General features: G+C 55.3%; 6 protein-coding genes and 1 long non-coding RNA gene across 14 annotated transcripts; 4 read left to right on the top strand and 3 right to left on the bottom strand.

Moving 5' to 3' along the window:
* Positions 1 to 11941: 11941 nt before the first annotated feature.
* On the bottom strand, positions 11942 to 15624 carry LOC123814209 (centrin-4-like). The gene is made up of 5 exons (XM_045831886.1): positions 15495 to 15624; positions 14144 to 14290; positions 13408 to 13536; positions 12667 to 12804; positions 11942 to 12463 (listed from the first exon to the last, which is right to left on the bottom strand). Exons 1-5 carry the CDS (start codon positions 15495 to 15497, stop codon positions 12374 to 12376), a joined length of 507 nt encoding a protein of 168 aa, XP_045687842.1. The 5' UTR covers positions 15498 to 15624; the 3' UTR covers positions 11942 to 12373.
* A 186-nt stretch (positions 15625 to 15810) lies between these two features.
* Positions 15811 to 40307, top strand: BBS12 (Bardet-Biedl syndrome 12). 5 transcript variants are annotated; one of them, XR_006784845.1, is made up of 4 exons: positions 15811 to 15946; positions 19034 to 19092; positions 39778 to 39994; positions 40094 to 40307. XR_006784845.1 is itself a non-coding variant. In XM_045831882.1 (4 exons), exon 4 carries the CDS (start codon positions 20778 to 20780, stop codon positions 22923 to 22925), a length of 2148 nt encoding a protein of 715 aa, XP_045687838.1. In that variant the 5' UTR covers positions 15811 to 15946; positions 19034 to 19092; positions 19405 to 19499; positions 20512 to 20777; the 3' UTR covers positions 22926 to 24034. The 5 variants fall into 5 exon arrangements, 3 of the variants coding, with proteins under 3 accessions (XP_045687838.1, XP_045687837.1, XP_045687839.1); XM_045831882.1 differs by lacking the exons at positions 39778 to 39994; positions 40094 to 40307 and adding exons at positions 19405 to 19499; positions 20512 to 24034; XR_006784846.1 differs by lacking the exon at positions 39778 to 39994.
* Positions 40308 to 49500: 9193 nt separating this feature from the next.
* FGF2 (fibroblast growth factor 2) lies at positions 49501 to 85073 on the top strand (the record flags this gene model as incomplete). The annotated part of the gene is made up of 3 exons (XM_045830804.1): positions 49501 to 50011; positions 76079 to 76182; positions 84834 to 85073. Coding segments are annotated over 3 exons (801 nt in total), but the record flags the coding sequence as incomplete, so codon positions are not given.
* Positions 85074 to 85206: 133 nt separating this feature from the next.
* On the bottom strand, positions 85207 to 101930 carry NUDT6 (nudix hydrolase 6). Its single transcript, XM_045831884.1, has 5 exons — positions 101671 to 101930; positions 99321 to 99524; positions 94968 to 95023; positions 88156 to 88210; positions 85207 to 85867 (listed from the first exon to the last, which is right to left on the bottom strand). Exons 1-5 carry the CDS (start codon positions 101897 to 101899, stop codon positions 85464 to 85466), a joined length of 948 nt encoding a protein of 315 aa, XP_045687840.1. The 5' UTR covers positions 101900 to 101930; the 3' UTR covers positions 85207 to 85463.
* Positions 101931 to 102428: 498 nt separating this feature from the next.
* SPATA5 (spermatogenesis associated 5) lies at positions 102429 to 216182 on the top strand. 2 transcript variants are annotated; one of them, XM_045831762.1, is made up of 16 exons: positions 102429 to 102635; positions 107347 to 107468; positions 108403 to 108560; positions 112715 to 112773; positions 113377 to 114009; positions 114923 to 115052; positions 117546 to 117602; positions 119122 to 119245; positions 121706 to 121961; positions 128179 to 128333; positions 139392 to 139601; positions 143608 to 143661; positions 144128 to 144207; positions 150182 to 150308; positions 192367 to 192531; positions 215359 to 216182. In XM_045831762.1, exons 1-16 carry the CDS (start codon positions 102473 to 102475, stop codon positions 215533 to 215535), a joined length of 2670 nt encoding a protein of 889 aa, XP_045687718.1. In that variant the 5' UTR covers positions 102429 to 102472; the 3' UTR covers positions 215536 to 216182. The 2 variants fall into 2 exon arrangements, with proteins under 2 accessions (XP_045687718.1, XP_045687720.1); XM_045831764.1 differs by lacking the exon at positions 192367 to 192531.
* Positions 216183 to 221572: 5390 nt separating this feature from the next.
* LOC123813959 lies at positions 221573 to 225827 on the bottom strand. Its single transcript, XR_006784819.1, has 3 exons — positions 225630 to 225827; positions 223245 to 223375; positions 221573 to 222968 (listed from the first exon to the last, which is right to left on the bottom strand). It is a non-coding gene; the product is annotated as an uncharacterized LOC123813959 (long non-coding RNA).
* Positions 225828 to 243890: 18063 nt separating this feature from the next.
* On the top strand, positions 243891 to 248792 carry SPRY1 (sprouty RTK signaling antagonist 1). 3 transcript variants are annotated; one of them, XM_045831820.1, is made up of 2 exons: positions 243891 to 244022; positions 246612 to 248792. In XM_045831820.1, the coding sequence occupies exon 2, from the start codon at positions 246667 to 246669 to the stop codon at positions 247621 to 247623; it is 957 nt and encodes a 318-aa protein (XP_045687776.1). In that variant the 5' UTR covers positions 243891 to 244022; positions 246612 to 246666; the 3' UTR covers positions 247624 to 248792. The 3 variants fall into 3 exon arrangements, with proteins under 3 accessions (XP_045687776.1, XP_045687778.1, XP_045687777.1); XM_045831822.1 differs by lacking the exon at positions 243891 to 244022 and adding an exon at positions 244695 to 244714; XM_045831821.1 differs by lacking the exon at positions 243891 to 244022 and adding an exon at positions 244754 to 244853.
* The last annotated feature ends 17973 nt before the right edge of the window (positions 248793 to 266765 follow it).

Here is a 266765-nt window from a genome sequence, read left to right as displayed (position 1 = left end):
TCGGCCCGAGGGCCTTGTGTTTGCCACCTGTGACACTGAGTGAGGCTTCTCCTGGTGTTCCTGAACTGCAGTCAGGGCCCCAGACTAAAGCCAAAAATCCATCCACATTTTAAGGTCAGAGAGCAGCTGGCATCTGGAGCCAGCCCCGATCTGCCAGAGCTTTGCCAGGGGGCCAGCCCCTCCCGCCCATCCCAGACAGCTGCCAACCCTGTGTCTCCTTCCCTGGAGCACGGAGAGGGAAAGGGGCGCAGCGAGTGGAAAGGGAGAGGGGAAAAGAACTTTTCTAAAGACCGGGGTGCCTGCAAGAGCAGGAGGCCGACATTCCCACCCCACAGTGGGGCATGCCACCGTTGGACCCTAATAGGTGCAAGAGGTTCGGAGAGAGGCGGGCATGGAGAGGGGGGAGCATGGGGAGCTCCTGCGACCACCCTGCCTACCGTCTGCCAGTTCCTGTCTGCCCGTTCCCGTCGGAAGAAGGGACCCAGTACTTGCCTGCTGACTTCACAGTTTGCGGGAAGGCGAGGACCGGGGCCACAACTGTAGTTTAGGACAGTGCAAGCAGGGAGTGCACGTGGGCATGTTTGAAGGCAGGGTGCTGGCCAAGAGGCCCACATATTGCAGGTAAATGCCTCCAACTGAGGGTCCCTAGAATAGGTGGTCAGACCAGCCAGGGACAGCCAGTGCCTCTGGGAGCTGCCTGGAGTAAGCCTCCCCTTGCCCGCCCATGCCCCCACCCCGCATCGCAAAGGCTGTGGGAGGCCCCTGCTCAGCATGTAGCCCTGGAGCAGAAGTGTGTTTGTGGGCAGCCCAGGGGGGCCTGCACCTCTGCCCCGCCACGCGACACACAGGTCGGGGGCAGGGGCAGAGGGTAGGCTCAGATGCAGCTCCGGCCTGAGCTGGAAGAAGAACGAGCTTTAACTCAAGTTTGGGAACAGGACTGAATCTTAGATGCTGTAATTAACTGTTTTGACAACCAAAATAGGCTGACAATTTGCAAGAACTGGCCAAGTTACTGTTAGACGAGCTAGGGCAAAAGGCCAGGGGCGCCATTCAGCACAACTAACTAGCAGGAGAGTTTTCGGGAAGATACAACTTTTGTATCTATACCGCTTCTGAACAAAAGTTGGGCGCCGCCACCAAACCAGCTGCCCCCTCACTCTGTCCTCTGTGTAGGCCGATGACGGGGGAGCCACGGCCATGTCTCTGGCCCCTCGAGGCCCTTCTCAAGACTCCCCCCGAGAACTGGGCCGCCTTGGTCCCCGTGTGCTCCGGTCACCTACCCCTCACGTGGCTCTGCCTCGGCTGGGCATCCCCCCGCCCCATCAACGTGACTTCGTGGGAAAGCTCCCGGCCAGCTGGGTCTCAGCCTGGAGACGGAGCAAGAGGCCCGGGCTCGCCCTGCAGGACCAGCGCGCCCAGTGCTTTAGAACCCCCCCGGCCCAGGGGCAGCACCCTCACAGACACGTCACCCAGAAGCTCGGGCTCCCCTCTCCCTGACCCTACCCCCCCCGCCCCCCCGCACACTCCCAGAGTCCTCTGAATCTTCGAGTAGCAGCATCTCTCGGGATTTCACTGGACGTGGGTCGTGGTGGTCAATGGTGCAAGGGGCTCCAGCTCTCTGCCCCTCCCCGTGTCCCTGCCTTTCGCTGTAGACCTAGCTGTTGTTCCCGCTGAGGGTGCAGAATGGACTCCCTGCCCCTCGACTGTGGGTTTGGCCCTGGGACCCGCCTTGGGCGCTAGAAGGAAATGGAAGTGACAAGGTGCCACTGTGAGCCTGGGCCTCCGGGGACCTTGAAGTCACGTGAGCCGTGTCATGTTTGTTTTGAGCCGCTGGGTTTGGGGATGGGGTTTATAATGGACAAAAGCCACCCGATACACTCATTTTAGTACAATGAAGAAATGTGGAATTTAAACGGAAAAAAATGCTATTACTTCTAGAAGAATTTCCTCTTTGTTTGCATTGGCTAGCTCACCAAGTGATTGAGTTAATTCTGATTTGCGTGACTTGCTGGAATACAGGCCTTTGCCGGCGTGGTCCAAGGAGACAGTGCGTGTGCCCCTCACTCCGCAGAACTGGGGGTAGGGCCTCCCAGCCAGTGCCCAGGGCGCCAGGACCACCACGGAGACCGGCACCGTGGCGGGAGCACATGCATGGTCCCTCCTCGAAGCCCCTGAGCGTGCTCCGTGCGTGGCAGTGCGGTGCAGTCCGCAGCATCAGCGGGCCACTCGTGTGAAACCGAGGGCACCTCACCCCGGCAAAGGCGCCTCAGCCCAGCCACCGGCAAGGCCACAGAGCACCGGGGGACACTTCGCCTCCCGCTGTCCAGGGCGCCTCCTCCGCGCACGGGCCCCTTTGTCCTCTCCGGTCGGCGGAAGCCTGCTGTGTCTGTGTGCCTAGGAGCCTCCCTTCCTGACCGGCAGTGAGGACACGCCCCTGTGTCTCAGCCTTGCCTTCTCCCCACATGGTTGTGCGGGTTCGTGGACTTGGGGTCCTCTCTCTCCCTCTCTCTCTGTCCCCTCTTCCCAGACACCCAGGACCTGTGTCTCATATCTGCAAAGGCATCAGGCAACCCCACCGGGTGGAGAAGGGTTCTCCACCCCAGAGGGGCCCAAACCATCTCGCTGGGGCACTGAAACTGCCTGTGCAGGTCACTAAGCCAGGGCGCAACCCCGCTGGTCTGGCTGCTGATCCCTGCTGGTCAGGAAGCCGAGGCCTGGCAGCGCAGGCCTCCTGAGAGCCTGGTCCTCAGCCCCAGTGCCTGTGGGGATCCTGGGCTCCCAACAGGAGGCCCTGCCCTGCCTCCAAGGGGAGACCCACCCTCGGCACCGGACTCCCCTTCTGCAAGAATGCCTGGTTTCCCCAGGAGGAGCCGCAGGCACGCATTGCTAGGAAACGGACGTGAGCGCTGCTTTGGGAGAAACAGAGAGGTGGTGGCAAGCGCACACGTGGGCCTCGTCTTTAGAAGTGGAGCGAACCTGCACTGACTCACTGCCCTCGGCCCAGAGCCTGGGGACCTGACTCCCCTGTCTCAGCTGCAGCTGCTGCCCCCTCGCTCGCACTCGGGCGCCTGCTCCGTTCTCAGAGCGGCCCGTCACCCTTCTGCAGCCTCACGGCCGGCTGGCGCCGCTCTCCCGGGGCTAGAACCTCCCTAGCTGTGTCTCATTAAAGCCAATCAAACTGCTGGGTACAGACGGGAGGCCTCTCTGCCTAAAGCCTGACTCTTCTCTTTAAATCCATCTGACGGTCATTTCCCTCCATGGTCCCGGTCTCGTACAAGCTCCCTGTGCTAAAAGGAAAGATCCTGCAAAGTGTCATTTATTTTCCCTACAGAGTTTATAGCCGATAAGGCCTATGACTGGGAGAAACCTACTTTAACTCCAACAATTTAATAAAACCTTTAAACTCGGAGACTTTTCCAGCCCTGCTTTCAGGCAGTCGGTGCCGGAAGACCAGTGTCCGTCTGTGTGTCCTGTCTCTCTGTAGGCCGGGCCCTTGTTCAGGCCCAAGTGCGCCCTCGCCCCTCGGTCACAGGCGGCTGAGCCCAGGGCTGCAGGACCCAGTGAGGCCCCCTGTGAACCGGCTCTGTGAGGGCCTTCCAGAACCACACTCTGCAAACGCTCAGGAAGGCCAGGTTCTCACCCGCACGTGAGAGGCTCGGGACTAACACCTGCCCACGCGAGGCCGAGGGAAGCCACGCCCCGCCTCGCGTGCAGCTGCTAGGCCCTGGCTCTGGCCTGCGGCCCGTGGGCGGGAGGCTCCCAGCTGGGGGGTTGGGGGTGGAGCATGCTGAGCAGCAGGGCTGGCCTAGGGTGGGAGGGAGAGATCTGGCAGAATGTGACCCTGGCTTCTTGTCCCCTGGGGCCTGTGCTGCCACAGTGACACACGGGACTCAGCTCTCTTTAGAACAGATCAAAACGCCCCTCTCCTAAATGACAGAAGCGGGCACAGGCTTTTGGCCACTGCACAAGTGCCCCAGTGGGAGCCACTCCCTGTCCTGAGTACCAGGAGGAGGTGGGGATGGCGGGGGCGGAGCCCACGGCCGGCAGGGCAGCTCCTGGGGGCAGGTGCCCTCCTCCTAAGCTTTGGGCAGTGGGGCACCCTCCGCCCGGCCCTGCTCCCCTCAGCGCGCACCTGAGATGCAGGGAGTGTCCCTCCTTTCAGAATTCGTGGGGACGCCACCCGCAGTCGTGGTTCCCAGTCCCAGGGAAACCTCCCACTGCCCAGGGAGTCCGGCCTGTAGCGTTGTCACTGAAGAAACCGTCCACACCTAATGGTTCCAACCGCCCAGTCCCACTGCTGCTGCTGCCGGCAACAGCTCCTCACCAGAGGAGCCAGGCCAGAGCTCCGGCCAGAGCTGGGGTGGCGGCCGTGGGAACCCAAACAGCCCGACGGGCAGGAACGTCCGGGCTTCCTGGGACGGTGGCAGCAGCCTCGACGCCTGTCTTGCCACGCGTGTTGCACATCATGCCTGTGTCTGGGTGCCCCCCCCCACCCCAGCCCAGAAAGGGGGCCGCAAGGCGGCCTCCCGACTTTCCACGCCAAAGAGAATGGTGGGCGAGGCCAACCCACCTCATGCGAGTGTGCGGGGACCGCCTTGGCGATGCAGCGGTAAAGGCCTGCACCGGGACCCGGGTGGCGGGCCCTTCCCTCCCTCGGAGGGCGCAGGGGCTGGGCGCGGAGAGCCCCACCGTGTGGGCCCGTCCAGAACTGGTCGCGGGCCTCACCTTCAGAGAGGTTTTTCCCGTTCCTGCCGCGTGCGAGGGGCATCATGTGACGGCGGAAAGAACGAGGGACAGACCGACCAACGGCTGCGGAAAGAGGGAGCCAGAGGCAGCGAAGGGAAAACAGAGTCTCGGGTGACACACAGACGTAAAATTCCCTAGCTAAGGGCAGTGCCGCGGCAAAATGCATATGCATGTGAAGAAGAGTGGCGTTTGTACTTTTCCATTAATTTTCAAAGGTCTTGACCTCCTAAAGAAAAATTTCTGACTAAAAGGGGTTTTCCTCGCCACTCAGTGCCTCCTGCCACCGGGTCCCACAGCGAACCGGAGGCCCTGTGCCTGGCCCCCAGACAGCTGCCACGGAAATGACAGCGGCACGCACGCCCCTTTCCTGGCCCACCGTGGGGTCCGGCGCGGAACATGATTAAGCTGCCAGAGAGCCTCCTGGGCACCATCGCGCCTGATAAGTAAGAGTTTCCAAAAAAAACGGTGACACATACGGGAAGGAAAGTAGATGTTTACCTCACCCTGAGAAATCCCTTTTGATTCATAGACTGTCTGCGTGCCTGAAACAGCAGAAACCATCCCTCTCTCCGCCCAGACTCTTGCCCATTCCCAGACAAGTGCGCGGGCGGGGGGCGAGGAAAACTCCCCGGTGCTTGCCGGGGGGGCTCCCAGCATGAGACAGAGATCCGAAGGTCCGGTTTCTCCGGGCAGGAGCTCTGGCTCCCTCTGTGACCCGCTGGGTGGCTCTGGTCCACACCGAGGGCCCGTGAGGACAGGAGTAGGTCAGGGCTTTTCCCACGTGGCTGCAGACGGAAGAGCCGACGGGCAGCGGCCAGAGTTCAGACGGCCGTGGGGGAGGAGATGCTCCCGGCCTTTCGCCACGGTATTTGCTCCTGGTATTCAAATTGTCATGCTCCCAAGTGGCAATTCAAAAGAACCTTCCATTCTTCTAGTTAAAAACACTCTCTCTAGTGTCTATATGCTTGCTGGTGGGCGTGTAAGTTATTACAACCGATGTGGAGATCAGTTGGGAAGGAACCTGAAAGAGCTGAAGATGCAGACTGCGTGCAACTCAGAAATTGTACTAGCAGGTGACTGCTACGGACCCGCTGAATGCTGTCCCCCCGCCCCAATGCATGTGTAAAAGCCCTGGTCCCCCCATGACTGCATGGGCAGATGCGTCTGTAGCAGGTGATCAGGGTTAAGTGAGGTCACATGGGTGGGGCCCTGAGTGACAGGGCGAGAAGAGGAGCTCTCCCGGCCACGTGGACCCAGCTGGTAGATGACAGTCTGCAAACTGGGGAGAGGGAGCCCCAGAGCCTGCCGAGGCCGGCCCTCTGCCCTCAGGCCTCTGGCGTCCAGAACTGGGAGACGACAGACTGGACACCAGCCCGCCCTGGCCCTTGGTCTCGGCGGCCGGCTGAGACGGTGGCCGTCCTGGAAGGCTCTTACCCAGGCGTCTGTAGGGGGTGTCGGGTGTCTGTTACCACGCTGCTGCGCCTGACAGCGAACACGCGAGGATAGGCTGACTTTTCCTGCAGAGAAACAAACTGTTTGTTCGCACACCAGGATTCTCCAGCACCGTTGAAATGAAGCAGCATTAGCACGCTCATGTAAAAAGCAACCTAGAGGCCCATCAGTCAATGAGGGGATCAAAAAACTGTGGTACATTTACACAGTGGAATTCTGTGCAGCAGAGAGAGAGAAGGAGCTCCTGCCCTTTGCAACAGCGTGGATGGAGCTGGAGAGCATTACGCTAAGTGAAATAATCAAGGCAGTGAAAGACAAATACCATATGATCTCACCTTTGACAGGAACCTAAACAACAAAACAAAGAAACAAGCAAAATATAACCAAAGACACTGAAACAGAGGACAGACTGACAATGTTCAGAGGGGAGAGGGGAGGGAATTTCAGGGGAGAATGGGAAGGGTTCACGGGAACAAATTTGAAGGACACATGGACGAAAGCTAAGGGGAGGGTGGTAATGGGAGGGAAGTGGGGAGGGCTGGGTGGGTGGGCTGGATTGGGAGTAAAAGGGAGAAAACTGTACTTGAACAATGATTAAAATAAAATTTAAAAAACATTTTCAGAATCGAAGTGTGAAGTGAAAACGCCAGGCTGAGGAAGGACGGGTGTGGGTGCGATCACTTAGACTGCGAAGGCCCCGGAACAGCGGGCCGTGATCCGAGGGGTGCGCCCGGGCGTGTGAGAGCACAGACAAGTGCCTGGGAACGGTGCGCCCCAACGGCTCCTGGGAAGAGAGGAGAAAACGGTAGTGGGGGCCAGGGGGGACCTTTTGCTGTGTCTGTAAGTGGTTTATTTCTTAACAAGAAACGAGATCTGTGCCGACTCCAGCAAGCTGTTTGCACCCTCTGAGTCCGGCTGGCAAATATGCACGGTGCCTGCTGCCTTGTTTTCTGTGGGCTTCGCGTCGTGCCCAGACAGAGGTTTTTTGTGTCGCCTGGGAGTCCAGTGTGGGGCACGACAGGGCTGCGCAGACAGAGGCGGTGCTGTGGGTGCCGCGACAGAGAGCCCGCCCGCGGGTCCCGTCCAGTTAAACAGCGACTGGAGGGTTCGAAACTAGTTTTCTGTCTCTTCCCACAGCGTGCTCTGATGTCTGCTCATTGCGTGCTGCGGAGACAGAGTCTCCAACTCGTCGTCCAAGCCGGAAATGACCCAGGTCTCGTGCACCGGCCGCAGAGCATGTCCACACCCATCGGGCCCTTCCTGTCCCCCGGGTCGTCTCCACGGGTGCCGAGTTGCCCGTTTTACTTACTCACCGGTGTCGGCCCTACTTAGGAGAATCCAGATTTTCCACTTTCGGGAAAGAGGATATAAGAAAACAAGACTACTGATCGGCACGTTTTTTGAAATACTTGAAAAGGTGGCAGAAGCTTTAAAATGGAAGTTTTAATGACTGTAAATTAGTGCTGTGTGACAGATGTTGATTAGGGCATTCCTGTTCCTCGTAAGATAGATTTTGTAATACCATTCGATGTAGATGTGCAGCAGGAGAAGTCGTCCAGTTTTACACTCAATTTCCAAGTTAATCCAAACACTTGGGTTTTTTAAAAGGGAGGGTCAGAGAGGGCTCCAGTACGTAGTACGGGGACAGTGGGTGCGGGGAGCGTCCAAGGACATCGAGTGTCATTGCCGAGACGCCTGACGCGCCCAGACATGCGTGGGTGTGCCTCACGCGCGGGCATGCTTCACGCATGCGCTCCATCAGTTTTGCGTGGTCGGGGTAAGGAATTTTGCTGCGTTAATTAGGTAGTGGCAACCCGCTCCAGACGCTCAGTGGAAATTTTCAACATACGTCTCATGAAACAGAGATCAGTAAAACTTGGAGGAGGAGGACTGAACTTCTCTTGAGCAGTGACAACAACAGACAGCTTATGCCGCATTCCACGGCACACAGGTGCCAGAGACGCACAGGTGCGGCGAGGTGACGCGCGCCCACACACTGCAGGTGAGAAGACGGGCTGCTCCCCTGCAGGTGCGGTCTCCTCCCGCCGCCTGGGTCTGCAGGGCCTCTGCAGCACACCCCCGAGTACGCTCTCTGGTTGCTGGCACCATCAGAACACTTATTTCTATTTGCCCCCACCCGAAAAAAAAGCTTCAGCTTCCTGCTCATATGATTGGTCAAAATTCATTTCAAATCCTGTCTTGATAAGACTGGTCCTAAAATACTCCCTTCTTTTGACGCACCGGCCGTGGGCTCTGAGCCCTGTGGCCAGATGCCTCCGTGATGGCCCCTCTGGATTGGTGGGCGGGCCGTCTCCACTCTGGCCCCTCCAGCTGTCGGGTGCTGCTCGGGACGCGCAGTCGGGGGCTCAGTGAAGGAGAGCGCGGGGTCCCCTCTCACATGTGCAGGTTGTTTTAGCTCTGGTCTTTTCTGTGATCTGATGTTTGATTAATCTACAGTACGTTCCCAAGAGAAGTAAAAAAGACTTCTATATTTCTAATTAAAAAAACAGAAATAATGTAGTACAGTGTAGCTATGTATTTTTTCATGAGTTTAAAATTTATTTAAAGCGCCTTCTTCCATAACGTAATTTTTTTTACTGTGATGCTTCTTTGTTTATATATCGTTAATCCCTTTGAATGTGTCACTTTCCACCAAACAGTCTATAGATGTCATTTGAGAAGTGTGAACCAAAAGTGTTCCATTCTCAACGAAACTGGTACATTTGGGGCTAAAACCAATTAAGTTTCATTTCTGAAGACTCGGGAGCCTATGTCGCCATGCATCATACAACACGAGAGGTGGCACAGTGCACAGGATGAACACCACCCTTCCTTCTGCTTGATGTTGTCCTGTGGGAGGCTTATTGATACCACGTGGGCACCTCATTTATAAAGACTTAGGCGTATCACATGAACTTGGACATAATTTCTAATTTTGTACAAATTCTCATTCAAGGACATGGTCACTGGTGTTGAGAGAGAGGGGAAGGGGGAGAGAGAGGGAGAGAAACATCGATGGGAGGGGAAGAATCAGTTGCCTCCTGCATGTGCCCGACCAAGGGCTGAACCTGCAACCCGGGCATGTGCCCTGACTGGGGACCAACCCACAAGCTTTCGGCGGGCGGGACGACGCTCCACCCAACCGAGCTACCGGCCAGGGCCGTTTCTGGCCTGTTTTTACAGTAGCTTCTGCACCACATTTTTAAAAGCAGTTGAATTGAATGTTTTACCTCTTTTTATGTAAGTTATGAAACGTGTGTTCGTAACAACTCAAACCACGTGTAGCTACGGTGCAGGAGAGCAAACCTCCTGGTGCACTCCGGGCTCACACCCGCCTCCTCCGGAGGCAGCCCGTGTCGGCAGCCAGGGAGTCCTGTCCGTCATTTTTACATGAAACCTTATACCATAAGAGGACAATGCCAAACACCGTCAAAATTAGATTGGAAGGAAAACGGGTTTTTCTAATCTTCAAGTAATACATCTTCCCGCTGATAAGTCTAGGGCTCCCCTACATCTTGAATAGTGTCACATTGGTTGTATTGATAAATGAAATTTTTGACTTTTCATTCACACAGGTTGTTAGTTGCCAAGGAAGTGGGTTCCAGACTGGTTGAATTTCTGTAACTTTTCTCAAGTTATGTGCCTGATAAATTACATCTGTAACTTGGACCTTTTACAAAATCCTCCCACTAATTTACGTTGCTCAAAACGAGCTTAAATCAAAGCACACCCTCCCTCACCACACTGGTGAGACCTCAGCGCCCTCTAGTGGTGAGGTCTCCACCCTCCGTCACGCGAGACCAACTCCCTGATTTGAGCGGGTAGCATCCCTCAGGTTACTGAGAGTTGTACTTCTCTAGGTCATTCCTTTAACAAATATTTAAATTACACTTGACACTTTTGTGTTAAAAGGAGCCATCAGCAAGAACGCAAGGGGCAGCGACGTGGGGGGACGACGCCCATGTATAAAACACGACTGCAGCCTCTGATCTGACGAGCTACGGGCCTGTGCTGACGCCGCTCTCCCGCCGCGCGTACAGGGGCAGCGCCCGCCCGCGCACTGAGCCGGGGGCGCCCGTCTCCGGGGGGCACGGGCGCTGAGCGAGAGAGCCTGCGGGCCGGAGGGAAAGCCGCGCCGAGCACGTGCGAGCCCTCGCCGTTACTGGACGTGGCGAGTAAAATGAGATAATGCGAGTGAAAGACTGGAATCCAGCCTCGTGGTTTCCAAACCAAACGCAGCCTCTTGCTAGAAACGGGTTGGGACGGGAGGGCGGCCCGAGGGTCTGGGACTGGGGAGGAAACTTGATCGAGAGCAGGGGTTCGAATGAAGTGACACATATCCCGTGAGTCTCCTGCCCCCCCCCCCCCCCCCACCGGCTGACTCCTGAGTGACAGGCGTCCAGGGCGAGACTCCGAGCGACCCGGCAGAAACGGGCCCCCCCGCCCCGGAGAACAAGGGGCTGACCAAAGCTGCGTCACGTGGCTGCGTCACGTGGCTGCGGCCGCGCTGCCGCGGGTGCACGTGAGTTCAAGGTGTAGGGGGTGGGGGAGGGCAGGACGCCCCGCGGCTCCCAGTGGAGACACAGTGTCGCGCCCTGGGAGTGAGCCCCCCCCCCGCCCCTCCCCGGTCCAGAGTGGCTCCAACGCTTGTTGGTTCCGTCTCAGCGGCGGCAGCCCTTCTGACCGGTGGGGGGCGCTGTCCCCTCGGGGTTCCGACGTGCATCTCCGAGATAACAGTGCTGCTGCGCATCTTCTCATTCATCTGTCGGCCACTGCAGGCCTCCTTGGGAACAGCGCTTTTGTCCTCTGCCCGTCTTCTAGTCAGGTTTGGTTTTTCAGATGGGGCGATTGAAGTTAACGTTTCCTACAAGGCTCTCTCGCCGCAGACTGTTACTCGGGTTTAGGAAGTGTGTGTGCCCCACAAGTGGCATCTGCCACCTCCTTCCGGGACCAGCAGGCACAGCACTTCTGCCCCTGCCGCCTGGTGTCAGAACGGCCAAGCAGACACAGCACAGTCAGGGACCGGAGGGAACGGAGCTTTGCTCTCCCAGGGAAGGGACAGTGGGAGACCGGCCTCTGCAGCGAGTGTGGGTAATGGGGGCCAGCAGGTCCCTCCCGGAGCCGCCTCCTGTCCCACAGCAGACCCCATCCGTCCTCTCTCCGAGGGGCACGGGCCCTGGCCGGGTGCCACAGGACACTCTCACTGCAGCAGAACAAGAAGGTGCGCGCTGAGTCTGCAGCGGGGACCCTGGCTCTCAGCAGAGCTCCGGCACGAGCTGGGAAGGCTCTCTCCTCGGGAGGCGGCCCGGGCTGGGTCAACGCCTGCGCACAGGGGCCTGCCTTTCCCGACAGACCAGCTGCGTCACAGAGGCCAGAGACAGCGAGGTTACAGGGGTCAGGGGACTCGACGTGTTAGAAAATACACTCATCCCGAGAGTTTCTATCCATAGGGAGGCAGCTTACTGAGACACGCAAAATCTAGAATCCATGTTTGATTTAGTATCGATGGGTAATTGAGCAACTTTTAAACTGAAGTTCTCTGAACTTTTGTTCCCTCTTTTGTAGTGGGAGCTCAGGCTCCCAGCTTCCCAGCTGTAAAATGCTCGCTGAGATAACAGGTGAAACCCCTCCCTGGGACACCGATATTTAAATACATGAGCACCAACTTGCAGGGAACCCGGGGACACGAGTGCTCTTGGAACTGCTGCAGAGGGAGGAGAGAGCAAGTAACGAAGTTGCCGGAAAGTTTTATTTAGTGCCTTACATATCTGAATAAGTGCTGAACAAGCGAACGTCCCTCAGGTTTTAAAGAGCTGATCGTAGGGAAGGAGAAAGTAACAGGGAGAGTGACGCTGGTTTGCCGCACTCACCTGCACGTGGGGCCCGTCCCACCAAACTCAGGAAGGCCCACCAGCCTCTGCACCCGGGCCCTAAAAGCAGCAGCTGGAGCTAATTCTGCGCGTGGGCTCATGGTTCGAGGGGGTGGTTCCGGTGAGTCCCGAGGTCGTAGACGTGACGACACAGTGGCAGAGACACGTGACTTCTCACACGGCTTAGACATCCAGAGACCCACTCGTGCCCAGAAACCGAACACTGGCCGTGAATATTCAGATATTATGAAACCGTACAACAAATACACATCCGCTAACTTCCAGAAGGAACAAAAACAACAGTATTAACAAAGACTGGTCTTCTGCATCATTCTCAAAAACTCTTCCTCATTTATTTCTCCATCCCCATCACGATCAGTTTCATCAAGCATTTCCTGTAAAACAAAATGTAAATATGATGTAAAATCGATTAAAAATGAATAAGGATATAAATGAATATTCAAGTATATACTTCATAAAACATTTTATTTTAAATGTACTTATTTTTAAGTACAATTAAGTGAGGCTATAACTATAAAATATATAAATGATTGTATATAACTATACATGTATAGTTATACAAATAAGTGAATTTCACCTGAAGTTCGTCATCTGTTAAGTTTTCCCCGAGCTCCTGAGTGACCCTCTTGATGTTGTTTAATGTTATGCCCCCAGTGTCATCGTCATCGAATAATTTGAAAGACTTCAGCAGTTCTTCCTTCTCATCTTTTTCACTCTTTGAAAACAGAAACGAGGGAAAGTTACTGACCTTCATTTATGCTGTGAAACTTACGGGCCTGTGAGGGGTGGGGCAGCGCTACCCTGGGCGGCCGAGCTCTGACTCGCTCACTGCTCCGAGTTTCAAGCCGCGCCAGTGCGCTCACACGCGGCTCGGCACACTCACACCGGCGCACTCGCACCCGGGGCCTGCTGAGGCGGGAGAGGCGCAGGTGGTGAGGAGGGTGTGTTTCTTATTGACCCCAGCGGGTGAGCACCACTGCAAAAACGTGAGCTCCGCGAGAACACGGACGTTGTCTCACTCAGTTTCCCAGAAGAGTGCCTGGCAAAAACAGGCACTCAGTGAGTGGGTGTGGGATTCCAGGCTTCAAATCGCCGGCCCCACCCTCCCACTCCACCCACACAGTCCGTTTCCTAACACAAAACCTCTTCTGCACACCAGACGCCCTTCAGTGCTACCCCGAAGACATCTTTAATGTTGCAGCTCCTGTCTGAGCCCAGCCGTGTTCAAATTCTTCTGTGAAACCTTTGACTGCTCTGACCAAAAAAATGTCCAAGGCTATTACTCGTATTTCTTTGAAACACGCAATCCCTACTGTACCATTTTCACACTCATTATGGCAAAAAAATCTTCAAAATTAATGGTGCCAGTTCTTTCTTTGTCCATTTCAGCTATTAGTTTTCTAATTTCTTCTTTCTTTGGTTGAAATCCCAAGGCCTGCATTGCAATCTGAAATAGGAAGCAAATAAAGTATGAGATGCCACAATCTCATTCCTAGCTTTTTTAAAATTTTATTTATTTATTTTATTTTTAGGGAGGGAAGGGGGGGAGAGAGAGAGAGAGAGGGAGGGAGAGAAACATCAATGTGCAGTTGCTGAGGGTTATGGCCTGCAACCCAGGCATGTGCCCTGGCTGGGAATTGAACCTGGGACACTTTGGTTCCCAGCCTGCACTCAATCCACTGAGCTATACCAGCCAGGGCTATCATTCCTAGCTTTTAAATTACCCATGAGTTACTAATCTCTCTCTCTACCCCCCGGGTCTGCCTTTTTACCGTGGACAAGTTATAAACCCAGAAAGTCGGGTCAGCAGACCTTCTGACCCTGCTGTGCCGTGGGATGCATCACTGTCACCCCTGAGCTTTAGACAGTTAGTTCATTTCTACAACGAGAATAAAACACTCAACAAGGTGTCGTTTGGTGAGTGTGAGGCCGCTGTCTGCACAGAGGGGCCTGATACCCAGCTCCCAGAGGGCTACCAGTAAAGACTCCAGAGACTGCCACAGATAAATGCTATGGTTTTGAAGACGTCTCAGAATTAGAAGTAATTTCTGCACCTTCAGCTCTTTTACATCTATGGTTCCAGACCCGTCGACATCGAATAGATCAAAGGCCTCTTTAATGTCTTGTTTCTGAGTTTCAGTCAGTTCAATCTTTGCCGCTCTTTTCTTCCGTGGGTCTGACCTTGCGCAGTTGTTGAATGCCTGTAGTAAATACACGTGTGGGTGAAAGGCAAGCTATGTAACCAGGAGAGTTACCAGAACCAGAATAATTGAAGAAACGGATGTGAACTGACTGTATGTAGGAATCATTGTCCAACACCCTCTTCTACTATCTGGGGAACCTCAACAGTATGCCCCCTTTCCCTGCTAACACTTTGGCTTTGGTTAATATCTTGACGGGAAGCCTGTTTTTGTAGTGGTGGTTGTGTGTGTGTGTATGTGTGTGTGCGCTTTTTGCCAGTTAGGTGTCTCCTTCTAATCAGCGTCGTCAGAGGGGAAGAGGCAAAGGCAGGCAGGCACGCTAGAAGGGGTGTGGGAGTGCAGTCCGCCGTACTGGACGAATCCGAAAAGCAGTATCAAGGACACCTTCACTTCCATTTTGCCTAAATGTCTCATCATAAAACTTCTTTTGTGGGATATGCTTGATGGGAACATGATACCCTTTCCCACCTTCTTGCCCTACGTTCCTATGTCATAGGTGAAAAACTCTTCCCAGGGGCCTAAGTGAGAATACTGGTGGGGCCAATTCTCGTGTCCAGGGAAGGTGGGGTCATCCTCCTGCTCTTCGCCATTTTCCACTGGCAGGCGAGGCCCGAGTGGCTCCGGGGCCTCTTCTGCAGCCTCATTTGGGCACGGCGTCGTCCCCAGCCTCGGGGTGAGAAGCAGCGGTGGCAGACGCTGCAGCCGGACTCCGCCTCCCGCCCCCCAGGTAGCCAGCGTCACGCGCGCTAACGAGCGTGGCCGCGGCCGGGGGCAGCGTCTCGGTCCCCGGGCGGCCGGTACACCGTGGAGCAACCTTCAGGATCTCTAGCTTCCCGGCAGTGCAGGGCTCGTCGGCTCCTCCTAGGCGCTCAGGCCCTCCAGCGGTGTCAGCGTCTTGTTCTTTGTGTTGAACCCCTTTCCAGCCAAAGCGTGGTTTCCGTTTCCAACAGGGAACCTATCTCAGGCTGGAGGTGCCAGCGGTGGACCGGGCTGAGGACGGAAATGAGCTGGAGAACCGCTCTTCTGTCCCTAGCGTGGCGCACCGTGCGCTTATTCGGCAACAAGAGCAGGGGTGACTAATGACCCTCGAGGACTGTAAAAAGGAGGCGAGTAATACGTGGCACGATCTAAACAAAATTCCTTCCTTGCTCCAGGGAGGAACCTAAGCCTCAGCCCCAGCCGGAGGTTACAGCCGCGCACTCACCATGTCGCCCAGCGGCGCTCACAGGCGCCCACCGGCCTCCTCGCCCGCCACGCAGCCCAGCACTAAGTAACCTGCTCGGCTCCCAAGCCGTTGCTAAGGCCGCCGTTGCCGACCTCAGGCAGCCCCTCCCACTCAGGCGTGCCACTACTGATTGACAGTCACTTTACCCGGTGGTCAGAAAAGAAGGCCCTAAGGCCGGCCCACTCTTCACTATTGACCAATAGCGTGACTCCTTGCCTTGCCAACGACCATTCAGCGGAACTTTCGGTCTGGTTTCCTAGCAACCAGGTCCAGCCACCGGCCTGCGCGTCCCCTTTCGCACTTGCGCAAATTGTGTGCGGGGACGAGGGGCGATTCCGGTCGCGCGCCTGGGTGTCCCTGTGACCCCAGACCCTGTGTGACGGTGGGAAGCGGGCTGTGGAGCCCGCCGAGGGGCTGGAGAACAGAGCGAGGTTAGTAGCGAGGTGCTTCCAGCGGCCGCTCGGTCTTTGGTGGGGTCGGGGGGAGCCCTTGTTTTTCTGACCATCCGACCCGGGAAAGGGCGAGAATGGAGGGCCCACCGGGCCCGGGGCACATGGTCCACCTTTGGCTCACCGCCGGCGCGTTGGGCAGAGGCGGAGGAGACGCGCCGCCGGACCGTCCTCGGCCTCCGTGGTGCCTGTGGCCGGGTTGTTGACCGCTTGCCTCCTCCCTGGTTCGCGGGGGTTCGCGCGGTGCGGGGCGCGGTGCGGGGCGCGGTGCGGGGCGCGGTGCGGGGCGCGGTGCGGGGCGCGGTGCGGGGCGCGGTGCGGGGCGCGGTGGGCCTCAGGAGCCCTGGAAGCCTCCCTGCCTGGGACGGAGGGTGTGCCCGTGTTGCTGCGTGTGTCTGCGGAGGAGGACTTCGGCCCCACCCACGAGCGCGTCTGCGCACACACACGCGCGCACACACACACGCGCGCGCGCGCTCACCCCCAGCCATCCCATTGGCTGAACCCCAGGATTTGGCCGGCGGTCCAACCACATCCTGCCTAGATCCACAGTCTAGATCCGCAGTCTGGAAGGGGACACGGGTGGCCTGATAATCCGACTGACTGAGCCACGGCCGAGATTCCGATGACCGTATACCTTTTAGTGTATATATACCTTTTGCCAGCATAAAGGCTGGCAGTAAAGCTGCTGCCCGCGGAAAACTCTGCTGGCGCGTGGCAGAACTCCATCAGACTGCGTCGGGTCAATGCCGGGAAAAGTCGCTGGCCTGGCCGTGCTCTTCATCTCCGAGAGGATGCATTTCACCACCCCTTCACCGACTTTGCCTTTGCTCACTCAGCTTCTCAGAAGAGGGGGGATTCTCGTTTGAGTTTTTGTTTTATGTTGATTATAGCAAGTTGCAGTCTCTTCAAAGTAATAATTTAGGAGCTCTTCTAAATTTAGGAATGCTGAGACTTTTTTAAGAAAGTTACTGAAACTTGGGATGAATTCTTCAAATGCTGAAATAGATCTTGTGAATATTTGATACCAGTTTTTGCTTGTAGATTAGTTAAAATAGTTTAATGTCTCCTTTAGGAAACCTTTTTTCACATAAATAAATACCGACTAAGTTTTAGTAGCCTATGATGCTTTCCTTTTGCTCTAAATTCTGTACGACTTTCCCACTCACATCTTGGAGTTTAAACATAGTACAGAGAGGAAACCATAAACAGACTCTGACAGCTGAAGAAACCAGTCACATCCATAGGATATTCCTCCAAAGAAATACACAAGTGGCCAAAAATCACCAGAAAGGATGTTTAAAAGCGTTAGTCATTAGGGAAATGTGAGCCGAAACCACAGTGAAATATCACTTTAAACCCATTAGGATGTCTAATCATAAAATGAAACAAACAAAAGGAGATAAGTTCTGGTAAACACAGGGTTGAGTGGTGTTCCCCCGCCCAAATTTCTGTCCATCCAGAATCTCAGAAAGTGGTTTTCTTTGGAAGCAGGGTCTTTGTAGATATAATTCCTTAAACTGAGGTTGCATCGGATTCGGGTGCCCCAAACCCAGTGACGGTCGTCCTTTCAAGGAGGCCGCAAGGACCAGAGGCAGCGGTCGGAGCTGTGCCGCCCGGAGCCCGATCCCCCGGGAGCGGCCAGGAGCTGGAAGGGGCAGACAGGACCCTTCCCTGGCGCCCTGGGAAGGAGCGAAGGCCTCCATGCAGCTGCCACGGGACACAGCGGGGCAGTGCCTCGGAAAGTTCCCCCTGCACCTACCCTGAGAGCGCTCCTGGGGCGTAGCCAAGGGATTGGGTGGAATCATCTACCCAAACACTGGCGCTCAGACGCTCACGTTGCACCACGGACAGTAACCGGAAGGCCCGCGGAGGGAGGGATGGGTGGGTCGACCGAACGATGCACACACACTGTGGAGTGTCACTGGGCCTCGAAAGGGAGCGGTGTACGGACCCTGATGCGGACCCCAGCCCGCGGGGTCTGTGTGTTGTGGCTGCGGCTGCGGCTGCAACGAACAAGTCCACACGGACTGCAGAAGTCCCGTGGGGAAAAGGACAGCACGGCTGCTCTCTGGGTGAGAGTGCGCCCCAAGCCCTGCGTGGACAGGCTTTTATTACTTTTCTGGGCACATTACATCAAGGATGGTCCTCATTTACTATGCACAGGTTCGTTTTAGGTGGTTACCTTTTACAGATAACAAAAGAAAGGATGTTGCTAATTACTTCAAAGAAGAGGACGTTTGCAAATCAAGGGGAAAAGTGGTTGAACTGGTTACACTCCTTATTTGGGAGGTTTAGCACAGACTTAAGGAAGTTACTTTAAAGATATGCAGTAAACATTTGCTGCCTCAATTCAGGGTGAGGGGGTTTTAGCAAAAAGCAAGACTCGTAGCAGCAGCAGCCTAGGTACAATGCAGGCCTGATTCCCCACGGGAAAACTGATCCGGGGGCTCGGTTCCTGTGTGCTGACTGGCTCCCTGCTGGTTTTCTGAATCAGGGGCTGGGCTGCATTCGCTACTGCCACTCGGACAGGTTCCCTATAGCACCTGTAATGCAGTGAGGATGAACCTCAAAAACAATGCGCTTAGTGGAACTGGCCAGACACCGAGGCTCAATGCTCTGTGGCTCCTTTTGTAGGAAGTGTCCAGAACAGGTGAACCACAGAAACGGAGAGCAGCTTGGGGGGGGGGCTGGGGGTGAGGGACCGGGGGAAGCTGCTCGCTGGCCCCAGAGCCGCCTCCTGGGGCGACGGGGACGCTGGGGAGCCAGGCAAAGGCGGCGGTCGTGCCGCACCGCGGGCGCACCGAGTGCCGCCGAATCTCACACTTACAGTGGTTGAGTTTGTTATGATGTGACTTTCATCTCCACTCTTAGAAAGAATGAACTGTAAAGCTTTCAGAAGCAATAGAAAGGAATGTCTTTTGCACTCAGCGGTAGGCAGTGCGTTTAAAATGAGAACCCAGAAAACGACGACCGTGAAAGAAAAGATAAAAGGACTAGGGGACTAGGCTGCCGGGCGGCACGGAGACCACTTGACCCCACTCAGCGTGGTGTTTTTGTGTTTTTTTCCAGCCGCCCCCAGGTCTGCTTGGAGTAGAGTTGGATTTCTTCAAGGTCACTGGCTCTGCGAGGTGAGTAAGATGACCTACAAGAGGGACGGGGCTTTGAGGGTGGCGGCAGTAACTGATGACTGGGAGCGAAACCGGGTTAGCCAAGAATCAGCAGCGCGGGGTGAGAGGGGGAGGACCGCAGAGGCGGTGGGGGGTGGAGGATGGGCAGGGCGGGCAGCTGCAAGGCCCGGTGGGTTGTTTTCATACTTCTGTGCTGCCTAGGTTTATGCCTGCGTGCATCAGGAGTGGTTTTTGTTCCACAAAAGATGTGGGTTCAAGGACTGTTACATGTTTTCCTGGAGTGGACTGGTTTTTCTCCTCGGTCCCCGACAGTCGTAGGACGCTGCCTGCGAGGAGGGGCTGGGTTCGCACCTCCTGCTGGTTGCGGGTGTGTCTGGAGCCTCAGCGCTTGCTCCTCAGCTTCTGGGGTGAGTCGGGGTGCCGCTGGAAGACAGGGAACCCCGGGGAGTCCTGTGCTCCTCTGTAGTGTGGATTCAGGAGATGGTGATAAAAGTATTACTCGGAGAATTACAATGTGTTCGAGGGAGAAGTTCGGGTTATCTGCCGTTTTAGCTCTAGTGTGTTAGCTGAGAACTCAGACCCACGAGACAGCTTCCCAACTGATACTTTGTTTAAAAAGTTCTTTTTATTGGGCTAAAGTCTTTCTCTTGTAACTTCTTCCTGTTAGTTTTAGATGTGAATTCTGAAAATTATGTGGGAAAAGTCGAATTGCTCTTGAACTTCCTTTGAATATTGCTGTTTTTCCTTCCGATACTCTAATCGGTGACCAAATCCATCCTCTCCCCTCCATCCCCCTGCACCCTTCTCATCCAGTAACTAGGGGTGTTCTTCACGGCCGCAGCCACCTTTTCAGTCCCAACACCGCTGGCCCCCACACTGCTGGCCCTGCCACCGCTGGCCCTGGCCAAGTGCCGATGGGCCACAACGCAGGCGGCGGCAGCAGCACAGCGAGTGCTCGGGACGAGTGCTCGGGACGAGTGCTCGGGACGTGCGTGCCCTGCACCAGGCACTGTCCTAAGCCTGGCACCCGTTCCTCCTCCTGACGATGCCAGGCAGTGCAGGCCGTGAGGCCCGGGCCTCGGTCTCCGGCAGAGTAGTCAGGAGGCTCGTTGGAGGCTGTGCCATAGAGCTGAGCTCAGCCCCGGGCTTCTGGATTCGGGGTGCGGGCTCTCCCGCTGAGTCAGCTGTTTTTTTAACCTCTTCCTTAAAGCCCTCCCGTGAGCCCAGTGCAGCAGGCGGGTCGCCAGGGACCTACTGCCCTGCGGCACAAGCCCTCTCCTCCTCCAGTGCTCTAGCTCCTGCAGTTCCCACGCTCTGTACACCCCCCAAAGTCCGATTGCTTGTTTGATGCCAGCACCCGTGAGTCTTCACACGCATGTGCATCTCCTGCCGCCTCCTTCAGCATGCCGGCTCTTTCAGATGGCTCTCCAAGACTCGTTTCCACCGTCGCTGCCTCCTGGAGACCATGCCTGTGGCTTGCCTGATCACGCGGCCCCCCCGCCCCGTGGAATGAAGGGTTCATCCGCCAGCACGCACCCCTCCACCACTGCACGGCCGCGAGTAAGGGAAGCTGCAGGATCCAGAAACTTCGCAGAGGCAGGGGTGTGCCTCCCTGCTCCTGGTCAGCGTTCCCAACCGTGAACCGCCCTGGGTAACGTCCCAGGTGTCCATTGCATTTGCAGGCGATGGCTCGCCGGGGTGTAAGCAGGAGGCGGCATGTGGGACTCCAGCAGCTGGCCTCCTTTGCACATGCCGGGAGCACCCTCCTGGGCCCCGTGAAGTCACCCAAGTTTGTGGTGGACGGAGAGGGCTCTGAGAGTGTGTTAGTCAGCTCCACGGTCAGGCTTCTGGAAAGGCTGGATCTGACCAGCGCCGTGGGGCAGCTCCTCGGCGAGGCTGTGCGGGCGCAGAATGACGCCTACGGGACCGGGGCCAGCACCCTCCTGTCTCTCGCCGGGGCGTGGAGCACTGCCGCCGCGGAGTGCCTTCACCTGGGGGTGCCCATGCCGGCCATCGTGTCGGGGATGTCAGAGGGCTTGGCCGCCTGCATGGAGGAGGTGGTCGCCCTTCAGGTCCCTCTCCACACTGTCTGTGACCAGACGGACAGCACACAGACGCCTGCCGGACCTGGGCCGGTCGGTGTCGGCGTGGGCCCCTTCCCACAGACCCCCTCAGAGGCCGGTTTAATGCCGAAGGAGCGTGGTCTCCACGATGCTGCCTCTCAGGAGTCCACCACTTCCAGTTTTTCTGGGACACCCGTTAAATCGGCTGCACTTTTCAGACCTCAGGCTGCGGCTGGCACAGATAACGACGCGTCACAAACTGCTCCGACTCCGAGAACCAGCCTGCGCACAGCCCCCGGCTGCAGAAAGCCCGGGCTGACCCACAGCAGGCACTGCTGTCGGGCAGGGGGCGCTCCCGGGACGACGACGAGCAGACCAGGTGGTGGTCTAGAGCAAGGCGCGGTGACTCCCCGCGTCCACACCTGCAAGGACCTGGCCGAGCTGGCGGCGGGTCTGAGCCACGGAGACGCCGGCAGCATGGCGTTGGCGGAAGCGGCCCTGCGGCTGCAGCGCCGGCAGGGGAGCGTGCGCCGGGGCGGCGGGGCGGTGCCGCTCACGTTCGACGTTTCAAGAGTCTTCACCTGCTGTTTACCAGGTTTACCGGAAGCTGCTTCCTGCGTCTGTGCAGGCTTTGTCACGGCTGTGTCGGCAGCTGGGACCCCGGTGCCCGAGGACGTGCAGAACCGGCCCCTGCGGGTGGTTCTCATCGAGGGGGACCTCACGGAGAACTATCGCCACCCGGGGTTTAACAAGCCTGCACGTGCCCAAACGGTGTCAGAGAGCGCGGAGCCGCTCCAGCAGGACAGCGCGGAGGAGCTGTGGGCGGATCGCGTGCTGCAGGTGTTAGCGCGGTTCCGCGTGCGCCTGGTCCTGGCGCGGGGAAGCGTGTCGGAGCGGCTCGTCGGGAGGTGCGCCCGCAGCAAGCGGCTGCTGATTGGGTGGGTGGACGGCAGGGTGCTGCAGGCCTTCGCGGAGGCTTCCGGGGCCGTGCAGGTGGCCTACGTCACGCAGGTGAACGAGGACGCCGTGGGCAGCGGGGTCTGCGTGGCCTTCTGGAGCGGCCCCCCCGGGGGTGCTGGCGACGGGGTGGGCAGAAGGGCGATCGTGCTGAAAGCGGAAGGGGTGAATTTGGTCACCGCGGTGCTCACCAGCCCGGTGGCTGCACGGCTGCAAACCAAGGAAGACGGGTTCTGGGCCTGCGCCCGCCGCCTGCACCACGCTCTGCAGGAGCAAACGGTCTTCCTCGGAGGGGGCGCCCTGGAGTTTCTGTGTCTCGGCCACCTTCAGGTTCTCGCGGAGCAGCCTGTGCCCAAAGGAGACCACGTGCGTCCCGGAGGGCTGCCGACCGCTGCCGCCCCGAGGCCGGCCGCGTGCCCCGCGCCGCTCCGACCGACCGTGCTTCGCGGCCTGGCCAGCGGGTGGCGCCAGTACCTGTCGACTCTCGCGCGGAACGCTGCCGGTCGCTCGGCGGCATTTGAAGCCGAGACCTTCATTCAGCGCCACGTGCAGCGCGCCGCGGACTCCGGCTCCCCGTCGTCTTACGTCCTGGACGAGTACAGCAGACTGAGTGGGGGGATTTTGAACCCCGGCCATTCCAGTCGCCTGGACGGGGGCCCGAGGGTGTACGACACCGTCACGCCGAAGGTGGAGGCGTGGCGCCGCGCCCTGGACCTCGTGCTGCTGGTGCTGCAGACGGACAGCGAGATCGTCACGGGGCGTGGCCGCACGCAGGTCCGGCCGCAGGAGTCCGAGGGCTTTCTGCTTCTGTAGCGCCCCTGGCTGAGCCTTTGGGAAGTGGTCTTCGTGATGTATCCTGCTGGTCACGGGTTTCCTAGGGGCCCAGTCATCGTGCCTGACGTGCCAGCTGTCCCCGAGAAGAAAATAATTGGTGTCTGCCGGTGACTGTACGAGGTCGCGTCACAGGGGAGGACCTGGGCGTGGGCACGTCCCCGCATTTACAGTGCTCCGTCCGAGCGGAGTGTTACTTCGCCGCCAGGTTGTGCGGCGTAGCAGGAGCCTGGGACGCAGACCTGTGGAGATCGGGCAGGTCCTCCTGCTCACCCAGGAGGTGAGCCGTGTGCCCGGGGCCAGCCCGGCAGCCTCGCCCGACGGTGCACTCTCGGGCCTGCCCTGATGCCGTCGCGGCCAAACCTGGTGTCTGGGAGTGCGCCGCTCGAGGGCGCTCGGACTCGGCCCACTGCCCGGGAGTTCCGTCTGTACCAGGTGCACGCCCTCGGTCTCGCACCGCATTAACGAAGGCTGCCGCCCTCCCCGGACAGCACGACGAAGCCAGTGCGCAGCGCCGGCCTCAGCCACGTCCCCCACGGTCGTGAACTTAGCCGGCTGAAAGTTCCAAGGACCCGTAGGCCTCTCTATTATCCAGAATGTAGTCTGAGACCAGGTGTGCACTAGGACCCATGACGGGTGTTGTGACTGACCTGCTGATCTTGGGTGTCATTGCCAAAAAGTTCCAGGACAGCAGCGCCACCAGGGGGTGGAGAGACCTCCCTCCCACGCCCTCTTCCCCACGCTCAGCCCGTGGCCCCGGCAGGCCCCGGCCCGGCCCCTGCTTCGGGACTTGTTGTGAAACCCGATTTGGAGCACCTGTAGGCGGACGTGATCGCATCATACAGGTAGTGCCACCGAGCAGCCGCAGCCTCTGGTGTCGTGCGCGGCGAACCCTGAGGGGACTCCAACGAGTGAGGGGACGTGACTCAGTCATCCTCGTGCTCAGGTGAAGGACCAGGATTTCGGTTTGATGTTTGTCTTTAATGCGATCACGTGACCACCTCCCCCAGATCCTCATCCCGGTTATGAATACCGTCTTTGTTCAGAGTTACAGTGATAATGTTGAGTGTTGAACAGCGTTTAAAAATAAAATACAGTCCTTTACTTGAGTAGATGTGGACACTTTTACTCTCCTGCATGCTGTTAACACTTAGTTTTTGTGAAAATACTGCCCAGGTTATGGGTGCCACTGACATTGCTGTGGATAGCTGGCCACCTCACTTTGTATGGCAGGTTTTATTTTTTGTGAAGTTGGTATTTGCATATGTTATCCAGTAAAATCTCACACTTTGGAACTAGGAGTGCCGATATGATGCAGATTTACCGTGAACCCTGGCTCAGTTCACGCAAGCACCCGATTCCTCTAGTGGTTGTGTCACGAGTGCAGACGCAAAGTCAGCGTCTCGGTCTAGGCAGTAATTCTGTGAGTTCGGTCCGTGCGCGTTAACTCCCCTGACGCAGGTGACCCTCCGCTGTCCTCACGGGTGTCTGTGGGGACACAGCCTCCATTCGGTGGCCACCAGGCTTGTGGCCCTGAGAGACCCTGGGCCACTCTGACCCCAGCCCCCCCCCACCCAACCAACCAGAGCCGGGAACTGCCCCCCAAACCCACACGAGTAATCATTGGCTTTGAAATGGGGCGGGGGGTGTGTGACGCTGAGACTTTAAACAAAGTAACATTATACTTGAGTGACATCCCCGCAAACATTGTGAAATACCTTTCAGTGAGCCATTCTAAAATACCCACTGCCTCTGTCACCTTAAAATGATCTCTCACCCGTGCCCTCAGCAGTATGTCTCCGTGGCCCCTGCAGACAGTGAAGGCGTCCGTCTGGATGAGAGGCTCCGCCCCTCCTGGGCCGACTCCCGGGGCGAGGAAGTCCCCATCCGGGGAGCAGCGGGCCTGGCCCGGAGCGTCTGCGGGGGTCTCCCTCCCCAGCCCCCAGACAGGGCTGGACAAGCCCTCACTTTGCATCTGATTCTGTCACCGACCGACTTTATTTCATGTTCTGGCACCTTCTCCTTCCTGAACGCTTTTAATTCTGTGTCTCCACCCGGCCAGACCCCAGTCTTTTCGCCTTTCTCTCTCTCTCTTTTTTTTTTTAAAGATTTTATTTATGTATTTTTAGAGAGGGAAGGGAGGGAGATAGAGAGAGAGAGAAACATCAATGTGCGGTTGCTGGGGGTCATGGCCTGCAAACCCAGGCATGTGCCCTGACTGGGAATCGAACCTGCGACACTTTGGTTCGCAGCCTGCGCTTAATCCACTGAGCTACGCCAGCCAGGGCCCCGCCTTTTTCTCTTTAACTGTGGATGCCTCTTCCTCTCGCCCTGTTCACACCTCCATCCTGGGGCTTTTGCACACACGCACACAAACGCACACGCATCTCCTATTGCACCCGGCACACTTCTGTGCGTGTGGATGCAGAGGTGTTCTCTGAAGTCCGTGATGGGGACCACACTGACCACGCTGCCCCGTAGCCTGCTTCCGTCAGGCAGTGCGTGACGACGTTGCCCCAGCGTCGTAAATAGGGCTCGGTAGCACGTCTTCAGCGGCGTCAGGTTCGTCCAGCACCAGGACCCGCTGCGGGTCGCTGCACTCGTCTCCCGGCAGACGCCGAGTTCCGTGCCAGGGCGGGCGCTGTCCCCGGCCGGCTGCAGCCAGTGCGCCTGTGGCTGCTGCGTCTTCCTCTTGCTCGTCACTGTGTCCCTTGGGTGAATTTTCCACGGATATTGAGTCCACAGGTGGGTGGACTTTTTAGCTTTCCTTAGATATTTCTGCCAAATCCTTCTTCCAAAGTTTCTGCAAATGCAAGTGTCATTTCCACGGCCATTGTCCACACCGGACATTAGGAAGCTTGTTTGAAATTTGGGCAAAAATGCAATCTCCTCTTCGTAAACCTTCCTTTATTAGTGAGGAAGGAAGGGCAGTAATATTGCTTTATGTTTTTTAACATTTGAATGTCTGTGTCTCCGTCCTTTGGTGTTACATTTAGAAAGGGTTTCCTGACCCAGGATTACACTGCAGTCACTGGCACAGACGTCTCGTCATTTTATGGTCTTATCATCCTTCCCATTTAAAACTTGGTCCGTCTGGAATGTGTTTGGGCGGACAGCACAAACTTGAAAAGAGCTTCTTCCGAAAGGTCGCCCGCTCATCCCAGCGTCAGCTCCAACGAGGGCTGTCGTTGCCCTCTGGGCTGTTTCTCGGCGGCGGAGAGGAAATGCCTGCAGGAAGGATGTTCCCGGTCGCTGAGACACTTGCGTGCCTCTCTAACGAGGGCCTCATACCGTTCGGCGTTGTCATTCCTGCCTGCTGCTGCGTACCGGGCTCTGCTGGAGAAGGAATGCAGCAGAAACTTGTGGCTCTGACAGTGAGGGTGGTGAAGGCTGTGTCCCTTCGTAAAGTTGCCCCAGACAAGACTGAGAGCCCCTCTCCCACAGAAGCGCTTCAGAACCCACGGTGGGGGGGTGGAGGGGGTCGGAACTTGACTCTGGGAAACCTGAAAGATTTCTTCCTTTTGACCTGTAGGTGGCAGACTTCCACTCTTGCGCTCTTAAAAATTCGACCTGCTGGCTGCAAGTCCGGGGGGAGAATTGAGAGGGGAGGTGAGTGTAGTTTGGGGGGCGTGGCGAAAGGGCCAGGAGAGTGAAAGTCCACGCCTCTCACGCTCCTGGGGGTCTGGGAGGGGTCGCCGGAGCCCTGGGCCCGAGCCCCTTCTCTGCCGGGAGCTCGCCGTGACTCGGGGAGGTGACCCCAGGTCTTGGCCCTTCACCCTGAACTCCAAGTGGAAGGAAGCCCCTTCCCACTGTGCCTCCCGGCTCTGAACCTTGTGATTCTTGTACCCAGTTTAAATCCCTGCAGATTATGAGTGATACTAAAACTCGCATGAAAGGGGGCAAAAATATTTAAAAATTGCTTCTTAAAAGAGTATAGAGATAAGCCCAGACTAAAACCCATGACAAAAACTTTAATATGCGATGTCCATAAAGTTGGGGCTTCAAAACTGGCCACTCGTGGATTCAGACCGCCGCGGTGACTTATCTTGCTGCCAACAGCCCGAAGGGCCCAGCAGAGGACGGCGTGCCTTCTCCAGCGGCGAGGAGAATCCCCTCAGACCTGTGGTCGCCGCGGCCATGCAGTAAGTTACCGTGCGTTCAAAAGTAGAATCTAAGTCGGCAGGAAACGAGGATACGAAATATAAAACCCGAAGGAGCCGGAGCGACAGAGGTGGGAGGCGACCTGGTGGACACACGCCCGTTTGTGCACACCCCGAGACTGCAGACAGGTCACGTGACCGGGAGGGCGTGCTCCACGGGGCCTGCCCTGAGAAGCGTGCCGTCTGCAGCGTGTGAACGTGCACCCCCCACCCCCGGCGGCAGTGGGGCTCTCCCTGAACTCGGGTGAGCCTGCCCCACGCCTCAGACCCAGTGCCCCGGGCGGCACCAGGCCTCCGCAGAATGTCACCCGGCCTCCAAACACGTCCCCGCGCTTCTCTCGGCTGCCCGTCGGAGTGGCCTCTGCCTGCGCCTTCGGCTCCCCGCCCTTTTCTCCCTACCCTGGGTGCCCACAGCCCCCCCACCCCACCCGCTCGCACCCAGCTCTCCGTGGGTTTAGAAAAGAGCTTCGCTCAAGGCCCGGGATGCCGCAGAGAGGGCAGGTGTGCACACGCAGGGCCGACCTCTCACTGTGTCCCTGCTGCCCCGCCCGCCCGTCTCTCGGCTCCCTCTTCCTGCGTCCTCCGTGCGGTCGGTCGCCCCCAGCCCCCAGGAGACTCCCCGCACGGTCCCCCTCGGCGGTGGCGGCGGCAAACCCCCAGCTTCCAAAAGGGGCAGCTCCTCCTGAGAGCCACGTTAGCAAATACAACCTCCTCCGTCTAATCTCGTCCGCAAGGCTGGCGTTTGCACTCCGCCGAGAAAGGAGGCAGGGTCTGCACCCCGCCCCCCCGACGCAGGACACGGCGAAGCGGCCGGAAGGCGGCGCGGCGTGTGAGTCCCGGCACAGACTGCCTGCGAGGTGGAGCTCAGGGTCCTGGGAACATTCCGGAGAGGATGCCGGTCGGTCCAGCTGGGACACGTCCCTGCGCGGAGGTGGTGACAGCGTCATAAGGACGGAAGCAGACCGAGCATCCCACACTGGCAGTGTTTGGGCCAACAGGACAGACCGGGGCCGTGGAATGAGGTCTGCGCTACAGTAAAAAAATGTCAAGTATGCCTGGAACACATCATGGCCAAGGCACATCATCATTCCATTACCCAGGATTAAAATGGAGAGAATCCCAGAAGCAGCAAGAGATAAGGAGACAGTTATCGATAAAGGAGTTCCCATAAGACCATCAGCTGATTTCTCAAAAGAGACCTTGCAGGCAAGAAGGGGCTGGAAAGAAGTATTCCAGGTCATGAAAGGCAAGGACCTACATCCAAGATGACTCTATCCAGCAAAGCTTTCATTTAGAATAGAAAGGCAGATAAAGTGCTTCCCAGACAAGGTCAAGTTAAAGGAGTTCATCTTCACCAGGCCCTTGTTATATGAAATGTTAAAGGACTTATCTAAGAAAAAGAAGATAAAAAATATGAACAGTAAAAGACAGCAAACTCACAGTTATTAACAACCACATCTAAAACAGAAGCAAATTAAGCAAACAACTGGAACAGGAACAGAGCCACAGAAATGGAGATCACATGGAGGGTTAGCAACAGGGGAGTGGGAGGAGGAGAGAAGGGGAAAAGGTACAGATAAAAAGTATTATAGATGGTAGGGAGAAAATAGGGGGAGGGCAAGAGTAGTATGGGAAATGTAGAAGCTAAAGAACTTATGACACAGGGACATGAACTAGAGGGGGGGGTGTGGGTGGGAGAGGGTGTGCAGGGTGGAAGGGAATGAAGGGGGGAAATGGGACAACTAATAGCATAATCAATAAAATATATTTTTAAAAATGTCAAGTATGCATTTTACTTCCACACATGAACAAGTTTGTAAATAGTGACGAATTAAAAAACAGAGCCTGAAACAATATTATGGCTGTGTACAAACAGCAAAGAGTGGAACCCAGAAGAAGGCAAATCACTGTACTTCTTACTATTTTGTAAATTCCTAACTTTTAGAAATCACTAATTCTAATTGGTCATAATTATTCTATCTTCTATTATTATATCTCTCTTGTGGTAAGACCAATTATTCAAGTCCATTTGAGCTGATTCTAATGTCAGTTGGAACCACCTGCAAAAGATTTTCTTCCCGCAAGAACTGCTGTATGTCAGATTTTTCCAATGCAGCGGTTGAACCTAGGACCTAGGCACAAACTAGGTTGCCTTGAAGAGTTTAGTGGCGTGTGACATTCCGGGAAGCGTGCTGAGCACCGCTCCAAACCGCCGAGGTTACCGAAACATCGAGTCCAGTCTGCGAGAGCAGCACAGTCCATAGGAGCGAGGAGGACATGACGACCCAGAGTTCTGCGATGCTGGACGCTGGGCGAAAACTAGGGAAATCTGAGTCAAGTACGGACTCCAGTTAATAAATATGTGTCGGTATTGGCTTGTTCATTATAACTTACCATCCTACCAGAAGACGTTCATGATCAGGGAAACGAGCTGCGGAGTATTCTCTGAGCCACTTTCACAACTTTCCTGCACAGAAAGTGAAACCGCTGTCTTAAAAGCATGTCAGTGTACTCGGACAACCGAAACATCATCTCACGGACTGAACTAGCGCGCTAAATAGCCGAACCTCGTTCACTGTGAGCGCCCCGCTGAGAGGTGAAAGCCCCCAGGCCACGTCTGCAACCGCGCAGCAGGTCACTAACGGAAGGTGGCGCTGTGCACCCCGAGGGGCCCGTGGTTAGGGACCCAGGACACACCCGGCACCTGCAAAGCTCAGCCCCGCCCAGGCGCGATCCGCAGGACCACGCCCTCGGGCCGGCGCGTTCTTCCCAGCTGCTCGCGGAGCTGTCACTGCAGCACACAGCAGGTACGGGAGTCCATCCGGACGGCGTGGGGGTTTCCTTCTCTCCTCTGCTTGCCCAGTGCTCCCGTGCGTTCATCCGGTGCTGTGGAGAAGACCCCTTGTCCGATGCCCGCGACGAATGACACGCAGGTCGGGGACCTGCGAGTCCGTGGACAACACCGAGTCTGGCTGTGCCCGAGGAGGAGACCCGTTTCCCGGGTGCAGCCTCCGAGCAGGGTGGGAAAGGCCGCTTCCCGCTCGGTCTCCACTCTGGCCTCATGTCGACCTTCAAGCAACGAGGCGGATGTAATACATTTTCCCCCTCATCACACCCATTCAATATCCGCTTGTTTAGTTCCTTGTTAATGTGTTACAATGTTTTAAGGCAGCATTTGTGTTTTCTGTTTAACAGCAATGCAGACCTCTGTCGATGAAGCCATTCATTGTCTTAGAGGCAGTGACTGGTTTCCTGCCGTGTTTCTAAAACCGCCGCACGAGAAGCACTTGGGCGCGCGTCAAAATGCAGATTCCCAGACCCCCCCCCCCCCCCCCGCAGGCTCCCAGTTCGGGACACCCGAGGGCCCGGCGGCGCTGTCGTCTCGCTGGCGCCCCCTTCTGGCCAGGCGCAGTCTTCCGCGGTGCAGGCCGTTCCCGACCCCGGCTGCTCAGCCTCGTCAGCCCTGCTGACCCGGGTCGTCACCCATTCACGGGGGCGGGGCCGACGCACCAGCGTTTTTAACCCCCCTGGTTGGAGCTGGTGCGTGATTATCGTCGAAACCACCGGCACTGGGCGTGGAACCAAAATTAGTTAGAAAAGCCCGCGCTTTACCTCTTGGGCTCTGGTCGGAAAACGCTGCCCCCCCCCGACCCCCAACACAGCATGGTCACCGCGCACGCGCAGCGCGGAGCAAGCGAAGCCGGGGAGCGCAGCGGGCGCCCCCAGGGCGCTGACCGCTGGGAACCGGCCCCGGGCGCTGACCCAGGGCGCTCGGGGCGCGGTGCGGGGACGGAACTGTCCGGAATGAGACACAGCTGACGGCTGCCGAACGCGGAGAACGTGGTAAAAGCCACCGAAGCAGACACTTGCACGCGGGGAGTTCCGTGTTGTGTGAAGCACATCCCCGTTCAGAGGGGCTCCGGAAGCAGAAAGAACTCGCGGTGTGACCATCTTGTGTGCACTTGAGAAACGGGCCCGCGCGAACCTGTGTCGGAAGGCAGGCCGTGGGGGAGGGGCGCCGGAAGCACCCACCAGGAGGGCGGTGGGGGAGGGGCGTGCAGCGGGGCTCCGGTTTCCGGCCCTGGGTGGCGGCCGCCGGGGCCCGCTCCCCTGGCGGTCACTCATTTTTGAGCTGTACGCGTCCGACTGGTGCTGCGGGAAAGCAGTTATCAAGAGAAGGTTAAAGGGTGCTCGGGCCCCTGCCCTGGAGAACACAGGAAAGAATCTGTCCCAACCTATAACGAGAGCCACCCTGACGGGTCATCAAGACGGCGGTCGGGGTCGGGGTCGGGGTCGGGGTCCGGGTCGGGGTCACACCACGTCGGGGTTGTTGACCAAACATGCCCACAGAGACGCGGCCTCAGGGCTCTGGACCCCCGCCTCGCCGTCGAATCAGTCCTGTCCTGAGATGCTGACTCGCACGTATCGGCCAGATAATATTTTGAGACTTAATTCAGTTCTTTGAGACCACCTGTAACTTATTATTACTTTTTATTCTGGGAAGTGAAAAGTTAGGCAAAACAAAGGAAAAACTGAACCTGAAATTCCCCTGTCAGGACACTGGCCAAAGAGAATTAGCTAATTCGTACAGTTTTAGTTGTAGCGAGCCACACTGTGACGTGTTTCCCCGGCCATCAGGCCGAGTGTGCCAAGTTCAGTCCAACTTTCCTCTACATTGTGGCCGGTCCCTCTTCTTAGTCGCTGCCGCTCTGCGGACCGTCCTAGACTGGAAACCTTCCTGCGTGTATGGCCTCTCCAAGCTCCGTGCATTTGACCATTTTCCACTCTCTTTCTTCAGAGGCTCCAGGATTTCATCACTTTATTGCTCTTTGATTTCTGGAGAACTGTTCATATTTTTAAGACATTTGGTTTCCAGAAATGACTCCAATACTGTAAGGTTCTGGAAAATGTCTACTTCCTTTTGCAATCGTGTTTGCGTGTTAAAGCAGCTCTGTCTCAGAGCTCGGCGGCGACCAGGGCGCCGTTCGCGCAGCTGCGCTCCTTGCGTCTTCCGACCTCCAGGGCCGAGGACACCGCCGCTTCCACGGCAGCGGGATGTCATGTACTAAGACCCTGAGTCTTAGGCGCAGCTCCGAAGAGTATTAAGAGTAACCGATCATAAAATCCTAAGGGCATCGTTCCTCTCAAGCTCTCTCAAGAGCCTGGATCCCCTCTACCTCTAAGACGACCGCAGAACTGATGAAGGCAGCCGTGTGGTCCCAGTCGGGGCTGCTTCGACCGCCCAGCGCATCCCCTACGCGTGCGCGCGCAGCGAGCGCGCAGAAGAGACGGGACGTGGCCGTGAGCTACCGGAGGGGCCGCACCGTCCCTGTGCGCCTGCGCGGTGGGGGCCGCCCGCAGGTTCACGGGCAGTGTCCACTCTCGGTTTTCCTCCCTTACTCTGTGTCAGGTCAACTTAATGCTCGGGGCCCCCCCCCCCCCGGGGACCCGGAGGAGGTTGCGGAGAGTCCTGCTCCCCTGCCACGGGACTCCGGCTGCTTTCGGCTGCTGCTTTTGCTCCCTGGCTCGCTGTTCCTCCGATCCGCAAGGAGCGCCCCCGAGACTGGCCTCCCGGTAGTGCAGACTCAGCCTGCTCCGGTCCCGCCTGCCCTTGGGCGGGGGGAAGGGGGGTCACACTGTCGGGAATGAGGCGGACGTTCAGAGGAAAGCGAAGCATGCAGTTTCCCACGAGCATCTTGTGCGTGCGTGTGGAGGGTCAGAAGGTCTTAGCAACCCATGGTGACCTGCTTGCTATTTTTGTTATGTAAGAGTTTTTCTCCTCTGGAGTTGACACTGCTAAAATTTGAATAAAAAGGAAAGATGCATACTATTTATATGTTTTAAACAAAAGATTTAATTTTGTGGACAATCACTTTTAATAATATTCAAGTTTTTCAAGAATATTAGTGCTTGCTTCTTATAATTTTCATTTCAAGGACCGGCATGTCCTGAACTGTGTTACAGCAGGGAAATGGGAAGAGTGTTTGAAAAAGTGAGTAATGCGTATGTGACATTAAACCCTGCACCTCCATCAGCGCTTGCAGCCTTAAACTCTCCGTAATCGGCTAAATAGGAAACACTTGGCTTGAAAGTTTTTATTGACTTTGACTAAGAGCACAATTTGCCTTTTTTATGCTTGCATTGTTAAGAACCTTATGTAACAAGCCAAAAAGGCATGCTTTCGATTATTTTTTAAAGCTGAAATTGAGCTATAAAATTGTAACACCTAATGAAAATAAATCACGTGGAAACTTGAGAAAATGAAATAGGACAGGAACTAAAGTTAAAAAGTGTCCATCAGCTTCATCACAGCGCCGAGCAGAGCCACACACGACGGAGCTGGCGTCTCAGAGGCATCTGTGGGGCGGAAGTCAGTTCAGGTCCCCAACTCGGTCTCTCTCCCTCTTCATCTCTTTGTCTCTCTCCACACACACGTGCACACGCACATGCGCACACACACACACACAACTTCTCTGTGCCCGACCAACCAGAGAACACTGCTCCTCCATTCCGTTGTCTTCCGCCGGTGTGTTCTGGACGCTCTCCGCGGTCAGCTTGTAGCCGCAGGGCTCAGCAGGCCACGTAAGAGCTGCCCCCCCCCACCCCCCACCAGGAGCACACTGGGCTAGTGGAAGGGACGACTCACTCACACGGGCGGTGAGAGCACAGAACGGAGGTGAATCAACACCATAAAGGAGGCGTGTGACGGCAGAGGCGTTCCACAGACGTCGTTTTGCTTGGGGACGCCAGAGGAGTCTTGTGGAAAAAGCACCGCTTACCGTGGGCTTTGCAGGATGGAGAGGTGTTTACAGAATGACGTGGGAAGGCTGGGGGGACTGACGTGGAACCCGCAGCCCCGGTGAGCGGTGCCGCGGGCCCCGCCCCCGTGCTCAGGGACAGCACAGCGGGGCTGTCCCTCAGCTGTGCAGCTGTCCTGTAAAAAGTGCCCAGCAGCCGGCCGGGCCAGGAGGGTGGGCAGAGGCCCAGAAGGCACATGAAACCGCTCCTAGAAGGGTCTCCTGTATGCCCAAGACAGCGCAGCTAACCTGGGGCTTTCTGCTGAAATCCACCCTGGGCCGTGGGAGCCCTGCGTGGGAAGGGCATCACAGAGGCAGCAGGCCAGGCGCTGTCCCCAAATCGGGCATGGGTCCCCTGGCCGGGTGAGGCGGGTCTGAGCCGTCCCTGATGGGGACAGTTCTCTGGAGAAGGTGGCTCTGGGAGCCGTGGTCAGCCAGCACGCACCCTCCCTCCGCCCTTCCCCCGCCCCAGGACGGTGTGCTGGGTAGCTGGTCCCCTTCCACTGGGTCACCCAGGGTCTCCTTTACCTGCTCTTAACCACACGGGTGTCCCATCGACGGAGACATAGCTGAGACCTCATCCGATCCCCACGTGCACCAGGGCGCCTCCACATCCCCGCCTCCTGCCCATCCATCCCCACCCCCCTCTGCCACATGGGGCCTGGGGGCACTCCCTCCGGGTGGACGAGGCATAGGGCTGCGCCAGGTTGCGGGTGCTTCTGCGAGGCTGACCCCCAGCCCGGAGCTGCCTCCTAGGACCCGAGACTCCCCGGCCTTGGTGCTTTGAAAACTTTCCGGTGGACTCCCTTCGGCCGCCCCCCTGGGGTTCCAACCCCAAAGGGCCGGCGGGCCAGCCCCTTCCCCTGAGGGGCTCCCGCCCTGGGTGGGCGGCTTCCCCGTCCCTGCCTGCCCCCACCCCCACCCCGGCCCAGTCTGCCCGCTTTACAAGGTGCCCTTCCCGTTAGACTTCACTGGGGGACTTCTTCTGTTGCTAATGAGAACTAATGTCTGGGAGCTAAAAAGAAAATCTTTTCTCTCTCAGAAGGCCCTGATGTGTTTTTTTTTTTCTCTTCCCTTACTATTGCTTCAGCTGTGGGTTTGAAAGATTCTATTTTTGAAACACAAACGCTGCACAATAATTCTGTCTTTGTTTTTGCATTTCTGCTTTGCTAATCCTCCCGGAGGCCATGAGTGTCTCCAACTAAATATCAGAGCCTCCAAAGCAGGGAAGTTTCCAGAAGACAGGGCACAACCCTGGCGCAGCCGCGGGACCAGAGCGGGCCGGCCTGGGAGACACTTGAATGCCGGCGGCCCGTGGAAGGGAGGGCGGGCGCCTGCCAGGGTGGCAAATGGGAAACAAATGTGGAAAGAAATCAAGAGGCCAGCGTTGCGAGTCCCATTCCCGGCTCCGAGGGGGAGTCCCTAGATCACTCTGCCCGGCCGGCCGGCCGGCCCCGCGGGGGCTTGCCCGGGCTTGCAGGGTCTGGACCCGGGAGAAGAGAAGAGCAGGGTGGAAAGGAACGGAAAGAGAAACCACGTTCCGCTCGTCCACGGTGTTGGAAACAGGCAGCAGGGCGCACTGGCCTGGGCCCCCAGCACCGGCCTCGAGCGCAGACGTGAAAGATGTGAGGACTCGGTCCCAAGCGGGTCTGGCAGCCACGTGAGCCCAGTAATATGGATCCCGTGGGCGGGGGGGGCCAGGGGGAGGAAAGCATTACTTTTCTTCGTTCTAGGAAACACGGCTGGAGAAGAAATACTATTCTGGCTTGAAAACCAGAATTAGTGGCACCGCTGAAAACGAGCTCGGGGATTTAAGTAGAAGCACAGCCGTCTGGTGTGCTCCGGGGCTCCCCCAGCAGACCCAGGCCGGGCCCCCGCGCCCCTCCTGGCTCCGGGTATTTGGGTCAAAGAAATATCTGCAAAAAAACAAAAACAAAAACAAAAAACCTTCACAGAGAAGAAAGTCTAGAGAGTAAAGTTTTATTCACTCGTTCAGAAGGGAGAGGGGCGTGGTGTGGGGAGACCCACCAGCACTGAGGGGAGGGGCTTCAGGCTTTCACTGGATTATAATTGGATTAAAAAAGGGTGGGAGGGGGTGCCCTGGCTGGCGTGGCTCAGTGGACTGAGCACTGGCCTGCAAACCAAAGGATCACGGGTTCAGTTCCCAGTCAGGGCACATGCCGGGTTGCAGGCCAGGTCCCCAGTAGGGGGCACAAGAGAGGCAACCACACACTGCTGTTTCTCTCCCTTTCTTTCTCCCTCCCATCCCCTCTGTCTAAAACAAAATAAAATAAAATCTTAAAAAATAAAAGGGTGGGGGTGCTGTGGTGAGGCCCCTAGGTAGGTGTTGTAACACGAGGCTGCTGCGTGTTCCCATTTTATCTGCCGCCTGTGGCTGTAGGGAGCAGGCAGTTCTGTTCTTGCTGCCAGTAACTCCCAGTCCTGGGGACGAGCTCAGAGGAGTAAAACGGCAGTCACGTTTCACAAGGTCACGGGCCTGCCGGCAAACGGGGCCACGACGGCAGATGGGGCTGGCCCGGCCCTCTCGGAGATCACACGCACTTCCCATGCAGTGACTCATTCCATACCGCGCCGCCAAATGCCATGTGACGCGGACACGGCAGTATTCCCACTTCGCAGCGGCGGGAGCGGGGAAGCATTAACTGAGCAAATATTATGCACCAGGGACTAAGTGGTTTGTCAGTGGCACTTCCTTTGAGGCTTTAAAAAACTCAGAGAGTCTAGTGTCTCTCCCATTTTAGAGCTGGGCAAACTGAGAGGCAGATAAGTGAGTTTTTGTTTTAAGGCGACACAGCTCGTGAGGGGTGGAGGGAGGAATTTAACCCAAGTCCATCTGTCAACCCCAATCCCTGGCTCATGTAATATTGAAAAGCCAGAAAGAATGCATGCGCCCCATAATTAGTTAAGTTCATGGTGCATCTATACAGTGGAACATTACACAGCCGTTAAAAAGGATGCTGGAAATACGCCGTATTGATATACAAAACAAACTTTTCAGCGGAAAAATAGGCAGGTAAAAATACACAATATGACTTCACTTTAAAATATATGAAACATGAGATGCACTTTTCAGAAAAGGACCGTGCATGCCCCATGAGCGCGCAGGGGCTCTCGTGAGGGCCTCAGGATAGGTCACCGGGCGCGCGCCCCCCGGCCCGAGGGCGGTTTGCAGCTGATTCTTCCGAGCAACCACAGACACTCGGCAGAAGCCCCCAAACCGGGTAGACGTTGCCCAGAAGGGAGCCTCCACTCCCGAGGGTCTGCCGCCCAGGTCCGGGGCGAGGCAGACGGCGAACCACGAGAGACTCCGTCGCCGGAGAAGGCACAGGCTGCGCGGCAGGCCTTGCCGTCCTGGTCGCGTCCACGGCCGGCCTTGCCCCCAGCGTCCCCCTCTCGTTTCCGGCTGAAGACGGTACTGAAGGCGGTGCCCTGGACCCTCCGAGGGGCTGCTCCTGGTTCCTTGGTATCTCCCATGCACACGGGAGATACATACATTTTAATGAACAATGGTGTTTTTAAAAATTTTTAAAAAGATTTCATTTATTTATTTTTAGAGAGAGAAGGGAGGGAGAGAGAGAGAGAAACATCAATGTGCGGTTGCTGGAGGTCATGGCCTGCAACCCAGGCATGTGCCCTGACTGGGAATCGAACCTGTGATGCTTTGGTTTGCAGCTCGCGCTCAATCCACTGAGCTACACCAGGTGGGGGGGCGGGGGGGGCGGTTCTTTTTAAAATGCCTTGTACCACAGGGGGCCTCAGACATGAGCTCAGAAGGGGAGAGGGGACATTTTTGCCCTCCCCTACACTTGCTCAAAAACCGAGCACCTCAGGGTGGTGATGGCAGAGCACTGAGCCGGGCCCGGGGCCCTCGTGAGCACAGGGCTCTGTGCAGCCGCCCGGCCCACACACCTGGCCGGCCGCCCCAGCTGTGGGAGCTGTAGGCCCCGCCTTGCGCCGCCCAGGTGTGCCACGGAACACGCTCAGTGCGAGCTGAAGGCCCCTGGCACGCAGCAGAAATGCAAGGCGCACACCTCCCTCGTAAAGCTGGTGTAGACCTCCGCCTGCAAACGCGTCCTCTCTGCAGGGGGGGCCTGGGGCTGCGCTCGGCAGGACTGCCTGCACCGAGGAAGCCCCCTCCCCGGACGCCCTCAGCCACCTTCTCACAGTCCCCGCCGGCAGGAGCCTACGCCCCCTCTGCCTGGTCCAGTCACCTCTCCGCGCTGTATCGTCCCTGTGAGAAGGGGCCACGGTCCCTCAGGTCTCGCTGCCGCTTCGGGGCATCACCTCTTTCCTGTGAAGCCCCTGTACGCGCAAAACTACTAACATCAGTTAAGACACATAATTTTTTTTGCCTGTCGATCTTTCTTTGGTTGGTTTAACTCAAAGGCCCCGATGCAGAGCCCAGGAGGGGAGAGAAAACTTCTTTCTCCCGTACGTTTCTCAGTATTGCATGGCTCGCGTGTCTTGCTTTGGTATGAGAAACACGAAGCAGTGCAATAAGGCTCTGAAAACACCCTGTTCGTACGCCTTTCAGCAAAATCCTCTAACCACATGGAAATCAAACCTCATAACGGGGAAGACGAAGAGTTCAAGCAGCAGGAACAGGCCACGAATCTTACAGTCTTTACCACTGAATCTGAATGGGCGATGGTGGCTAACGGGGGGTTGTGCTCCGTGAAGGATTTTGAAACGGGAGAGGGATTCCGGGAGGGAAAACGAGGTCACGGTCCGGGATGGGAGTCCTGTAACTGTCTCGCCCTCACTCACGGTCTGGGCCGCGGGGAGGACGTGGGCAGTCCCACGTTCGAAGACTTCGTTTCTGGGGGGGGGGTAGAGGAGTCTTGCACAGGCGATCCGGGTGACGCGAGACTCCATCACGCTGCTCAGAATGGCAGGCGTACCATTTAGAACTTAAAACAATTTCTGGAATTTTCCACTTCATCTTGTGGACCGCACTTGAGAGCGGGTGACGGGAACCGCCGACGTGACCCCGCAGACAAGGGGGCAGCCCCGAGGGGGGAGAGCACCGACCGCCACCTCGTCGCGCGTCGCTGCGTCCCCGGCGAGGCCTCTGCGGCACACACACGGTCCCCAGAGCGGCCGCCCGTGGGTGTCGGCACGGCGGCGCTCGCGGCCGTGGGGGAGGCGGTCCGCGTGGCCCGAGGTAGTGGACAGTGGCATGACTTGCACGCATATCCCCTGGACGGAACTGAACGTTGAAATGTGAACTCTGTGAATGATGCAGGGAGATGGGAACGGAGCGGGTGAAGGGCGGAACACGAAGAGGTGCCTGGGCCGTGAGCGCGGTGGGTCAGGAGAGGACACGGCCAGCGAGCCGGCCGGAGAGGCGGCGCAGGGCAGGCGGCGACCGTCGGCCGTGTCTTAGGCTCATGGAATGTGGGTGAAGTCCTTTTTGTTGTAATTACTTTTGTTGTCATCCAGTTGCTCAAGCGCTGGATGAAAACAAAGGCTTACAACAGAGGAGCAAATGGGTGGCAGCGGCCGAGACCAAGCCATTAGACAACGCCTGAGGAATTCTCGCCGCACCGGGAGGCAGAACACGGCCAGGACCGGGAGAGGGGCGTGGGCCCGGCCGAGGGAGTGGCCCTTCTGAAGATAGGAAGGAGCTGCATATTTTCCTGCTGATGGCGGTGAACTGTTCAGAGACGGGAGGATGTGGCTCTGGAGAAAGTCCTCCGGCCGAGGGGAGGAAATGTGCCCGGCACTCGCCTCCGTGGAGCCGGGCGGGGGGCGCGGCGGGGGCCAGGGAGCCCCGGGGAGCCCGTGCAGGTGGGCTGGCCATGCGACGGTGGGGGGCTGGGGGGATTCCGTTCTGATTGACTCCGTTATATTCAGTGAGAAAAGCAGCAAAGAAGGAGTCAACCAGGAGCGGGGCTTTGTTGGAAGTCCGGGTGGAAACGGAGAGGTGCCAAATGGCCTCAGAAGCTCAAAGAGCTACCAGATCAAGACGACCTGGCCGCATTCCCGGAGAGAACCCGGGGGCCACTTGAGGGCCTGCGGCCACCGGCCCCCCGACGAGCCCGGGGCAGGGCGCCTGTCCCAGCGGCGCCAGGTCAGTGCCTTGCACACACGGCCTTTCTTCCTCCCGTGACTCTTCAGTGAGTTCAGTTTCCATGCCGCAAGCTGCTGTTACCCTTCCCTGTCATCGCAGGTGCGGACAGTGGTGTTGGAAGCACCCCTGAACTTGAGATGTCGGCGTGCTCTTCCTCTTGGAAGGCGTCTACCTCGCCCGAGAACACCTTGTGCAGACCTCCCCGGGAGCTGGCCCTGCGCGGGGCTGCCGCCCAGCAGAAGCCGTGGCCTGGGACTTGTGGGTAGGAAGTAGATTGTGGATTCTCATCAACTGCAAAAAATAAAGAAATATGTATCCTTTTGCTCTGTATGAGCAATGTGGTTTGGGTCTCTTTTTAATGTGTTGGGTAAGTGAAGACAGGGCCACACAACTGCATGACTAACTCTCCTCCAAAGTTTGATGCTTTTTGTAGCCTAACACTGATGTCATTAAGGGTATGTAAGCCCCGACCGGTGTGTCTCGGTTGGGCGTCATCCCGCGAAGCAAAAGGTCCCCGGTTCGATTCCCGGTCAGGGCATATGCCTAGGTTGCAGGTTCCGTCCCCAGCCGAGGTGCATGCCAGAGGCAACCGATCAGTGTTTCTCTCCTTCTCTTTCTCTCTCCCTACCCCTCTCTCTAAAAGTAAATAAATAAAATCTTTTTTAAAAAAGATTTTACCAGTATTAATACCAGGGAGGCGGACAGGATTGCATGCCGGGGTTCAGTCTAAGTAGACGAGGAAACGGGGGAGAGAAACGACTAGGAAACCCCGAGGAAGAACAAACACGTTAGCAGGAAAAAGAAGGTTAAGCACTGAAAATCCCTGACCAGGAGAAACAGTGAGTCCGTACTCTGTCTTTTGTTCCTTTAAAAATACACATTACACACGGAGAATGGCAAGCGGGAAAGAACAATGAGAGAGTGTGTGTGCCCGACCGGGATTTCCTCTCCACTCCCCCAAACACCCCGCTCACAGGGACGGACGGACGCCTGTGGCTCGCCCGTGCGCAGAGGCGAGACGCCTTCCCTTCCAGATTCTCAGTCGAAACCCTGGCAGTTTGTCCCCTGAGGTCACCGCCTGTGCACCTCACAGCAGAGAGCATCGCTTTGGACGTGGGTGCTTCCGGCACTTTCCGGACAACGCCGAAACGACAGTTCCTTCGCAGTTTCCACACCTGCGCCCAGCGAATCACAAAACAAGAAAGAAGCCTGATAAACTCAGGAAAGATTGCTCACTCTCGATAACAACCTTAAAAATCCAAACGAAACCCATAGCAAACTGCCTTTTTGCACGTCCAGTTGTGCAAAGACTACATGTAGGACGATACACGAAGGCAGAGGGAAGGTGGGAGAGGCCTTCACTACGCCTTTGGGGAAAAAAACTGTGAACTGACACAGCTTTTTCAGGCCAACTGGACAGAATGTTCCCCAAAGCCTTAACTCACTCTTTATTTAATTAGACGTATTGATTGGGTGTCTTCCACCCAAAGGGCTGGAAACCACGTTCCATCAGTCCGTGTTGCATAAGCGATTACCAGGGCGATGCGTCCTGGGAAGGGAGATCAAAAGGAGATTAAAAACGGGGAGTTAATCCTCAGACGTAATCAGAAGAATTACGCAGTGAGACCACTCAAACGGGGAGAACCGCCCACAGGCGGCGGGTTGAACACCTCGTGGCGCATGCGCGCCGTGGGAAGAACACGACGCACCGAGCAGAGCTTCGCCGGAAAAGGCTCAGCACGGAAATGGCCGTGACACACCTGCACGCGGGACGCAACGCTGAGAATGCGCTTTCGGTGGGACCCGGTGCCGCCCAGCGGCGGAAATCGAGCCCGCCCCGCCCCTCTGCCCGTGGCCCCGCCCCTCTGCCCTTGGCCCCGCCCCTCTGCCCTTGGCCGCTCGCCTCTGCGGGACGGAGACACGCGGGCCCCGCTTCCCCACGGTTCCGCTTTCTGCGCTTCCCTTCTCCCCGGGGTCCGCTGCCGCCCGAAAATATAAAGTGGGAAATCGCAGGAATGAGCAATTTATAAACTTAAAATCGCGCCCCTTTCCGAAGAGCGTGCTGAAATCTCGTGCCGGCCCAGCCGGGGCGTGCACCACGCCTGCGCCCAGCGCTGCCCACCCCCGCACCACGCGGCCCTCCCGCTGCGTCCTCCCGGGGCTGGCGGGCGGGGGGGCCGCCTGGGTTCCCGGGGTGTCTGCAGAGAGAGGGAGGGGCCGCGCTCCCGTCGCGCTTGCTGCAGCGCGTTGTTACACTTGTTCTGTTGTATCGTTAGCTATTGCTGTCAGTCTCCCACTGCGCCTAATTTGTAGATAAAACGTTACGATAAGTGTGTACACATGTACAAGTGTAGGAAAAAGCGCAGTACATGGAGGGGCCGGCACTACCCGAGGGTGTGGGCATCCCTGCGGGGCCTTGGAAGGCCCCCCCCCACCGCAGATAAGGGGACCTAAAGTCCTAGCAAAATGTCACCAATGATGACTGCTAGCTGGGGGTGTTACAATAATATTTCCTTCTTCACGCTTGTCTTCACAGACCTGGAAAAACTAATAATAATTATGCTAATAATTATGCTAATAATGCCAGCTTTTCAGACAGCATATTGTTTGTTTTGGGGGGTTTAAATTAATGAAAAGCATTTTCCTATCATAGAAGACATTGGAAAAAACCATTTGAAATTTTCAAGTCCAGTCAAGTCCTGTTCCAGCTCTAAAAAAATAAAAAAGAAATCATTACTCATTCTTTCTATTACTTCTGTGGGAAGACCTTCGCTTTAAAGAACACGAAGTTGAGATGAAATTCCGTACCCTCCTAGTGACGAGTACCTGAGGCGTTCCAGTGACCTTTCCCACCCAGGGGACGGCTGCCGGGGGTCAGGCTTGAGGTCATGGGCTGGGGAGTTGCGCAGTCATCCTTTTGGCTGAGAGCACAATGAACTTGGACTGCAGACGGAGCTGATGCTCGCTCGGTGATGAGAGAAAAAAACTATTCAGTCCTTTCCTGTGAACACAAATGCCACGTTCCATCATCAGGCCGCGTGGACGGGTCAGAGTTTACAATAGCTGTAAATCTGGCCCACGTTGCTTTTTTGACCATATAAGGTCGGGGCAAAGTTACTGGTGTCTGGGAACACTTCTGGGAGACAGAAGTGTCTTGGAGGAGCGGCGAAGAGTGTCGGGGCTGTGCAGACGGAGGAGCCCGGCGGGGTCCTCCTCCTGTCCCTAGAGAGGCCGCCAGCGGAAGAGCCGGCGGTAACGGGTGCTCTGGGGGGACACTGGAGGGAAAGCACAGCCTCACTTCGGCCATGACACCCTCTTGGTCTCTGACCCAAAGGACTGGTGGTGCGCGGGGGTTTGCGTGATGGTCACAGCACGCGATGACGGTCATCAGGTGGCCCTGTCCTGAAACGTCCCCTTGCGATGTGAGCATTCCAGGTGTGACCTGTTCGGAGGAATCCTGGCCTCCCAGCCTCTGGGCACAACCTTGACGCCGGGCACATGCCAGGCACGTGGGCTTGTCCCGACTCTGGTTTCCACTGAGCCTGTGTCTGCTGTTCCTTGGTGCGCCCTCCGACCCGACCTCCGGAGGGGCCGCGGGCCCGGCAGGAGGCCGCGGGATATTCAACCTCCGCGTGGTCCTCCTTCACGCCACCTCCTCCCGAGCCAGATCCCGCCGTGCTGCCCTCGTCCCATTTGTCCTTGTTCTTCAGCTCCGACGTAGAACTTCACTCGCACCCACATTGTTGCTAATCCCGAGGTATTCCTTCCTAACCCGTAGAATGGCTTTCCAACTCTGATTGTGTTCTCCCTGCCACTGACCAGCATCCTGGGCCTGGCGAGGCCACAGTTGCGTGGAGCGCGACGCCCCGTGGAAGTGCTGGGCGCTGGCGGGGGGCGGGGGGCTGGGGTTCAGCGAGTCACTTTGGGGGTGGATCTGCCCGTGTCCCCAGGAGCTGAAAAGCAGGGACCCAACAAACCTGTGACTAGTTACAACTGAGGAGAAAGACTTGAACACGGGCACACGGGGGGTGGGGGGCGGTGTGCCGGGGGCTGTGGGGCGCACAGCAAGGACCCGTGTCCCTCCTGGCACCGCGGCCAGGCCGTGCATAAAGGCAGGGGGGCGGGGCACTACTCCGGAACCCCCTGCAGCAGTTACAGTGTGAACTAGGCGGCCCGCACCTGACCGACACAGGACATCTGCGACGCACAGGGGGTGAACCAGCGAGTTGCTGGAGGGGAAGGAGGTCGCTCCACAGCGACACGTGCAGATCGGCCCCACTCTTGCGGCCGCAGTTGTTCGCCGCAGAACCGCATCCCGTGCTGATGGTGGGCTGTCAACGAAAACACTCACTACACGCGTGACGGCTGCAACTTCCTTCATAAGCCTCCACTGATGGTCGTTTTTATTGCTTCTTTTGGGACTTTTGCAACCGCAGGTGAAAGTGCCTGCGTTGTTCCCCCAGTCACTGTCCCCGAGTGTGAATGGGCTGTGGGACAGACTCGGGGGGCGGGGGGGTGCTGCTGGACTGGACTGGAGGGCGCGCGGATTTGGAATGTGACCCCGACAGCAGCGTGAGCCCCGCCGGCGGCGCGGGAGGGCCTGCGGCCTCCGTCCGGCTCTCACGCTGAACTTCCTGACTGCGGCCACTAAGGGGGGGGGCGCTGTGTCTCCTTCTGGGCTCCATCTGCATTTTGTCCACATTTTACAGTTCTTCCCTGTGTGCTAAAAGGTTGCCGTATGCAAACAGCATGTATTTGTCTGCGTGTATTATGCGTATTTCCTTTTCTGCGAACCCCTTGTTCTTCCTCCTTGGCCCGTGGATCTCCCTCCGCTCACTGATATTTAAGGCCTCTTCTATATTTGGAAGGGCCACGTGGGCGTCGCGGACACGGCATGTTTTCCCAGTGTGTCACTCGTCTCATGACTTGGTCGAGGGCAAGGGCAGCACTGGCGGCGGGGCCCCGCGGTCGGGGTGTGTGGTCGCAGGGTTCGCTGGCGCAGCTGCCCGGGACCAAGGGGCAGCCTGTTCCGGAGGTGCACCCGGGTTCCCCCTTCCGGAGGGGTTGCTTTAAGAAGGCAGGGGGTTTTGGGTTTTTTTCCCCAATCTTTACACGTTAAAAGAACAAGTGCTCTGAACGGAGGGTCAAGATGCCCCTTTACACTAACGTGAAGGAAGAACAGCTGGACACCGAGATTAGACAGACTCTCTGTAACGCGAGCAGGTCAGGCAGAGGCTAAGGAATAACTGGGCCCCCCGTTAGGGACCGCCTGTGTAACGGATTTCTCATCGGTGATCATGTGTTTGGACGGCACTGACGTGAGGAACGCTGGGCCCCTTGGACTCGCGCTCCGCCCACCCAGCTCGCACACGGGATGGGGACGACCGCGTCTGGCGCCCCCCGCTGGCGGAGGTGTAAGGACAAACCTCTGCCCAGCCTTCCAGTGGTGCTCGGGGGGGCCCCGGAGGGCGCTGAGGAGTGGGACACACCCCGAAGTTTCGATTTTTCTGAGCGTCGTGGTGGATCTCGGGAGGCAACACCGAGGTCCCCAGGAGGAGCCCGGTCCCCTGGCCGGTGCAGTCACGCGGACAGACACCTGAGGGCGGTGAGTGACTGGAGCTCGGGCATCCGGTCAGGGTAACCGGACAATATTTAAAAATAAAATTGCCGCCCTGGCTGGCGTAGCTCAGTGGATTGAGCGCGGGCTGCAAACCAGGCATCGCAGGTTCGATTCCCAGTCAGGGTACATGCCTGGGTTGCAGGCCATGGCCCCCAGCAACCGCACATTGATGTTTCTCTCTCTCTCTTTCTCCCTCCCTTCCCTCTCTAAAAATAAATAAATAAATAAATAAATAAATAAATAAAATCTTTTAAAAAATAAAATAAAATTGCCGAAGGTAACACAATCAAGCCTTGGCTATTTCAGGAATTTTTTGTGTGTGTGTTTGTTGTGTGTTTGTTGTTTAAAACCCAGGACACCAAGTCGATGTCACTCACAGAACATTTTTCTGTAGAGACTGGAACCTGCTGCCCCCGGGGCGGGAGGCGGACATGCGGCCCCTCCTCCCACCGCAGGCGGACACAGCATCCGGTGCCGGCTGTCTCCGCCCCGCCACGCCCACGCGGGACGGTCGTCACGGGAACGGCGCGGGGGCTGATGGGGTTAGTGCGTCGTGCTGGGTTTGGGAAGACAGTCACCTGTGCACTTCAGCGGGGTGTCACGAGGAAAAAGGCTCCATTAGAAGAACGATTCACATCTCGAGTCCCACAATCACTGACCGTCACGTAGACGAGGAGCCTGGTTTTCAAAGACAACTTTTTAAAACAAAATTAATGCATGCACGCATTAAAAAAAAATTATCAACACCCTGCTCAGTGCCTCTGGGCCCGACGATGCTGCAGTGTTTAGGACAAACAGGTCGATCCTGTATTCTACTGGGGAGAGGGGACTGATAATAAGAAAGAAAACAAATAGATAGGCAAGGTACAGTTTTAGACATGTGTTGTGATAGTGAGCAGCCAGAGGCTATTTTCATAAAACAAAAACAATCTCACCGCCCAAAGGAATCAGGATTAGCACTTTAACAGATGTCCTTCTAGTAGGTGTTTGGGAGTGCGGAGACACCACAGACACTGACACAGCTTTGCCAGCTGCTTCTCTCGGCTGACAGTGTGTTGCGAGTGGCCCTCCACGCTGCGCCTGCTCCCACAGAGCTGTGCGTGCGGCCATGTGCAGCACACCAGTCAGTGGGAGCAGAACGTGATTTGTTCAGATTAGTTCCTTCACCTTTTATTGCTATTTGGTTTCTCTCTCCTTTTTTCTCCATTAGAATCGATGTCGTGTTGGAAGGCGAGCTTGCTAAATGTATTTGTTTATTTTTTTCTTTAGGGTAAATTTCTGGCATCAGAAACATTGGGTCAAATGATATTTAATTTCGCACCTTAAAGGACGTGGTGTGCACACTCTTAAACTGCCCGTCCGAATGCCCCGACAGTGTATTTGCCGTCTGTGGCTCATGAGTCTCCAGGTCACCTTGTCCTTGGTCATCTCTCTCTCTTTTCCTCTCAACTTTATGAGAGGAATATTTTATTTTTATTTCAGCACGCATTTCTTTAGTTTTCTAAGTTATAATTTGCGCACCATAAAATTTACCATTTTAAAGCATGCGATTCAGTGTGTTTTCAATATACTCGTCACTATCTAGTTCCGGAGGCTTTTCGTCCCTGAAACGAACAAACAAACGCGCAAACAACCCACACTCATCAGCGGTCACCCCCCCCTTCCCTCCGCTTGCAGCCCCCGGAAACCCCTGACCTGCTTCTGTCTGCCTGGACTTGCGTGTCTCGGAGAGTCGTGTGAATGCAATCACACACTACATGGGCTTTCCTGTCTGGCCTCTTCGACTTAGCATTCCGCTCTGAGGTTCACACGTGTTGTTGCCTGTATGCGCATGTCATGCCTTTTTATTGCCCAAACACCCGTTCTCTGACTGTGCTGCACACTGTTTCTCGTCATCTGGTGTCATCAGCTGGTCGGCACTCGGGCTGTTTCCACGCAGGGCTCCTGGGAATGATGCCGCTCCGACCGCCCAAGCACACGTGTTGTGCGCCCACATGTTCGCATGTCTTCTGTACGCACACTAGAATGGACTTGCTACCCCACACAGCGACTGCGCGTTTAATTCTGTGAGCAATCGCTAGGCTCTCTATTGAATGAACTGGAAGAGAATCTAGACTCTCTGGCTAGAAAGAAATGATAAAGATTTATTCCAGGGTCCTAGGGTTTGCAAACAGAAACACGACTGGGCGATACCCACAGCATTCCAAACAAGAAAGAAAAGCCAAGAGTTCCCCTCATAAATTAAGCAGTGCGATCTCGAGAAGAATCCGCTCCGGGTGCTTAGCCTCAGGACTGGTCCCAGATGGCGATCCTCCCCACGGCCGGTGGCCTGGGTGATGGAGGTCAGGCGCTCTGGATGCAGGAACTTTCCTTCCTCGTAGCCCTTCAGGGGGGCGTCGGGGGGTGTCTGGAGGTTGGACGACCCGGGACTGGAAAGTTCAGAAGGTGGAAGCGGGAACAGAGTCGGCCCTTCACGCCCAGACCTACGTGACTTCAGTGACTTAGCAGCCTGGCTATAGTGGCCCCATTGTGCTCCTCTCTCTCCCCCTCCAGCGCTGCAGGCCAGTGCTCCCCGGGATGCCTGCGGAGACCTCGTGGGAGGGAGCGGTCTCCACAGACCTCCAGTGCAGGAAAAACCTGTCCGTTTGGAGAGAGGCCTCGCAGAGCACAGACTAGCTGGGGCAGAGCACGCCTGCCTTCAAAGCTGGGAGCCACTCTCCCTCCTAACGAACACCCCAGACACGCGTCTGGGGCTGAGCCCTCTTGGAGACTAGCGAACAAATGCACTCGTGGGTGATCTTTTGAAACGACCTATGTTCCTCAATAGACGAATTTCTGTGTGCTCACCTCTTCCTAGAAGCTTTCCTTAGCCCCACCTGCCCCCAAGCTGACTTAGCCCTCGTGGGGGGAACCTCACTTCATTTCACTCCCCCTGGCCTCGGCGCTCCCTGGCGGCACTGGCCTCGTCCATGCCCCTCCGCGTCTCCCGCCTGGCTGGGCATGTCCCCCCACACCTACCGAAATGCTTTGCGCCGGTGGGCTCTCAGCGTATCGAGCTTTATGGACGGATAGCTTGCTAATCCGCAGAGCTTCTTACGTTCCCCCGAAAACTACCGGAGTGCAACCAACTTCAGTGCCGCGCAGTTCGGGGTTTCCGCCCAAGCGCCGTGTCCGGGAAATGCCCAGCCACTCAGCTCCGGTTGGTGCCAGTTTAGGACGCAGACGTGAGCACGCGCGTCCCTCACGGCAGGGATCTGGGGCCCATCTTCGCCCTCGAGTTGCCCCACTCAAGTTGGTTTGGCTAAAAGGAAACCTCTCCTCTTGGCAACCCAGCCCGCTCCCCGCCCCGCGGCCTCCTCCTCGCCTTTCCTCGGTAAATGACTGCAACGTGGGCCTTGGATCGCAGCGGCTCGTGTCCCGCGGGGGCGCCCTCTCTTTTCGGGGCAGACGCGTTCAAAACCTGCTGGGACACAGGACCCCGCCCCCCACTTCCGAGTCCTCCGCTCCGCGGAGGCGGACAGAGCTCCTCGGCCCGAAACGCTGGCCCGGAGAGACAGCGGGGTAGCAAGTTGCCCCTAAACTTTTAAAGGTTGCGTCACTGCTGGCTGCGCGCTAGAACTCGGCGGTGCGGGGAAGGGCTAGACGTGGTTCTCGGCGCAGGCCTGGGCTGGGGCGCCTTCGGGGGGAGGTGCCGGGTGGAACCCCCGCACGCCCCGCACCTCCCCACCCCGGCCCCGCTCAGGCCCCCACCGGGCCGCCCTCGCGCGCCTGCGTCCTGCGGCCCGAGCGCCCGGCCCCGAAACCCCGGAGCGGGCAGGGGGCGGCGCGCGCAGGGGGCGGGGAGCTGCGTGTGGGGTGGGGGTGTCGGGGGCGGAGATGTAGAAGTGGTGACGCCGAGGCCCGGCGGTGCCAGAGCGGCGGACGCGCTGCCTGCGGCCGCAACAGGACCCCGGGCCCTCCGGAGCGTGGTGGCCGCGGAGACTCCGAGCCCCACACCCGGGCTCCCGGGCCGGCGGGGAGGGCAGGGACGAGCAGCTCGAGGCTGGGGGCCCCCGGGCGCGGCCGAGCGCCGCCGGGCGGGAGGCTGGGGGGCCGAGGCCGGGGCCGCGGCCGGGGCCCGGGCCGCGCCTCGGAGCGAGTCGGGGGCCGGGGCCGAGGGGCGGCGGCTCCTCGCGCGGCGCCAGGGGCTCGGGGACCCCGGCAGGGCCCCGGTGGGGCCATGGCCGCCGGGAGCATCACCACGCTGCCCGCCCTGCCGGACGACGGCGGCAGCGGCGCCTTCCCGCCCGGCCACTTCAAGGACCCCAAGCGGCTCTACTGCAAAAACGGGGGCTTCTTCCTGCGCATCCACCCCGACGGCCGAGTGGACGGGGTCCGGGAGAAGAGCGACCCACACAGTGAGTTCTGGCCACCCCCACCTCCGTCTCCTGGGGCTCCACCTCCTCTCCACTCCAGCCCCCCGTTTCCGCCTTCTGGGGTGCGCCCTCCTCTCCACTCCAGCCCCCCATTTCCATCTCTTCCTCCACTCCATTCCAGCCTCCGCGCTCCGACTGCCCTTTACTCAGACCCAGTGGGACTGCGGTTTCTTTCCGCGCGGCCCTTGGTGGTTTCCGGCTCACCGCCCGCCGCCTCATCGCCCGGCTGCGGTGTCGGGTTAGGCGCCCCCCCGGGCTTTGCGGGTGCCAGTTTCCCCGTAAACCGTCCCCTGGGCTCGGAGCCGCAGGGCGCGCGGCCCGCTCCCGTCTGGGCGACAACCTGTCGCGTCCGGAGGCCTGCGGTGAGGAGAGGCGTGTCCCCCGCCCCAGGTCCCGACCTCTTCTCGGAGCACTCGGCAGCCCCGCGGGCGCGGGGGAGGACCGGGGGGACGCGGCCGAGTTAGGCGCTCTTTGCTGGAAGCACGGCTTCCCGAGTCGCGCCCTCAAATGCCCATCCGGCAGGACCCGAGCGGCTGGCACCCAGCGCTCCCCATCCGTTTCTCCCCCACCCTCCCGAATTGCCCAAAAGCTGAAACAGGAAAAAAAAAGGGGGGGAGGGGATTCTGAACAAAATGCGACAGACCTTTGTTTCAACAGTGAGGAAAACTGCAGAAACTTCTCCCTTCCACCTGCGGTGATTCGCTCTGGGACCCTGAGCGGGGCCTCCCCAAAGGGGTAGCGTGTCGCTCGCTTGGGGCCGAGGGGCGCTGGAGACTTTGGACACGGTGCGTGGGGACCTCTGTCCGCCGCCTGCGTTCTGTGGAAACCATCCGTTGGTGGTCACGGAAACACCAAACACCGCCACGGAGTCGCTGGTCCGCCGCGGAGTGCAGGCTGCTCTGGGAGCACCCGAGGGTGCGCCGCAACACACCGCGGAGCCCCGCGCCCCAGTAGCTGACTCCTTAGGGCTCGAGGGGGGCCGAGCGTTCGCACTTGCCGCGAGTCCCCGGGGGGTGCTGGCCGGGGCACACTGTGAGAGCCCCCCCCCCTTCCGCCCCGAGGCAGAGAGGAAGGAGCGTGTGGGGGCTGGGCGGATGGACGTGGCTGCTGGGGTTTGGAGTGAGAGGACCAGGGCCCCAGGATAGTGTAACCGCAGGCGCGGGCCAGACACCTGCGTTGACAGCTGTGCGTTCCAGGCCCTGGCCAGGCATCCGCGTTGGTTAGACCATCGTCCGCACACACCAAGGCTGTGGGCTTGATCTACCGTCAGGACACATACGAAAAACAACCAACGGACGCACAAATGCATACAGTGGAACAACAAATCGATGTTTAGGAAGGTCATGTGTCCGCACCCCTTCCCTCCGGGGTTTCAGGTGGAGGATTTGGGGGCCCATTTACCTGAGAGGAGGGGGGAGCTAAGGCGCTAACTCGGTCCGTCGGGAAGCTGGTGAATGCCACCCGCTCGGGAAGGCGGAAGCCCAGGAAGCCCTGCCACCAAACCTGAGCTGACAAAGGTCAGGGAGCGCGCTTTGGCGGCGGCTGGGTCTTTACAGATGCCAAAGTACCGACAGGCAAAAAAGATGCAGGTCTTCGATGCTACTGTTTTTTTCAGGCCTGCCGTAATTTAAACGCTCTGTCAGCCACTCGCATTACCCAGCCCAACTGAACTGAGCAGGAGGTCCGGGCCGATGCTGCTCGGGTTAGCGCTGGTCCCCGGCTGTCCCCGCTGCTGCACCTCGGCCGCCCGCCCGCTGTGCTGTGCGTTCTGCCTGCTGGGCGGTGCTGGGCGGTGCTGGCCGGGCGGGCGGGCGCGGACCAGCTGCAGGGGCGTCGCAGCCGCTGCACGGTCCTCCAGCGGACCCCGCTCCCCGGCTGGAAGACTGCGGGCTCCCCCAGATGAAGTTTCTGGCGGGCTTCCCCCTCCCCACCTCTTTCCCCCTCAGACACGTTCTGAGTTGCCGACTCAAGTTTTTTCCCTGCGGCCTTGGCTGCCGGGCGTCCGTCAGCAGAGCGCTGTGGGGGCTCCTGACTGAGGGTCGTTCTGAACTTCAGGCCACGTGTCAACCCTCGTAAAAGGATGGTTACCTTTCCTTCCCAGCCGTGGCCACTCCTGTAACCCTGTTATAACTCAGTGGTTCTCAGACGGGGGTGATCTCGCCGCCCAGGGAGTGTTTGGCAGTGCTTGGAGACGTCTGTGGTCATCGCTCCATGAAGGGTGCTGCTGCCATCTCACAGGCGAGGCCGGGGTGCTGGCGCACACCCCACGGTGCACGGGGGACCGCGTTCTGACCCACGTGCCAGCAGCGCCGGGGCTGTGCGGCCCTGCCTGCTCGGTAACCGGCCACAGGCGGGTGGTCAGGGGCCGTGCGGAGTGCCGGGGTCCTCGCCCCGGCTCGGGGGGTGAGCCGGTTGTTCTAGGTCACCTTTCATCGGGCGGGAGCCCGGAAGAATGAATACGCACCTGAAAATGATGAGTTCAGGCCACTCGCGTGCAGCCCAGCTCGGGCTTTAGTGTGAGTCCGTGTAGTTTGCCGGCAGCGGACCGGACCCAGGAGAGACCGGTGGAAAGACAAGTGAGGACGTGCCCCCGCCTTCTCTCGGCCGCGTCCGCACCCCCAGAAGAGACACACTGGCCGGTGCGCACACACGTGACTGCTGGTGGCCGGCAGCCTCCCACTGACCACAGCTCAGGCGTCTAGACCTGCTTGAAACTCCGGAACACCCAGGGCTGGCCGCCCCCCCGGCCGTTCTATCCGGCCGGCCCGAGAGTCGGCGTCGGAGGCCGAATCCGCGGCTGCGAACGCTGTCTTCCCTGGTGGCGCCCGAGCACGGAGCCCTCTCAGAGGAAGAGTGCAGCTTCTGTCGGACGCGAACACGTCATGTGACTTAAACTGTGATGCAGCTCCTTCCCCCAGAGCTGACCCCGAGCACCGGCATTTTGGAGGGGTGCTTTGAAAAACTGCCGAGGTGCGGGGTGCCGGGGAGGTGGCACCGGCACCGAGAGGAAGACTGGGCAGGGGGACAGAGGCGGGCAGGGGACAGAGGCGGCAGGAAGGGCGGCTGGAAGGGGCCCGAACGCAGCGTTTCCTGCTTCTGGGTGCCTGCGGCTCCACGTTCCCATGCACCTGGGTGTTTGCTGGCGTCCTTTCACTCTCGGGGGGGGGGGCCCGTGTGGCTGCCCTTCCTCCTGGTCCTGGGGGAGCCCCCCTTTGCTGCGAGGGTCTAGGTGCCAGCAAGCTGCGGCGCCAGTCTGCTCCCCTGGCACGTGCCACACGCCGGCCGTCCTCTGGCACCCTGGGTGCTCTGGCGGGCCTCTTCCGGACGTGCACGGGGCGTGTGAGGGGAACGCGTCTGCGACGGCAGTGACCCCGGCGAAGGCGTTCGGGGGAGGGGACAGCTGGCCCTCAGCGGCACACGCGGCACAGCGGGGTGAGGCGCAGGAGGAGGGCGGTGTAGCGGTGCATGTGTCCCCCGTGAAGGCAGTGAGGCGCAGGCCTGCCCTCGGCTTCTCCCGGGAGGGGCCTGCCGTTGCGCCCTCCCTGCCTCCAGGCCCAAGGGGAGCTGGGACCAGCGGGGCTGAGGCCCTGCCGCCGCCGCCCCCACCCCTGTGGGCCAGGTCGGATCCGGGGGTCACCCTGGAGGCACCCTGCCCGCAGCCCCGACCGTAACAAACCCCTGGGCTTGCGGCACTCGGGGGGAGTCCAGACCTCCTGGCTCACCGACCTCCTTCTGTCGAAGAGGAGGGTGTCGAGGTTCACCTGCCTGTCTCCTCTGTGACCCTCGGAGCGGGTGCCTCGCCCACCTGGCCCGTCGCCTCTGCCCCTGCCCGCCCCCGGCCTCATCGCTCTGTCCGTTCAGAGCGAGCACCCTCGGGGTCCCCCTGGGTAGGGCCCTCTGCCCCAGGGTGCTGGCAGGGCGAGTCCCCCTCCCTCGCCCACAGGCGGCCTCTGCCGTGTCCCTGGGCTGGTGGACAGAGCGTCTCCCCTTCGCTTCCTTCCCCTAAACGCACCCGCTGGGCGGGTGGCACCGGACTCTGCCCGCTCACCCGCTCGGCTCCTGCCTGCCCGCGGACCCCCTGGTCTGCCTCCGTGAGCTTGGCCTTCACTGTGCCGCCGTTTGTCCGCAGTAAACCAGTGAAGTAAGCCCTCCGTAGCTCACGTGGCGAACATCCCGCAATCAGCGCGGCCGCGGAAGGACAGCGCACGAGTCACAGGCGTCACCACACCTCAGGGGCCGTGGACGAGGAGGCCGCCACGCCCAGTGGCTCCAGCCCGGGAGCAGCGGCGCCCCTGGCGGGCCCCCGCGTGGGTCCGTCGTGTGGCCGCTGTGCGGTGGGACGCCCACAGCGGCGTGTGGCCACGGGCTTATGCATCTTCGCGTTTTGATTTATGGCGGCCAGGGTCTGCGACCTTACTTTGAAAGTAAAGCGTTGCAGACGTGATCATGAAAACAAGAGCCATCTTTCGCACGTTGTGATTGTAAAACCGGCCTTACCCGTGTGCATGTGGATTCTCGGACGTCTCCGTGGGCAGCGTCAGAAAAGGCGGTTTGGGGCCCCACTTGCACTGTGAGGACCGTCCCTCTGCCCGCCCTGCCGGGGGGCGCCCCCCTGCCCCGAGCTCGGCCTCCGGAGACGCCGGCCTGGCAAGGGGCAGACGCAGGCGGTCAGGCCCTCGGGGGACCCTCCCGTCCGTGTTCTGTGCACCCGGCTCTGTTCTGCTCTGTTCCGCGGCCGAGCTCGTCACCCCTGCGCTGCGGGGTCCGGGTGCTGGTCTCGCTCTTGGCTCAGGTGTCGGCAGGGCTCCTCACTCGTAACTCGGGGGGTCTGGGAGACAATCGGGGGCTACAGCTCTCCGTGCGGGGTTTTGCTGGGAACGCGGGGCTGCGTGGCGTCGCCGGGAAGTGCGGCCGTGGCCTCGTGACTTGCCCCCCGCCCCCCGTTGTGTCCTCGAGGTCGGCTGCTGCGCTCTGTCCTGCCCCCCGACTCCCCCCCCCCCCGCCACGCCCCGTGATTCACGGCCGCGGGGACACAGGGACGTGGGAGAGGACCGCACGGTGGCGGGTCCCGGGGACCCTCGCCCCCCGAGCCGTGGACCGGGGTTCTGAGAAGCCGGACCAATCTCTTCTGAGTGCCTCCAGGGTGTTTTCTGGTGCGAGGGAGTTCGGAGGGGCTGACGGACGCAGACGGCCAGTACTCGGTGTTTAATGTCCGTCTCACCGTCCGTCAGTCTTCCCGCTCAGGGCGGCCACCGATCGGGCTGACCGTTGTGTCCCCGGTGCTTGCTCCTCACTCACAGAAACCCGGGGGTGGGGTGTGCTCAAAGGGCCGCCGACTTCCCCGTGTTGACCTCCCCGCCAAACTGCACTATCCCGCAGGGTCCTGGAAGGAAGGGTTCTCAGGTGTCCGAGGTTTCTGGACGTCAGCGCCTGAGGAGGAGGTGTGTGAACGCTGTTAGGTTCCGGGCACAATCACCCAGTCAGAAGGAGTCTTCCTGGTTTAATGTATAAGTAAGCTCTGCATGGATTTAGCATTAAAATTTAGAACTAAACAGCAGCTGACATCAGCCAGGAAGGAAGCGGGTTTTTAAAGAGGGACTTTGTGCGGCGTAGGCCTGAGCTGGCTGGGTCCTGGGAGCGGGCTCCTCTCCGCTCACGACGCTGGCGGCCTCCCGCCGTGTTCGGTGCGGCGGCACAGACGGCGAGACGCGTGGCCCGTCTCAGGGAAGGGGTTTCGTGCAGCACGGTGTGTCTGCGGAATGCCTGGGCATCTGCCAGGCCGCCTGTTAGCCTTAACGCTTGGGGGTCTTGACGCTTGGGGGCACTTTAGGGAACGGGGAGTCACTTTCCGGGACAGTTTGAAACTCCCCCGAGGAACTGTGTCCTGTCCGGAACCGGGAGAGTTCGGTCGCGCCCCAGGTGACGGGGAGTTCCCCCAGGGAGCCCGCGCCGTCCGTCCGTCCGTCCGTTGGTTCTCGGTGGGCCGTCTCCCGGGGTCCTGCGCTCTCCCCTTCGGGCGCGTCCGCTTGTCTCTCGTTCGCTCCGGACGTTGCGTCCACCGTTCCCGGCCCCGCGTCACGTGGCCGCATCCAGTTCGTCCCCCGCGTTCTGACATTGGGCGCAAGGATGATTTCACTGCGCATCGCCTGCCGCTGTCGTCTTCCGGAGACTTCCCTGGCCCTCTTGCACCCCGTCCAGCTGTCTTCTCCTGGTCTCTCCGTCTTTTGGCGTCCGGCTTTCCCACCCCCATGGCTCCGGCCCCGGCCTCTCCCCTCCCTCCGTCTGCAGACCCTGCCCCTCCGGCAGGTCCGCCCTGGCCTCCGCCCCCGCCTCCCTTCTGGGTCCGTCCCGAGTCTCCCACCGCTGGGGGGACCGACACACCGTCGCCCCCTCAGCCCCACACGCACAAAGCAGCACCGAGCGTCACGCCCGCCGACGTGCACGCTTCCTGCAGATTTCTGTGGGCAGTGGAACTCCTCTCCCAGCCCCCAGACCTCCCAGCGCGGCCGGCGCCCGCCCTGCCTCCGTGACCTCCCTTTGCCCTGCCTGCGGAGTCCCTGCCCTTTCCGCGCCGAGCGCGAGACCCTGCGTGGCCCACCTGCCCCATCCCGTCCCCACCTGTGCACCGCCTCCCCCCCCCCCCGCCCCCGGCCACGCTTCCTGCGCCTGCGCTTCGGCCCCAGCGTCCGACCTTCAGAACCAGCTTCAGAACCATCGCTGTGACGATGCCTGGCCTGTCCTCGTGTGGCCCCGCGTTCTGGCAAAGCCCTGGTTCTGGTCAGGACTCCTCCCCCGGCTGTGTTTTCCTGAAGAAGTGTTTCGGAGCTGGCTCCAGAGTCTTCTCCCGGGGACGCCCTGCTTAGGCTCCCCGGGGAGAGCCCACTGTCCGCCCCTGCCTTTCCCAGAGTCCTCGGCGCCTGTCCGCCCTCAGCACCTAACGCGTCTGTGGTCCCGCCCCTGGGGACAGTGGACAAGGGCCGGGTCCGAATTTTTGTGCCTGTCCTCGGACTCAGTGGCCACCCGAAGACGGTCTCAGTCCCACGTGCACCCTAGAAAGGAGCCGGTACCCCAGCCTCCTTGCCCCCTCAGCCTTTAGCCAGAGCGGTTCCTCCGCCTCCCGAGTCCGCTCCCCCTCGGCCCCCGCCGGCCCCGGAGCTGCCCGGGCCCACTCCCACCCCACCGCCAGCCAGTCCTTCCGCGCGCCGTCTGCAGGGGGTCTCGGAGAGCGTGGCGGGGTGTCATTGCTCGTCCCGGTATTGGACTGAGATGATTGGTTGGTAAGGACCTTTTTAAATGGAAATTCAAACACCATCACCTCGCCACCCGCTCCCTTTCTGCTCCGAGATGAAGCGACTTTTCGCGGGGGCCCCGGGGCTGTGTCGCAGGGTGAAGGGCCCGGTGGCAGCCCGAGAGGGGCTTCCGATGGACCTCCGGGTGTCCCGGGCGCCGCAGCCGGGGGCGACGCGCGTGAGCACCTCAGTGGGGGGCCTGCAGGGTGGACATGTGGACCGTGGCCTCACGGTAGCTCTTTCTGCCGACCCCTTGAGGCGGCAAAGCTGAAACTTCATCATCTGTTAGGATTGCTTTTTTATTGTGGAAAGTTTTCCTGTCGGCTACTGAATGACACCCACGCTTCTAGCCGGCCCCGGGACGGGCGGCGATGCTCTCACTCAGCGATGACGACGCAAGAATTAGCACTCGGATCGGTAAATCTCTCTCCCCAGTCTGAACCCGTGAATCATTTGGCAAATGGGGATGAAGGGCTGTCTGGGACCATTGTTCGTGTCCTCTTGGCGACCAGAAACGGCACAGATCACTTCATCCCAAAGTTCACTCGGACTTACGAGCCAGCCGGCATTCATGACAACAATCTGAAAACTCGTAAAAGGACAGGAGCCGTGCGGCGACAGAGTGAGTCAGGGCCTTTGTGATGTGATGTCTGCGAGGGTGGGTGGGAGAGATCGCCCGGCGACGGCCCCCTGGGCTGAATCATTCTGCAAACGGAAAACAGTTCGTAGGTGTGTAGGTGGCCGCTGCCGCCCGAGGAGCGGAAGAAAGGGGCAGAGGCCGACCGTGCCTCCGTTCAGAGATGTGTCCCTGGCCGAACAGTCTGTGCCTCCGTGAGAAGCGACGCTGATCTCTCTGCTGCCCGATAGTATGTGTCGTTCACCCGAACCCTGCTGTGTGTCTTCGTTATATGGGAGTGATTTGATTGATTGTCGTACTTTCTTGCCTGAGATTTTTTTTTTCTCCCATGTCATTTGACCTTTCTCCTCGCAGCTAATTCTAGCCTTGGCTGGCTGGCAGACGGTGTGTGTGTGCGTGTGTGTGTGTGTGTGTGTGTGATGGGGCGTGGCATTTGCTCGCTGGCTGACGGCTGCTTGAATTGGATGGGCCACCGGAGAGGAAGGTCCCTTTCCTCCTGGAAATTCTGACTCTGGCTTCCTGTAACCTTGCACTTGGCGAAGCCAGCGCCCCCGTGTTACTCTTCACCGCGTCAGAAACACACCCTCGGAGAGCCTTTCTCTGAATTTAACCTTTAAAGATAGGGCTTAATCTTTAAATACAGAATAAACCCTTAAATACAGGATTAACCTTACTTCCTCACGTTCTGCGGGGTAAGACATTGGTCAAAAAAAAATCGCACGTGGAAAGAGGAATATTCTACTTTGCGAGTGTTTGCAAGTCTGGCCGCGCTTCGGTGCTCACAGTTCTGCATCTCTCTAGCCGGAGCGACTCCGGGGCGGGGATGGGGTGCAGGGGCACCGGGCAGGCGGTCCTGTTGGCCGGGGTCCTGGAGGACACGGACCCCTGCAGTCAGTGCACCCAGTGTCCGCCCGCCCCCAACGGGCGTGTCCCCGCGCGGCCGTGAGCCCGCGGGTGTGCGTGTCCTCCCGAGACGGCCGCTCCGTGTCCTCTGGACAGATGGCCGGAAGCGTGGCCGCCGCATCGCGTGGCAGCTTTATCCTCGGTTTTCCGAGGAGCCTCCTGAGCAGCCACGCGGTCCTTCATTAGCTTCTGCCTCCTGGTTCTGTTCCTGGGTGGGTTTTGCTTTGTCGGGATTTCTGGAAACGAGGACGGTGGTCCTGTCCCGGAAGAAGGGACATCCCTAGACCAGACGCACACACACAGACGACCCCCCACCCCCGACGGCAGTGCTGCCCACGTCTGTGCGTGCGGAGACGTGTCAGCCGCGACTGCCCGTGGCCCCGGGAAGGGCCCCCGCTGCCTGTCCCCCCCGGCCCTGCCCGCTGCCCTGTGCTGCGCGGCGGCCTGTTCTCCTCACCGCAGAGCGGTGCCGGGGCTCAGCGCCAGGCGCCGGACCCGCCCGAAGAGGGGCGTGAGGCTGTGCCTGACAACGTGGACGGGCCGACTGTGTTTTCTGAGCCGCCCTCTGCCCTGCGATCGGAAGTCCCCGACGCTCCTGTCAAAGCTCCGCCCTCGGTCCCTGCACAGGAGGAGCGTTGCTCGGGGCAGCGGCGCCAGCAGGGCCAGGGGCACGTCTGCGGTGGGCGGGCTGCCCAGCCTCCTGCCTGACGGGGCCTGGTGACGCAAGGAAGGGTGGTGGCCAGCAGATGCCAGCCCACCTCCCGGATCCGTGGTGGGCACTGCCGGGAGGGGGCTGGGCTCTGGGGTGTGGGTTTGGGGGCCACACACTGCGGGTGACCCGGACCTGCATCCCGGACGCCCGGGTCTCCTGGCGGGGCCTCTGTGTTGGCCTCTCTGTCCTCAGGGACGAGGTGCCCCCACTGGGAAGCCCCAGCCCGTGCCAGAGTGCCACCCAATGCACCGGTGTCAACGTGCCAGTTGGTAGCAAAACAGCACCAAACGCCAGATCGCTGGTGACAGTTGCTGTAGAAAACAGACGACTGTGCTGCACGGCGTGGTGAGCTCAGCGTGGCTAGCACGGCGTGAGGGGACTGTGGTTAAGTTCGGGGACATCGAGGGACCTTACATCTGTGTGATCAGTCTTTCCCTGGAGGCGGGAGGGGGGGAGGGAGGGCGGCCTTGGCCAGGCAGCCTGTGGAGCGTGGGGTCGGCTCTGTGGCTGCTGTGCGGAGAGGAGAGGGACCCGGGGACGGCCTGCCCGAGCAGTGGGGGGGACCCCACCCCCCTGGGAGCCCCTGTTTGGCTGGCCGTGTCCTCCCCGGGGTCTGGCCAGCAGAGTGTGTGCGTGCGCGTAGAGGCAGGTGGCCCCAGGGGCTCGGCTTGTGCAGCCCCGGAGGGAAAGCAGGAGACGGGAGGGGAGGGAGGGCGGCCCTGAGTGCAGGCCGAGAAGGACGCGAGGCCCCCAAGGCTCAGGACTGGTGGGGGACGGCGGGGTCTGCGTCCAGCGGCACCTGAGGCTGTGGAGCCCGCAGAGGGGCGGGCGGGTGCGTCTGGGTGGCGCTCGCGGTGACCAGCCCTGGAGGGTGACTCGGCCACGGGGGCACGCAGGCCGTGGGCTGGGTCACACAAGGACCTCTGAGGCCCGGCTGCTGGTGGGCCTGCCGCCCGAACAGGGCGTCTTCGAAGATGCTGACAGGGGCATCGGGTGCCGGACCCCGAGGTTTTCAGCGAGTGGCGGTGACCCGTCCATGGGTGGCGCCAGCGAGGAGGAAGGGCGGGGTCGGACCCTGAAGGAGGAAAGACCTCAGTCTGGTGGCGGGAGAGCGGTCGTCTGGGGGCCGTTTGGAGGCCAGACGGAGGCTTCACGCGTCCAGCGAGGCGAGGCCTGACCCCAGCGCGGTGGCAGTGACCCATGGTGACCAGCAGCCCGTAGCACCCGGCTGGCTGTCCGGTGGGAGGATGAGACCGCACATTGGCTGGTGTTTTCACGCGCCCCCTGCCCTCCCCCGCCCGCGGCATCCACGCGGCACCCGCTGCTCGGAGCCCGGCGCGGTGTTAGCGTTCGTTCCCTGGGAGGGTGCCGCGGGAGGGAGTGACAGTGTGACACGCTTCGCACGTGTCTGTGCGGTTCGGCGCCCGGGCAGAGGGCAGGGTGAGGACGGCTGGTGGGCAGCCCCGGGTCCCGAGGTGACCGGGGCAGAGCAGGTTGCCAGCCTGGGGCTGTGCCCCCCAGCCTTCACCCGAACGGTCTGGGCCGGGTGGTTCCTAAGAGCCAAACCCTCAGGACACTTGCGTCTGGTTCTGCTGGAGGGCCCAGGAGGGAGTTTGGGGACCGGCCGATACTGTCCCCACAAGTAGGCGGGGCCCTGGGAGGAGAGCCTGTGCCCAGAAGGGCAGGTGCCTGCACCGGGCCTCGCGGCCCCGGAGGTGGCCGGGTGATCCTGAGGCCTGGGCGCGGCGGCCGGACCCCCTCAGCCGGAGGGGCCCCGGGCGTGGCTCTCGGAGACGCGGCCGGACCCTGGGGTGAGGGGACCCACCAGCTTCCCGGAGAGGGCTGCGGGCATGTCCATCCCTGGACCTCGTGGAATCCCCGTGCTCTGCCCTGGCGCTCCTCCGGCGGGGCTGTGCTCACGGCTCCGTCGTCCACACGCGTGCGGGCGAGGCCGGCCTGGGCTGACGGCTCGCCTGTGCCTCTCCAGCGGTAGGATCTTGGGTGAGCTCCTTCGTTTCTGGAAGTGCCGGTTCCCCGGTCACGGCTGCTGTGTCCGAGGCGGCAAGAGTGTCCGCGGCGGCGTGAGTGTGCACACAGATTGCTGCAGGCGGGGCACCGGGCACAGGGCTGCCAGGCAGGCCTTCAGTGGCTGTGAGCTGCGCCCGCCGTGTGTCTCGCCCGTCCTCCAGGGCTCCGGTGCTGTCACGTAACGAGCATGTCGCATGTGATGGCCCGTCCTGGCCACGTGGTGGTTCCTGGTGATTGCACGGGTGGACGGGTCCCGCTGCCTGGTCCTTCAGCCGGCAGTCTGGGGCTTCTCATGCAGCTGTAGACAAATAGCACCGGAGACAGGAAGGTCCAGAGTGTCCGCCCCCCAGCCGGGGGCGCTGGGGCCGGAGAAGCTCCTTCCCCGCGTGGTCTCTGCGTGAGACCAGCGTGGGCCCCTTTCCCGAGGGACTGGGCTCAGGAGCAGAGGCCGCTGGAGCGCAGGCTCCGGCATCGAAGCGCGTTCACTCCGTGTTTGCTGAACGCCCCGCGGATGGGCCTCAGGCCGCGCACCGGGACCAGAGTCAGTGTGGGAGGGGCTCCACCAGGACGTGTCCGGAGGTGCGGCTCCCTGGGGCCGCCAGAGTCAGCCTCGGCCACAGCCAGGTTCCCGGCCCCTGCGGCCTGGAAAGCGCCTTCGCGTGGGCACTGCTCCGGGGGCTCGAGGGTGCATCCACCAGCTGCACTTGCGGCCAGATAAGCAGTTCAGCGCTCTCCTCGGGGAGCTGGTGCCGGCCGTCAAATCGGATGTTGTCCTTTGACCAGCTCTCTCCCCAGATGACCCCCAGCAGTTTTCATGCTTCTACCTGGGAAATGTAAACACAGCTCGTCTCCCCTTTCTCCTTCTCCTTCTTCTATTTAGCTGTGGGGTGTCACCCACCCTCCAGAGCTGGAGCAGGGGGAGGGGAGGCACCTGACGACCGAGTCTCAGTCCATCTGCACTGCAGATGTCTTAGACCACACATGGAGGGGGTGGGCCGGGAAGATGTAAAGTGCACGGGGCTCCGAGGGGGGTCAGAGATCCGGCCCCTTTAGCAGAATCCCTTCCTTCAAAAAATCTCGGCCTGCCTCTCGCTCACCGCGCCGCCCCTGGCTGGGCTTTGGCGCACGGCCACCCAGTCAGTCTGGCCTCACCGTTATCGGGGCGGCCAGGCCGGGCACGCGGGAGGCGCCTCCCAAGTGTTCGCTGGCTGAAGAACAGAAGCAGAGCTTGAGTTAAAGTTGAACTTCTTTCTATAAACTAAAATAGACAACATGGACGGAGTCGGATAAAAGGATGAGCGTGCTGACGTATTAAAGGGGGAGAGATGCAGGGCGCAGCCCGTGCCATAGCCTCAGGGTTAAAGACACATATTTATGGAGCACTCGGACGTGAGTGGGCAGAGCGGAGGCTTAGCTAAGTAGTCCCGCCGCGGGCCGGGGGACCGCCGCAGGGCGCGTGGGGGACGTGGGGAGGAGAGCTGTCGTACTTCTTTCTAGGTGTGTGCGTCTTTTGGACCAGGTCCAGTGTTACAACAGGACAGTGACAGACGCCCTTCCCGTCCCTCTGGGGACACGGCAGTTACACCGACGGCCGCGGAGGCCTTGTCTCGGGAAGGCCTTGTCTCCGATGGCACATCCCCCCTTCCCGGGCGTGCTGTCAATGCCGCTCCTTTCCATCCCAGAGGACAGCCTCTCCGCAAGGCCAGCGAGGGCGGTCACCCTCAGCCGCCGATCGGGGCACCCTGTAAGGAGAGGGCGGGCAGGCGGGCAGGTCTGAGGCATCGCCCAGCCCACCAGCCCCCAGCCCCAGGGCCGAGTGCCCTCTTGCAAAGAGCTCAGCGCGCCGTGGCCCTCGCAGCCTCATTAACTTGGACTTCACGGCCGGCAGCTGCGTTCTGGGGCTGGCGCTGCGCCCTCGCCTCCCTGAGGCCCCGTGTTGTCCCCCTGGGCTCTCAGCAGAGCCGGGCAGGGTGCCTGCTTCTCCCTGGCAACTGGGAGGCGGGGGGAGCCGGTTCCAGCCTTCCAAGCCCAGCCGGCCCTGGCGTGCAGGGTGCCGGGAGAACTTTCCCTGGGAGGGCCTCCTCCGACGCCTTGGAGAGGGGCCTGGAGCTCCTGGCTGCAGCCGGGGTTTTCCGGAGGAGCAGAGGCTGCAGCAGCACCCGTCACTGACGGAGGGACGTGCAGCCCGGCTGTTTTCATCAGACCCCAGTAAAAACCACCCTGGCCTCAGGCCGGCTTGGAAAGGTGTTTTCCTGACGGTTTTCCCTCTTCCCAGTCAGCTCCAGTGAGCGTGGGAGAGCACTGCTCCCCGGCCGCCGCACTCGGGGCTGCCCCCGCCCCCGCCCCTCCCCAGGCCGTGCCCTGCCGCCCAGCCCCCACTTCCCCCTGCACACACTTGCTGCTCTGTTTTCGGTGCTGGAGCCGCCTGAACTGTGAGATTTTTGTCGACGAATGTGGACTTCTCAGCCCAGAGGGAGGTGCCGGGAACACAGACAGCCCGGCGTGGTGTTGGCATCCACCCCCCCGGGGCGCGGCGCACGGCCAGCTACCCTGGTTGCGTTATCTCCGCGGGGCAGCGCACTTGAGCGAGAACGCAGGCTCTCGCAATCGTCCAAGAAGCGTTTGGAAAGCACAGAGGGAATCGCCGCCAAGAAGAGGCCGGAGGGAGGACGTGCCCCGTGGCCCGGGCATGTCGGGTGCCTGCTGGGGGCGGCTGCGGTGGTGCCGGTTCGTCTTGAGCAGCATCTGACTTCGGGGTGCTCTGGCCAGGTCCACAGTCAGAATCTGCCAGATTTCCCTCGCTGTGTGTGCATGTGCGCACGTGTGAGTGAGTGTGTCTTGGGGTGTAAGCTCCGACCGGGCTGCCTCTGAGCGGCGGTGGCCCTGTGAGCTGGGACTTGCGGGGGGGCCGTTGAGCATGGGGCCCCCCACCCCCCGCCCCTCTGAGGCCTGTCCCCAAGTGGCTCCGCACTGCGTGTTCTGGGCACGGAACCCGCGGTCCTCAGAGCTGGTTACCCCCCTTTTACTACAGGGGTTTCCACGGTCGCTTCAGTGCTGAGGTCCGCTTACTTGGGGGTAGACCAAAGGGGTGGGTAAGGAAGCTTCGAGAACGGGTTTGTATACAGAACAAAGATGCAGAAAGCTCCGCTGTTCTGTGGTAGAAGCGTTTCTCAGCTGCTAGCCGGTGCCAACCCCGACGAAGGTCAGGCTCCGGCCGTGTGATCGCCGTTGGGACACGACCGCCTCCCGGGCCTGCCTGCCGCGGGGCTCCCCTGGCGCTCCCGCCGCCAGGCCCCGGATGCGCGAGCTGTCCCGTGCGCGGCACAGGCTCCTGCCCCTGGGCCGGGGAGCCTGCTCCTTCGGCAAACACTGTAGGAAGCACAGGGAAGTGTGCGGTGGTCACGCGGTACCAGAACGGGTCTTGGGGTTGTTTGCTATGAAAACCACGGCCCTCTGTGGACATGCAGCCACCGAGACACGAGAAATCTGTTGCTTGTGCATAACTTCTTCCTGCCACCGGATTCTGTGACGTGGCAGCAGACAGGCAGCCACAGTGATGCTTGCAACTTCTGGCCCAGATGGAGGCGCAGGTAGGCACGCCTCACTGCCTCACACAACCGGAAGAAGGATGACAACCAATTGAAAAACGAGAAACAACCGGAACTGCCAGAAAATCAAAGTGTGTGGAAGTCCGACAACCAGGGAGTTAAAGAAGAAGCGTCATACAGGCCGTTAGGAGGGGCAGAGGTGGGCCGCTGGGGCGGAGAGGTCATGCGGCAAGGTGGCGGCTGGGGAACCTGGGTGGGCGAGGCAGGGGCTGGCGGACCAGGCGGTCCCACATTCACCTGTGGGTGAAGAGCGAGGAGCAACTGGGGAGTGGGACGGACCGCACAGCACAGGGCTCCGGCGGTGGACAACCAAAGCCTCAAAACCTCCGGCTGCACAGACCTATGGGGGTTGCGAGGGCGGGAGACACTCCCGGTCTCAGAGGAGAGTCCGCTGGAGGGCACACGGGGTTCCAGAACGCACGCAAGCCCACCCACCTGGGAATGGGCAGCACCTGGAAGGGCACCGTTCACCTGTGGGAAGCGGGGGAAGTGACTGGAAGCGGGACGAGAGCCGAGCCAGCAGCACCGGCCCCTCTCCGGCCCCTCCCCCACACACAGCGCCACAGTGCGGTGAAGTGGGTTGCCCTGCCCTGGAGAGTGCCTAAGGCTGTGTCCCTTACAATGTAACAGGTGCACTGAGACAAAAGAATGTGGCCCAAATGAATGAGCCGATCGAAACTCTAGGAAAAGAAGTAAGCAATGAGGAGACAGCCAATCTATCAGATGCAGAGTTCAAACCACTGGGTATCAAGATGCTCGAAGAAATGGTTGAGTATGGCCACAAAATAAAGGAAGAAGTGAAGGCTATACAGAATGAAATAAAGAAAAATATACAGGAAACCAACAGTGAAGGAAAGAAAACTGGGACTCAAATCAACCATTTGGAACAAAGGGAAGAAATAAACATTCAACTGGAATAGAATGAAGAAACAAGAATTCAAAAAAAAAAATGAGAAGAGGCTTAGGAACCTCTGGGATAACTTTAAAGATTCCAACATCCAAATCATAGGGGTGTCAGAAGGAGAAGAGGAAGAGCAAGAAATTGGAAACTTATTTGAAAAAATGATGGAAGAAAACTTCCCCAGTTTGGCGAAGGAAATAGACATACCAGTCCAGGAAGCTCAGAGAGTCCCAGAGAAGTTGGACCTAAAGAGGAACACACCAAGACACATAATTAAATTACCCAAGATTAAAGATAAGGAGAGAATCTTAAAAGCAGCCAGAGCAAAGGAGACAGTTACCTTCAAAGGAGTTCCCATCAGAGTATCAGCTGATTTCTCAAAAGAGACCTTTCAGACAAGAAGGGGATGGAAGGAAGTATTCCAAGTCATGAAAGGCAAGGACCTACATCCCAGATTGCTCTATCCGGCAAAGCTTTCATTCAGAATGCAAGGGCAGATCAAGTGTTTCCCAGATAAGGTCAAGTTAAAGGAGCTCATCATCACTAAGCCCTAACATTATGAAATGTTAAAGGGATTTATCTAAGAAAAAGAAGATCAAAACTATGAACAGTAAAATGACAACAAACTCACAACTATTAAAAACTGAAACATAAAAAAAAACAAAAGCAAACTAAGCAAACAACTAGAAGAGGAACAGAATCACAGAAATGGAGATCCCATGGAGGGTTATCAGCATCGAGGGGGGTATAATAGGGGAAAAGGTATAGGGAAAAGGTAGCATAAATGGTCGGTAGAAAATAGACAGGGGGAGGTTGAGAATAGTACAGGAAATGTAGAGGCCAAAAAGTTTATATGCATGACCCAAGGACATGAACTAAGGGAGGGAATGATGGTGGGAGGGGTGTTGCAGGGCAGAGGGGAATAAAAGGGAGAAAAACAACTGTGATAGCATAATCAATAAAATATGTTAAAAACAAACAAACAAGGTCCCAAACAGTCTTCCCTTGTTTCTTGCAATCAGTCTGATTTAATTAGCCAATGCCAAAATAGAAGTCAAAGCCACGGCCATTCATAAACAAGAGCCGTGTTATCAGGAGGATCAGGAGTCATCTGCTGCCCCCAGGACTCGGGCCTGATGCACTTGACCGGCAGCCCAGCCCGCCCAAACATGCATTTTGAACTTGAAGCATGAAGTCCAGAAGAGGAGATAGTGGAGGGAGTTGATCTTTCTAGGTTCCTATGGATGGGGATTGCTTGCAAAATCTCTGTCTTTGGCATAGGTCAGCTGTAACTCTTCTGGTTTTTTTAATTGCAGAAATTAAATGGTGTGGCTTAGAAGTGTAATGATGATGGCATGTAATTTGGCATTTAGGACGTATTATATTACATCTATTTATATTTAAATCATTTTAAACATTTTGTCATCATTGGCAGTCTTGGGTCCCGTAACAAAAACAATTTCTATTTTGAGTGTACGGGGACTGACGCACAGAAGAATGAATGGACTCGGAAGGCCGTGTCCTGAGTGAGTAGTAGTGAAGGAATTTGAGGATTGTTACGGTCCCTCCCCACCTCCTTCTTCCTTCTTCCTATTATTCCTTCTTTCCTGTTTTAACCTTCTTTGCAAACTGAGGAATTGCAAGGATTTTAGTGAAATATCTGTGTGTCTAATGTTCTTATCCATAAACTTCAGCCAGTTTGGCTGTGACGAGAATGGAATCCGGATTTTGGGTTCTTGGATGAGAAGCAAAGGCAGTAATAAAAAGTGAAAGTTTGATGAGAAGGACTGGAAGATTGTTAGTCATATTTGTGTTTTGTTCACAAAAGGGAAAAAAAAGGGATAGATAAGCTTAGGGTTCCTGATGTGTGGTAATTATTTGACCATTTCCTGCAGTGGTTCATAGACATAGATGGAAATTAAAGTTTTTCATTTCAGCAAATGTGTTTCTTGTGTGACCTGGGCCCCTTAGTCAGCCTCTGCATTCGGGAGTTTTCCGTGCCTGGTCCACCGTTAAAGTGAACGATCCCCAAGAGAAGGAAAGAATCCCACGGGTTATGCCTTGGAAGTTTGTTATCGGTTACTTGGGAATTTCATTTCCAAGGAGACTCTTAAACCCAACTCAGTTATTTATTTTTACTTAAAAACGTAGTTCCACTGGAAAGCGAACACACTCAGTTTTAAATGGAAAAGCCGTTTTGAATGAGGAAGTGAAAAATTAAAGTATGTACAGTGTTCTGAGAGGAGATAGGAGTGTTTTCCATCAGTAGACCGACCGACTGATGGGGTGAACTGTGAAATGGAACATTGGACAACCGCCTTCCCATTACCTTCGGGCACTAACTTGAGGGGTTCTCTTTACTGTGGCTTGAGAAATAACATTAATGCTGGCCCAGGTAATGCACACCACACCGTTGTCATGGAGACGCTGAGGCTGTTGGTCACGCTTGTATTTCTAGCTCCTGAAGTAGTCCTTGACACATGAGGGGCAACTGATACCATCTTGTTGAATGAATAAATGATAAACGCAGGATAATAGGCTAAGAAATTGCATGCGGCCTGCATTTTCTTTGTGTTAAGTATACCATTTAGTTTATTTCTCTTGAGAATGGAGAAACTCCATGTATTTGCTGTAGGTAAGGAATCATCAGCCTTGCTACAGGAAGAGTTCTTGCAGCACAAACGACACGTTTTTAAAGGAAGCCCCGGCCGTGTCATGCAGGTCATACCTGCCGTTTCCTAGATACCCTCATGGCCTTGATCCAGTGCAAGGTCCCCTAACAAATAACATGATTTCTCGGCTCTCCAAGCAGAGCGATAGAAAAGAAGCATGTGGAGTGGAGGGCCTGCATGTCTGATGATCACTGTCTGCTAAGACTTTCGTAGATGGCGTGCGATCTGATCTCAAACTCTCTCCGTCGCCGTGTGCGATGGCGATTACTTCCCATAGTGCAGGCGACGACGTGCGCTCAGCGAGGAGAGGGCAGAGCCCGGCTTTGAGTCCAGGTCTGCCCGATGCCGAAATCCTCGCCGCTGGCCCCATGCGGTTTCCTTCAGTCCAGCTTCCTGAAGGGGCTGTTTGCACTGGCCGTTCCCAGATTCTCACTGCGGGTGAGCCCGGTGGACGCCTCCCAGCCCGGCGCCGCCTGGCCTCCTGCGCGCCGCCTGGCACCCTAGGGCTCTCTGAGGGTCCACCTGAGGGTCTCTCATCACTTGGTTTCCCCTCTGCCCTGCTTTTCTGCCTCTGACTGCTTTTGGGGGGTTCATTACATTTGTAGATGTGACCTTGTGCCTATATTGAGTCTTCCTGTTTGGAAGCATGCAAAGCTCCCCTTTTACATCTTATTAAACTACATTTTCATGACTTTCTCCGTAGAAGTACCTTTAGTTATTATCCCCAGTGGTTTCTTTTTAAAATGTAATCACACGTCGTAACCATTGCTTGTGGGTTTCGGAAATTCCATGGACGTTAATACACAGGATGGGGCAAAAGTATGTTTGCAGTTGTGAGTGCATGAAACAGAGTTTATTCTCACATTACTTATTGGTTAATTATATTATTTTCCATGTGAACAATTAAACCTAATTTTACCGCACCCTGTATTCTTAAATCAAGCAACCTTGCTGAAGTAGTTAGTAGTTCAGTTGTATTTTATTTTGACTTTTAAAAACATTTAAGAAAACTTCTAGATATACAGAAGAATTGCAAAGGCTTTACAGAGAGTTCCCCCGTCCCTCCACTCCACTTTCCCTAAGGTTCGCTTCTTACATAAGTGGCAGTTTGTTTTGGCACTTTGGTCAAAACTAAAAAAAAAAAACGGATACTTGTATATTCCTGTTAACTACAGACCTTGTTTGGATTCCACCACTTTTTCCACTAGTGCCCCTTTTCTGTCCCGGGACCCGGGCCAGGATGTCCTGTGTGGCATTTAGTCTCCTGATTTTCCTTGTAGAAAATTGTACCATCTGCAGAGAGGAACGGTTTTGTCTGTGAGTTTGCAAATCCACGTGTGCGAGTGTGCCCGCGTGGGAGTGGGCACAGCTCTCAGGTGTGCACACACTCAGCTTCCCCTGCGGGTGTGGGCCGACCACCTCTCCCAGGCCCTGAGTTCCCGTAACCGTTGGTGCTCCCAGGAGTGTGCCCCGCGCCCGGGAATGTGCATCTGCAGCCAGCTCTCCGACCGCTGTGTGCCTCCCCGCTGGGGCGGGGTGCCCCCGGGCGCCCGAGGCAGCCTGTGTGCTGTGACCTCCGAGTCTTCCTTTCCAGCGTAGACCCCTTTTCTGAACTCCAGATTCATGTTTTCTGGAAACTTCTGTCTGGACTTTTCATAGACTTTCAGTGCGCCTTCCTGGATCCCATCTCGTCTTCTCTTGCCAACTCGTCCCTCCCCCTGGATCTCCGGTCTCAATAATGTCCCGGTTATGAGACAGAGAGAAACCTGGACTCATTCTGCACCCCTCCCTCCCTCCCTCCCTCCCTCCTCCCTTCCCTTTGTCGTCTCGAGGCCACTCCCGTGCACGGTCTCCTTCATTGCACGCGGGTTCTCGCCTTCTCTCCATCCCAGCTGCTCCCCTGCGTTCGCTCGCCCTCCCACCCCTCCTCACACATCGGATTCCTGAGCACACTCTCTCGGAGCCCCACGGCGCCCCTGCCACCCTCTTGCACGCTCGCCACGCCTGAGGGCCTGCCGCCCCCAGAAGGGCCCGCCGGCTCGCCCTTCCTCCTTCTGCAGTTCCCCGTGTGAGGGTCCTCTGTTGTTGCGTTTACTCTCTTTTCCCAGCAAACTGCTGCAGACTGTTTGGGTCCCCCGCGGTTGTCAGTGCTTCCGGGGGACTCTGGATTCCCAGGCCCGGCCAGGTGTGCCCCCCGAGGGCCGCGAGGCAGCTCGTACCCACCCCTCCCGTGGCGCGCGCCCTGTCGAGTCTGCGTGTCTGTTAACCTGCGTGCCGTCCCTTGTCTCCTCGACAACACCGGGTGTTCCCCGAGATCAAAGGGGCGCTGTGTTTTCCTCTGTGCTTCCTGCCGCTCAGCGCAGTGCCTGGCGCGCAGCTGTTACAGTTCATGTTCATTGAGTGAATAAATGTGTTCACTGTCCTTGGAAGCTGAGACCTGACTGTTTCCAAAAAACTGTTTTATGTACAGTATTATATATTTACATGTGTGTGTATTTTATATGTTACATATTTATATATATATAGTGTGTGTGTATATATGTGTGTATATATATTATTATTTTTTTTAACCAGGACAAACCTCAGTAAACAGCAGCTTCCTTGTTTATAAATGGGGTGGATGCCCTGGGCTCCGTCTGAAGTCCTCCTCAGCGCCTGCAGACTGGTGTTTGTGAGTTTAACATTTATCATCCTTGAGCATATTCCCAAGGAAACCATGCAGATTCTGGAGGAAATTCCAGAACAGGAGCTCTGAAATATTCTGGGCCACGGTGGCCACCGTGCAAGAAGAACTCGGCCTCTGCTCACGCTGGGCAAGGCCCGGGCGCTTCAACCCCCCGGGCGGCCTCCCCGCGGTGGACGGCCTGGTCCCGCTGCTGCGTGCCCGGGGCCCGTGCGAGAGGCCGGGTAAATGAATGCGCTTTCACCGGGGAGTTTCGGTCAGAGTCAGACAGCCGCTCCTCACGGGTGCTGTAGGGGGGACTTCGGTGTAACCGTGTGATGAGCGGCCGAGATCTTGCCTGATGATGAGGTTATTAAAATTTGTAGTTTTATAACTTTTGTTTTTTGTGCTACAACAGAAAGAAAAATGTTGAACTGTAAGCTTGGATAGTACACTATTTATTTTTTGTAGTTTCACGTCTCACTGGACTTCATGTCAACCTCGGAGAGCTGGGAGGAGTCTGCGTTGATCAGAATTGCTGACTTCCGTGCGTCCGTAAACTGGACGCGGTGGCTGGTCACCAGCTCGCCGAAAGGACCTGCGTCGGGGGTCCCGTGTCGGGAGGCCTCTCAGTGTGGTCCTTTTTGTCTTTTCTGATGTTAAAAACTTTAAACGTGTGAAACGTACCGTAGCTACAGAACTCCACGCAAAGCAACCGTGTCCTTGAGCGGGTGCTCGCTGGGCGAGCACGCTCCGGACCCTCTCTCAGGCCGGAGAGCAGAGCCTTGGCCAGCCGCCCTGCAGCCTCCGTGGGTCCCTGTCCCGCTCGGTGGCCCCGCCTCCCCAACTCAGTGCACGGATTTTTATGTGAATCACTTCTTAGCCTTTCTTAATAGTTTCATCGTGCCAATAGGCACCCTTAAATATTCCACTTTTGTTTTGCCTTTGAAATATGCTTGAGTGTTCAGCCTTTGGAGTCCCGGCCCCCTTCCCACCCTCTGGCGGAGGAGACCGGGTTCCTCGGGGTGGCCCGACCCGGGGCGTGGTCGGGCTGGGCTTTGCCCGTGGCTCCGGCTGCCCGGGACCTAGCCGTTTAGAACGAGCGCAGCTGTTTCCCGCCTCGGCCCTGGGATTCTCCCCGGAATACCCTTCCCCCGTGTCGCCTTGCCCTGGACCTCGTGCACGGTGTCCCCTGCTCCCTGACCCTCAGAGCTCGGCCCAGCCCTCAGCCCTCGCAGAGAGACTTCCCACAGCACCGGGGTCAAACCCCGGCAGGACGCCGGGGACGTGGCTGTGCTTGTTCCTCTACCCGCTGTCCCCACGCCAGCCTGCTCTCGGCCACCCCGGCCCCCCGGGGCCCCCCTGGGGGACACGTGGGCTTGTGTTGCTGGACGGGACTGGCCGGCCTCCTGGTGCACCGCTGAGGCCGCGCGCTGTGTGGACCCGCTTATCAACATTGAAAGCTACAACTTCTCATGTGGGCACATTGAGTTTTCATGATCAGATCATTAGAAATACTTTCTCCTGTTCTCTGTGATTCCTTTTATCTGTGTTTTGCTTAGAAATGTATTGCTTAATCTGCAAATATTTGGGGGATTTTCTAGATATCTTATTGTTCCTGATTTCTCACACACTCTGTATGATTTCAGTCCTTGTAAATGTTTGAGACGGGGTTTGTGGCTGGCAGTCGTCTTCTCCGGGGAGAACCCCCCTGTGTCGCTCCTGCAGACACTGGGTGTGATGGTCTTGTCGGCTGGGCATACCCACCGCTGGGAGTGGAGCTGGGCCCCCACGTCACACGTAAAAACCAACTCAGTGGATTGAAACTACACGGATGGGGTAGAACGGAAGGTGGGTGGGGAAAAGCACGGGTGTGCCTCAATCCTCGTGACCTTGGTCGGGCAGCGCTCCCTTAGTACGACCCCACAGGCGCAACCCGCGAAAGCACAAATTGGTAAAGTTGCATTTCCTGAGAAGCAAAATGTTTATGCTTCAAAGGACAGCGACAAGAGAGTAAAACGGCAGTCCACAGGACGGGAAAAAGTGTGTGCAGATCAGATATCTGATTAGACATCTGTGTCTGCAGCACCTCAAGAACTCATAAAACTCAACGATAAAAAGGCACATAACCTAATAAAAATGAGCCGATGGTCTGAATAGATACTTTTCTCAAGACGATACACAAATAGCCAATGAGCACATGAAAAGATACTCGGTGTCATTACCATCAGAAAAATGCAAATAAGAGCCATAGGATATCACTTCACACCGAATTAGGATGGCTGTAATTCTCTCTCTCTCTCACACACGCGCACGCGTGCGTGCGCGCACACACACACACACACACACACACACGCTGGAGCAAGGCTGGCCTGGACGTGGAGAAATCGGAACCCGGAAACGTAAAATTGGGAAAGCAGGCTGATGAAACACGGAGTTACCCAATGGCCCAGCAATTCCACTTTTCGGTATGCTCATCGTAGACCCAGGAGAAATGAAAACACGTCTCTACAGAATCTTTGCAAGACTGTTCTTGGCAGCGTTTTTTGAAATAGCCCCAAGCTGGAAACAGCCCGAAGGTCCACGAACTGGCGGGTCAGTCGGATGTGGCCTGTCTAGTCGAAGGAATATTATTTGGCAGTGAAGAGGGAAGGAAGCACTGGTACAGGAGACAACGTGGGTGCACCGTATGCTAAGCGGAAGCAGCCAGTCACGAGAGGCCACAGACTGCACGACCCCATGATGTGAAGTGTCCAGAGTCGGCAGGTCCATAGAGACAGGAAGTAGAGGAGTGGGGCCTGGGGCTGGGGGTGGCAGCATGGCGGACGTGGGCGGTGACTGCTGTGGCCTACGGGATGATGACAGTGTTCTAAAACTGATTGTGGTGACGGTCACACAACTTGTGGGTATACTAAAAATCATCAAAATGAGTGTACACCTCAAAGGCATTGTATCAGGTGTGAATTCTATCTCAAATTGTTAAAGAAAAATAAAAGAACCAGGAGCACCAAGAGTTCAGGACCAGGGCCCTTGATATTTCCTAACCCCACGGTGACTTCGGAAGGAGAAGGTCTCAGCTGAAGGTGGTTGGTCTGAGCGGTTGGAGCCCACTAGGGAAATGCGCACTGGATGGGCGTCAAGAGGAGAGTAAAAGTCTCAGGTGCAAGAAACCTCCCTTATCTAAGATTTAAAACATCAGGTCAAGTTGGTTGATGATGATGTTCATATATTCCACGTTCTTATTGACTTGTTTATTTCTTCTGTCAACTTTCGGCTCCAGATACTGTAGAAGTCTATTACTAGGTGCTACACACTTAGGGTTATTGTGTGTTCTCGGTGTGTCTAACCCTCTCGTCACTGCAGGACCCTGTTATCCTCGGTGACACCACTGGCCTTGAGGTCCACGCCCTTGATGCTGATAAAGCCATCCCAGCTTTCTCACACTTAGGGCGTGCAATTTATTTCTTTTCCCACATTTTACAGTCAGTTTGCCTGGATGTTTGTATCTAAAGTGCTTTTTAAAAAACATTGTTTTTGTTTTTGTTTTTGGAGAGAGGGAAATGTTAATTTGTTGTTCCACTTATTGATGCATTCATTGGTTGATTCTTGTGTGTGCCCTGACCAGGGATCCAACCTACAACCTTGGCGTATGGGGACGATGCTCTGACCACCCGAGCTGCCTGGCCAGGGCCAAAATGTGTTCCTTGCAACCAGCATGGCTGTGCCGTACATGTGTTGGCCCCAGAGCCGACTTTTTATGTGACCTCTGTTAGCCCAGTCCCGGGGTTGGGGTGGGAGAGGGGAGCTGTTCTAGGCAGGAGAGAGCAAATTTGGAATGTGCAGGAAGAGCAAGATAGAAAATTTTTAACTTAATTAGATGCTTTGTCTATGGGCATCATTGTTATACTCATGTAATATATATTTTTTGTTTTCCTACAATCTGCTTAAAATTCATAATACAGTGAAACAGCCCAGCCTATTCAGAAAATCATTTTTATAGTGTATGAGCAAATTAAGCATAAACATTTTGTTTTTCACTAGATAGATATTTGCAAAACAAAAAGGTATACATCACATTCCCTCCATAAAGGAAGATAAATGCATTGGTATTGGATTGATAGAGAAGCTACAAGTAAGATATATGGGAAATCAAGAAAATACAAACAAAAAGGTAATAGTGAGCAATTTGATTAGATTCTATTTATGAAGAATTGGTTAAAAGTAACCTTTAGAGAGTTTAAACTTAGACTTAGGCCGTGGCATGGAAACTCTCACAAGTGGTTTACATTTTATGTACTCTTAAGTTTATGCACACTTAACAAGGTAATTAGGCAGTAATCCGGCCAGGAGGAGGCAAGTTGCACATCAGAGGGAAAACATTCTCCACGCTGTCCCTCCCCTCCCCTCCCTGCCCCTGGAATGACCCTGGAATGAGAGCGGGGTCGGGGCACCCCCCTCCGTGAACCCGCCTCTCACCCTCATCGCATCGCCAGGCGTCCCATCCCTCGCCACGCCCCCCCATCTCCCGGGGCAGACCCCCAGGTTGCCCAGGCGTCCCCGGTCTTTGCGTTGCACGAACGTGACGACAACCCCTCTTTCCACGATGCTACAAAGCTCACTCTTCCCGTTGCTTCCAGTCAAACTGCAGCTGCAGGCCGAGGAGAGAGGGGTCGTGTCCATCAAAGGCGTGTGCGCCAACCGCTACCTCGCCATGAAGGAGGACGGCCGCCTGCTGGCTTCCGTGAGTAACGCTGTCCGTCTGCGGGGCGGGGGCGGGGTGGGGGGGGGGTGGGGGGGGCGGTTCTCTCCCTCGTGAGCTTCCCCGCTGCTCGTGCTCCGGCGCTGGCTTTCATTAAGTCTTAGCCGAGGGGTCGCCAGGAGTACACGTAGTCAGTACCCGTGTTTGCCCCATGACGTGCGGAGTGCCATGGTCTTCGCGTCCCAGACAGGACAGCTGAGTTCGGATGCAGCGACAGAGCCGGCGGGGCAGCTCCGCCTCCGGGAGGCCGCGCCCGCCCGGGCGGGGCGCCAGGAGGCCTTGACCCTGAGCCTGACCACCGGCTCACTGCGGTTTGCTGCGTCCTCTGCGGAGCTGCTGAGCCACAGTTTTGTTTCGTCGCTTTAAATCCTTGTGTCGTGCAGTGGTTCGCGGAGGAGCGGTTTCTTCCTGCAGATGCGCCGTGCGAACCCCTGGGCTGTGGACCCCGCTGGGGCACGTGGGCTCCGATCCCAGGTGTGAATGCCGGGTCTGCTGCCCCTGAGCTGGGCGGTCTTGGGCACGTTATTCCGAGAGAGTTCCCTTACTTGTAAAATACAAAACACTCATGATCTTCTCTCGTAGTCTTCGTGAAGACTAAATTAGATCACTTATACCGAGTGCCAGAATCAGGGTCTCATACACGGCAGGCCCTGAACTGGTACTTCCTAGGGGATGGAGTTGAGGCGGCTGGACTGGGAGCCCGCCGACCGCGGGGCAGAGAGGCGAGGGAAGGGCGAGCGCCCGGGATGGGCCATGTATTTAGGAGTGGAGTGGGGGGTGGGGGGAGCCAGAGGTGGCTGCTGGGCTCCTGGTGTGCAGGAGAAGCAGATGAGAGAGGGGACCGAGGACCAGAGCGAGTCCCGGGAAAAGCTGATCCAGGTGCCGTGGAGACCTGTCGGGGTTGGCTCGCCAGCGAGGAGCTCGGGAGAGGAGGCCCTGCCCGGCCGGCAGCCTGGGTCCGGAGCCCAGAGGGGAGGTCCGCACCGGCTCAGGGCTGCGGTGCCACCGGCATCCAGGTGACGGTTACACCAGGGGCGCGGGTGACGTTCTAGGTGAGAAACAGCTCTCCGAGGTCGACTGCGGGAGACGTTCACTCCTTCCACTGTTCTCGCCTCTTCTTCCTCCCAGTCTGTTGTCAGCCCGAGGGGTGATGTAATGCGCTGGGGCTCCACCAAAGCAGGGCTTTAAATATTTCCAGGACTGTGAATCAATGGGTGATTCTGGATGACCTTACCCCTGCAGGGAGAGGAAGAGGAGTTCGCCCCTGCCCTCCTCACCGCGGGATGTGACAAATCGCACGTGGTGTGAGTCACCCTGGCTCCCGCAGTGGCGTTGGCTCGGCTCCTGTCCGACAGTGAAGGTGGGGGAGGGCGGGGGCGGCGCACACACTGGCCGGCCGTAACTGATGCGGATCCCCCGGCCAGACCAGACGGAGTTAAAGCTCCAGTGTGTCCTACGCCTCTGAACCCGGCTCAGTGCGCAACTTGAGAGTGCCGCCCTGTGGTTTTCCACTCGCTGGGACTGAGAACCAGTGACCCGGTGACGGTGATGACGGCCCCATAAGGCAGCCACTGGAGGGGTTACTTCTGTCGAGGACGCAGCCTGGGGCGTAGGTGCCTCTGTAATGATCAGAAGCTCCGTAGTCGTCAAAAGTGATGGAAACGGAAGATACGCACCTTCCTTCCAGGTGCGTCTCCGGCGCTACCGGGGTCCTAGAAAGAGGAGGTGCACGTAAGACCGTGGGTCTGGGAACTCACAGAATTCTCTGCAGGTTCGCATTCAGAGAGCTGGGACCTCTGCTCTTGGTCAACAGGCACCAGGCTTCCCCAACACGGATGCTGTGCCGTCAGAAGCATCCAGGGCTCCAAAATAAATCTTCTCTGTCCTTCCTTCACGACACAGCACCTTCGGCCAAGGTTAAGGTCATGGCATCCAGTTTCAACCAAAATGCATCTGTCTCCTTGCATGTGCGCTAACTCTCCCCCACACAGCAGTTCTCCCTCGGGTCGGTGCGGTAAGAGTGGATTTGGCAATGCTCAGGAATGCAGCCCACGCCCCTCTGCAGGGGCAGAGCTACAGCGGTCCCACAGGAACGGGAGATGCAGGCGGCGGTTCCAGCTCCCGTCGCTGCATCACCACCGTCGCCCTCTAACCCCACCGCCCCGCTGGGCGGCTCGCTGCTGCCGTGCCTTCCCGGCAGCGATCCCGTCCCCGTCACGCCAGTCCGGGGGCTGCGGCAGTCTTCAGTGGGAAAGTAGTCTCGCACCCCCAACCCAGCGGGGTGCCGTCGGTGGCTCGGGAAGGGGCACCTTTCTCTCGGAGTCAGACCCGGTGGCACCGAGCTGGCACTGACAGACACTGTGGGTATCGGTCCAGTAGCCACCAGCTGGGGTGCGGAGGCGCCTTACAACCTGGAGGCGCGGCGGTTGTGAACTTGCACTTGCCAGAGGCGGGCTTCTCCCCGCTCTCGGGCCTCTGCCTGGCCCCTGGCCAGACTGCTGCGTGGGGCTCTGCAGTCCCCCCCCGCCATGCAGGATCCCCGCCTCGACCCGTGGTCGGACGTTCCGGGTCCGCCCAGAAAGAGACCCTCTGCGGGCATAAGACACCGGGTTCCTCAGTCACAGCAGAGACACCGCTGCCGGGCAAGAGCGCGACCCGGAGACCGAGGCGTACCCTTTTCCCCTCCTGTAGCGCCTTCCCGTGCTAATGGGCGGCCTGTGCCTTCAGGCCGAGCATTCTCGCTGTTTGAAAACACTTCTCCAGGGTCTCCCCCCCCCCCACGCCCCCTGCCCCTTCGGAGCTGGAAAACACAAAAGCCGTATTTGGAGGCGGACATGGAGTAGTTCTCTGACCCACAGCAGACTCCTGACTCCATTCCACGGCAGTTGCTACGGGCAACAGAAGTCCAGAACAAATATTAGGATTTATGATTTAAGTGTTTACCGAATTTGTAGATTTTTAAAAAAAAATTGCCTATAAGGAAGTCATTCTAGTTTTAGGTTTAAATCACCAAACAACCACAATGTTAGCATTGAAATAAAGAATCTGCCTGGACTTTATCTGCCGGAAGGTTCCACATTGTTTTCTGTAAGATGCGACAGACAGTGACAGACGAGCAAAACATCTTAGGAAGGATCTGAGTGTGTGTAACCTGCTTTGGTCCATGATAGTGAAATATGAAAAACTGTTTATATTCTTTGAGGATACACATTCCATGACTGTGAAAGTAAAGTACTTTCTTTAACCTATAGGTTAACTTTCTTACTCAGGAGCCTTCACTATGAAACCTGCACGCAGAGCAAAGTAGGGAAACTGGAGTTTTCAGGGCCCACTTTTCCAGACTGACAATACATACTAAACAAATCTGTCAGAAAAATGTAACAGTTAAAGAGGAATATATATCATTTTTAAGAGAGAGAGTAGGATTAAACGCAGATTATTGCCTAATAAGAATTATTGCTTCGTTTGGAAGCCAATCTTATAAAATGTTACGTGTATATACACATTTTTTACAAGTTGAAGATCAAACTTCCTTTTAACTTTTCACAATCTGTGTGCTTGAGTTTGTCCTGAAGTACCCAGCATCGACTCTAACATCGCATCTGTTTTTAATTCTCAGAAGTGGTGTAAGCAAGAGCGTTTCTGGATTCATGTTGAGCAAACTCCCCCGTAAGCCAGAACTGCAAAATCAAAGTACTGTAAAAGAATAAACAATCCAAAAACCAGAGCACAGGGAATGGCCGTGAGGTTCAGACCTAATGTTCCTCAGCTGGGGTGGGGGGGGGCGGGGCGCCAACGGCCCAGGGGGAGGGGACAGAGGCAGGAGCATTGTGGGCCCCCCCCCGGCCCCCCGCTGTGCGCGGGCTGCCTCCTGTGGAGGGAGGTCACGGTGCACAGTGCTGCGCATGTGGGGGATGCGGGGTCCTGCTCCCTCTCTGGGGGGGGGAGGGGTGTGATACTCGTACATTATCTGGGATTCTCTTATAGGAGACATCTGTCTGTGCTCCATTTAATTGTTCAGTGGTTTGTATCAGTACACCCTCATGGATATGCATCCCGCACTTTGGTTCCTCCTACTGGGAAGTGGCGTTCGGAACCAGGGCCTGGACGCCGGGTGTGCTTGTTGCTGCTGAGCTGTGCCTCCTTCCGGGCCCTCCCCCGGCAGAGCCTGGGACACAGGCCTCTGCTCACCCGAGGATGTGCACACGCCTGTACATGTATGAAGCTAAACGCGAGGCCCTGCGGGTGTGTGCGGCTCCAGGCCGCCGGCCCACTGGCACCGCTTCAGCCGCCCCCTCTGCCCCCTCTTGCTGGCGTGTTACCACCAGCAGTGCGAAACCTGGTCCCCCCCACGTCCTTGGGCGGGTTTTCAGTACCTATGAATTCCTCACATCATTTTCTTTCTGAAATTTCTAAGTAAGTTAAACATCTAATCAAAAGAGCAAGTCAAACGATTTAAAATGTTGATGATGCTTTCTCAAGTTCTCTTTGATTCTTCCGCACTCAGACAGATCCCCCTGCAAGGGGTCGGACGCGCAGCATCGCCTTTAAAATCAGCACCGCTGCTCTCGCCGCCAGCTGCTGGCCACCAGCCAGGGCCCTCCCTCCCACAGGACGCCGGGCCGGGCCCTGCGGTCTCAGACACCCACGTCCCCATTCCCCGTTTAGACTCCACCCCTTGTAGCACGGAGGATCATTGTGGCTGCACACGCTTTCTCGCATCCTTACTACCTGGCACTTGTCGGCGTGCAGGTCTGGGGCTCGCAGCGAGAGCCAGAGGGACGGCAGGTCCGGCGGCGTGCCCGTGGCCAGGGCGCGCTCACCGCCTGCTCCTTCTGTCCGGCAGGAGCTCCCCTCCGTCTCAGGCCCCACGTGTGTGTGCGCCGCCCTGAGCTCCTCCCCTTCCTCCATCAGTTCCCACTCGCGACTCCCCATCTGGTTGGGTGAGAAGTCGTCATTCCAGGGCACACAGCTCAGCGCCGTCCTCGGTTCCTCCGTTTCTCCGCGCCTCCGGTCTGCCGTGAAACCCGCTCTCTCCGGGGCGCAGACAGCCTCTAGCCGTCGGAGTCCCCGCCGCTCCGCCCATCCTGCTGCTGCTGAGCCCGCCGCTCACTGGTCTCCCTGCGTCTGCCTTTGCCCCCCACCCCCACCCCCCGTGTGACCCGGGAGAACGTCAGGTCGCGCCCCGTGGCTGCTCCACGTCCACAGTGGTTTCCGTTCCTCAGAGTACTTACCGTGGCTCCCGAATGTCCTCCGTCATTTCCTCTCTGACCACGTGTCTGACCCCCTCCCCCGCCGGCCTCCCGCTGCCAGCGCCCGGGCCTCCTCGCCACCCTCCCCCCGCGCGGAAGGCCCGATCCTGCTCTGGGGGCGCCGGCGCCGGCTGTCCCCTCTCCCCGCTCCGGGGCTCTGCCCTCCTGGGTGGATGGGTAATGCCTGCACCTCTGAGCACGTGCTCAAACGTCACTTCCTCGGGGCGGCCTCCGGTGGGTGACTGCGCCCTTGAGAACTGCAACCCTGTCCCCATCCCAACCCCTCCCGCCCTGTCACCGTTACCCTTCCCACAGGGTTGCCCCTGTTTCGGCACGCGCAGTCACTCAGTGACGCACGTTGCTCAGCAACGCATGTCACTCAGCAACGCAAGTGGCACGGCCCCCCAGCTGCTAGAGCTGGGGCGGCGCAGAGACACGCTCCTCACTCAGTGTTGTCCATGGAGGAGCCCCGGTGCCTGGAAGCCAGAAACACACGTTCAACGACTACGTCTATTATTTGAACCGTGTGCTTTCTGTGTCTTAAAATTATTTTTCAACTGAAACAAGCCAGACTAAAGAGAAATTTAACCTGATGAAAAGGTGTGAGATAGATACACAGGCAAACGACGTCTGCAATGGGAAACAAGGGCATCGGTTTCCGATTCCTCGTTTGTTGACGAGTTTACACGATAACGATGCCACAGGATCCTTGTGATATCGACAGAAACTGACGCGCAGGAGGGCGGTCAGCAACTGGGAATTGAGGGATTTCCCAGCTCACGAGCTGCATAAAATAAGCCTGAAGCAAGGAGCACTTTGTCACGGGCCCCTGGAAGTCACCCACTTCCTCTGTGACGTCAGTCCCCCAAAGGCCCCCTTTTCCCTGAAGTTTGCGACGGCGGGCAGTGAAACCCGGGGAGAGGAAACCTCCGTAAACATGTTTGTGCAGCGGGTTGACGGAACTTCCGTTGCATCAGTCTTCGGCAGAGACACTGAGGTCGCAGCCACGGAACACGACCCGTAAACTGAGAAGGGAGAGCGTTGACCTTGGACTTACATGGCGCTGTCCAACGCCTGCTTTTCTTGACAGCCGAGTTGTGCCCTGCGACCCACTTGAAAACGTACAGCAGTTCGTTGTCAAGTGCGTAGCGAGCGGCTGTTCGGTGAACTTACGGGTCTGGACTTTCGGCGCAGAAGCAAGCTTCCCTCCTGTCCTCACTGTTTTGGTCAAGGCACAATGACCTCTGTGAAAACGGCCTGTGGGTTCCATGACGTAGTGTCCACTGAACCCCCGGTACTGGGTCTTTTCTCTGAAATCGTAGGAACTGGCAGAGAGGCAGATGTTACTGGCAGGGTGCGCACTCCCACAGGCCAGGCATTGTAAGGGGTGCCAGCTGGCGAGGTGGGGCGCCCGCACGGGGGGCCGAACACCGAAAATGAGCGTTCCGGCGCCCTAGGCCTGAGGGCGGAGGGCGGGGCGTGCCTCTGGGGAGCTAGCCCGTGTCGCTGGACGCCGCCTTTCGTGTTATCTGCGTGACTGCGGCGGCCTTTCCTCTCACCCTCCCTCCCTCCCACCGCCACTCCTGGTCTCTAAGCTGGAACAGGCCAAGAGGAAGATCCTTATCGGTGGCGCTGACAACGGACGGAGGACCACAGGGTGACTCCAGTCAGCACAGGAACGTGGTGCTTCTCTCCAAAGGTGCAGTGAACATGGGGCACATCGACGTCACCCCAGCGTCCCTGGTGTCCACATCCGGGCCTTCACCGGCGACACAGGAGGGCCCTGGGCACCCGGAGCTGGTCCTCTGCAGGGCTGCCCGGGTTTTATTTGCATCAGAAAGACCTGAGTTGCTTCATTATTTTGTTGCAAAAAAAAAAGGGGGGGGCAAGTTATTTGAGTTTGTATTTCAATTTTTAAAGGTTCAAAACTTGCAGCCGGGTAAACATCCAGTAAAGTTCTCGGCCCTGGCAGCCGACCACACGACCCGCGACCACACCCTCACGCCAGCCGCCCGGGACCAGCGTTCGCTGTTCGGTCCCTTTCAGAACCTTCTCATGTCGGTGTTACACCAGCTGTGTTCATTGTGCTGCTTATTGATTTATATGTCTTTTTGACAGTCGGTGCCCTTGCCTAGTTTATCTTGGAGCCAAAGAGTCTGGGGAAAAGATTCAAGGCTTTTGAGTGTGGGTTCTCCCGGTCCCGAAGTGTCCTGGCCTTGAGTGGATAGACAGAGGCGGCAGTCTGGTGCGCTCCTCCTTAGTGCAAAACCACGGACGTGTGTGTTCGTGTCGTCTTTATATGTGGAGACACAACTGTCTGTGGACTTAGATACCTTGCTGTGTGAGTTTATCCATCTACCTATACTTGTAATATAAAAGGTAAATGATCCTTTCCCCCCTTAAAAGTGGCTAAGTCATTTGTTGACCCCCTGCCCCACCCCAAGAGGTCAATACCTATCATCAGTGCTATTCTGTGAGGCTGATTTTTGAACATTTACCTGAAACAGTGTGGCAGCCTGTTAGGCTTGATTACTTGGAACAGTATTTCCCGATCTAACTGTTTGCTGAGCGGGCTGTTCTCTGTCCTTACGAGCTGGGTTGCAATCAGAAGGCAGAGTGGTTTCCTCCCTCGCAAGAGACTGCCAGAAGTCAGCCTGTTCCTCATTATCTCTTAGTGTTTTGAGAGTGCTAATCATACATAATTTCCAGGACACTTGGGGGACATTGCATAGATTCGCTATTTTCTGTACAATAAACTGTTCTTTCATGCCTTGGAAACAGTATTAGCTACTAGAAAAAATATTGTCACCTGAGGAACTACCTCTGTTTCTGTGAGTAAAGTATTAACGAAACCCCTCTCCTTGTCGTGGGAAAGGTTCCTGTCCGACACTCTTTCACGGGGACCCTGATAAAGTCTGTGTGACCCAATTGGTAACCTGCCCCTGGAGGGGACGAGTGTGGCTTAAACCCCCCGGGGAAGCTGCACCTCTGGGAGTCCCCAGGTGCGGCGTGGTTCTTGGTCCTGGGCACGCCCGTCTCCGTGGGGCGGGGGGAGTCCCTGGAAACCGTGTCCCTGGGGCGCTCAAGCCGGAGCGAGCGAGTGTGGCTGCTACACCTTCTGTGTGCCTTGCCGCACAACCCCTGATCCGCCCCCCGGGCGCTGCGGGACTGGCCCTTGGCCACGCCCCTCCAACAGGTGAGCCGGGAGCTGTCCTGCTGCCTCCCCCGCAGCCGGACCGTGTCGGAGTCTGTCGGTCCTGCCGAACCCGGCGGCGCTGCCCCTGGGCGCAGGGCGGGCCTCCAGTGGTCACCGGGAGTGAACGTGGAAAGTGCAACAACAACAGCAGCAATGACCACTCGACCCCTTCCCGTGTTTTTCAGAAATGTGTGACGGACGAGTGCTTCTTCTTCGAACGGCTGGAGTCCAACAACTACAACACCTACCGCTCGAGGAAGTACTCCAGCTGGTACGTGGCGCTGAAGCGGACTGGGCAGTACAAACTCGGCCCCAAAACGGGGCCCGGGCAGAAGGCCATCCTTTTCCTCCCAATGTCCGCTAAGAGCTGATCCGCACGCCGCCGCCTGGCCCCGCTTCGCGCGCGCGAGAAGAGGGACGTGGCAGGGGTTGGTGGTGAGGAGGAGGAGGGGGAGGAGTTCGTGTGCAGCCGCCGCTCAGGCTGGGGGACGGGCCGCATAACCTTGTATCTAATAGCCGAATAGGTAACCGCCGCCTTAGTAAAGAAAACAACAAGAATTCCTGGAAAACGTACGGACTTCCACCTTTTATATAGCAATTGCCTTTGTCCAGCGAAGCTTACCTAGAGCTACCATCTTTTCCGTACACGCGGTTCATTTGAAAAGAGGCTTTTAAACTGTGCACACTCACAGCGTTTCTTCATGGAAGTCATCCCCACAAGAACACAAAGCCAGACGCCCAGTCAGCCCCCGGTGGCCCCTCCCAGTAGGACCGCGTGCCGTGCACTCCCCGGGCGGACGCGGGCGCCCGGGACCTCACTCGGCTCCGGCCCCGGCCGGGGCTTTGTACCTGCCCGGCAGCTCCCGGTGGTAGAGCCTGTAGAGCAGGCCCGTGTGCACGGCCCGGAGCGTGTCCACGGGCAGGTCCACCTTGTCGAAGCCTTCCCGGTGCCCGTACAGCAGCAGCCGCGCGGCCCTGCGGGTGATGGGCGTGGCGCCGGCGTCGGCGGCCAGGGCGGCCAGGTCCACCCAGGCGCCCCGCAGGCACTCGTGCGGGCACAGGCGGATGGCGAAGGAGCGCGGCTGCAGGCGGCAGACGAGGTACATGTCCGACTTCCCGAAGGCCCCGGGGTGGCGGTGCTGCTGCCGCAGGCTCAGCAGGGCCCTGAACTCCGACCGCACGCCTGTCTCTTCGAAAACCTCCCGCACTGCCGTGTCCCCTGCGTGACAGAGAGGTGTGCACGTCAGCCACGAGCACGCCTTTGGAAAACCGTCCTCAAGGATTTTCCGTTAGAGCGGCGTTACCCGAGGCTCCAAAGCAAGACTTCCAGAAAGTGACCTTTTCGACAAAACTGCCTCTGGGCGCCCTGACCCACCCAAGTGCTTTCTCACCACCCACCGCGCACTGGGACGCTCTTGAAATAGTGACTCCTTCTCTGGCGGCTACCTGGGGGGCTCGCTCACCTGGATGGTTTTGGGGTCACGTATTTTTAACCTCTCCCTGCTCTATTTCCCACAAGGCGAAATCACAGGTTGCGCGGCTGCGGTCACTGCTCCTACACGTGTTTTGTGATCCTCTGTCCTGGTCACCCACCAGCACCGCCCAGGTCTGCACGTGTCGGCGTCGCCGGCCTGCCGGGAGGTCTGGGTGAAAGGCGGGGGTTGGGGGGGGCCGTCGGGCCTCTAAGTCTCGGGAAGACGCCTTCGAGACCTTCCTGTTGTGCCCGTCTGGTGAGGCCGTCCGCGGGAGCCCCCTCGGGGGGCGGGGGCATGTTCCGTCTCCCGAGAGTCCGAAGGACTTGGAGTCATGCCTCCAACACCCAAACACTGCGGTCACTCCATCGGAGGTTTTCAAAGATCTCTCCGGAATTTTCTAGTACGACGGGGTTTTCACATCTTCTAGCAGTGATTTACTTTTTATAATATGCAAATTTCTGGGACAGGATTTTTATCACCACTCACACGTGCTGGCGGCTGCTTTTGGGACTGTCCAGATGAACCCCTGTGTCGCTCAGGCTCCGCTGGCGGTTGCCCTGTCCGCCGCTGCTTTCTGGACTCGTCATCGTCCCCAGGCAAAGCTTTGCTCGACCCTTCGCCGGAGAACGGGGCGCGTGCCACCGGCTGCCACTCCTGAACCGCGGTCTCTGAGTAGGCGGGTTGCTGTGACAACCAGACACACTTCAGAAAAGCACTGGCTCCTTACCTAGTCGGACTCGGGCGGTTCTGGCGTGCGCTCACACCCATGGACTCCAGCAGTTCTGGTGTGTGTTCACACCCATCCACGTGGCCTGGCGGTGCGTTTTCTGAGGGGAAGCCGCACGGCCCTCCAGCGGACAGGCTGCTCCCGCGCTCAGGGTGGGCCGGGCGCGGGGTGGACAGGGGCTCGCCCAGTCCACACGCCCTCCTGGGCCACACCAGGCGGGTGCAAGGCGGCCAGGGGTCCCGGAATAAACGCCTGTCCCGGCCAGCCCCCGGCCCACAGCCACGTCCTCTTCTGTTTCCCCAGAAGACCCAGCAGAACCTGGGTCAGCAGTTGCTAAAGCCGAGAATTTGCTACGGATTCATCTGAATGTAGTCAATGTACTTAGCGGTTGTTAGGAGCTGGCGACATACTGTGGACAGGGCATTTTAATTGGTGTTAACGTTTTTTTAAAAAAAAATCAAGCTTCATTTTTAAATAAAATACCTAAAGATAATTTGGGAAACTGTCCACCTAAATGCGGGCTGAAGAGAACAGGGACACACGTGTCGGGGAGGAAGTCGGGGAGAAGCGACCCCAGTGTTGGACGAGTCGCCTGTGGATTCGCTCCGATGGGGGCTGGGCTCGGCCGGTGGCGGGAGGGGCGGGCAGGGAAGCTCAGATTCTGTGGTTTGACGCCGAGGACTCTCAGCTCGCGCCCGATCCCCCGGCCTCCGGTGGCGCTGGGCTCAGTGAGCTGTGAGGACTCCCTCTCTCCTTCGATCTGGTCTCCTCGGAGATACTTCACTGTTCTGGCTTCCTGACCATTCAAAATAGATAGATTTTTCAAAAAGAGAAGAATTACCGTGGCTCCATAATTGACTTTATACACAACACTTGTTCCCAAGTTCACTTAAAAATCACCATCCATCCTTGTGCGATGAAATGGTCAAGCAACTGTATTTTCTCCGTTTAATTCCAACAATGTTAGTCACAGCCAAAAGCGCCCCCAACGCTACCCCTTCCGGAGGTGCATCCGGAGCCGCTCATTCGCAGACAGGTCGCTCCAGATGCCGTCCTGGGTGGGCTGGGGGTGGGTGGGGGAGACAGGAGCACCCTGTGCTCCCAGCGGCATGTTTTATGCTAACAGAACGGGTGCTCACGCTGCCGGTTCTGCTGCTGCTTTCCTGTCAGCCCTGAGGTCACCCCTCACTCGACCCAGTTAGGAAACTTAAAATCTTACTCTCAACCCCAGAGCGAGACAGCATACACGTGAGCTCCGCCCCCCCGCCCAGGTTCAGGCCCCCTGCCGCCGCGTGGGATACGCACCGAGGTCCTCCCCGGGCTCCGACAGGCCTCCCGGCAGCTTCCACAGGTTCTGGGACTGCGGTGCAAGGTCAGAGAGGGGAGTTGTCAGCCCGGCCTCCGCTCACACGCATGTGCGCGCGGAGGTCCACGGCACCCACCCGTAATCAGTCGGGGTCTCTTTTTTCCCTAATTGCATGCAAATTTTTTTTCCAGTTTCCTTCCTCTTTCTTCCTTCCTTCCGTGGGAAACTGGTAACTTAGGAATTCTTGTCTGTTTTCTTTGGGAAATAGAGAAGTGGTTTTGTTTGGCTAATGTGATGAATTCAACAGTGGAGGGAGACACCTACTGAATTAGAGTAATTTTTAAAAAGTTTTGCTGCTAGTTAACTATTAACAAATAGAAGAGTCTTACAGATGCTGCTATAAATAAGTAGAAAAATACAGTATAAATTTAATCACTGAAGTATCTATACTATTTTAATTTCACATTTATTTTCTCTGTATTGTGTGTCTAATCAGATATATTGTTAATCCTAAGGTCTCTCTTGCTCTGTGTTAATGATTTCACGGATACTATGAATAAAAATGACTAGTTTAAGTTTGTGAGGTTTTTGTTCTCCTTTTTGGGGGGACAGGGAATGGGCAGTGGGAGGATCTGAAATTGGGAGGGGGATATACTTGGGGAAGACTGATTATATGGCTCAGTGGGCTGAGCCCCGGACTGTGAACCAGAAGGTCACTGGTTCGATTCCCGGTCTGGGCACATGCCTGGGTCGAGGGGCCAGGTCCCCGGTTGAGGGGTGTGCGAGAGGCAACTGATCGATGTTTCTCTCCTTCTTTCTCCCTCCCTCCCCATCTCTCTGAAAATAAATAAATAAATAACATCTGTAAAAGAATAATGAACAACCATGAAATGGCACGGCGCAATATTCTTATGGCTGACCGGTAACTGTTTCCCGTGAGAGGCCGCCCCGCCTCCTGCCCGCCACCAGGAGGACAGCTGGAGGGGGAGAGACCGGGACAGACCCCTCCGGGCACTGCCGCTGGGAGCCAGGCCCCTCTCACTGCTCACTCATCACACACCTTCACGGACTTCGGCCGGGGCGCCCTGCGCCCCCCTCGTTTCCCGGACGGGAGCTTCTTAAAGAGTGTGTCACTCCCCAGCTGCGCCAGGCTGAGGCCGGTGGCGTGGTGCCCGGCGTTGCCACAGATGTGTGGGCACTGCACTCAGGCTTCCCGCCCCTCTGCGTCCGGCTCAGGCCCGAGGTCCCTCTGCACCGCATGCCACGGCTGACGCCGTGAATGCGGGGACCTCGGAGCACAGCCACCACGCTCAGCGCCGTCTGTGGGGGGGCCCCTCTCCGGTGCTCCGGAGGCCGTGTCTCTGGGGAAACGGCGCAGTCCTGTGTCCGGCAGGATGGTGGACCTCACACCGTAAATTCTATTCCTAACAAATGCTTCCCAGAACGATAGAAGTCAACTTTTAAAATCTTGTCCTAAACTCCATGGTGAATAATTGGAGATTCATTGTTGACTAAATTTGGAGACGTGAACTTACTAGCAGGGGGAACATGCGAGGTGTAAGGACTGAAAACGGCTCACGTAAGTTTGATTTTCATTATTTCACAGACCTCAGCCGTGGAAGAATTAAGGGTATGTTTATGCTGGTGAGTAGTGTGTGCTATCTTCTGGCGCGACGCAGCTTTACAGAGCTTGCTCTGAGAAAGCGTCCTCCTGCCCCCCCAAGCCGCAGCCTGCAGTCGGTCCGCGGGGCAGAGAGGCCCCCGCTGGGTGGTTTCAACACCGGCTGGTGCAGGTCTGCTCAGCGGAGAGGTGGGTGTACCTTCCTTTTTAATATTAAAGACTACTCCCCAGTAACGGGATTTACCAACATCATAAGAAATCCTAGTTCATGTATACTGAGTGTCCATTGGACTTGGGACATTGCTACGTGTTTCTGTAAGCATTACACGTACTGAGCCCTGGCTGGGTAGCCCAGTGGGTTAGAGCATCAGCCCAGGATGCCGAGGTTGCGAGTTTGATCCCTGGTCAGGGCTAGACTGAAATCTCTCTCCGCACCACCGCGCTCTCAAGTCAATAAAAAAATTAAATTAAAAAAAAAGAATTACACACATTTCACCTTGACAGTAGCCTGTTTTGGAATGGATGAAACAGGGCATAAAAACATGCGATAACTTGCTCGAGGCGACCCAGCTCGGGTGTAGTAAACTCCAGGCTGTCTGATTCTGTCCATCTTTTAAGCAATTTTAAAAGTGGATTGGCTGTTTTCTCATTAACCCTTAAGCACTATTTGCTGCCTTTCCATAACCTTCTGCTCTTTCCCTCGGACCTCCCGGGAACATCCTGCGTGACCACACCGGGACCTGTGTGGGAGACTTCTGCCCTTCCGGGGCTCGTGAACTTGACCCGAACTCTGGTTTGGCGTCGAACGTGTTTTGTACCTGCCTTTTGCTCATGAGTGCTCCTTCCAGAATCTCCTATCTGGTGTGAGATTTAATGCTATGCTAGTGGTTTGCTACTGCCATTCCAGTACATTGTTTCACGGGGGAAAAACTACTGAGGAAGGGGAACGGACGGCTTTTGACTAACGCCTGTTTGAGTTTATTATCTGTGTTCATCTCCGTCCTCTGTTCCTGCATTTAAAAACGGACAAAACACCTCTATGCTTCACGTGTAAAATTCCATGGTCCTTCCCCCCCACCCCCACTCTCCCAGAAGGAACTTTCCACTCACTTGGAGAGAAGTGCCCTTCTCCCAGCATCCCCGCTCGGTGGGCACCACGCGGCCTCCGCTCACGTGGCCCTCCCAGCCGTGAGCCGCGGAGTCTAGCTCCTGAGGCTCACGGCTGGGAAAGGTCAGGCGTCACCCGCTAGGAAAGGTCAGGCGTCCTTCTCACTTACAAGAATGTGTGACTGTGTGTTGATGGTGAACGTGATGACACTTGCCGGTGACAAGCGTGATGTTCTTGGAGGGGCGTGGAAGTAGGCGTGCAGGGGAGCATGGGAAGGGGAGGACGGCGGACGCCGTAAGGTGGCCCCCTCTCTCAGCGGGAACCCCGCCCGCCATCCGTCCTCAGCGGAGGGAGTCGCCGGCCCAGGAAAGAGGTGTTTTGGATCTCAGCAGAGGGGACTGCTTCCAAGGCATTTTTCAGAGATACCGACAGAATGTGCGATATTTTCTCTTTTAAAATAATGTTAATTTAACAGCACCGTTTCTTTTAAAGCTTGTCCTGAAGATCCACTCCAGTTCGTATGAGAGTTTCTAGAATGGGAGGGTAGGAATGATTTATCTTCTGACCCTTTTTGTCACGATTTTTCCAAGCTCGCAGACATCTCCTGTTTCCCTAAGCAGACGGTCACCTTCAGGAACTTCCCTGGGCCTGGCTGCTGCCGTCCGAACCCGGGGTTTGTGTCAGCAGAGGCCCCAGCGACCGGTCATTTCTCTCTCTCTCTGTCTCTCTCTCTCTCTCTCTCTCTCTCTCTCACCCACTACCTGACCTTCCCGTTCTTCCTTTACTCCAGCTTGGTCGGATGACAGAAGCTGGACTCTCTTTTACTCTCGGTGTTCTGGTTTAACGCGGCTCCTCTCCCTTTCCGGAATTCAGAGCCACTGTATTTAGGTGACACATTAACTACAACATTATTACTGTCCCCAGTGAGATGGAAGCTGCCATAGAGATCGCTTAACAAGTCCTTCATTCAACCAAAACCGACTGAGTGCCAGGCGCAGGCGCACAGAAACTGATGCCGACACAGCAACCCCGTTCTCCTCCCTCCTCCTTCCCGCACCGCCGTGGTGTTCTCGATACCACCACTGCCTGGTACAGTGTTTACTCCCTTGTTCATTATGCGTGTCCCAGTGCTTAGGACACAGCCGACCACGGGGGGAGTACAGGAGCTCAGAACTCCCCGGAGAGGGAGTGGACTGGTCCCTGCCCTGGACTTGGCCTTTTAGCGCCCGGCTGACAAGATCAAGCCACCGTTAGGTCTTTAGTTCCCAAAATCCCGGGGCGGGGTGGAGGGCAGGAGTGTACGGGCAGGAAAGGAGAAAGCACACGGCGTATCACTTGAGCTCTGGGTGTGAGTGTGTGCACACACTTGTGCTGAGGGTTCCGGTTCCCTCTGCAAGGCACGGCTGCCCGGGCAGAGGAGGCACCCAGAGGAGGAGAACCGGCTCAGACGTCCGGAAGCAACGCTCCTCAGGTGTCCGTGGTTGGCAGCTGTCAGTGTGCTCCAATCCCACCTACACCAAAATCACTGCAGAGGCTAACTATGCTTCAGTGTCACACTCTGTATTTTTCATTACAACGCTGACTTACACACGAATACTCAGTTTTTATATTTTGCGGCTCTCTGCTTATAACTTAAAAAAAAAAAGAAGTGCAAAACCCTAAGTAGGAGTATCATTTCTAATTCCAGGGCTGTCCAGCCTTCTGGTGTCTCTGGGCCACACTGGAAGACGAAGAGCTGTCTGGGGCCACACAGTAAATATGCAAACACTAATGAGAACTGATGAGCAAAAAAAGGTTTTAAGTTACAATTTTTTTAGGATGTTATTTATTTATTTACTTTTAGAGAGGGAAGGGAGGGAGGGGGAGAGAGAGAGAGAGAGAGAGAGAGAAACATCAATGTGCGGTTGCTGGGGGTCATGGCCTGCAACCCAGGCATGTGCCCTGACTGGGCATCAAACCTGAGACACTTTGGTTCGCAGCCCACGCTCAATCCACTGAGCTACGCCAGCCAGGCCAAGTTACAATTTTTTAAAAAGATTTCATTTATTGTTTTTAGGCAGAGGGGAAGGGAAGGAGAAAGAGAGGGAGAGAAACATCAGTGTGTGGTTGCCTCCCGTGCCCCCACTACTGGGGGCCCTGGCCTGCGACCCAGGCCTGTGCTCTGACTGGGAATCGAACCAGTGACCCTTTGGTTCGCAGGCTGAGCTCAATGCACTGAACTACACCAGCCAGGGCACAGTTTTGTGTTGGGCCACATTCCTAGCCACCCTGGGCCGAGTTCGGTCCACGGGCCGGACGCCCCTGAACCTACAGAGAAACCAAAGCCTTCGCAGTCTGCACTGTGTCTCCCGCCTCTGCCAGGCCCGGCTGCGCGGGAGCACAGCAGGAACACGGCAGGTTCTCAAGAGCTGTACCTGCTGGTTCCTGAAGAACCGACCCCGGCAGGCGCACAGAGCAGCGGGGGGCGGGGGGGGGCGGGGGGGGGGGAAGCGCCTGGAGCCCGGTGTGCCAGCGCAGCGCTCCTCAGACCCGCCCGTGCCCCCGAGTCCCCCACAAGGCCCGTGATGGGACTGCTGAGCAGCACCCCCGTTTCTGATGCGCCAGGTCTGGGTGGCCCCTGGGGCCGCGCTTTTCCACCGAGCTGATGCTGTGGCTGTCTCAGCTCCGAGCCCACCCCCGTGCTCTGCTCTCCCCTAGTGATGCGGGAGCTGGGACCCCGCTGACAGATGTCTGCGTTGCCAGGAGACCCCCTTTAGGCTCCACCCACAGCCTCCAGGGCGGGAGGGGGAAGAAGGGGCTTAGTGAGGGCCAGGCACAGAGTACTTGACCTGCTCCACGCAGTTCTGCCGACGAAGCTTGGGCTGAGCCCGAGACCCCGCCCTAGCTGACACTGCGACCTCCAGCCATCAGGGTGCGCGTTGACAGCCCTTCTGAGAAATGCGCGGACTGCTTTCAGCTCTCGCTGCCCACAGTCGTTTAAAACTTAAAAACATCCGTGATGGGGGAAATGTTTCACTCTGTCCACCGATATTTACCGAAGTCTCAGAAAGTACCAGAGTAATTATTCTCTTCTGCTTTTATATGCACGAGCGAGGATGAAAACATTCCATCTCTAATCAAGGTGCTTCGCTGAAAGACTGGGTGCTCCTGGCTGCCCACACCCCTGTGCTGGGGTGCAGGGCACTCACGCCCTGCTCCCTTTCCAGCTCTCAGGCCGAGGGTTTCACCACCGGCTGCACTCCTGGCCACAGCGAGCTCTGGCCATTCCTTCCACACTGTGGGCAACGGGCTATTTCTGCCCAGTGAAAAGACAAACATCTATGAACTGGGAAGTGAGGCCTCACCAGACATCGATTCTGCTGGTGGCGCCTTGCCCTTGGCCTCCCAACACCCATAACCGTGAGGAGTACTGTTTGCTGTCTAAGCCCCCTGACCCGTGGAATGTCTACCGCGGCTGGAACAGACGAACATGCCGCGTCTGCTCCTTGCCCGTCCCTGTGCCCTTACACACGCAATTCCAATTCCTCAGTCTGCTTTCCTACCCTTTTTTTTTTGTCCTGGTAATCTCCCATTCATTCTTCAAGACCCAATTGAAAAGCCACCTCTTCTGAGAATTCTTGCGGGGCTTCCCTAAGGCAAAGTAAACTGTCACCATGCGTCGTGTGACTGCTTCCCCAAGTGGCGGGGGAGGGCGCGGTGCAGGACACGAGGGAGACTGTCCTGTTAACCTTTGCACTCTCGGCGCCTGGCTCCGGGCAGGAGCTCAGTGACCGCTGGGCGAATGGAAGAACACCTTGGCAGTCTGTTACAAACGGAGCTGACTTCCCCGCCAGACTCGGCCATTTATAATTTTCCTATAGCCGTAACGTGATAGTGAGCGACAGTGAGGGGACTCTGACATTTTCAAGGCCTACACAGGCATTTTGGGGATTAAACAGCCAAATGATCCATAACTACTCAGAGATAACTTTTAAAACACCTTTGTGTTAGAAATTTCTGAGCATGCAAGAATTTCTACATTTTCTTTTGCTCTAGAGAGAACTGAACATTTAGAAAGCAATTTATAAGTAGAAGCAACTTACTTTATTTCGATCTTGGACAACCAGTATTTTTCCAGTATTTTCATCAAACACAGCTCCTGTTGGAGGAAAAAATAACAGATCCTGAGAAATGTTAATTTCGTTCATCTCAGACTCCTCCCACACTCTTACATGTGGCCATTAAAACCCCACCCATCCTGGAAGGCCCAGTTCAACACCACCTCATCCATGAAGACGTAAACTCTCTCCAGCAAGCAGCTGGTTGCTTGATTACCCATGACCCAGGGGCGTCCAACCTTTTGGCGTCTCTAGGCCGCATTGGAAGGAGAAGAGTTGTCTTGGGCTGCACATTAAACACACAGACACTAACGAAAACTGATGAGCAAAAAGAAAAGTTTTTAGGTAAATTCACGATTTTGTGTTGGGTTGTATTCATAGCCTTCCCGGGCCCCACGTGGCCTGCAGGCCACAGGTTGGACGCCCCCGGCAGGTTCTTTTAACCAACGATGGTTCCAGCATCTGCCGCCTTGTAGGACAGCCACCTGCAAAGCTTCTCTAGGTTGTCTGTTCCTGAGGACGCACAGTTAAACTCATCTTCCCATCCTCGGGCAGCATGTACTTCAGTGTCAGGACGGTTTCAAATGCTTAAAGATATTTACTGAATCAGTGAGTCGGCTTTCCCACTCGCATGCTTATTCCCCCGGTCACTGTGGAGGGGACACAGGCTGTGCCCCTGGTGACCCGGATCTCACACATGTTCGTGTTCGGCTCACGGCCTCCCTGAAGCCACCCAAGCTGGTTCACCGTTTTGTGCCCGGCTTTATAACCTGCCAGCATACTGCTCTGCAACACTTGTTACTTTTATTTATGTTTTAAGTTCTAGTCCATTCCTTTTATTTATCCATTCTTCATAGGCACTGCCCAGTAAGCTAAGTATTTGGCTAGATGTTAGGATTCAAAAACATGTTTTTTCTATTTCTATTCAGGCAATCCTGGGTCTTTTATGTTACTATAATGATTGGTATTATGTTCCTTTAAATGCTATAACTTAAAATATTTGTGTTTACACCTGGCTGGCGTAGCTCGGTGGATTGAGCGCGGGCTGCGAACCAAAGTGTCTCAGGTTCGATTCCCAGTCAGGGCACGTGCCTGGGTTGCAGGCCACGGCCCCCAGCAACCGCACATTGATGTTTCTCTCTCTCTCTCTCTCCCTCCCTTCCCTCTCTAAAAATAAACAAAATTAAATCTTTAAAAATATTTGGGTTTACATAACGTAGGAAGAGTGTTAAAAAGACATGTCTTCATATCCACTCATCCTTTCGATATTAACTGAGTTTACCTACGTAGCATGCACAGGCTGTCTACGCAGTACACGAATTGAGCTCCTGTTTTTGTCGGGCGCTCTTCTGGGTGACAGGGACACAGTGGCGAACAAAGCAAAACGCCCCGTGCTCACGGGGTGCTCAGCTGTGTCCGTGTGTGTGTGTGTGTGTGTGTGTGTGTGAGAGGCGACAGCAAACGAAACACGCATGCAGGACACGAGCAGGCAGTAAGTGCTGTCTGGAGACGCAGTGCAGAGGGGGGTGGGTATGCGTCACACGAGGAACAGCAACCTTCTCTGAAATGAAAACACACTTTAGGATTTCTGAGCAAGAAGGAAAACCACTAAGTGAGATATAATTAACACCAATGCTGGCTTCTATGAGAAAACATAAGCTATGATTTAATTGGACTTTACAAAGGGTAGAATGCCAAAGAAATGCCACGGAAACCTACTCTTAAATTTTAATAATGTGTCATTACTCACACTGAACCTCTCCCTAACGAGTTCACTGTCAACAGGGGCAAAACATCCCGCAGACAGACCCGGCGGCGCTAGGGCACAACGTGAGCGCCCCCTGCTGGTCACAGCGTGACAGTGAAATCGACGGAGATCAGAGATGCTTCAACAGAGGTTCCTTGGCCGGTTCACTACGGCCGGCCGGGCACTGCGCTAAGTGCTTTAGGTGCGTGACCCCGGCGACTGCGGCGTCGTTTTGACCGCTGCCCACGCTCACCCAGCTCGGAGACTCGCATCTCGTGGGCCTGGGTCCGGCAGGCCTCCTCAAAGCGGCCCGGGCCTGTCACCGCACCACCGCTGCGTTCTCCCGGGGTGGGCGTTCCCGCCTGGAGACCCATCCCACCGCTCGTTCCAGAAACACCTAGGAGCACTGGCTGTGTGCCAGGCGCCGGCTTTCACCTGAGCGCGCAGCGGGGAACAGGAGACGAGGCGCCTGCCTCCACGGAGTGCATGCAACTGCGGGGAAGTGAAGTGTGTGAGACGATGTAATTTCAGATTGGGATATGTGCTGTAAGGGGAAACAGCTGGGTAAAGGGACCACGGAGGGTGGGGCTGACACGTGAGAAGACTCTGGTTCAGACAGGAAGGTCGGCAGCTTTTCCGAGGAGCTCTGGGAGCCGAAACCTCAGCTCCGAAGAGCCAGATAAACAAAGCCCCAGGGGAGAAGGCGGGGAAGAGCAGCTGGCAGGTGTGAAGGCTCCGGGGGCAGACCCGGGTGGGGCAGGAAAGATGTCTCCACTGCCCAGGCAGGGTCTGGGCCTGGGGCCTGTGCACTGAACCCACAGGAGACAGATTAATGGAGGAAAAAATATGCATTTTCTTTGATGTGAATATTTTCATCTGGCCCGGGATGGTAGGGGTGGAGGGCGCTTCACAGACAGAAGGCCCTAGAAAAGCAGTCAGACCATTCTAACAAAGAGCAATAGCCCGCAGAGACATGCGAAGACACAGGGTTCGGAGCTGGGGTGGGGGGGTAAACGGTGGGGGAGTGGCTGCCTCGGGGTGTGTGGGGGGGGACACGGGGGAAACCAGGGGAATCACGGGTGGTGTCGGGGAGACTCCTCTCGCCACCCCCGTCTCTGGCCCGAGAGACTCATGCCCTACCCTCGGGGAGAAGGCAGGATGCGGAGAGCCCTTCCCGTGTTGCTGTTTGTCCCCTGGCTTTGCCCAAAACCACCAATGGGCCAAAGCGGCAGGTTCTGGGCCCTGAGCCCCCACACGGGCCACACGCGCCTTCTGTTGCTTATAGCAACACATGTCAGCTGCTTTCCCTCCACCTACAAATCTCTCTACATCTCCAGAACACACCCTTACATGATCTCGTGCCCAGCCTCAAAGCCACTTCACACCCTCCTCCTCCTCCAAGACTTGCCGGGCTCCAGAACTCGCGTTCCCTGGACCCCGACGGTCCGCCCCGAGTCTAACGCAAGGCACAGTGCTGAGCCAGAAACGAGGCCTTCGCAGGACTCGTTATGCGCACTGAACCGATTCTGCGTGGATGATGGCGCACTCCAAGTCTCTACCGAAGACTGGACAGTCACCCGTATGATCTTCTCACGGCGTGGGAGGCTGTGACCAAATTTTTCACGTAGTCTCATAAAGTGGGGCTGAATGGGAAGTTCCCGGATGCCTTTGCTCGAGGCCATGGACAGAGAAAACATTAGACATCCGGAATAACTCCTGTAAATGACTATCTTTAAACCCCTTGTAAATTATATGAAGGCAAATAAAATCATTATTGATTAAATTCATAGCCAATATGTATTACTGCTTCCATTTATTTTAGGCCATAAGATTCTTTACTATTTTAGTTTTTCTGGAAATCTAGGAATGTTCTTAATCCTGGTTCTCAAGGAGAAGAGCAGCAGCAGAGAAATTACCAGAAATACAAACTCTCGGGCCCCACCCCAGGTCCCCCCAATGGACCCCTTGGGGGCTGGGCCCAGCCTCTGGTGAGCAAGCCTACTGGGGGACCTTGAGGGATTTTGATGAACTTCACGATTTCAGAACCTGTCTTAACCTAAACCAAGTCTTTTCTCAAGACTATGTCTCAGAAGCTCATCAGTAACTTTGAATTTCGATAATATATTTAAATTGCGTTATTTTAAACAACCATTGGGCACATTGACGTAATGTCTTTAAGAAGTGACGTTCAGACCATTAAAAGGCTTGTTTGCTTTATCTTAAATTCCACCCAAGTTATCTTTTATTTTACAGATTCACAGAAGTAGTACTAGTATGTTTCACCATAATGCACTCATTCCCGGGTCCCCCCATTCAGTGTTGCTATCTGGGTAGTGCAGTTCAAACATCTGCGGGAAGCCTGTTTAAACACATCCTTCGGAAAACGAAGCGCTGAACTTGCTTGTTCCCGAGGGGCCCCCTGCCGATTCACAAGGCCGATCCCGCATTCAGAGAGCCAGCAGTGGGCCCCCGGATAACCATTCCATCATCCCCTCGCTCCGTGAGAATAAACCATCGCTCAGTTGCGCGCGAGCGGAAACTGGGTGAACCTCCAAGAAGTCAATGCTGATGACCGTGAGTTCGAAACTGACCTGCAACTCCCACCTGGTGTGTCGCGTAGCCTGGGAGCCGGCTGGGCCCCTGTCCCAGCCACAGGGTCAGCGTGGCCGAGTCCCCCTCCGCGTGGTGGAAGCGGAAGCCCAGCGCGGCGGCGGGGGCGATGAGCGCGCTCTGCAGGATGGGCACGTGCAGCCAGGCCGCAACCCTGCCTTCCGAGCGCCACTGCTGCACGGACGCTGGAACGCAGAAGATAACACTGTTGAAGTGGTTGCCGGGGCGGGCAGTGGAATACGCTCCAACGCATCTACGGGGCCGCCTCCTCCAGCAAAAGCCATCTTGAGCCTCCACTTCCCTTACTAGTTAGCTCCGGGGCCGGGGGTGGGGGGTGGGGGGGATCCCGAAATGGCCTCATCGCACCAGCAGCGCGGGAACTACCATCTTTTATATCGCGACCATCTTGGGGATGGGCTTGTCCCACCAGTCCGAGTTCCCTGTGAGAGTAGTCAGGGCTGGGATGACTTTAGAGTCACGTCACCAGACACAATACTTGCTTAGCACGTGAGCGGTGATCAAGTTGTAGAACGAACAAATAAGCTGACTTAAAATGTTCCTTGTAACACCTTCATTTTAATCTTTACAAATGAGAATCGTGGGCTTCTAACATCTTTACTTTTTAAACAGTTCTGTCACTTTGAAAAGCCGGTGTGGCTACCACAATGACAGACACAGGGTGCATGGGATTCTCAGAGTATTTGGGTTTTTCTTTATAGGCAATGCCGGCGGTCCTGTTGGACTCAGTAACAGCAGAGCCGGCAGTAGCTCGTGCAGGCAGGTCAGTGCAGCGGGAATAGATTCCAGAGACCAGAGACTTAGAATCCCTCTGTGCCTCAGTACCGTCGTCAAAACGAAGACGATAATACGTACCTCCCGGGGCGGTTGTGAGGATTAAGTGGGTGAATACTTGTAAAGCTCTTAAAACAATGTCGAGCACTCAAAGTAAGTGAGAAAGAACTCACTGAAAAAATAAAAAGTATGTGATACTTCTGAGTTTACCAGTTAGTTTCATATAATTTATCTTCGATGACCACATCTACCCAGTCATGTGGGCTGGCATTCACATAGGCAACCTCAGAGGCAAGTATTTCCTGTGGCAAATGCCTGATGCCTGGCCAAGCATGTGGCGGAGCCCGGACCTTGAAACCCGGATGGGAGAGTCCAGACTCAGGCCCCTCTCTTCTGCTCCGCCTTGCTCAGCTCGGACTCCCCGGCTGGTCACGGGCAAGTGACAAATGTGGGCAGTCCCTGCATCTGCCCACGCATACGTGGACACCTTCCAGAGGATGAACACTGATTTAATCTTCTCCTGGTGATATTGCTGGGGCCAGCAACTATTCACAAGCAGGAGAGGAAATGAGAAGTCAGTAGTTTAGAAATGAAGATGACTTAGAAATAGGAGCATTTGAGATCTTGCTCCTGGGGCATATGTTGTCAGTTTGGCTCAAGTAAACTCACAGAAATTCTCAAAAACAAAAACAACCCAACCAAAAAACAACTCCCCAGCTCAATTATATTCACAAAGATGCTCACTTGCTATATTGCTCAATAATAGGACAGATTATTTGAAGCTCCTGTTGTGAGGAAACTTCCCTGGCAGCATTTCCATGTTATGCTTTCCTGTTAAGCTGGGGGTGGGGGTTGGGGGGGCGTAGTTTGGAAAACAGGTTGCTCCACCAAATCTAGGCTTCTCTCAAAGTGAAGGCTCCTCCATCCAAACTTTCCTTCTTATCGCTGGACTTAAGGTTCAGAGCAGGTTCAGTTTCCTTACTGGAAACCAGCCGCCCACCCCCTTCCTGATTCATCGCACACCCTGACCCGATTTGTGTGCGACTATGACCACCGGGGACCTCTGGGCCACTCACTGCCCACCACGTGCGTGAGAGTGTTCGGGCAGAGAGCCCGGCAGAACCACTGCTCGGTAAATGACAGTGACGAATGCAGTGATGGTACTGACAAAGTCTGCGGAGAGTTAAATGGGGACGACGCCGTGCTAAGCACTTCGCGCTCTTTATCCTACTTAACTCTCGGCGGCCCCACGCGCTGCTGTTACCGTTTCACCGAAGAGCAAATGGTGGTTTACAGAACCTGCCCGAGGAGAAGGTCACACGCTAGAAGGCGGACCAGAAACTGGGATGGCCGATCCCAAAGTCCAGGATCGTCACCATTTCCAGCAACCTCCTCGGAGGCCTCCCAGCAAAGGGCGATCACCCGCGCCCCCTGGGCTCGGTGCCAGACAGGCGCAGGCGCGGGGGTCGCCGTTACTTCGCAGGCGATGGGGGGGGGGGCGGTGGTGGGACGCCAGGGACCCTCGGCCCAGGCACTTGCCCTGCAGGGCCCTCTGGAAGGCAGCCGCGTCCAGGCAGTCCAACGCGCCTAGCCGCACCGAGACGCCCCCGAATCTGTCCAGCTCGCCCCGCAGCAAGCCGGCTCCGGTGGGCGGATTCCGCGCGCAACCCGGGCCGCCCGTGGTCCTGCGGTGCGGGACCAAGAGCCGGGCGTCGCGGGCCCGGACCAGCACCGCGCGCAGATAGCCCCGGCTCAGCAGAGGCGACATCCCCCGTGCCGGCCCACGCCGTCCGCTGGCTCAGCCCCCCCGATCGCCCCAGCTCCGCGCGGGGGAGGAGGTGCTAACGTAAACCTCAGAAGAGAGCCGCGCAGGCTGCCCGGTCTTGAGCGGGGCTCATCCCTTCGCAGCGCTATTCCCTGGACACCGCCAAGACCTGTCCGCCAGCTCCTCTGGGCCGTGCGCTCGGCTCCAGGACAACGTGGGGGGAACTTTCCCACCACTCTTCCCCCGCGCCCCCATAGTTTAATTCAGTGCATGTGTATTCAGGGATGGGGAAGACGAACGGAGATGGGGAAAAAGCCCTGCCTTTCTGGAACGTGCAATCTTAATGAGGGTTCCGTCCACCTAATCCGTCTTCCTTGGCGGAAGAACCGCTTCGAAGACGGCGGGCTCCGCGCACGCTCGGGTGCCGCCCCCCCGCCCCCGGCTGTTCGCCTCACTCGGAGAATTACGGCGCGGGGGGTGGGGCCTCGCCGACTCCTGCCCCGGAAGTTTTTCCCTCCGTGAAGCGCGCACGTTGAGCCGGCTTCGGCGCTTCAGCTTCCAGGCTGCCCCGCGATCATGTCTTCCAAGAAGAACCGAAAACGGCTCAGCCGGAGCTCCGACGGCGGGTCGCCCTCGCCCGCCGCGGCTCACTCCCCGGCGGGGGCCTCGGCGGCTCCTGCCGAAGCCGGCTTCGCGGCGGCGCCCGGGACTCTGGCGGTGATCAACTTCTTAGAAAAGGGTGAGAGGGGTGGGAGGGCGGTCGGCGCCGAGGGGGCGCCGCCTGCGGGGACGGGACCCGGCGGTCCGCCTGGAGGCGCCGCGCGCCGAGGGTCGCGAGGGTCGCGGGGCCGAGGGGGGAGAGGCTCGGGGCCAGGCCCGCCGCGGCGCGGGCACGAGCGCTCTGCGCGGGACCGGCGCCGCGGTCCCTTCGTAAACTGTCTGGAATCGCCCAGTTGCACTCGAGACAACTTCGCCTCCCGTGAGACGTCCGATATATTTCACGGCAAAAGAGCTCCTTTCTAGCGAGCAGGGGGGGAGAAAAACGAAGCCCAGTTCAGTCCAGTGTGGGTGCACCCTTCCCGAGGGGCGACGCTGCGCCCTCAGGGACGAAAGGGGGCTTTCCCTCGCACGGCTGCGTGGGCTCTGGGGTCGGGCGGGGGGTAGCTCATCCTTGTCCTCGAGCGTCGCCTTCCCAGTTAACCTCCACGGACGCCCCGGGACACGGACACTCGGTTCATCGTGACCATTCCGCAGGTTGCACAGCTATTCCACGCCAGCGGCGACAGTTGAGTCCAGACGCGTGATCCCAAAGCCGTTATTACCCTCGATCCCAGCTCCCGGGAGCTGGGAGAACGGACTTGCCGGGGAAGCCTTGGGAGTAAATCCTCTGTGCGCCACAGCTTCGAAAATGGGGCGGCCCACAGGCGCGGTGAGACTCGGGTCTGCGCCCCCGCGGACGGACGTAGCGGCGAAGCTGGAGGGTAACTCTGGACCTGGAGCCCCCAGGCCTCCGTCCTCACCCCTCACCGTGGAGACAGCACCACGTGCGCCCGCCAGGCTCGCCTCGAGGGTCCCCATGCTCACTCGCCCCCCGCAACATGGGCAGGTGGTCGCTGCTCGGCCTGCACCCCGTGTTCCCAGGGCTGCCCCTGCCCTGGTCACCTGCGAGGTCGCAGACTCCCAGACCCACCGGACCGACTTCATGGCTGACCACCCTTGACCTCCCTCTCGTAGTTGCCCCTTTCCTCCTCCGTGAAACACTTGACTTCTCCCCTTGGCGCATCTTGAGACTTTCCTAGGTTCTCTTCTTCCCCTGGTGGGTGCTTGGTCAGTTTCCTGCCCGCGCTAGTCTTGCCCCGGCCACCGGGTGTGGCGGCCCTCCATTCTTGGTCCTCGCCCCCTTCTCTAGAATAATCGCTCCGTCCTGACTCACCGACCTCGGCAGCAGCCATGTCCAGCCACCCTCGTCCCCTGGCACACGCAAACCAGTCAGTGAAATTCTGCGGCCCGTCAGAATACATATTTTTTTGCTGATCTGACAAAAGAAATAGGTGTAATTTTGCTTCATGCACACTGGACAGCTGTTGTTGAGTTGGCTGTTGTCTTTTAAATCTGAGGGAAAGAGGTTGCTGCCCGGGACTGAACAGTCAGGGGTCGAGCATTTTAAACGTTCTCGCAGCCCGCCGGGTGAAAATGGCTGGTCCAGACCAAAGCTTCTCCAACGTGTAGGGGAGGTTTTAAAATTTGAGAGAGGTCATAGGTCAGAGCTGCTGCACAACACAATAAAAATAAGTTAAAAAGTAGACACCTGTATGAGATTCAGCAGACGTGAGATCACTCTGTCGGATGGTGGTCACAGCGTCTAAACGTTCACTCTCCTCCTCCGTGCTGACCGGGAGCCAGAAGCACGCACGTGGCCGACCGCACACACGTGGCCGACCGCACGCCCTTTGGATCGCAGTGGGCTGTCTCTCTGCCTTGGAGTCTGTTGTCAAAGGTCCTCCAGGACCGACCCCAAGACCTCACTTCCTGCCACCCAGCAGACTCCGGGCCTGTTCAGTTTTCCCATTTCCAAGTCCAGAACCCGGGGGTCGCGTCTGGCAGCTCTCTTACATCTCCCGGTTGAGTCTGCCCCCAAGTCCCACCTGTCACCTCACCCTTCTCCCCCTTTCCTGCTCTCCTTCACTCCGTTCCCCCCGCTTCCTGCCCTGGGGCCGAGTGGACTTGCGAGCAAACGAAGGTCCTTTGGGGACCCGCTTTCCACCCCTCCCTGGCCTGCAGCGCTGCCAGGGCTGGCCTTGACCTTCCTCACGCGGCCCGCTTATCTCCCCTGTCTCTGCCTGTCCTCGCTCCCCGCCGCCCAGAGATCTTCTCGCCCACAGTCTCTGCACGTGCCGTTCTCTTTGCTCAGGGCTGCTTTTTTTTCCCTCCCCACTTAGTTCTTAATTCCTCCTCTGCAGAACTGAGTCGATACATTACTTCCTCGGAGAACCCTTCTCTTATTCCAGTTAGACCAGACCCCGAATTGAAGGCTTTCCCCCTGGCACACTGAGCTTTCGATTGCACTAATGTCAGTTTATAATCATGCAGTTATGCAGGGGTTGTTTGATAACTCTGTTAGTCTGCTAGCTTGTGGGCCCTGTGAAGCCAAGGACGGTGTCCACTCTGTCCCCAGTGTCTGGCGTAGTGCCCGCCACACACTGGTCACACAGTGAAGGTTTGCGGACTGACTGACCGAGGGACGCGGGGATGGCTGTCCGAAATGACCTTTACTGTCTTGTGGGTTGATCTGGCTCATAAGTGCCCGATACGTCTGCCGTTAGTTCCCGGGGGCATCGGGTGTTGAGATGCGTTTTTTTGTTTTTTGTTTTTTAAATTATTTATTTATTTTTAGAGAGAGGGGAAGGGAGGGACAGAGAGAGAGACATCAATGTGTGGTTGCCTCTCACGTGGCCCCCACTGGGGACGTGGCCTGCAACCCAGGCCTGTGCCCTGACTGGGAATCGAACCTGCGACCCTTTGGTTCACAGCCCGAGCTCAGTCCACTGAGCTACGCCAGCCAGGGCGTGATGCGTTTTTAAGTCGGTCTCCGAGGAAGGAGGACCGGAGCCCGGAACCGGGGAGGGCGGCGTGCGGGGTCCATGTGCTGTCAGCGGAGGACACCACGGCGACGTCTTGAGAACCGGGCCAGTGGACGGGTGTGAACGTGACCTCCGGGGGTGACGGGGGAGAAGCGGCCGTGTTCTGAGGAGCCTGTGGCTTGTCAGGTCCCGGTGCTCGGTGAACGTGCAGGGCGGGGCGGGGAGGGAGAGAACGCTCAGACTGTTGCTGACGACCGCCCCCCACCGCCGGTGAGGGTGCTGTCACGCGGGAGCGGTCATCGTGAGGCCGTGCCCTGGGACACTTGGCCGCCGTCGCCGGTGGGGGCCACGTGAGTTTGCACGTGAGACGGGCACACTGCGTGAGAGAGACCCGATGCTCCCAGGAAAGTCGACTTTCTTTTCAGCCTCTCATGACTACAAAATACGGTCTTTAAAAAAAGAATTTTATTTATTTATTTTTAGAGAGAAGGGAGGGAGAAAGAAAGGGAGAGAAACATCAATGTGCGGGTGCCTCTCATGCCGCCCAGCTGGGGACTGGCCCACAACCCAGGCCTGTGCCCGGACTGGGAATCGAACCGAACCAGAAACCTTTCCGTTTGTAGGCTGGTGCTCAATCCGCTGAGCTGCTGCAGCCGGGGCAAGATGCGCTCGTCTTATTTTGTACTCAGCCCTGTTAGTCCTAGCTCTGCGAAATGCTTCGTGTTTCTGGACAGGCGCGGCCCGTCCGATCAGAGGAGGAGAATGCACGTGCCGGGAAGTTACTTTGCGGCACGGAGTTCTGTACATCAGATATGCTCTTGGTTTCCTTCCGCTGGCTTAGTGTTTCATGACAAAAGAGCTGTTTTTCTGATTATTAGGGAACATTAATACTAGAGCTCTGTGATGATGCCACATGTCTGCAATTCTATATGAAGTTCGTGGCGGGTTAAAATTTCATGAAGTGTTTTGTGGATTTTTGCTGGAAAGAAAAATCCCGCGCACTCACCTACAATACATCCGGTCGCTTCACAGACGCCGTGCGGCTGCTGCACGTGGTGCCGCGCTAGGTGTTGGCCATGCAGAGATAAATACGGCTCGATTCCCGTCCCAAAGCAGTGTGTAGTTTGGGAGAAAGTCAGATTGTAAAGCAGACAGATATGATGATGCTAAGTGCTGGTAACGGGCCTCGGGCCGCGGGCCGTGCTGGGAGAGCCAGAGGAAGGAGCGCTACCCAAGGGTGAGGCCTGAGGGGCCGGGTGGGTAGGGGCGTTTTCAGACCAAGGGTGAGGCCCGGGGGGGGGGTGGAGAGGTCGTCACGTCATTTTCAGAAGCATCGCCAGCTGGGCGGAGTGCGGGGCCCGGGCAGTGTGAGGGTGTTCTCCTGGGGGGCTCCTCCCCGCTCCACGTACTCTTGGGAACAGAGGTGAAAAATATCCGATTGCTACTACGTGGGTCGGAAGTGGAAACGGGACCCAATCGTCTAGAGCCCGACGGTGGGCCAGCTCTGGATTTCAGCTCGGAAAATCTGTGATGCGCGAAGGAAAGCTCAGACTTCCAGTTGCGAATATGCTCAGTTCCTCATGAACGTGAAAAGTCTTTTAAATAATGAGAACTATTAGCTATTCCCCGAAACGTCCCGTTTGTAAGTTAGCACTCGCGCGGTCTGGATCCTCAAAAGGGTGGGCTCGGAGCCTGTGGGAGCGGGGGGGGGGGGGGGTGGTTGGCACCGTGGTTCACTCGGGGCGTGGTGAGCGGTCCCGTGGCCACGTGGCTGGAGGGCGTGCGTTTCCTCCAAAGGAGAGCGTGCCCCTAACTTCCCTTGCCAGACACCACAGCAGTAACTTTCTTCTCCTCTTGTCCTCTTGGCAGATGACAAGATTCCCAGGAAGTTCCAGAATTCCCTGGTCCAGCTCGGGCTGGGCACGATGAAGTCCGCGAACATACGCATAGGCCGGCCGGTGCTGCTGACCGGCCTGCACGGGGCGCAGGAGGTGCGAGCCCTCGCCGGCCCTCGGTCTGGGAGGGTTGGCGCGCTTTGGTTGGCATTTTCCACGCGAGGAAGAGACGGAGACCTGCGTCTTAAAGACCCTCACCCCACGTCAGCCGTGTCCTCCTTTGCCGTCCGACCGCGGCGGGAGCGTGGTCCCTGCATGTCACGGTGGCGGCCAGACGCACACGGTCGTCCTTAGGCTCCCACTCCGTCACTGGTCTCCACGGAAACACTGTTTGGGGGTGAAGGTCGTGTCCTGGTTACACAGTGCTCAGCTTCCCTCCTTGGTTGCAGCCCCGGGTCTCCTCGCTGCCGTCTTCCGGCAGCCCGGCTCGTTTCTCGTTCACTGCGGCCCCGGCCCCTGCCCCTGCCCCTGCCCCGGCCTCGTTTCCCGGGGTCCTCGCGTCTCCTGGGGCCCTCTGCAGGGCCGCGAAGTCTCCTGCTGATGTCAGGCCTCCCAGTCTGTCTGTTGTTTTGGGCTTAGCCTTTTAAAAATGCTGCTCTGTGTCTTGCGGAAGAGAAGACACTGAGTGTGTGAGCTCAGCCCACTGCCTGGAGCGGAATATTCGCTGGACTAGGTCCGGGCCCCCCCTGGAGCTCTAGTGCCGGCCCCTCCCTGCGTCCTAGCCGGAGCCGGAGCCGGTGCTCCAGGCTGGCTGCCCGACTGGCACCTTCCCGGCAGGGCCGTACCTCACTTTCTCCCCCCTGAGACACCTGTCTCTTCTCCTAGCGCCACCTCCCAGATCTTCCACCGTCTTCCCTGCGGGGTCCTTCCTGGTCCTCACAAAAAGATGTAATGTTTATAAAAACTCTTTCATAGCTTGTATCAGAGTGTAGCCCCTCTGGCAGATGCGTGTACTTGGCTGGGCTTGATAAATCACCGATATTCTGTGAGTGTTAATCTTCCCGTGTTTTTTCTTCTGCGCCCTGGACAGGTGTACACGGCCTGGCCTGTGTCCGGGTTTCCTGGCGGCAAGGTGGGCCTGAGCGAGATCGCCCAGAAGAACGTGGGCGTCCGCGTCGGCGACGCCATCCACGTCCAGCCTCTGCTGGGCGCCGTGCTGCAGGCCGAGGAGATGGACGTGGCGCTCAGGTCTGGCTCTTCTCTTTGGTGGCGGCATCGGCGTGCCCACCAGATACCGTAGCAATACCTGTGGAAGTGTTGTAATGAGAGTCACAGATGTGAACCACATAAGTAACTTTGCATTTCCTAGCAACCACATTTAAAAAGAGAAACACGTGAAATCAGTTATAATTTTATATTTTATTTAATCAGTACGTGTTAAATCTTATTTTAACTTGTACCTGAAAACTAATAATGAGATATTTTCACTCTGTGTTTTGCACTAAGTCTCCAAAATCCAGTGTGTGTGTCACAGCTGTGGCGTGTCTCAGTCTGGCCTGGCCCCGTGTGTGGGCGGCCAGAGGCCTGTGCGTTACACACGCTGGGCGGACGCTGAGTGGCTTAGGGCCCGGGGCCCCGGCGCCTGTGCCTGGAGTGCGCCCCGAGCCTTCAGGCGAGAGGGCGGGCTGCTGACGGCGTGGGACCGTGCTCCTCGCCTCGGTCTGCAGTGCGCGGGGCTGCTGGTCTCCCTGCGGCTGCGAGGGGGCGGGAAGCCGGGTTTAGTTGAGACTGCTCAGCAGAGTACCTGGTTGTGAATTTTAGCTCACTGATTATCCAGTCTAGTGAAACAGTTATTTCCATCGAATTTTTAAATGGCCCCTCACCCAAGACTAGTTGTTTGAGTCAGCCAGCGATATAGTTAAAGCCTATCTCCCATCCTCTGGGAAACTCAGTCTCTAATCGGATTTTGACTAGTTTGCATGTAAACATCTCATCAGGATTTGTTTTTAAAAAGAGCATCTTTTGAAACTTTATTTAATTTTTAAATTTTATTGATTTGAAAGTGAAAGACAGATGTTGATTTGTTGTTCACTTTTTTTTTTTAAGATTTTATTTATTTTTAGCCAGAGGGGGAGGGAGGGAGAAAAAGAGAGAGAAACATCAAGGGTGGTTGCCTCTCACTCCCAACTGGGGACCTGGCCCGCAACCCAGGCCTGTGCCTGACGGGGACTCCACTGGCGGCCCTTTGGCTCACAGGCCGGCGCTCAGTCCACTGAGCCCCACCAGCAGGGCTTGTTGTTCAGCCGCCCATGGTTCATCGGTTGCTTCTTGTGTGCGCCCTGACCGGAGGTGATTGGTGGGGCGAGAAGGCGCTCCGACCAACTGAGCCACCTGGCAGGGCCTTTTGGTACTTCAATGACAGCTTACTAACAGTTTCAGGGTGTGCTTCTATTACAGGAGTCACAGAATGTTTTTCAAGCTTGATTTAGAAATGTTTTCTTCCCTTTTGCTACTTTTGTAGATGCCAGACTTGAGCTTTGGCGTACTTTTTCTTTAAAAACAGGAAAATATTTTCAGAGCATGTACCAACCGTTTAACAAATGACAAAATGAAAGGCAGAAAGGAAAAGGAACACAACATATGTTGAGCACCAGCTGTGTACTAGCACACAGGTGTGTGTGCACACATTTTCCCTTTTTCCTCTCATGTAACCCCTAAACACCCCATGCACAAGGTGCCCACGCTGGCCTCGTCCTCCCAGATGAGGACACGGGCTCAGTGAGGGGAAGGAGCCTGCCCGCTCTCGTGGGGTGGGGTGGGGGGTGGTCTAGTTCCTTAGGGTGACCACTCGGATTGCCCTGGACTCCTCTTCAGACTCTGCAGACCAGGCTGCAAGCACAGCCCCCAGGTGATGGGGTTTTTGGTCTAACTGTGCGTGACCTCCGGAGGGCATGACACTCAGGTCATGATGATGACCTACAGCGGAGGGACTGTATAGGTGTCCTGTGGAAGTTTGGTTTTAAACTTTATTTAAAAAAACTTAAGTCTTTTTTAAAAAATGTTTTATTTATTTATTTTTAGAGAAAGGAGAAAGAGAGCGAGAGAAACATAAATGTGTAGTTGCCTCCTGCATGCCCCCTACTGGGGACCTGGCGCTCAACCCAGATATGTGCCCTGACTGGGAATCGAACCTGCGATCCTTTGGTTTACAGGCCCGAGCTCAATCCACTGAGCTATACCAGACAGAGCAAAAAAAAAAACCAAAACAACAAAAACCCAAAAATGTTATGTCTTAAATATGGCAATAAGCAGAGCTTAGATAAGAGACTTAATTTCCAGTAGGAAAAAATCAGTAATTTTAATCAGCTGCTTGATTAAGCCTTCAGTTGTACTCGATCGGAAACATTTCATTAATTTCATTAGTAAGTTTAGAGCGCCTTCTAGTGGAAATGCTTTTATCCGCACCCATTCTTTTTTTTAAAGCAAAACCGCTTGAGTGTTTTTACTGTCCCTGTACATCAGGAGTGTCAGACTCATTGTCACCGGGGGCCACAGCAGCCTCGCGGTTGCCTTCAAAGGGCTGAAATAATTTTAGGACTGTGTAAGTGCAACAACTCTTTAACTATTAGGGAGCTGAAATGACACTCGGCCCTTTGAAGGCAACCGCAGGCTGAGGTGGCCCCCGGTGACAATGCGTTTGACACCCCTGTTGTACACGTTTGTAAGTATCTTCTATTCAGAGTTCAAGAAATAAGGAACAGTTTAAGTATAACTGGGTCCTGGGCTCTATAAACGAGTAAATTTAAGCATTAAGGGAGCCACGTGTAATTTCCTCTTTAGCTTATGCGTACGTTTGACTCGTGACATTTCCTCCTTGTATTTCTCTTCCTTGCTCCTTCACGTGAGTGCACAGTCGGTTCTTGTCATTTGAGGTGGTGTGTTCTGTGAAATTGCTTCTCACATTGAATTAACACCGAACCATTCCTCCTGGGGGTACGTGCTGTTGTATTTAACATATATAAATATGTAAGTGTATCTTTTTTACATGCATTATAGTCAATTCTTAGAACAACTTTCACGGTATATTCTGTTTTTTCTACTTGCTGTATTGTCCAGTAGAGAAGAGGTAGTTCAGAAGGGAGGCCACCTCACGGACAGCTGCTGCAGTTAGGGGTCAGACCCCGTCCCCCCACAGGCCCCGGAGCCGGGACTTGCCCTGCGTGCTGTGCCGTCCCCTGCCGTCTGCAGTCGCCGTCCCCTGGGCGTCTGTGATGAGCGCTGCAGCAAGAGGCTGGGACAGTGTTGTGTGGCTCTAACCGTTTGCCTCCTTTGCGCACATCGCGACCAGGGAAGCTCTGCTGGCAGCGACCTGGGGGTTGCCAGTGCCTTTAGCCAGCAGTTGAAGTTGCACTAGGGGGGAGCAGCAGACAAAGAACACACTGACTGTCAGTTTTGTTCCTGAGAAAGTGGAGGGTGTGGCTTCGACCTGGCCCAGGTGGCCCCACACAGAGGCCTCTCACTGCGCCCGACCCTCCCTTTCTACTGACACTGTAGTGGGCTGCTTCCACAGGGGGCAGGACCCAAGTGCCCGTGCTCTGAGAACCCCCAACTGAGGGCGTGCTTCTGTGCGGGCGGCCTGGTCTGCAGGTGTGCCGGTGTCCTGCACTCAAACGAGCGGCCTCCCTGACCGCCCCGTTGGTCCGACGGGGGCTCCCTGTTCCCGGCGTGCTCTTCCCCCAGAGTCACCTTCCCCTGTACCACGGTCCTCAGGTCCGCCTCTTCAGATGCGGTGTTACGTGGGCTTTGTGTTTTCTGAAAGGTCACTTACAAATTCTACAAAGGGAGTGAAGGAAGCTATCAATAAAAGCCTCTTGCCAACGAGGCACGTTTGGTACAGGACAGTGAAGGCCAGCGTCTTTCAGGTGTTCTCGGCTGGCACCCAATAACAAGTAAACATTTTTCGTTGCTGTTTGTTGTACATACATACCTGCAGTACATACAGAGTGCATGCATGCACATGCATGTGCCTGTGTGCATTGAAACAGTGTTTTACAAAGCAGCGTTTGCCCTTTCTGTGTGTAATGTACTCCGACATGTTGTATGTCATTTACAAAGTGCTGGGTAGGGTTGACAGAGGACGGCACGGCCTGCTACTGGGTAGCCCCCTGTGTTCTGAAGAACACTCATGTAGGCCACTAGGGCATCAGACTGCAGAGGGGATTTTCATGGCTATAAGAACCATCTGAAATTGTAAATGGGTCCAAAATTGTGTAAATCCTTTCTAGGTAGTGAACTAACTATGCTTTTGATTAGGTCTAATTACAACTATGTATGTGTTAGTTTATTTAAGTTCTGGTGTATTTAATTTGTATTTCTGTTTTCCTCATCCTCACCCTTTACAGTGACAAAAATGTGGATATCAGTGAGGAACAACTGGTTGATTGTCTTCTGAGAAAACTCGGTGAGACATATTTTAAACAGTTTTTTAAGAAGCAAGGCATAGCAAATACAGGACGATGTCTTTGAGGTCTTGTATACTTAATATTTTTTTTCACATGAGTGTAGAGAATATTCTCAATGGATTCATGTCCTTTTAAGATAGGGATGTTCCCCCCCCCCCCCCCCCAATTACTTGGTTGGCAGTTGAGCGGCAGAGAGAACACACGGCGTGTCTGTGGACACCGTCCGGGGGGAGCTGAGACTCGGAGCCCTTGACCTCGTGCTCTCCCCAGGGAGAAGTGTCATCGCGCTGTGTTGGTGTAACTGTGCCCGTTGAGTTTAGTTTGTCATCCAATGTAGACGCCTGTTTGTTAGTGCAGTGGGGAGAATCTTTGCCATTTCAGAGAACCAACTTGCTGTTTTTGGATCTCCAGGTGGTGCTCCCTGGTAGGGGAATAGTAGGGCCTTTAGTTCTTGTGACAGTTGTTTTATTTATTAATACCCCCATCTTTGAATTAGTCTTCCCAGTCAGATAGTTTCTGTGATAGATGACACAAATGGCTGTTTACACATTCGATGGGTGGAAAATCGTGCTAACATACATATTCAATAAACTGTTTTATAGATGGCAAGATTGTTTTGCCGGGCAACTTCCTGTACATCACGTTCTACGGACGGCCGTGCAAGTTGCAGGTGCTGCAGGTGAAGGGGACAGACGGCATGGTGCTGCGCCAGCTGCGGCGCGACCCCGACGCCGACGCCCAGGGCGCGGCCCCCGAACAGGCCGGCGCCGGGGCCGGCGCCCTGGATCTGCCCTTACAGCTAAGCCAGCTGGATCTGGGCGAGACCCGCGTCCCGCCGTCAGGCAGCACTCCCTGCACGCCCGCGGGTGACGGGAAGAAAGATAAAGCTGGTGGCATTTTGTCGGGTGTCACCCAGAGTCCCGGTGGCAGCAGCGGGGAAGTCACAGCCCCTGACTGCAGCCTTGCGTCTGCCGGGGAAGGGAACAGGGACCTCGCCGGAGGAGAGAGCGTGCCAGCGGCGGCCAGTCTGGGAGCCCAGCGCAACACCGACACGTTTTATTTCATTTCCGCGGCCACCAGAGTCCATTTTATAAAAAGCCATACAAATGCAAAGGAGCAGGAGAACCAATGCAGAGTAACTTACGACATGATAGGAGGCTTAAACGGTCAGCTGAAAGCAATCAGAGAAATCGTTGAACTTCCCCTCAAGCAGCTGGAACTGTTCAAGAGTTACGGTACGGTTTGTTCGGGGTGTAGCGCCCGGAAGTGTTCGGTGCAGCCTGAGGAGCAGTCGGCTCGTTCCGCTCCTCTAATGGTTGCTCCCCCTTCTACCTGTTTTTCTTTCCCGAGTGGGAGTTGTGGGAGGTGTGGTAGGAGGTGTGAGTTGCTTTGGGAGATGCCGGTTAAGTGAGCTTTCTTCTCAGCTAGGTCTCCTAAGGCTGTAACGAGCTGGCTGTAGCCTTGTCTCTCTTAACTGCGCAGTGCTCGGTTGTTTGGGCCGGGTCTGCAGTACCTGCCCTGTCGGGCCAGATCGGCTGGAATGACTGGAGGAATGAGCCAAACGCTGATGAACTTCTCAGTTAGGAAGTGCCGACATCTGCACGGAAGCACGTGGTTGTGGGAGTGGCTTGGTTCCCGGGAATCTCAGGGCTGCTTCCCTGTGGTCACTGCCCGGTTCTCTGCGTGTATGTGGTGCATGCCATCTCCATCTCTGCTTTTTTCCTTTTCCTGAATCTTCACATATACATATAAAATGAACCCTTGGATTGACACTTTGGTAGGAATGCATGTGTGTTTCAAGATGGATGGTTGGGTGAAAATTGGGATTGGTGGCTGCGTTATGCCCTCGTGGGTGTCTGGACTCCGTTTTGGTGATGTGGGGAGGGGCGTGGCAGCACTGTGGTGTCCGGCCAGCGCTTTATCGGTGCGCCTGGACAGGGAGGGACTGGAGAGAATCGGTCACTGCTGGAGGTCAGGGTCTGGTCCGGTTAGTACGTCTTTCCGGGCAGAATAAAGAAGGTCTCACTCTTAACTGTGGTTTTGCGACGCGAGGTACTTTCAGATTGTCAGCTTGTGTTTGAAGCCACGTGACAGCACTTCCAGGAGCCCTAGCAGTGCTGACTTCGGCGTCCTCTCGTCTCCCCCCAGGAATCCCCCCGCCCAGAGGAGTGCTGCTCTACGGCCCGCCCGGCACCGGGAAGACCATGATCGCCAGGGCCATCGCCCACGAGGTCGGGGCCTACGTGTCCGTGATAAACGGCCCGGAAATTGTGAGCAAGTAGGTGCACGCTCCGGTGGGATGAACGGTGTTACGGAGTCTCCTTTCTAGGTGTGGTCTTAGGGCTCCACCGGAAGGACCTGGTTTGGCTGCAGGTGGATTACTCAGGCAGCCGAGCCCCTGAATGCCTGCAGATGAGACAAAACCGCATTTTTACATATCTCGGAAAACTGCAGTAAAGCACTGGAAGTTAAAAACCTACATTATGGTGATGAACTCTGCCTATGCCATTATTACTTGGTAATAATAAATGAAACAAAATTTCACGGATGGTATTCATCACCGAGCCCCAGTTACAGTGATTTGGAGAATGGGATAAATATCTAGAGGGAAACAGATACAGAATCCTTACCGCAGAGATTTAGATGATGTAAGGCAAACCCAAAACAGTCCGGAGACCTTATTTATTGAGCAGTTCTGGTTTTTAAACAACTAGAACAACATTGGTCTTATGTTTATCACATCATTGTAGCATTGCTTTACAGAAGCAAATGGATAACGGTTATAGTCCAATAAAAACATCATACCTCAGTGTAGCATGCCTTTTTTTTTTAAAGGAAAAGTACACTTTCTTTGGGTTATTCCCTCATTTAATCATTGTTTTAGTAGGTGAGTGGAAGTATCTTTTCAATTAAAAAAGATTCTGGATCAAAGATAGCTGAAACGGAAAACCGGAACACACGAACTGTCTGTCACTCTAAACGCTGTCTGCCTGTACGTGCACCCGCGGTTGTGATGCGGTGTGCCGTCGTCCGCCCAGGCCCGTTCTGCAGCGTCGAGACCCTGGTTCCGATCGTGCCTTTGTCGCTCCCGCACTGGGTCGTTGCCCAGTGGGGCGTGACTCCCAGTGTGCTGCGTGCCTCATCCTTGCGCACGCGTCCCGCCCTGGGCTTCAGGGTTTTACTAAAGCTGGAGGGGACGGAGAGGACCTGGGGCAGCGACCGGCAGGCGGTCCTCGGTCCGGACGCGGCCCCACGGCGCGGACTGCGGAGCGGCTCGCGCCTGAGCCACAGTGCCGCGCCGCCGCTCACACCCCTTTCTCACGGGTGTCGTCTCCGCCACGTGGCGTCTCACGCGGTGACGGTGTGTTACACTTCACGTGGCTGGCCGCACCTAACCTATCAGCTTATCGGTTAGGGTATTTTTATTTATCTGCCTCTTACCATTTAAAACGGTTGTATTCCTTAACGGGAATCTCAATTTTAGAGCTTTTATTTCTTAGTGAAGAGTGATTTGGTTGATGCAGTTCACTCGTCTCTTCAGGACATTGAGTAATGCATGTTTTAAATACAGTGTTGAATTGACTCTTTCTTACTGTATGAGGCCACCATGTTACCTTCTACCTGGTTGTTATTTGTATTCACCATCCACTCTGTTATTTGTGCTAACAAAGCTGCCCTATTTTTTATTTTAGTAACTTCTGCCAGGGTCAGGCTCCATGTGTTTATTCTTCAGTGCCTACCCAGATAGAAATAACTATATATGTAAATATTGTATAAAGACATAATCATTAGAAGTAATAAAATACTCAGTGGGACACCTCCCCTACTACATAAAAAATTAAACTTTCATCACAGCCTAAAAAAAAATAAAACTGTTTGTCTGGAGTGTTGATTGCAGACTTCACAATAACTTACAGTTATTCATCTTTCTTTACAAATACAGGTTCTATGCTAAGTAGAAAATAAACTTTGCCTTTGCAAATGGTATAACAAGACTAAACTCTCACAAGAGTTGCAAATACAGAATTTACCTTAAAAATGTCATACAAATTTAACAACACAGGGTACCTTTACTATATGTAACTAATGCCTAATAAAAGTAACTCCATTCTCGTGGCACTTTCGTAAGAGGAGTTGGTAAAAGACGTGTATTGAGAAGCGCCTGCCGAGAAAGAGTGAATCAGTGGGCGGAGCTCCGAGAGGAGGCAGCCGCCCTCGAGTCCTGTTACCGCAGTTTAAAACGGGAGCGTGGCGCGTTCGGGAAGTCTGCCTGGACTCCGTCCGCGGTGACCAGCACTGTGCATCCCACTGAGATGTTCTCTCCTCCGGTGACGGCGCCCCTCACTCTCGGTAGCTGCACGGAGGTCCTTTGCATTCTCTTGGGTCGAGTGTAGATACTCGGCGTCAGCCCCACGAAGTGCAAGGTCATCCGTCCTAAAGCCATTACAGGTCCTCGTTTGTGCAGGCCCAGGTGCTGAAGGCATCCTGACTGATGACGATTTATTACCTGCTGGGGGTCACCTCCGCTCAGTACCAGAGATGCTGTGCATAAACATGGTTTAAAAAAAATGGTTGCATAGTATTCTGTCTGGATGTTTCATATGGTGAAATGTTGTAAATTTTCTTTTTAATGTATCTACAAGTTGTTTGGATAATAACTTTTGAAAGCAATTTTAAGTATTCTGGAAGTATTTGGAAAGTCAGATGAGCTTTTATAGAAAAGGCCTTGAAAACAATGAGTTGGTCCTTAAATGTGTTTTGTCTGTTACAGATTCTATGGGGAGACGGAAGCAAGACTGCGTCAGATATTTGCCGAAGCCACGCTGAGGTATATTCTGTGTTCCCAGATGTCTGCGGTCAGTGGTTACGGGTGTGTTCGCCAGAGTAGAGACAGCAGCACTTCCGACGAATCGAGAGAGAATAGTGCAGAGCTAATAGTGGTAGCACCAGAATGGATCGTAAATCTAAAGACTTTCTGTCTAATCTAGTTCTGTCTACTGCTCTTTTGGCAGTTTGATAAATGAGTTATTAAGTTACATAAGGTAGCAAAAGGTACAGACTCCAACTTACTAGAGAACTAAGCCATGGGGTGTAATGTACAGGGTGGTAACTCTAGTTAACAAAACCGTATTGCGTATTTGAAGGTTGTAAGATTAGTAGATGGTAAAAGATCTCGTCACAAGAAAAAACATGTCGTAACTGCACACGGTGATCATTTCACAAAAATAAAGATGCTAAACTGTCATGTCATATACCTGGAACTAGCGTGTTATATGGCAATCATATCTCAACTTTGTAAGATCACGTAAGGCAGAAGCACGGAGACAGTGTTACTTGACACCACGCGGCTCTGCCTGAGCGGAGGCGTCTGCGGCCTGGTTCCGGGCGCCGGGCGCGGTCGGCGTGCGCAGTCCCCTCTGCGGGCTGCGGCGCACTGCCCTTCGTGCCTGAAGCTTGAGTGGTGCTTTGCTTCACGGGGGCAGATGTTTTGCTCTGTAACAATTCTCGTTGATTATTCCTCAAATAAGGCTGCCATGTCACCTTGTAAGGAGCCTTAGCGCATGGTTTGTAACTTGGTCCGATGTGATATTATTTGTAACACGGCTGTGTCTCTCCTGGTGTTTAGGTATTTAACTTACCATAGTTACTGCTGTCTTATCAGAAGAGTTCCGTTTTTAAAGCATTCTTTCCCAGTGACAGCATAGCTGAGATAGGGAGTCTGTAGTCCTAACTCTGACGGGGTGAGTGCCAGGGTGTTCATTGTTGTTGAGTGCATTTTTGTCGTCGTCGTTATGTTCCTGGCCGTTGAGGTTCTCCTTGTGAGAGAATTCACATCTTTTTATGGGAGCGTTGACCATCTTGGAAGTTCTGTATTTAATAGGTAAAAAAAAAAAGGGAACATTTCTACTTTCTCCCCCTTGGACTTGAACCCTGCTCCTAGGAACAGCATGTCCAGCCTCGGCCGCGGGAGCGACCCAGGCCTGATGGTTCAGCGGGCACCAGGGGCCGGCTCGGCCTGGGCACAGCTCTGGCCTCACGGGCAGTAGCCTGTTCTTGGTGCCGCTCGCTGAGGGCCGGTCCCCTGGCGCACGGGACTTTGCGTGGTTAGTGCTTTAGGCCAGAAGTCATCTAAGGCTTATGAGTTTAACGTCCTTTATCTGTAACAGTACTAACTTTGCCTTTGCCTTTATCTGTCATAGTACTATGACTAAATCCTCAATGTGACACGTTGTGTTTGATTTATAAAATTAAAACCACACAGTTGTAATTTTTTAATGGAAACGCCATGTATCAAATTTAAACACCATATGTGTACTGGAGAATTCATTTTGCTGCTTTGTTTTTAGGCACCCATCCATTATTTTTATCGATGAGCTAGACGCGCTTTGCCCTAAAAGAGAAGGGACTCAGAACGAAGTGGAGAAGAGAGTCGTGGCTTCCCTCCTGACGCTGATGGATGGCATCGGTTCAGTAAGTGCGGCGCAGCGCGGGCGCAGTGCGGGAGGGTCGACTCTGAGTCATTTGTGCGTGCGTGCTGGCAGAACTGTCAGACGTTCCTTGGGGTTTGGGTGTTCTAGGACAAGGGGAAAATGTCTGCCATAAAAACTGGAGGAAAGGACCATAAGACAATTTTCTGGGGCAGGTTTCCTAGTAACTGCTAGGGCAGCATAACCTGGCATGTTTTTCTGCCGTATAACATAATATACAACAATGGGCCCTGGCTGGTGTGGCTCAGTGGATTGAGTGCTGGCCTGTGAACCAAGGGGTCACTGGTTCAATTCCCAGTCAGGGCACATGCCTGGGTTGTGAGCCAGGTCCCTAGTAAGAGGCATGCAAGGGGCAACCACACATTGATGTTTCTCTCCCTCTCTTTCTCCCTTCCTTTTCCTCTCTCTTGAAATGGATAAATAAAATCTCAAAAAAAAAATAACATACAACAGTGGGTTTCTTTTGTAATAAACAAATTTTACTAACTTAAAAACCTGAAGCAAAAATCAATAAGAAAGATTTAGTGGTTAAATTTGGGGGAATGTGCAAAGAAATCTCATGAGTAACTCTTACACACATGTATGAATTGATTCTCTGGGGACAGGTGAAAGGAAAGAAAATGGGAGGACTGGCAAATGTGTCTGTACAACATTTGGAAAGAACCCACCTTGTTGCAACTTCCCTGACAGCGTGTGTGCTCGTGGGTTGGTCAAGTCTGTGCTAATGAGGGAGGGGAGACCCGCACTCCTGACGGCCATTGGCCGGAAGACACCTCTTGCGCAGAGTTGTGAATAACTTGCCTTTTACAATCATGTTAGGACCTAAAGACATTTTTTAAATTGTGTAATCCCAAGTGCTCCTTTTGCATATTAAAAGGAATGGACTATTACAACTTTCTGGTTTGGATAGCCTATTGGTAGAAACTGAACATGTGAAAATAATGTGAAGGTTTTTCATTGAGTCTTTCTCTTTTTTTTAACATCTTCACCCAAGGATACATTATTGATTTCAGAGAGGGGAAGGTCGGGGGGGACATCGGTGTGAGAGAGAGACATTGACTGGTTGCCTCCCGTACGCTCCCTGACCAGGGATCCCGGGTGTGTGCCCGGCCTGGGGCCTGAACCTGCAGCCCTTTGGTGTATGGGACGACGTTCCCACGGACCGAGCCGCCTGGCCAGGGTGGGCCTCTGTTGTTTGCCGACAGTGCATTACAATTTTAAGAGTCACACGAGAGAAGGGCTGCTGTGTGGGGGGGGCCAGAGGACCAGCTGGTTGGTTCTCGGTCCTGGGACAGTACCTCGGTGCCATCGTCGAGGCTCAGGCTCGGGTCTCCGGGGCGGGGCTGGAGAATCCAGTGCCGGTGTTCTGGAGACGATGGGGCTCTGAGGGCCGACCCACAGTGACAACACTTGCACGTCCGATACGCTCACCAGGGCGCCAGTTTGTTTATAAGGAGAAGTGGAAGTGTTACGCTAACCAGATACCTTTGTTTATGGATGACTCATTTCACCCAAAAGGCACGCACATGAGGGGAGCTGTATTATAGCGCGGACTCCTGATGAGTGGGGACTCACGCGCAAGGCTCTGTCTGTGCTGGGGCGTCCTAATCACTGAGCACAGGGTCTGTCTCTGCCCCTGGGCAGGCCTGCTGGGGACTGGGGCTGCCTTCAGGCTGTGGCACTGATGTTTTAGTGAAATTTAGTCCGGAGGTGTTCAAGGGCCTGTATTTGTCTTCTGACTTCATGTGATCCGTGCACTTTCTGTTGCCACATCCGGGGCGACTGGTGAGGTTTGGGTTTGCTCTGAAGCACGTTTCAGCCGCGCCCGTCTCCGGGGATTGCAGCTGCGTCTTCTGAGCAGAACGTGGGATCCTTCTTACAGGTGGCTGGTCATGGTCATCGTTCTTTTCACCTCGTTCCGAACTTCGTTCTCAGTGAAAGTCCGTGCCTGGTCAGGGTGGCTGACACTCCGGTGTTGGTTACATTGCTGTCGGTGTCCTCAGGAATTTAAAAATGTGTCATATTTTAAAAAACCCAGCCCATATGTGAAGATTTCTGACAACTATCCTAGTGCCTTCTATTTGAATAGCCTGTAGGCCATGATCTTTGCTTTCCAGTGAGGGGAAATGACAACTTAAAACATTTAAATTAAAATAACTATGACAGTGTGTTATGTGCTAGTGTTCACAGGGACGGTGCAGGTGGGGTGCTGGGAGTGGGGGAGGCAGGCTCACAGGGAAGGGGCGGGGGTCAGCGTTGGAGCACCTCCTGGGAGAGGGCGCTCCTGGGCTGAGTTTGGGAAGTGTGGGGTGAGTAGTGACGGTGCGAGGGCCTGGCAGCCCGGGCAGTCAGGGCGCACGTGCGTGTGTGTCTCGTGTATATGGATGTTTGTGCACATCCTGTACTTGCAGAAGAATGATTTGTCTTTATTTTACTTGGGTAGGAAGGGAGTGAAGGACAGGTGGTGGTCATCGGGGCTACGAACCGCCCGCACGCTCTGGACGCCGCACTCCGCCGCCCCGGGCGGTTCGACAAAGAGATCGAGATCGGCGTCCCCAACGCCCAGGACCGGCTGGACATCCTGCGGAAGCTGCTCCAGAAGGTGCCCCACGCCCTCACGGAACCCGAGCTGCTGCGGATGGCCAACAGCGCCCACGGCTACGTCGGCGCGGACCTGAAAGCCCTGTGTAACGAGGCAGGTGAGGGGTGTGCAGCGTGTGTGGTCACCTGCGTCCGTGGACCTCGTAGCCCTGGGTTACGTACAGGTGCTGACCGTGGCCGTCTCATTTCCTGATGAAAACAGCTGAGTTTCTCTAATCATAAAATACATATTTATTGAGAAAGAATTGAGATAATTCAGGAAACTGTGAAAAAGAAAAAACACTCTTAATCCTCCCTCCTCTGGACCGCCGCTCTCACAGCACACACACCCCCCCTCCCCCGCAGGCTTCTCCCCAAGCCCGCACACACACACACACAGACGTGCGGCCGCCTGCATGCACGGGGTGGCATGGGTGTGCCCCTCCAGGGCTGTGAGGAGACGGCCCCTCCTCCCCCAGAGTGGCATCCGTGGGCCCTTCCCAGGGCGGGACAGGTGTGCGGGGCAGAGGTCCTCACCTGGAGAACGCAGTGACGCGATAGCCGCCCGGGATGTCTGGGCCGGTGTCCGTGGGCGTCCGGCAGGCTCCCGGCGGCTGCTGCTGCTCTGGGGGCCTCACTCAGGAGCCCAGGACACGAGACGTGGGCTCTGAAATCTCATTACGCGTCATGTGCGCCGGGAAGCTACGCGTGCCCCCGCCCCGCACCCGCACCCGACAGAGTGAGGCAGGTGTCCCCACTGGAGTCAGGATTTACGTGTCCCGGGTGACCGGGAGGCAGCCAGTCCTGCGCTGGCCTGCGATCGCTTTGAACTCGGGCTCGGCCCGTGGTTCTCCAGGTGAAACCTGTGTGAGAGGGACCCTCTTGTGGAGCTCGTTAAAAACACAGTCCGGGCCCCATCTGCTGGCTCAGTAGGTCTGGGTGGGGCTCGGGGGGTTTGCGAGTTACAGGCGATGTCGATGCTGCCGCGTTGAGGAGTGGACTCGGGGAGCGCTGCTCTAGGCCGGGCGGCGCCGTGAGCCCCGAAGGTTCTCCGTGCCTGGTGTGAATGACGGGGTTAGATTAGGGAGCGCAGTTCTCCCGCTGCCTCTGCTGATGTAGAGTTTCTCCCCGGAGTTTCTGTGTGACAGTGAGGTACTGTCTCAAACTGTGTCATTTGATTTCCGCTCTGTGAGAAAGTGCGTGTCCTGCAGGTGTGTGCCACGGTTTTGAATAAAACTTAAAAATGACAATTCTGAAAGATAGAAAAGCCACAATAAGGAAACAGGAATTAACACTTAAAGTGGCAATAAGCACATAGACACAGGTTTTCCCCGGCAGCATTTGCTTGCCTGTGTTCATGGACCTGTGTGTTCTGGGAGCTTCTACGTGTGGGCCGTGTGATGGTGTTCCTGCTTCCCGGGCGGCCTTCTAGTCGGGGAAATTGCTCTTTTTAACAAAACGCGGTGCACGGATGTCTGGTTATCACACCCAGTGAAGTGATTCTGAGTCCCACGAAACCCGCATGAACTGCGTCGCTGACTGTCGTTGGCAGGATAGGGCGCCGGAGGCCCAGATCCCCGGGGCCGATGGTCGCCGGCAGGCTCGCCCCCTCCCTGCAGCCTGGCAGAGGGAGCCGCCGCCACTCCCAGCGCGCTCACTCTCAGCTCTGCCGGCCTGTCCGCTGTTGCCGAGCGGTTTCCACGGCTCTCACCTTTGCCTCGGTCGTGAGTGTGAGAGGCGGGAGTCCCGCGGTCCTGTTGCCTTCAACACCCGGACCTCCTGTTGTCCGAGCGGACACGGTATTAACAGGCTGGGGTGTGAAGCTTATTTTCAGATGCTGTGTTTCCTCTCTCATTAACTTCTGCGCTGGAGCATGGCCTGGTGTGCCTGGTGCTCGAAGCCCCTCTTGTGAGAGCGGAGCGCGGCTGCAGCGGGCAGTGCTCTCTCTCAGCCCGACAAGCCGTTTACAAGCTCAGCCCCGGCACATCCTGACATTTAATGTCTCTGCTTGTGTTTCTCCTGGGATTAGGCTGCCTTCGTAATTAATTAGTTGCGTAGCCTTTTATTAATTCCTTCAAAATTTATAATGTTTTAAATTAACAGCCTAGATAAGCACACTACACTTTTTTGGGGAAACATGAAATGTTAATTATGTAGCAGAGACATGAATTGTATAAACTCAGCCGAATGTTAGAAGATGCTTAGCAACAGTGTTTTCCAAACACAGGGATTTATTATAAACTTGTCCTTCTAAGGCTGCCTGCGCCATTTCAGGAGAGGGAGCGTAAATGGAGCTGACTTTTCCGGGAGGCGGACGCAGACGTTTTGTTCACAGGGGAAGGGAGCGTTAGCTTCGCTGCCCCGGGAGCGTGCCTGCGGCGTTCTTGCTGGTGACAGACACACCGTGTCGCTGTGCTCACGCCGCGTGCTTGGGCATCGGTGAGACGGCGTCACCGAACAGGAAGAGTGAAATTCACATGTAAACAATGATTTTGTCATCATCACTGTAACGTAACATTTTTTTGAGATGGAAAATTTTATCTGTCTTACACCAGAGTTCCGAGGTACTCACGGCTGTTAGCCCTCCGTCCCACCCGCTAGTAGCCCATTTTAATGGGGATGATGGTGCATCTGCTTTGTACTCGGTACTTACCTCTTATGAAAGGTTCCCTTTCTGACGTTTTCCACCATGTTTGGAATTCTCCCAGGGGTGTTTTCTAAGTTAGAATTAAAGTGCTGATTTTGTGAAAATTCAGCATTTTTACATAAAGCCCAGGGACGCGGCGGGGCTCGGTGGACAGCCCGTGGCAGAGGCTCGCACGGTGGCAGCGGCCTGCGGTAGCCGGTGGACAGTCTGGGCCGACCTCCCGCACCGGCGTCCTGCCCGCTCCATGGGGCGACGCACCTTGTGGGCAGCTCTGAGGAGGTTGAAATAGGCTGGCGGCGGTGGGCGGGGCTCACTCAGGCCCTGGGTAGGTAGGGCCTTTCTTTTGAAAGAGATTTCATATTTTTATGTTTATTTATGTGTTTGTAGAGGCTTATTTGAATTTTGGCATTATCCCTGATCTTTTATGAAGTATCTGTGGTTATTTTAGTCCAAGAGACATCGGGGAGCTTTGGAAGAATTCTCTGCCTGGCTACAGTAGTGATTTTTACTGAATCCGGGTCGGTGAACGTCTCGCCCATCCGTGAGAACCCGTGGGCTGGAGACGGATGCGGCCTGTTGTGGGGGCCTCCCGGACAGATCTTCCTTGGGAACGAGAGTCACAGCCTCTCCCCGCCCCTGCCTCCCTCGTTGCACACTCCCAGAAGTGGTGGTGGCCCCGGGCGGTGTGGCTCAGTGCGTTGGGCGTCCTCCCGCCAAGAAGGTTGCAGCCAGGTCCCCCGTTGGGGGCCTGGGAGAGGCAACCGGTTGATGTTTCTCTCCCTCTCTTTCTTCCTCCTTTCCCCTCTCTCTAAAAGTAGATAAGTAAAATCTTAAAAACAAAAAAGAGGCGGTTCAGAACAGACCTGGCTCCTGTGATCCACACAGGTCGCACCAGTGACTTTTAAATGGGAGTGAGGCCACAGCTCTGTGCCTCTTTGGGGGCCCCCTGCCGGTTCCTTGTCCGTGAAGGCGCAGGGGGGTGGGGCGCTCCAGGGAGGGACGGCATGACACTCGCCACTGGGTCGTACTTCAGACTGCGTTGAGGGGGGAGTAGAGACTCGAGATAAAACAGCACTTTTCTGATGTTCTGGTATTTTGAGGGAAGTACACCTTACAGAGGGAGCCTTTGCCTTTGTTACACGTGCTCGCAGACTCTGTTCTCAGCGTATCATTAGGCAGCTTTACGCCCAACTCTTAAAATTCAAGTCTGAGATGCAGATGCTCAAGTTTCCGATTACTTCCTCATGCAGCTGTCTGTAGGCTGGGTAGTAATTCTGAGACAGCGTCCTGATTCCTGGAATCAGTTGAAGTTCATTGTGAGTCTTTAACAAAGGAACTTAATTGCACTCTCAAAAAGAACATCATTGTTGCGTGATCAGCCAGTGTGAGGTTGTGGGCTGTCGCGTGCCTGCGGCAGGATGGTGCGCTCTGACTGGGTCCGGAGCAGATGGCCTTGGAGAGCGTGGGGCCGGAGCCCGGCCCGGCCCTGCCCCCGGCTCTGGAGCGCTGGAGTGGGAGCGGCTGCGGGCGGGGGGCAGCTCCGCGCTGGGAGGGGCACGGAGGGGCGCGGGGCAGCCGGCCTGCTGCGGGCGGTTCGCCTCCTTCTCTCACTGCAGCTTGTTTTCTGTTCTCAACTGTTTAGATCGTTGGAAAATAAGATAATGAGAACAAAATGACACGTTGATTGTTTAATTAGCTACACCTGTTGTTTTGTTGCAAAGATTTTTAAGAACAGGGAAGCATTGCTTCTGCTTTTGTTTACGTTTGAAAAGCTGTGCACAGACCAGGGAAAGGACGCATCACAGAGAGCTTGCTCTGAGCTGTATTCCTGGTGACGTGCATTGTGTCCGTTTGCTTCTCTGGTTGGTTGTTTACTTCTGCTTTAAAAATAATGCGTGTTTTTAAAATGTAATTTCGTGGCACAGACTCAAGCACGTCCTCGTGAGGAGTGGCAGGCAGGTGTCCAGTAGTTCAGCTCCACATCACGGGGGTTTAGAGCTGAAAACGTGATTCGGAGAAAGTAGACTTTAATCTTCCCGTTGACTGGAGGAGATCACTGATGGCCGAAGGGCCGTCTCAGGTGAAGCAGCACCTGGAACTTACTCGTTCTTCCTTCCCTTCTGACAGTCTGCCATGCTTTATCTTGTCACGTAGCCACAAATCACGGAAGTTGGAGTAAGGGTATTTAAAACATGTTTTTTCATATCTGTAAGAGTGAACTCTTCAGGCGCTGGGGTTCTGTCTGTTCGAGGGCCTCGTGGTCTCAGGTGTTACGTCCTTCTTGGCCCTGAGCCTTCGCCTGCCGTTCTCTCTGCCCGGGACACTCTGCTGCCGCTGTGGCCTTGACTCCCACGGTACCTGCTGGCTCAGCGTCAGCTCCTTTTCTCGAGTCTGACTGCGTGAGCTTGGAGACGCCTTTCGGTCTCTCCTCATTTCTGACATAAAGGAACAAGCTAACGATGTCTGCGACAGTTGTCTGAAATCGCCACTAGGGCCCCCTCTGGTAGACGTGCTGCCGCGACGTGGGAGGCGGTGAGCATCTCCTTGGCCGCCCCCCTTCCTCCTTCCCGCACACGCGCCCTGTGTCTGTCGCCGTCCTGTGTGACGCTCGGCTTCAGTGGCACCCGCGGGCCTTCCGGTTGTGTCTCACGTGCTCCACGCAGTGTGGCCGCCTCTCATTCGGACACGTGAAGTTCTTCGTGTTCGTCGCAGACTTCGTCTCTGGACTTTACTACTTGTCAACTTTGGAAAACTCAGGGCTCCTTGTTTTGCCTTTTCTGTCTCCCCTGGGACACTGCGGCTTTCCTGTCGCCCTCGTAGACCTCCAGTGTGTGCGCCCCAGCTCTGCGTTCTGAAGTTCGCCTTTGGAAGCGCAGAGGTTTTGTGGTCTTGTAAACATGTAGTTGTATCGTAACACTGTATATCCTTTTAAAACCACGTCTTACTGCCTTCCCTTTCCAGACCCCTCCTTCGGATGAAAATAATTGGTCTTCTTTATTGTTGCTCTTTATGCTTCTGTGACATAAATGTGGCTGGAAAATTATTAGACCCCTTCCCTTGTTTTAGTTTTTAGTATCGCAGTTCTGGTAAGAGGGAGGTATCTGGTCTCAATTAGACATATTGACAAGTATTGCCACATAGCTACTTGGGATCTGAAGAACAGTAAGATTTCTTCTGGCCTTTTGCATGCTTCCATTTATAGAAGGTTTTTTTGTAGAACCTTCTTAAATTCTTTCAGGCCGCCATGTTGCTGTTTAATGCAACACAATGTCTTATTACTGGAGTTTTACTTACTTAGTTTTCTGTGCTACTGCACCATTTAGTATTTCACCCTTTTAAAAGAAATTCTCCAAACAGATTATGTTAATGAACCTTTATGATCTTTTTTGTAGATGTTGTTTTATAAGTTTGACTTCACACTTGTGAATGACCTACCTTTTCATATTTCATATCAGTTTGTCGTCTTTTCCTGCCAAACTAAGCACGTGGGGTTTTGCCTCCATCCCCCCACCTTCATCCACCTTCCTCTCCACCCCCCGCCCCCCCCACGCACACGCGCACACACGCACAAGCACAACACGTTTGAAATGCTCTGACATGCGTGAGGTTTGGGCTTGTTATCAGCTGTGACGGTCCAGTCTGTTCTCAGCGGGTAGAGGGTAAACCTTGTGCTCCTTTTCCCTCTGCAGGTCTCTGTGCCTTGCGGCGAGTCCTGAAGAAGCAGCCTCAGCTCCCTGACAGCAAGGTGGCGGGGCTGGTGAGGGTCACTCTGGGTGACTTCCTGCAGGCGATGAATGAAGTCAGGCCCAGCGCCATGAGGGAGGTCGCAGTCGATGTTCCCAACGTGAGTCGTGGCGCCCCTGTGCGGGCCGCGCCGAGTTCAGCTCTGGAAGAGGCGGGGGCTCCAGGGAAACTGCTCTGCTAGGCTAAATCTGGAAGAAGAGTTTCAGTTAAAATACTGATGACACGCCTTGCCTCTGGACTTCTTGTTAACATAGTCAGACTAGAGCCACAAGCTGGGCGAGGCACTGGCCGCACGTCTCCCGGGACACACGCGGTGGGCAGTTCGGAGGTGCGGCTCTGGGGTTCCGGGGGGCGCTGGGCCTCGGCGTTGTGTGCTCGTAAAGCTGGCCGGGTCCTGCGGGGGGGGGGGGGGCCCGGGAGACACCTTCTCTGTGTGGGCCACCTGTTAATGTCCCCCATGTCCCAAGTGGGCCTGTTTTCAGGGGGAAAATGGCCTTATAATTTTCTTTGAATATATTGATATTTCTAGAAAAGGAATGGTCTTTTAATACGCTACTGCATGTTACGAAGTGTCAGAAGAGTTACAGACCGTGGGGAGCAGAGACTTTGTCCACTTTGCAGGGTGGTAGATGGCAGAAATCGACCGCAAATTCTTCCCGTCACCGTGTGTTCGCCCTCTGCACCTCACCTTTGCAGCTCCCACCGTAGAAGAGAGGGCGTCAGGTGCTCGGCCCCTGGTGTCTGTGCTCGGCTGTGGACCCCGAGAGCAGGCCTGAGAACGCTGGGGGCCTGCCTTCCCCCTGCTCTCAGCCCTTGCGTGGACCACTCGGGTCACTCAGTGCTGATGTCTGGGGACGGGAGACCCCCCGGGGCAGAGGCGAGCCCTCTCAGCTGAGGCTCGGCTGGGCCAGGGTCAGACACGGGACAGCCCCGCCGGACCGGCCCGCCCTGGCCAGAGTCGGCCCGCACGGGAAGAGCCAGCCAGGGAGCCCTCAGAGCTGTCCGGAGTAATAAATGTCTTTTGTTTGGGGCTACGAAACTTTGGGGTAGTTGAGCAAAAGCTAGGTGGTACGGACACTTGTTCCCTTCTTGCGCAACAGAACACAGCTGTTTTGTGAGTTGAGGCTGGGAGGTGCTGCCCCGGAGGCGGGAACGTCCCCAAGGACCAGCTGCTCCTTTAGGCTAGTGACTGTGGTTTTGAAATGTTTTTGAAACATTTTCAAATTCACTGCTGAGCTTACAGCTTACCTTTGGGGTTTTTTAGAAGCTCTGTTGCAGAACATGCTAATTTAGTAAGAACAATTTGACAAATGGGGTTATGAAATAATGAATGATTGATGTTGGGTTGGTAGAAACTTCTCATTTCTTTGGAATTTATGGTCTGAAGTTTGGGCACATTGGTATGAATACTTTTATTTGCAGTATTTATCTGTGTTTTATTGGCTACCTTTGCATAGCATAATGGGTCAGATAGATGCCTAACCATAAAATGGCACATGCTTCAGACGACAGGGTTATAAATCAGCTCTACCATCCAGAAGCACCTCGCTGTTTGAAAACCGGAGGGCCCGGGAGGGCACGCAGTGAGGGTTTACCCTGCAGGGGTGCCAGCGGAGAGTGTGTCTCCGCAGCGGCTGTCAGCTCCTGGGCCCGCCGAGCTGATTTATTCACCACGGCAACTGGCCCTGTGACTGCGTTTTTAATTGCGCTAATGAAAGGTTTTTTCCTATATTTTCTTTTGATACAGTATTTACAGTGCGTGGACTCGTGCCATTTTCCACTTGGCACTTTGTGGTCTGGCCTCGGGCCACGGTGTGCCGTGATGTGCGCACGCCCGCGCCCGGCGCAGCCAGCCCGGCCAGGGGCTGCCTGCACCTCTCTGCGCTCGCCTCGGGTTGTAAAAGGCTCCCGAGAAGCCCCCCTTTCTGTAATTGGACTCCTCGACTTCAGCCTTCTGATTTCTGGCTACTACATCCACAGAAATATCTCCAAATCACTTCTGCAGAACGTTGAATGCTTATTTTGCTATAGAAAACATGTTTCAAGGAGCTAGTTAATTGTGAGCATTTTAAAATAGTAAATTGAGCATTCGGTGTCTTTTGAGGAAAGATTTTAGTGTGTGAAATTAAAACCTTGAAATCACACTTGCCTAGCTATATTTAAGTTTGAAAGAAATGTCTTAAGATGGGAATGTTGCCAGTTATAATATAATACATTATTAATTTCAGGAGACTGTAAGTGTTAGCCACTTACTTAAATTAATGTTTCCTTTCTTTGGACGCTCTGAAATGGTGATTGTACCACTTGGTGTATTAAAAGTCAAACGTATTTTACAATTAATTGGTGATTAAAGTCAAACGTATTTCTTTACCACAGGAATTCTTAGAATCCTTGAAAAGTCTAATGTATAGTGAAAGTTCAGTTTGTCACCCAGAGATAACAACTGTTAATACTTCGTTTCAATAGATTTTTAAGATTTGTTTGTGTGCATATAGATATCTTAATATAGTTAATCTTAGGGTATAATTTTATATTCTGCTTTTTTCACTTAAAATTGAATGGTAAACATTTTAGTTTAAAATTTATTAGCTGACATCTTTTTAATGACTGAGTAACAGACTTATGTGTATGCGCTGTAATTGTTTTATCCTTCCATTCTCAAATATTTAGGTGTTTTATTTTCATAAATAGTTATAAGCATGTTTTTGTCCAATCTTTGCATTTATGATTCATAGAAATTGAATTAGTAGAATATCAAGTTTTTTTTCCAGAAAGGTTATTTTAATTTCTAACCCTGTGATAAAAATTTTAAATTACAAAGAGCTTAAGCAAAATCTTACTTTATTTTCATTTTAGTTCTTTTCTTTTTAGCTTTCTGCTAGAGTTTATTTTCTTGATTGAAGATGTGCTTTTTCATTGTGAGGAATAACACTGGATAGTATTTAGATGCATAGAGATTTTAAAAAGAAAATGAAATGTAACTATAATATGCCTTCTCTTTCCTATAAAAATGTTAAATTTTTGGAGAAAGGGTGTAGCTAGATGAGTTTTTAATGGGTTTTAAGTTTTACGAGAGCAGTTTCTTTTTATTTTTATCTTTAGTACTTAGCATGTGACCAGTACATGAGATGTCCAATCAGCATTTGTTGAATGAGTGAGTGATAACAGTTTTTCGTGAAAAACCGTATTAGATTGTTCATTTCAGATACACCTGACAAAGTATGTCATCTTTCTTCTCCACCGAGGAACAGTATAGTTAGTCTATTATTTCCCACCTGTAACATTCTTCAGGTTTTTCATATTTTATAAAGCAGGTCGTTCAGAATGTGGACATCTGGTTCAGAATAAGTTAAAAGCCAATAAAAAGATAGGGCTCTATTTTCCTGTGAACCCGCTTCCGTAAAGTGAACTGCAACCAGAACCTCAGGACTGACCGAGTGGCCCCAAACCCACTGGTGAACGTGGGTCCAGTCCGGCCTCCAGGCAGCGGGCGGTCTCGCTGAGCGAACGGAGCGTGGCCTTAGTGAACTAAACACTCCCCGTTCACCCCCTTTTTAGGCAGTAGCAGACCTCTTAATTGTGTGGATAGCCCAAACCCTGTCTGTTTCACTAGGTACATATTCAAAATGTACTGATGTATTTTCACTTGGCACCTTTTCAGATGAGAGCAGATCGTCAGAATGTGACAAGCCAGGTGAATTTTCGTAGGATGAGCTCGTTAGCATTACTTTTCTGGTGCAGATTTGAATTAAATAGTTTAATTGACCATAATTACAGTTCATTCTTTGCGTACCCCCAGGATAATTAGATGGAATTTATGTGAGTTTCTGTATTTTAAAAACAGCACTGTGTTCTCTGTTTTCCTTATTTTTTACAGTTTCAAAGGATTGCGGGTTTCTGTGATGCTTTCCTAAATAACAGATTGCTTTTTTTGGAACAGATAGTACAACCTGTGGAAATTCTATTAACTCCACATTGGTTCTTGGCAGGGCTTCTGAATTGGGTTTCTTTTGATTGGGGTTCTTGTTGTCTAGACAGAAGAGTGTCTTCTATCACTCCCAAGATCCCAGTCTTCCTTGCCAGCTTCTCTCGTGCATTTTTATAGTTTTGAGTAATAACAATTGAACAGGAAAGCACATTTGGGAAAGTAGATTACTTTTAACCAGGAAATAGTCTGTGCCAAAATCAAGATTGTAGTTTTTAGCTTTATTATATATTTTAGAAGTTTAACTCTTTCATTCCACTTTTCCTTTTATGCCTTTTCTCAGGCTCCTGTAGGGGCAGAAAGGAGGAGGTAACAGAAGTCAGTGGAAGAAGCACCAGTTTCCATTCTCAGATGTGATCCTGGGTGAAGTCAGACACGCATTTTTTTAGATTACAGAGGGCAGACTCTCAGTTTGCGGCTTCTTACGGGTGTCCTCTTGTGAGCTTAGGAAAAGGCTGCGTTTGTGCGTGCAGGTGGTCGGTCCTCGGTAGGACTTGATGAGCATCGGCCGCAGCACCGATTGCCCTTCGGGGCAGAGGGGGCCCGTGGTGCGGTCTGTGTGGTCCTCCTGCGGCACTGTGCTGCTTCACACCCCTCTCCAGGCGCGGACCTGGCCTCGCCTTCTAGTCCCTCTGCCCCCACGCTTCTCGGGGCAGGGTTTCCGGAAGAAGTGCCTGCTCTGGCCTGAAGGCCATCGGCAGTCTGTTGATCGCCTCCGGGGGTGGGGTGGAGGCTGAGCCTCTGGGTGGGCGCGCCTGCCCGGCTCCCGCCTCTGCCCACCTTCCCCCTGCTTCACCGCACAGCGCGCTGGGCTCCTGCCGAGCCATCCCGTACTCTGCACGCCTGGTTCTCCCCTCCGCCTGACCTCCCACCTGCCACGGGTCTCCCTTTCCTGTCTTCATGGGCGTTGGCACTTGGGAGGTCAACCGGTCAGGTCTGTGCAGAGTGCCCTTCAGTTAGAGTCGGGCTGTTTTTACTGTGGCCAGGCGGGGACCCCAGGGTTTGGGGAAGAGGGCCGCAGAGGTGGAACCCATTCTCGCACAGCTTCAGAAGGGCGTGGCGTTAGCGTGGGACCGCGGTCCCCTGACTTAGAAGTCCTGCAGGCCCCCGTGAGCACTCAGGGTTTCGGCCGAGGCGCGGCCCACCTGCCCATTTGTTCCCAGGGGCCCTTCTCACCCGCGCTTAAGTAACCCGCAGCCTTCCCCTTGACTGCGATGTCAAGGCCTCTGATTGCACTAGAGGTTCACCTGAGGGTCGTGGGGAAGGGCCGCCAGGAAGCGGAGCAGCGACTGATCGGGAGGCGGGCGGGGAAACCGGAGTGGCCCCTCCCACCAGGTTGGAGTCCGGGGTTCAGCGGAGCTGCTCCCGCAGTCTCCCGCAGTCGGCTGCCGTCACCCTCACTGCGTCTCTGCCGCCCCGGGCGTGCTAGAGAGGGAGGTGGTGCAGCCCCTTCGCCCTCTTTAGTCGCCTCGCCCCTGCTCAGCTCCCCCGCCGCTGCTTAAGTGTCAGGTGTCCAGAGCACCGTGCTTGACCCTCCGGGGCCCTCTAAGGCCTCTGTGTGCTCTTTCTTACAGTGCCCTGTATTTTTTCTAGTTTTTAATTTGAGTGATTATTGGTGTATTCGAGTCATGTCTGCCTCTTCGTGCAGACTGCAAGCTGCACGGTGTAGAGAGAGTGTCAGTCCCGTGCGCCCTTCACCCTCCCTCCGCGCGCTCTGCCCGTCTGCCCGAGCCCAGCCGTGCACCCGGAGCAGAACGGCCGTTGGCAGTAAGGTGGACAACCCGAGGGAGGGAGGGAGGGAATCAGCAAATGAGTAAACGAATGTGTGTCTGATTCTGAAACCTCTGCCAAGTACACCTCTGGGGCCTGATCCCTTGTTGACACCTGTCATACACGAAGCCCCGTGCTTGTCAGAAATTATGAGAGGTGAAAGGTAGACAGCTTTTGTCCCAGGGGGTGACTTTTGCTCAACAACCTACCGCACAGGCTCGCACAGTTCCCCGAGACCTGCTTCACCTTCCTCGTTGTATTTGGTGTGAGCTTGTGACAAACCTCTCAGTTCCCCGGACCGCGCCTTCCTCCAGAGTCGTCTTGTGGCATCGTCCCCTTCGGGCCTGGCCCTCGGCCGGCCCCGCCCCGGCGGTCACACCCCACCTACTGCGTGGAGCACATTCAGCCCCAGGGACATGTTTAGTTATGCGGAAAGACCTTTCATCCCTATTCTCAACACTGACCCTTCTTGAGGCTGTGCCCCCAGGCTTGTTTTCTGACGTCTCCTTCCCTCCTGTCCTCACTCCCCTCTGCCGTCCAGCCAAACGTCAGCGGGGTCCTGCTCCCCCGGCGCCCCGGCCCGCACCGGTGGGTGCCTGCCCCACGTGGGGGCTCTCCTCCTGGTGTGTGTCTCCGGGTGCGGAGGCGGAGCCGCGGGGCGTCTGCTTGCACGCGTCGGCTCAGCTTTCTCACCGAGGGGGGCCTCTTCTCCTGGCCTCCTGCGCGACGACGAGAACTCGGCGCGCCGCTCTGGCCAGTCTTGGCAGGAGAGGGCTTTCTTCCCGTATCTGCAGGCACCTACTGTCCACCAGGCGTCGGAGAGATCGGAGGACAGTGCTTGAATGTACAGCCCAGTTATTTGGGCGGGTCTGGGCTACAAAATGTCACGCATGCCGTGTGTCCCCTGGCACACTTTCACATGTCGGTGACACTCTTCACTAGATGTAAACCGCCCGCGCCGTTATAGTCCTAACTCTGTCTTCTCCTTTTCTCCTGCCACCTCCTCCCAGGCTGTCCCCCTGCCGTTCCTGCCCTTCTGCTGCTTTGTAGTTGCGGCGGCACGGAGACGCGCACGTCTGCCTGCTGGTTCCTCCCTTTCCCGGACGCCCAGCCGCTGGCGTGCCCGAGGCGCTGTGTTGGGGTGGGGGGGGTCCTGGTGGCAGACGCTGTTACAGCAGGGCCCTGTCACTGGTGGTCGTTCTTGCCCGTCGCAAACTCCCAAGGAAGGAGGATCAGACTTAGTTCATTGAAACCTTTTTACTGTTTACATCGTTTTTTGTGGGCCTTTTATATGGGTTATTCCAGTTTGGAGGCATTTGGTCCTGTGTTACGTGTGGTTGATTTAAAATTCACGTGAGAAACATGTCACTCAGCACCTGGGCGTGGGGGCCGGTGGGTGGGAGTCCCTGTGTCTGGCTCTCTCTCCCTGTGTCCTTCCTCGTTTCCTCTGCCCACGTCCTTTGCTTTGTCCCAGGCCCGCGCGCTGTGCCGTGGTCAGGACGGCAGGAGTCACTGAGCAGCCTCTTTAAATAATCAAAGCATTTTCTGCTGGTCACAGTTAAATTATTTATGGTATTTGGTAAATTAGAAAAATACAAAATATTTTAGTGAAATGTGAAGAATCTTTTTAGGCAAAACTTTGTATCACTTCTATGATGTGAGTTTTTATTTTTTAAATTAATGGCACTCTTTTTGGGTTTTCTGTTTGTTTAAAAGTTTCCATTCTTTGCGAGGTTTTTTTTCTGTACTTGTTTATCAGTCAAAAGTAGCTTTTTAAAAGCTACCCATTTTTAACTTGGATCAAGGTATAAATGTTTGAGAGCTAAGGCCGGCTCACTCAGGTAGTAACATGTTAGGTAGAAAAGGTTTGACCTCACGCATCACCAGCTCGCCGAGGACAGCGCAGAGTAAACTTACTCAGGTGCGCTGGGGATGTAGTGATGGTTTGGGGGTGGAGTTCAGGGTCAGCGGGATAACCAGACCGACCATGGCCTATTTGCCTTGAAGTTGGCCATGTTTTCCGTGTGTTTTGGGATATATGCATTTATTTTACTTGAATAATTCCAGTATCTTAATGTTTTCCCATATGAGTTAGGAGTTCCAGGAGCGTCTGTCTCCCTCAGTTTTTACAGCGTTTCACTGAGGACCTGAGTATAATTTCCCAAAGAACAAGGTCACCTCGGCCAGCGGCATTTTGCAGTTAGTGGCAAAGTTGTGGTGTGCAGTTTTACATTCTCCCTCACCTGCTTTTCTGGCTCCCTGTGCTGTCTCACCTGTGACATTGTTGGACGTGTTGAACCCGAGCTGGCCCGTGCACAGAGGAAGTGAAGCCGGCAGAGGGGACCGCTGGGGACAGAGAGAAAAGACAGGGACAGACAGCAAGGACGCCGTCTGCCGCGTTCAGGGTTGCCCTGGCCCCACGACCCACCCCCTTCCCTCGACTTTTCAGAGTCCGCATGGCCTCGGGGTTTGTGTTGTGAAGGAAGTTTCTATTTGTAGTCAGTGGGGGTGGGGGGAGTGGGACTGTAGGTGGTTTATGACCCCGTGGGAGAACTGGAACTTTGCCTTGTTTTTTAAAAAAACCCACAGCGTACATTTGTGAAGCAGAGGGGAGGATACTTGTCACTTCACAACACAGAGCTAAAGGCTCTCACTCGCTCTCCCTGAGATCTGAGAGGACAGTTGAACACGACTGCTTCCTAATTCGGCTTTTCCTCCACTAAAGCAGCATCTGGAAATCTGTTGTGGTTTTTTTTTGGATCTCGGAGGTTGACTTTTCTCAGCTCTCCTTCTGCAGTGTGTAGCATCTGTGGTGATTTGGCATGTTTACGATTTCCAAACAAAATAACTGCGCGAGTACGCGGCCCAGCGGAGGACTTGGGGCGGGCGCCAACCCACTGGCTGCTGCCTGGCTTCTGGTCCTCGGTGTTGGGACTCGTGAGCCTGGAAGAACAAAATGAACAGTATGCTTTGTTGCAATATTTTCTATAAAAATAACACTTTCAAAGGAATTTTTGTCCCTGGCAGTGGAAAGCTTGGCACTGAGCAAGCAGGAGGACGCACAGCTGTGCGAGGACACTGGCGGCCCCTGGGGCTGCCGGCTCCCTCCCTCCCCGGGCCCGGGTGGCGGTCCGGCGCTGCTGCGGTTCTTATCTGGTCCCTTGGATCTGGTCCATACGGGGGCTTTTCTTTCTTCCCCTTCTTAGCGTGGTCATCTGTGGGTGTGTGGTTTGAGGTTTTTGGTGTGTATTGTTGGATTTGTGTTCAGAGAGTACTGGGAGATGTTTAGCGGGGTGGGGGTGAGGGGCGGGGCCTCTCCCTGGGGAAATCCCTCCCCTGCTCTGTCTGTGCTGTTGGCCAGCTGTTCCTTCCCGTCCCGCTGTGCTCCCGATTCGGAGGGTGACAGAGCCATGTGGGAGCAGCTGTTCCCCGTTTGCACTGGGGCAAAGGAAGAAAGAAAGAAAGAGCCCCACTACCATCAGCAGTGATCTGGGCTCGAATGTAGGGACGATGTGGCAGTTATGATAGAGGGTCGTAACTTGAGTAGAAAGGGAGAGTTACAGAAATTTTAAAAAGTTTAGAAGAGCATGAGAGAGGATCCGCTGAAAGACGAGAAAAGGACTGAAGGTGGGACAGTGACCGACTGGCTTTTGAATTCCTGTCCCAGGCCTGGGGTGTTGTGACCTCACACTGGCGTGTGCTCTCTCCCACACTGACTGTTCCCGTGGTGTCCTGGGCTCCGAGACTGTCCTGTGCAGCTGCAAGCTCTTTAAGCCCATTTACATTCATTTCAAGTCATGTCTTAGCTACAGCCCTCATTTATTGGCGCTCTGGTGCTGAATTAAAGTTTAAAACTTGTTTGCCTTTAGTTTAAGAAATGTAGTGACCAGACAAAATGAAAAAGAACAGAAGAATGATGGTAATTACATATTGTTGGTGAACCACGAGTGTGATGGTTTGATCTTTTGTCACCACTCCTTCAGAATATAACTTTATTACTGTGTTTCAGACCTTTAAATAAAATAATACCGTGTGTTTATTAAATAGGTAGTGTGTGCCTGGCAAAGTATGGCTGATTTAATAGATGGTGTACTGTTTAATTCTTACAGTAATCCTGGGAATTGTATGTACGTAAAATTGAGAATGCATTATGATTGCATTGACAAAACACACAGAGACACGTGCACATGCAGGTAATTTTGAAAGGCTAGAAAGTTCTACACCAAAATATTAACAATGCTGACTTTTAGGTGTGGGGGAAAGATAATTCTTATATTGTCCTTTATGATTTTTTATAGGCTTTGCCTACTGTGTATCAGTTATCCTTATGACCGCACAGGCGGAAGTCGGTGCTGTTTCCATGCTCCGCAGCCTCGGCACGTCCCACACACATGCGACAGTTTCCGGGTCTCCGTCCTCACCGCCTCACACACTCAGGGGCTGCAGAAGTGTTTTATGTACTTTCAGTAGTTTTTGTAGTAGTTTGTGTGAAGACGTATGTTACGTCTTTAGACGAAGACTGTGTCTTTCAGGATACTGTTCTTATCCCCCTCTGGGTCACAGAATTTTGGGAGCATGAACTCACTCATCCTTGTACCTTCGTGGTCCCCAAGACAAGTCCGGCACGTGGAAGATACTCGGGAGCGAATTAATAATTAAGTGGATTCCTTAATTTCCAAACATGTTTCTTTTTTTCTTTTGAGGCAACTCTCGGTTACTCAGTTACCCCAGGAATCCTTTCCCTTGTACTCCGGTTATTTATGTGGGTGTGACCTGTAGTTGCTAAGTTCTTTAAAGCCTGTGTTCCTATTTCTTAGTCATCTGCTAGGTAGCTCTTCAGGCATGTTTATTAGGTAAATAGTATGTAAAGAGGTATCTTGTTTGGGGAGTAGTTCACAGTTGAGAGAAAGAAACAAAATTTTGAGGGTATTTCATCAATATGCCAAAGACAGAAAACATTGTGTGTTCCATGAGGACCTACGGAAATAGATTCACAGGGATTTGCTAAAAAAGAAATATAAGAAATTACCTATGTAGACGAGACCTTGGGTCGCTGATTCAAGCCGTTTCAGACAGGTGAAACCTAGCATTCTCAGCCGTCCAGGAGAGAAGACGGACTTAACAGTGTGCTCATCACGGAACGGCCATCTGTGTAGTAAGACTTGCAAGGAGAGGCATTTTGTTTGCCTCTAGCAGTTCTGTAACATGCAGATGACAGTTCACGAGCTCCTAATTAATCTTGATGTTGTTGGAATTTCTTTTTAGGATCTTCCTGATTTTTAAGTGATTCTGTCCCCTTTCTTGCATTTCTTTTTTTTCCTTTCTTTTTTTTTTTTTTTTTTTAAATTTTTTTAAGTTCTCTGTCCTGGCAAACTTACGTGTAGGAAACGTTCTGTTTTGCAGGTGTCCTGGTCAGATATCGGGGGGCTGGACACCGTCAAACTGAAGCTGAAGCAGGCTGTGGAGTGGCCCCTGAAGCACCCTGAGTCTTTCACCCGGATGGGCGTCCAGCCCCCTAAGGGGGTTCTTCTGTACGGGCCCCCCGGGTGCTCGAAGACGATGATCGCCAAGGCTTTGGCCAATGAGAGTGGACTGAACTTCCTGGCCATAAAGGTATGGTGTTAAGTCTTTAAATTGCTGCTCTCTTTTCCTGCCCCCCCCGCCCCCCCCAGCATCCACCCCGTGATTCCGTCCCTTCTGAAAACGTGAGATGGTGACTTAGGAGGAGCTGCTTTTCATTTGAGGTTGATGGTGATGTAATAATATAGGGGGGTGAGAGGTGAGTGAGTTAGTGTGAGCCGTGGGTGCATCAGGGTGGACAGTGGGTGAGAGGTGAGTGAGTTAGTGTGAGCCGTGGGCGCATCACTGCTCGTGAGCGACGCACCGGTTTCCCCGACCCAGCCTGTCTTCACAGTGCTCGCTTCCAGTTAGACTTGCAGATGTCTTCTCTCTTTTTTCCTTGTTTTGTTTTCAGAGAAAAAGCACCACTCCTTCTGCACAGGCTTCCGGCAGCCCTCCCCCACGTAGGAGAGGAGGGAGCCTGCGCCGCTTGCGTCCGTTCACGGCGTTTCCCCGTTCCCGCCGGGATGCCGAGTCTGCCTGCCTGCACACCGGGTGCTCGGCACGCGGTGGTCTTTCTGGCGTCACAGGCAGGCTGCTGGTCGGTCCCCCGAGGTTGTCGGTGGTCGTAGCGGTCTGGTGCTCTCCAGCAGTGGTGCTCACGCTGCGATCTGTTTGAGAACCAGTCTGTGGAGCGCAGTGTTGCTTCTCCAGATGTTCTGAGTGCGTGCCTTCGGTTAAGCCAAGTAGTTAGAAAGCAGAACAAATGCACTGAACGTATTGCCTGTGCAGAGAAGTGTCTTCCCCGGATCACTGTTTCAGTCATGCCCTAGACTTGTGTGAAGAGTGGCTATGAAACAGTGACAGCAATGCAGAGTTGGGATGGTAACAATTACAACACAAACAACACGGACACCAGTAGTTTCCTTTCTGATTATGATCAGGCCACACTTGCGTAATTAGTCACCCTAAACAGAATGAGTTCTGCATACACATTTCTTCCCCTACCTCCTCCCTCCTCCCTCTCCCTGCCCCACCCCCTCCCCAGCACAAACCCGCTCTCCCGGTTATCTAAAGCTTGTGTAGTGAGTGGGCCCTGATTCGTGTTTTCTTGTTCAGTTTCTGGCCTCTGCCCGCAGCCCCCCCCCGGGGGAAGGGGCCGTGTGTCATAAGTAAACGAGTGGCGCCGGCTTTGCTCCCGTGACTCTGGATTTTACGTTACAGACGGGCCGACCTCGCTCTGCTCTGCAGTGCGGACCGGGGCCGTGACCGTGCGGGGCGAAACCGCGCAAAAATAACCTTTAATAATCAGTGAGGAAAGGCCCCACTTTCCGTGACCTTAAAAAATCTGGCAGAACATCTGGAACTCCGGCTCTTGTTGGTGAGTGTGCAGAGCGTGTAAATGTCACGTGTAGAGCATGTAAATGCCACGAGGCGTTTGCCCGTGTGCCCGCTCTCTCGCTGGTCCTCCTGCTCCCGGACTGCCGTCTCCTTAGCGCAGCCCTTCACTCACAGTGCGACGGGGCGGTCCTGCGTTGCGTGAGGACGCTGCAGGCTGTTTACTCACGTTGATGTTAGTCAGCTTTTGTCCTCAGGCTTCTTTCGTGCTGTGGGCAGTGCGTCAGGGAGACGTTCTTGTGCAGGCCTTGTGCGCTGAAGTAGCAGCTCTTGTGCAGGCCTTGTGCGCTGAAGTAGCAGCTCTTGTGCAGGCCTTGTGCACTGAAGTAGCAGCTCTTGCCGTTGGTCATCGTAAACATGACCGGATGTTACGAAGTTGCTTTTTAAGTGTCATTTATTTTTTTCCTCAATGTTTTGATCATTTTTGTTAATGTTTTGAAGTCCAGGTTTTTCACTCGGGAGTCGTGTCATTGGTACTTGTGATGACCTTTTACAGTCCAGAGTGGGGTCAGCTGCCTGCTCTAAGCCCTCACTCAGCATCATCAGCACTCCCGGGGCCGTAAAGGAAACGGTGTGTAATGAAACCAATGCTACCGTAGGCTTATTGTTTTCTTTTTTCCGGTTTATTTTTTATTGAATTTATTGGGGTGACGTTGGTTAATAAAACTGTACGGGTTTCAGGTGTACAATTTGAAAACACACCGTCTGCATGTCGTAGTGTGTGTTCACCACCCCGGTCAGGGCTCCCCCCCCATCTCTGGCAGTCAGCACACGGGCATCTGGGTCTGTGACCTTCACCCTCCCGCCCAGCCCCCACCCGTCCCCGCCGGCGGCCGGCGGTCTGCTCTGCTCAGGCTGGTGGTCTCCTGTGCCGCTGACGCGTCGGTGCGCCCTGAAGCAGGTCCTCAAGGGCTTCCTGCAGTTCAGGTGCACGTGATGCCCTCTGTGTGGGCTGGTAGAGACCCTTCTGGCTCCTTCCTGGGTCTGGATGCCTTCCCCACGTGGGAGGCGCAGAACAAACCCACCGAGGACTCGCCTGCAGCGTGTTTCCCCGGGAGCGTTCTGGGCGGGGCGCGGTTCCTTTTCCTCGTGTTGGCGGCGCCCCTGCGCGCCTCTGCCCCCGCAGCACTGGTCTGCCGTGCGGTGGTCGTCTCCTGAAGCGGTCTCTACGGGGACTCGCCGTCACCTGTGCCGGTTTGTGGCGTTAGCTGGCGTTCTGCCAGCGTTTGCCGAGTGCCTCAGGCAGGGTTTTGGGTGGTGTACAGCGTGTAGCCGGTGCTCGGGCCGGGCCCAGGTGCGTCCCCTCGGTGCCTGGAGCCAGGGTGTGCGTGGGGTGGAAGGCGAACCTTGTTCAAGATAAGGTGTTTGCAGAAGGAGAAGCAGACACACACACACACACAACGCCTGTTGGGCTTGCAGCTGGGTGTGGGGACAGGGCGTCTCGAGGAGCCAGGGGCCGGGCAGGACGGTGGGTGCGGCGAGAGGAGGCTCCCACGCCCGAGGAGGGCGTCCGGGCTGCCGGACGGCCGCCCCGCCGGGGTCTGCGGGACGTGGCTGTGGGCCTCGGGCGGAGTGTTCTGTCTTTTCTAGTGTCCTGTGGCTCCTTGTGAGGGGAGGACTGTGCACCATGAGGAAGTGGGTGGGTGTGCAGTAAGAAAGAAAACCTGCCGTGTCTCCGTACCGTGTGTGGTATGTCAGGTATTTGAGAAAGAAGACGACGTTACACTTCAGAAGTGCTGAACGTCGGAAGTGTGCGCCCTCGAGCCAGCGGTAGGCAGCGGGTCCCCGGGAGACCCGGCGCCTTTGCGGGACCCGCAGTGTGCGGGGGTCCCGCCACTGACGATCGGGCGGAGTGTTGTTGCACAGAGTCCGCACCGTGCACCCCTGGTGCCCGGTAACGTGCCTGGACTCAGAGGGCAAGAGGGGTTGCCCGTCACCCAGGTGAAGTGCCGAGTGGCAGACAGCTAAGGAAGATGCAGACTTTTGAGGGTGACGAGGGTCATTGCCACAGCGTGACACTGCTGTGGCCCTGCGACCCTGTTGCACAGGAGCGGTCTCCTCTGGCCGGGGCACGGCTGAGAGGGGCACGCGGGCCCTGGAGAGGCGTGCGGTCAGCCTCCGGGTGGCCAGGCTGGGGAGAGCAGGCAGCACGAGGCTGAGGGGAGCCCCGCGGCATCCCGCCAGGGAGCCCCACGGACTCCGGGGTTCCCACCCCGTTCCCAGGAGTTCCGTGCGGTCCTGAGGACGGGAGCCCTGCGGTCTGCTGGCCCAGTGGGCTTGGACCCCGGCAAAGGGAGCCGCTCGGAGCGGGCAGCGGCTCGGCCTGGGAGCTCAGCGTTCCCTTCGCTGGCCTCCAGCGCGAACCCCTCCGTCCTCAGTGCCCGGCCGTGCTGCCGGGGCGTGAAGGGGCGACGGGCGGACAGGTGAAGGAGACATTCGCAGTCAGTCCCCGCCTTTTTTCCTCTGCACCGATGTCGTCTTCAGGACACGGAATAGCTTTGACTTCTGAGGCACGAATAACACCAGTGGAAATAAGCGTGCTGAAGGAACTAATTTAGTTAAAAGCAGATATTTGTTTATCCTCCCCCACCCCCACTTTTTCCTACTTAATGGATGTGTTTGCTCTTTCCTCGAACTGAACACTTGCTTTCTTCCCGTGCAGGGGCCTGAGCTAATGAACAAGTACGTCGGCGAGTCGGAGAGAGCCGTCAGAGAGGTAGGAAGACCGACCCCGCCTCGCCCGGGGCCCTGCCCGCCCGGGAGCCCTGCCCGCCGGGAGAGCGCCCTCCGGTCCTCCGGGCGGTGTCCGCTTTCCTTTGGGTCGCAGACTTCCGGTTCCACATCCCCATCCTGGTGGTGTGTTTTTTCTGTAGGCAAATATCATTTTATTATTTAAAAATGCAATTTGATTAATACTTTGTTTTTAAGCCTTATAACAAGCATACCACCCTTTAGTTTTACCAGAGATTTTTAAAACAAGTACCAGCGTTCTGTCCACGGGCCCGGGTGGGGGCCCACTGCTGTCTGGTCCGCTGCGGAGTGCATGCATCGGTGTGCATGCATCGGTGTGCATGCATCGAGCTGGTTGTGCGTCGCAGTCCGAACCGTTCCAAACGGAGGCCGGTGGCTGGCGGGGCTCCGTGGGGGTGGCCAATGGCCGGCTGACGTGGCTCCTCCCCTAGGTCTTCCGCCGAGCGAGGGCCGTGGCTCCTTCCGTGGTCTTCTTCGACGAGCTGGACGCCCTGGCGGTCGAGCGCGGCAGGTAAGCACCGCCGTGTGGGCTCGCTGCGGCGCGGCGGCCGCTGCAGGGCCGAGTCCACCCACTTCTGGTGCCGCTTTGTGGCTTCCTCCGTTGGGCCACAAAGAGAGCATGTTCCCACTCGTGCAGTTTTTCCTGTTGCCCCCGTTCAGTCACTTCACGTGCAGTTAAAAAACACCGACATCCGTTCGGGGCATTGAGTTAGTTTTTATAGTTTATTATCTTGGAGGGATCCTGAGTGCTATTTATCAGAATTTGGGTTTTTATAAATATATGATTAAAACAATAAACAAAGGTCAATTAAGTATAAAAATGACAGAATAGAGCCCAATTATAATAAAAGGTGTTATTACACAGATTTTAGTATTGTCTGGATTAAATCATATTTCCTAAAATATAATTAGGTATAATAGAATAGAAATTAATGTTAATAGTTTTATTTCTGAATCTCAGGCAATAAAGAGGATTCTTTATGATAGTTTAAGTGTATGGTCTTACTATCATACGTATCTCACAGAACGGCTTGTGAGCACGGTAGTTTTTTCTCTACAGACGCTTAGCGGTCCTTTCAGGAGCACGCACAGGTGTTCACGTGGGAGAGTGATGGTTCGTACGCCGTGTGCAGAGCTGCATTGACGCTGAAAGTCCCCCCGTGGCGGTGGCCGTGGCGGGGGGCACCGCGTGAGCCGCAGGCGTATGTACGGCTGGAAGCATGGCCGCTCTCCCCCTCCCCGGGATCCGAGCTGCTGTTTGTCCACAGTCGCAGCTCCTGTGAACACCACCGCTGGCCCTTTTACTTGATGAGTTAGCATGCCCGGGGCCCTGTCAGTGCTTGCGAGAGGAGATGGCACAGCCGCAGGTGGCGCGGGTTCACCTGGACTGCAGGAGAAGAGACGGAAGCCAGAGCGGTTAGCTGGAGCCGTGCGACCTGCCACACTCGCGTGACGTTGGGGGCGTGTGTTTGTGGAGCCTGCAGAGGAGCAGGGAGGGCTACAGTGTTAAATGTGAGCCGGGTGGGGGGTGGAGCAGGTAGCAGATTCTCCTGAAGTGCTTTTGACATAAAATGATAGGAGAAACCAGACAAGGCACTTGGTGGAGATCGCCTGCTTTTGCAGGCAGTTAGGCCCAGAGGGAATCCGCCAGGTGCTGATGATTTGCGTCCGTTAGGTCTCATTTCCTCTGATAGTGTCTGTCTCATTCTGTGCTGTGGGCGTCCCTCCTTCAGCGGCTCAGTCCGGTCAAGCACAAGTGAATTCTGTGCGGTCGCCTTTGTACAGGAGGTTTTGGCTCAGAGTCATGGGACGTTTCAGAAAACAAGGATGGGGCCGGTGAGCCAGTGCAGTGCTGTGGTCCGAAGCAGAGCGTTGTGGCCTGTTCTGGCCACAAGACTCGCATAGAGGGATGCTGTTTTCAGGGTTTTTTCCTCCGCATTTCGTGATGAGCCAACATTGCCTAGAAAATGATGGTTTTATCTAAATAGGGTGCTATTACCTGAAAACTAAAGCAAATAAACCTCCCGCGTGTATGTTGCGTGTGTTTGTTCTTCAGCTGATTAAATTAAACAATTTCTAGGAACCGTAAAAACAGCTGGTGATGGTCCAAAAGTATAAAATTTTAAAGATACTGAACCAATTTTATGCACTGTTAAAAGAAATGGAAAACATAGAAAAATAAAAAATTCCATAAACTAGGAGACATTTCTGCATAACATTGGGCTGTAGAATAGTCATTACTTTCATTTGTTCAAACAATAACATTTAGATAAAATCCATATGGCTAGCCCAGACATGACAGTGTGTAAGAAGACTGTTTCTTTTTATAACGGTTGTAATTTCCAAACTTAAGATGCCTCATAAAGTGAGCAGAGAATTATGATATATATATATATACTAGTCTTTATTATCCTGTGCATACTAAACCAGTTAATTTTGGCTATTTCAAGTGACTCATTAGCCGTGAAAATGGAGGCTGTGGGCAGTGCGTCTCGAGGGGAGCGGAGACACGCTGTTTGCTTGTTAGCTTGAGACGTCGTCGTGCTTTCAGACCTATTTTCTCACACGCACTGAAGTGCCTAATGACAGCCACCGTTTTCTCCTCCTTCCTGCCCATTTACATTTCTGTGAGACTTGAAAATAAATAAGACTCACATTTACTTCTCTTTCTCTGTGTGCCCATTGAAATCACAGTGCTCTGAATAAGATTTTTTGGTCTTACTTCATATTGGGATTTGGAGGAAACGTAAGATTCCTTTTGCTGAGTGCTTCAGTGATCTCTGTGACATTCGGGGAAGTTGGAAATGCGGTTAAAGCAGCACAGCCCTTTGGGAAACAGGTAATACGGGAGGAAGTAAGATGCCAAGGTAGGGAAGGGGTTTGAGTTATATGGGGCTGATAACATTCGATAACATTCATCTAGTGCTTACTAGGCCCTAGAAACTTTTAAGGGCTTTACAGGTAAGGAAAAAACTCACAAAAAGACCCCTGCATGAATGCACAATAAGACATTATACAATTGACGATTGTCTTTGGTATTTTGCCTGCACTGCCCGCGCCCTGCCCCTCCCCGCCAGCTACCTTAACTTTCTGCCTTCCTGAAGGTTGGGGGCCAGCGATCACTGCAGGCGAGAAGGGTACAGGCGCAGCAGCGTTCTGAGAAGGGCCCTGAGGTGTGCAGTGAAGGCCAGGAAACGGGGCGGCCTTTTTGTGGTGTGTTTGGAGCGCGGGCTGAGTCGTGAACTCATGGCACTAAGCACTGGAGAAGTTTCTGGAGGCATCGCTTCTCTGAAGGACACTTTCAAGGAGGGCTCTAAATTGTTTTTACGGTGGTTTTTAAAATTTCATAAAATCATAAAATTTTATAGCTGGAAAGATTCTTACAAGTCACCCAGTGCGAGATTTTATTCTTCAGGAGGAACAGAAGCCCCTAGAATTAGGCGGAGAGGCACATGAACTCCTTTGAGGTCTCAGCGAGACGAACTCGTGGTGCTGGTGTGGTGCCCTTCAAACAGCCTCCTACACTGTCAGGGTTTGGGTGTGTTTGTCTGGGTGAGAGTTATCCAGTTACATAAAGAACAATTTACACATTACGGACTCGAACAGAAACCACTTTCTCGCCACTATTGTTTTGTTTTGTGTCTGTGTTTCACGTTTCTGGATACAGTGCCTGTTTCCCGGCAGGCACGGTTTTCACGTTGGTGCACACCTAGAACTAAACAAACATGGAAGAAAGCAGCGAGAGAAACGGGGAGTGTCTGGCGGACTTTCCAGCCCAACAGCCTCAGGGCATGCGCGGCAGGGCTCCGCGAGCGCCTTGCTCTGCCTTCTGGCTGCGCTGAGCCCTGCGGCCGTGCAGACGGAAGGTCCGACTTTGCCTCCACGCTGGGCCCGCTGCAGCCTTTGACTGGGAACTGAGAATCTGTTCTTTGTTGACGGAGGACAGGGAGTTTCTCTTCTCATTTCTGTCCCGTCTTTAACACGGAAGTTTGCTTGCATTTTACGTGAGTACCGAGAGAATTGTGCTAGGTAAGGCTTGTGCTGGCGTGGACTTTCTTTGGCTGGCCTCCTTGCCGTCTTTCTCAGGCCTCTTCAGAGCCCGACTGATGACCGCGAGGGTGTGGGAGATGGATTGTAAGACACACATTCAGACGCCTACCGTTTGGAGCTCTTGGTGACATTTTAATATGTACGCTGGAAAAACGCTGAAAATTTTAAATTGGGTAAATGAGATGTTGGTCTATAATTTAGAAATCTGATGATAGCGCATTTTATTTTATTGGAGGAGTTGAATAGGAAATAAATGATCGTTTTTGTGAAATACTGAGTATTGGAAAATAAGAAAACCAGTGAACAAATCACCACCGTGGCAGTGAGACTTGTGCAGCGGGCCAGAGAGCACGGGTGTCCGACTCTGAGGGCCATGTGGCCTCCCCCGGGACTGTCCGTCCCCAGCACTGCGACACAGAAGAGGCCCCGGCGAGCAGGTGACCAGATACAAACAGCTGGCTGGACTCGGTCTGTGGCTGTGGCTTACTGACTTGTTCTGAGATAGAGTCCCTTCGGTCTGTGGTGTCCTGTGAAGAAGCGGCTTGACTTCTTAGGAGAAACGAAGAAGTGCTGTTTTGGGGAAGTGTAGCTTCAATATTTTCTACAGCTGAGTGTTTTCTCCCCATTGTCGTGTGGACTGTCTCTAGCAGATAATAAAGTTTTATAAAATCATTTCATTATGTTAGTGATTACACATTTGTTTTCAAACTTTTTCTGGGAGTTGATTTCCTAGGATGTCAGTCTTACGGTTTTTGTTTCCTGCTGCAGCTTTGAAATGCTGCCAAGAATATTTCTCAGCCCATAAAGCATTCTCACTGTGCGGCTCTCCGGCCAGCACTCAGTGGTCTGCGGAGAGGAAGGGCGGGGCAGCGTGGGGTGATGGGGACCCAGAGAGCCCCCTCGCCTCGTCTCCCACGTTGTTTACAGCCACACTCCCTCCCACAGCAGACAGCAAGTCAGACCAGCACGAGTCCACCTCTTTCGGTTTACAAGTGCTCCGTCGGGGCTGTCAGTAGTAAGTTATTGGATATGCATATGTATGCGTATTTTTGTTAAAAATAATGAGTTGAATTACTTAGGTGCTGCATAAAATGCCATCACCGAGTCACAGAATTCTGCAGCTAGAAGGATGTGTGCGTGGGTGTGATCCGATCTAACTTCCTCCCTCATGCTCGTCAGTAAGGAACCATCAAGTCCTCCAAGGAGCAGTAATGTCTCCGGCCTCTTACCTCAGCCTTCTAGCCCTGTGTCTGCCAGGCAAGCACCAGACCTTTCCTTCTCAGATAAGGGATGAAGGCACAGAGAGGCTCGAGGCTGGGCTCTCTCAGCTGGTTCTCAGAGTCTGACTTCACCATTTTTTAGTGTCATTGCTTAAAAAAGTCAACACTGGGACTAAACTGGGCAATGTTGTGGCCTGCGTTTGTGTGCATAGAAACATCGTCATCTTTCTGCGAAGAAGCATTTGTAAGCTTTGAGTTACCGTTTGTCTGCCAGAGAGCTCCAGAAAGAATTAATGAAGTGCTCAGCAATGCTTTTTCAAAACACTTCGAGGTCATGGGCCTTTGGGATGGAACCAGGTTTGGATGAGGTCAGGCGTGACGGGCTCCGTGTCCCTCCAAGGAGAGACACGCCAGACGGCTTGGTTTCTGTTTCTCCGGCTGCCACGTGAGGACACGGCGGGAGGGCGGCCGCCTGTCAGCCCCGAAGAGAGCCCTTGCCAGGGCCCAGCCATGCGGGAACCCTCACCTCGACCTTTCGGCCCCCCAAACTGTGAGAGAGTGAATTTCCGTGGTTCCGGCTCCCGGTCTGGGGTGTTTCGTCCCGGCCGCCTGAGCGCACCAGGGCGCCGCCCTTCCACAGTGCTGTGCTGGTGTCCTGTGCGCTCTCACCCACTCGGTTCTCTCCACCCCCCGCCCACTCCCGGGCGTCCGCCCCACCCCCACCTCCCCGGGTGCCATCTCTGTGGCAAAGGGCTCGGGAGACACGCTTCTGCCGCAGACTTTGTTTATGTCCACGTCTCCGGGTGCCCCACGGGCACTTCCCCTCCAGCGTGTCGGCAGTTCAAGTTCTTTCCCCCGTGACTCCATGGAGACTTCGGTTTATCGGCCCTACTGGCTGTGTCTCCTTCAGGTTTCTCGCATCTGTCTGCTTCTTTTTAAATAGCCGTACCTTTCTTCCCCGCTCTGTTGTGTTTGACGTGCACATAGCGTGTCATCGTTGGGGAGAAAATGAACCTGGCTGATGATGAGGAGAAGAAATGGTTTGAACATAGTGTTGGGATATGATAATTCAACAAGCGATGGATTCTGAAGCATGCCTTTCATATTTTGAAACAGACATGATTTTCCTTGTTATAGAATGTACAGTATTTTCCAAAGAATGGCGTATTTGGGGACAGGTAAACACACTCTTTAAACTGTGTTTTCAAACGGCAGCTCTTCGGGTGCGGGGAACGTGGCCGACCGCGTGCTGGCGCAGCTCCTCACGGAGATGGACGGCATCGAGCAGCTGAAGGACGTGACCGTTCTGGCCGCCACCAACCGCCCGGACCGGATAGACAAGGTACGGGGGTGCCGCAGGGGCTTTGGGAAGCCCAGGACGGGGTCACTTGGTTACCTTTTTTTAAATATCAGATTATTTTGTAATTAGTTTTCTATTTAGAGGATGCTGAAAGGTTTTAAACTAAAGGAAATGAAGAGGAAAGAAAAAAGCTTTTATGATAGGTTGGTTTTTTTGTTTGTTTTGTTTATGGTTTTGGCGTTAATGAAACTCTTTTGCAGCCCCTTGAATTTCCCCTCCCCCACGGTCACACCAAATTTAAACAGTATATTTCTCTAGAGTATTGAAGTTCTGTGATTTTTTTTTTTTTGAAGATTTTATTTATTTATTTTTAGAGAGGGGGGAAGGGAGGGAGAGAAACATCAGTGTGTGGTTGCCTCTCACACGCCCCCTACTGGGGACCTGGCCCACAGCCCAGGCAGGTGCCCTGGCCAAACCAGTGACCCTTCGGTTCTTGGGCTGGCGCACAGCCCACTGAGCCACACCAGCCAGGGCTGATTGTGTGCGTGTGTGTGTGTGTGTTTTTATGGTTTCTTCTGACTTTTTTTAATAGAAGTTTTCAACATTCCCATTCACATTAAGATAAATTTCTGTACTAGACTCAAGTTATTATTAACAGCTTTGCAGAAGTCCTGGCCCAGCAGTTGATTTCAGAGCAAATAGAATAAAAATGACAACGAATTTCCCTTCTCTAAGAATTTACTTCGGCTGCAGCGTTCAATAAGCCTTGTAGGCGCAAAAGCAACCCTTTTAAGTTTTAGCTGCCTCCCCCAGTCCCGGGCATAGCTTAATAAAAGAACCAACTAAATTTTAAGTGTCCAATTTATACTGAATGCATAGCTTTTTAAACAAAGATTTAAATTGGGAGCAATAATTTTCTCCCAGAGCTTGAGCCAGTTTCTCCTTTCTGTTAACATCACGCGACCTCACGAGCCCCCCCCCACCCTGCGCGCACACACACAGACTTCCAGTTTTCAGAGCGGGAGTTGGAGAATGATCCTTTTGAGAATATCAAAGGGACTTTTATGCGCAAAGCGAGCCTTGCTCTCGTGCACCTCGGCATTTCGCTCTGTGGCAAAGACCCTCGGTCGCTCTTTTTCCGACGCAGCGTTCTCCGGGGAGCGAGGTGAGCCCTGAGCGTCTGTGGGGCCGGGGCCGGGGCCCGGGCTCCTGTGACGCCTGTGGAACAGGCGGGGCTGCGTCTGCCCGAGGGTCACGGAAGGCGGGGAAGGAGCCCGCAAAGATGACCTGGTCCCGCCTTCTGGTTTCGCAAGTAAAGGGGCTAAACCCCCAAAGTCATGTTTTTCCTGCTAAGACTACGTTGATTTTTATGACATTTGTCCCCGGGTGACTCCGTGGCTAATGAGATCTGAAACTCCTCGGGTTTCCTGTGCTGCATGTGTTTCTCTCTCTTCCCTTCTCTCTTCCCTTCTCTCTAAAATAAGGAAAAAATAAACATAAAGGAGGTGGGGGATGGTTTCAAGGTCATGAAAAGAGATGCTGTGTTTTCAAGTACAACTTTGAATGCATTTCAGGGAAGCATGGCCTAAATGTTCTATAATCTATGCTGTACTTGTTTAAAATCGCTACTTTATATTTATTTTATTTTTTTAAAGGCTTTATTTTCAGGGAAAGGGGAAGGGAGAAAGGAAGACGGGGAGAGAGACATCAATGTGAGAGAGATACATTGGTCTCTCACAATGTTGGTGCCGCTTGCACGCCCCCAGCTGGCCACCTGGCCCACAACCCAGGCACGTGCCCTGACCAGGAGCCGAACAGGTGAACTTGATTGGTTCACAGGCCGACACTCATTCCACTGAGCCACGCCAGCCGGGGCCAAAATACCTAAGTAACCAGTTGTTTTTTAGAATATTTGAATGTTTTCTCTTTCAGGTAGAATTTCATATTCACATGGAATATGCCTTTTTAAACTGTACTTTTTTAACTTAGATGATATATGGTGTATTGAAAGTCTGTTTCCTTTCTAGATTTTTCCCCCAGAACTATTGTGTATTGTGTAATAGTACTATAAAAAAAGATTGAGCACATGTGTGATTAGAACATGGTGTCCAAAATGTGCCCTGAATGTGCTGGTAGAAACAAAACAGTCTTAAGAGGCAAATTTTTAAAACCAAAAAACAATTTCCTGTTATGAAATGAACAGACACGGTTTTCACCACCTGTCTTGTCTGGAGGAAACCGGAGTAGGAAGAGAACAGGCGGCAGAAGAATTAGAGCGAGCTCCGTGGGCTGATGCTGAAAGGCAGACGGAGGTTTTGCTTTTAGCCTAAAGCTGGAAAGGGGGAGGGGGAGGGACCAGTCTGGGGTCGGAGGGATTAAACGCTGAGTTGGACCTTGGCCGCGTCTCATCCAGGTGTCCGGCCTCGTGAACGAGCCAGCGGACGTCCCCGCCCTGTTGCCCGCTCACCTGTGACCTCTGTGTCACGGCGACCTCGTGTCGGTGTGTCAGAGCCGGGAGAACATATTCTCGGACCGTCGGGGGAGGGGCGACGTCCGCGTCGTCGAGCACCCCCGAGTTGCGCACAGTTAGTGTCTGTCTCGCGCAGCACTGCGGCTCCGTGTGGTGCGGGGGAACGACAGCTGGTTTCAGCTCCAGCGCGTGAGGACCGTGGGGAGTCAGCAGAGGCGGTGGGACGGGGCTCAGGAACCCCGTCACTCTGCCCCCTGTGACGCCTCGTGTTTCCGGTCAGCCCCGCCAGCTGCGCTGTGGCGCACTGGGCCTGGGAGGGTGGTCGTCTGGGTCTCCGGGGGCATCTCGGAGCCGCCACAGACCTCTTCCCCTCCCCCTGCTCCGGGGAGAGGTTGGGGGGGGGGAGTGGCAGCCTCGCGCGTCCGTGTTGCTGAGAGCGGCGGGAAGCGAAGGGCAGATGAAGAGCGATGCTGAGGCTGCCACGTGGGGCAGACCCAGTGGCTTTAGGTTGGCGGCGGGCGGGGCTTCCCCCGGCAGCATGGGGGGGCTTCAGAACAGCCCACGGCTGCGTTCTCGCTGACGCCCCAATAAGGGGTGAGCGCACAAACTTCGGGGGTCATCCGTCCTCCTCCAGCTGTGGCTTGTGTGGCCCTCGGGAAGACACTGTGCGGTCCGTGCCCTCCCGTGCGCGTGTGTCGAGCGTGAAGGGAACATGGTCATGTCTACTCTTCCAGATGTTAGACGGCCGCAAAGCAGTTTAATTTAATGGATATTTTTGAATTTAGGCCCTTTGATTGCTTTTAATAATGATGGCTAGCACTTAATAGGCTCTCAATGATTATTATTGAGAGTATTATCCCTAACCTGTAGATACCTAGTTTCCACGTACTAGTACACTTGTAGATTTTTAATCGTTGTTCTCTAAGCTCTCCGTGGGAGGGACTGAGGGAAGAGCCGAGGAGATTTCGGGAGTTCCGTGGGGGTCTCGAATGGCGCGGGCTCGGGGTTAGTTGCCAGCCCGGTGTGCTGGTGCCGTGGGAGCGGTGACCTGGCGCGGACCCCCGTCCGTGTTTCTGGGAGAAGGAACGTGCTCGATGAGTTAACCATGACACAGTTTTTCATCTCTTGAGTACTGCAGATTAGAAGTTGGTGTTATGGAGACCTTTGTTACATGGGGAAATTTAATTAACATATTTAGAATGTCAGCAAACGAGAAGCTAAATAAATGTGGCTTCCAATTTTCAAACGAACTGTGTTCCAGAAACACCTTCAGAAAGAAGGTTACAAATAGGTTTGTGGACAGCTTTTCTCTTGACCCTTCCTGTTGGAAGTGGCGGCTGCTGTTGTCAGCCAAGTCAGAGCTGGAGACCAGGCTGCCTGACCTAACTAGCGGGTGCAACAAGTCCACGTAAATTACAGTGTGTGTCCTGTGAGTGTCCAAGGGGAGGACACGCACTGATCTTCCGCAGTGTTTATCGTCGTGGCGCGGGGAGTCCTTGGGGGCTAGAAGTGAGCTGCAGCTGGTCAGACCTGGGAGGCCGCCCCAGGGTCATCTCCCACTTCTAGCATTCCTGTCATTTTACAGCAGCCTGGGGGGGTCTCAGCTTTGGGGGTGGGGTTGGAGCGAGGAGAGAAGCAGGCCAGAGGTCCTCCCTTCTTCCGATGATGGCAAGGTGAGGACCGTTTGTCCCAGGGGGCCAGCGCACTGTGGCTGGGGGCCAGCCCCAGCCCACCACTTCATGTGTGTACCCTGTGATCTAGGAGTGGGTTTGCACACTGATACGGTTGGGAAAATGGTCAGAGAAGAGTGCTGTTTTGTGACATGGGACAACGATGGGACATTCACACCTCGGTGTCCGCACCTACAGCCCCATTGGAACCCGGCCACACTGGTCCCTGGGGCCTGACAGGCGGGCCTGGCCTCTGGAGCCTCAGGCCCCTGCCCTCGGGTGTCTGTGGGAAAGGTCCACCGACCGTCGATCTGTCTACCCTTGAAAGCTTTTCATCAAAGTTCAGTCAAGTCTCCAGTGAGTGTTGTTCATACATGAGCTACATAGCTTTTCTACATACTGTTTAAGTATATTTATTGCATGAGTTTTCTGAGGATAAATTATATGAGTCAGCAGTATAATGCTCAGCCAGGAATACACCCACACTGGTAGGAAGACTGCATTCGCTTGTTGTTCTTTCAAGTATGTTTCATCTCTTCTTAAACATTCTTTTAACATTTAATGTTTGAAAATATGAAATAATTATCTTTCCAACTGAATGACGTACCAACATCTATATATAAATCTAGAAATGCAGTTTTTATGACAGTATATGAACAATATGATTTCATGGCACCTGAATCTTAAAAAGTTCAATGGTTTTTGGGGTTTTTTGTAATTGTATGTTCAATGCCCTTTTTAGTACTTGTCATCATTGGGATTTTCAGGCTTCAGTATTTGAATTTTGAGAAGTTAAAAATCTGTGGTGTAAATATACTTGTTTGGTAAATAGTGTTTGGCGGTGCAGCGTGCAGAGGGTGGACTTAGTCTGCCACTAGAGAAAGAACAGGGACGAAACATTAGACACTGCCCTTGATAGCCGAGACCTGGAGCTGCGTGTTCAAGACTGGGGAGAACTCGGAGGGCCAGACGGTTGAGTTACTTTTCCGATGCCCTGACCCCGTTAGTCAGCTCCTCCCCAGCATTTCTCCACCCTTCACTTGCTTGCTTACCCGCACTGATGGGGAACCCACCACCTCGCGAAACAGAGCGCTTCCTCGCTCTCTCGGACTCTCAGGCAGTCCTTTATTCTGCTGAAGCCGCAGCCGTTCGTCCCCCTGAAGCTCCTCCTACCCAGCAGCCCGATTTTACTCCAAGGTGCTGTACAGACCAGTGTTCAGTCCCTTTTTATGTGGTCCTTCCTTGCTTTTGAAAACTGTGCTACGTGTCTTGTCTTGACATCCCCTGTCACCAACCAGTCAGTATCCTCTTCTTCAGGCCCCATGTCTTGTTTGACTTCCTCTTATCCCACCTGCAGCATGCTCACTCTTCTTTGTCTCCCTAAGCTGGTGTCCGTCTCCCCGCGCTCTCTGAGGTGGTGAACGCACCACCACGGGCTGCGGTCTTGTCCAGCGCTTAGCGGCACTTCCTGCCTTCGGCCTGAACGCCGCGCTGCTGCTCGTGCACCCAGGGCTGGGGCCGCGCGTCCGCCCGCTGCGTCACACCGCGGCCTGCTGTGGACTGCTCTGGAACTCCAGGTCGTCAGGAACCAGTCTGGAAAATCAAGATCTTCCCTCAGTTTTCTGCCAAGTACAAGCTTCCCTGCCTGGGCCCTTGTGCTGTTAATTTCACTGAGGTCTTGGACGTTGAGTGACGTTCGATTGCATCCTGAGGTCTTCCTTCAAGTTCAGCACCTCCTCGCCTGTCCTGCTTTTCATACGTTTCCCAGAGATCTCCTTTCCTTCGGTTCAGGTGGCTTCCCCAGAGCACCCGTGGCGGCAGCTGCAAGGGTTTCGGGGCCCGGGAGTAGGAGAAGTCTCATAGATTCCCTTCACTAGGTTCGACAGAGCTTTCTATCTAATTTGTCAGGCGCGTCGTCCTGTTCCTGCCTTTCCGTGTGTGTCTCTTCTGTGTGTTGACACCAGAGCCATCGCATGTCTTAAAAACCATGGGGAATTTGTGTAGCTTTCTGACTTTTGAAAAACAGTTTAATGTATACAGCCAGGTCCCCCAATTTAGGTGAGCTTCGTGATACATTTAATTAGAACACAGATAGGAGATGTGTTTGAGGAGTTACCGTTAAGCTCGTTTATTGAGGGAGAACAGTTGAAAGTGGAATTACGGAGTTTACCTTAAGAATACATATTTGGGTAAAGATGTCTTCTCTGATGGAAGTAGACATGACACTAAATTCAATGAAATTTGGGTAAGCTTCTCAACTCGAAGGCTTCATATACTGTTAAAATGAAGAGTTCAACATTAATCTGGTTTAAACCTTGTAGGTATTTAAAACATTTTATTTTCTTTTAGCTTTAATGCAGGACTGAAAGATGTAATTAATATCTTCCTCATTTGCCTTCATGTTTTTATTTGTAGCTACAGCTTCCTGAACTTGTGATGTTAGAAGTATTGTGTTGTATGAAGAGTTGTGTGATTTTCACCCTCGAACTTTGTGTTTATTGTGTTTGGGGCAAAGCCGCTCCCGAACCTTCGTGTTCAGCTGAGGTTTTGGAGTGCGCGTCACGTGGGAGAGGGCCTTTTGCATCATCATACAGGTGGCCGGCCTGGGAAGACGAGTCTGCAGGGTAGTGAGACTGGCACCCGGAACAGGTGACAAAGAGGGCAGGGACTGTAGCGCGACGTGCCAGGTGTGACAGAAAGAGAGACCTGGGACGGACAGCGAGCAAGAGGCAGTGGGGAAATGAGACAGACAGGCGCGGGTCGCGGGTCCGTTCTGGCGCTGGCCTCGCACTGCGGATCCTTGGAGGTTACTCAGCCTGCCTGGGCCTCTGTTTCTGTGCCTGTCAGAAACTCGCTGGCGGTGCCTGATGCATCACCCAGTTCTACAGTCCTCTTTTTTGGTGACCCGGAGACGGAGAGAGACTGTAAATGCTGTATATAAAAAAGGATGGTGTTTACTAAACATTTCTGATGGCGTTGTTTGGTTTTTTAAACTTCTTCAGGTACCACCTTTTCAAACTTGGTTAACGAAAAGTTCCTTTCTTCAAGCAGGTTATAATCGAGCAACTATTATGCAGGTGCACAAAAACTACTTTTAAACCATTAGACTGTCAGGAAAGGGGGGTTGTAAACCAGCCTCGGGCTGCCGTGGTGCGCCACAGCCCTCGGGTGCCAGTGGGAGAACACTGGAGTCCTCACTGAGGGTTTGTTTATCGCTCTGGGAAGAAGGGGTGCCGGCTGCGCTGCATGCTCCTCCTTTCACAGACGTGCCAGCAGCCTGGAGTAGTTGGGTCTATGCGCTGTTCTTGAAAACCTCACTGAATGTGAAAATAACTTTGAGTCAGAACAGAAACGTCTGGCTATATGGTCATTTACAGTTAAATCTGAGAAAGCTTCCTGTCTTCCATTGGTAACCCCTGGGTGCCTGTGCTCGGGGACCAGTGTTTGGTGCAGCCGAGGACGAAATCAGGTCATGAAGGCACACGTGGAAGGGCCGATTTGGTCATCTCGGAAGTGCAGATAGAGAGTTTTAACAGTGATGTGCCTGTTCTGTGCCTAGCATTTTATTCGGAGCGCGCGTGTGTGTGTGTGCATGGTGTGTGTGTGTGTAAGGGGTGTGTTTAAAGTATTGCAGTCATAAAGCGTGAACCGCCCCCAGACCTCGTGGCGGCTCCTGCCCGCGGCTGCCCCGGAGCAGGTCGGGTCTCCCCAGCCTCGGCCGTCTCGGTCCTCGGCCCACTCCGCGCTCGGTGGTGCAGTTGCGCTCTGCCGACACAAGGTGGAGACGCGCGCCTGAAATGTTGCCCGGGTGGCGGCTGCTTCCGAGGCTGCCCTCCTCCTACCCAGGGTGCGGCTTCAGGGAGCCTGGGGGCCGGCTGTGCTTTTCCAAGTGACGGGGGTGTGCGTGCGTCCTGCTGTAGAATGTATTTAACAAATACTGACGTAAACCTAAGTGTGGCTCTGTCCGCCTGGGCCGGCGGGAGGTGGGAGCCTGGGAGAAGGGCAGCGGGTGGAGAGGCAGGGACCGCGCAGGGCGTGCGCTGGGCCACCTGCGCAGGGGAGCGCCCCGCCGCCGGCCAGCTGTCACGTGAGCGTGCCGTCTGCGCTCACACGGGCGCAGGCGAACTCCTCAGCTGATTACAATCGGACAAGGAAGCATTAGCAAGTAGACGATAAATGTTCGTTTATACTTCCAGGGAAATGGAACAGAAGACTTAAGGCAATTAGATAGATACAGAGTGAACTCAGCAGAGATGGGGAAACCATGTTCTTTGCCTTTTTGTGTAAGTAAAGTTTTATTGGAACACAGTCACACCCATTGCTGCTCAGACTGTTGGGCTGTTACGATGAAACTGTTCACTGTCTGACCCCTTTAAGAAAAAGTTTGCGGTCCCCGGAACTACATTTTTGGCCCACTGTTCAGATAAACTGTTTAGTGGCTTGGATTGAGTCATTCGGCAAATATCTGTTGCATACCTGTTGTGTGCCAGGCAGTGTCATAGGTGACAGGCAAAACCAAACATTTCCAACAAAAATGTTTGACACTCTTTATAACCAGGGTAACACAGGTTGCAAAAACACTAACGGGAGTTACAAGAGCTCGGACACACTCCTGGGACAGCTCTCGGTGTGCACAGGCTGCTGATAGCACAGGAGAAGAACAGCAAAACCCAATACAGTGCTTCGGGCTGGGACTGAACTGTGTCATCTCTGCGCGCTTACCCAGACGGTCTCCCCGCGGATTAAACCTTCCCCTGCATTAGCCATAGCTGTAGTGTGCTGCGGCCTCATACTCTGTTTTAGGAGTATCTGGCTGTAAACGGGTTTCAGTAGCTTGCAAAATCCTCACCAGTTCATCCTCCCTCACTTTGGGGAGAGTGGTTATGCTGATGCATCCTGCGGGAGTGTCAGTAATTAAGTCCCTCATCACCTGGACTTCGTTTTCAGTTTCCATGCACATCTCCTCACAACCACCGATCTTGGGCCTGATTTGGAAGGTTTGTGTTTTTTCATCTCGGTCAAAGTTGAATAGAAAAAACATGGGCAATATACAGCAGTGAGTACAATTGGAGCGTTTTTTTAGGACATTTCTATTTTTTAAAAAGTTATTAGAATTTTGGCTCTGAATGAAAGTTTAGGATATGATTATAGAAACAAACAGCAAGAAAATCCTCGAAAGACTGTGTAAACCAGGCAGAAACCATGAGGGCCAACTTCCACATCAGGCAGCGAGTGTCCGAGCTATGCAGGACGCTGACGATTCTTTCCCTAAAGATTTCTTATATCTTATGGTGGGGGTGTCGTAACCTTCTGCAGCGGTGGTTCTCACCTTGATGGTCCCTCCACCGCGCAGCACACGCGGTGATACCCGGAGACCTCGCTGGCCGTGGTGATGCTGGCCTCCCCCACCGGTGCGTGGTGTGCCCAGAAGACTCGGGCCCGAGGAGGGGTCATTAGTTCTGGCTTCCCCACCAGTGCGTGATATGTCCGGAAGACTCAGTCCGAGGAGGGGTCATCGGTGCTGGCCTCCCCCGCCGGTGCATGGTGGCCCGGAAGACTCGGGCCCGGAAGCGCGGTTGTGCTCGGCCTCGGCACAACCCCAGTAAGCGCTCCCCAGTAAGCACGGTGCCCTCCCACGGAGCCTCTGAGCACCGATGCTCCTTTTGTTATTTTGTGAGTGTGGGTTTTGAGAGGAAACCTCATCGTTCAACATTCATTTTTAAAAGCTGATAAGACACTGATACAAGACAATGCACTTGCGCCAGAAGCACTGCAGATGATTTGCTCTACAAGCAGATGAATTCGTTGAAATCTAACTTCAGGTAGTACGGTTCTTTTAACAGAAATTCCTTTGCAAAGAAAATGTAGCGTAACATTCAGAATTTATCATGGTTTTGTTGGGTGATTCCAAAACAAGCTACTGTTTCACATGACTTTTCCGTGAGGTCTTCCCGTGACCGCGTTTACCTGGGGCGTGCCGCTGTGGTCTGCTCTGGAGCTGCACACGCAGTCCAGATGTCTTCGAGTAGAACGTGCTTGGGAGGGCTGTACCTGTATGTACGGGAAGCAGTGTCAGCAGTGAGTCTGCTTTGAACTTCGTTATGAATAGCACACAGATTTTTCTAGACAGACAGAGAAAAACGAGAGGCCCTGGCTGAATGAAGCGATCCCTGGGGACGAGACATCTCCACTAGAACCTGGACTCCTGGGTAGAACGGTGATATCAGACATTTTCCAAGTTTTTTGTGAATATTATCTATCATTCTTTTTAAAGAAATGAGCTTAGAAACTGGTTTTTAGAGATAATTGAGACCATTCGCTGTGAACTTCCTTGTGTATCCCCATCTTGAACCAAACACAGCCCTGCCTTGCTGTGCACATCCCCCCCCCTCCTCTGGGACAGACACGGTCCCCCAAAGTGAGCCCACTTCACTTCGTTCCTGCAGCTCATCTCCATCCTGAAACTTTTCTGCTCTCTAGTGACTCCTGACTGGACTATTTCATCAAACGTGGGAACTCGGGAAGGTCGCCAGTGACTGATTGTCAGACGAACCCTAGTGGCTTCTTAGGGTTCTTGTTTGTGTGGTGGTCCCAGATTTGGCCCTGCTGACGACCGTGTCTTCTCGGAACTCTGCACCCCTGTACTTCCAGTGACGGCCCAGCTTCCCCGTCCGCTAACTCTCCGTGCACTGCCCCCTTTTTATGTCGGTTAAATTTGACGGTCAGTGCGGCGTAAGAACTGCACCAAAACCTGAGTCCGGTGAGGCACCCAGCTTTGTGTTTAACCCAAAGCACATCTGCCTCACTTTTCTTGCCCGTTTCCATTGCCTCCCTCATGGCTGCGTCCTTTCCCTGGGTTGCGACAGTTGTCCCCTTCGACAGTTGTCCCCTTCACCGGCTTGTCTGCCTCCAGACTCTTCCTCCTCCGTCTCTCCCTGCCTCCGTCTCCCGGGGCTCTTTCCGAAGGAGTGTTTTCACCCAGGGGGCGCTCCGCTGGCAGGCCCCCATGCTCCCTGCCGTGTGCCTCCGGTCCTGTTGTCTGTTCTGGCTGCTGGCGTTTACAAACCTCGGCCCCAGCCTCTCGCCAGTGTTTTCTGTTTCCACTGAACATTTATCTATTTATCCCGGCATTTGAGTCTTCCGGTGTCGCATGTGCCACACGCACTGTGTCATTATCTCCTCCAGGCGTGTGCCTAGTCTGTGCTGCCCCTGTTTGTCCAACACCGTCCCCGTTACCTTTCTCCGCTGTCTCCGTCTTCACAGCCTTTTGCATTAAGTTGGATGTTGTGAACTAAGTTGGCCCTAGCGATCTTTTTTTCTCTAGCTTGCTTCTCTCCAGTACCACTTAATTTAGTTCTCTTTTTTCAGTGCATTTTATTCATGATGCTATTACAGTTGTCCCAGTGTTTTGTCCCTTTCTGCCCCTCTGCCTGGTACCCTTCTCCCCTCCAGCAACCCCCCTCCCTTAGTTCATGTCCATGGTTTGTGTAGGTTCTTTGGCTTCTCCATTTCCTGTGCTATTCCTAATAACATCTCCCTGGCTATTTTGTACCTACCAGTTATGCTTCTTAATCCCTGCACAGGTCCCTCCATCCTCCCACTTACCCCTCCCAGCCGATAACCCTCCAGGTGATCTGCATATCTATGATTCTGTTCCTGTTCTGTTTTTTGCTTAGTTGTTGCTTTTAGATTCAGTTGTTGATAGTTGTGAATTTGTTGCCTTTTTAATGTTCATAGTTTTGATCTCCTTTTTTCCATATGTTCTTGATTTTTTCTAACAGTTTCTTTTCCAGATTTATCCTGACACCTTGTAAGTATTTTGAGGTCAGAGAGATGAAATATTTTTGATAAGGGTCAGGTAATAGATATTCCACAAATATTTTCTCTTTGACTGGAAGTAAGACACAGCAATTATTTAAATCTCCTTAGTTTTCACTAAGAAATTGAAACCAATTTCTGAGTAAAAAATGGTTTTTAAAAAATAACATTGTGTCCTGGTTGGTGTGGCACAGTTGGTTGGGCATCGTTCTACAAACAGAAAGGTTGCAGGTTCAGTTCCCAGTTGGGGCACAAGCCCGGGTTGTGGGTTCGGTCCCCAGTCGGGGCGTGTGCAGTAGGCAGCCTGTCAGTGTTTTCCTCTCACATGGATGCTTCTCTCCCTCTCTTCCTCCCTCCCTCCCCCGCTCTCTGGAATCTATAAAAGAAAAAATTTTAAATAAAATTTTTTTAAAATCACACTTTTATTAAGTCAACCTGTATAATTTTAGAGATTTCACATCAGCAGGGGGCAGTCAAACCCAAGTACATTCTGTCTTACGGGAAATTAAAATTTGCCTCTGTAAGAGTTATTCTTGGGATACCAACTATACTTGATGTTTATAAATTTTAAAACTCTCCAGTAGGTAGGTTTGTCGAATTGTTTTGATCTTTTAATTTAATAAGATATTTTTAAATGAAAAATGTGTTTTGGAATATGAAATGCTTTATTTGGTGTTTTTGATGGATGGTCACTTTACATAGAAACTTGTTTTTCCTGCCTCGGAGTCTGCATTTCAATGAAATTAACTTCTTATTAGGCTGTTTTTTATTCAGTAAAGTATTATCTTGTATAAAATATTTTTATTTGCCCCTGTGAACTTGAAAAAGTGAGTTTTCCTCAGAAGCAGTGGTACAGCACTCCAGCACCGTTTGGCCAGGCCTTCGAGTGTCCTGGAGCTGGTGGTTCTGAGCCCCTCCTCCGGCCGGCTGTAGGCAGCCCGTGTGTGTGTGTGTGTGTGTGTGTGTGTGTGTGTGTGTGTGGACGTGCTCGTTTTCACCTCCCCCTCTCATTAAGGGAGAAACCCAGCTTACACTAAACAGTGTTTAGCGCGCACTGGGGGTATTACTGCATTTCCTGTTTTGTGTTCACAGCAAGAAGACTCTGAAACAGTGCCTTTGTGTAAACACCCCGCTGACATTCCAGACAAGTGCGATCTTGTCCCTGGTAGGCAGGCAGGAAAGAGTGGCGCCCTGGAATGCTCTGAGAGGGGAAGTCTCTCTGTGTTCCCCAGATGATAGCCCTGAACCTCTTCAGAATATGGTTTTAGAATGACCAGCCCTGTTTGCTTTTCCTTCCAGGTGTTAGCTTTGCATGCGTCTAGATCACAGATGCAGCTAGCCAGGAAAACACATTGCGTCTGAGAGAGACGCATCCTCCTGGTAGTGTGCTGGGGCTTGTTGGCAGAAACAGCCGAGGTTCACATAGAAACAGAGTTAGTAAATAATTATTACTCTTTTCTCAGAGCTTAATACCTTTTTTGATACTTGAATCAGACGTTGATTGCAGATGCAGGGTTTCCAACATTTTTACTGTAAAGAAATACTTTGGAGATTGTTTCTAGAACACAGATTATAGTTTTTAAAAGCGAGATTGGGAGTTTTTATGTTATTTTATTATTTAATGTGAGCCAGTAAGATATATAAAAATCAATCGTGTAACTTTAACCTTATACTTAAATATGATAGCTAAGAATTCAGTTAAAATTGTACTGAATTTTCTTTTCAGTGACAGAAAGAAATAGTTATGATTAAACTCTTAAGCGATTGCCCAAACAGATATCATAGACTAGACCTGTGTCTAATTTTTTGTCAGTGGTTCTTTTTCCTCTTTCTCATTGTTCCCATCATTATCATGGGAAATAACCCAGTTACTTACATTGAGTCTCTCCCTCAGCCCCTACTCTAAAACCCGAATCACCTATAAGAATTTGCATATATGAGGTTATAATGCCTGTTGGTTGCTTTCAAACTGGAGAAAACTATCATGTACTTTCTATGATCAGATAGTTCTTACTGTATATGTTACACCATTTGTTTAAATATTTGCTTAAAAATCTGTTGACATTCTTCTTCAAATTCGCCTTGGTCAGATTTTTCTATATGTTCAATTAGATTTGGTAAGCTAATTATTTAATAGGAACTTGCTCCTGTTTTCAAATGAGATCTATTGCTTTTCAGCCATATCGGAGGAATAGGTTTCTAGGATAAAATAAGCAGTTTAAAAAACCGTGCCCACAAAGAGAAAAATAGATACCCGTTAGGGATAGGGCTGGAGTTGGAGAACCCACATTCTCTCTTTCCAAGACACACAAAGCGTAAAACAAGATAATGCGCCCTGTTCCCTGCCATCGAGACGTGTCCGATCTCTGTCAAAACGCCAGCCCTGCCGGGCCCGCCCATGCGGAGCGCCCTGCACAGTGCCGCGGCAGGGCCCAGGTGGGCTGGCTGTGCAGGAGCTCAGAGAGCCCCAGGAGCAGGCACGGAGTCGGCGGACAGGCCATTGCTGGGTCAGGGAACTCCCCCTTCTGGCACAGCAGAGCTTCTGAAGGCTGACGTGTTTGTGTTGGTGCCTCTTCCGGGAAAAGAACCTGCACCACCGCTCCTTCCTTCCCTCCTGTCCCCGTTACACAGAGCTGCACACGGACTTGTTGACAGAGCATCCAGCGTTCGGTTGGGTGAATGCTGCATAGGAAATTAAGCTGTTAATGCAGGGAGATGACGAAGGGAGGAAGTCCGCCTTTTGTCAACCACTCTTACTATTTTAAAAACAGAATCTGCTTTCGGTTTCGGTGGCTGGGAGTGGGAGACATACACAGTGCAATGGACTTTTGTGCTTAAAACTCTGGTTTCCCTCTCTTACCTACAATCCAACATCATCATAGAAAATACTGCAAATAGTCTTTGTAAATGATTGATACAGGATGATGGTTTAGGCTTATTTATTGAGTCAGAGCTTCACACCTGTTCTGTCTCATAACAGCTTCCTCAAAGGATGAGTTAAAAAAAAAAACTGTTCTTGCAATGCCAAAGGCATTGTCAATCTCTTACATTGAAAAATGCTGAATTAAATTTCATTCTTTCAAAAATCTATTTAAAAAGTAACTCTTTGGATACTTAGTAGTTTCTAAAGTGGATTGATGCTTCTCACATTGCTTTCTATATGCTTCCTTTGTTATAAGTTTGGTTGGATAAGATATTAAACTTTATATTACGGCAATATGAAAAATAGCCCTGGCATTAGATGGAACAGTCCTTTGAAAACATTCCTAAACCTTTACATTTAAGTTCAGCAGAGTAAACACATGTGGGATAGAAGAGGTTTCCCTGAGTGATGGGACAGGGAAACTGGAGCTCAGGTGAGTGCGACCTTGGCACGAGCCTGCTGAGACCACGCCCATGTCATTGCAGAGCTTGCTGATTACAGCAGCAGACTGCACGCGTGCGTTTCCGGTGCCCCGCCCGCTCAGCCACACCTGCGGTCGAGTGTGCGTGTGGGGACCTCACGGTTTGTGCGTCGTTCCAGACGCAGCAGGTACAGACCAGAGCACGCTGCGCTCTGGAGAGCAGAGGAGTAAATGTGGACACGGCTCTCGTCTTCATGTGTTTAACAGTTCTTCTGTAGAAGACACAGATTTTAAACAGGCTCTGGGCAAATGGAACAGTTTCCCAGTGAGCTCGAGTTAGTTGTTCACCTGGCGGACTCGGTGGCTCTGGCAGCGGGCCCCGCCCTGCTACTCCAGGTGTTTTAGAGAAAGGTCGGTTGTGCCAACTACCTGCCATACTGAGCAGCAAGTTAGAAAAGATCGTTTCTGGTCTGCTTTCCATTCTGAACCCAGGTAGCAAGCATAAAATGATGTCATGGTTCAGCCACTTAGCACATATGTAAGGATTTGCAAATTTGGGATTTGAATTTTGAGAATAATCATTGAAAACTGTCTTTGACCCTATGAATTCTCAATGTTTTTGCTCTTTTATATTTTTCTTGTTTTCAAAAACAGTTCAAACTGTCAAAGAGAAAAACAGAACATAAAATTTGGGCTCGGGTCATATAAGTGCAGTCTGAAGTTAGAGGTAGGAGTCGCTGTGAGTGATACAGGTCCTGTGTGTGACGTGGGGGCCCCCTCACCCCAACTGTGACAAGTCGGACGTTCTGCACTCAAGGGCACGGCCCGATAACCTGCTGCTTCACTTGTAGCAGGTGTGGCCCCCTCCTGAAATGAGGGGAGATGTAGTGGAGATCATGTCCTGGCGGCATTGTACTTTGAACTTCAGGCTGGTTATTTCAATGGATAGGCTCATCCAGTCATCTAAGGCTTCTTGACATTCTTCCCCTCTCTTTAATATTATAATATTTGGGAAAGCCGGTAGTGAATATAGGTCATACGTTTGTACAGAATTCTGCAAAAGAGGTTGGCTGTTTAGCATTAAATATCTCTATTACTCCAAAGTTTTCAATTTCTTTTAAATGCTAAGTAGCACTGAGTAGCACACACAGAAAATCCCTGTTACTCAGTTCCTTGTCATGGAGAGAGAACCACGTGTACGCGCACGCTGCTGCACATGCGTGCTTGCGTCCTTGGTAGTCACGATGCAGGGCAGAGATCCCGCGTCTCCGAGGTCTCCTCTGGAGTGGTGCCCGGCCCTCTCGAAGCCCTGGTGAGCCTTTGTCACGTGAGCAAATGTATTCGATTTAGATGCCACCAGCTGGATTTTAGCCTTTGGATACAGCAGATATATTGTAATTTTAAAATAAGTTAGCAATTTTATTTCATCGGTACATTATTGTTTTTTAGGGAATCTGTATATGTATATGTTGATTTCAGTCTGGAACAATTCATTATGTAGGTATATTGTTAACTGGCAAACCTCACTCCATTCTCGTGTCCGTTCATTTAGGGAAATGGTAGTTCTTTCTACCTGTAACACTGAAAGGGCATTAATCTCTGCATGAGTCTCTCAACAGTGGAAAACCAAGAGCAGCTATGAACAGTACTTCTTACAGGCTGCCATAGCTGCCTTTTCCCTTAAAATAATGAATGAATCTACAGTATGAATAGGCCGTAAATCATTTGCAGCTGGACTGAAATTCCGATTTGGCTGTGCTGTGTGACGCGAGACACTGTGCGGCCGCCTGTGCGACAGGAACTCTGCCGCCCTTCTGTGCAGAAACGCCGGAGGGCTGGACAAGGGGACGCATCCCGGCCGTCGGGCTGAGAGCCTGTTCCGTGGGGGCCCTTCAAACACAGTAGTGATTATTGCCGTTTTCTCCGGGAAAAGAAAAAAAATATTATTGGGTTGGCCAAAAGCCTATATGGTATTTTTTTCCTATAAAAGACACGTTTTCATTTTCACCGGTAACTATTGATTTGGGTATTTTGAGTGTGTCCGCTCTCTCCTGTGCGGTGTAACGTTGACTACACATGGTAGCTGTGCTCTGGCAGGAAGTAATCCAAGGGCTATGGGTTTTGAGAATTACAGTTAATTCTACAGTTCTTTATATGTTACACTGAAAATTAGAGATAGTAAGAGTTAAATCTAGCAATCATAAAACTGAAATATGCAAATACCAAGGTTTTGAGAATTGTTTATTACTGAATCTTCTGGGTTTGGGGTTTGTTGTTTGTTTGCTGGCAGGGGGAGCATTGTATCTAAACCAATCCAGAACTAGTGGCTACTGTAGATTTTATTAATTATTTTATATAAAAATTCTTATCACTCTTTGATATTAGTTTAATCTGTTCAGGGTAGGAAGGTACATTGCATATATATGTATCTCTGAGGAGTGTCCAGTGTGTGCCCCCAGAAAGACTCGTTCACCCTCCACCAGGAAGTCCAGCCCAGCCGTCTTACTTCGCCCGGACACTCCACGAAGCCCTTCCCCCCAGCGGAGAGGCTGGGGGACGGACAGAGAGCGCCAGGCAGTCTGCCGCCAGGCAGGTGGTGCCCCGCTAGGCAGGTGGTGCCCCGCAGAGGAGCCCGGGAGTGAGCCGGGCCGGGCCGGGCCGGGGGAGGGGCAGTTCTCTGGCTGCTCTGGCTCACTGACCTCCTTGTGTTCGACCGTCCTTCCTTCCTGCGGCCCTGCGGGCCTGGCGGAGGGGGGGGAAGAGGGCGTCCTCCTGAGTCCTCGGCTCTGTGTGTATCCGTTGGTTCTGCTTACTTTTAGGTGTTGTAGCAGTTACTTTTCTGTCTTTCTCAGCAAAGTTCAATTAATTTAGGAATAAGCTGTATACATTATCTAATTTGGTTTATTTACATGCCCTGAGTAACATGATGCTAATTATGCTTCCCCTGGCCTTTGTCCTGTCATCATCTGAGGCCAGGTTATAGTTGCAGGCACCGTGTCCCGCACTGGGTGCCAGGTGCGAGCGGAGCCGTGAATAACTTAGTATCTAGAGGGCTCCCGGCTTCAGCCGGAAAAGGAAGGTGCCTTGTAAGTGGGCCCGTTGTAAGCCACACGGTAATTACAAAGCTCTGTAATTATGCGGGGTATTTTCTCTCCTTTCTTTAACCTGTCTTAAAGTGTTAGGTATGATTAGAAGCGGAGTGTTTCAGTAAGAAGAAAAAAAAATACTTGTTTTTACAGTCAGTTTTTGAAACAAAAGAGAAACTTCACTGGGAAGAAGAAAAATTCATACAGAACCTGCCGTGTCAAACGTTTCAGGCTGAGAAGGGGTTTGAACCCTGTTTCTTGGTCACTGACGAAATTGCTTCTACTGGTCTATGAATGGTTCCCAACGCCCTTCTGTTTCTCACCAGCCGCATTAGAAGGTCTGGCAGTTGTGGTCTGTCTGGCGTCAGCAGGCCCTCCCCGCGGGAGAGCGAGACGGGCTCAGAAAGTGCGTCGGGAGGAGGGGCTTTCCCAGCCCCGGGTCATCCGTCTCCTCCTCCTCCCCGCCTCTCGGAGGACCTGCCCTCTGACCGAGTGTCTGCTCACCGGCTGCTGCGGGCGGCTTTACCTCGCTGTTTGTCTCGCGTGCGTGTCCCCGAATCGCAGGCTCTGAAAGGCAGGGACCCAACCCCCCCCTTACTCGTGGTGCCCCGGTGCCACCTGAACCCCGGCTCCCCCGCTCCCCTGCTGCTGTCCTGTGAGCGTGCAGGGTGGGTGCCAGACCCCCCCCCCCCCCCGCCCATTGTGCTTCGGTGTCGCACCCCAGCCAGCGCGCGCGGTTTCGCAGGTGGGTGCCGCCGCTAGGGGCGCGTGCGAGGGGTGGCTAGGGCGGCTTTCTTGTTCTCGTGCCACGCTGTTCACAACCTGGAGCAAGCTCTCCTGAGCGCAGATCCACAGTTCCGGACCCTTCTCCGGCCCAGGCTGTCCTTCCTCCTCTTCAGCTGGAAGTTCCGAGATACAGAACATTTTATGGAAGACCTGACCTCGTTCTGTTGTTACATATCTGTGTTACAGTTCCATTCTTCAGTACCTTAACTAACACTTCAGCGCTGTGTGAGCGTTTGGAGGAGGTAGTCTCTGTAACCCGGGAGACGTCACAGGCAGGGGCATGGTGTGCGCAGGAGCGGCAGTTCAGGGAGATCCCGGTCCAGATGTTCCTGGTCTGAACGGACCTGCCCGAGAACCCACCGGTGATGAGACTGGAGAGTCCCCTTCCCACTGCCCTCCCTGAAACCCCCGCGGCCTCAGACGGGGGGACGGAGGGGGACGCAGGTAGCAGGTCTGAGCCGCTGTTCCAGCGGGTCCAGAGCGCGTCCTGATCCGGCCCCGCGCCCGTTTTCTCAGGAGCGGCAGGGACGGGAGGCGTTCCGCTGTCACTTGTCACCTCACGCATAACTCAGGTTTCAAAGATGTGAGGGTGTTGTACCAAAGTTTCTTCTGATCGCACCTACTTACATGTGTGAAGAAGGTCTGTCTGCACTTGACTCTGTCGGAAAATAAAGCAGGACCAAAGAAGGATCGAGTCCTGACCACTAGCCGCAGCCCCCACGTTAACAAGACTACATCATGGGGGAGACAGGCAGATAATTTCATCTGCCTCCTTCAGAAAATGGATTTCCAAATGTTAGCTTTTTATGCCTAGCATTTCCCCTAAATCTCTGATATATATATATAGTTGTACATAAGTAATTGTAATGCTAATTCAAACCAGAAGACATTTAATCCTTAGAACCTTACTTTAGTATGATTTTAAAGATATGTAATGTGTCTATGTATTTTTTATTTCTGAGAATTGTTACAAAGTGATTAGTGAAGAAAAGACGGTCTCTTGGGGTGGTGGAACAGAAATACAAACGTAAGCAGAAGATAAAGCAATGCACAGTTTCTCAAAGCCAGTTTTAGACAGGCGGCAGTATCAGAGCATGGTCATTTTAAATCTCCTGAATACTTGGGGAAGAGTTGATGCACGGGTCTTATTTTAAAGTCTCGATGTTTATAGTGCTCCGGGAGTGACATCCTTCACAGCTGCTACTGAAACAGGAGTGCCCGCGAGAAGGCCGCAGTTCCTCCCCGGCGCTGCCGAGAGCTGCGCGCGCGCCGGCGGGGACCAGGGCTCTGCGAGTTCGGAGGACGCGAGGGAGGTGAATGGGGGCTGCGAGAGATCATTCTAAAATGAAGCAGCGAGGCTTTCCCGGAGGGTTGGGGAGTGGGCGGCGATAAATGAGTTTGGAAGGAGGCCAGCCGGAAAGGGGGAAGGACCCGAACGCAGGCAGGGCAGCGGACCCAGGAGTCGGTCCCCCGCCGCCAGCCTGCGGGAGCCGCCTCATTGCATGTCAGCGTGCGCCGTGAGCTCTGTGTCTTGGGTCCTTCAGCTTTCCGCCACAGGAGTGAGTCTCATTTTCGCGGTGACCAGGGCGAGGGGGCTGGTCCCTGACACCACCACAGCCTGGTCTGAACCTCTGTGTGTGTTCGCCATCTACCTCGGCAGACATGTGTGACCTGATGGAATAGAGGTCCGAATAGAACACACGCACACACACGCACACGTGCACACACACACGCGCACGCACACACAAGCACTGTTTTCTCTGCTTTGCCCAAGTTACAGCTGAGAGGTCACTTAGGCCTAGTAGTCAGAGGAGTCATGTGCCTGGCGGCGGGAAACAGCGGCCGGGGCACCGGAGCGAGCCACAGCCAGCCCGGCCAGGGCGGGCCTCTGCCGCAGGGCGGGCAGCCCCGGGCTGAAGGGTCCGAGTCCTCTCGCTCAGAGACCGTCCTGAGCCGAGGAGCAGGGAACGAGCCTAGGAGGGCGCTGCGCAGAGAGAGGGAGAGAGAGTGCAGGGAATACAGGCCTGAGGGGTGGGGATGCACCCAGAAACTGGCGGTGCTTCTCTGACAGTGGCTGCAGTAGCCAACGTTCACTGAACACTTGGGGAGTGTCAGGCACCATCTTAACTATTACACGTAGGTTCAGTTATTTAGTTCTCACAGTGGTAACTAAATACGTCTTACCATCAAAGAGATGTGCCCAAGTTTCCTTTTATCATTCAAATATTTTTTAGCTCCTGCCTTGTCTAAGTGGGCAGTTGACCCCAGTCCTAGCTTCCTCTTTTATTTTATTTTCTTTTATTTTTAAAATATTATGAATTGATTTCAGAGAGAGAGGGGGAAACATCAATTTGTTGTTCCACTTACTTACGCATTCACTAGTTGATTCTTATCTGTGCCCTGACTGAAGATTGAACCCACCACTTGGGCGTTTTGGGAGGGTGCTCTAACCAGCCAGGCCCTCGCTCCCGGCGCGAGGGGCCCAGAATGTCAGCGTGGGGGGCCCTTTGTCTGGCCCTTTGCCTGGAGCCTTCTCCCGGAGCGCCCTGGGGCGCTTCCACCCTAATCCACGCCTCAGTGAATTAATAGCTTAGGAGACCCCAGGGTTATCAGAATGAAGTTGCTGAACCAATGATAGAAAGAGAATCTTAAGAGCAAACATTAAAAAAACAAATGTATGTTAAATACAGGAACTCAGGTAGGAGTTGTCAGAAACAGTGCAAGCCAGGAGACCATGGAATGATATCTTTAAAATGCAGGAAGAAAAAAAAAAACCTGCCAATACAGAAAGAACAAAACCTATTCAACCTAAATAATGAAATATGTTCTTGTTGAAAGAGGACTTTCCATTCATAGTCACAGAAACAGCCCCCGGAAAGGATGGGGCTGATTCGCCTGTGGCCGTGGCAGTGGGGTAGAGAGGGGGTTGAGGGACTGCCCTGCAAACCCGAGCCTCTCCAGTTCCCAGGTGCACCTGGAGGCCCTCCCCGCCACCTGCACCCTCCCCCTCCCCAGCACGGCCAGGCTGTGCGCCCCTCTGGGCACTGGGACTGAGCAGGGTCATGTCGGGGGTGTGGAGGCAGAGGACAGGCTGAGACCATTGGCGGGCCAAGCCCTTGCCTGGCCCACGTGATCATTAAAGCTCGGAGAAGATAAACTGACTTGTCCAAATCTCTTCCGCCAGGAAAAATAATAGCCTGGCATCTCAGCTCGGTGGTTCGCTATTTCTTTTGGACGTTTGAGTTCGGGAATCCTCTTGGAATTGATCTGTGGCCATGTATTTGCAACGAAAGGTGAATTGGGAATTTCTGAGCAAAGGTTGTGTTTCTGAATGTGTGCAAGTCTCGGGGAGGGTGGAGGAGACAGAGTTTTTGCAGCAATATGTTTGCACATGAACTTGCAGCGTGAGGACTGGGGTTTACTAAGCTATTAGCTTACTGAGGCATAACAATAGTGGAGATGAACAAAACACCTTTTCAGTATTTCATCTTTCTCCCTGACAAGCGAAGTTCCGGGTGTGGTAACGCCTGTTACGTGGCGGCTCCCCAGAGAAGTTCAAGTCCAGAAATACAGAGTACACGGGCAGTATGCAAACACGCTCGATGTTGCATCGTGCCAGTGGGGGGAAATGCAGAAGGAACATGGGAGCACAATAAGTCTCGCCCAAAGAGAGCACGGCTTGCTGCGACCTGTCTGCAGCCAGCCGAGGAAGGAAGTCAGCAGGAGAGGGGAGGAGTGCCAGGCCCCAGTGCCAGAACGTCTCGGGGCTCGCGGCAGGGAGGAAGAGCAGGTTTCCGTAACTTCCAGGTTCGGCTGCTACAGCGACAGCAGTGCCCCAGGTCTTAGAGAATATGCCTGTTTTCCCGCCAGGAAAGACGACCTTTGTCCGATACTGGTACTGAACACCAGAGAGGGTGGGTGTCGAAAGGGACTTAAACCGCCGCTAGCCCTCATTCCCAGGTGTGGGGACACGGGTCGGGGAACGCGATCTGACTCCCAGGGCCCAGCGAGCTGTCCGTGACACTCTGCTCTGAGGAGCGATTCTAACCATAACCACGTCACGTTCAGACCCGGCAAATCACAGCCCCGCCGAGGGGTGTGTCTGTGTTATTTGCTTGTAACTAGTGAGTGTTTCTGAGAAACTAATTCTGAAGGATCTACAGATAAGACACAGTATTATGTCCTTTTCTTTTGTAAAAGTTTTAATAAGTGCTTTAATGTGATATTCAGACCCTTTTGGAAACTATCACATGTTGCTTTTAAAAGTCTCGTTTCTCGCTCAATTGCAGTTTTGTTAAAATAGTCAGGGTTCTGTGGGGCGGGTTTTGGGTACATACAGTAATGCCGGGCACAGAGAAGGCAGTGGGATAAGAGGAGACCAAACAGGAGACGGACGGTCCCCGGAAAAGGAGCCACAGGCTGGAGCAGGGCCCTGAGGACAGGACAGGGTGGACATCGCGTGTCCACGGGCTCAGCAGGAGTCGGAGCCGACTCTACCGTGTGTAACACGCGGGAGCCGAGTCGGATGGAAGTCATGCACAGAAGTGTACAGTCCCGGGGCCGCTGGTGGCGAGGCACACCGCTGCCGTGCAGGTGACCAGGACGGAAAGTGCAGCCCACTAGGCTGCAGTGTGCACCGATGACAGGACACGCGCTGACTCCTGCGGTGTTGATGGACGGAAAAATGTCCTAAGAATCCTGGACGGATTGGAGGTGGTTGGCGAGGGGAAGAGGGCCCCTCTGAAGGGGGGGAGGACGGAGGGAGGGAGGGAGGGAGCCGGCTGCAGCAGACTCCTGGGGGCCGTGGGGCGCTTGCAGGCAGCGGCACCTGGGCTGTGGGCGGAGAGGGAGAACCGCGCGCCTAGCGGAGCGCCTGGGCCCGGGCCCGGACCCAGCTGTGAGCAGGGGAAGGGGTCAGAAATCCAGACTTCACGTTCAAATGGGAGCAACTCTCAAGGGCTTTGAGACGCTCTAGGGCTTGGAAGACAAAGGGTAGCACGCCAGCATGAAGCATTTGGCCCGTATCTCGCCATGACTAGTGGGTCTCTGAAAGGGAGCGGCATGAAGTTCTGCAGCGTTAAGAAGGGTGTGAGTAATTCTAGTCTATACTCTTTTTGGAGAAACAGTAGCAGCGTGGTGACTGGCCTGCCTCCCTCCCTCCCTCCCTCCCTCCTATTTACCAAGCTGTGCTGCTGCTTGGAGAAAAATCCAAGTCCTGTACTTGGAAGTGAAGAAGCTGCCCACCCTCACCTGTACACAAAGCTAAAACACAACACTCTGATCCTTTAAAAAAGTGACTCACTCTGGGTGGAGTACAGACTTGCCCATAGTCGCCGGTTTTACTGCAGGCAGAACAGAGACACACCTCTTCCTGAAAACACGGACACCAGGATCGCCGCGGCCAGCTTCTCGCATCATCACTTTTCCATCAGCTCATCCCTGACTGCTGCTCACCTCCTCCTTCTGGTGTTGACACTGCCTTCTCCACGCCCGGGCTGCTCTCGCCAGCACTCCGGGGCGACCTCTCCTCGCGTGCAGCCCCTACAGCGTGCTCTGGAGACCGCCACCGTGGTCACGGCGAGCGAGGGCGGCCTCTCTGTGAGTTGGCTTGCTGAATTCCTGCCGTTCTCTAAGAACCCCGTCTCCTGACCGCCCCGGGAGAGATGGGGGCCGCTTCTCTGCATGAAGCAGGTTGTGGTTTGTTTTGTTTTTAACTTCGGTTCCCTCGTTGTATTGTCTGCTCCTTGGAGGGAGACCTCCTCTTCATATTCATGTCACAAAAACTTAGCGTGGTGCCTGAGACGTACCAGACAGTCACCGAAGATTTGTTGGATCGACTGATTAAGTGATGCAGATTTGTCTCACACGCTAGCAACAAAGTTTGTACTTGCCATGGGCAGTATCGGCTTCATAGGGTGTGTTCTCTGGCCTCAGCAGGAGAGTCTGAGAGGAGACGGAGGACTCAGAACTCGGGAGAGACGGGGGAGACATGTGAGCGCTGCCTTCAGATGCCTGAAGGAAACGTCTGCCGCGTAGAAATGGGGCCTAGAAACGGATTCAGTCACCTTCGTGTAGCAGAGCCACGTGCGAGGTACAGACGAGCAGCTTTTCTCTCCCACGTAAGGAGCTGGCTGTCAGTTGCGGCAGGCCATCCATCAGAAGTACTGCAAAACGTGTGGGTGTGTGAGACGTGGGTGCTGACGGCGGCAGGAGTTCGAGAAGAGCAGATCATCGGTGCATCGGCTCGTTTCCTGAGCACCTTCAGCCCCGGGGTGACGGGGCCGGGCCCGCCGGGGTCCCGGGGCTCGTGTCCGCACTGTTCGCTGGTGTTGCTGAGCGAGGGCTTCAGCGTGTGCCAGGGTCTGCTCGTAGCTCCCAGATACACCGAACACGCAGAGACACGGGTCTTGGTGCCCGTGTGTAAGTGACAAAATCCCGTCTTCAGGTGCGCCCCAGCGAGGCGGTGTGCTGCCGGGTGAGCGACAGTGGGCGACAGCGGGCCCGCTCGACCGGAGCCTGGCGCTCCGCTTGCCCGCTCGTCAGCCTCAGCACGTTATCACCGCTTGGCCCCGCTGGGCCATAGTCTACCCTCTTCCAGGGTCGTTACACAGATAAAGAGCCTAGAACATACTTGATACGAAAACGTCACAGTTTTTTAACGTCTGATCTGAAAGGTTTTGAATGCACAGACCGAATGGACTCGAAGTGGGCCCGCAGAAGGGACGCGGGCTCATGGGGCGGCCGGGGGGTGGGGGGGGGGGGGGGGTGGACTCCGGCGGAAGCCCCGCTCCGGCGCCTTCCAGCTGGTCCGCAGCAGCCCCCGGCCAGCGCGAGCTCGGGCTCCTGATCTGCCAGCCCCGCGGGTTTGGTGCAAGTCAGGTAGTCGGTAGCGCTGAGGCTCTCCGTGCGGAGCTGAGCCCAGTGTGCATGGAGACCTCAGCTTCGGCCCCCACTCGCAACCGCTGGCTCCCGCCTTACAGATCTAGGTGGACGGGGAGTCCCGGCCGGCTGCGCCGCCCGAGGGAGGGCGGCTGTTCCCGTGCGCGGTGCCAGCCCCGGCCGCTCCCCTCGTGGGCTGCCCCCGTAGGCAGCCGCCGGTGGGAGGCGTCCAGTGTGAACAGACGGGGTGAGGACCAGACGGCTGGTGTCACCCAGGAGCAGAGACCCAGTGCCTCGTGTCATCCTCCTCGCCGGTGTCGGCTAGCACCTCCCCTGCTCTGCCCTTCCGATGAGAGGGGCATTCGAGTGGGTGTCGGCCACTCACGCCCGGTTTCTTACCCCTCGTCTGCAGCCGCACGTCACAGCCCACGCACACCGCCTGTGGGTGCGTGCGGTCAGGCTTGCTCCTTGTTATGGAGCTCGTTCACTTGGCTCTTTGGCAAATGCACTGTGCTGTCCTTCCTGTTTGTAAAACCGGCCCGTTGGGGCCCTTAAAGGACTCTGACCCACACTTCGATCACCCCTCTGTGACCTCGAGGGACCCCTCTAGCCCACCTCACCCTCCCTCAGCCCCAGTGCTGGCACTTACTCTCTGGGCTGAACTCTTCTCTGATTGGTTCCTGCGTCTAATTTGTTTTCCCCAAGCCTTGAAGGGTAGAAAACGATGGTATTTCTATCATGTCCCCCATTGTGCCTAGCAAACTGTGTATTGTGGTTACATCCAGTTGATATGTGGTTAAGATTTATTAAATTGTGCCCTGGCTGTTGTGGCTCAGTGGATTGAGCTCCGGCCTGTGAAGCCAAGGGTTGCCGGTTCGATTCCCAGCCAGGGCACATGCTTGGGTTGTGGGCCGGGTCCTCAGTAGGGTCAACCACACATTGGTGTTTCTCTCCCCCCCCCTTTCCCCTCTCTCTAAAAATAAGTAAGTATAATTAAAAAAAGAAAAGATTTAAAAAGGGGCTTTTCCTAAAAAAAAAAGATTTATTAAATTGCCTTAAGATTTTGAATATTTGTTGGGCTCTATGCCAACACTTCATTAATTTGTTCAATTAATTGGCCTTTGAGAACTTTCTGAGCATTTCTGATTTATTTTATAATTAGCAACTCTTTAAGGTGTCATGATAAAAAAATCACTTAATAAAAAAATCCGACTTTGTTGTGATTCCTAGTTCATTTTTCCTTCTTCTAGGTGTGATACTGAAGCAGGCAAAAAATGGTACTTTTACTTATTGAATGATTGTGGAATTCCAAATGTATTTTTAATGGCGATAAGAATGTGGACTATGAGGTTCTCTTACTATCCCTCAGAAGTCTTACAGTTCTCCTTTTCTGTGGAGAGGGCCGCAGGCTCACTGAACCGCGCGCTTGCTCCGAGCTCCCGGTGGCCGAGGGACTCCTGTGGGGGCGTGGGGTGAGTGGTTAAATGGCTCCTGGTTTTCGGGGCGCATTCCCAGCACGTCGACAGAGTTTCCTCGTCTAGTCAAGGAGCACAGAGAGCTAGACCTCTTTGTTTGGTCCCTTGAACTTCACACCCATCAGCCTGTGGACTGGGACTGTGGCTGTGGCTGAGGCCGCCACCCTTTATCGGCCTCGCCCGGCCCCCTGGCCCCTGGCCCCTGGCCTGCCCAGCAGGAGTTTCAGACCGGGAAGTGCAGGCGCTGTCTGTCCGCCTCTGAGCACTTGTTCCGGGAAGGAGTGGCCAGGGTGACAGGCCTCTGGGCCCAGGCTCTGGGTCCAGCCCCGCCACTCGGTGTCCCTGGACCAGTGACCCTTCCCTCTGTGGAGGACAATGAAACTCCACGTAAACTTGACAGGGTTCAATGAGTTAATGATGGGAGGTACTTAGAACAGTACATTGAGTGTAGTATAATAGGAACTTAATATTATTAACATAATAATATGTATTAGTAACTTTTTTTCTGTCCTTGGTCAGATTTTTCTCCTTGTAGGTTTAAGTCTGGAGCTGTGTTTCTTAAATTCAAGTGTGGCATGGCCTCGTTTTAAAGGTACCACTGCAAGCGTGCACCTCAGCCCTCATGCAGGGTTGGGCAGTGGGTAGGCGCAGATGGAAGCCGGTCACCCTGAACAGTTCCCAGAGTGCTTAGGAGAGCGTCGGGCTGTGGCCGAGTCGCAGAGCTGGCAGCAGTTTGGTGGGGAGAGCAGATGCACCCCAGACAGTGCGGTGTTTTTAGTAGTCAGCGCTGCCCTCCCATCACCTAATCAGCATGTGTGAGGGCTGATGGCCTGTGCCCTTTGACTGCCGTCCTTGGTGCAGATAACCCTAAACAAAGCTGCAGGCACTAATGACCTCCTTTCCCTAATCTGAATTCCCAGGCGCTTTTGAACTAGTAAGTCTTCCAGCATTCTCAGAGGGCTTCCCCATCATTGGAGAGACACCCACTTCCCCTGGAGTCAGAGAACTGGATTGTGAATTAAAGCTTTTGGGGGGAGGTTTTGATGTTGGTAATTTTATAGCAGCACACAAAAAAACCAGTGTGCCTTTATTTCTTTGTTTGTATACATCCCAATCAGCGTTGCCTGCAAATGAGAGGAGGCAATTATAGAGGTTTACCCTAAGATACTCGAGAGACGTGTGTGCTTTTTGATAGAAAACACGGAGGCGAAGAGGGATTGTGTTTTCATTGTCAGGTTCCATCTGTAACTAATTAATAATGTATCTCTTTTTGGTGTGCTGTTACCTGGTTTTTTGTGGTAATGCTGAGAAGGTAAGGAAAATAAAAATTAGCTTTGCCTTTATGTCAGCTGAGAGGAAGGTGACGGGCTGAATTACTGAGCAGCACGATTGGAAAAGGACATGGGAGTTTCTTTGTTTCTGTTTAAAGAACCAGGAGGCACTTTGGGCTGGTGAGGCTGCGTCGAGTCAGATTTATCAGCCCGAAGCGTGGAACTAGGTTGTTTTTCTCCAGAGTCCTGACCAGGATAGTAGAGTCTCACGGAGCAATGACAGGGACTTCGTTTAGGATCTGTTTTCAAAGTTCACTTTTCTTAACATTTTCTCCTATTATTAAAGCTCTTCGACTTAGGGAACTCACTGTGCTTCAGTTTCCTGACCCTTAACACGGGGTTGTTCACCTGCCGGTCTAACGGGGCCGTCGTGAGGACTAATGAGATCGCGTCTGTGGAGGGGTTAGGAGGACCGTGTGTGACAGTGTCTGATAATTGTCCCAGGGACACGAGCTCTTGTTTTCCGTTAGGCCGCCGCACGGCTTCAGCCTCCTGGGCAGCTGCCCTTGAGCGTGCTGAGAACAACCTGGCGCATCGCTAAGCCTATTGTTGTAGCTGTTTCCAGCATTGTCACTGTTTTGTTTTGTTTTTTTCAGGGCAAATTTTTTAACAGAGCAAAAAAGTAAATTGTGTTACTTCATTGCTAAGCGGAGAAATAACAGTAGGCGAGGTAAGATGCCCAGGCACGAGGGAGGAGAAAGAGGGCAGACCGGCGGGAGGTGGGCGGGAGAGCAGGTGCCGCGGCGGCAGGCAGCGTAACACAGCGCGGGTAAGGGAGGTGTGAGAGGACAGATACGACAGCACAGTTCCGGAAAGTTCTTCCTTCTGAAATCCATTCCCTTGTTCACACACACACACACACAGTAAAACCCTAGACCAGTGGGGGCTCGTGCCTCCCACCATGTCGCAGCATCTGTTACCCTGCCCTGTGCTCGGTTCATTGTCCCTCTTCCCCTGCAGGCTGCAAGCCTTGGAAAGCAGGAAACGTGCATCTCGCTCATTGCTGGGATCACAGAAGGCACTCCGTAAATATTTAAATTTCAAAAATAGGCCCTTGCATTACTAACTTGTATTTTTCCGTGGGTTTTTTCCACCAGTGTTTTCCATAAATATGTCTTGAATGTGAAATACATGTGCGTGTGTGTGTGTACATACATGTATATAATGCCTTGACTGTGTGGGGCATATTTGCTGTTACTGCATGTAACATCTTTGCTTCTAAATGTATATGTGTTTTTAATTTGGAAGTCTCCGTACGTGTTTAAATTAAATAGATGCTGTGTAACGCAACAGTGCGCCCCAGCCCCTCAGGAGAGCGCGGCCTGGTCCGCCACACCGCGCTCCTGACTCTGCTGCCCCCGCCTCCTCTTCCCGCAGAGGCTGCCGGTCTCCCGCCCGTGCGGCCGCAGCCCGCGCGTGCCGCCGTGCACTCTCTCGGTGCCCCTTGGAGCGCTCGGTGTAGGAAGTGGGGTAATTAGTGTATAAACATTGTGTGGCAGAACTGCTCTAATTAGTGCCGTTTGGCCCGGGCTCAGCGATAAACAAAGCGAGGTGCACGTCAGCATTTGTCCTGGCGGTTTATGAAAACCCCGTTACGGCCCATGGGTGGGTGTAGCACGTGGGAGACCCATTGCACAGTGCAGCAGTGGGGGCCAGGAGAACGGCCTCCGCGCCGTCAGTCAGCTGCCTCACTTTGAAGGCTGTCATCAGCCTCAGTTGTTCAGAAACCCTAAACTTAGCCATCAGAGTGTGTCCCTAAGAACTGTTCACGTCTCTGGTGGGACACTGCCTCCTTAGTCTGTGCCTGCACCAGTTGCCCTGTGCTCCGGTAATGTGCCGGCAGAAGAGGAGCACCGATTTAGACCGTCCGGAGGAAACAGACTGAAAGCCGGGTTCAAAGGCAAACCTCTCCGCCCACTTACGGGGCCATCAGCACCTTTTCTTAGGTTCAGATTTTCTTTGTCTCTTAAGTCCCTTCCCTCTGGAAAGCACTACTTCCTAGTTCCCGAGTGTGAACGCTCAGAGGGGCCTTCCCGTGCCCGGAACGCGGTCCCGTCAGCCCCGTTACTCACGCCGCAGCCCACGGCGGGACCGACCGTTGCTCCTAGAGGCTAAGCGCAGAGCTTCCTGCGGGACAGACCGCTTTTTGTGGGTGCTCTGAGCTGCAAACTGGGGGTGAGGTCTAGGTGCCAGTTCTTAAGAATCGCGTGAACTCAAGAGCATTGATTGGCAAAAACCTATTTGTGATTGATTACCCTCTATGACACCGCTCGGCTGAACACGGAAAGTAAATGTGTAAAAAAAAAAGTAGAAAATGTAATCGACCATTAGTTGTCAAAGAAACGGAAATGATAATCCAGTCTCTCCCTAAATTCCACACAAACCCCTGAATAAACAGGTGCGCCTCCCCGAGCGGATCTCCAGGAGGTGTAGCTGCTCTCCTGCAGGGTCCCGTCCTAAACCCTGCCTCCCCGTGCACAGCACAGAAAGGGGGGCTGGGGGTGGCAGTGCTGCCTGGCTGGTTTCGCACGTGCTGTGCAACTGTAATTCCAAAAGGACAGTGTACGAAAAGAAACTTGCAGGCCCATGTCACTCCCAGTGACAGCTGTAGGAATTTTAAATGAAATACTAGCTTACTACATCCAGCAAGAGGTCTTTAAAAAATACAGACCCATGGATCCAGAGAACAGACTGGCAGCTGAGTGAGGAGGATGAACGGATAAGCAGAGGAAAAAAAAGACGAATGGAAACAGGCCACAGAGGAAAGGGGGCGGGGCAGATAACGTCAGAAAGGGGGGCCCGTGGTGATGGGGGACTTGACTTGGAGTGGTGAGCGCACGATACCACATACAAATGATGTGCCTTTGAATTGTACACCTGAAACCTATATACTTTTATTAACAAATTCCACCCCAATACATTCAGTGAAAATAAATGAAAAATTAAAAACAGAGTATTTCTCTCTGGAATTTAAGGATCATTTAACACCTTAAAAAGTCAATGAAATCTATATTAATGCTGAAAACGTACATAATAAACACATAGAATGATACAATTATCTAAAAGAATGCTTAAAAAGTACTTCATGAAACTTAACTCCAATTTATGACCAGAAGTGTAGAGTAAACTACAGCTAGAAGGAAACCGCAAACTGGATAAAGGTTATATGCCAAACCCGTGGAAACTGAAACTGTAAACAAGCTTTAGACAAAGCAAGACAAACATACCTGTTAATACTGATACTCTTACTACAGGTCTGGCGAATCCAAAGGAAAAAAAAATGAAGTAAAATAAAGATGCACAGAGAGGGAAGAGGGGGGACGAGAAAAATGCAGCAGGCCAAACGGTCCTTATTGAGAGATTATGTGATGTCTGCACGTGCAAACTGTTAGGACTAGCAAAAGCAAGTTGTATGCTTCGAAATACCAGTAGCTTTGTTTTCCTGCGTTGGCAGTAACTACTGATCCGGAAGTTACAGAACCACGATGCACTTAGGCACCAGCCCCCACACACACGACTTCATGGAGCAGGCCGTGAAACATCACTCACTGGAGGACGCCGACGGAGACCTGAGTCACCGAGGAGCTGGACCGGGTTCGCTCGCGCGTCGGGGGTGGCGCAGGACTACAATGTGAAGATGCCAGTCCTCGCCACGTACAGGTCCAGCTAAAGTTACAGTATTTTTTGAGGAACGCAGAGAAGATGCACCAGTAGCTAAGTCTGTTTTGAAATGTACTCAGAAGGACAGTGGATTTCTGGACCAGTGTCCAGAAACGTTAACCTGTGCCAACAACGTAAGGCAGCACGGAGCCGGCACCGGGGAAGCCGAGGCGAGCGCTAGTGGCAGGCCCACCGCGGGGAGGGAGGCACGTCGCTGGGCAGGTTCTCGGAGAGGCTGGGTCTCTGGATGAAAACAGCGTGGCCGGGCTCACCTTGTGCACTGTACGCGCGCCAACGAGGACAGAGTCCCAGGATGCCAGGTGAAGCTGGGGGGGTGATAGAAGGTGACGTCCCAGGGTGGGACTCTGCCCTGGCGTCGATGCTGGCAGGAAGCCGAGGTCATTCTGTGATATCCGGAAGGAGGGGCAGGGTGGGGGGTGGGTGGCTGTCTTGTGGCTTGGACAGTGTCCCCATCCTGTCTGTGTTCCAACGTGGTGATCACGCGGTGGTCTTTCTCCGTCTGGACCCTCCGTCGTCACACAGTGGCCTTGTCTGATGGGGTGTCGGTTAAGGTGCTGTGTGCCACAGGACGCGAGGGCACGTGTGGCGGTGGGACGGCCTCGACGGCTGTCGCCAGCAGCCCTCCCTGCTGCGCTCTTCCCCCGCCCCGCGGCCGCGCGGAGAGGACTGGAAACCGGCCCAGGCTGTGGAAGAAGAGGCAGGGTCTGTGGCCTGGGACGGTGAGTGTAGTAAACCAAACACAGAAATAAACCGCGGTGTGCATTACTGGTCAAGGGCGAGCGCAGACCAGGCCCTGGGGCAGATGCGGGGTTTTCATCATCAGCACGCGTGGAGGAAGCAGACCGGGGCCGAGGCTCAAGGTCAGGATGGCCGGGTCCTCAGCTGAGGCCCAGAGCTGGCATGCCCATCAGCCGGTGGCAGGGAAGGAGTGGGCGCCGGGGCCCCCACCTGTGCGGGTGGGGGAGGAGGGCCACCCCCTGCAGCTTTCCCCGAGTAGTCACGCCCATTTCCCCCAGCAGGAACGAGCTACTGCAGTGCCGGCATGTCGCTGCTTGCTGAAGTACAGCGTGCCCACCAGTGTAAAGTGAGAGCGTTAGTATTTCATGTGGGAACTTGATTGAGCTTTAAACATACCCAAAAGCTTTGGAAATGTTTTAAAAATGCACCTCATATTGGCTTCAGAGAAAGTTTATTACATCTTAGGTAAAAGGTTGCTTTGTTAACCTTCGAGTGAGTGTCCATAATCGTGCTGTAGCACCGTCACTCACTTTTTAACTGTGTTCTTACGGAGCAGAGAGACTTCCCGCCCCACTCCTGGTCTCTTGCTGGTGCTTCTTGAAAAGCGAATGTCCCAGTGTCTTGAGAGAATTCACTCCCAGTTCTGTACTAGGTGCTCACAGGTAGTGTTGAGAGCGTAATCTTCAACTTTTAGGAAGGAGAAAAACTTGATTTTGACTCCGCCGCTTTCACGCACGGCTCGGGTGTCTGTGCCCTGGGGTCCTGCTGCTGCGTGCCCTCCCTGTCCTCCACTCTCCCCACAGGGGTCCCCGTGGCTTCCTAGGTGCACTGTCGGGGTCAGCCAAGGCACCTGAGGGGCTGCCCCGCCTCCCTGTCCTGTCCTACTGCCAGTTCTTGTCTTCCTTGGCTGTGTTCTGGTGTTAGTTTTGAAACACTCTTTCTCTTAATTTATGTCATTTAGTTGTCAGTTGAGGGGAAATGTACGCGTATAATAGGGTAGCTCTCACGTCACCAGATCCTGTTTAATCATCTTTGTAATTACTTGGACACTCGTTAGTGTTACAGGAGGAAACACAGAACTTTGTCTGGAAGCATTCAAAGCCCTGACGCGAGTTTGTGAGGATGCTTACTCTTTATTGCCCTACCTCCGTAAATCCACGGCGGACCCCCACGCTTCCTCCATGTCTACCAATAAGTACAGCGACCTTTTAGGGAACAGACACGCCTCCGTCCGCGTTCCGGAGCAAACCCCAGCGGGCGAACCGCTCCAGACCTCCCGCAGACGCAGCTGTGACACCTCCGTGTTGTGCGAGGCCTCCGCATTCTTGACAGAAGCCCCAGTGTCCCCGTAGAGCTTGCTCATTCACGTGCCCGGGTCTCGCTTCCCAAACTTTCTGTGTGTTTCATCTCCAAAAACATCTAGCCGATTCCACGTTTGTTTTATGCAGGCAGGATTAAGAAGGAACTGTGTTCTCAAAAGGGGGCCGTGTATAAATGGTCCAGATGCACGTTCTCCTGAGAAACGGCACTGAGAACAGGCGCCGCCTGCAGCTCTGAAACCCACCACGTGGTTGCCGCGCGCCGTCGGCAGCGAGGACGCCGCGATCCTGAAGCGCAGGAGGAGGCCGGCGAGAGCGAGTGCCGTTCCAGCAGCTCGTCCAAGTCCAAGCAGCGTCGCTGACCCCACCGGGACCGCGGCGGCTTCTCCCGCACACACCGGCAGCCTGGGAGTGGACGGGTCGCTTGCTTCCTCGCCTAAATACTAGCGTGGTTTTTCTCCAGCTCCTCACACTGTTCACTGACACACGCTGGAAGCAGGACTTTATTAGTGTCTCCGTATCAGGAGGGGAGCTCGACTCAATTTTCCGTCCATGTGCCCACACATCGTAAATGTCACCCTCTGGCAGCGGCCGTGAGAATTAGTTCTTGCAGCATCAGGCAGTCTGTTGAAATCGTTAGCTTGGAGCAGTGTTCTTTCCAGGGGAAATTTATCAGGAAGGGTAGAAGGTGTTTGGAGCATGTGATACCGAAGGAAAGGGAAAACGTGTAAAGAATTTGCTAGGATAGCCATTGATTCAGCTATTTTACCAGGGACATTTGGAACAACAGTGATTTTTAAAAATCTCTTCAGTCACTGGTGGTAGGAGACAGGTTTCGTGTTGATAGAGGTTCCTGGGTGGGGCAGGCCTCTGGCTTTGAAAGTGACGGTGGCTGGCACCACAGGGGGAAGTTGTCTGCTGTCACTGCTGACGACATCTAAGACCCAGTGTGTCTTGTGGGCGTGGCCCGGAATTTGACTTGGGATTTGAAGGTGGATTACCTAGGCAAGGTAAATGTGTGCTTTTCGCATTCGGACTGCATTTGGACGAGAATCCTCTATTCTGGTCCTTAGCTTTTACACGTTGTAGACAGGCACTAACTCCCATGAGTCTGCGGCCAGAGAAGGCGCTGAGAACACAAGTGCTTCCAACCTGAAGTCCATTCACCTTAAAACTTGTCAGCGTTCTGAAGGAGAGAAGAGTACTGTGTCTAGTTCTCCCTTTATAAAGAAGTTGAACTACATTGTAGGATTGTGCCGTTGCCTGACGCACCGGGGCTGGGGGGTGGGGTGGGGGGGGGCAGCAGTGGTGTTCTTTTTGTTCTCAGGTCTCGGTGTCTCCGCGGGTCAGCCCACCTTCTCTGTCGGGGCCCAGAGCCCGGCTTTGAGGCTCCGCCAGCCTCTCCCCCCTTTTCCTCCTTCTCTCCCTGTTTTTCACAACTTTCCTAAAACTTGCAGTAGCCGGTCTGAATTGGAGTGGCCTACAGAACAGACTGGGCCCGCCTGTGCTGTTGCATGAGCCCTGGGTTCCAGGCCCAGCTCTGCCCACATGCACTTGGGGCCTGGCCCGCTTGGTGTCCTTGGCCTTGGCCTCCGCGGCCTTTCTGTGCCGATGGCCTGAGAGTCTCTGGCAGCATGAGGATCTGTGAAACACCGGTGCGTTTGCTTTTGCTTTGTCATTGTAGGTACCAGCGCAGTGACTGCAGAACAGTGATTTGCTTGTGCTCCAGGTAGATTCTGTGAATGCCGAGATGAGCGTCCCCCAGGGCCAAGCCACCGGCCACTGTGCTGTGCCAGAAGGTCTGAGTGTGAGTCCTCGGTCTGCCGCCTGTTAGACTCCGAGGTCTCAAGCAGGCCACCAGCCACTCTGTGTCGATTTCCTCTTCATCGAATGGAGGAAATGACACCATCTCTGCCTGCCTCTTAAAACTGTTTATTTTCTAATTGAAATGTAGACACTGAAAATCCTTTGTAAACTATAAAACAAAATCATTATGAATCATTCTTTTAAACTACATGCTTTTATAACTGTGACTTTTCCCTTATAAATTTTATTATAGGAAAATAGTCATTTTTATTTAAAACCACTAGCTTAAATAACAACCAACAAGGCCAATAATGCTTCTTAGTGTAACATCTGGAAAACTGGTAGCTACTCAATGGCCCCGTTAATTAGGGAAGCTCTTTCGAGCTAGAGCCTAGACCTAGATTTTGGTGACACTGTTCTCTTGTAGAGGTATCAGCTTCTCTCCAGAACGCAGACAGTCCTGTTCTTAGCAGAGCGCCTTGCGCGTGGCGGCCTCTCGCAGGTTTGCTGCCTTCTCTAGGACCTGAGCTTAATGTGCCGGGCGCCGGGCGTCCCTGTTCCCCTTGTAGGACGTCAGAGCAAGCCGTGTTTTCGTACACATGGAGGTCTTACACTTGAGATGCTTTCATTTTCTCAGATAAAAACGTGTTCCTCTTTCATTGTCATCAAGCTGTAAAACATCATTTTGTGCCACAACAAGCCCTTGCCTTTAAAAACTTACTTAGAAGGGAAGTGTTGTTTTGGCCTCTATCAGCGAATTATCAGAACTTGCCTTCAGGCGGGTGGCAAAGGGACTTCTGGCAGAGGGAGTCTGAACGTGGGTGTTCGTGGAATGTATCGTCCTGTCACAGAGGGTACTGGGTGTTCTGGGAAGGTAGATACAATCACAAGAGTATATCATTCAAAGTGCTAATAAACATTCAAAGTCACAAATTCGTAGGAGTGTAATACCAAAATCCCCAGAGGTGTTAATAATTAATGACATCACAGGCGAGGACTTCCACGGTGAAGGTTATTTTGGAGAAGGATAATCCATGCACTTCTGTTTTAGTTTAAAACTGATAACAGTCTCAATGGTACTGATAATACATTGATTCATCTCTGGTGAGTATTGTGACTACAGAATAGTTAAGGTAAAGGGTGATTTCAACACAAGCAATAGAAAAGTTGAGTAAAAATAATGCAGGATGAAAGGTGTGTGTTTACTTGGGCCAGATCGTGGCTTTTCCGATAACGAGGCAGGCTGACCCTGCCGTTTCCTGCCTGGAGGACAGCTCGTGGGGTTCCAGGAGGGGCCGCAGCCCGTCCTAGGGGCAGCTGGCGGGCACGTCAAAGCCGCCTTCTCTCTAAAGACAGCACGTCCTTCTGCCTTGTGAGCTGTCGTTTTCTCGGACCTAGCAACCTTGTAAAAGATGCGTCGTTTTACATCGGAACTCCAGTTGGCATGTCTGAGGGAATAGAAGAACTGTTTGAACGTATATGTTGCTGGGGGTGTGGGGTTGTTCCTAAGAAGTCACCTTAAAGGTAAGGAGAACGCCGAGTGCTGTTCCTTGGCCTTTCAAAGGATGGGCCGCAGGTAGGGGCGACGGGCCGGGGCTGTGCACCTGCGCGGCTCTGATGACGGCCCTTCGGCACATGCCGCGGCCGCGGTGCCGCAGACACGAAGGCCCGTGGGTCCGGGCCCTCCCCTGCGCGTGGCTGTTGGAGGAGGGAGGGGGCACGGGCAGTGTCGGATGAGGGGAGAGGCCGGGGAGGAGCCCCTGGAGAGAGGTTGCTCTCGGGTGTCCTGGTGAGGGGGGAAAGGCCCTGCCATTCACCCGCTGGCTGTGAGCTGCTCAGACTGTTTGGCCTTGCTTGATCGTCCTGTTTCCCCTGCCATCTGCCCAGGACTTTTCCTAGCCTCTTGCTGCCCTGTCACATGATGAATGCCAGTCAGTATGGTTTTGAAATTGTTTACAATCATGAGAGTCACTTTTTGTCCAGAGAAAGCAGTACAGTTACTTCTATTTTAAAAATAAACTGAACATGCATCACTTGGCTGTGTATTAACAGTATGGCTTGTGACCTTCCTCCTACGTAAGAGGTGGGTTACCATAAACTTCCAGCGCAGCTGTGTCCTCACCCCCAGCTGAAGGGGTCAGTGATCGTGGTAACGAGTCATTCGGGCGGAGCGACAGAGATAGACAAGTCCGCTGAGGGGAGTGGAGTGACGAGACCTGGAGACAGGCGGAGCGCCCACGGCTCTGGCTGTGCGAGGGGAAGGAGGCCGGGCGGGGGCTGGGGCGGGGCGAGGCGAGGTGGGGGGCGGGGCTGGCGGCAGGTGGAGGACGGAGGGCCACGTCCCGGCGTGGGGGGGCAGCGGGGTTCCGCGGGGACACTCCCGGACCGGGAGGGTGTTTGGTCCGACGCAGAGTCAGGGAAGAGGCGGAAGAGCACAGTCGGGACCAGTGTCCGTTCCTCCTGTCACCCTGAAGTCGGGAAAGCCAGGCCAGCACCCCGCTGTCCCTCCAGGAAATCTTCCTTGTTACTACAACAAAAACAAAACAAAAAAGGCAAATGAAGACACTTAACTGACCTCCAGGAGCAGTACCGAGAAATGCAAAACAGAATTCTTCCATCTTTCTAAAAAGTCATTAAGGCAGAATTGCGTGTTTGAGAACTTTTGTATGGAGAGTCCTGCTCATTTTAATGCCCGGGGCCGCACTGCCCCACGGCCCATGTGGGAGATTTGTCCAAATGCTGATAGGTGATGTGGAGGTGGACTTGCCCTTGAGGCTCGCCGGCTCTTCTTCAGAGACGCCGGTCTTCCCTCTGCGCCCACCCGGAGGGACCCCGCCCGGCCCACCGGCAGGGCGCCCCGGAGGGCATCCCGCCGCCTCCGTCACGGCTGCTCTGGGCACGGTCGTTTGCTTCCCTCTCCTCTTTTCCCTCCTGTTTTCTCAAACCTTCACCCAAAAAAAGTAGAGAGCAAAAAACAAATCATCTCTCCATATCGATATTTAGGTGGAATGAGGATGGTTATAAAAGCATCAGTCAGCACGGCACCAACTTGCCAAGCTAGTATTTGGGTTGGAAGTCGTGCCTCCCCAACTGCTTGAAGCAGCAGGGTCTCTGGGAGCGGTGGACGGCGCCCCGTTGCTGGGCAGGGCGGCCTCTCCGCGTTTCTTCCTACGTGTCTGAGCAGTGAAGCGAGGTGTGCAGTTCATACACACATGGGGGCTGCACACACACACACGCACACACACGCGTCAGTGGGTGTGAATACATGTTAAAGGGCCTCCACAGCTTCGGAGCGCGGTGTGCGCTCCCCGGCCAGCCCGGCACGCCCGCCCGGCGAGTGCGCGGAGCCCCGGGAGCGGTCGCAGCGGCGCTGGGCTTGCGCTCGGGGCGCCCGGCCGCCGGGGGCCCGGGGTGTCCGCTCCGTCACGTGGAGTCGCCCTCGTCTCCAGCGTTTCTCCGCTGTTTCCCGTCTGAACCGGGCGGGCACGTGCACGTAACGCCGTTTCTGACACTGGGCCCTCCTCACAGGGGAGGGGGGGAGGGAGCACAACACTCAGAAACAAAGGTGTGCTCACTGCACGTGCAGTGAAAGGTTTCGTGGGAGCCGCGTGTGGAAGTGGCTCGGAGAAGGGGACGCTCCCTCCGTGTTCCGCAGACACGGTTTGAAGGAAGGGCTGGAATCTGCCTGGGGTGCCGGCGCAGGGGCGGGCGGAGCTGCCCGGAGTCAGAGGGGCACGGACCAGGCCCCGGGCGGGGAGGCGGCTGTGTCCAGGGCTGCGGGGAGCTCTGTGCTGGTGGGACCGCTGTGGGGGGGGGCGCGTCTGGACGGTGGGCGAGGGGGCTGGAGAGCTAAGCAGGGACGGGGTTGGCCCCTCGCCCTCCACCCCTGCCAGGAACCTGTGGGTTTATTTCAACATTATAAAAATCAGTGCACAGGGTCGGGCAAAAGCAGGTTTGCAGTTGTTCGTACGGAAACTAACCCACTCCTAAGTAATGATGCAACAGTAAACTGTTTCATGTACTCTCAGCTGTAAACCTGCTTTCGTCTCTCCCCTCCCTCCCCGTCTTCTATCTTATGGAGGACTTTTTAAAACAAGTTTTTTAGAGATATTTGGAAGATTAGTATTTTCCGTTTTCTTCTGTAGTTTATCAAAAAGTAGACTCACTGTTTATCAGAGGAAGGGCTAGGATTAGTTCTAGAGGAATGCTGTCTCTGCTTTGGGAGAGGGCCATTCACTTACTTACTTTGTATCTCTGTGCAGTCGGTACACAGTGTATTGACATGTTTCAGGCGGACAATACAGTGGTTTGGCATTTCCCTACCTCGCCAATGTGGTCACCCCGCTAATCCTAATAATCCTCTGTCACCTTGCAAACTGAATCACAGTATCGTTGACTGCATTCCCCTTCACCTTTCTCTCCCAAGTTCCTTGTCCCCTGTAGGGCCCCTTTACTTAGAAATGGGTGGAGAATGCACCATTCTAGGAAAAGAGCTCGCAGGTGCAAGAGTGTGTGTGTGTGTGTGTGTGTGTGTGTGTGTTGAACTGTTTTTTCACCTTTTGTGCTCCTCATCACACGCTGCCGTTCACTGCGGCACCTTGCCCTTCACTCCTGCTGCACGAGCGTCCAGCCTTGTCTTGCACGGCGCCACGGGCCGTCCCGGAGCTGAGCAAGCCCCGCGCTGGACAGCCGGCCTGGACACTGCCGGCCCGGTGTGCGTCGGTACAGACGCGCACTCCGACGTTGTCTCACAGACACGCTGCTTAAATCCCTGGGCCTGGCACGTAGGGTGTGCTCAGCAGACGTGTGCAGGGCTGAACTGCTCTGTGAATCCGGGACAGGGAGCCCCAAGACCCCCTGGGGGGGGGTCTCCAGGAGTGACCCCAGGAGTGACGAGAGTGTCCCCGTGTCTGGGTCACCACGGGAAGTGGGCGGAGAAGCCTTTCCAGCAGCTGCAGGGTGAGGCTGTGGCGCATGGTGAGGCCCATTCTCTTGCTGGCGGGTGTCGCTTTCTCCCTGCCGAATGCGGGTGCAGACCCGTCTGAGAGAAGCCCCGCCTCACCTGTGTCTTCTCTTGCGCCTGGCGGCCCTGATGTTCCGTGGTTTTAGCGTGTTCACAGACGTGTGTGACCATCACCACCATCGGTTTTACCTGCGTCTGCTTACACTGTCTCCGAGTACCAGCACAGTGTCGGGTGTACGATGCCTGCTCAATATTCCTAAACAGAGGCGTTTATTAGCTCTCAGATAATTTAAGCGTTAGACTTCAGTAAAACACGAGGAAGGTTTATATGACTGCCTTCAGTTCTAGAGTCCTTTGCAAGAGCTGTGCTTTTTGAGGGCGCTCTGAAGCAGCTTACCCCGTATTTTAAGAGTTGCCGCAGGAAGTTACCAAAAAAATCTCTTTGGGTACGACGAGTGCAAGTCGCGTTTGCACCCCCTGAGAGACAGTGGTCGGCTTTCACGGACCTGACGGAAGCCTCTCAGAAACCCTGCCTTTCTGTTTCCAAAAGCACCCTGAGCGTTGTGTATTGATCTGCACCTTTAAAGTGGGTTGTAGGGTGTCCGGTAGGTGTCTCATTCACTGCTTTCCAACGGGGTCGCTCGTGAGACCCGGACACCCTTCTCCCTGGGCGCCGGGCGGGCGGGACGTCGGCTCGGGGCCCGGCTGACGCGCGTCGCCCGTCTCCTTCCCAGGCGCTGATGCGGCCCGGGAGAATCGACCGGATCATCTACGTGCCCTTGCCCGACGCAGCCACGCGGAGGGAGATCTTGAACCTGCAGTTTCACTCCATGCCCATCGGCCAGGACGTGGACATGGATGAGCTCGTCCTGCAGACGGACACGTACTCGGGGGCAGAGGTGAGAGGCTCCGAAACGACCGTGGGGGGGCGGGCAGGGAGGCGGAGGCCGGGGTGCTGGCTGCCCCAGGGCACGGTGCGCGGGACAGCCTGAGGTCGGGAAGGGCGCCGTGCGGCGGGCGGTCACTGCGTGCAGCTGCTCCTTGCCCGGCCCCAGTCACATCCCGGCTCCTGGCGCCCGCCTCCTGCCCTGCGTAGGACGCCGTCTCCAGAGAGAGGGTGAGACCTGGGGGGGACGCCGGGCTGGGAGCAGGGGTCCTCTCTGCAGCTGCCTGACCCGGCAGCTCCCGACCACCCGCCCTCCCCTGGACCCACCGGGTGGGAACGATGCGCGGCCGCCTGGATGGCTGTCTCCCCGAGACGGTGACAGTGAGTTAGGGTGTGGTGAGAGCACTGGGAGTTCAGGGGACGTGCCACAGAGAGTGTGCTGTTATCCTCTCCCTTCCTGGGACGTGAGCTCAGTCTGCTTGTGGGTTAGCAAAAAAAAATTCTCTCATAAAAACTGCAGAGGGGACGGTCTGCCCTCCACTGAGAATAGACTCGGTAATAGCAGCAGGAACTCTGAAAATCGGGAAGTTTTAAATACGGCAGATAAACATTTTCTTTCTGTCCTTACCAGCTGTTTACTTGGGCTATTTTTATTTACAAAATACAATTCCATTAAAATAATTGTGCATCTTTCTACAAGCATTTCTTAAGGACAAACTCAACACAAAAATATCTCTGAATACCACTGATCCGGATTTGTACTGGGAAATTGATGTTTTTTTAAGCAAAACATCATGGATTCTTTTCATCCTGAGTTACCCAGCAGACCGGGACCGTGTGTTCCGTGCTGCTGGCTGCTGGTCTTACCTCTCCCCGTAAACCCAGAGGGGAGCGCAGCGCCCACGGCGAGTGGCGCCCGGAGAGCTCCAGGGTCGGTTGACCCCTGGGACCGAACGTCGTCTGTTGCACCGTCCTGGCTACTAGCAGCTGCCAGTGAGAGTCCAAGTGCGCTCGTTGTTCTGCCTCGGAACAATGCGAACAGAACAGATACACACAATGCGAACTGTGAGTGTCTGGTTCCCCCACCTAGGGCTTCCCGTTGCGGAGGGAGAGCCACGGAGAAAGTGGCTTGAGAAGCAGACGAAGTGCACTTTAGGTCCCGCCACCCGGTCGTTCGGGTGCGCGTCTCCTTGGGGGGCCGTCCTTAGGCTGACGTGGACGTGTGTGCGGCCCTGCCGACCAGCTGCTGCCGCGTCTCGGGAGTTCGTGCTCGGGTGTGAGACCGAGGCCCGGCGTCGTGGGCGTGACCTGTCAGGCTCCAGGACACGGCAGGGAGGAGACGCCGTGAATCTCCCACTCGACCTGAGTGCGGAGGAAGAGCAGTTAGCAAGGCGTGAGCGTGCCCTCCTCGCTCGGAGGAAGTTCATGGCGGTGACAGGGAAGAGCGAGGCAGAAGCCGAAGCCTCCGGTGAGGTTCCGTCTGCCGAGAGGAGAGCGCTCGGTGGTGCCAGGGATGGTCGTACCAGCGTGCTCGTCCTTCCAGGTGCGTGCCTTAATTAGTCCAAAATACGCGCACGCTCGTTTCTGGTCAATGTGTATACCCGATCGGCTAAAAACAGTCACAGGAAAGTAGCAGAACATTCTGTCCATGCTCAGACCACGTTGTCTGTGCCCCATAATGCTTGGGCGGGGAAGGGTGTCCCACCGTGGCCCCAGTCACAGCCAGCACCTTGTCACGACTTCGCAGAGACCTCACTCCGGAGCTGTGTCTCACTAGTGCTGGGGCTTCCAGCCCGGCCGGGACAGGTTTGTGTCGTGTTTTGAGGGTCTTTTTTGTGGGAGGGTGCCCTGTGGTTGCAGAGCTATTCTCCTTTTTTTAAAGTCTTAAAAATTAATAAATAGGAAATGTGAGACAGATAAAATGCAGCTTCAGGTAAAATATAAGATCTCATCTTTCCCCCCTTTCCATCCAAATGAAATGGTGCTGTGGCGTTGAGAGCTAAAGTCAGTTTTGCTTTTTGTTTTCACGGTGCAACAAAGTCGGAGCCAGAACCGGGGCACCTGACGCCTGCAGACTCGTGGCTCTGCCGCCGGTGTAACTGGTCTGCCCCCCCAGGCCAAGGCCGCATCCCTCAGCAGGGAACCTGCCACACGGTACCTACTTACCAAACGCCTACTAGACTGGAAGAAGAAGGAAAGGTTTTCAAGACCGCCTCGAGGTGGAGCAGACCTGTGTTCTCGTGCGTCGGGAGAGGACCCTCACCTCCGCGGCCGAGCGCCCTGTGGGGGCTTAGCCTTTTTCCCGGAGTGGGGGGCGCCTCTCTGGCACCCTTTGGTGCGGAAATGAAGTCCCAGGTGGATTAATTGTCCTCACGGGAGAGTAGATGAATCAAAGTTATGTAAAGGTAGTTTTATGTAATTGTGCCCCATTAGCTGTAGGAGCAGGACTTCGGCCAGGTAAGCCAGAGATGGGGGAGTTGTGTTTATTCTAACTGTATGAGTGTTTTCCGTTTCAGTTTTAATTTCAGTGTGGAGGGTGATTGGGCTGGAGGTGCTGGGGCTGGGAAGGTACTTACACGGGGTTTCTGTCCCCCTTGTGCTGTGTCTGCCTGGTCGGCCTTGTTCTGGGAAAGCCTCCCCAGCCCGGCGCTGGAAGCAGCTCCTCACACCCTCCCGAGTCACGGCCCCAGGGCCTCTCCCCGCACGGAGGAGGGAGCCGGTCCGGACAACTGGGGCGGTTCTGCAGTCCTCAGGGGAGCCCCAGGGGAGCGTTTGCAGCTGCGGGGGAGCCCCCCGGGGGTGGCCAGGACCCCACTGTCTCTGGCATCCTGGCTGCCGCTCCCAGGCAGTGGGAAAACGTGTTGCCGTTTAAAAGCAGATGGGAACTCGGCTCAGGAGGAAATAGTAAGTCTTTTTCAGTTGTAGCTATTGTTTGCTTTTGCTTTGATTTTTGTTTAAGTTATTTGTAGCAGATTCCACTCCATTTTTTCCTTTGTCTTTTATCACATGACCCCAGTTACTTTAGGAAAACTTATCTTACCCTCCGACAGGAAACCGACAATCACAAAGGAGTGCACCTGAAAAGCCCTCCCGGGATTTCTCACCTGCACGCCCTGCGTGGGGGGGGGGGGTCCAGGGGTGGCCAGGGGGAGACAGGGAGGGGCAGGGCTCCCTCTCCGGGTAGGGTTTGCTGGCGGGGGGGGGGGGCGCAGGCTCGTCCGCACTCACCGCAGGGGACCCTCCCTGAGTGCTCATGGCATCACGTGAGACCAAGAACATGCCCACGCTGGGCACTGACCACACGTCTCCTGCGTGGCGCAGGCAGCCACGGCAGTGCCTCCACGTGGTGCAATTTCAGGGGTCCCCTTCCAAGAGGGGCAGGAAAGTGGGGAAGAAAGCATTTTAATGTGGCAGTTGAGTGAACCTCTGTCTGATAGAATCGTAGGTCCTTATAGGGTAGTTTCAGGCACGTTACTGACTACTTTGAGACCTCGTTTTCCCCATTTGTAAACTGTCGATGTGACTGAGGTGTTTCGAGGCTGAAAGAAGGTAAATGTCGAAGCGCTGAGAATCACGCCCGACACAGGAGTGCTTGTGGGCACCTCTGTCCTCGCCGTCGCCCGGACCCGTCTCTGCTCAGTGTCCTGTGTGCTGCCCAGTGTCGGGCGTGTGGGTGATGCCGTTTGCACCGTCTTCGTAGCCAGATAATTCTCCTGAAAGTTAAGTGATAATTGAGTTTGCCTCTTACCCTTTCCTTGAGAATTAAAAAAAAAAATCTACTTACGAATCTACTCTAGAAAGTCTTTTTGAAAGCAGTTGGTTACTTGAATGCGTTTCACACTAAGTTCTATAAAGCTTTCCCCTCATGTAAAGTTCGTCTGCGAGGATTCATCCCCATTTTGCTAACACGATGGGTCTCGCCCTGAACTCTGTTTTGTGGTCCGTGCCTTCCTGGAGCTCAGGGCCGCCGTGCCGGACTGGCGGTGACGGTCACCGCGCAGCCTGCCTCTGCCGCAGGAGGGGCGCCGCTCCCTGGGCGGGCGGGAGCTCTTACGGCAGGGAAAAGGGGAGCCTTCGCTTTCTGTCTTGCTGACGAGCGTTCTCCTGACATCCGCTCTTTCCTCCCACGTGGGGAAGGCAAGGACAGCCACTCCGGCTGCCTGTGCGCTCCAGCACGAGTCTCGTGACGATGTAAATCTGGGTCGGCGTGTGAGAATCCGGCTGGTTTGGGTCCTTCTGTGACCCGTCAGACACCCCCTGGGAGTGAAGACCCTGGAGCGGTCCGGACACCTTGTGGCCTCCGGGTGGCGCTGTCGGAGGGCGGGCGGCTGGGCGGCGTTCTGTCTCGGGGGAGCGGGTGAGCGGAGCCACGGGACTTCTGCTCCCAGCAGTCCCCGCTCCTCCCCGTCCCTGGTCCGTGTCCGCGCCGACGCTGCTGCGGCCAGCTGCCCCGCCGTTCTGATTCCAGATCTTGTGGTCTCCTCGCTCTTTCTTGTGCTTTCACCCTGAAACTCTGTATCCCAGCGTTTCAAGATACTCTTTGGTAGCAGAACCTACCGAAATCGCTGCTTTGTCATCAAACCACCACCATCCCCAGCCCACCCAGGAAGAGCGTCTCCTTTGAACTCCTTTACTCACGTATATTTCACTTGTGTAGCTCTTAGCTGATTTTTTTGTGGTTATTTTACTATGAGCAGCCACTGAGGTCTCCTGGGGAGGCACGGGGGTCCATGCTCAGGCGCCCCTCACAGCGACCGCTCCCCAACACACACTCAGGGGACATTAACGTGGGGCGAGTGGGGGACTCGTGAGCTGGCTCCAGGTCATTCTACCAACACAAGTGTGCGTCGTATCCCGGCCGGCCGCTGTGGTGGGCTGAAGCACCGTTCCCTACGCCGAAAAAGTGCCTGTGGCTCTGATTCCCGTCAGGGCACACACCTGGGCTGTGAGTTCAGTCCCCAGCGGGGCACGCACGGGAGGCAGCCGACTGGTGTCTGTCTGTCCGTCTCCCCCATTCCCCGCCCCCCCCCCCCCCGAATCAACAAGCATACTGTCAGGTGGGGATTTTTTTAAATGTTGGTTGTAACACTCCCTTCGGGGGCATTTTCTAGTTTTAAACATTGTTTTGTGCAGATTGTCTTTCTGAGCTCCTCAGCGCCGCAGAAGGGGTCTGGAGCCCCACAAAACCGCTTCATCGCCCGGGGCCCCGCAGCCCGTCCCTGGCAGCCCAGGGCGGAAGCCGAACCCTCACCCTGTGTGACCTCCCCCAGAGGGGCGGGCAGGCGGCAGCGTCTCTGGCAGCCTGGGGCAGGCTGGCCTGCTCGTGCGCACCCTGGCACCCTGGCACCCAGACTCAGCGGGCACAGCACAGCCTCGCCATTTCCACGGGCGTTTGTCCCACAGCTGCTCTTAGTGACCTGTTGTCATCCGCCCCCGACACAGTGCGAGCTGCCGGAAGGTAGGAACTGTTGCTCCTCCTTCACGCGCTGGATTTCCCAGGCGTCGTGAACAAGGGCGCAGGTTAGAGGGGCAGGTGCGTAAACACCTCAAGTCCTGTGTCACGTGGCCGCGCAGCAGCGGCTTGGGGGGCACCCGGCACTGCAGGGGGCAGAGGAGGGGGCAGCTCGCACTAGCTGAGTTCCGCTGGGTAGACGGGGTCTCCCCAGGGGGAGCGGGGCCCCCCGGGGGGAGCGGGCCCCTGGCAGATGGAAAAGCAGAGGTGCACGAGAGAGTGCGGCGCGCGCTCCAGGCTCTGCTGAAGGTTGGAATGGTGATGGGAAAAGAGTCCACGCATGGAGGTAACCGGTGATAAAGCGGGAAAAGTGGGTCAGACAGATACGAAGGACTGGGTGTTACCTGACCTGGAGTCCGTCCTTTGAGCAATGGGGAAGCACTGAAAGTTTTAGTGAGAAATGTTGTGGTCAGATTTCCGCCCAAAGCCACCACTAGCTGGCCTCCCGGGCATCTTCATGTGAAGGACGGACAGGTGCTCTTCACGCCGCCTGGTGACGGCTCTCCGCCCGAACAAAGGCCCGTCCGGCAGGCGTGAGCGGCCGCGGAGGTCCCTGCTGCAGGAGGCCCTCACGCGCCCCTCAGCTGGGGGCGCCCCTGTGGGCGTGCGCCCTGCCCCTCCACAGGGCTGTCTCACTGGGGCCCTACCCCCTGTCGAACACCCCTCAGTGCCCAGCAGTCCTCCGTAGGAGGCTGGCACACGTTCTTCGAATAAACAAAGTCAGGTTTTAATCTTTAGTAGATAAAGAAGTTTCTTTGCCTTTAGGATTTGTTTCCTGAGCCCTTGGACAGAAACGTTTCGTGAACTGGGAGCATTGAAGGCGTGTTTGTGCAACATGGCGCCTCCCACCGGCCACGGGGGCGGCACGTGCCCCGCGAGGCCAGGCTGTGGGCAGTCGGCCGGCTCGTGTTCTCTGCGCCGAGTTAGCACTGGAGGCTTAGAACGTGCGCGGCTGCCCTGTTCCTTAGAGTGAGCTGCGGCCAAGTCCTGCAGAGCAGCAGTCGGGGGGCACTGCAGCAGGTCCTGAGACTGCACCCTTCAGCCCGCCCTGGCCCCGCTCCCTCTTCCCCAGCCCGCAGGCCCCCTGCCACTGCTCACGGCAGCGTTCGTTAGGCCGGCCCGTGACCGCCAGGGCCCACTCTCAGTTGTGGCGAGGAGGGCCAGCGTCTCTGTGGTCGTTCCCGGGGCTGCACAGCCAAGTGGTTGTGCCTGTCCTGGCTTTGATGAGTTGTCCCTTGGGTGGGCCTCCAGACATACGGTGTGGTCGTGTTTTCCCTGTGATGCTCCTAAGAAACCTGGGGTCTTGGGATCTTGGCCCATGTCTGTAATGCTTGTCACTGTGTCCCAGAGATCTGAATCATGGCACCAGAGGACTGGGGATCTGGAAGGACTCTGGCAGTGCATGGGATTCGGGTTTTTGGGTTGTTTTTTTGTTTTGTTTTGTTTTGAAGATTTTATTTGTAGAGAGAGGTGAAGGGAGGGAGAGAGGAAGAGAAACATCAGTGTGTGGTTGCCTCTTGCACTCCCCCTACTGGGAACCTGGACTGCAACCCAGGCATGTGCTCTGACTGGGAATCGAACCAGCGACCCTTTGGTTCACAGGCCAGCACTCAATCCACTGAGTGAGCAGAATTCAGATTTTAATCAAAGTTCTCCTTAGCAGGCTTTAACAATTGTCAACTCAATGGAAAAGAAAATTTTACCTGCTCAGCGATTCCCAAGCCCAGGGATTTTATTTTATTTTTTTTAATCTGAGACCTTTGAGTTTTTTTGCTTTTCAACAGAACACCTAGTCAAGTTCAGTATCTATGATTCCGGAGGCATTAGGATAAAAAGTGTTACAAAGTGGAAACATCTAATAGCTCAGTTTTCCCTTAAACTCTTTGTTAGGAAGGTAAGTGAAAGTTTCAAGTTATAATGTTTAAGTTACAGCTTTTAAAACTTCTAGTTTATAGAGACGTAAACAGCCTCTCTCTTTCCAAACTTCAACTCCTACTTAAATTGGCAGTACAAGAACCTTCCTTCAGCTTACCCGAGGGCAGTCTCAGCTGGGCTGTTTACAGCAGAGCGAGTCATCCTCCGGAACATCCCGTGCCGCCGTACGTACGTACCTGGAGCGCCGGCCCCCAGCCAGGTGCTCGCACCGCCTTGTGTCGGGTCACAAGCAGCGTTAGTCAGAGAGGAAGTGGATGTTGGAAGAGAGGCTGGCTGGCTGGCAACACACCTCGCCCCGCGCTCCCTGGCCAAATGCCGCAGCCTTGATCGGGGAGCAGTCTACGAGGCAACGCCTTAGTCGAGACCCACCTGGTCACCTGGTGCCCAGGCCCGGTCCCCAGGCCGAGTCTGCGTCCGCAGAGGGCCGCCCAGGCCGGGTGCCGCTGGTCTGGGCGTGTTCACGGTCCGCCTGCATTCTCCCCTCCAGACCCGCGGGCTCTCCGTCGGCTCACAGCTGGCGCTCCAGGACGTTTGCACAAACATGTAGTCTTGGCTGCTGCATCTGCAAAAGAGCGACAGAAGTTTGGGGTTCTACCAACTTTGGAGGAGCTTTTGATTATAAAAATGATATGCAGCATTCACCGTTAATCTTAATCTTATCATACAGATTCCAGCGGAGTTGTTTTGTCTGGTTATGTCCCCGAAGAGACAGATGGCTAATTTCTTATGGTAGTAGCATCTACGTGCAAAAAGCGTGCCACCGACACGCGTGAAGGCTGTGTGCTTTGAGAGCACTTGTGTGCGAGGTGCGACTGCACCAGTTAGGCAGACGGGCTGTGGGAGGGGGCAGGGCCCAGCCCGGGTGCCCAGCGGGGCTAGCCGGCGGCCACTCCCCCGGTGCGGAAGGGCGCGGGCGGCCCTCCCTCGGGGCTGGCGTCCAGGTCCGGGGACGGAACTCGCAGCCAGAGCCCAGTAAACTGTTCCTACAATATTTTACAGCCAACAAATCCAGTGTGATTGATCTCGGATATCACAAAATTCCCAATCTTTCCTTATTTTGTTGCCTTCAGTTTTATGGCTGCTTTAATAACGAGCGTTTTGTGTGTGTGGCACGTGCTCGGTTTGGTGGTGTGTCCTTTAACCCCAACCGTGTTTCAGAGGTACGTGCAGCACTTTCTCAGCTGCTTCGTATTTCTGAACATCCGTGAGACCTATTTTTGTTTTTTCCTTGTTAAAGGTTTATACTGTTTCTTACTTTCAAGTGTATAGAGTTTTCTTTTTTTTTTTTTTACAAATTGTCTACGTAACATCCCTCTACCAGCATATTTGCTCACGTAATTTCTAGTTCCTAGTGTACAACTTACTTCTTTTTTCCTTAACCTAAGTTTTGTTCATTAAAAAGAAAGAAGTAGTGAACCTGGGAACTTCTAGAACGTTGAGGGCCGTGTTTCTCCCAGCAGGATCGTTGGGAGGTGAGCGTTCCTAACGACCGTGCAGGGGGGGTCGCAGCCGAGGCTCAGGCGTTGGGCGCCACCGAGGACACAGCGCCGCGGGTGTCCTCGCCGTGAGTGTCTGATGGTGACGCCCCTGAGTGGCAGTGACTCCCCGTGCCGGGAGAAGGTCACGGGACTCTGTAAGATGCTGGGTCGGAACTGCGTTGTGGGCGTCCCTAAATGTAACCCCCACCGGGTTTTGAACATTGAAAACAGGTCCCCACCTTACCTCAGGCTGCAGAGAAAAGCAGAAAAGGAAGGTTTGCATGGCTCCCTGTTTGTTTCGTTTGTGTCTAACCCCCAAACAGTGTTTCTTGTGTTCTTGAACAGCGGCCAGCTCTCTTTTTCCCACTGAAAATCTGGGAAAAGAGTTTGGTTTTTATATTTGTGGGAGAGTTTTCCTGTTCATTTAGGAGCAAGAAACTGGTGTAACGCACATGCCACTTTTATCATTGTGGAAGTTTCACATCATAAATTATTTTCTCTTTTCCTTCCAAACATTTTTCTTAATTGCTCAAACTGTTTTTGGCATTTGGACAAGGCATTCTTTCAGCAGCAGCGAAAGTAGCTCCTTGGCATATTTTTATTCACTTCAAAAGGAGTGGATTTATATTTAAAGGCAAGACTTGCGTTTAGTTTGCCCGGCATTAATTTCTTGCAAGAATCCTTGAAAGTGTAAAAGGTCAGCACCCTTAGGTACCAAAACCAGTAGCCTTCAGCACTCCCCCCACTGTGTGATAAGCCTGAGTGTCGGAACTGCAGATCGGGGAGAGATGAATCCAGAAGCTGTTCTTTCGAACCGAACTTTCTCGTTTCAGAGCCGCGTCGGCCCTGCTGGGTGAGAACTGTGCGCGCACGCACCAGCTGGTCACGGGGGCTGGCCCGGCGTTTCCTTTACAGCTTCTGGGGGTGTCGTAAAGACGGTGCGGCGACAGTCACCTCGGAGACCTGCTGCCGCGTCTCGTCTGCTGCGGCGTTGATCTCTGCGGGGGGGGGGGGGGGTTTCCGAGGGCGACCGGGGTGCGGGCGCCAGGAGTGTGTGCAGTGTCCCGAGAAGCGGGCCCCTGTCCTCCGCTGCGGCGGCGCCACGCTGCCCCCCCACCCCGGCGGGCGGGGCGCTCCGGTGGCCTGTGGCACGGGTTTCCTCGCCACCTGCGTGTCTTCTCCGGTGCGCTGTCTGTTCGGACGTTTTACCCCCTTTTTAATGGGGCTCTTTTCTTACTGCTGAGTTTTGGAAGTTCTCTGTGTGTTTCAGGTGCCACTCCTTTGTCAGATTCGTGTCTCCCAGAGATGTCCTCCCAGTCCGAGGCTCAGCTTTTCACTCTCTCAATAAACTGCATCTTTCCTAGAGAAGGGATTGTTAGCTGTAATGAATTACTCATTTTTTCTTTCAGAATATATTTGATAAGGCAGTAAATGTATTCTCTCTGTAAAAAGAAATCATTTTGCATCAATTGATGCTTTGTAAATGTTTATAAATAGAACTTACCATATTTGCTTAATAGCTTATTTTTGTCCTTTTAAAACTGAGATGATTTATAACTGTTTTAAAAATCCTTAGGCAAGTGCATGTTCATTGATTTGAGGCGGGGAGGGAAAGAGAGAGATACTGCTGTGAGAGAGAAGATAACGTGTGGGGGGGCAGCCAGTGAGGGGGAGTTGTGGTGGGGGTGCCCCGACAGGAAATTGAATCTGCGAGCTGGGCATGTGCCCTGACCGGGGATCAAACCCACAGCCTTTTGGTATGTGCGATGGCGCTCCAACCAACTGAGCCAGCTGGCCAGCCTGATTTACAACTTTTAATGGCAAGGAAGAATTATTCTCTCAAAGAGCTGTTAGCCTTGAAGAAAAACATCCTTTTTCTTTTGAACATTCTACTGGTGTACTTGAATCAAGCTGCTTCTGCCTGTGTGACTGCATGGTCATGTTTGAAGACACAGGGTAGCTGCACGCGGGGGTGACAGACCAGGGGAGGGGCTCCTTGACTGAAGAAGGGCCTCACGGTGCAATCCGATGACGGGCCTCGCCGCGTCACACACTGTCAGTGACGCGCCCGGGTCTCCTCCTCTAAGCCCTCCTGAGCCCCTCTGTGACCTCGGGCAAGCCTCGCCCTGTTTGTATTTTAATTTCCTTTTACTGAGTGAAGTTACTTCTGAGAGCCTGTCCAGCTTTCCAGTTCTGAGGTTTCACATCCACTCTGTGACTCTTGCATTGCACTATACTACCTGTCGCTTTTACACAGTATCGGAGCTAGGCTTAGGGGAAGTGGTCTACAGAGAACATAGACGTGCCCCCATTGCAAAGTAGAAAGAAACTTAGAGAAAGTTATTTTTTATATATGCTATAGTTTCAGTTTTTAAAATCTTACTCAAAAGATAATTGAGGATTTTTAAATAATAATTTGCTGACATGTCTCCCAGAAACATGTCCCGCTGAACATCTCCTGGTAGATACAAAGCTGCCAAATACACTCATTCTCTGGCAGTCCTGCCCGTATTAGAGGGGTTCAAAGCAAAACATCGGTAGACCACGGTTCCTTCTTGCTGGCCCCTGTCACGGAAGCAGGGGTCCACGCTGCCGCCACACCCCACAGCAGGGGGCCGGAGGCTCTTCCTCTGAGGCCAGGAAGGAAGCAGCCCGGCACGGTGGTGGCAGTCCTCGCCACAGCAAGCAGGCGGGGAAGGGGGGCCAGAGGCACCCCGACTGGAAAGGGGAGTGTAAAGCTGTCACCGTTTGTGGATGACATGGTTTATGTATAGAGAGAGCCCGAAAGACTCCTCCCAAAACTGCTAGAACTAGTCTGCGAATTCTCTGAAGTTGCAGGGCATAAAATACACAAAAATCCGTGCACTTTATACACCAAAAACAACCCATCAGAAAAAGAAGTTAAGAAAACTATCCCATTTATAATTGCATCAAAAAGATAAAATACCTAGGAATAAATTTAACCGAGGAAGTGAAAAGCCTACATGACATGACTAAAAAGTATAGGACGTTGATGAAAGGAATGGAAGAAGACACAAGTAAGTGGAGAGCTACTTCATGCTCACGCACTGGAGGAATGAACATGACTAACTGATTCATACCGCTGAAGCAGTCCACACACTCAGCGCAGTCCTGCTCAGAACCCCGTGGCGTTTCTCGCAGAAATGAGACAGCCAGCCCTAAAAACAGTGTGGAACTACCAAAGACCCCGAGTAGCCGGAGCACTCGGAGAAGGCTGCGGCGGTGGCGGCTGGAGACGCCCCGCGCTGGGACCCCGGGCGGGCGCTGGTGCAGCAGCTGACGACCCTGCCCCGGCGCTACAGGTGGGAATTCTCCAGCCCGTTCCCCGGCGCCAACAGAGGACGAAGGACCCCGCCAGCACTGGAAGGAAGACAGGCTCTAGCAGGAAGCAAACAGGGAAGGCAGACGTGGTTGGTGCAGGAGCAGTCCCAGAGAGGGGAAGGATACAGCCCTGAGACGGGCGCCAGAGGCTCACACGGAATACTCGGTTGCTCCTTCGTTGAAACTTTCAAGTGCAGTCGAGGACTTGCGGAAAGTTGAGCGGGTCTCCCAGAAAATAAAATGCACAAAGACGAGCGTTCGAGAAATGCAGCTGTGGCTAATAGTGTCGGAGAGAGCAGCCCGAGGAATCAGAGGAGAGACGCTCTCCGGTCCTTTCCGGGCGGCGAAGGACGTCGGTCTCCAGGCCGAGGGGCCCGCCCGCAGGGACCAGGGGCGGGGGGCGGGGGCTGCCCCCCGGGTGCCTGCCACGGCCGTGGAAGCGGCCGGGGGACAGCAGGGTGCGCCTCTCTGCGCTCCTGTGCTTCTGGGGGAAATCATCTCCACCCGAGAAGTCTGCGTCAGGCCACAGCGTGGGACCCAATGTGAAGGTGAAATAAATACACTCCAGACGCACGAGACGCAAAACAAATGTTTCCTTGCACCCCTCTTCTTAGCGCCCGGCGGATGGGTCCCCCCGAAAACCCGGGGGAGGCCCAGGAAGAGCACCTGTGAGCGGCTCCGCACGAGCCGGCGAGGAGAAGCCCCTCCTCTCAGGGCGAGGCTGTTTGGCTGCTGCCTTGGCTGGTCCGTGGAGAAGAATAAGGGGGACGGGTTAGGGTGAAGACTCCACCAGCTACACCGGGAAATCATAAAAGCAAAATACTGTCTCGAAAAATGGGCATATGTTCTTTCTGCCTCTGTTCCAGTCCAGAGCTGTCTTTCCAGGAAAGCTTTGTGTTTGAATCCAGTGCTGGATTTTTCTGTCCTTTCTTTAAAGTCAAGGGGAGTCGTTTCTAAAGATTTCAGGAGCGGAAGGAAACATGGGCCTTCTTCCAAGACCTCACCGTTAACAGCCCCGAGATTTAACCCCAGCGTGCCTCCAGAGCCTTCACCCCCCCCCCCCCCGTGCTGGCTTCCTTGGCTGTTCCGGTGTTTCCCTGAAATAGTCTGGAATAGTCGCAGGGGAAGGGGGCTTCCTGGGGCCGAAGACAGTGGTACCCAGCGGTGGGAGATTTCCTCCAGACCTTGAGGAGAACGAGTTTTAACCCAGCCTTCTGCGCCAAACCAGACGTGGGAGCGTGTGCATTGAGGAGAGGTTCTGCTGGTACTCCAGAGGGGACTCGGCCTGTGTCTTGTTCACGGAGTGAGTGGTTCCGGACCTGGGGCGCTGTGGGAAGAGTGGTGGCGGCTGGTGCGTGGGCGGGGCCCCTGCCCGCTCGGAGTGGGATCCGGAGAAGGGCAGCACAGGGGCAAGGTGGGTGGGGGGGGCGAGGGGCTCCGCGGCCTGGGCCGGCCGGGATAGGGGCGTCAGCAGAGGGTGTGCGTGGCCGTTCCGCGCCAACTGCGCACTACAGGCAGGCTGCGGTGCAGGCCTGATGGCACCCCCAGGACAGAAGAAAGGGGGCAGAGAAGCACATTGAGGAAAGTGACATTGACATCCTCGTCTTCCACAGTAAGGTCAAGATGTAACCTGTGGTTACTAGAGAAAGAAACAGGATACAGCGCTGTTCAATGTTACCAAGATTTAAAAAGGAAAGGGGAGGTATAAATATGCCGAATACACACGTATCGTAGTAAGATTCGATGAAGAACGTCTGAAGCTGATAGATAAAGATTTAAGGGTGGGCAGCCTCCAAAACCATGAGCCACTGAAGCAGCCGGAGCTGGGGGTCGAGGGAGTAGGGAGGGGCGGGCAGGTGGCAGCAGCTTTTTTTTTTTTTTTTGGTAACTTATTCTGACTTGCTTGGTAAGTCCCATGTTCACTGTCCCAGAGAATTGGTCTGCACAGCCTGTGAGTTGTGGCTCGACGCAGTCTTCAAGGGATTTCTCAGTTATTTAAACCCTGCCCTCCTGCACCAGTCCGAGAACCGTGTCTGTCTTCTGGAAGTAACACCTGTGCAATGCGGCAGGCAGGCCCCGGAATCTCAGAGGCAGCTGAGCAGCGGGCGAGGACTGACAGTGCCCGGCCTGCCCCAGCCTGTGGCCTGCGGCCGGCGAGCGTGTGCCCAGGGAAGGAGGGGCCGGGCGCCGTCCCCTTGGAGAGGGCCGCGCTGCCCGGTCTGCAGCCCTGCCCGGGAGGGCGTGGCCGTGCGCGTCTGCTGAGTCCCCGGACCCTCGCGTCCCCACCGCCGCAGCAGAGGCTCGGAGTCCCGGGCACGCTTCGCAGACGCAGACTTCGCCCGCTCCCTCTTCCCGTGGGCGCGTCAGATGTTTGGTGATAACGGGCTTGGATCGGGGCTGGTTTGGGCACGGTTCCGGTGAGTTATATAACGGAGCACCTAATTTTGTTTAAGCCCTATCACATCCTGTTACCCAATTCTCTGGCACAAGCGCTCTGGGCACTGATTTAATCGGAAAAGGACTGTTGACTCCCTGCCGGAGCAGTCGCTGTGTTTGGGGAGGCGTCTGGTGATGCCAGGACGCCGCTCTGACGCGGAAGCGCTGCAGGCCAGGCCCTGCAATGGAGAACCGCCGCTTGGTCTCACGGAGTGCCGGCAGCACTGCGGCCGGAGGAGACATTCCGGCCCACGTCTGGTCTCCCGAGGGCCGTGACTGTCCGGGAGGCAGAGGGTCTCGGCCGGGTGCTGGGAGGGCCAGCGGCAGCCGCTGCGCTGCGTGAGGGGGCGTCGGCACTGGGCTTCCTCGAGCTGTGCAGACGCGTTAGCCTGCGCACCCAGGTGTTCCGGAGACTCTTTGTGTTTTAATCAGAGTATGTTTACTCTTTTTTTTTTAAATACTTTTTCCTCAGACCCTTTTATGGCCGTTGTTTCTGTTCCACCTCCAGTTTCTACCGTTCTCTCCTCACTGGGTGGTCCCGTTTCACGCCAGCAGCCACAGGCAGACACACCGGGCAGTGTCCCGTCATCCCCGTGAGGCTGGCCTTCCTGGGCCGGTGAGGGGCCTCTGGGGCTGCAGAAAGTTCTGGTCACCTCCTCTGTGCACCTGTGCACGCAGCTGCAGCAGTCTCTGCGTCGCGTCGGTGTCTGCGGGGCCGGGGGAGGTGCCCAGGGTCCCGTGGCCATCCAGTCCCGCAAGTGTCCGAGCGGCCTCTCCGTTGGCCTGGACTTCTGTGTTCGCAACTGTTAGGTCGCAGACCAGGTGGTTGGTGAGTGCACAGGCAGCCCTGGGGCTGCTTCCTGGGCAGGTGCATTCCAGAACGCAGTTACGTCTCCACGCTGGGGTGGGTCGTCCGCCGAAGTTTGAGGAGAAACCTGAAGTCCTAACCTGTGTTTCTTAGCGTGCAGATGGCACCTTGCACCTCGCACCTCGTAGACACGGGCAGACCCCGGGATTTCGGACCATGGTAAAGAATCTGACGTTTATGAATTATCACCTTATAGTGAGTTCACATTACCTCTGGTTTTTTAAAAAAATAGGTTCTTTAAAGCTTCAACGAGAGAAATGCATGCACAAGGCCCGTGCCCCATGCAAGTCCGGCAGAGAGCGGAGCGCAGCCTCTGGAATGGGACGCGCCCGGGCATGGGCCCGTCTGTGCCATGTACAGGCCCTCCGGCCTGGGTGTCTGCTCCTGCGTCGCGGTCATGGGGGTAGCACTTCCTGGGGTGGCTGTGAAGCGTGTACATCCTTACCCGAATGTTGTGGCTCTGACACTAGCAAACAAATGACGGGGAAACAGTTTTGAAGGTGTGGGGGTCACACACATTCTTCTATAATGCTGGGTGCAGCGGAGGAGGCAGCATCTGGGGTGTGCAGTCCGGGTGAGACACCTTCACCCGGAGGCTGGCGGGCCCCTGGGCCTGCAGGCGGCCGGTGCGGACAGTGGTAGCTGCCGCGCGCGGGAGGGGTGCAGGCCGGGCTCGGGCACGTGCCGGGAAGGGTTCGGGGCCACGGCAGTTACATTGCCGCTGTCAGGGGCTCCGTTTCTTCATGGTCATTCTGAGGTGGTTTGGGTTGCTGGTGAAGAGCCTGCTTTGACCTGCTCTGACTTCCGAGCAGAAGAAAGACAGTAAAATGAAAGAGGAGTGAGCACGAACGCTGGCTGTGGGCGCGACCAGGACGTCCTGCAGGAGGCGAGAGGACGGACGGACAGACGTGGTCCATCGGACCCGACCGAGAGATGCTCGGACAGGCCAGCAAAGGACTGAGGGGCCTTCAGTGCGTGTCGCCGAGCGGCCAGTCCGAAAGGGCTGCGTGCCGTGGGGCTCCCACCGGGGGCGTCCCACAGAGGCAGAGGTGTGGGAGCCATGAGAGGGCGGGGGCTGGGGGAGGGGGGCCGGGGCGAACAGCAGGGCGCGGAGGGGCCGGGGCCGGGAGACGGCTCTGCGCAGCACTCGGACGGACGGTGGACGCGTGCCGCCGCACGTTTCTCGGAGCCCCGCAGGCGGGCCAGCACCCGCGGAGGGCCCTGGCGTGAACTGGGGACGCCGGGTGACAGCGCCGCGCCAGTGCGGGCCCCTGGGCTGGCACGAGCGCCCCGCTCCGGTGGGGGCGCTGGCAGTGGGGGCTGGGGGGGCAGGGGGCGTCTCACCTTGCCACCCCGTTCCCCTGTGAAGCTGACACTGTGCCGAAAGGTGCGTCTGTGAAGACACGTGCACCTCTGGGCTGGGGAGGGCGTGAAGGAGGGCGGGAACGGAAGGCCGTCACCGGGCCCGCCCTCACCGCCAGCGCCTGTTGGCGCGCGGCCCTCCCACGCCGGCTCCCCCCTCCCACGCCGGCTCCCCGCTCCGACCTCAGTCACGTCCCTGTGGACGGCGGGGCAGCTTTCTCTCGACGGTGAATTCCTGGAGACGGTGCCCTCAGACAAGCCGCCTGGAAACAGAACGCTGTTGGAGGAAATTCCATCTCCTTGTACAAGCGCCGTGTTACAATCGAGGATTGTGATTGTAACCAGAACCTGCCACCCAGTGAAAACGCAGATGTTCCCCGAGTTCTCGAAGACAAGCCCGCGTAGACCCTACACGTCCATCGGGGTCCCGTGCCCGTGAGACCACAGCTCGGGAGACCGCCGTGTGTCCACACCCGCCCGTCCTCGCCCCGCTCGGCGCCCTGCCGCCGCCCCTGGGGCCAGGGGGACGGACCTGAGGATGGGCTCTCCGGAGGGAGGGCGGAGTGGAGGAGGCAGTCCCTGCCCTTGGGTCACCGGCTCAGCCAACTGAGGGGGAGGGGGAGGGGGACACTGAGGAGGGAGGGGACGGGCAGGTCCGCGTTGGCTCTGTGGCCAGGCACTGGGCGTGTGGCCCCGGGCGTGTGACACCGGGCGTGTGACACCGAGGCGACCTTGCTTCGCGGGAAGCAGGCGCAGAGCTGCCCAGCCCGTCCCGTCCCCCTCATCTCTGCGGGGCGGGGGCGGGGGTGGGGGCTCCACGCGGAGCGTGTGCGCCCCGCCCCGGGGTCTGCGCAGCACAGGGTCCCCCAGAAGCGCCTCCGGGGTCCCCAGCTCCGGTTTCCGGGGAGGCGACGGTGGGAACTTCTGTGTGACTCCAGACTCGCGTCACGATGCCAGGGATGTTTACGAAACGCTGCGCTCTGACAGGGCGCTGTTTCTAAGTCGTTCCTGCCCCTGACTGACGCTGCACGCACGTGAGCGGCGTACAGCCTGCGACCGAAATCTCGTACAGCGTCAGCTCTTTCCGGGCCAGTGCGAGCACCTGCCGGAGGAGCGAGCAGAGATGCTCGTCTTTCTTTAAACAGGTTCAGAGAATCTACTGTTGCTTCCAAATAAGTGCTTTCTACCGTGGGTACCATCTTTTTGTTCAGCTACTGATAAAAACAGCACACTCTCGAACCCAGAGCTCCCGGTTCGAGGACGGGTGGTTTTGTAGGACCGTCCTGGGGGGGGTGAGGGGAGTGACCTGTCTGAGCGAGCCCGCCACACGCCGCAGTCCGCGGCCTCACGCGTTTCCCAGTCGGGCGGGGCAGGCCCAGGGGCTGGGAAGAGTTTCCCGTGGTTGAGGGGTGGAAGGAAAAGGAAAAGAAAAGGGGGGGTGCGTGAAATCCTAATTTCAGTGCTCGCGAGGTCGTACGGAACACAGATCGCCTGTGGTGTGAGCAGAGCCAGGAGGGACGTCCCCACACAGGGGAGAGCTGGCCTTCCGGCCCCTGGCGTGCCCCTGGCGTGCCCCTGGCGTGCCCCTGGCGTGCGTGGTGGGTCCCCGTCTGCCCCGCCGCCCGCACACGGTCCTCCTGCGCGGTCCCTCTCCCTCTCCCGCCCTCCCCCCTCCTCCCTTCCCTCTCTCCTTCCCTCCCCCCCATCCTGTTCACACCTGGGATCTTGCAGAACCCGGCAGTGAGGACTGCAGGGAAATCCGATCACGGGGAAAGCAGGTAGTAGGGGGCCTGCCGTCGGTGAGGGCGGGGAGACACCTGGCTGTCCCTTGGACCTGCGGCTCTGGCCTCCCTGGCCGTTCCCCCGTCCCTCCACTGCCCTGCCGGTCCCCAGCCTGTGTCGTTTTTAAGGTGCGGGTTTGGTCGGGACACTTTTACTTCCATGAAACGTTCCCTGTTCGTGTGTGGTCCCATTTTTAACCCGTTTGCAGACACCCCGATTGTCCCGAACCACTTTCACGTGGGGCCGTGGCGCAGCCGCAGGGCGGCCGGGCACGCTCGTCCCTGCCGTCCGGGAGCATGCGGCCCCCGGGTCTTCTCGGGACTTGGGTTTGCTCTAAAAGAAGGCAAATCCAAAGCGTTCATTAGAAGATTGGCGTAAAAATTTAGTAATTCTGAGGTTAACCCAAAACTTAGCATGATCTTCTGTGGGAGCATTCGTGTGTGTGTGGGTGGGTTTTAAATTCCGCAGATGTTACCGAAAGAGCAACCAGCAGGAAGATGCTTTAAAATATTTTGTTTCAGCATGTAAAATCTCGTTTTATTACCGAATTCTTTTGTTAAAGGCACAGCTACACCGGGTTGCTGCCAGAGCAATGGGGTCTGGACGGCCCAGTCACTTGTGGAAAGACCCGTCAAGGGTGGGCTTCGGAGCAGCGGGCGGCTCACCCCGTTCCCGCGAGCCCACGTCACATCTGCGAGTGAGTGTGTGTGAGTGAGTGTGTGTGTGTGTGTGCCCGAGTATCAGTGTGTGGCTTCTGTCGTTTCCCAGAGGGAACGGAGTTGGTGGGGGAGCAGGGTGCACCTGTGAAGTGACCTGGAACTTCTCCTGGCCCACGTGCTTCAGCGCAGCTGTGCACTGTGCACAGAAGACACCTCGGACGCCCGTGTGCCAGGTGTGCGGTGTGTGTCCGCCAGACGCCAGTGCTGGTCTCCGCGGTGTGGCCGTCTGCAGCGGGGGGACCCGGCCTCCCGAGGAGACGGCACCGCCTGCCGCGGCACTCGGGCAGCTTCTCCTCCTCTCGGCGTCCCGGGGTGCGTTCGTGCGTGTGTGTGTGTGTGTGTGTGAGAGAGAGAGAGAGAGAGAGAGAGACCACGATCGACTGCAAAGCAGTGTCCACTGTAGACTCCGAAAACAAACTGTTCTGTTAGAAATACCTCCTGGCCTCTTTTCTGTGATGCTTTTTTTTAATGGTTAGAAGTCTGAGGACAGTTCACCTAGTTTAAAGTGATAGCATAAAATGTGTGGGTATAGTCCTGATATCTACTAAATACGTACACTCAAATTCACTCAATTTTTTTGTCTTTAGACCTTTAAAAACTAGACGGATAACCTGTGCTTTAAAAATCCACTGTTAGCTCTTCAAATACCCCAGCCACTGCGCTTCTGAGGCCAGACCGACCTCACCTGTAAGGCGGATTAGCGCTTTCCGGGGCCCGGTGTCTTCGCTCTCCGCAGGCGCTCTCACCTGCCCCCGCGGCCCGCGGCCCCTTCCGGGCCCGGGCTGCTCTCGGGGCCTTCCCCATCGTCCTCAGTCCCGTCTAACTTCCCTGGCATTTCTAGTCCGTCCTCAGGGGCCTCTCTGGCTTCTGTCATTGCCCAGCTCGGTGCAAACCTGCCTCCCTCTGCCACTGCAGCTCTTACAGAGGGCCTTGGGTGACAGCCAGGGGAGGGTTTGCGTCCCGTCGTCACTGAGCAGCGAGGGACGTGGCGGCCGGAAGCGCAGAGCACTGCGGGTCTCGGTGGAAGCCCCGTAAACCAGATGGCCGGCTCTCCACCTGAGCTGGCCCAGGAGCGCCTACTGTAGGTAGGACGACTGACCTTGCAGTGATTGGCTTCCACACGTGTCTGTAATTTCTTTTAAGTTGCATCACCTTTTGTATTGTTAAAGAGGCAGGAGCTGCACCTCACTGTTGGCTTTCAGATTAGTACAATGAACGGATTTCTCTTTTTTTCCCCTTTTCAATGGACGTGCGGGAAATAAAGCTCTGAGCGTGTCTCGCTCCTTAGAAGACAGCAGGCCGTGTGGCTTTGCAGATAAGGGAGAAAATCCCCCCGTTTCTGAATGTGCGGCGTGTAATTATCTCCAAACACCAAAACCGACAGGCCCCCACACGCTCAAGGTTAAAAACGCACTTGCGGGGTAACTGAAATGACTGATTTAGTTCCGAACTAAACTTGAGGAGCTTGGCTTTTGCGTTCTTCGACTGCTGTGCTGAAATCTGCAGTCTTCGTGTCTCCTTGCCCTCGGTTGTGGGCGTGGACTCCCCGGTGAGTGGAACAGGGTGCAGGTCTTCAGGCTCCTCTCGCGGCAGTGAAGACCTCAGGAGCATGTACTACAGGCAGGGGCAGCTGTTACGTTTCTCTAGGTTATAACAGGAAGGTCTAAGGAAGCAAAACCCACCTGCCTTGGCCGCGACCCGCCCTGCTGTGCCGCCCTGCCCTGTGCGAGTCCTAGCCCAGCGGCACCCCGGCCTGAGTCATCCGGAAAGGGGAGAGCAGATATGATTATAGAGCATCACAGGATTTAACATTTGAGATGTAATTACTATAATGCCGCGGCCCTTAACCCTTTGGGGGTTGTGGTTCCTGTTCAGAATATCATGAAAGCTTTGAACCCTCTCTAGAAAAATACACATACGAGCGTTTTCATAGGTTTCGGTATGTTTTTAGGTCCACCTAGATATTCACAGACCCTGGTTGACCGTCTTGGTTATATGGCTAATAAACACACAAAACCGGTGAAGTGCTACTTGAAGTAGCACAGTTCATGTAACAAATAAGACAATGTTTTTTTATTTGGATTTAAAACAAAATAATACAGTGTGAGTTTCTAAACCATGGCTTGTAGGCACCGGGAGCACTGTCAGTCAGAAGAGATGGAGCCCCTCCGTGAACTTTTTAAAGTCTAGGTATCACTGTTTGGGTTGAAACTGAAAAACAACACAAATAAAACTCGGCTCTACAGAGCCAGCCAGAGCCTCTCGGCGAAAGCACGCTAACTGGGAGGAGGGTGGTGACCCCTCCGAGGGTCCGGTCAGCGGCCCGTGGGGACGAGGACGCGGCGGTGGAGGGCCTGGGCACAGCTTCCAGAGCCCCGTTGGCCGGAGGAGTCGCGGTGCCCAGGTGCCGAGGGCTTTCTCTGTGAGCAGGGGGAGGGGGGCGCACCCCAGGCCGAGGTTCAGGTTCCCCCGTTCGCCTGCCTCTGCCTGGCGCTGGTTAAGAGACCCCAGAACTGACGGTCACACCGTCGAGGTCCGACAGAGGCCCCCAACCTGTGTGTCTCTCCTGAGAGCCCCCTGAGCGTGCTCCCAGGCCCCCTGAAGGCCACTGGGCGGCTTGGCAGCCGCAGGCCGCTGCAGGAGCAGAGGACCGTCCCAGTGGGCAAGCAGGCCGGGAGAGAGTGCTGGAGGGCGGGGGCTCACCGCCCAAGGGCTCCCGGCTCCCCTCTTCCTCCCGCCAGCACCCTGCAGCACAGGCCTGGGTCATCAGGGGGACGCTGCCGCTGGCCTGCTGCCGCCGTCTGAGGCCCAGGGAGCTCAAAACCACACTTCGGGACGGCAGCCTTGAACCTGCCTCCCTTCCTGTTCCCCCCACCCGCCCCCACTCCCCGCCCCGCCCCCATCCTCTGCCGTGCGTTGGGCTCCCCGGCTGAGCAGACGGAGGCCCCGCTCTGCTCTAACTAATGCAGCTCTCCAGAGCACACGGAGACGCCACGATCTGACACTCCCGAGGTCTAGGAGCTCAGTCAGGAGATGCACGTGCAGAAATGCTCTCACGTGTCGCTGAGACATCAGAGGCTGGGAGGAATGCGGCGGTTCTGTGCTGCGACCAGGTGTGCCCACGAGCCCGCCCCGTGCACACGCGCACACTCGGCCCGTGGCCGTGCGCACCCACGCTGCCTTCGCAGCTGGGAGCCGGTGCCCAGCTGGCGTGCCGTGTGGCTCCTGCTCGGACGGGGTGCTGGGTGCGCTGTCTTGGAGCGAGGTCGAAAGGCTCGTGAGGGTGGGGCGGCAGTGACCTTGGGGTTGGAGCAGTGGCCCCGGGTGAGTATCTGAAACACGCGTTCCCCCACGCAGCCTTGACGGCCTTCTCTCCCCCTCTCCCCCCCACCCCCCCACCCCCCAGGTCATCGCCGTGTGCAGAGAGGCCGCCCTGCTGGCGCTGGAGGAGGACATGACAGCCAAGTGCATCCGCAGGAGACACTTCACCCGGGCCCTGAGCACGGTGACGCCCCGCATCCCCGAGTCCCTGCGGCGCTTCTACGAGGACTACCGCGAGAAGAGCGGGCTCCACGCGCTCTGACGCCCTGCCGGTTCGCGGGGCTGGGGGTGCTTCCTGGGGAAAACGGGTTTGGTTTTGAGGTTTCTTGTGGAGAGTGCGAAATCTTTAGGAAGCACGATGTCCAGGGTGTTGGCGAAGGGCCTGCAGCTCGTGTAGACGTTTTGAGTTCTGTGGGCCCAATGAGAGTGTCCGTGGAAACCTCTGGACGGGAGTTTCGTCCGTTCTGCCTGGACACGTGAGCTCAGTTTTAAAGCGCAGACTCCCACTTTTCCGGTTCGGACCCGGCTCCTCTGTCCCACGAAACACCTCCCGAGTCCCCGAGGGCCAGCCCTGCGGGCGCCGGCCTCACACGGGAGTGTGGACGAGGCGTGTGGGTGAGCGCGTGGGGAGGGCGTTTGCACGCCCTTGTTTCCGAAGGCCAGCGGCACGGCCCGCGGGGCTGGTTCCCAAGCGCGTGCCGGCTCCCGTCCCCGGTCCTCCCTGCGCCCGGGCTGCGGCCCTGCCGGCCCTTCCTCGTGGGGGAGAGAGAAGCACTGAGTCGTTCCCTACAGTGCGCTGTCCTTCGGAGATTTCAATGCTCTGAGTTTAAACCCTGCGAAGTGCCCATGTTTTAACTTGTACCCGTTTCCAGGTCGCCAATAAAGTTTTCAGTTGAAAGGTAAACCAGAGTGCACTCAGTCTCATGGCCCGTGCTGCATCCTAAGTGGGTGTGTCTGTGCCCCCGGTCATTTCAGGCCGGGAATCTGCCGACGCCCCGACGCTCCGTCAACACCCTTGAAAAGCTGTCGGGCGTGCGGCCGCAGGCCCCCCCGGCAGCCAGCGGAGAGACTGTGCCCTTGAACCTGGTCACCCGGCAGCTTCGAGTTCCCGGAAGGACGAGTGCGGCGAGCGGTGCCGGGGGACAGACCGGCGGCGGCCGCGCGGCTCCGTCTGTGGCGGCAGGTGCCCGGCGGCAGGTGCGTCCGAGCTGCCTCACCTGACCTGCAGCTGCCCCGGGCCCCCGCGGTTTGCCGGCACACAAAGCCGCCGAGGGGCCGGGAGCGTTGCCGCCGTTTGGAACTGTGCTGTCAAATGTAATAGGCACTAGTCACGTGTGGGTGTTTAAGTTTGAATTTTAACTACCTGAAATTACGTAATGTTAAAAATTCAGTTCAGCCCTAACCGGTGTGGCTCAGTGGGTTGGGTGTCGCCCTGCAAAGTGAAAGGTCGCAGTTGGATTCCCAGTCAGGGCACGTGCCTGGGCTGGGGGCCGGGTCCCCAGCGATGAGGGGCGTGTGAGAGGCACTGACGGGTGCTTCTCTCCCTCTCTCTCTCTCCCCCTCCCTGCCCCTCGCTCGAACGATAAATAAGTAAGGTCTTTTTTAAAAAGTTTGGTTCAGACACATGTCAGCCACATTTCAAGCACTGCGTACCCACACGTGACAGGTGCCAGCCGTGCTGGACGGGCTGTGGGCCGTGTCCGTCACTCGGAAGCTCCAGAGGGCCCCGCTGATCTGGACAGCAAGGCTCGCGTGCCGAACTAGAACCCCAAAGTCACTTTCGTGTTCCCCGTCCCCTTTCACTCAGAGTAGCCTGACTTTTCTCGTGAGTGCTGAGGGCGCAAGAAAATAAGAAAAGATTTTCCCAAAATAAGGACCCCGGAAACGAGTTGGAAGGGGTTTCTCGGCCCACGCGTGTAGCTGACACGGGTCCTCCAGACGGAGGGAGGGAGGAACTGGAAGTTGAGAATTAAAACATTTTTTTAGGGCACTGCAGCTCTAGTGTGTTACAAACCAGTCATTCGGTAGACCTTCAGACAGCCGAGGGTCACCACTGGAAAGGCAAGGGTGGTCCTTTGTTCGAATTCTGCGGCCCGGGACAGTGTTGCCAACAAAAGTCTGAGTCACAGGAAGGGCAGGGCAGGTGCACTAACACCAGTCGGCCCCAGAGTCGTCCCGTGAGGGTTTCCCGGTTCCAGGGTCCCGTGCCTATGGGTTTAAAACGGTGCGTGAGCCCATTCGGGGGGTTGTTTCAGGTTGAACACACAGTGTATGGCTCATGGAGAAGGTAACTTCAGCAAGGAAGGAAAACGCTTTTTTTGGCATCTGTTTGGTCAAAAGCCTGTTGTTGACCAACTCTTCAGATTCTTTTCAGGGTTTGGGAGATGTTCACAGTGACTGTGTCTGTGTGTGTGTGTGTGTGCCGAGAGACTTCAGTTTGAGTAGGGAAATGAATGTTTCCTCCCAACAACAAAACTTGGAAGAATGGGTTCTAACATTTGCTTCTCCGTGAGTGAGGAAGCGTATTTATAAACTTAATACCGACCGCCCCAACTTAGCTTGAAAAACGTTCAGCTCTGCGTCACTCCTGATGTGTAAAGCAGGTTTCAAAAATACCGTGTCGGTTTTCCGTTTTGGAAACATACTTATTGGATTTATGGGAAAACCAAACTTGAGATCGGGTCGCATTCATCTTCATCAGGAGAGAGCTACGGAAAGGCTGCCGTGAAGGCAGAGTACAGGGACTTCTCTTGCCTGGCCTGGCACTCAGATTCCTGAACGTGAGGCCGCTGGGGGTCCTGGTTCATTCTGCCGTGTTTCCCCGGGTCTGCCCGTCATAGAGACGCACACGCCCACGCACCCGTGGAGATCTTATACGGGTGGAATGGTGAGTGGTCTCCAGACAGGGAACTCCGAAAGCTCAGGCTCACTTCTTTCCTTCCTTCGGGTTTCAAGACAGCCGTGCGCATGGGAGGGCTGTTTACCTGGCGCCTCTGCCGGACACACCCCCGGCAGCCTGCGCCTTTGGGGGCTCGCTTTGGGGAGCAGAATTCTCCCCGGCAAGTTGAAGCAGAAGGTGATGTCACAGGGTTTGAGGCGGCGCAGAGTCACGGGGACGTGGGGGACTCCTCCCTCACGCTTCGTGGTAAACACCCTGGAAAGGTGGTTAGAGTGTCTGCCCGCACACAGCACACACCGCAGACCCAAGGACGTGGGGCGGAGGAACCACCGAGCCCATCCACGCTGCACTAGGGACCAGGCGTTACGTGTTTCAGAGGCTACCCGTCAGGTACAACACCCTGGGACCGACTCAAGAAGAATCGGGAGGTTCAGCCCAGTCTGCTGGGAGTGCGTGCTGTATGAGAGGAAATCCCTTATCGGTTCCGAGACGCCATCAACGGGAGGGCTGGTGATTTGAAAAAAAAGAAAACAAACACCTTTTGTGGAGGAGGGGTTGGAGATAAAGCACTGCGATTTGAATATTATTATTATTACATCCTGCTTTCAGAAACATTACAATATAAAAAACAGGCATGTACAACCTGGGTTGTATGTTTTCTTCATTTTGTGCTAGTGAAAAAGTTTTAAAATTGATGGTGGTGATGGGTACACAACTCTGACTGAACTAAAAGCCATTGAATTTTACCTGTAAATATGTGGGAATTTTATCTCTTCACCTGGCGGGCGTAGCTCAGTGGATTGAGCTCGGGCTGCAAACCAAAGCATCACAGTCTCTCAGTCTCTCTCTCTCTCTCTCTCTCTCTCTCTCTCTCTCTCCCTCCCTCCCCCCTCCCCCTCCCTTCCCTCTCTAAAAATAAATGAATAAAAAATCTTTAAAAAATACTAAAATGTGTGGAAAATAATAATGAAAACATCAAAATCCATGAGAGGCAATTAACACTGTGCAAAGGGAATAATTTATAGACCTAAACACATCTATTAATTGCATAAGATGAACCCAATTAAGCATTGTTCTCAAAAAATCATTGTGGAGAACTCCCGAATTAACTTCAGGAGAATGTTAAAGAGTGAGCTGGAATTAACGATGACAATGATGACGACAAAAGGGGGATCCGATGGCTCTTTGGAGAACGAAGCCCGCAACGATTCAGTCTCGTCTGTGGACAGAGTCATCACACACGCACGCACGCGCACACACACACACACACACACACACACACGGAGGTCCACGCCCCGGCCCCCAGAAACTGAATGTAACGTTACACCTCATGTGGCAAAAGGGACTTTGCTGATGTGACTAAGGATCTTGAGACGAGTGTGCTGGGATTTTTTTTAAGATTTTATTTATTTATTTTTAGAGAGAGAGAGAGAGAAACATCAGTGTGTGGTTGCTTCTCACTCACCCCCAGTTGGGGACCTGGCCTGCAACCCAGGCCTGTTCCCAGACTGGGAATCGAACCAGTGACCCTTTGGTTCGCAGGCTGGTGCTCAGTCCACCGAGCCGCACCGGCCAGGGCTGGGTTTCCTGGATGTAATCTTAAGGGAGCTGAAGCGCAGGAGGGGGCCGGAGAACCGGGCAGAGGAGGAGAGGTGGGCGCTCCTCCGCTGCGGGCCTGGGAGACGGAGGAAGGAGCCCCTACCCCGGGGAGGGGGGCGGCGGCCCCCAGAAGCTGGAAGAGACCGGGAAGGGGTTCCCCCCAGTGTCTGCAGGACGCCTCATGACATTTACGCCTGTTTATTACAGGAAAACACTTTGTTTCCTGGATTTCCTGGACGATTCCAGTTGTTGAAACAGGGGCTTCAAAACGTACACGGCCCAAATCCTTCCTGGAGGGCCTCACGACATCATACAAAACAAATGGACTCCGCAATGTTTAGATTCGGAGGTGTGGAATGTGACCCAGCTCCCCCATGCTCATGTAACTCGTGGCGGGGCAGGGGGGCCGTGAGAGCTCATCCCCGCGGGTAAGGGCCCCTCGGCCTCGGAGCGCAGGTGTCCCCAGAGAGCCGAGCGTGGCCGGGGGGGTCGGGCTGCCCCAGGGGCCGGAGCGGGACTAAAAATAAAGCAGGACTGTCTGCGGGGAAGGTCAGGAAGGAAATGCCTCACGGGAAAAGGCCTCACTGTCCTGGAACACAAGTGCTCAGGCCGCTGGTGACGGAACAGACGCCGGAGGCTCCCTTCCGAGCAAAGGACCAAGTCTTCTCGGAATCGGCCAGATTCCGAGTGCTGGGCAACGAAACAAAACAACCACTTTACCCAGAAGGAGGTTCTCCCCTTGGAAAACGAGATTAGGAGGGTGCCCAGCTCTTTCCAGCACGTGTCTGTCTGCCCTGGGTCAGGGGGCGGGATGGGGGGGTGGGGGCTGTTAAAAGTCGGAAGGGAGCCCTGGCTGGCGTAGCTCAGTGGATTGAGCACGGGCTGCAAACCAAAGTGTCGCAGGTTCGATTCCCAGTCAGGGTGCATGCCTGGGTTGCAGGCCATAACCCCCAGCAACCACACATTGATGTGTCTCTCTCTCTCTCTTTCTCCCTCCCTTCCCTCTCTAAAAATAAATAAAATATTTTTAAAAACTATTGAAAAAAGAATATGGGTTTAATTATAAAAAAAGTTGGAAGGGAAGAGACCACTCTACACTAAGACAATGATCTGTGGTCGCTGGGTACAACCCTGCTGGTGAAGATTTAATAAGCTTGTTAGAAACCGAGGTACATCTTTCACTGGCTTCTCCCTCAGACCAGCGCTCACTGCACCGGCCTGGGATCGGCGGCAGTGAACCAACCACCGCGCCCGTGTGTCCTCGGCTGGTGTGGGCTCAGCGGGGCCCGCAGCAGAGCCGGGCGAACACCCCAGCTCCTCTTCCGAACCTCGCCTTTCCAGCCTTTTCCTGATTTCGTGGCGAAGCCTCCGGGGTCGGGTCGGAAGCCGACCAGCAGACACCTGAACCCTGGCACGCCCTGGAACACTTCGCCGGCACAGGTGGGACGGGTTAGGGTTAGGCGGCCCAGCTGGTGCTCCGTGTCTCAAGCCCCCGGCTGCCTCCTGAGCCCCGGCTCCCGACCCCAGTTCACGGTGCAGAGTTCGTTTCGGGGCTGCGTTTGCACCGGTCGGACTTCCTCCAGCCTTCCGTCCAGGCCCTCGCCCAGTCTCTCGGTTTTCCGCCTTCGCCGGCGCCCAGTCCGTAACCAGCAGGAAGGCTCCGGAACCGCCACCCCTGGGCCCCCGGGCCCCCGAAAGGCCCCTCCGGAGGCTCCGGGGCAGCCTTATTGGCAGGGCCCTTCAGTTCTGGGGGCGGGGACGGGGGTCACGGCCAGAACGGGTCCTGTGGAGCCACCGATCCTGTTCCCTCTGAACTTCCCTGAAACAGGGCAGGAAACGGCCGGTTCCCCAGGCCCCGCTCAGAGCTCCGGGGGTCGGGTTTTGCACGAGTGCGGAGGGCGGCCGGAGTTCGGTCTCCGGTCTCAGAGTCGGGAGGCACCTAAGCACCCCCGGGCTCGGTGACCTGCCTGGGGTCCCCTGTGAAGGTCGGCGGGTTCCAGGCTCTGCGCTGTCCGCCCGCCCCCCGAGGCCGTCCTGTTCCCAAGGGAAGGAAAGGGCTATTTTGGGCACTTACTCACGGCCCCGGGTAAACGCTGACTCACCCTTTGAAATCCCGGCGACGACGTGAGCCACGGGCCCTTCTGTCCTCCTGGCCGGCGACCAGACGGAAGTGCCGTGTGGTCAGCAGGCCGGCCGGCTGCTGGGGACACGTGTCTGCGCGTCACAGTGACCGAAGAGATGACGGAAAACGAGGACGGAAGGCCCTGCAGGTGTGAGCCCCACAGGTCCCCCCCCCAGGCCCGCCAGCCCAGGAGGCTCCGCCCTCCGGCAACACAGGGACTCAGCCAGGCCTGTCGGCGGGACCGGGAGCCGCAGCTGGGGAGGCGGGCGAGGGTGTCAGTGCGCCTCCGGGGCACAGGCAGCCACGGGGACGTTTCATTTCAAAACAGCAAGAGCGTCACGTAGCGCGGCAATGTGATCGGGGGCAGGACAGACGGTCCCCAAGGTCACGCAGCACACAGCACCCTGGTGCACCTCAAAGCCATGGGGCTGGTTTCGCGTGGGCGCTGCAGGGCCACGGGGAGCAGCACCGAGAGAAGAGCAGGGGCACGAGGAGTCGTGGACTCGGGCTGTCTGTCGGCGGGGAGGACGGGGGCGACGTGGGGGGGGGGGTGACGGTCGGACGTGAGTCATTTCCCGGTCCTGCGTGTGTCCTGGCAGGCGGCTTCGCAGATGTGAGCTCCTCGTTAAAAACAAGTCAATGACGAAACCCAAGCTGGGCATTCCCGGCCCGAGGATGACACTGGGTCGTGAGTCGAGGGTCTCGATGAATCCGAATCACAAATAAAAATGACACTCCCATTCGCTGCCTGGGTGGCTCCACCGTGGGTGGGGACTCCTCGTCTCCCATTCGGGAGGCTGAGAGGCCCGAGTCACAGCGCCGTCAGGGCCTGGTGCTCCCGAGGGCAGAGGGACCCTCGGGTCCCCGGGCCTCTCTGGGCCGCAGGTGCTCTCTTCTCCCTGCGTCTGCACCTCCGCGGGTCCCTGCGCCCGGCTGCCCGTTTCACACAGCACTGGCCGAGTTAGAGGAAGGGCAGGCTTGTGCCTGAGTGTGAGCTTACCCACCTCTGTGACGACCTCTCCTCCCAAGCAGGTCACCTCCCGAGGTCCTGGAGGTCAGGTCACCTCCCGAGGTCCTGGAGGGGAGGACATGGTTCGCCCCGCAGCAACGAGCCGCAGCACCTGCCCGCCCCGCGCGGCCCCCGGCGCTGGGAAGGGAGGGCGGTGGTGGTTTCCATCTGGCCCTCGAAAGGCGGTTTTCAACGCGTTCTCCGTGGCGTGGCCGCCCTGGCTTGACCGCGGTGGGCGGGAGAGAGTGCGGCCGACTGGGGGAACGTCTCAGAAGGGTTCCAACGGCCCAGAGGGGGTGGTGGGGGGAGAGAGAGGGCCTCATCCTCACTGATGACACATACCGATTGCGAATCTTCAAGCCGACCTTGATCCCTCCTCTTCCGTACAGCGACCACCGAGTCCCCAGAGCCCTCTCTGCCACGCGACCCATCTCAACACCTCACAGGTCCGCTTCTCTCTTCCCGGAATCCACCTTGTCAGGGGGTGTTAGGACAACACTGTGTGGGAGAGGAGAGGGGAGGGGAGGGGAGGAGAGGGGAGGGGAACTAGAAGTACCCTCAGGTGTGTCCGTCGGGAAATAAACAGCCGGGTAAAGTGGTATGTCCACGCTGCGTGTGCCTTTAAACCTGCACGGCTGTGGCCGGTGTGAACGCCCTGACGGCGGAGGCTGTGGCCCCGCCCTCCACGAGCTCGGTGGCTGGTCCACGAGCAGCTGAGGACAGCGGGGCCTGTGGCCCCTGAGGGGGAGGCCCCCGTGCAAGACGCAGCCGGTGGCCGGGCAGAGCTGGGCTTCAAACCGAGGGGGCGTGTGAGTGGGAGGAAGTCTTGAAAACTACGGGTCAGAACGTGGGCAGCAGTGACCGCTGCAGCGTGGTGGGGTTACCAGTGATGTTTCTTTACGTTTTCAACGGAGAAGTGTGTGTCGCTGGGGGCTCACCCTTCCTTCCCCTCGGTTCCCCCGGCTCCCGGGGGGACCCAGGTCTCGGCAGCCCGAGCTCAGCCTGCCCGCCGGCCCCTGGTCTCTGGCTGTCCTGGACGCCCTGCGCAGCCTGAGGGCTGGCACCGCCCCCCGGGCCGCTGCGGCCTCCCAGGGAAGCCCGCCTCTTCAGGCTGGACCTCACTGGCCACCTCCCAGTGACCCAGACTCTTCCTCCTCTGGGGCTCCACCTGACCACGTGTCGGCCACCTCGTGTCCCTGCGGAGTTCACTGGCTTGTCCTCCGGGCCCCTGAGCCCTCGGCGCTGCGCCGCCCGCCCCTCGTTGAAACTCCCCGGCTCTGCCGACCTGCAGCGCCCTCTGCTTCCCGTGACCTTCTGGGCCGTCTCCACCGTTCACGCCGGCTCTTCTTCCCCCAGTTCTCCTGTCGGGACCGCCTGTTCCAGCAACCCCCTGGGTGGGAGGGGGCAGCCCCCCAAGGCAGAGACTTCCCCCTTTTTGTTTTTCAAAACTGCACCTCTCGGGTCTGGGCTGTGTGTCTCTTTCTCTACGTGGTGTCCGACAAGCATACACTGAATAACGCCAAGGAATCAAGGCTGCTGTGGTCAGCCCTGGCCCGGCAGCTCGGTTGGTTGGAGTGTCAGCGGTACGCCAAGAGGTTGTGGGTTCGATTCCAGTCGGGGTGTGTACGTATGGGAGGCAGTCGATCAATGTCTCTCTCTCAAATCAATAAATATATCCTCAGGAGGGGATTTTTTTTTAAAAGGTTGCTGTGTTTACAATAGCATCTCTATGGTCACTGTCCATGCACAAAATACACGTTTACACGCGGTAAAATGTGAAGCACCACAAGAACTGCCCCTGAGCACACCTGACCTGATGCAGGCTCGTGCCGGAATGTGTGTGCTTCTGTGGCCCTCCATGCCCCGTGGCTGGTCTCGCCAGGGCCTCCACCTCTGAGTTCCCAGAAGGAGCCGCAGGTGGGTGAGCAGCTCTGATCAGCTTAGCACCTTGACCCTGGCTCTCTGCTTGGGACCAGGTCCCGTCCTGTTTACCGGGGGACGCAGTTCACAGAGTTGACACAATGGCATCGCCGATTAAACCATTGGCCACTAATGACTGAACTCAACATTCAGCCTTTCTTCACTCCCCAGCAATCACCTCATCAGCATAAACTCAGGTGTGGTTGGCATTGGGGGTGGGGGGGGGTTATGTATGAGGCGCATAAGAAAAGATGCTCCCCACTCAACCCTCCCCGCACCCCTGTCCCGGGAGTCACACCCCGGGAGCCAGGGATGAGGAGCAGCTGCAGGTTCCTTATTCCCTCCCAGCACCTCCGCCTGAGTCAGGCTCTCGCACCCCCCTCCCACGGCTGTGAAGGACGGAGGGAAGCCGTGTGTGTCAGTGCGACCCTCTTCCCTGAGTCTCCTTGCCCCCCTCCCCCAGCACGCCTCCCCCCAGCCCCCGCAGCCCCCGCAGCCCCCGCCCCCTGCTGCCCCTGGAACACATCCTGTGCACACGCGCACAGTTCAGAGCAGTGTCTGTGGCGCCGCCACCTGCTCTCGCTCGCCGGGACTGTTGGCGTGCGCAACCTGACCCTGGTTTCTGTTTTTGTTTTCGGTTTCGGTGGGCCGGCTGCTCTGCTCCCCGAGTCCCCCCCCCCCACCCCCACACACGTCCGGTGCTCTGCCCCGGGCCGACCGGGCCGCGCCCGCCCACTTCTGAGCTGGCCCGGCCCCCCCCGCCCCCCCGCCCCCAGCCTGATTGATGGGCTCTTTCCTCTGCCTCACCGGACGGCCGCAGCCCTGTGCCTCCGGGTTCCTGGAACTCGCACAGTAGCCGTCCGTCCTTTTCCGTCGGAGTGGCGGTGACGTCAGGACGGGGCCCCGTGTTCCCTCCGCCCGCAGGTGCAGGGGCGGCGGGGGCGGGGCCGTCCCAGGCCCCCGCTCCGCCCGAGGCGGGGGGGACACCGGACGGCACGTACCCGAGTCTCCGGAGTCGGGTCCCCCCTGCACTCCACGCACACACGCCACGAGGCTTCCCGCCCAGAAGTTGCTCAGGGGGGTTGGGGGGGGTGTCTTCCTGCGCGCGGCGTCTGCGAACCCGGGAAACACTGCGTTCCCCGGTGCACCTGGCCTGTGGCTGCCGCTTGCGTACTGATCACCACGCGCAAGAGGCGCCTCTGGAGTCTGCCCGAGGCCCCCCGCCCCTCAGCCCCCGGCAGTGTTCGGTGGCAGGGACCCAAGTGTGTGCACAGGCGGCCCCGGAGCGCGCCCACCCCGCCTGTGGCGCCCGTGGGCCTGCTGCCCCCAGGTGTCGGGGGGACTTCACGGCACAGATCGAGGCGGCCTCACTCAGGGGGTGCTCGGGCCTGGCCCGGGGAGCTGGGGACGGGACCCCCACCCCCAAAGCCGTGCTCTGTCCCGCTGGCCGGGTCAGCGCGGGGCCCACCGCCCCACGCCGACCCCAAGCTGCTGAAGGACTGCAGTTCTGTCCTGGCGTCCGCCACCCTGGGGTCCCCGCACAGACACGCCCTCCCCAGGGTCCCCGCGGGGTTCCCCCCGCCCCCAGAAGCCGCACGTCCGTCTGGGGCGGGCACACACTCCGGGATCCTCCGTGGACCCCGAGGCCCATAAAACCGCGCGTCGGGAAGGCGAGTGGGGCGGAGCGTGCTCTGTCCCTGTCGGGTGACCAGTCAGGGCTCCGCCTCCCTGCGGGCGCGGGGACACGCGCCCTCGTCCCTCCGGCGGGCCTACCCCCCGGGCTCGGCCACGTCCTTGCTTCCCTTTTCAGGCCGGGACCAGGCCGCGGAAGCCCCCTTTGCTGTGGTTTCGTTTCTTTGACCCGCACTCGGTTCCGCGCTCTCCCCGATTGGGGGGGGGGGCTGGAAAAGGCGCTGCGGGGGCACCGCCGCGCGGCGTCCCACGTGCGGGGCTGTGACGTCACGGGGACGCTGGGTTGTGTGGCTTCTTCCCCCCCCCCCCCCACCCTTCAGAGCTGTGGTTTGTTGACGGTGTTTTTATTCGGGTCAGTGGGAAAGGCCTGGCAGTCGGTGGCCTTGGCACAGGCGCAGTGGTGCCTGAAAGCGGAACACAGACCGAACGTGTTGCACAATCGCGGGCCAACCGCCTCCGGGCCCGGCTCCGAGCCCCGCATGTCGGCCTCGGCCGCGCGTGTCCCGACACAGCCCGGGCGGCGGTGCCGTCTCCACGGCGGGGGTGGGGAGGGCTCCACCACGGAGCTGGTTTCATGGTGAGGCTCACTGGTCAGGGGACCGTGGACAGGCAGGTGACCGGCGGAAGCCCACGGGTGATGCTTCCGCGGCCGGACCACCCTGCCCGGACAGTAAACGCATGTTTCTTCAGAAGCTATTTGTGTCTACGGGCGAGTTGTCGTTTCTGGCGTCCTGAACGCTTTATCTAAGTGTGGCATGCATGCAGAAAAGCACACAGATCTAAACATACACCTGGGTGAGTTGTCACTAAGTGAACAGAGCCCGTGACAGCCCCCAGGCAAGGAACGCGGGCCCAGAAGTGTCCCGGGTGAGCACCCCCAACCCCCCCCTGCGGCTTCCCCAGAGGGGGCCATGGACACCCCCCGTGGACAATGGACAAGACTGCACTTTACTTTTCTGGTTCTAAGCCAGACTTCTGGGGTTCCCATCATGGCCAGCGACTCTAACAGCCAGGCCTGTAAACCAGGGACGGGGGGTCGGGGGGCCTGGGGCGGGCCCCTCGGGGAGTCAGTCACGAGTCAGGTGTAATTCGTGCAGGGGGCAGGACCGCCACCGGGACGTGCTGGGGACGGAGCATCCTTGCCTGCAAGGCCCCCCTGCCTATGCACACCACTGGACAAACAATGCACTGCAGGGTGCATGGCCCCGCGAGGATGTGAGGCGTCGCCAAGGTTCCGCGGTGGCCAGAGCAGAAGGGCATCTGCATGCACTTCCCGTGCAGCCGGGGCCCGGGGAGGCTCCGTGCGCTCCGCCAAGCTCCCGCGCTCCCGCGTCCGGTCCAGGAAACACTCTTCCCAGCCCTTCCCGTCAGACGCCGCGGCCCGGGCCAGCCCCGCACCTCCCGCCCCAGGAAGGGGCGCGCCGTGGGTGCCGTGGACACGCAGCTCCTCCGGCCTCTCCCCCAGCCCTCTGATGGAGTCCCGGGGACGTGCATTTTAGGAATATTCTGCACACTGCCACGGGCTACCCAAATGTACGTCCATGGTTGCTTTTTAAATGAGGGTGTGTGTTTTCAAATGGTGGCATGCACCGACCGTCCCTCTGAGTTCTTTCCATTCACGCTCTTTTAAGTCGTAACTTGGAGTTTGCGCCGAGGGCAGCCTCTGAAACCTGCGTCCTGAGTGCGGGGAAGGGGGCCGCGCCCCTTCGCTTGTCCCCCTGGACTCTTCCCGGTCACATGCTGCACATCGAGCCCCTGACTCTGCCCTGCCCCACGCACTCCCCTGCGCGCTGCATTTGCCTTGCATTAGAACAGACACCTTGGCCTCCCTATGTTTCTGCCCCCAAATGCACTATCAAATCTGCCCATCTGGATAATAAGACACCCCCCTACACAACCTGGGCAGCCAGGAGGAAGGCCCCCGTCACCCACCCACGTCCGCCGCCAGCCCGAGCCCTGTGGCCAATTTTCCCCACTCCGTATTTTTTATTCGTGCCAGCCGTCTCTTGTTTCCGGCTCCTCACACCTGCCGCCTCCAGAAGAACGCCTGATTTGCTTACCAGCTAACATGTTCTGTGGTTCCCGCCTGTCCGGAGACCCCCGAGGGGGACGGATTATTTCCTCCCTTTGGCAAATCTGAGATCTGGGAGGGAGAAATGAGTTTGAATGACAAAGTCTGGCGCCTTCCGCTCAGCTCAGAGGACAGCGATCGGCCACTCGAGGGGTCTCCAGGGCGCCGTGCAAGACCAGGCACCGGGGACAGAGGCACAGAATCGGGATGGTGGCCTCATCTGCGGCCTAATGTTCACGCCCATGAGTTGCCATTCGCCACGTTCGACGCCTTCGTGTCCTGAGGTTGAGCTCGTTGTTGCGAAGTGATGAGAACCGAGGAAGTAATCTGGGTCCACCTGTGGCTGGGCAGGCTCCAAAGTGTGTGTTGAGGATGAGCTGCAGACAAAAATCCATCACCTTTCTTTTTAGTCAAGATTTTTAAAAATGATTTTATGCATTTATTTTTAGAGAGAGAGAGAGAAGGGAAGGAGAAAGAGAGGGAGAGAACCATCAATGTGTGGTTGCCTCTTGCGCAGCCCCCACTGGGGACCTGGCCCGCAACCCAGGTATGTGCCCTGACTGGGAATCGAACCAGTAATCCCTTGGTTCACAGGCCTGTGCCCAATCCACTGAGCTACACCAGCCAGGGCTGTATCCCTGAACTGATACCTTATATTAGCCCACAAAGGAAACGTCAGTGTATTCCCCAAAGTTAAAATAGTGTGGATGAAATTCTCTGATTGCAAATGAAAGCAACCCAGACATTAATTACAATAAAAGCCCCCACTACCTAGGAATGGAAAGCAGAAAACAAACCCACAAAATCCACAACTCTTGGCTCAAAGGGGAAATACAAACGGAAATAGAGAAAATATACAGGAAATGCAAGGCATCGAAACGCACATGCCAGGGTATATAGGCTGCGGCCAAGGCAGTTTTGGAGGGAACCTTCATAGCCTTTCCTGCACACATCAATAAACAAAGAGAAAAAACACATTAAGCATCTTAACAACAACATAATATGCTAAGAAGTTCAAAAGGAAGGAGTATAAAAATAAAAGCAGACGTGAACAAATTGGAAAACAGAAAAAACAGTAGCAAATACAAATACATTCAAAACAAGTCTTTGGCAAACACAATAAAACAGACACGTGGAGAGCTGAACCGCCAGTTCACAGGGAAGGAGATGCACCCGGTGTTTGAGGCTCTGCCCCCCCGCCCCCCCCGCTCCTATCAGAGAAAAGGCCAATGCAACCACACCTAGGTACCATTTTTTTTACTTATCTGATTGGCGACCCTGCGAACCCTTGATAACACACTGTGCCTGGAGGCCCGGGGCGGGGGTGAGAAACTCTCTTCAACAGTTCCAGCGGGTGTGAGAAACTGTGCCATCTCTACGGAGGGGAATTTGGAAAGAGCTCACAGAGTGACGACTCCACAGACCTCGCCAATCCACCTCCAAGGCCTGGTCCTGCAGATGTGTTCCAGCAAGGATAAACAAGTTTGTTGCTTGAGGTATTGCTTATCGTAGAAAAGACTAGAAAAATCCTCAGCACCCGCCGTGGTTTAGGAAGCCGTAACGCTCTGTGCCATAGTGTGCCATGCGGCTGCAAACCAGAGGGAGCCATGTGTCCGCAGGGATGAGAAGATCTCCAAGACATAATGTTAACTGAAAAGGGCAAGGTAAAGAACGGTGTGTAGAATAGGTTATCGCTGATATTAAAAAGGATGGACTAAATGGAGAAAGATATGTATTCGTAATTCCTCGTGCGGGCAGTAAAAAGAACTTCTGAAAGGGGGACTCCAGAATGTACTAGCTGTGGGTCCTTGTTCCGGAGGGTCAGGGACCCGGTAGGCGGAGCACGTGCACATTTTTATACCTGTATGTTTTGACCCATGTGAAAATATCGTCTAGTCAAAAAACGTTAAATAACTTCTAACCACATGTCGTTGTTCCTGTATAAAACGACAGCCAACTTCTGTGTGTTGATCTCCTGTCCTGCCCTATCGAAGGCATTGATGGGTTCCAGCACTTGATTGGCAGGTGGTCATGTCATCTCCAATAGGGGCAGTCTGGAGTTTTTTCCCCTCCGATCTGTATGGCTCTTCTTTCTTTTCCTCGCCTTTCTGAGGTGGCTGGAAGTGCAGGCCGTGAGAGGGGACGAATCCGCCTCGTTCCCAGTCTAGGAGAAGAAGCATTCAGCTCTCAGCCCTGGGCGTGGTGTTAGCTGCAGGTTTTGGGGAGCTCCCATTTACCCAGGTGGGTGAGTTGTTCTCCTTCTCCTTCCCAACGGGCTCAGAGTCTGCGGGGCTTTTAAATCATAAAATGGGGGCTGGATTGTATCAAGTGCTTCTTCCGCATCAACTGATAGGATGACGTAACTTTTCATCATTCACCTGCAGCGAGTTGGGTTTCCAATGTTAAACCAGCCTTGCAAGCCTGGAGTAAGTCCCACTTGGTCAAGGTACAGCATTCTTTTTATGCACTGCTTGACTGAATTCACTGATCTTTTTTAAAGATTTCTGCATCCGCGCTTACAAGGGATATTGGTCTGTAGTTGTCTTTCTTGTGCTAGTTTTGGTTTTGGTATGAGAGTAATACTAGCCTCATCAAGTAAGTTAGAAAATGTTCTCTCCTTTTTTATTTTCTGGAAGAGATAGTATAAAATTGGGGCTAATTCTTTTTTAAATGTTTTCTACCCTGGCTGGCATAGCTCAGTGGATTGAGCGTGGGCTGCAAACCAAAATGTCGCAGGTTCGATTCCCAGTCAGTGTACATGCCTGGGTTGCAGGCCATGACCCCCAGCAACCACACATTAATGTTTCTCTCTCTCCTCTCTTTCTCCCTCCCTTCCCTCTCTAAAAATAAATAAATAAAATCTTTAAAAAAATGTTTTCTAGAATTCTTAGGTGGGGACATCGTGAAAATTTCTTTTTCTTGAGCTTTTTCATTATAAAATTCAGTTTCTTTGAAGGTGTAAAGTAGTTCAGATTAGCTATTCATCTTGATGAATTTGATTTGTTTCACTTTTGAAACTTGACCTTTTTTCTCAATTGTTTAATGTATACACATAGAGTTGTTCATAATAATCCCTTATTTTGCTCTTAATGACTGCAGGATCTATAAGGATATCTTTAATTTCTAATATTGGTGATTTATGTCTCTTCTTTTTATCTTCATTTTTTGAGTACCCCTTTCAATTCAAAGTTTCTCATCTGTAAAACAAAATGGTTATATTACTTCCCAGTGGCTTGAAACACCACAAACTCCCTCAGTGTTCCGGAGTCCAGCAGTCCAAGAGGGATGCCACGCCCTAAAGCCAAGGGGTCAGCAGGCCTGTGTTTTTCCTGCAGACCAAGGGGGATGGAGGGATCTGTGTTCCCACCCTCTCCAGCTTCTAGGGACTTCCCACATTCCGTGGGTCGTGGCCCTTCCCGTGGCCACAGCCAGCAGTGGCTGGTTGAGCCTTTCCCACAGTGCACCCCTCTGACCTCCTGGGCTGCTTGCGGCTTCCAGGTGTAAGGACACCTGTGCTCCCGCTGGGCTCACCCCGATGTCCGGAATAACCTCCCAGTGTTTCCCACGCTCACCAGCTGATCGACACCCCTCGCTCCGTCTGCGACCCTGCCTGCCCTTGCCACGTACCCACGCGGTCCCGGGTCCCGGGGCGGGGGGCGGAGGACATGGACGGGCTGGGGGGCGTCAATCTTCCTTCCACAGGAACGTGCACGGGAGTGTATGGAAGACTTCAGCACCCTCGTTCGGTGATTACTGAGCGGCGGCTACACGCCAGGTGACGCTGCCCTCGGCTGCGCCCTCTCCGCCGCTGGCGGGCGCTTGGCTGTCACCGCCGCGAGCTTCTCGTTCCCGCCAGGAAATCTGTCACCTCCCTTCACCGCACGCCAGGGCCCCCAGTCCCCACGGCCGCCCGCCCGGTTTTCCGGGACCTGCGGGGCTCGGAACACCTTTGTCTGCCCCCGATGGCCACCCCCTGGCCACTTGTTCTGCCCAGTCCGCACAGCCTGCCTCTCCCCCCCTCCCTCCCTCCCTCTCGTCCTGCAGCCCCGACCCCACCATCGATGGGGGCCGCGGTGCCCGTGTCCCCCTCAGCACCGGAACACTGCGATCTGGGCACTGCACTGGCCTGCAGGGGGTGTGGGGCCGAGGCTGCTGCCCCCTTAGCCGCCGCCCCCTCCCCCGCTCTCTGAGCACGGCGCCTGGACTCGGCCGGGGCTCCAGCCACACGAGCGTTTTTGCCGAAGTGTGAACAGTCCCTCGCTCCTCAAGGTTTCATTCGACCTTTGATTTCTCGGTTCTCTCCTGTCGGGGTTCGCTCCACATCGCCCACCAACTGCCCCGGGCACGGGACTCGAACTCCCGTTCACGAGGGTCGGCCTGCCGCCCAGGTCGCCGAGGCCGGCCCCGCGGCCGCCCCTCACAGTCGTCCACGTGTTTTCAAGCTCGCGTGTCCCCAGGGCCACTGGTTCTCTCCTGCCACGTGGGCGCCACTCCAAACGTCACCAAGCGCCTTTTCTCCTCCTCTTCGCTCAGAGCTCCCCGTGCCGTCCTGTCCCTCACGGGCGTGCGACCGAAGGGACAGTGTCAAGCAATCAGACAAGACGAACTCGGACGTCGCAGATGAGGTGTTGGGGAGAGAAGAAGGAGGAAAACGTCCATAAAGTAGAAAGGGGTGAAGATGCTTTCAAGTGAAAGGAAGGGAAATAACAAAGCTTAGCCCTTGGAAATGCCTTCCTGAACGGTTTTCCTTCTGGCTGCTGCATTTTTCACTCGAAATCTAAAGATTTTGTCTCCTCATTTCTAGACCAACCAAGTGTCCCGTTTTTTTGTCTTTTGAGGAAGTGACTGCATCTAAGTAGTGTGAAATAACACCACGACGAGGTATGAAATAGAAACTGATTCCGGAGTAGATGTTTTCCATTTCACATACGACAGAGAATTAGAAATGCGTATTCACGAATACACCGCTAACTCCGCCTTCTAGACCCCCGCCGAGATGGAAGAATCACGGGCGTCGTGTCTGAAAAGACCTTCGGGCGACCCTGTCTTTACACAGGAGGTTCAGGGCATTTCCATTCCTCTTTCCTGTGATGTCAGAGACCGCGATGACCTCAGCTTGCTGGTGTCACTGCGCTCACGGTGGTGGTGTTTGATTCCATGCCCATGTGCAGAGTAAGAAACACACGGAGCTGCGGGGTACGTGGGGAGGACAGGGGACGCGCACCTCTTCGTGTGACCCCGGGTGCAGGGCTGACCGGGGTCAGAGAGAACAGCCCCGGACTCTCCCTCACCCGGAAACCTCCCCGGGCCCCCGGGGAGGGCCTGATGTGGCATGGATGCTACGACAGGAAGACTACGATCTATTGTTTTCTCCTGTCTTACTCGAGTTAAGCTTTTTTTTTTTATTTTTAAAGTAGTGTTGCTTTCTATATAATCAGTAGTGTGAAGCGAGTGTTGGTATTTTAACAAAGAGTTTAGGAAATCCCTTTATAACTCAGACCTAGTTAGGGTAGCTGCAAGCCCCACCAGGCACAGGCTTGACCAAGTTGCCTCTCTTGCTCTCCCGGTACTGCGGGAAGAGGCGAGACAGGTGGCAGCCTGGAGGGCCCCGGAGGATCGGGAGATGGGACCGACTCCTTCCGCTCCTGCGCCGGTCTCCCCCACCGAGCCCCCGGTGTCGCCTTCCGAATTTGCACACCTGAGGTCACACTCAGGTAGCAGGGACTGATCCGTGCAGATGGTCGCAACTACTTTTGAATTAAACATCTCGGGGGTTACATATGGGAGATAGATATCTCTGGGTACACCAGGGATTTAATTATGTCCTGGGTTAAAAGAAATTCTGACCCACGGTTGAAAACAGATGGTCAGTCACCTCGGGGCCTAGTGGTCGCTTTGTAAGCGAGTGACACTGGATTCTGTGCCTTCGAGGACAGTTCCCTCCACCTCCCTGCCTTGGCAAATACTTCTTAGAGAAGAAACACAAAGTAGTGTTTCCACTGCTGGATCTCTCCCGGTTTCTCGAATGTCAGAAACCGACAGACTGGCAACGCCGGGTCGGAAGGTTGTCTTGGGCATGTGCCCTGTTGACGCGCCCTCCAGCTGGAAGGAAACAGCTGACTTATTAAACCACCGAGTTAACTTACTGTTCTTCCCACTTGTGAAAATCCCAGATCTGAAATTTATGTTATGGTTTGTCTCATGTTCTGCCTTTGTGTTGTTAACTTTATGCAAATGAGCCAATAACGGGAGAAGGGGATTTATTAGATACTCTCCCTGTTATTGGTGAGACGGTGAGAACCACCCCCCCCCAAAAAAGACGCAAAAATGTGTTTGAATGGAGGAGAAATACACAAACAGTTCTTGGTGATTTGGCTGTTGCAGAGCACAGAAGGAATCCGACTGCCCATCCTCAGTCGGAGGCCTTTGCTCTAAGGAGAGGCCTCTGTGTAACCACCCACACCCAGGGCCGGAGCCTCAGGGCCTCAGGGCCTCAGGGCCCGGGGCCAGGGGGTGGGTGTGGGGGAGTGCGTCTGGCAACAGTGAGCACGAGGTACACATGCCTTGAAGTCTACAAGGACAGACAGATCTTACACAAAACACTCAGAGCAAATAAATGATGAATTACAGTTGTGCAAAATTGTGCAAAGAAAAAACAGCATCCTGCACCTGAGGGAGAAAATGTCCCGAGGTTGGAACAGCCTGGGCACATTCAAGGAAATACCAGAATCCCAGTGCGGCTGTGGCACCGGGGACCCAGATGCAGGGGCCAGACCACGGGCACCCGAGGCCAGGTCACAAGCTGGGGTGCAAGCCTGGGGACCACGAGAGGCAACTGATGAGTTTGTATGTTTAAAAATGAGAGGTCAGCCCTGGCTGGCGTAGCTCAGTGGATTGAGCGCAGGCTGCGAACCAAATTGTCACAGGTTCGATTCCCAGTCAGGGCACATGCCTGGGTTGCAGGCCATGACCCCCAGCAACCGCACATGGATGTTTCTCTCTCTCTCTCTCTCTCTTCCTCTCTCTCCCCCTCCCTTCCCTCTCTAAAAAAATTAATTAATCAATTAAAAAATGAGAGGTCGGTGTTTTAGGAAGCCCACACTGTTCGTGCAGAGGCGATTCTGGATAAAAGTGGATATGCCTTGCTCTGGGACAAGAACAGCTGGGCGTTCCTATCTGAGAGATGCACCTCCTGGGGCTAAGGCCGTCGTGGACAGTCACCCTCTGAGGGATCTGGGCGTCGTGCACTGAAAACCCCTGGGAAGCAGTCGCATTCCAAGGGGCACGGAGAACATTCGCCTTTCGTGGGAAGAGGCCAAAATGTCAGCACGAACAGGAGGCCCCTGGAAGAAGCTGCCCCCAGCCCTCACGGGAGGCCTGGAGGCGTTCGGGACCCCAGCAGAGCCAGTACCTGCAGACGCGGTGGGAACGGGGAGAGAACCGGAGTTAGAGGCGGAGCCTGAAGCTGTGCCTGGACCCCGACAGACGGTCTCCGGATCCTGCTGGAGCCGGTGAGGCGTTGCTGCCTACGGACGAGCCCGGTGGGCGGGTGCGGGGGGGGGGGGGACTCTACTCCTGGCGAGGGCGCTCGGAAGCCTGTTGTTGAGTGACAGCAAACATGTCACAGCAATGTGACAAAAACTTCGTTGGCAGAGCAGTGGCGGGGCTGGACCCCGATTCTGAAAGAAGCTCTGTGGGTAAAAGGCTACCAAATCGCACGGCACGCTGCGGAGAAATCATCCTCGAAAGGAAGAATCCATCCAAACAGCCAACTTCACTGCTGTCTTTTTGTAAGGAACCCGGCAGCCCCCCCAGCCTGCGGCAGCCCCGGCCTCAGCAGCCTCCAGGCGAGGCCCGCTGCCGGCGGGAAGCTCGCCGCTCACGGGGGGGGGGGGGGGGGGGGGGGGCTCAGATGGTGGGTAGCGTGTTTCTGAAGAACGGGGTGCGCACTGTGATTGCAGACGCACTGCTCTTGCACACTCCATGATCTGCAGCATAGTGCAAACGTGATTTTCACACTCCACGGGCCTTGCCTTATTGTGGCCGTCCCCCTTTTTGCAGTGGCCTGGACCAGGCCCCGCAGTCTGTTCGAGGCGAGCCTGAAACACCCGCGCCAGCTGCGTGGGCCCTCCGCGTCGCCGCTGCAGAAGGGGCGGCTCCAGCCCCCGCCCGCTGACGAACCGACCGCTGGGGGGCGTGTGCGCAGGCCGGTTCCCGTCGCGGGGAACCGAGCGGGGGCCAGTTGGCGGTGTTTGCGCAGGGCCTACAAAAACACACCCCTCGAGGGCACACCGTCACTGCGGGCTGGGCCACGCGTTAAGGAAACTCCTACCCCGGATCAAGCTCCTGCGATACCGTAAAAACAATCTCACTAATCTCATTAATCCAGGACGCGCTTCGAGCCCCTAGCAGTTCAGACCTGGTGGATGCAGTCCTTACTCAGTGGAAAGGCCACAGGGCAAAACGGCAGGTGGAACTCAGAACGACTCCGTTCAAACATTAGGGGACACTGGGCTGCTGTGAATTTAACTCCACTGCTTGGGGATCTTCAGTTTTTCAAAGGCAGTGCACAAGGTGTAAGCCTACATGTATTTTTTAATAGTTTATTTGTATTCTATGAGCATTTACAGCATTTCCAAAGGCACCCAAGACCCCCTCCCTTTCCTGCGGATTTGATTTCTGCGCCCAGGCGTGGAGTGGCTCCCGTCATGACCACCCGGCACCATCTGCCATTCTGGATGCCCTTCGAGGAATCGACAAGACGTAAGAACACTGGGCCGCCTGAAGTTGCAAGGTCCACGGGAAGATGATAGAGTCGTGCCGCTCGCTGCCTTTTAACCAGCACAGGAGTGCTGCTGAGTCCGAAAGCTGTTTCCCTGCCCCAAGGAGTCACCCGGAAAACGTGCGGGTGCGCCTCGACTTACCGGGGGCCTTGTGTCTTGATAAACCCATCGAAAACTGAAAATACCGTAAAGTTGAAAATGCATTTCCCGCACCTCACCTAGGGAACTTCGTAGCTCAGCCCACCTCTCGCGGGCGCAGAACACGCACTTCAGCCTACAGCGGGCGGAACCCTAACCCACCACGGCCTGGCACCCCACCCCCGAGGCCGAGGCTCCGGCGCCTTTCCCAGGCTTTGGCTGAGGTTTGAAATGACTTACTTCCAACGATAGGTGGCGCTTCGCAGGTTTTTGGTTGAGTTGAGGCGCGCTGGCTGAACTAACCTCTGCCACCAACTGCAGAAGCGAACACAGAACATTCAGACACACCGAGTGCTTTGGTAAGTGGCAGAAACTGTACCTGCTACGGTACCTGCCGCATTTAGCAGCACCGTTAGCGTTCTGGGAGGCTGCCGAGGGGAAGCAGCAGGTACGTACTTCTGGAAAATACTGTAGAAGGGTCATCCGCTTTTTTTTACTTTTCTGCTTACTTTCCACTTGGAAATGGTTATTCAATTACTTGTTTAAAAACACAGATTTGCTCTTTTTTTTCACTTTTAATGATGACAGAATTTACACACGTATAGATGTGATTGTTAATATTTGCAACGACCATGATCTCAACTAGAGGTAAAATGTAAAAGATTAAACACTCCAGATGAAATGAAAGTGGACAGCGCTCATTAAGTCCCACGACCTGAAATTATTAGCAGAGAGCTGCTCCTTCACACACACACACTCACACACACACACACACACACACACACAGCATTCAGTTACGTATTTAGACCTAAGAGCTCAGCCCGAGAAAAACAACAGTAAGTCTGGATTAACTGGAAACAATGATTAGATCACTGAATTAATTGTTTGAGGATGAAGCACCCGGAAAGGGGGGACCCAAAACATTTATCATACGGTGTTTGAGGCAGTGATAACTGACAAGAGTTCGTACAGAGCTGAAGAGCTTGACAAGGACCACCTGTGTGCCGAGTCCAAGGGCCGTGCAACCTGGGAACGAGAAACGTGGTTGCTACTCCAGCGCATGGGTGAGAGAGCGGGCCAGGAGGCATTACGTAAGGGTCGCCACGCTAGAAAGTGACAGAGCTGGGACACGAACGTCCTATCAACTGACCCTGTATGCGGTAAACTTTCCCCAAGGCCACGTCGTTTTCGTGCCTGTCATACTGGGCGCGGGGACATCATGACACAATGTGGTGCATCAGGCAACATTGTAGATCATGACATAGAGGAAGGGTGTAGTCAGAGGTCAGAGTTCAGCCCATGAGTCCTATGGATAATTATAGACCACGTGACACGTTTTTATGGATCGAATTATTTAAAATGCTCCAAGAGAATCGCAAATCAAAGAAAACATGATCCATTCTTTTTTTAAAATAAAAAATACCCTCTTGTAAGTTTTTTGTCTTCTTTTTTCAAGCCACTTCATTAAATAAATATTCTATTTTTATTTTCCCATAGAAAGGAGAAACTATAGCCTTTGGTTATTTCAATAGGAATTAAAGATTAAAGTGCTCAACGCTTTTAAACTGTTTCTGTTTTAATGAAAACATGGTTTAGTTTTGTTACTGTTCTAACTTTGGGGGCGGTTACAGGTTTAAATGAAGTGAGGTTCTTACGAGTTTGTCTCTGACGATGAAGACAGCCAGAGATGGGAATCGAAGCGATGAGAGATTGGAGTAATTTTTGCCGACGGGCATCGAAGATGATAGCGGGTGTGCATGACAAGGGCTGTTCTGCCCCTGGTTTCCGAAACCAAGCCAGCAGAAGAGAGCGGGGACCCTGTTTCCCTTTGAAAACCAGGAACAAGCCAGGGCTGCAGAGAGAGCTCTCCCCGCCATGGCAGAGGAGAGGGGACAGAGGGATTCCTCAGCGGCTGCGGGACAAACGCAGACCGCCTCGCCCCTGGGCAGAGGCGAGTCCCTCCGCAGTCTCACCGTGTGGATTTAATCAGTGAGATCCTTGCCACGGAGCAGTGACGCCGTCTGTCTGAACTTGTCACGTGGACTCTCGGTGAAGGCACATAACACTCAGGCACCAACTCAGAGCCCTGCCCTACGCATGGCTTTCTTCGCTTCCAGCTTGTGGAAAAAGGGAGTCGCCGGTGACGAAGGACACCGATGGCGAGGTGGGCAGCGAGGGTCCGAGAGTCATTCGGGGCGGGTAGCTCGGGGTCTTGCTGGGGCTGCCCACTTCCAGAATATTCCGCTCCGACACGGAGCATTCGTGTTTCAACCAGGGCAGGAGGAGAGGCTCGCTCGTGGACACGAAGAGAATGTTTATGGAAAATTTACAGAATATGTTGGGCTATTTCTGTCAACTACAGAGATTGTTTACAAAAGGAAACTGAAAATAAAATGGACTGCGCTTGCCAGCTTTTCTGGGAAGTAGAGTAATATGGTGACTATTGCCCTAAAAGGAGAAGCTTAGCTCCATTCCGGGTTCTTCCCTGATTTATTAGATACTTATAGGCTAACTCACCCACTTCTGTGATTTTTTTGTTCTTGTTTGCTTCTCAACAAGATGAAAGGTTGTATTTATTCTCATGGCCCTACAGATACATTGTGAGAATTAATAAGGTGTTATTTTTCAAGAGTTTCAAATACATGATGAGTTTGCTATTTTGGCAAATAAACTAAATACATGAGTATGTTAAGTCTGTACTCCACCTTTTTTTTTAATCACTAGCAGTTGTGTGGAGTTACTGGAATTTTTTTCATTTTACTTTGTTCTTTTTTTTTTTCAAACATCAAATCAGCAGAAGAGGTGGCTGATCTTGTTTTCACACGAAAAGGAAGAACAAGTCGGGGCCCCCTGTCCGCCTTGCAGACCCGTCTCGATACAGTAAACTGGAAATTACTGTAAGGTTTCCCAAGGGTATTTGCTTATGTCGTTCTTCCTTTCCGGGAAAATTTCATACTCCAGCCATCCATGGGTAGCCTGCACTCTGATGAAACTTACTAAACAGAGAACAGTGCCAAAACTTTAGAATCTCTACGAAGTCTTACACATGTAGGAAATCCAAAGGAAAGACAGGTGTTATTAAAAGTCTTCCAGATCAGGGTGGCAGGGCTGTCCCTGCGTTTATTTGCCATCCGGCCCTGAAAGCAAATCGTGCGGAGGTGTTTGTTGGGGCTAAGAGGCGGAAAGGGTCGTCGGTCCACTCTGGGCAGCACAACATCTGATTTCTAAATAGGGTGCGACCCGTGTTGCCGACAGTGTTACAGAGAAAACGTCACGGGGTCTATGTCATTATAGTTCGACAGTGTTTAATCTCATGAGAGTTGTAACGTCAGACGCCTGTGGTTGGTGGAAGTGTGCGCGGGACAGAAAACTTCCTAATGTCCTTCTGCAGGACATCGGCCGGCAGGGCGCTGGCTCGGCGCTCCCTCTCCTGGCTCCGGCGCACTGGCGAGCAGACCTTGCCTCCCGGAGCTGTGCGGGCGGCAGCCGGGGAAGTGGGGAAGAACCCGGGAAGCTGCCCCGAGGCGGCTGGTGTTCCAGCGCTGACCTGACTGCTACAACAGATCCATTCCCAGTGGGCAAGACCCTGTCTGTCATCCATGTCGAGTTTACCGTGTCCCTCAATACAACGAGACGGATGGAAACAAAACCCAGAAAACACATGCAGTCAGGTTGCCTCTACCCTTCTAAACAGCCTGTTCCACTACAATTTTATCATAGCAGGAGTGACTACACCACTTCTTGGCTTAAGTCTTCGTCTGTGTTGTTTTCTAGTGACGGTTTCTGGTTGCTGATGCTCTTAGCGGTGCCCCGGGCTCCTGGGGGAGGGGGGAGGATTTCAAGCACACCTTCAGTGCACGAACATCTGTGAGTCTAGCAGAGAAAGCCAATGCTGTTTCCACAGAATTCCTTATTATGTAAAGGCTTTTTAAATATGACTTCGAACTGGAAATCTCAATACTCAAATTCATATAGGATTTAAGTCTGGAGTTTCATTTCCTTGGCTTTGTTTCCCTAAAGACTTTAAGCTACTTCTTATATGTAGTACCCAGGAAAAATATCACCTTAAATCTCACAGATAGTTATCCTCACTGCAGCATTAACTACACGATTTTTACAATAAACATCTCAGATCCAATAGTTTCAAAGGAAACAAAAAGTCTCCTACTGATTAAAATGATGTTTTTCAATGACATGTCATATATCAGTAAGAATTGTAAAACTTCTTGGTACATTATTTCCATTTTAATTGGTGGCCGTTTAGCTGATTAGAAAATGGGTTAGGCTTGTTTTTGCAAAAGTATATATATGTATACACACACACACACACACACACACACATATTACACAATTGAAGGAATCTGGAATTTTAAAAACCCGACTGATTTGGGGGAAATCATATCACAAGTCCAGGTGAAGCAAACACGGTGAAATCGACAGCAGGACCCGTCACCTCTGGGACGCACGGTCACACACACCTGCAGGGAGAAGCCCACCTTCTGAACTCGCAGACTTGACCCGTTCTGAACTTGGCTTTGAATAGGACCTGCAACCTTGTATGATCCTCTTTCTGTGTCAACATCCATTTTCTCTCCAGCCGATCGGAAGCGGTGGCTTCTCATACCCATTTTTAAACCTTCCTTTTTACCCTTCAAAATTATTTTCTAAGTCAGCTCTAAAGGTGGAGTCCATCCCCTTTTAGGGCAGTGACACGTGCGGGTCGAGGACCACGTCCACGTCCGCAGGGTTCCTTCCCCGACGCGCGGCGCTCGCAGCGCTTCCAGCGGCGGCGTCCGGTCAGAGGCTGCTGACGGCACGGGCCGGCAGGGCTGCGTTTCCGAGCTGGTGCGCACGCAACGAGGGAGGAAACGGCCGCCGGGGAAATCCTGTTCCAGGTTTTCGGGCAGCCCGTGTGATTGGCACATGATATCACGGGGGGCGGGTCCTGGAGTGGAGGTGGAGGTGGAGGCCAGTTGCTGAAATTGTGCGGAGCTGGAGGGGGATCGCTCTGTAAGGCGAGCGGTGGTTTGCAGAGCGATCGCCGACAGAGCTCCCTGCCCCGGACGAGGAGCAGCCGCAGCCGCAGCCGCTGGAAATGCGCCTGAAAAGCAATTTCCAACCTTTGCATTAGGTAAGAGCCGTTTCCTTCCTTTCCTTCCGCAGACGTTTTAGGAAAGATTAGGTGAGAAATGTCGGCTTTTGCAAGGGACGGAGGAATGTTTCTTTGAACTCGTTTTAGATCTGGTTGCTGCAATTCCAATTACCAGTAGCCTTCCCACTGCTAAAACCAGTGCTCTGGAAGCAAACTGCTACCATTGGAGGGGGGGGGGGGCACCCCCGCCGAGGCCCTGTGATTACGTTCCCACCGTGCGAGCACTAACAAGTTTAAAGTCCGAAACGGCCGGCTGGGCGACACGCTGGGCGGTGTGTGCGGAAGAGGGGCTGGCGCTCGGCGTGCGGACCCGGGCGTGTCTGTTCAGGCATTGTTGGCGAAGCGATCGTTTAAAACCTGAATTTCCCGTCTCTGCGTATTGATTTCCAATGCGCAGAGGCGTCGCTTGAACGCTGTTTGAACTCCTAGGCATTCCAAAGGGGCAAAAGCACTTCGGCGAAAAAACGTGCGAGACTGCATGTTACTTTGGTTCGCTGCTGACACGCCGACTGCGCCCGCCTGTCAATCACAGCCAGCACCAACAGCCTGCACATGGCAGCGGGCGGCGGGCGGCCCGCCCCGCGTCCCCGCGCCTGGAAAGAGGGAAATTAATGTGTTTTTATCTGCAATCCTCTGTGGCAGGCACCTCCGCCGAGGAACAGGAGGGTCGGAGGACTGGGAGCGAGTGCCGGCCCGGGAGGCTGCCCTGCCAGGACCCGAGCGCCCGGGACGCGGCGCCCCACTTGCGCCGAGTGAGGATCCGGACAGTGCCTGGACCTGCACGGGGCCGGATTACGCCCCGCCTCTTCCCCCGAGAGCCCCGCAACCTCGCTCCCTCACCGCCCCCCTAAAAGAGCGGGTAGAAAGGGCCCACCCACACCCCCGGAGAGCAGCGGTCTCGGCCTAGCGGGCGTGCGCTCCTGGGCCCTGCTGAAGACGTCGGTTCGAGACCCGTCGCGGGCCGCGGAGGCGCGAACGTCCGGGACGCGGATCTTCGCCCGCCGCCACCACTGCCTTTCGCGGGAGAAGCGATCGGCACGGAGAAGCCCTGCGGCGCTCGCACGGCGCGCACTGCCCTCCCCGCCGCTCCCCAGCCGGAGCCCCCGAAGGGACTGCGTTCTGCTTCTCGGACGGGCTGCGGGGGGAGAGCCCAGAAGTGGATGCTGCTGAGCCGCGCGGCCGAGGCGAGCTGTGAGCCGTCTGCGCCGGAGCCGTGAGCTCCGCGGCCGGAAGGGGGCCGCGGGGAGCGCTGCAGCCCAGCGGCGGCGCGGGCCATGCCCCCTCGCCCGCCCCGCCGCGCTTGATGCGGCGCCCGCCCGCCGCCCGCACCGGGTCCTGGGCCCCCCGCCACCGCCGCGGCCTAGGTGAGTGTGGAGCGGGCGGGTGGCAGGTGCGGGCGCGGGCGGAGGACAACGACGCGGGGTCTCGGTCCCCAGTTTCCTGGAGAGGCGAGGCCGTGGCCCGGGCGTCCTCTTGGGGGACACCTCCACTCAAAAGGTGGATTCGAGGAGGCTTTTGGGCCACTCCCTGAAGGGCCAGGAGCCTTTTGACTTGTGCCGGCGTCAGGCTTTCTGTGGCGGAGTCGAGGTGCGACTGGACACCGCTCAGGGCCGTGAGCGCGCGGGGCAGAGGGGGGTGCGCGTTCGTGCGCGCGCGCTTGTGCGCGTATGTGTGGGTGTGTGCGCGCCTGGGGAGGCATACCCCAGAGTCCGCATCAACCCTCGGGCAGGACCAGCCTGCGTCCCGGAGCCCCACGGTCCTGCCCGTTTTGCCTGCGCGGAGCGGTGGGGAGGGCACGGCCCCTTTAAAGGGCAGCCCGCCCTCCGAGTCATGGACACCTCCGCCTCCGCCCCCAGCCCGCTGGAGCGGGGGAGAGGACTTGTTTTCATTCATAACTTTTTCCTTTTCCTTCCTCTCCGTCAACTATTTATTCAGCGCTCTGGGCTCGGAGCGCTTCGGGCGCGCTCCCCCGCAGGCCCCGCGCCGTGGCGGCGCAGCCGTGCGGCCCCAGACCCGCGCCTTCGGCCCGGGCCCTAGGAGGCCGCTGTGCGCCCAGGTGCGAACGGGCGCTGCGTACCGTCCGTCCGTCCGTGCGGCGGGCCGGCTCGGGACCTGGGGGCCACCTCGGTGGGGACACAAACAGGTTTTGGAGAATCCACGGCGATCCTTAGGACATGAGGGGCTTGTACGAGGAGGTATCGACTTGGGTCGTGTTTTCTCGGGGCGAACCGTTTGTCCAGAGCGTGGGAGCGTGTTGAGGGGTGGCTCGGGGACTGTCCCCGCGGCCCAAGGGGCTTTGCTTCAGACCAGAAGTGGGTCACTGCCTTTTCATCTGCTGATCGACCTTGCCAGGCCGTAGCGACTTGGCGACGGTCAGAGAAAACGCTGCTTACAGCCGCGGCTGGGCTTTTCTCTCCACTCTTCTTCGGCGCGTGTCCTGCCGAGAGGACTCTGCCTTGGTGCTTTCCCACACTCGGCCGTGGGAGCCGGGCCCCTTGGGGCTGCAGGGCCGAACCCAGCGGGCTGGGACCGAGTTGGTTGCTGGCACAGAGGAGGGAGAATCAAGCAGAACCTTGGGAGATCCGAGGGAGGGAGAAAGAGGGAGGGGACTCCCCGGAGTTAGGCTCTGAGACAGCCTGGGGACCCCTTCACTCTCGGTATTAGCTGAGGTGGGCTTTTCTCCGCTTGTATTCCTTAAGCTGGTGCTTCCGGGCTCAAGGGGGGGGGGCCGGGGGGAGGGCGGGGGGCGCAGAATGGGCATTTTTTCCTTTCGTGCTTGAAGGGCTCCACGCCTGTCGACGTCGGGAGGAATTTGTGTGAAAAATATCCTAGTTTACAACTGACCGAGGACGGAAACGCTTTTATGTTTGGCAGTTTGTGTTTTGAAGAATGCATTGTAAGTGAGCAGCCGTTTACTCTTGGTCAGGAAACACAGTTGCTCACTTTTATCAGGGTTTTTTAAATCAGTGTGCTGATTTTATTGCAAGAAGCGCAGGGATTCAGGGTGGGCAGTGCTTTTGAAAACCAGGCCCTCTGGGATAAAAGGCAGCTCTTTAAATGGGAGGAAACACAGATCATTGAAATGGCCAGGACTTCCCCCTGAACCGCTTTGAAGGGCTGACACTCGCTTGTGCATGAGAAGTTCTCCTGTTGCGTGAAGGAGCCCTTGGGGACACGTTGGAAAGTCCCTTCCTCACCCCAAACGTGAACACCCCTTCACGTGAACAGAACCGTCCGTGGGGTTGTGTGTGCGTGCCCTCCGCCGGCTGTGAACCCCAGCAACTCCTGCCTTCGTCTCTGTTCACTCTGCCTCTTGCACATTAGTAACGGGCGAGCGTGGAAACCCTGGTTGCCACAAAAGATGATGTCTTGTTTCGAGATTCCATTTTACTTTGCAATCTCTTTTCTAATGGACGGAGCATGCCCTGCCTGGCTTCCCCGCCGTTAATCTGACGCTGGTAACAGCAGGCAAACGGCACAGACACATCGGCGCCCGAGCTGGTTTTCCAGGGATGTGTCCCTCTGTGGGGACACGGGGTGGGGGCCGGGGGGGGGGGATGGCCCTGAGCTTTCCACTCCAGGGCCGGGGCCAGGGGTCCTCTGCACGGGCAGACTCCACTGTCATTGTTTGTTCGACTCCCCCGCAGGAAGGGGTTACTCCTCCTCTATTCCGCTCTGTAGAAGTTGAGCAACCTGATTTTCCTGGCCTGGCGGGGGGGAGCTCTTGCCCACATCCCACATTCTTCTCCCATGATGTGGTCCTCGGCCTCTCCGGGCCTGGAGCCCCGCCAGGCCCCCAGCAACCCCTGTCTTCCGCCGACCAAGGTGATCATTACCAGGTGCTTCGGGCCGTTTGTGACTCGATAGGGTGTGTCTGCCCCCTCCCCCCCAAATACTTCCTGTCATTTATTTTCTCTCTCTGTTTTTCTCCTGTTTGCCTGCTTTCCGTGTAGGATTTCAGATGCATGCCAGGTCCCCGCTGACGGCCCGCGTCGGAGACCACCACCCATGGATCCCCCAAACCAGCATGGCAGTGGCGGTTCCTCGGTCGTGACCCAGCAGCCGGCCCTGGCCAGCCGGCCGCGGCTGGACCGCGACAGAGAGCTTCCGCCCGCCGCTATTTTGTCCTTGGACCAGATCAAGGCCGTGAGGGGCAGCAACGAATACACGGAGGGGCCCTCGGCCGTGAAAAGGCCCGCTCCGCGCCCGGCGCCCAGGCCAGACAAGCAGGAGAGGACTCATGAAATCCTGCCGCTCGGTGTGAACCACAACTCCGAGCAGAGGCCCGCGGGCCACGCCCATCACGCCCATCACGCCCGAGGCCCCGTCCTGAGCCGGTCCGTCAGCACCGGCAGCGCCGCCAGCTCCGGCAGCAGCAGCAGCGGCAGCGCGTCTTCCGAGCAGGGGCTGCTGGGACGGTCGCCGCCGGCCAGGCCCGTGCCCGCCCACCGCTCGGAGCGGGCGGTGCGGACCCAGCCCAAGCAGCTGCCGGCGGACGACCTGAAGGGCTCCCTGAAAGAGGACCGGAGCCCGCACCAGTTCATCTGCGAGCAGTGCGGGAAGTGCAAGTGCGGCGAGTGCACGGCCCCCAGGGCCCTGCCGTCGTGCCTGGCCTGCGACCGCCAGTGCCTCTGCTCGGCCGAGAGCATGGTGGAGTACGGCACGTGCATGTGCCTGGTCAAGGGCGTCTTCTACCACTGCTCCAACGACGACGAGGGCGACTCCTGCGCCGACAGCCCCTGCTCCTGCTCCCGGTCGCACTGCTGCCCGCGCTACCTGTGCATGGGGGCCATGTCCCTGCTCCTGCCGTGCCTGCTCTGCTACCCTCCGGCCAAGGCCTGCCTGAGGCTGTGCCGGGGCTGCTACGACTGGACCCACCGCCCCGGCTGCCGCTGTAAGAACTCCAACACCGTCTACTGTAAGCTGGACAGCTGCCCCTCCCGGCCGCGGGGGAAGCCCTCCTGATGCGGGCCGCTGGCTCGCACCTCCTGAACCCCTCACTTTCAAGGTGCCACGGTGGGAAAAGATGCTGTTAGGTTCCGGCTTCCCTTCCTTCTCGGCGGGCCCCTTTCCTGCCGTCTCCACCCCTGTTGCCACGGCTGGCCTCGTGGGCGCCGCCGCCCTCGGTGGACGGGCCGTGGGAGTGGACTGGGAGGCCGCCCCCGGCTCCCGCTCAGGACCAGAGCCTCTGCCAGGCACTGGGGGGCCCGTGGGGAGTCAGTCACTGCTGGGTTCGTGCCGCCTTCCGGTTCTGCTGGCAACGCCCCCCCCACACACGCCCAGGCCACGGCGGTTTAGAGCTCTTTCTCACGGGGTTGCTCTGGGCGCAGGCGAATTGGCTCTTCAAGAAGCCGCCGTTGAATTGCTGAAATAAGCTATGTATCTCTCCAAGTAGGTCTGTCTGCGTAGTGTTGGACCCGTAAGTAGCCTGGGGCATATTTTTGTTGTAACTCACAGATTTCTCCTTTAACCACTGCCTTCTCGCCCCTCAAGAGTTCTCGCCTCTTCGTGTTGGCATCGTCTTATTCGAGAGATGCCAGGTATTATAATTATTATTGTTATTTTTTCTGTATGTAACGCTAGATCCACTCAACAATGTAAATCTTCACATTGGAGATATATTGTATCTTGCTGATCCTCATTCTAGCTTTTATATTTGTGAAGGACTCAGCTACCTTCCTTCCGCATCCCACACTTTTCACCAAATTTCTCCGGTCGTGGAGGGCCCTTGGGTGCCTGAGGTTCATATTTATAGCTGATCAGTCCCCAGGTGTCGGAGAAGGGATCTCGGCTCCTGAATGGTCCCTTCGGGCCCTTGGTTAGTGAGCAGCTGAGGGCGTCTGATCTTTTCTGCGTTTTCATGGCCTTAACCACAAATTGTGGTGCTTTTTGTATATTTTATGTATAAATCACAAAGTTGAATTCTGACTATTTTTAAGACAAAAGTCTGTTAAACTTTTTTATTGTAAAGAATATTTATTATGCGAATCTCTATTATTTTATGATATTTATTTCAAAAGACTGTTGAAATGTACTCATGTCTGAATATAACAAAATATCAATACATAACGGAAAATAAGGTGATACGAAGAAAGTACATATGTTAACTATAATGCAGAAATATATGAATTAATGAAACTGTCTTCTTGATTTCTTCATTTATTTGGCCGGTACTGTTTGGTGATTTTGGTTACTTGCTTTGGCTCTTCCTTCAGGCACAGCCATTTCGTTTCTTTCCCTTACCAGACCCAGTCTAGACACAGGTGAGCTCAAATTTTAAACTAGCTGTTTCCTGGAAACTGCAGTGAACAAATTAGTCATCCGAACTGTTTCAACAAATTCCTAAGCGCATCTCTATAAAGCGAAAATGTTTTGTAGTCTGTATAAACAGTCACTTCCACTCTGGCTATTTTGTAAGCAAGAGGCTCTGTGTGTGTGTCGCCGTTTCTTGGAATGGGACAGATCTAGAAGTTCATAAAAATATTTATCTTAACTCCCTTGGGTTAATCAGAAATTAGTCTTCGTCAGCAAAGCTTGGAAGCACTGAGTCTGTAGCGTGCTAGGAGTCTCCGGCATTGTCGCTGCAGTAAGACATCCTAGAAGTTACAGTGCGCCAAGGGAAGAGTTCGCATTATCAGAGAGTTTTGAAAAGCATTCCTATTTTAAAAAACCTCCTTGCCTACTTGTTTTAAAAGCACCCTGACCTTGTCACGTCCTTTAGTGAGTCTTTTTTAATGTTTTTTTTAAAGATTATATTTATTTTTAGAGAGGGAAGGGAGGGAGAAAGAGAGAGAGAGAAACATCAATGTGCGGTTGCTGGGGGTCATGGCCTGCAACCCAGGCATGTGCCCTGACTGGGAATCGAACCTGTGACACTTTGGTTCGCAGCCCGCGCTCACTTTATTGAGTCTGTAATGTGGCCTACTCAAGTGGTTTTTCATCACGCCCTGTGGGGTAAGGAATCTGCAGACCTGAAACTTTATGTAGAAAAAGCAAATATTTTTGTTTTGTAGTCTGCTAAAGCCAGTGTATAGCTAGTATCGTTGGGCCCGATAACAGTCTGTTCAAGGGAATCCTCGGAACAGCTCTCGCCACCGACCCGGCCTCCGGGACGCGAGAGACTGCCCGACGGTCTGCGTTTCAGAGCGACGTGGTGATGTAACTGGAACCCGGGATTTGGTCTATCAGAACTCTTATCCAGCCGTTGTGTGTCGATTGGTGTCTCTTAGAACAGGCCTCGGTTTTGTTTTCATCAGACAGGGTCTCAGTGGTAGAAGTTTGCTTTAATGCTGCCCCTTCAAGCCCCCGAGCCTCTAAGTTAGCACTGTGGCGTTTGGCCAAGTGGTTTCTCTGGTCTCTGGATGGATGTGCTGGTTCTAGGGGCTACTGCAGCATCCAGTCTTTCAAAGTGTGGACTGACGTCCTCTCGCACTTAAGTTATGTGATGTTATCACCAGTCCTTTAATACTGAGTAGTCCATTGAGATTTGTCTCCTTAGCAAATGCCATGTTCAAGGTAGAGACTCCCTCAGAGCACTGTGTTATTTTTTTCTGTCGTTATTCGGACCCGTGGTGTGATTGGGAGCTGGGGTGAGGACTGTCTGGAGTTCTAACAACCAGACGGAGAAAGCTGTAGTTCTTGTTGAGAGAAACATGTCCCTGTTACGGGCATGCAGTCCATCCAGGAGCAGTCCCTCCAGGCGGTGGGTGCGGAACGCAGCCAGGTAACGGGATGGCGGGGGTCTGCCTCGGCGTCTGGCCCACCCTTTGGAGCAGTGAGAGGTCAGAGGTGCAGACAGAGACAGGCCCGTCAGGTGGCAAAACAAAAACACTTGGATTCAAAACTTCCTCCTTTGTGATGGCGTCCACCTCGAAGGAAAAAATATTAGGATGCATCCTCTTAAGTGCTTTTGAATTGGGGGCTCTGGAAGGTATCCCCCAGGCTGAGATTTCCCACAGCACCACTCGCCATGGATGTGGTCCGCCCAGTGAAAAACCACGTACCAGAGACATGGGCTGACCTCCTCTCTGGTCCACATTCGTTTTCTCCCTCGACTACTGCACCTCCCCAGAAGGACCCTTTCTGAAGTTTCCTGCCCGTTTTTCTGACTGCCAGTGTGTTTTCAAGAGACTTTAGTTGTGAGTCACACCGATTCCGACCGCTGTCATGGACTAGTTGCCTGTCCGCGGTGTGTGCGAGAGGCAGCCCAGCGGGACCAGGGAGCGCGAGCGGGCAGAGAACGCCCCTTGTTGGTGAAGGCTGGAGGTGAATCCCGAAATGGCAGCCCGTCGCAACGACTCTGTGGTTTTCAGAGCCCAACCCATAGAACGTTCCAGCTGCAGCTGAGACAAATAAAAGTGAAAACACAGGGGTCTTCAAAGTGAACGGAAGGAAGTCGGAAACGAACTGTGTTTTTACCCTGAAATTGCTGTTGGAACCGGCTCAGAGGACTTGTTCCTAGAAGACTGGTTTAATGTTTGAAATTGTCTCCTTTTCTTAACTCTTTTTTTTTTTACATAAAGCATTACATTTCACGGAAGGTTTTAGCTGTAGCTCTTCAGCAAAAAAACCCCTAAACACCCCCTCGTTGCAACATTGACACACACGCAGTGCTCATCTGAAACTCTGCACTGTACAGACTTTGCTATTGCAAGAGAGTTTGGAGCCTTAGAATCTCTTGAAAAGAGATTCAAAACAGTTGGAGGGCTGTTTTTTCCATTATTCCACCGTTTAGATATAATCGAAATAGCGACGCACTCCGCTGACAGGTCGCTGATTCTTCCCCTAGTCTCTCAGGCTGCCGCCCAGCCCCGTCGCCCCGCTGTTCTGCGTGCGGACCAGTGCGACAGCCGGGCCTGGGGCTCAGGGTCCGCCTCGCCTGACGCCCCCGCCGCCCACGGGAGACGGTTCGGAGGTCTGCGTCACCGCCTGGAGGTCGGACTCCCGGGAGGAGGAGCTTCTGGCCCCGCACTCCGTACTCCCCGGGGATTTTATCGGCGGTTTCCAGCAGCTGTCTCAGCGCTGTGCCTCCATGTGCGGGGTGTGGAAACCGAGGCCTGGCTGGAGCAGGGACCTGCCGGCGGCGGGGGCACAGAGCCGGGCTCGCCCGCGGGCGGGCGCGCCAGCATTTCCTCCGGGTCCGGGCGGCGGGGGCTGGGCTGCGCCTTGGCCTTCGGCACGGCGCCCTCTTTCCCGGGGGGCTTTCCCGGGGGGCTTTCCCTTCACAGCACGTGTGTGTACGTACCCCACGGTCAGGGAGCGCAGTGCTTTTCTGCGCGTGTTACAAGCCCTTAGCTCTCGGCAACAAGCAGCCAGCGACTGCGCTGCCACGAGTACTTTTCGTGTGTTCAAGTCCAGGTTCGCGGCCCCATGGAAAACAGCACGTGCGCCTCCTGTGGCCGGGCTTCCACGAGCACGGGGGAGGGGAATCGGTCTGTGGAAGGGAACCGGCATCCAGATTTAAGAACTCCAGGGCTGGTGCCTCTGGCCGTTATCCCGGGGTCAGTGCGGTCACTGAGGAGCAGGTCCGGACGTCCTCTTCGTCCAGGTCTAAAGACCCGTGTTTTCTTCCAGGCGGTGGAGTAGCCGGGCGTCGGTTCTGACTGCAGGGACTGCCTGGGAATCTAGACCTGGGTAGTTTGGGCGGAGATGCCAGAATTCTCCATCGTTCACCCGTACTCCAAGAGTTTCTTTTTTAAAAAAAATATTTTATTTATTTATTTTTAGAGACGGGAAGGGAGGGAGAGAGAGAGAGGGAGAGAAACATCAATGTGTGGTTGCCTTTCATGTGGCCCCCACTGGGGACCTGGCCCTCAACCCAGGCATGTGCCCTGGCTGGGAATCGAACCTGCGATGCTTTGGTTTGCAGTCCGCGCTCAATCCACTGAGCTACGCCAGCCAGGGCCAAGAGTTTTTTTTGATCAAACAGTCACGGAACGTACTTTTAGCGCTAGAAGGAAACCTAACCTCCCTTTACTTCGTCTTTAGCTGAGCGATGAGAGAGCCAGGTGCAGAGAGGTCACTCGCCCAAAGGCAGGGTCTCGGTGCCGAACGTAAAATAAACTTCCCGGAAGCCTGTGGGCCGCCCACGGACACGGGGTAAGCGGCTGGAAGGGAGGAGGTGCTGGCGTGGCTGAGCGAACTCAGTCTCGGGCGAGTTCACGTCGTAAAATTGAACAGATCTGTGAAAGCGCCGCGGACTCGCGGTCGCCCCAGCCGGAGACTGCGTGCCTGCGTGCCGCGGAGGGAGTCGGAGGGAACCAGCCGAGGGAGCTCCTCGCAGGGCCGGGAGTGAGGTGCACGTCGGGGAAGCCCGAGTCCCGGTTCGGTTGGCACTGGTCCCCGGCTCCGGCTGCGTGGGCGACCACCGGGGAGTAAAACACGACCACACGCTGTGCCGACGCCGACGCCCCACCGCGCCAGCCGGCCAGAGCCCCCGGGCTGGGGCCTGGGTGTCGCTTTGTCCGACAGGCTCCCCAGGTGGAGCCGATCAGAGGTGTGTGGACCCCTCCACATGGGGCGGGGGTAAAATGGCAGATTTAGAGAAAGAAACCTGGAGGTATGAAGGACCGGAGCCACCTTGGAGGTTGGGGGGGGCTGGGAGGAAGGGGTCAGGGTGGGAACTGTGACCGAGGGTCCCTTCTGCAGGGCTGGGCAGTTACCTGCGTGTGGGCTGGAGGTAGAGGGAAGGACTGCAAATGCACTGAGCGCGGGGACCTGGCTGAGCCTGGGGCCCGTAGTGTCTTTGCTGGAAGAGGTGGTGGAGTTTGTTGAGGAGGCACACGGGACGGGAAAGTTGAGTTCTCTCGGATGCACCGTTGAAGTGCCGTGAGTCTCCAGCTGGTTGCTGAGGAAGAAGTCTGGAGTCCAAAGGAGGTGGGCGGCGGCCTGTCATCCTCGTGGGGGTGACACGGGAAAGGACAGGACTAAAGCGGCCCAGGACTGCACCTGGAGGACCACACCTGCCTGCAGGGAGCGGAGGCAGGAAGGGCACGGGGCCGGCAGGTGAGGAGGGCCCTGAGGAGCTTAGGCCCCGGGAGACCGGCGTGCCTGAGATCGGAGGGTAACTCAGGGTGGAAGCCAGTCACTAAATATCAGAAGCTGTGGAGACTCCCAGCTAAACCTGGTGGGTGGGGTTTAGGTGAAACCGTGGTGATAGAAGCCAGGTTGCATGGGATGGGGAAACGGGTGGATGGTGAGTGCCTGAAGACAGCAGCTTGGACTCTGCCAGAGATTTGAGGTAGGAAGGTAAGTAGAGGCACATGAGGAGGGTTTTCAGAGGAACCGAAACCTGAGCCTTCTTGTAGGAAGAGAGTGAGGGCAACAGGGCAGGAGAGGCAGTGGCTGAAGGGGCACAGCGCCCCAGGGGGAGGGGAGGACAGAGGAGTGGGGGGGGGGCCTCTCACCCGGGTGGGAGGGGCTCTCCTCCCGGAGTGAAGGATGAGAGAGGAGGAGGAGGAGAAAGACAGTGGAGTCTGAAGACAAGAAGAGGGAACTGCCCCCAGATTCCGGTGAGTAGAGGATGCTCTCCGGTCGATAGTTAAGACGAGTCGGGGACTGAACTTGGGTCTTGAGAACGGGGGTCCAGGGTGGCTTCTGAGGGTGCCGCTGATGTACCATCGTCACCCACGAAGGGAATTTTTGGGGGGCTACTGAATGGTCCTCAGACTTTATCTAGATGTCCCTCGCCGCAGCAGGCGAGAGGGGCAGTGGAAGCCGGGGACAAGGGGCCTGTGAGACGTGGTGACTTTGCAGGAGGCCAGGAGCTTTCGGGCGGTGTCGGCTGCGGGTTTGCCGCGGGGCCTGGCCGGAAGAACTGGATGAAGGTTCCAGCGCGGTTGAAACGCAGGCTCCCAGAGAGTCAGGAACGGGGACAGGTATACGGGCAGCCGAGGACTCCAGGTTTTTCAGGTCAAGGCCGTAGACGGTGGCTGTGTTTCAGCACCAGGGAAATCTGGGCTTTCTTGGGGCTGACGGGGAGCTGCGGTGCAGGCATTTTGGGAGGGGAGGACCCAAGGGAGGAGAAACAGGCCCGGATGTTAGAAGAGGTGTTAATTTCGGTATCAAGATGCCCGAGGTGGGGGTGGAGAAGGAGACTTAGGGGCTGCCGCATGTGTCTGGAGAGGATGTTCTTAGACCCTTTAACTTGTTTTGAAGCCAATGGATGATAAATCAAGTACACAAGATCTGATAAAAAGGCAAGATTTCTTAATAAGGAATGAACTTGGGGAGTGGAATTGATTTCCAGTGGGATGGGCTCTATTTATAGCACACATGGTCTATTCACAAAATCTGTTAAATTGAATCAAGAAAGATATCTTCATGAACATTGACTGACCAGCCAACTCGGTCAAAACAGTACATGGGGCCCGAAGGCCTGCCCGCCCTCCCTGCTGAAGCGTTGGCGCCTCAGGAGGCCCCGGGGCTGGGTCCCAGGCTCCGTCCTGCCGGCCTCCGTGCAAGCTGGGGCTTCGGTGCCTTCGCGTTTTGTCCTTCTAGGTCACCCAGAACGCTCCTTCTCTGAGTGTGGTGAGGCCCGTCTTGGCTGAGAAAGCCGCTGGTGTCGGAGTTATTTACAGAGTGTGCAAAGGTCCACGTGGTTGGTTTCTCTGTGGTTTCTGAACCTGCTCTTGGAATCACCTCTCATTTCCTCTTTGTGTCTGCTCTGGGCCGCTTTTAGCTTTTCCCCTTTGGTACCAGCAACACAACTCCATTAGGGAAGATAAAATAAAGATGAAACTAAAACTTAATCCGTTTAATTCCTTGCCATCTAAGGCCTAGGACAGGGCTTGTTACCGTAGAGTAGGAACTCAATTGGGGGATTTATTCCTAAAGGTTTCACTGTTAAGGAAGGGTGCTGAGGTTAGTGAGCACGTTGAGTTTTGGTTTTTGCAGGGTTTTGGACACTGTTTCCAAGGTCAACAATATCGGCAGTTTCGAGGGACAGTTAGACCTGCGTGGCTCTGTCAGCGGTCTAATCATTCATTCGGCGATGTCTTTGGTGCGGAGGACCCCGGTCTGGGCCGAGTCCCTCCCGAGGGTGAGAGCCCCGTGACTGGGACTGTTCTCGCAGTGGGAACCGGGGCGCTGGGAGCAGCAGCCTTGCCTGTCTGTGCCTGCCGGGCAGGCTTCGTGGGGGACGCCCCAGAGATGAGCGGTCACCCATCAGGTGGCCAAGTACGGAGGCGTGATCGTGGCGTGATGGGGAAATGGCCAGTGCGTGCGCCTGTCCGGACCGGGTGCCCGCGGGAAGGGTGCAGCCGGTCCCGGAAACGGGGCTGGCGCGTCCGGAAGTTGAGCGCCATCCTGCGATGGGCTGCAGGGACCCCGGGCAGAACAGACTGTACACAGAAGAGAGACATGACCAGGTGAGAGGTCCAGAAAGACCCTTCCGGCAGCCCTGTGGAGGGCGCACGGGGCAGGGGCCGGGGTGGGGGGTGGAGGAGGGAGGAGGGGGACCAGCCAGGGCATGGCCAAGGGGACAGACAGGAGCAGGGGAAGGGGCGACTGGGTGTGGCCGGGTGGGCTGAGCAAGGGGAGCGAGGAGGGGCCTGGTGACGCCGTGCTGGATGGAGGCAGGGGGCCGAGAGGACGTGTGTAAGAACCAAGGGCATAGAACCCCAGCGTTCCCCACACAGAACGTTCCAGTATGCGGCAGACTTGGGGATCCTCCTCCTTCCCTGGGCCAGCACCTCTCCCCGGCCAGTTAGTGGGCAGTGCCGCGGACGGAAGGACGGGAGCGGGAAGGCCGAGAAAGCCAGCGGCTCCGACCATCAAACCAACGGAATCGCTCCTTCTCCCGTCCACCCCAGCTCCGCAGGGGCCATCGTATGCCACTCACGAAAGTCAGCTACGTGTCTGGACTTTGTTGTGGGAAATACTAACTTCCAGAAGTAGAGAATTCGGCAAACCAACCTACCACTTTCTCCTGATTGTGTAAAAACACGCCCCCCCCCCCAACAGGGCACTCATTGGGCCGCCCCCAGCCCCAGGCATGCAGCTGCAATCAGGGACAGTCCTACCGCCAGGGGTTCGAGACGTGGGTGTGTCCCGGTCGTCCTTCTTCCCCGTGTTTCTCTGTTTGTCACAGTTGGAAGTGGCAGCGACACTGGACCGAGGGAGGAGGGTGACTGGGAACACAAGTACTCGGTGACTGGGGGGGGGGGGTCAGGATTCTGGAGGAGTTTGCAGCCACTCAAACCTGGGAGGCACCATTAAGGTGACTTCATTCCTTCCGGGTAAAGACAGCTGAGTGCCTGTAGGGTGGGAGGGAGGTGGAGTGACCGGCCCCGGGACACAGCCGGCGGAGTGACAAAAGGCCAGGAAGACCCCTTGGGAAAGGCCTGTCCTCTTCCCGCCCCTGCGTGGGTCCCGTCTGTGCTCAGGCCTCGGAGCCGAGGGTCCGGGCCCCACGCAGCGCGGCGCTGGGCTGGCGCCGTGGGACGCACCTTCTTGCAGAAGCTGCGGGAAGGAAAGGCTGCACCACTCCGGCTTGGAACTGGCCGGTTTTTTCCTTGTGTTCTGAAACGCCTGCAAATGATCATATTGGAGTGCACAATTTCTGCCTTCTGCAGGTGGTATGCGGCGCATGCCGAGACCTGCACCGGCTTTTCTGAGAGGCGATCGTTATAAAGCAGAGTAACCTGAATTTGAGGGAAGCTGTCACTGCTTAGTTTCAGAAATTTAAAAAAAAAAGAGTCAAGTGTGAAAGTCCACATTGCCTTGTGTCCTATATAGATAAGGGGGTCCCCCCCGCCACCCCGTCACTGAACGAGGTACCGTGCCCCTTGAATTCTTAAGTAAAAATTTTAACTTGGGGGAGGGGTCCTCTTCATCCTCAGGGAAAATATGCTTCATACGGATGGTAAAATCTGGCAAATTTTGGAAAGAAGAAAAGCAGACAGTACTCCTGAAGGAAGGAAAAAAAAAAAAAAGGTCTGCTTGAACTTGCCTTTCTTAAAAAAAAAAAACAAAACACCAAAACCCAACATTCTTTCATGAAGCATTTTTTTTCTAAAGTATTTGCCCTGGAGCATTTTTTTTCCTCCTTACCCATGCTTATCTTTCAAAACAAACATTGATTCCTCTCTGCTCGAGAGTGTGAGGAAGTTCCTCTGAGGCTGTGCCCTGCAAGCCAGCCGGGCGGTAACTGTCACCTCCTTCCTATGGCACAACAGATGACTAAGTCGACCGCAGGGCCGCGCGGCCTGGCGCCGTGACTTCTCGGCGGGGCCGCGGCGACCGTACCTGCGGGGCAGATTCTCCAGGGGAAAGAACACGGGGCTGTGTTTTCGCGGGCACATAAAACGCTGGGTCCCTTTGACCCAATGGAAAATGCGCGTCTGCCGGTGGCTGCCTCGCTGGAATATGATGATGCACACCTGGAAACATTTGTGTCATGTAGCATACGATGTTCCTGGCCTACAGCGTGACTGCATAGCAAATAACCGTATTAAAAATTAATCTTTTCCAGTTCATCAGAGCGCATGTCTTCTGCGAGCCCCGAGGGTTCCCTGGCCCGAGAGCCCCGCCCCCACTTCCCGCGGTGGCCCTGGGCGCGGAGGAGTCCAGGGCGCACTCGCTCCGCCGAGGACCCGCCGCTGTGCCGCGTGCCTCCTGCCGCGCTCTCACCCTGCTCCCCGGCTTCTCCGCAGGATAACCCTCCTAGCCTGCGGCCCTGGTTCGCCGCCTGTCCCTGAAACCCGCCTCTGCATCCTGACCTCAGGGACGGCCTTTGCCCTTTTCACTCTCCGCGTGTGGCTGGGTTTAAGTCCTCCTCCTTGGACGGAATCGTGTCAGAATGCTCTCTCCCAGAAATTCCTCGGGAACAGCATGCCTTCCGCCGCTCATAGCTTCTAATGTTTACTTTTTAACGTCGAGGAGGCCAAACTTGACCGCTGCCCTCCCACCGTCGCCAGCGGGGCCTGAGAATGAAGTCGGCCTCCGATGGAGCGGAGGGAGGAAGGCGGGGAGGGAAGGGAGGCAGGCGCCCGGGGAGCCCTCGCAGGGAACCGAGGACCCGGGGGAGCGGCTGGGCCGTGCTGTCTCCAGACCAGGCGCGGCCCAGGGAGCCAGCTGCGCGAAAGCGGCTGCACCGCGTGGGGAGTCACGGCCACAGGGTCGCTGTGGGCGGGTGGCTCTCCCTCGGCCTGGTGTCGGGTCCCTGGTGACCACAGTGTCCGTCCGTCTTGGTGCACGGAGGGTGTCTCTCACAGGAGAGTTTCATCTCAGGTGCTCAGGAGTACAGGGGGGGCTCCGAGCACCCTTCTTGCGTCTACTGGTTTTTTTTTGGTAGTTAGCTGAGAATAGTTTTTAAGCCCAAGTGGCATATTTTGTGGGCAGGTTTTTCTGCCGTTCTTCAAAGTTGGCGCCCTGTCTCTCCTTTTCTGCTGTAACTCTCTGAGATGTGTTGTAGGTGCACCTGCGTTCCCCAGGCCTTTGCCCGTGGTAGGCACTCAGGAAACGTTCATTGGTTTTCCCTGCAGTTTACACTTGAGTCATATAAACCCGTATTTTGATGTTGTTCTTCTGACCAGAGGAACATTGACTATACCCATAAAATATGTATTCTGATATGATCCGTAACCTCCTTCAAGCTATTTTAGTCTTGCACCTACCAGTCAATAGAGTTCTAAAAAAATTACAGAATCGTTTGCTGGAGAGAATCTTGGTAATATAATTACGGATGGTGTTGAAGTTTCCAGAAGAGACCAGTTGGAGGAGCTGGGGCAGTGGTGACCTTTTGGCACCGGAGGAGGCAGACCTGGGAGGCCATTGACCCTGCCTCCTTGCAGCCCAGCGCCGACAGGCAGCCTGTGAGTGCCGTCTCCAGGAGGCCCGCCCCGGACGTGCCTAGAATCACTGGCTCCTTCCTTTCCTGAATCTATTCTTCGTTATTCATACTGCAAACCACTCGGTCTTTTTTAGTAAGAGTCAGAAGCATTCTCGAGAGTGACTCATCCTGAGTCGACTTGGGAGTCTTGGTGATGCCGGAGCCTTCTCGGAGTCTTAGGTGCTAACTAACGCGCTTTCTCCCGACACCAGACGGTTGTTTACCCCTCTGGCGGCCCCCAGGCAGAGGCCTGACTCTCCACAGAACGTCTGGGTTTATTTTGTTGTTGTTCAGTGTACAATGGCTATTAATGCTTTTGAATGTTCTTTAGAAAATACGTGATTTGTTATCACTCCGATGTAAACACCGTTGTCAGTAAATGCAGTAATATTTCAAACTGTAGATTGCACGTAACGTTTTTGTGAGTGCCTAGGTTTACCAAACGTTGGTATGTCAACAGACTTGGGGGTTACCGGGGTGGAGGATTAGCCTAGTTTTATAAATAAGGAAGTTTGGTAGAGGGGAGAAGCACCATTGTCCCACTTACTGGTAACATCAGGACTGGGCCCTGACTCCCGTCACTGGTCAGTTCACGCTGCTGTGGTTTCCCTGGCCGCTGGGTCGGCACATGTGAGGAAGCCACACCTGCCCACGACCCCAGGGTTCTGCCTGCGACTTTTGGGGTGGCGAGCACCCAGCTGAAAGAAGCCCTGTTGCCATCCGTGCACGTCACAAGGGGCTTCATTTTAAATTGCGCTGTTTTGTAGGAACGGCAATCGGCCGATTTCTTAACTGCGTCCCACCCCTGCGGTGCGGAACAGTGATTTTCAGCCTTTTCCGTGTCCTGGCGCACTTAAACTAGCTACCAAAATTCCACAAAACACCAAAAAACGTATCTTTTGCCGATTTGATAAAAAAAAAAGCAGGTATAATTTTGATTCATCCACACCGGACAGCTATTGTCGTGTGGGCTGTTGTTATTTATTTTTTTTTGACAGTCCAAGGGAGAGAGGTCAGTGCCCCCGATGAAATAGTCGGGGACAGAAATCCTTGCGGCCTGCTGGCTGAGAATCGCCCGTGGGGGCTGCATGTACCGGGAAAGGTGTGGTCCCAACACACAGAAGCACCTGTCAGTTGCCTTGGAGTCTGATTATCTCAGTTCATCGTAACTCAGCTGTCCGTCCTGAACACTAGGCCTCTTAGGATATCGTCCCCGCCCATGCCACCCCTGCTCAAAAATACGAGGTGGAGAGCGTTCTGCAGATAAAGCCTCCTTTGGGGGGGAATTGGAAGGATGCGGTGGACCTTTCAGTGATGCCGGGCACTCCCGGAGCAGGAAACGGGAGCCAGGCCCCATGGCTCTCTAATTAAAACTTGTGTTCCTGCAGGTTTCTTCCCCGGCCCGGCTGAACAGACCTGCCTCGGGTTTCTGCGGAGGGTTTTCAGCAGGAATGCGGGCTTTGTTTCTCTGAATAGCTGAGTACAGATTAGTGGGATGCCAATTTCCTGTGGCCTTTCAGGCTGCAATTTGAGCCCTGTTTGCTCCTGGCCCTTGCACAATTGAAAACAATGGGGGACTTCTTTCAGGTTTCACTCCGGGGTGCTTAGAAACTGGGGAAGTGGCTAAAGCCCTACTTTACAGGTAATTAACAATAGATAATGTTTGCTCTGCATTTTTTTTAGAGCCGATAAAAGGTAGGAGAACATATTCAGCTCCTGATTGAGACACTGCGTGGTGGTTTTACCGGCCCAAGAGCCGTCTGAGCGCCGACAAGGTGGCCGTAGGATCTGGGTCACACACGGGGCGGGGCACAAGGAGGTTTACAGCTGGTCAGGTGGGGAATCACACGGTAATTAATAAACAGCACAAGAATAAACTCTTTTTCGTTCTCACAACTGTAAACCGACCTTTGCCTCCCCCTGTGTATGACTGAGCACACAACTCAGAGAGTAGAAGAAAAAGGAAAAATTATTAAAACACGGACCACTGACCAAGAAGCTTAGAGGTGGCCGGAACTGCTGTCGCCTGCAGCCAGCCACGCCTTTTGGCTCAGAGTGCGTCATTAGACCTTTATCTCCTTCCCCAGGTGAACGGTTTCCATACCTTGATACTCATTCAAGATCATTTTTTTTCCTGTTCTGTCAATCCAGCTCTAGAACCCGCCTGTGTGTTGAAGTCATGCCGGCGTAAGAGGTTTTTATTTGCTGCGGCATTTCACGATGGGCTACAGATGTTCTGCTGAGAGTGTCTGGTGCGTGGGAGAGAGTGGGTCTGGCCCTTGATCACGTGGTTGGTGTGACAGGAGGTCTGAACACTGCACGCTGAACACACTGTGTGCCGACGACCTTCTCCCGGAAACAGACGGCAGCGGGGTGGGGGGGTTACAGTGGCCTGTGACACAGAGTCTATTCCTGCATCGTTACTCATTAAGGATCGTGTTATCTCCCACACGGACCACGGTGAACCCACTCTCGCCCCACCCTGTGTTGTGTCCACTTCGAGACGAGCGGGTCGGTGGCCGTGTGGACAGCCTCACTGAGTTATCCGGCCTTCAGCAGTTATGCGCTAGCTCTCCTCCCCGAGTGCTGGCTGCAGCAGGGAGATGGAGAGGTGGCGGCAGTCCATCCCCAGGAGGTGTACGACAACCTCTTCCCCAGTCCTGTGACCAGGACGGCGGGGGGGTCTCTTTGGGAAACAGCCCTCTCAGTGTCAGCCCCCACCCGTCGCACCTACTAGCGCGAGGTGGCCGCAGAGCTCTTGACGGGAATCTAAAGGCTGGGTCCCGTCTGAGATCCCCAGCAACTTATTTTTAGAGTGAACATAACTCTAAATCAAATGTTGGTAGTTTTTTGTTTCAAGCCACTTCCCACTGGTGGCACGAAAATGTCACCTTACTCATTTGCCCTTAAGAGCAGTTGCGCCGGCGGAGGACGTATGTGTCATGTGAAACCAGAGCTGCTCTTTGGACGTGGGCTCAGACCCCGGCCTGGGGAGCCGGGCTCTACGCACAGAGATGCTCAGGGGGGAGGCGGCCCTTCGGCAGCGAAGGCAGCACCCCGACTGGCCGCAGGGCCGCAGTGCAAGCTCCTCACGCCACGGAGGGCCCAGCCGGCCGGCCTGGCCCCGAAACTGGGAGCCCTGGGCTCTGCTCTTCTGCTGACAGAGGCGGGGTGTGTTCGTCGTGACACTGTTTCTGAGAATGCGGGAGGAGCACAAGGAAGACAGTGCAAGTCCCACATGGCAGGGGGTCTTGAGCAATTGTTTGAATGCCCTCTTTACCCATCCCCCACTTTCTGTACCTTCAAGAGTGCGTGTTGAGAAGTAGGAGCACTCCTCACCGTTTCTCCTTGTGTTAGTATTTCCCATGATGCATTGAACCTTTTGGGATAGAAACACTGGTTCCGAAATGTGGCCAAGACGCAGAGTGACCTGTCAGAAAACAGCCACTTTGAAAAGACCTAGGATTTACACTTTATCACATTTCCTTCCCTTTTTTTTTCTCTCTTCTTCTTAAGGAGAGTTGCTAAGGGGGGAAACATGGGTGGGTTCTTTCAGCTTTCTGAACTCACCCAATTAGGTACCCTTATGGGAAGAAGCCAAAGACACATGATGAGGAAAAGAGAACCGAGGGCATTGGCATCCTGCAAGAGTGGAAAGGCTCTGTGGCAAAAATGTGCAGCTTTTACCTAAAAGAAACGGACATTATTTGGCACGGCCAACACTTAGAGCAAATTACGAGAAAGCATGCGTGTGAAAATCTCTGCTGCTTCGTTGTGCAACCTGGTTTCCTGCCCGCCCCCGCCGCCCCCGCCCAGCACGTAACCACACTAATAGTGCTAATAATTTCCCTCCAGAAACTGTGTCTCTGAAGACGGCTGCTCATCATTTTCCCCGTGGTGACCGGCTTGGAATCATGTAGCCCCCTTTATCATCACCGTCATCAAAATCAGGGCACGTTTCATTCCGGTTGCAGAGGAAGTGATTGCCTAAAGCATCCACTGAAAACATGACTTAATGTTTAGACAGTGAACGGGTACGTGACAAAGGACCTTCCTCCGTGCGCCTCACGCCCATGCGAGCGTGCTGACGCGCCCGACCTTTTCTGATGGAAGCACTTCTTTGCTAAACCGACCTGAGGCCCTTAGGAAGAAGTGACGACCAATTAAAACATTTTTTTAAAAAAATGTATTGATGTCAGAGAGAGAGAGAGGAAGGGGAAAGAGGAAGAGAGAGACTGATTTGTCGTTCCACTTGTTTGTGCGTCTCTGGTTGCCTCTCGCAGGCGCCCGGACAGGGCAGCCAGGTCAATAACGCTCCAGCCCACGGAGCTCCCGGCCAGGGCACGAAGTGATGGGCTGATTTCGATCTCCCTCCAGTAACCTCCTACAATGACTCCTAGATAGGCAAGTGCTCTGCCAAAAATTAAGGTGTTTGAGAGCAGCAATGAGCTCACTTAATTTCTCTGTTTGAAACAGAGTGCTTTTGATGGTTTACCAGACACGACCTCACAGTTTCCTGTTTCGCGTTTGAGTGGAGCAGGGCAGGAGAAAGCCGTGTGCCCTGAGTCTTAAAACTCTGGGCCGAAAAGCCCCGGGCCAGAAGCTCCAGCAGCACGGTAGCTTTTTGAAGTCGTAAAAGAGAATTACGACCACAGCACCGAGGAACCAAACACACACGCACCCTCTCTCCCACCCCACGTCAAAAAAAAAAAAAAAAGTAAAAGCTAAAACAGGAGATTGAATGATGGAAATGACTCTTTAAGCCTTTCGCTCTTAAGGGCTGTCATATTTTAAAAAATTTTCCTTCTTCCTGATCCCAGCTAGCCCAGCACTCCGCGTTGACGAGAGTTTGGTGTTCTCTCTCAGTTGGGAGGGAGGTGGAGGGTGGAGTCAAGCTTTCAGGCTCAGGGACCAGCTGCGGTTACAGGTTCGAGCCCAGGGCCGGCCGCCGCAGGACTGAGGTGGGGAAAAGCCGTGCATGTCTCCTGCACTCCTTGGGGAATAAAAAGCATATTTGGCCTTCTGTATTACTCCCGCACATACTGACTTATTATTTTATTAGTTTTTCAAAAAGCAACGAAACAGCCCCTGGCGCTACAGAAAACAAGACAAGTGATAAAGTACGATCATTTTTAAGGGAGTATGATCATTTTAAATAATGGAGCAATTTTGCAAAAAATGTTTTTTGCAAAGCCCAACCTCTGCACATCCCTAAGAAGGAATGAGGAGGCCCCGCAGTCACCGGAAGCAGGGAACTGGGATGCTGCGTCTTTGGGGAGATGGTTCCCTGAATCGGGGGTGCGGGCGCAGACACGGGCCAGGAGGGAGTCAGATCCATCCTGAGCCCAGACGGGGAGCAGGGAGGTCAGTGCTCGGTCCTTCTAGCCTGCCAATGGCCATGAGAGGGCTGATTCTGGTTCATGACTCACATGTGCCCTGCACGTGACGGCATCGTCCTTATTTGGGTTGCTCGCCCTCGCTTAATTCACCCCCAACCCCGGCTCTGGGCGAGTATCTAAGACTCTGATGCTAAGGAGTGCCAGTCAGCGGCCGGTGATACCGAATGTCTTCCAGAGCCGCACACTCCACAGGGAACCGCGGGGAACGGACCGCGAGGTGGTGAGCTCCCCGTCGGAGGTCATGGTGGAGCCCCGGCGCTGGAACTGCGCCCGGGTTTCAGCGCTGCTGGCCCTCCACCTGCACAATCCAGGGTCTGCACATGTTTGTTTCTGGTGTCTTTGACCTGTTCTTCTGCAAACTCCCTCTCTAGAAATGACCGTTTGTTTCTCAAACCTAAAAGGCTCAGCTTTTCCTTAAGCATTAGTCTCATCAGCGAGAGGCCTTAAAGTCACATCCTAGCACATGCGCAGACTCGGAAGGACATCTGTCTTTGTTCTCCACGGTGTCCCGCTGCTGTCTACCTCCCCATCTACCTGTCTACCTGTCACCCGTTTCTCTCTCTTTCTCTATGTATCTACCCACCTGCCTACCTCTCACCTATCTACCTACCTACCTACTTGCCTGCCTGCCTACCTATCATCTACCTACCTATCATCTACCTACCTATCTCTCACCTATCTACCCACCTACTTACCTACCTATGTATTATCTATCTACCTACCTACCTATCATCTACCCACCTACCTTTCACCTATCTGTCTACCTACCTACTTATACCTACTTGTCACTTGTCTATCTCCCCACCTATCACCTACCTATCTCTCTAATTACCTACCTACTCCTATCACCTGTTTGTCTACCTATCATTTATCAGTCTATCTCTGTATCATTTATTTGTGTTTTTATCTGAAAAATTCTCCTGGCTCACCCGAGAGGTTTGGGTGTATTTGTGCTGTAGTAAGTCATCTCACGTCTCGCGTATCTGGAGTGGTGTGAACAACGTAACGAAAGTCCTTCGGACTCTGCATCGGAAGCCAGTCATCAGGAAGCCAGACAGGTGGAAGGAAGGGGAGGGGGACTTAGCTCGACCCCCAGAATAAAGTGTCAGACCTTGATGGATGGCTGAGATGTTCTGCAGTTGATAGCACAACATTTTTAGGATGTCGCAAGTCACTTGGCTGTCTGGCGTTGACCGGGCTTAGCCGGATCTAACAGGCTTGTCGGCGTCTCGTTAGGTGGGTTGGAGCAGATGTGACGTGAACCAGAAGCAGCGAGGTGCTTGCCTGGCCTTCCAGAGCGGGGCTAGCAGCCCCGGGCCGTGCCCAGGCTGGGCCTCTTCTCCTAGACGCATTGTAGTCGTGAAGTGGCGTGACGCAATGGCAATGAACGTCTGGACGAGTGTCCCCTTTGTTGTTCTCCAGCGGGTTGTGTCCTGGTCTGTCCCCTTGCAAACTCCGCCGTTGACACAGCCGGAGAGAGCGGACTCCTTGGCGGAGCTGCGGGTTTCGTCTGCGGGTGCACCCCCCTGGGGTGGCGGGGGGGGGCTGAGCGCGTAGGAGCTGCGTTCTCTTCGCCTCGGGTTCATGGGCGTTGTGTCACTTACCCCTTCTTTCCGTCTCGTGAGCAGACGGACTCGCACAGGCCCCCGGGCCTGCCGAGGGAGAAGGCGGGGCGGCCGCTCTGAGCTCTGCTGTGCCCTGGTCTGCCCTTCAACGTTCCTCCTGAGTGACGTGAGGGGTCTGAGCGTTTGCTGCTGAAAGCCCTCGGCCGCGCACTGTTTGGTGGCGGGTACGGGGCGGTGATGTCACACGTTCCTCTGAAGACTGAGGCCAGTGACAAGGACACACCCGGGCTCCAGGCTCCCCGCTGGGCCCTT

This window comes from Phyllostomus hastatus, unplaced genomic scaffold (genome assembly GCF_019186645.2).
Source record: "Phyllostomus hastatus isolate PE091 unplaced genomic scaffold, TTU_PhHast_1.1 phas_contig_159, whole genome shotgun sequence".
In the NCBI taxonomy this organism is placed as follows: Eukaryota; Metazoa; Chordata; class Mammalia; order Chiroptera; family Phyllostomidae; genus Phyllostomus; species Phyllostomus hastatus.
This window is presented reverse-complemented; position numbering and strand designations above follow the sequence as displayed.

What these genes read in the sequence shown, in the direction of transcription:
- BBS12 (XM_045831881.1), top strand. Translation starts at nt 20,778, where the DNA reads ATGGCTCGCCGGGGTGTAAGCAGGAGGCGGCATGTGGGACTCCAGCAG.
- SPRY1 (XM_045831820.1), top strand. Translation starts at nt 246,667, where the DNA reads ATGGATCCCCCAAACCAGCATGGCAGTGGCGGTTCCTCGGTCGTGACC.
- LOC123814209 (XM_045831886.1), bottom strand. An exon ending in CCATAATGAGTGTGAAAATG is followed by an intron (nt 12,805 to 13,407) that starts GTACAGTAGGGA and finishes CTGTTTTCAAAG; the next exon opens with AGTGAAAAAGATGAGAAGGA. An exon ending in TAACAGATGACGAACTTCAG is followed by an intron (nt 12,464 to 12,666) that starts GTGAAATTCACT and finishes TTTGTTTTACAG; the next exon opens with GAAATGCTTGATGAAACTGA.
- SPATA5 (XM_045831762.1), top strand. Translation starts at nt 102,473, where the DNA reads ATGTCTTCCAAGAAGAACCGAAAACGGCTCAGCCGGAGCTCCGACGGC. An exon ending in GGAACTGTTCAAGAGTTACG is followed by an intron (nt 114,010 to 114,922) that starts GTACGGTTTGTT and finishes GTCTCCCCCCAG; the next exon opens with GAATCCCCCCGCCCAGAGGA. An exon ending in TGATGGATGGCATCGGTTCA is followed by an intron (nt 119,246 to 121,705) that starts GTAAGTGCGGCG and finishes TTACTTGGGTAG; the next exon opens with GAAGGGAGTGAAGGACAGGT.
- NUDT6 (XM_045831884.1), bottom strand. Translation starts at nt 101,899, where the DNA reads ATGTCGCCTCTGCTGAGCCGGGGCTATCTGCGCGCGGTGCTGGTCCGG. An exon ending in CTTCCAGAGGGCCCTGCAGG is followed by an intron (nt 99,525 to 101,670) that starts GCAAGTGCCTGG and finishes TCTGCGTTCCAG; the next exon opens with CGTCCGTGCAGCAGTGGCGC. An exon ending in TTGTCCAAGATCGAAATAAA is followed by an intron (nt 88,211 to 94,967) that starts GTAAGTTGCTTC and finishes CTTGCACCGCAG; the next exon opens with TCCCAGAACCTGTGGAAGCT.